Below are 288,358 nucleotides of genomic sequence, written 5' to 3' on the forward strand. Positions count from 1 at the left end.
TTATTTGTTGACAATAGCAACATACAACAACAAAAATGAATAAGCGCAAAAGCAAAGTTTTATTTTTAAAAAAAAAGTTTTTTTGGAAAATTGATATCAATAAGTTGAACCGATGATTTCAAAATGATAGTCCCCCAATTCATTCACTAAATGGGGAGATTGATTTGAATATATTGAAAGTGTCTCCAGCACTAAATTCACATAAATTATCTCAATTTGATTACATATGTATATGTACGAATTGGGTTTTGTAATTTTAGTATGTACTTAGAAATAAAAAGTTTTCTTCAAAAAATATATAGCAACACTGGTTCTGTGTACGCGTGAGAGAGTTGCTCTTTTGAGAACACATTAGAAAAAGCTCTCTCTCAAGGCGAATTTATATACTAGGTGGTGTTGATAGCACAGCTGATTAATGCTGTTTGAGCTGTCAATTATCTTGTGATTGTTGCGGCGAATGCTACAACAAACGTAATAGTAACACAAACAACAGGCAAACTTTGACAGCTTAAACCACATAAACAAAAACAAATTGCAAGTGGTTTTTGTAAATGTTGTACTTGTTGTAGAATCGACACCACCTGGTATATAAATTCGCATTGCTGAAGATTGACAAAAAAACAAATACATACATACATACAAATAAAGATTTGTTTGTTATTATACATATATTTGCATGACGTCATGGAAAACAATAACAAATTACATTGTGTTTTGGTTTTTTTGGTTATATCTCAGCCCAGGTCCAACTTACTATGGTCTTATATACGTCGATGCAAAGGTCTCTGAAATATCTATCATTAGATATCCATATTGTCTATATTAATGACTTAGTAATCCAGATATAGGTCAAAAATAGGTAAAAAATCGAGGTTGTCCTGGTTTTTTCCTTATATCTCAGCCATTTGTGGACCGATTTTCTCGATTTTAAATAGCAACCGAGCCGGAAGAATTCCGGAGATATTGATATATGAATCATGTATGTATGTTATTTGGGGGCTTCGGAAAGTTGATTTCAACACACAGACGGACAGACGGACAGACGGACAGACGGACATGGCTATATCGATTCCGCTATCTATAACGATCCAGAATATATATACTTTATGGGGTCGCAAATGAAAAATGTGGAAATTACAAACGGAATGACAAACTTATATATACCCTTGCCACTCATGGTGAAGGGTATAAAAATGAGATTCAAATTAATGTGATTTTGTAATTTATGAGGTGTAAATAAAGAAATGTTAAAGAATTAAGAACAACAGACAAAAAAGAAAACCGTTTAAGAATTGTGCAAAACTGCATGGCAACTTATAAAGCCGCCAACCACATCGTATACGTGCGTAATATTTAATTAATATAATCAGTAAATGCAATTAAAATTCACACTACACATATTACGAATTCGATAAAGATGGCAAAGGCGATAATTGTGGACAGATTTAACTGTAACGGCTTTAATATAAAGACACATAGGACATTTAAATGTTGATTTTATTTATTTTAAATACTACTTTCATATTGTAAAAATAAAATAAAAATATAATTGACTTTTCTTACAGTTTTCACTACACAAATCGAATTTAAATGGAATTTTTACTATTTATCTGGCTTCGATTTTACAATGAATCTACAATTACACCCACCGAGTATATTAGCAAATTATGGACCGATCGCAAACAAATTTAGTAGCTCCATTTCTGTATATATAAAACTGTATTCTATCGATATTAATACCTGTAAAATATTTGTACATATTAAAGTGATTTCCGGATTTCTGCACTTATATAGGAGTTATGACTAATTATGGACCGATTATCATAAAATTGGCTGACATGACTTTTGTATGTATGGAACTTATTTGGGTTGAATTTTATTTTACTATCAACATTTTTAAGACATTTATACTCGTTAAAGTGTTTTCTGGAAGTGCACTTATATAGGAGTTATGACTAATTATGGACCGATTATCATAAAATTGGCTGACATGACTTTTGTATGTATGGAACTTATTTGGGTTGAATTTTATTTTACTATCAACATTTTTAAGACATTTATACTCGTTAAAGTGTTTTCTGGAAGTGGACCTTATATTGAAGATATGACTAATTACTCAGGTCAACAGCAAAAAAAGACTTGACTAACCATTATATAGATTTGAATCATGGCTACCTAAATGAAAAAATGGTCAAACTTTTCAATTCTAGTAAAATTATAAATTTTGTTAGACATTTCTCCACATAATTAATGATAACTCAAAAAGGGTAAGTCCGATGTTACTAAAATAAATTTAGAAAAATTGAAATTTACATAACCTTTTATACAATACGTTTCAATCGTGCTTAAAAATTTTTTAAAAGAAAACCTCTCCATAGATTTTAAAATTTCGAACATATGTATTTGTACTACTGGAACCACAAACATCAAAATTGTATAGTGGTTTAAAAAGCCTCTAAAATTGTTTTGATTTTGTTGCGCAGTATTATGGGCCCATTGTAGGGTTCCTACTCGGGAAAAATATGTTTTTGGTAATTTTCGGAAATGTTCGTCGGGAATTTCTTTAAAAGTTTCCTTCTTAAAGTTAAAATACAATAGTTTGTTGCTAATTTTATAATTCTATTATATCTATTGATTTGTTCGGCTACTTTTAAGGTATTTATAGACGGCAATATTGAGTATTAACACTTTTCAAATTTAAAATATTATTGAAATCATTTGATATTTCAAAAACACGTTTCGAAAAAACATTTCTTGTTTACACGATAGCATTAAAAATATTTTATTTCTTTGTTGATTGATATTTTTCTGAAAACTTTATTTTTATTTTATATTTTCTTGACGTTTTTGTTTGCCTTATTTGTATTTAAAAATACATACCCGATACATATGAAAATAAAAAGTTTTTGACTTGTTTTAAATAAATATTGAATATTGAATATTTTTGAAAATCTAATACAAATTTTGTTTAGACGATGAAATTGTATTATGATACTTGAGTTTTTGACAAATATTAATACTCAGTATTGCCGTCTATAAATACCTTTAGCAACAGAATTTTTTCAGCCACAGTAGAAAAATTCGGTTATTAATAATGAATTAAATTTAAATATTATACTCTCAACGGAATTATTAAATTTCCTTACATGATAATTAGGAACCCTAGTCCATCGCCATAAATTAGATGACATAAAACTTATATGAAGCTTAATTTGTTTAGATACTAAATAAATTAAACATTTATGACCGATAAAGTAGTGTAACGATTTTATCCAATTTCAGACATTTAAGGCTTCGTCCCTGGACCGAACGAAACGAATGTACAAAATTTTGTTCTAATATCTTCAAAATTACGATTTGTACTTTGTGCATAAGGTTTACGTGGAAAGCCAGCAAGACTAACGGACGGACAGCGTTAAATCGATCAATATACTTTAAGGTGGATGTTAGACTAATATTTTTGTTTGTTCCAAACATCAGCACAAACACATAATACCCTCCCCAATGACGGTGGTTTTGTAAGAGTTCTGAATGCTTTGTAATACAAACCCATACAAGCTAAGACCAGCTTCATAATTTTTTTTGTGAGTGTCAAGCTCTTTTCTTGTGACCTTGTGATTACCTTAATGTGATAGGTTATATTTAGTAATCATCTCACTATCATCTTATCTAATCGAGTAAAAGTAATCAGTTTGTCTATTTAATATGAATCAGTTTGCGCCAAAAAAACATATTATGAAATTAAAACAACAAAAAAATTTAACGGATTAACTAGAATTTTGGTCATAAATGCATGCAACATGAATAATGATTTTATAACTTTATGTAACAAAACTGCACATACCAGACCTAATATATATCGCAATATAAAATTTTGTATTCAGTTTTACACTTAAAAACATTTTTCCACAATTCTTGAACACGGTACCAAAATAAAACACATTAATAAGAGATACGTTTACGAATTAATTAAAATTAAAATGGCACCCATTCTTTTTTTCATTATTTAGTTATTCAATATTTTTTTGTGTTGGGACACCTGTGTTCCCGTGGTCGTCAAAAGCTTAAAGTCATAATTGTCACTAAAGTGGCCTTTTGTTTTCCACAAATTGAAAATCTTTTTTGAGTTTCTATTCAATCTCAATTTTCATAAAATTTGGACTTCTGACATTTGCTCACAAAGCTAACGATATTCAAAAAAAACTCATGTTCATGATCTTTGAGTGATTTTAGCTGAAAATAAAAATAAATAATGTTTATGATAATTTTTACTTCATATTCTTTTGTTCCGAGGTTTATAACTTTTCTAAACAATCAACAAAGCAGTTTTATATAAAATTTTTAGCAAATTTTTCATTTGCCTTTTTTTATATGCATATATACTTATTTATTGGATTAAATTTGATTTGAGTTTTCTAAACAATTTAATTTAACATTTATTTAATTGCAAAAATCACTCACATGTCAAGAGCGATTTAATTTTAAGTTTTCTTTGAAAAATAATTTACAAATTTAAATTCCTTAAAGATTTATATTTATTATCTTTCTAAAGGGATTTTACAGCTTATGTTTTATTTAAAGCAACAACAAATAAAATAACAACAAGAGAAAGACAAACATTTAAATATTTTAGTGTGAACTAAGTATAAGTTTATGTACAAGTATTAAACACTTTTATTTATATTTAATTGATTTTAAATATTTCAATTTAAGGAATGTTTTCTGACATAATGTCAATCTTTAAATTACAAATATATGAGTACCTACATACATACAAATATACATAGACACAGAAATGTATACAAATACTTTTATATAATGAATATAAATTTAGAAATAACATTTAAAATATTTATGTTTAGAATATGTATGTATAGATATAATAAAGAAAAAATAAATAAATTCAAATACATATAATAAAAATGACTTCACATACGAGTATCATATGCGCATATATTTTCAAATAAATTATATAGGCCCAAAAGACAAAGTCTTCTTTCAAGTAAAAATATATCGGAAATTTATTTTATGTCATTCGATACATATATCCTTCATGTGATAGCATATTCTTTGTGTTCGAGTGATTTTTCTACAAATCCCACAAGCGAATGTAGAGTCTTAACAGATATGGCTTTCATGTAGGCATGCTGAGACAAAGAAATTCGGTCAGGATCAATCGATGAACGAATGGTCTTCAAGAAGAAGAACGATAAACTAATAAGCCTAAAGTTCTTAATTCTAGTATGAGAAGCTTTCCCTCCCTTAGGAATAAAGGCTACAGTACATCTGGTCCAGGACTCCAGAAATATGAGTCAACCAGGGTATGAATAAATCCTCATTCCGTTGCAGATCAACCGGAATGATACTATCGGGACCCAGAGATTTATATGGGTCGAAGCTAGGCAGGGCTCATTTCAGTCTATCCTCGTTTATGAGAATTGAGAATTCAAAACGCTCAGCGGAAAAATCCGCCCCCTCGGATATGTGGACAATGCCAGGGAAGATAACGTCCATCAAAACCTCTAAGATTTCTTTCCCGCTAGTAGTCCTGCTGTCCCTCGATGTCTGGATGTAACTCGGGACAGCGGCCGAAGATATCAAGATCCTGCATTGCAGAGGATCATTCCACACCAGGTTCTTGAATTTATTCACAGAGAACTTACAGACAGACCAGTTGCTCAGTCTCTTTGCCTCAATAAAAAGTGTGCGACACTCTCTACGATTGCTCGCAATATTGGAAGAAAAAACTGTGTATAACAGTTTTCTTTTATAAAATAATTTCCATATAACTGTTATTTTCTATAGGAAAATATTGTATAACTGTATTTTACAGTCCTTTTTTGAGTATAACAACATAGAAGTGTGGACTTGATCATACTATATTAATAAAAAAAAATAGTTTTATCCTAAAACAACAGTAAAAACGAAAATTGTTAAGGTACAAAGTGATTTTTATGTGCTATTTAAAGAGTCTACATCGATATGTTCACAAGAGTTGTTCAGCAACAACTTTGGTAAATATTGTTAGTTAAAAATTTGAAGTCCCTGGAAGTTATTCTAAAGAAAGAGAAAACAATTTTACTTCACATAATTTTTCAAAAAAAGTAGCACGAAAAACGAAATTTGTTTCGCGGACTCTGAGCTATATTATTGTCATATTAAGTTAAGCAGTATCACCAAGTATAAATTTGCTGTTTGCCATAAACTGATGACACATTTTTTTTGAGGGCCCACTGATCTTCAGAATCTTTGGGGCCCATAAAACTCTTTGGTAGTAGAGTTGAATCCATACTGTCATGATCGTGTGTTTTTTGCACAGTTGCGCTGTGTTATAGGCCCCACAGTATCTCAATCCGTGCACCCTGGTACCACTTTAGGATTTAAGAAATCACAAATTGTTTGACATTGTGTTGTAATATCGACATTTTCGGTACAAATGGGGCTTGTCTAATTCATATATTTCTATAAGTGTATGAATTTAAATTGATGTAGGTTTATCTGTATGTTTAGTATTTGTTTTGAAATTCCCTTAGCTGTGTTAATAAATTGTTGCTGTCACTATACTTCAAGTATCATGTTTGTCATTTGATATGGTATTTTAAAAATCGAGATAAATACATATAACACTCTCTCACACACTCACAAATACTGCTATTACGTTTATTTGTGTAACAGTGTATTTCATCTTGAATGAATTGATGAATTTTTCATACGAAATCATTCTCAAAAGAGCCTCCCAAATCGAAGGGCTTGTACTGTTAATATGAACTTAATAGATCTATGATAAATATTTAGATATTATGAATGAAACTGATGCATTTATTTCAATAAACACAAAACTTCCACTTAATCAATCTTACAAACCCATTGCGTTTCGTACCTTTCGTATCTACCTTAAATCATTCTTAAACTTTAAAATAGCGCCTAAAACTAGATTATATCAAAAAAAAAGTGATTCAACAGTAATAAATGTGTTTTCCTATTGTCTCAAAAGAACTGACCTCGTATTAGATGTTTTTAAGCCAAATACTAATACTATTACTCATTTGTGATACGCTCACAAATACCATCACATATTTAGCTGAATATTTGAAATATTTTATAGCAGGGAGGTTGAGGTGTATCAATCCATGTCTAACCTCAATCATTCAATATGGAATGTTTAATATTTTTCGTCTTTTTTTTGCACTCTTTTTTTGTCACTTTTTTGTCATCGTTGCTGCTGTAGAAAATGATTGATTTTTCGGTTCAAACTTTTATAGTAGAAATGCAGTCATGTTTACATAGGACTTTTATATTTTCTGTTTTGTTGTAAAACTGTAACTTCTATTTGTTGATTTTTTGCTGCTATTGTAGTTTTTTGTTACAATATTAGTTGTTCTGTTCTTTCTTTTTTTTTGCATTTTGTTCACATCAGCAATATTTTTCTATTGCTGAAATTCTAATCCCACCAACAAAATCAAAAAAAATAGAAAAACTTAAAAAAAACAACTGAAAGGTAAACAAATATTGATTTATGCATGTGTTTGATTGGGTTTGTTTAATATATGTATATGTGTTTGTATTTGAGAGCTGAGTATGTTTGTGTGTCATTTTGTTTGTATTTGTATTTAAACACCATTATATTTATGACTTTTTGATGCATCAGTTTTGTGTCACATCAAAAATAAAATGTAGAAAAGAAATATAAATCAACAACAACAGCAGAAAAAAAAACACTAATATTTGTTGATTTAACATTCATACATACATCCATCCATATGTATAATCAATTCAAAACTATTTTGTATTATGTCTTTTATTTTATTTTGTTTGCTGATGATTAAAGTGACGATGTTAAAGGACATCAAACATTAACTCATACACATGTATATTCGTTGTCATATTAATGTTAGTGTATGCAGTTATTGTCAATAACAAATAATCATTTTCAACCATTAAAACGTGCTTTAAAAATGATTAGAAAACAAACAAAAAAAATACAAATATTGTACAAAGAAAATTAATCATCATGAAATATATTCAATGTGTAATATTTATGGAAATAGATATTCAAAGCCTGATATTAAAGAATATTTTAATATTTTAGTAATTTAGAAGATATTTGTTTAACAATGTAATATTTAACTTTTTATGAACATTTATTTTACTGGGCTAATGCAATCCAAAGTTGTCCATCCCTATGTAAATTTAAATCTTCCGTAGTCTCAATGGGCGTATGATTAACATTTTCCGAATTATCTAAAATTTATAGCTAATTTCGCAATATTCCAACACATAGTTACTCTTTAAAAAAAGTCTCAAAATGGCTGGCTATTGTCATTTATTTTTATGAAACTGACCCTATCTTTCATATACCTTGTAATTTCTACAGTCAGATATATAGAGGCTTCAGAAAGTTGATTTCAACGGATAGACAGGATATAGTTATATTTTCTATCTATAAGGATCCAGGACTTTATATGATGGATCCTTATAGATAGAGAATTTAATATAACAATATTCTGTCTATCCGTTGAAATCAACTTTCTGAAGCCGGAACCTGATCTAGTATCAATATATCAGATACAGTTCAAAAATTATAAAAAAACTTAAGGTTATATATCGCAACCGATATGCAAACGTTAACCCTTTCCGCTCAACTAACATTACAGAAATATGTAATTACAAAGACCGTTACCGCTAAAATACCGTTACCGATATAATCATAAATATCATTACCTCTAATTGTCGTTACCAATATTCTATATATAATTTAAATTATAAAAATAAAAGCAGAAACATCCGGCCTGGTAACCCAGTCCGATATATGATCTTTGACTTCAAAAGCTCCTGCTGATAAAAGTCAAAGTGTGTATTCTGACACTACACACAAATGACTTTGAAAGACCAAGGATCATCATTTCATGAATACCATCACCCCAATTCGTTTTATGAGCACAAGGCCAATTGCTATCTGCTACTTTCAATGGCTCTAATGCTTCGGCAAACAGCACCTAGTAAGATACAATTGGTGTCCCGAAGTTTGCCACTAGCACAAACATCAATACTTAAACCAATGATTTTGTACCGGCTTTGTATACGTATCCGCTTTGGCTTTTAAACCACAGCCACTACGTGTTCACTGAAGTGACATCACCATCGATCCAACAGGCCAATGGATCCCCGTGAACCTCAGGGATCCCGGGTACGCCATATATTTCCCTTGAAGCATAACATCAAGGTGTGGAGTTTCAACAAGATTTCCAAACATGCCCCAAGGGGTGCAATTATAGTGACAATATAGACTTAAAATCTCTAAATAAACTTCGACATTTATGAATATTTTTAAAAAATAGTTTTTGAATCTATTTTTGGAATAAATTAACAGATGTTTACAATATATTTCATTGAATTATCGCTATTCGTGTTCGATTGATAGCAATTTTAAAATGTGTGAAAATATGTGTGGACTAAAAATTTAATTTGGTATAACGGATAAACCAGGACACGTAGGAACTTAATATTAATATTAGTCAATACTGATATCAATACCAACCATATGATATACTTAAAACATATATTAACACCTCCAGTTAAAACTTGTAGCGAAAGGGTTAAAAGAATTAAAAAGAAAAAGAATTAAATACAAAATAAGTAGTAAGATCCAAACAAGGACTTGTAAGTCGCCAAAGCACTTCTTCTAAATTATTATCATTTTAAATAAAATAAGTAATAAAACAGCATTAACAGATTTCAAAAATATTTACAATAAAGATTTTTAGAACATTTTTTGTTACTCATGTAAAATATTTGAAATCACGCATGCACAATATTTTATTCATATTTAACTTATTTGAATGCAAAAGGGAAACAGAATGATTTTTGTAACTCAAATGCGAAGATGTAATTTAAGAACTTAAACACTTTATATTTTAAAACTCTTATCATCAACTTATCATTCAAATGTACAGACATACATATGTTTATGAAAATAAAAAAATCGTATTTTTATAAATTGAACTAATTTATTTTTCATTTTTCCATTGCAGATTTTTAAAAACGAAAAATCATCTATAAACCCTGTGACACGTACAGGTCATAAGAATTTGAAAGTAAGTACTTAAAGAAACACCTAAATACACATGGTATAAATATTACTGTTAATGTAATAAAATAAAAAATAATATAAATAAAAAAGAACAAATAAAAAATACATATGTACATTGAATAAATCATATAGAATACCGGAACAATATGTTTTATTAACGGTTTCCGCTATAGACCAAATACAAATAAATGAAAACATGAACATAAATAAAATCATGTATTTACAATAAATTGATAACAATTTACAAACATGATCATACTAATCATAAATTTATAACTTTTGCATATAAATTAGGGTAGTAGCAACCATTATGGGGTTGTATAGATAGTAATTTACCTACATAAGGAATTTATAATGCTCAGTATTTAAACATAATCGAAAGTATTATACTATATTTTTTAATATCCCAGCAGTTTGTGTTGACTGTTCCGAACTAGTGATGTTACCTATCATTTATGGTTACCACTGGTTACATATAACTAGTTATTTTAACATGTACTTGTGCTAAGCGGAAACTAATTGACCCCATCTCCTAGTACTCAACCCAACCAGATACAATCTACAACGAGACAACAGTCTGTTATTAGTAACTGACCAATAAATCCAATCGTCGGCCAGTAAATGATAGTTGACCCGATAATAAAATAAAATAAACTGTCTTTTAAATCATATACAGGAGCAGATCCAGAGGAGGTGAAATAGGAATTTTCAACCCCAAAGCAAAAAGTTTTCATATCAAAAAAAAAAATGTAGAACGAAGAGAAGTAAAAGAAGAGGGAAATCTTTAGGTTGAGTAAAAGTGAAGTTTACAAGAGAAAAATATAGGTAAAAATTGGAGGAGCAAGATGAGAGGATTCAGGGAATTTAACTAACGCAGACCATCATGGAGCAGTTGCTTGTTCGGCCTTATTAACCACCTGCTTACCCTTAGTTCCTTCCCAGATAACCCGGAGATATTACTAAATGATCGCTCACCTAAAATCCTGGCACATAGATCACCCAGTGCCGGACAATTACAAAAGAATTGTAAGATCGTCTCATCCTCATTCCGACAACTTCTTCAGAAGTCATGGTGAGTCAGCCCTAGTCTTGCAGCATGGGAACTTGCTAAGTCGTATTCGTTGTAAGCGAAGTACGCGTTTAAACTCCAACGCAGGCCATATCAGCCTCATAATGGTACAGGTTGATTCATTACCCCACCTTGTTTGTGCAAGTTCGCAGTACAAAATAAATTTTTTTTATTTAAACAGACACAAAATGCGATGTTTTTTGATTATCTGCAGATACGTACAGAGTCTCTGGCGGGAATCGAACCTACAAGATTGATAGCCCAGTACACAGCCTATTAGTGCACCGTTTTTCAGCTAGATTACCAGGGATGTATAAAGTATCCAATTAACTCCTGTTTTCACTACAAAGAGCACAAACTTGTAAAAATAATAAAAATAAATAAATTATGGTCAGACATTAGTGAATATTACTGTGTATAAGGGATGCGTTTAGGTTCCATTCAAAAAGCAGATCTCATTATGATACCCAAAAAGAAAATAGCAGGACTCCGAGTCGACACTCGTTGTTCGCATGTTGAACCAACTAAATTCACTGATGAAAGAATTGATGTGTTTCAGATTCGTCCTCGACACTCTTCTAAAATCGAGAGGAAGGGACTTTCAATAATACGCTACATCAGGTTGGACAGAGCCGGGCAGTGACAAAATAGGTGGGACACAGTCTCATTCTTTTCTTCATTTTGATAGCTTCTACAGTATTCGTTAAACCGTAGGCCCATTCTCCAAGCATGTATTCCAATTATGCAGTGTCCTATAATAGCCTTATCTGTTCGCAGAGGAATCCAGTAAGTACATTCGTACTGCATCATGTAAGGGCCAGGTCCACCTCACAGTAACACAAGTGCAAAAGAAATACCAGAAAAGGGGACAATCGCCTCCTTATACATCATCGCACACCTTCTGGCCAATTCATCTGCAATACAGTTACCTTAATTATCTCAGTGTCCAGTGACCCTGCATCATGTATCATGTAAGCTCCAGGTCCACCTCACAGTACACAGCATCACAAGTGTATTCATAGGTCCATCTGTTCTTGCAGTTTGCAAGAGAAATACCAGAAAAGGGGACAATCGCCTCCTCATCCATCTTCGCACACCTTCTTGCCATTTCATCTGCTATAAAGTTACCTTGATTATCTCAGTGTCCAGTGACCCATATAAGTCTTATCCTAGAATTTCTCGCTATCTCATTGAGACACCCGGCATTCTACGGCTATCCTAGATATCGACACACGCTTTTTAATGAACGACAGTTAGTAAATATACACTTAGTGGTAAAATCGTAATACAGGAAAGAATACTGAATAACTACCTTTCAATGTTATAAACAAAGAATAGCCATTATTAAAATCTTATAGCCTGGTGCTGTATTAATTATATTATCATCTGTCCACCTGGGGCCTCCCTAATTAATATTATACGTATAAATTCTTTTGCCATTCTTCTCTTTTTGATATGATTTTGATTTGATTTTCCTCTGCATACACGGCCAACATACGCATCATTAAGTACTACATTTTTTCTTCTTTAGCATTTTTATTCTTTCCCAGCAATAACAAATAATAATAAGAACAATAACATCAAGAAGAAAAAACCATAACGTCAGGATACTGTAAACACACAAACAAACACAGCAATTTCCTACTTTTTCTGTTTCCAGGCTAGAGGCTACAATAAGAATTATGCCTTGTATTTGTATAAAGTATAGTGGAGTATGTAGTCCTGTTATTCCTTTTTCTTCTCCTTGCAGATGTAGTTGTTGTTATTGTTGTTCTTGTTTATTATTGTACTTTAGTCATTTATATCAATTTTCAGTTATACGCACGTTTCACTGCCATAACGTGCCTTCATATTCCTCAATACACAAGAAGAAAATTTATGATACACACACAACCATAAGTAGGTACATTGAGAATGTATGTATGTACAATAAACAATAGTACAAGTAATAACAACTACAACAAAGGAAATCCAATTTAAGGATATAACCAGCAAAAAAGTGAAGTAAATGTTAAGAGAAATCGATTGTAAGAGAGGGAGTAAATATTAAAGATGTACACGAATGCGTACACGTTTAAACGTGTTTGTACATGTGTGTAAAAACAAGTGGTCACAATATTATTTATTTACCACAAATAGTCAAAAAGGATATCAATATGCATGTAAAGTCATCATACGCATTCATGCACATATCCTTACGTACAGTGTCTCACATAACTATACGAATTTTGTTACATACAATAAAAACAAACGCGATTTTAGACACTAGACACTAACTTATTTTTTACAAATTCATTTGTAATATTATAAAATATTAAAGATTTTTACAAATGCCTCACAAAAGTATACACAGAGAAAACAGATTCGTGTAAAAATCGGCCACTAAGTTAGAATCATTCGATTGGCAACAAATTCGCTTGCTATCACGAATCTGTTTTCTCTGTATACTAATTTTCAGTATTCTTCGTATTTAAAGTAAATTTAGAAAACAAAAGAACAATAATTAATTATACCTTATGATACCAATTGTTTCTAGGGAGTACTGCTAAGTACTTAGGAACTTATTTGGGTCACGATTCGGGGTTAAATTTGTTCATATCCTTCACATGAAGACCTTTAATGGGCATTATTCTCCTAATATTAAAAATAAGAAGTTATCGGGGTCAGGCGAAACGTTGGATATAAAGGAAATGTTTTTTGTTATAAGAAATCCACATTTGCACGTTCCAGGTTGCATTACTGTGAAATGTGTTTGTTTGAAATTAAGTTTACGGGATCTTATTCACATTTATGTATATATTTTCTAGTTTCCTAGATAATCTGCAGTTATATAATATACAAGCATGCCATAATTCGAGCATTCATTACAGTAGATTTTATGTTTCTTGACAAAATGGATTTAAAAATATTGTATAACTATGTACTTCCATTTAAACTATAGTAAACCAATGCACTATAGGTTAAACGGCTACCAAAACTGTGCTAAAGTCCAATTTTTCAAATCCAAATATTGCACTTTTTTAATGCCATTTTGTAAACAATACTCCAAATTAACTAAGTCAGCTTTTTGTTTTTGGTAAATATTAAATTCCATTTGACAACACGCAGTCAAAGACATTGCATCGTAATTACTTAATAAATTTTGTTAAAAATCCTGTATTGCTTTCAAATTTTCAATTGCATGTTTAAATAATTTCGCGAGTTATAAACAAGAAAGTGAATATGGAGAACAATAAACTAAGTAAGTAAGTAATGTTTTTTGTTAAAAAATGTGATAAAATTGTTTAACTTGCTTGAAATAAGTCCACTTTTTTAACGTAACCTTAAAAGTGCTGCGATTGTTTTCAAAATGTAACTTCGTGGAAGCTTTTAAAATTTCGGCAAAGTTCGGCAGATTAAATGAAATCAGAAATGAGTATATTGAAATGTTATAAACCAATTTTCATTTACATATAATAGCCATTTTTAGCCGTTTTCGAATAATACTATCTTTTTTAGGTTATTGTTTGAAATTTGGCTTAACGAAAATTCAAAAAAAGAAAAATTTTATGCCGTTTTCAAACATGTAGTGGACAAAATTGAAGTAAACATATTTTCAGATGAAGTGGAGAAGCATATAACGAAAACAATAAATTTGTTATACCCTACACCACCATAGTGGGAAGGGTATAATGCGTTTGTGCAGATGTTTGTAATATCCAAGAATATTAGTCTAACACACACCTTAATATGGTACATATAATTTTTTCGGCCCTAGGACGAAGCCTATTTAAATTTGATGAAATCGGTCCATTATACCACCTAGCCCCCATACAAATTTCTTCCCGTAATTGGACTTTATCGGTCATAAATGTTTAATTTATATAGTTATCTACACAAATTTTGCTCCAAATAAATTTTATATATACGGAATTCATGTCAGCTAATTTTATGATGATCGGTCCTTAATTAGTTATAGCTCCCATATAATACCCGCTTCCAAAAATAACTTTAACGAGCATAAATCTCTTAAAAGTTTTGGTATACACATAAAATTCAACAGAAAATTCAACTCTCATAAAGAAACTAATCACACGATCTAATTTCATGACGATCGGTCCATAATTGGTCATAGCTCCCATATAACCCACTTCCGAAAATCACTCACGAATATAAATTATTGAAATTTTAAAAGCAAATGAGACTCTTGCCAAAGTTTCTTTGCAATCTATTTTACTTCATATTGCTGAAAATTTTTTGAGATGCAAAAAGACGCTGTAATGGGAGCGGAGAAGATATATTTTTTAAGCTCCGAATTAATATTAAGCTGTAACTCAGATCCATTAATTTCCACATAATTTTTAGATAGGCGCTTACACACTTCTACCAGAAGTAATTCAACTGTTATGTTGCAGTGAACCCATGGAAGAATTTCACTTTAGCCACCAAGACAATGAAATTAATAAAAGCGAAGAGGACCTTTTTGATTTAAATTTACAAAATGAATTAGATTTAAGCAATTACTAAAAGTTTTAGTATAATTAAAATAAATTAATGTATTAAGTTTGTATTAATGATTGCAAATGGGTTAATTTTTGGTCTTTAGTGGGTTATATTAAATTTTTTTAATAGAATTATTCTTACTTTCTAAATTCTTTAAGGTTTTGGTTTGAATACCATGATTTTGTAGTCGTTATTAATTTAGCACAGAAAAAGTAGTAATTTAACCTATAGTGCAATGGATAATATAGGATAATAATATTACATGTGCTCAAAATTTAAACGGAAATTTAAACAAAAAAATTTCATAGGTTTTTCGCTGTTTCTTGGAACTCGTACAGTTGTTGCAGTGGTTTTATGTTACTTCTTTTTCTATTTTGTAAAAGTAAAATTGAAAAACAGTAAAATGTTATTCTCAGAATAACTTATGAGAGACACTGTATATATGTATGTATGTGAGTATATATGAACAACAGCATATTGTTAATAAATAAATGTGTGTCTACAAGAGCTTTTGTGTAATAGTTTGTATCCTACTGTGCGCATATACGAGGGAAGACTAGACTGCTCTTTTCAGTTACTGTGAATGCAGTACTGGTATACATTAAGAAGCTATAATTTGTGAGATATAACATCTTCTATATACATACATAAAAAGGAAATGGTAAATGTGTTTCTTAAGGTTCCTATTGAACCATCCTAAGAAACCTGCCAAGTTGTACACTTATCTTTGAGATCATGCAAATCCTGAAAAGAGCCCATACCGTACCCAAATCTTCATTTCCAATAGAACAGTAGCACAAAAGATGTTGACCGACTTCCTTATCCAAATACTCCCTGGATTTCGATGAGAATACCTATCGATCTCATATCACAAAGCACCTAGTCCAACTACTTTCCCCTTTTCATATGACCAATTCTGTTTTGATCACTTTTGACAATTTCGTTTTCTCGAATGCCCTCCAGTCCTGGTGCACATACGAATCTGACATGACCCAGAGATGGAATGCATTCTAGTACAAGCTCATCAGTTTGCCTAGCATCTATGTTAATAAAATAAATCTTCTCCTAAAATATAGTGCATATATAAGGTAATCTTAAAGATATCAAGAGTTGGAGGTCAACTGAACCTGTTCCCGTTAGTGAAAACTGATATTGCATTCTTCAGAATAAGGGAATTGATCTTCAAGGCATTACCTGTTAATCAACAAGGATCTTTTAACATTCAGTAGTTGGATAAGTAACTCGCCTCCCTGATTCATAAGACCGTCTACCAAGGTATTGATCTAGTATGACCTCAGTGATGCCAATTAAAAATTTTGAACATTATTCAAATGAGGTCGTTTATATAAACAGAAATATTTCGAAAAAAAAATTAAAATATAATGTTCCTCTGATCCTGTCACAAAAATGCTTGGTTTAATAAAGGACATTAAAGAAAAATTGCATATCAATCTTCAGGATTACTGAAGGAAAATACTCTTAAACGTGTCGAGCTAGGCATCAGTTCTGATTTCGCCTACTTTGCCTTAATCTAGCTCATTTTTCCAAAAGAGAGCTTACTGACAATAATATAATTTTTGGGATACTGAAAAGTATATTGCGGCAATATTTGGCAATAATAAATAAATCTCAAAGAAAAAGAATATATACATATTTAAAAGAGTAAGAAAGTAAAAAATTTCAAAGAAGAAACATTTTTGGAAGAGGGCCTTATGGAAGCTACTACTAATTATAGCTAATTATAGCTATGGAAAATTTGTTTCCTCCAAAAACATATTCTGTTTCAAGATTAATAGAGCACCTAAAAATGGGCTTATTCATGTTCATGATAATAAAATTATTTCTGAAATTAATAGTACTTTTGAAAAGTTTAGGTCTCAAAAATCAATTTCAGTAAGACTCTTCAAGTCAGGCTAATCTTCACCGCTTATCTTGCATGTATAGAAATTCATCCAAAATCCAAATCCAAAACTGTTCAATTATATTTTTAAATATTGCATATTTGAATTCTGCCGATCTGAATGAATAAGAGTTATACTGCAGATCTTGTAGTATTATGTGAGAAAGTATCCTATATTAATTTAATTCCTCTTAACAAAATACCTCCTATCCCATATACTGAAAACCCTTTTCAGACAGTACTCATATGTGCAAAATTTCTGTGCATTACGAGCGTAACTTCGTAAATTTATGACAAATAAACAATAAATTAAATTACCACTTTGCCACTTTATGTAAACTCTGTGTGTTGCAAGTAGAAGGAGCTGGCTGGTACTCGTATAAGACAAATATAAAGAAAATGAAAACGAAGTCCAAGTGCCATTTAAGGGAGTAAACAAAGGAGTTGTATGAATAAAAACAAATGAATGCAATGATAGTAAGTAAGTAAGTATGTCTACTTACTTTTCACTCATAAAACACTAAAGTATTTTACTCATGCATTCATTACACGTTCATATATCAAACAAGAAAATACAAACACATGTACTACATACATACTTAAAAAAAGGAATATATGTATGTAAATAAAAAAAACATGAAAAACTTACGAAATTATAACAATCATACAGACACAACATCCGAACATATGATGTGACCAATATAAGGCTCAAGAGTACAATACATGAAATGAGAAAAAAAAAACATTTAAATAAATACAACATAGCAAACATGCAATAGGTTTGTCCTCAGATTAAAGTTTAACATGTTTGGATGTACATACACGCAAAGAAACTATATAATTTTCAATATTACATGAAAGGATTTTGAAAATACTCAATAGTTTAGCCATAACTCAGTACAACAACACTTTTTAAAAATAGGTAGTATCAAAAGTAAAATCAACAATGTTTTTCTGGGACCATCCTAATATAATACATACCTTACAAATGGTAACATTTTGTTTTATGGAGTTTTTTGAATGTTACACAAATATATATGTATGTACTGTGCATGTTGCAACACATACAATATTCATATTACGGTTTGACTTTAAATTATACACAGATGTGAATATTATTAATATTTATTTAAAAGTGTGAGTTGCTGTGTCAATGTGTATTTCATAATGGTAAAACGGAAGTTGTAACATAAATTTATTATATCTAGTTATGTATAATGTTTTAGCAAATATATAATTTTATATACTTTTATGTTTATTTATGTTCACTTTTTATTATTTTGTTACAAGAACATACTATTGTTTAAATATTTGGTTGAAAACTTCAATAAAAATTTAACAAATCATATATAAATTAGCACAACATATTTCAACTGCTCATAAACTTGAAGTTAATCAAATAAATTAGAAATTTACTGCAACTAAATTATGGTTAAATCCAAAAACATTTTCACATCAATAAAACCGACTTATGTCCGTAATTTCAATAAATAGATATCTATTATTGCTTAGTTACTTATGGAGCAAAAATATTTGGTAATAAATAATTTCAAAATTAGAGAATTTTAAAAAAATATATTGACAATATTATTTTAACGAAAAGTAGAGTTACAAATGACAAATATTTACTTTCTAGCACAAATTTGTTTCACGCTGTTTACTTCTACGAGAATATTTACAGATCAAATAGCATAAAATAAAATTAAATATTTCTTTTAAATGATCACACAAAAAATAAGTTTTTAAAATAAACAAAAGTATTTAAATATATTTTATTTAGTCGTTATGTCTTTTTCGTTGAATATTTGATATTAAATTGTATTTATTATAAAATCATCCAAAGACTGTTTTTATTTAAATATGACGGATTGTAAAGGAAAAATATTTCGTTTAGTGTAAGAAATTAAAAAAACATAACGCCTCTCACGATTCGAATATTTTCGCTTATTTCTACATGTACCTCAAAATTACTTCCGTTTTATGTCACGTACGATATACTCATATTTACTCAATATTTTGGACAACAAATTTTCGAAAGAACTTTTTATTATTTTAAATATAGTACCCTCTGAATAGAACATAAAGACCAAATTATTTTTCAGATACCCTTATTTTTGCAAAAACTATTCCACTCTATAGGCGTACAAATGTCAAGTACGATGATATGGAGTGCCCAAATATGACTCTACTTTAAGTTTTTAAAAGCATTAAAATTAATCGCGTCAACATTTAAATTTTAGAAAAAATTGGTTGAGACGAACTAAAAACTTGACTTATACTATACAAGCGAACTTCAATATGTTGTTACACTGTCTTCTAAAATTTTGTTTAGTTCCCCTAGAGAATTATATGAATTACGATAAATGTATGAGCCATCAACCACAAATTTAATTTTTGCACAGTTTTGGCCAAGAAATTGACGTTCCAAAGTATATATAAAGGGTGTTTTTATAGTGGCGGAGAACTTTAAATTGGAATTAAACAGAGAAGAAAAACGTCCATTAAATTAGCTTTATTAATTAGAAAATTGTATGGCATTATTATTGAATGAATTCGGGCATGTGGCTAGCGCGAACATGACGCTAGTAGTAAAACAGGCTGAAGTTTTGACAATAACGTATGCGGAATAAAATTGCAACAATAATTTTGACACCAGCCAAATTAAAAGTACATGAGCTATTAGTGTTTTAGAACTTATTTTGAATTAAGTTATGTTTTGCGTTTATACTTTAAACCCCCATTTGAAAATCTGGCTTTCAGTTATTTAAAAATGTTAACAAAAGAAGAACTAACTTAAAAAAATATTTGCAAGTTTTTCCATATTTTATCTATTTTTATCATAACTGCCACAAAAGTACATGAATATGATAAATTGTTTGCTTACATTAAATTAATCCAATGGTCTATTTTATAAAGGTTTTATATATTATTTGGTTTAATGTTGGAAACAAATATTGCGTTTTCTTGTTGCAATTTTATTCCGCATACGTTAATGTGTTAAATATTCGCTTCCAATTGCTCGATCGTTTCTGGTTGATCTGCATAGACCTGGGACTTTACATATTACCAGATAAAGTAATCTAATGGCACCACACCACATGAACGAGGTGCTGCGACAGACTAAACGATAACTGGACTATCAATCTGGGGGTTGAGCGTTCGATTCCCGCAAGAGACTCTGGGTGTATCTGTAGAAAGTTAAAATGATTCGCAGTTTGTTTTTTAAAAAAATAATCCAGCCAAGCTACAGAGTTCTATTGTCCTTTAAAATTATATTAGAATTCCATATTTTAGCACCTTAAACATTTTTTTTTTCAAAAATTCAAACAAAAATGCCTAAAATCTACGCAGTATTCGCACAGAAAAACATTCACTTTTTCATACAAATTAATTTAAATTTTGTTAAGAAATTAACACTTTGAACTAAATTAAACTTCAACCTGTTTAAGATAATTTCATATTCAGAAATATTTTTTTAAACATATTACCATCATTCAATTTTGTATAATGTTCTAAAATATATTTAAAATAAACATTTTATTGATAAGCCTCAAACCAAATAAATATCCACATAATTTTGGTAAAACATTTTTTAAAAAATATTTAAAATTTTTTAAATAATCGCCATATTTTTCACGTGCTTGGCTAAGAATAGATCATTACCTTGTTTGAGAATAGATCTTTATAAATAAGAATACATCTACCGCAAAAAAAAATATCAATTTTTTCACACCCTAAATACTAAAAAATTCTGAGATTTTACCATAAGAAGGCTACCTAAAATAATTTTCTTAAATTACCAGGGCTCCATGCACTAAAAAAACGAAATGCACTATAAAACAAAAAATATGCGTTTTTACAGAAATATGCACTAAAAGCCTTAAAGAAATGCACTATTAAATTTAAAATACTCACAAAAATATGCATTTATAGAGAACTGAGCACGATAACTAAGAAAAACATTTTAAAATATGTAACTTAAAAAATTATAATATATGCCCAATTCACAATTGGTGTCGTAGCGTTGTATGTCGTAATTTTAATTAATGTTTTGTTTTTGTTTCAAAAAATTAGTTTGAAAAATATTTATGACATATAATGTTTTATAAAACTAAATATTAAAATTCTGGTAAAAGCTAGTTAATAATAAATTTCTAATTATTCAATTAAAGTATGAATAAATTATTTATTTAATTTGTATTTATAGACATTTTTTTAATGGTAATTGGTCAAAATTAATATTGGGTCACTGACAAAAAACATGCAATCAAAGCCCTGACAAAAACCATTAAACTTTGGAGTCACAAATTCAAGTCTTTATTGAAATATTTTGCTTGCTTATTTACAATTGTAACCCTTAATTAAAAAATAAATATTTGTATGCATTTTTAAAATAATGCCCTCCTCATTTAAAATATCTTTATTAGCCTTTTGTTGTTATATACTACACTGAATTAATTGCCTTGTTTTAAAGTTGCCTATTGAAATAATAAGTATTTCCTTTAAATATTTATTTGCTTATATGAGCATTCAGTAGGGTAGAACTAAATTTAGATTTTCGGTGCAACCAATGTCTAAAATTATTACCTGTCATCTAAAAAAACAAGTGCAAGGTTATCTGAAATCCTAAATTTTACAGTTAAACAATATTTTAAACGAAAATTTACGAAATGAAAAAAAAACTAAAACTAAAAAAACAAAAAATTTTAGGTAACAAAATTTAAAAAAAAATTTTTGGGAATACTATTTTTTTATTTATTACTGAAAAAGGTTTTATGACCCATTGTAGGTCTGACTTACTGTAGCCTTATATACGCCGTTGCAATGGTCTTTGAAATATCTATCATTAGAGATCCATATTGCCTATATTAATGACTTAGTAATATACATTACGGGTCTATAGCGATTATATTGATGTTCGAATCGTGTATGTAAGTTATTAGGGGGCTACGGAAAGCTGAAACTTTTGAACATTCAGACGGAAAATTTTATGAAAAATTTAAGATTTAATGTGTTAACGATGTCAGCCAATGTAAATATTTATACACCTAGGGGTGGTAAATCAAATATAAAAACAATTTCTTATTGGATTTGGTCAATATTGCTACTTCTATCCAAAATTCGAAACTTCAAATAAAATGTGCAACCAATCGCTTAACATTATCCTATTTTGCTAAAATTTTCTGCACTTGACTTTAAGATGACAGGGAATAATTTTAGATTTTGGGGCCACCCTAATAAACATACGTAGTCAGCCTATACTCGTACCTTATTTGTATCACAACTAAAGTTTGTTTAAGTTTTTACTCCATAAAGTTTTTACTACTATGTAGACGGCAAAAAGAACGTCAACAGTTTGTACAAGGAAATATAATTAAATAATGAATGCATGACGTAGCAAATAAACAAATTACCTAGATACCGCAAAAAATACTAAATCGGTTTATTTTTTGCTTTACCCTGAGCTTGAAAAGAATTAAATGGAATGATAAGCAATTATAAATTTCCTAAACTTCCCTAAAACTCTATAAGGTAAAAAGAAATTTAATTAGGAAGTAATTTATTTAAATTCCTAAAAAAAACTAGTCAGTTAAATAAATACTATTTACTGAAGACTTTAAATAAATAGCATGAAATCTACTATTCATTGAAATTTTTCCAACAATAATACATTTTATTTCATAGAAAATTATACGAATTCGAGACTGAAATGATTATTTCATACCGAATTCAATTGCCAATTATTGTTCGATTTACAGTAAGATTTTATGTATGAAATACCCGACCGAATTTCACGGCAAGTGAAAAGTCAACCCATTTCCGGGCATTTTTTTGCGATGCTGCCCTATTTATAAATCACGACGTACTATATGTCTGCGTGTGTAGGTTGATATCTGTTTACCTTTTTTTATTTATTTACTGTATAATGACAGCTATAACAGCAACAAACAACAATAAATGGTTTAATCTATCTTATAAGTTGAATGTGCATATGGACACATATTTGTGTCCATTCTTTCACCTACAACAGCTGCTTATTTATCAAATGGTCAACCAAAAATTATCCTGTGCACACCCACGTACACATACGCTTAAACCACTTTTAATAAACATTCATACAGACAAACATATAAATAAGTACACATGTATTTATAATAGACTGACACTTGTTTTGCACTTTTTGGATTTTCGATGCTCCCAAGGACTAAAATTTTTCTCTTTCATCTAATAAACAAATGCAGAAAATTTTAGCAAAATCGGATAACGTTTAAAAGTTCAACATTTTATTAGAAATATCGATATTTGTGTCAAAGAAGCATTACTTTCAAAAAAAAATTAAAAAATTTAATTACAAACCATAGATATTTCAATATAAAATATTGTTACGTTTTGACCTTTTGAAAACGTTGATTTATTTCCTTAAAATAAACCGGATACTTTTGATTGCAAATAAAAACCGTTTAGTAGTTTGAAAATTGTAACAACTCTTTATTTATTTAAAATGTACAACAACAGAATTAAATAGTCACTCAATGTTTTTTATACACGTTTATAAATACACGAATTCACTTGAAAAACACAGCACACTTTAAGGCACTCAGTTGATGTTTATTCGAAAAGTGTCTCTGATAAACTAACCAACGACTGCAACCTCTGCCACTATTTATAACACTGCCATCTGCACTCTAGATTGCTCTTTAATTGTCAAAGCTCGTATATTATAGAGCTTTCTAATACATACGCCATCTGTGGTGTACTTTCTACAATGTTCTTTAACTGAATATTCGAATTCGAATATACGGTCGCAGCAAACAGCGTTGCCATACTTACGATCAATAGTCAACTGAAAGCTTTTATTCAATGTTAATAATGACCACAGATATGTTACAGTTTACTATTACAGCACTGCTATTTGAAAGCATTAGGCTACTTTTAAATCAGCCGTTAAAATCGTTATATTTGAATTCAAGTACAATTTCGTAACAATATAAACATCTGACATAAATCATCAAAAAATCATAAAATTCCATGCATATCAGAAATCCTATATTTTTAAACGAAATTTAAAAATATTGTTTTCGATACTAATAAACGCAAAATCAAAGAAACAATCTGAAATAAGATATTAGAAAATAGGCTACAAAATGTAATTTATTGCCAAAAACGAAATTTTTATTATTATTATTAAATTTATTAAAATCGAAAAAAAAAATGTTTTCCAAAAGAATATTTTTGGATACAAAATTTTTATTTTATTAAGTTATTGTGCTTTCTTCCCAGTTTTAAATATTATTTGGCTACATTCTCTGAAATTTATTGTTGGGGGATAATTTTTGTAAGTTACGTTAAAAATATTTTAAATCAAATCGAATACTACGCTAAAAAAGTAAACATATTTTGTATTTTTGATGAAAAAAAGGAAATTTTGTTTCTTAACTATTTCGAAAGTCGAATGTCCTTTAACTTGAAACAATTGGGACAATTTAACTATTCGTATTTTCATTATTAACCAGTCCCTATTTACTAAAGCTGAAATATACTTGTCTGAGTTGAAACCAAAAACTGAAATTAATATGTAAATGGCGAATTCGGCCGTTTAAGAAATCCATTTTCGAATTAGCAAGGAAAATTAGTCGATGAACAATTATGTTTCAAAAAGTTCCGCACTATGCGTAATTGACCCGGTTTTGTACACTTTTGGTCCCATTTCTTTATTATTTTACGGACTTAGGTAGGTAGAAATATTGTTTGTGTTTTATATATAGATATTTTAGCATCTCTAGGTAAATAAAATACAAAAACTATTTTTAATTGGATTTGTTTTCTACATTTCATTTTTATTATTTTTTTAATATAGATACTTTGACCCAACGTTATCCGATTTTGCAGAAATTTGTTGGACTTGGCGGGTGCACTATAATACACATACATAAGTATAAATAATATTTACGAAATTTAAATGTGTATTTATTGTTGTTGTGGTATTGGCATGTGAAAATAAATACATACATATGTATGTATAACTGTAAAAGTGTTAGCTTTTGTGTATTTGTATGCATTGCCATAAACATGCAAATATAAATTAAATGCACATGTGACATTTTAATTTATTTATTTTCTTCTTAAATAAATACAAAACACCAAAAAAAAGGATTTTAATTATGAACGTAATTATCTACAACATTTACACTTCATTTCACTAATTACACTAGTTTACAAGGTTTTTGTTCATGATGTGTAATATGTATGGGTTTGTTATTTTAGGCCGCCTAACATGGGGAGAAATATTGAAGAAAATCCAGGACGTCAAAGTTTTGAGATATTCGTATTTATTAAGAAAGGAATTACTTACTACAAAAAATATTAAAATTAGAACAAAAAATTAAAAATTAATAGTGTTAATTTTTTTAAAAATATTTTTTTTCCTTCTACAATGTCGGTCCCAAAAACCTTAATAATTTTTATAAACTACTTATTTTTTTTCCAAATTTATGTAGAAGATGATACAATCTTTCAGAAAAGGAAAGTTGTGCCAAAGCCAACAGAAAGGGTTGGATTGGATCTCCTTTTGCAAATAAAAAATCAAAAGATTCTGGCGAATCTCTCATTGTAATTTGGCCGTATTTCCTCCTGCCACAATAATATGCCAATTTTTCTTTTGGAAAGATTTTTAACATTTGATTTTCTAATTGGTAACTTATTTGGAGTGACATGTGAATATCTTTGGACTCGAAATATTGAACAATAACAAAAATACACGAACGTTGTTCTTCAGAATTTTTTTTTATATTTTTCATAATATTCCAAAATTGTACAACCACTTTTTTGTATTTTCTATTTCAAATTCGCTACAAGAAGTTTGTGATGGTGGGCAAGATGACATAGATTGAAAGTCAATCGAATTTGTTTGAGATAAAAATTTTAAGTTGTTTCTGCCCTCCACTTTTTATACCCTACATCACGATAGTGGGGAGGGTATATAGCGTCTGTGCTGATTAGAGTATCCAAAACCTAAAACCGGTCAACCGTTTTTTTCATCTGTATAAACTCGACCAGTTTCGGTTTCTTTAACTTTTCGGTTTTTTGAAACCTGGTTTTGTAAGACGGTTAACCGGTTTTAATGAAATATATTTTCTAAAGCTCATGTAAACATATTTTTGAAAAACTTTGTTACCATTTTTAAAAATATTAATTTGTTTTATAGAAAATTGTAGCATATGATAATATTTCGTAAAAGGTATAAAGTAATTGCGTAAAGATAGAGCCTTAAGAATTAAAAAAATTTCATATTGAATAAAAATTTAATATAAACCGGTTAACCGGTTTTTTTTGAAGACAAAAAACGAAACCGTTTAACCGGGTTTTTAAAAGACAATAATCAAAACCGGTTTTTTTCTAAAACACACATTTTCGGTTAAACCGGAAACCGGTATTTTAAATTTGCCGGTTTTTTGACACTATAGTGCTGATGTTTGTAACGTCCAAACCTTAATTTATACCGATCGACTCAGAATCACTTTCCAGCTGGCTGGCTTTCTGTCCATGTAAATCTTGTGCTCAAAGTTTAGATATTTCGATCAAATTTGGTACATAGAATTTTTGGGCCCAGGGACGAATCATATTGAAACTGGCTGAAATAGGTCCATTATTTCACCTAGCCTCCATATAAATGGTATCTACCACCTCATTTGCTTCAAATATGTTTTATATATACGGAATTCATATCACCAAATTTTATTATGATTGGTCCATAATTAGTTATTGTTCCCATATAAGACCCGCTTCCGTAAATCACTTTAACGTTCATAAATCTCCTAAAAAATTTGCTGTACACACAAAAATTCAACAAAAATAACTTTCATATAGACATAAAACCTAATTTCCTGGTAATCCGTCCATAATTGGCCATAGGTTTCATAGAAGGCCCTCTTCCGAAAATCACTCACGAAAATAAATTATTGAAATCATAATATTAATAGGCAAGTCGATTTCTTTAGACTCCTTTTACGCTCACATTATAAATTAAATTTGGGCATGAAATATACCATTCACAGAAGTGCAGAATATATATTTTATTGAAATCGGTTCAGGTTTTTAGGAGTTATAAGCGTTTAAAGATGTTACTAACACATATGCAAAAACGTGTACATGTGAACCTTAAGCTAAAAAGTAAACAAATCAATGTGTAAATAAGAGAAACAATTAAACAGTATTGATTTCGCTCTGTTTTAAGTGAGAGTTGTATAGAAACAGAGAAGAAGACTTTAGTAATTTAAATTCGCTTTAATAAATATACATATTTTGCAGGCGTTTTGTTTTATTTTCTAACTCCCATATGCATAAACAATTTTTAAATTTATCAAAGGTTTATAAAACAAAATTTCCATTCAAAATTTGTTTTATAAACCTTTGACAAATTTAAAAAACTGTTTATGCATATGGTGGTAAATATGTAATTGTAGATAAGTAAGTAGTTATTTTATAATTGTGACGATTTTCACTGCATGAGGTTTAATGAAAAATGGAACGGGTCGGAAAAAATGGTGAGTCGCCTCCCATACAAAGTAAATAGTTATTTCTAAATATTTTGTGAACTATAATTGCAAGATTTTTCAAACTTAGTCTAAATGGCTCTATTATAAATTTTCATAGTTTCGCTGAAATTGTTCGGGATTGGAATAGTGGGCGTGGCTATACAAAGTATATAATTAATTTCGAATATCTGTAGAACTATAATTGTAAAAGTGTTTAAACTTTTAGCGAATTAATTTCTTATTACTGTGCGGAGTTTAGTTGAATATAAACGGAATTAGATTAGAGGGCATAGCACCCAAAATGGGAGAGGTCGGAAAAGGATGTAAGTCACCTCCCATACAAAGTAATAATAGCATGGTTCTTCAAACTTTGTCCGCATAGCTCTCTTACCATTTTACACAGATTGGCTGGAAATGGTCGGCATTGCTTTAGTGGTTATGGCGAAAAGTAAATAATTAATTTTGAATATCTGGAGAACTATAATTCTAAGAGAATTTAAACTCGGTATCAATCAATTTATTACCATTCTAATGAGGTTAGCTAAAAACGAATTTATTACTGATCCCTGTTCGAAGTTTAGCTAAGCATGATCGGTTTAGTAGGAATGACTCCTCCCTTATAAAGGAAAGTTAAAGTAAAGCATGATATTTACATAAAAGGTTTAAAAATGTGTGGGATCAGAGCAGTGGAGTGGTATCTCCCAAACAAAATTAGTTAGTTATTTTCGAATATCAAGTGAACTGTAATTGAGAGATTCTCAAATTTTGTATGTGTTATTTTCGTATTTCCATTCATATTTTTTTAATTTTACTAGGGTAGGGGTAGCGAAGTGCACCGGGTTATTCTAGTTTTTTATTAACTTAGTGTAGGGTATTATATGGTATGGCTTGACCGCCCACACTTTCTTCCTTGTTTAAACAATGTTTAAAAAAGAATTTGTCGCCAATATTCATTTGCTGCGCAATTTCATGTATGTCATTAGATGACATTATTGAAAGTACATACTTTATTGGTGATGTTTTGCTCTGAAAAAAAATATCATAAATAAATTTTTCTTCTAAAATAAATCAAATTTACCTTCAAACAAGTAAGAAAGTATGGTCGGTCAAGCCCGACCATATAATACCCTACACCAAGTAAATGACTAAAAATAGTTTTCTTTTAAAATATCAATAGTTTATATTTTTGAGTGATTTTCAGAAGTGGGCCTTATATGGGAGCTATGACCAATTGTGGACCGATCACCATAAAATTAGGCTATGTGATTTATGTCTATATTAAAGTTAACTATGTTGAATTTTGTGTGTATACCAACATTTTTAAGCGATTTATGCAGGTTAAAGTGATTTTCGGAAGCGGGTCTATATGGGAGCTATGACTAATTATGGACCGATCGTAACAAAATTTGGTGACATGAATTTTGTATATATAAAACTTATTTGGGGCGAAATTTGTGTAGATACATAGATAAATTAAACATTTATGACCGATAAAGTCCAATTACGAGGGGACATTTGTATGGGGGCTAGGTGAAATAATGGACCGATTTCAGCCAGTTTCAATAGGCTTGGTCCTTGGACCGAAAAAGTAATATGTACCAAATTTTATCGAAATATCTTCAAAATTGCGACCTGTACTCTGCGCACAAGGTTTACATGGACAGCCAGCCAGCCAGCCAGCCAGCCAGCCAGCCAGCCAGCCAGCCAGCCAGCCAGCCAGCCAGCCAGCCAGCCAGCCAGCCAGCCAGCCAACCAGACGGACGGACGGACGGACGGACATCGTTTAATCGACTCAGAAAGTGATTCTAAGTCAATCGGTATACTTTAAGGTGGGTGTTAGACTAATATTTTTGGGCGTTACAAACATCTGCACAAACGCATAATACCCTCCCCACTATGGTGGTGTAGGGTATAAAAAGTTTGTGAGCTGCTTTAAGTCCCAGGTACTTAGATAATAGGTTTTCTAATGAGTTATCCTGTGATTCTATACCTAAAATAAAAATTTAAACAATTTCTTTAGCCCGTATTATATATTTTCATTTTGATGTATTTTCAAGAGTGATTAAAAGAGCAAATTCGCCAAAATAATTAGGGTTAATTATATAGTTAAAACAGCGAAATGATTTGAAATAAAATTTGGGCGAATAAATGCAACGATTTTTATGCATCAATGATGTTGATAATTTTTGTATAAATTTTCCACAATATGATTTTATTATTAAATTGTTGAATTTTTTAAATTCTTCGCCACAGGTGTAACTGTACTTTTTTCTGTCTTAGGGTCCAATATGGAGATTATGTAATTATTTAATATAATCTTATAATCAGCACTAGTACTTAATAATTATGTTAACTTTTATAACTTAAATAAAAATAATTCAAAAAATTTAGTTTTTATTTACTTCTCATAATACTGGGCTCATTTTTTATGATTTCATAAAGCAAGCCTTTTTGTAAGAAAACTGCATTTGAACTAAAACTCATATTTAATACAAAGTAAACAATAACAAACGTTTGTATTTTTATTTAAATTTAAAATAATAAATGCGTAAATCTCCACATAGTATTTTTGCTCTAAGAACCTACTTAAAGGTATAAACTTTTTAAAATCACAATGACTTAACAACTGCGCACTCATGCACGTAAAAAGTGTGTATTGCAATGTATATACTAGGGTGGCCCTTAATTTCCACTTTTGAGATTTTCGATGCTCCATGCATCATCATCTAATAACCGTATGCTTAAAGGTTGAGCAAAATCGGAAGTTGCACATTATGTTTTAAGTAGAAGTAGAAATATTTAAAAAATAAATGTTGAACAAAATTCCAATTACAAAATGTTAAAAATATAATTTTCTAAAAGATGAGATTTATGTGAAACCTTTTAACTAAATAAGCAAATCTATTTTCAAGGGCTGGTTTAATATACACTCAAATGTGTATGATATGTAAGCAAGTTATACTTTGTTATATCAAACATAAACCTATAAATATGTGTATTATACATAGATTTATATACATATAAAATGTGTTACATCATACAAAATTGCATTACGGTGACACCGTTTATATGTAATCACAAAGATTAGTTGTTGTTCCCTACTAAAATGTAAGTTTGCCTTATTTTAAGATATCACAAAGAGCTGGAGCTGGAGCACACACAGCAGGGTCTTGTAGAAACAACAGAAAATATAAAAAAATCACATACTTGCACACTCACACCACAACAAAAGAAATACATACATATAAATGAAAAACTATGAAAATATTCAGGCCCACAGTACTACTCGAGCAGCACTAAGATTTATGAGAAACATTTTTCATATGTGGCGTCCATTGAAAACACATTTAAAATCGAATAATTTCTTATTGTTCCACATGGCCATACAGACATACGCAGGCTCACATTTACCAAATAAACAAAATGAATTTACAGGACATAAAAATTAAAAAAAAAATAAAACAAAAAATACGGGTATTGTCTATTAAAAACAGTGGTGGCCAAACCTAAGATAATTGCTAGAAAATAATTTAGAAAAAATTATTCTACAAAAAATGAGTTTATCATTCCTTTGATGTAGCTCAACAACGTACAGTGTTAAGACAAGAGTTTTTCTTTTCCCGAACTTTTTCATTTCCAGGAAATCGGGATTAATTTTGAAAATTCCTGGTATTCCGGAAATTCCCGCATAGAATAAATTATTCAATTTTAAGAATGTATACTTCGTTAAAAATCTAAAAAATGTCTTTGGTTTTAAAATGTAATTGGATACAAATAAAAAAAATCAATAAAAATTTAATATAAACAAATAAACTGACTCGATTACTAATTTTGGTCACCGTTTGTCATTTGTATTGGAATGGCTTCAATTTCCATTAGATTTTGTTCTACTTTCGTTAGACTCCAATTAATTCTATTAATTAGCAAAAAATATTTTATTTTTTTAATTTTGAATTGACAGTGTTTTGCTTATTAAATCAAAAATTAAGTAAAGATGTTAATTAAAACTGGAAAAAAAAATCCAATAATATTAAACAAAATTCAATTTAACCGAATGTGGTTTTATTCCAAAAATTTTAGTTTTAATCTTTGTGAAAAAGCTAAATACTAACATAATTCCACTTTCGATCGGAATAGAATTCTGTAACAGCCCTGAACATTCTCGAGTTTTTGGAATAATTTGAATAATGAACATGTTATTGGTCTATTTGGGTTAAATTTTTTTGTTGTACACAGAAAAAAGTTTCAACATAAATATTATGATTTGATTTCATAGATTTCAATTCATAACATTTATTAATACTTTCTTAAATAGTATGATTTTTTTCATATTTTATGTTTTCAAACAAAATTTAGAAGGCTTGGAAAATATAATTTCAATTTCATTTTTATTTTTATGTTGTTCAAAAATGTTTGAAAATTTTCTAGGAATTTTTTTTTATTTTTTTATGTTTTTCAGCTTCAAAATGAAAAAATATGCGCGAAATTGACACATTTTTTTAACAAGATGCTATTCTTCAATATTTATGAATGTTTTATCATGTTTAATTATATTTTTAAAATTTCAGATATTTCTGATTCATCTTAAAATATTGGCCAATATATGGCTATTATGAAAACATTTTTGAACTAATTCATTACACAATACAATTATAATGCAATTTATTATAAAATATTACGAAATTTATGTAAAAAAGCAAAAAATTGCGTCATGTACAAATTAATAATATTTATGAACATGTTCTTATTCTGAATGAAAAAAGTTTGGGAAAAAAAAGTCAAGTTCGATTAATAATATTTATTACAAAATTCATTTCAATTATGAATTTCTTTTTTCTGTGTATGAATTTTCTGCATTTGTTTTGCAAGAAAATCAAATTCAAAAAAACATCAAATAAAACTAAGGAAAATAATTCCCAATTCACAATTTCCCGGGATTTCAGGACTGAAAATATTGCGGAATTCCCGGGATTTCTCGTCGGGATATATTTAAGACAAACATTTTGAGAAATGGTTTTTCAAAATAAAATAAACAACAAGTCAATGGTTCTGACATTTTATACAATAATATGAAAAAGTGTAATAGTTTTGAAGGACGAGTTTTAAAGTGACATATTTTTGAATCTAATTGACTTGAAATTTTGTTTGTAAGATAAAAATTTAACTTATGTAAACAATAAAATCAGTTCGGAATAAATGTGCATCAAATTGTTCCTAATATTTGCAATCCAATTAAAATTATGATACAAATTTTAGTTTCAGGAACTCAATAAATATGTAATAAAATCTTTATTTAGTAACAAAACTCACTGAAATTTTCAACGTTTTTTAAATTTATCATTCTAAATAACGAAGTATAAAAAAACTTGTCAAAAATTCAAAGGGAATCCAGATTTTTTTACAATTTTGCCCATAGGTTCCACGTTTCCTTCAGAGCTGGAAAAATACTTTGGGGATAAATAGGAAGCACATCCATGTTTTCAAAGCTCCATTCCGTTTTCTGATCGCGGCTTTGGGATTTTAAAATATTTTGATAAAAAATAGGTAAAATTCCGAAGGGCGTAGTGCCGACATATTCGAAAAATATAATAATTTTTTATCCCAAAATGTTCTTCGTAGAGATACCTTACAGAAAAACATCATATTGTTATACGTATGTTCTTAAAGAAAGTTTTTTTTCAGCTTTTCGCCCATAAAATAGCAAAAATCTAAAATTTTTTGAATTTTTAAATTGTAAATGGTTAATTTTTGGATCCATAATTTATATTGCTCTATAATTTAGTTGTCCAACTAACACAAAAAAAACTCGAGTCCATTTGGTCCAAAATGCGACCTATATTTTTAAAAAAGTGGACCAAGTTAAGGTAAAATTTTAAAATTTCACTTTTGAAATGCCTATTACTCGGAATATATAAGAGATAAATAGCAGCCCAGCTAAAACTTTCATTGAAAAGTAATGAGTTAAAAAGCTAATATTCCTACTATTCACTACTTACACAATAGCTTTTTAACTCATTATTTTAACATTCATTGGAAGCAAGTACTTACCACCCTCGCTTACAAATATGCTGTTAAATAATTTGTTTTGTTGAAGAGTTATTTATAGAATTTTGTATTTGCAAACAAAAAATAAAAAAAAGTCGCAGGCAATAGTCGAACCAAGAACTATCCGTTTGCTAGTCTGCTGTTCTACTCACTACACCACTGCTTAGTTATTTTATTGTGCATCAAATAATGGTTTTCACTCAGTAGTACTATATTATTTTCTGTTTTTCTAAAAATAAACATGCAATAAAATAAATGGGCAAATTGAGAAAAAGTAACTGATTATTTGTTTATTTTGTTTGTTTACTTTGTTTTTTTAGACTTTAGCTCATAAACAAGTACTTATGTATCAGATTATATTCCAGCCATTACTAAACTACTTATATGTAATGCTGGTGGTATGTAGTAGTCATTGAAAAGTAAGCTGTTCAGTAATTGCAAGTCATTACCAAGTTTTTGCTGGGAGGTGCTAGCCGAGAGCTCTCCAAAAATATAAACATTTAAAAAAAAAAATGGGACGTGTAGAACAGAGTTGCCTACTTTGAGCCCCATCGTAACCAGTGGTGAACCAAAGTGATAGGTAAAATCACTAGTCGAGTTAGTCACCCAGAACTGCGGTATTGTTTTATTTTCAGAAACTAATAAAAAAAAAGAAGTTTTCGATGTCAAATGAGACTTACAGGGTTTACACAATGTGCAATCAGTTTTAAAAATATTGAATGTATCACCAGTAGTAGTCGCCACTTGGACACCTATGGTTAGTCTATATAAACGGAGAATAAAATAGTATTTAAATATATTTACAAACACATGAATACAGAACACATACTTGTCATTTTATGAATAGAGTCATACAATAATGTATGTTTACTGCATAAAATGTAAAAGAAACAAAAATATATTGTGTAAAAGAGCAATATACTACACCATTTTGCATTGGAATTGTGAAAAAGCCATATGAAATTTATAATTTCAAATTGAAATTCAGAAAATTTTAAATTAAATTAAGAATTTCAATAAACATTTATAAATTATTTTAAATTAAACTAGTATACAACCTGCTACAATTGATTTAATTTGGTCAAGTAGCATTCATATTCATCCAATTCATGAATTCTTTAACAATTATGTCAAATCTGGTAAGCAAGTGGTCTGGATAGACGAGACCAGTTTTAATTTATATTGTTACGAAATTGTACTTGAATTCAAATATAACGGTTTTAACGGCTGTTTTAAAGTTGCATAATGCCTCTCAAACAGCATTGTAGAAGATTCACGAGAGAAGAAGTTTCAGTCGTTAGTTAGTTTATCAGAGACGCTGTTCGAATAAACATACCCCCATTTTCTCAATCTCTGGTTATTTTTTATCGCGACGATAAACTGACAGTTCTCATACAAAAAAAAATGTTAATTGGAGGTTTATCGTTACGAAAAACGATAACCAGATATTGAGAAAATGGGGGATAAACTGTTTAAGTGTGTGTATTTCTGCGAATTTATAAACGTTTATAAAAACACTGAGTGACTATTTATTGTTGTATATTTTAAATAAATAAAGTTTTGTTACAATTTTAAACTACTAAACTGATTTTATTTGCAATCAAAAGTATTCGGTTCTAAAAGGTAAAAACGTAACAATATTGTCGTAGAACACATGGTTGTTCTCATGTTGGTTCCCCAACAGTGATTTCAATACCAACTTTCCTTGACCCCAACATGCATCTGGTAGGAGCAGGAATTATTCAAATGAAGAGGTTCGTTAACTGCCGAAAGTACAAACAAATGTTTCATATTTCTTTAATGAATATAATTTATGTAGAGTAAATTACATATTATTCAAATTAAAAATTTGGCAATTCATTGTTCATTGTTCAACTTCATATTCTCAATTTCAATTGGAATTTTCCCAAATTTAAATTCAAATTTTCTATTTTATTTACATAGATTTTTCTCAATTACACATTAAAATTCTCAATTTTAATTGGAATTTTCTAAATTTTAAATATAAATTCCATTTCAATTGGAATTTTCTCAACTTAAAATTGAAACTCTCAACTTCATTTGGAACTTTCTGAATTTAAAACTGAAATTCTCAATTTCATTTGGAATTTTCTCAATATTATGGACAGTGTTCTAAATTTCAATTAAAAATGGTGTAGTTAAAAATATTCACTGACACATTTACAAGTTACTTCCTACTTTACTCATCCATACATGATTTGATGTAGTATGTGTGTTAATACTCTTTATAATAAAGTTCTACTTACTTTTACTTAGGATCGTGGCACATAATTCAAAATAATTGGCAAGGACTACAATGGAATTTAAATTTGATTTTTATACTTATACGAAAAGTTAATAAAATGTATGTACAAATGTATGTATATTGGGATTCGTTGAAAATATACCTAAGCACTTATACAAATATACCCATTCGTAGCCATTAGTGTTATAAATTTTTAGTACTTTTGTTTACTTGATACTTTTCATTTGGGTACTCCACAATTCTTAACATAACAGAAACATTCTTCCAAAAATGTCATGTATTTAATCTTTAAAATCAAAGATGGATAAAATAAACAAATATATATTTTATTTGTTTATTTTAAAAAATAAGTGTTGCTTAAAAAGAGATTAACTTATGTAAAAATATAGCAGTGTTGTTTTTAATCTAAATTACTACTCTGAAATTATGAAGTTGTTACCTTTTAATATCGAGTATTCAGAAAATTTTGCAAATATTAGATACTCATTACTCACTATTTTATCAACACTAGTAACCAAACAAATAAACTTTTCTTTATAAAGATATGATGGGAAAAGAAACTAGAATTAGTTTGGATTTACATGCAAACATGCATACTGTTCTATTATGTATTTTACAACTCTCAACAATAAGAAAATGAAAATAATATTCATACATGCACAGAATGTGAACTCGTGTGTACAGTGTACGGATTATATTTTAATACAAAATACTTTAAAGTATTTAACATTGACGATTTTTTTTAAATTTTAATGTCAAAGTACTTTCCCATTGTTAGTACAACTTAAGATAATAAGTTATAGATCACGTTCGATTATTATTCTTTTACAAGTACAATCGATTTGAAAAGTGCCAGTTCTGAAATGAATCTGTGAGCCCTATTAATAAAGATCTCATTTTGTGATCTTGTTATTTTTGTATAGAAAAAGAGCAACTTTGCAGTATAACCGATTGATAAATAAAGTAAATTGTTTTAGATTCCCTCATAAACTTAAATTATCTGGGTACCTACGCCGAAAGTTAAAAGCTCTGATCAAAATTTTTCACTGGCTTTTGAATATATAATATAATCAGAACCACAGGCTTTTGGATATTTATTATAATCAGCCCACAATATGTTATTTGACGAGTATTTATCTACCGATATTTCAAAGTATGTCTACTGATCACAAACGATCATATTAAAATTTCTATGGGTTCATATAAAATATAAACTATGGATCTCCTGAAACATGGTTACAAATCGATATGTATTTTGAATCCTATGTAATGCCATTTTTTTCCATCTGGAACTTCGAAATCTACTTTACCACAGATCAATATTTCAATATATTTGAAGTGCCTAGGAATTACTTCGTAATGAATTCTTTAATAAAATGGTTAAGAGATAAAACTTACACTGAGTATATGACCAAAAGCATTTTTCTTTTAAAATATCAATAATTTTATTCGTGAATGGTTTTCATGAACCGATCGTCATGAAATTAAAACTCATGATTGCCGTAGATAGCGAACTTATTTGTTTTTAATTGTTATCATTCTTATGCCCGTTAAAGTGATTTACAGCAGTGGACCTTATATGGGAGCTATGGTCAATTTGAAATAGATCCTTACAAAATGTTTAACTTTTTTTCTTTCAATAGAAAACTTATTTGTGGAGGAATCTATACTACTTTCAAAATTTCAACCAAACGGCCATTGTTAAATTGACTCAGAAAGTGATTGTTAGTCGACCGGTATAGATTAAAATATAATTAAATTTTTTGCCAAAAAAATGGTTTTTTAAAAAAAAAAAAAAAAAAAAACGAAAAGTTTCAAGTTACAAAGTGAGCTATTTAGAGTGCCCATACACGTTCAGATTGCAACAACTTTTCTAAGCATTGTTAGTGAAAGCTATTCTAAAGAAAGTGTAGAAAAAAATGTTCTTCCTATATTTTTTTCAAAAAAAGAACATGAAAAAGCTACTTTTCTTGGAGTGGTATCACCAAGTTTGAGGGCCAAACTTTAATTACCAATTATAAAAAATAATTGGTAATTAAAATCGCCAAACTGAGTATAGAGCTTTACTACCAAGTGGTAATATAATTGATTCTATACTGTTTAATCCGAGTGTTTTTCCAAAAGTCTTCATTTGTTGCATAGTGTAATCAGTATGAAAACATAAAAATTGTTTACTTATCAAGACGTTTTTATTAATAACTCTGAAATCAACTATTAAAAAGATTGCAATTGGAATTTTATGAAACTCTGTGAGTACCCCGCATAACCATCTGCAATGCTTACTTTTGATCCCGATGCGCCTCCTGTTGAGTTGACCAAATTGACCAAGGTGTTCAGTAAATCACAACAAATTTAAATTTACACAAAATCCTTATTTATAAATTAAACACACATTTTTATTCAAAACGTTCACAAAACAAACATTTAATGATCATATTTAACCATAAATACACATTGGTCATGGTGTTAATGTGCCACTCTGTACAAAAACTTCAACATGCTGAAGGCGATATAAAAAAGATTTTACGAAATTTTGATAAAAATGACCCCTATATTTTGTAAAGAATAAAGGAAAACACAAGCTAAAATAATAAAAAAATAATAAAATTCAGAACATAACAAGGGACCATATATAATGGACATTTTACATTTCTTGTTTTGCCAACTCTTGTTGTTGTTTTTTATTTTTCTTTTTTATTATTGTTGTTGTAAAACCCATTATTATGGTCAAAAATGTTAACAACTGAATTTTGATAGTTGTATGGGTTGTGTTCGTGTTTTCTTTTGTATTTTTTTTAGTTGCATTTACTAAATACGTACTTGCAGACATAAGTATCTATAGAAATCTTAAATGTTCATAAGTAGAGATTTTGTTGTAACACACACACGCACATATCCATACATACAATACAAAATACAAAAATGTTTCATGTTCGATTTTCATGTGAATCAGATTGCAAGTACGACTAGTTAACAGGCATTAACCTCAATTTATTTCAATTGCAAAAATACATTTTTGTAAGCACTTCATTGCACAATATTTAAACACACTTACAATCTCACACTTGTACGCATTTTATAGATTTTTGTTTTTTTTTCTTTTTTGTTCAAGCTTTCTTTCTTGTCTATTTCTTGTAATCATCATCGTATTAGAATTGTTATTATTAGATTCTGTTTATAATCAGTTTTCAATAGTTCTTTAACTAATGTCATTATGAAGTGCTTTGATTTTATCACAAAAACTAAATTATTCGAATGCATTTGTGTTCATAAGATTTGCTAATAACAGTCTTAGTGAAATAACAATAGATGTTTGTTAAATAAAATTACAATTTGTTTTCGGTTAAATGCTTGGCAAATTTCAAAGTTGTTTTGGTCACACTTAGTTCAAATAATGGTTTTTATATTTGATTAATTTGTAAAATTTTGATATCTGTAAACAGAAATACATTTAAAGTTAAGGATTTATTTTGAACTTGTGTTATAAATTGTCTTATTTCTGCATATAATGAACTTTCCAAGAAGCCAAGAAGAAATAAAAGAATTTGTAATTTGCATGTAGTTAAATTTATAGCTGGATTGTTTGCAGGATCGATATTTTTTCTGATTCCAATTCATTGAATTTATTTTAATTTAGTGCTTTTTAACTTAATAAAATAATGAAAAGCATCAAAAATCCACAATTGGGAGGATATTATGAGCTTGTTTAATATTGTGGTACTCACATATATTGATCAGAATTACTTTCTGTGTCGATTTAACAATTTCCCTTCATTTTTAAATATAAACTTTGGAATCAAACTACATTTAGCTACTGATCTCTGTTCTAAAATCAACTTATTATTTCACCTAGCCCCCACACAAATACCATCCTGCTCATAAATGTATAAAGTGTGTAGTATTAACATAAAACTCGTCACAAATTTGTTTTATGTTAGACTAAATGAAACTTCTAAATTTGTTGTAGATCGCTCCATAATTCTGACATGATTAATATCAGAATAATAATATAATGGAGAAGGTTGCACAACATATATTTGCGTAACACAAAAACGGTTTAGTTTATTCAATAAAATTAAAAAACCGAAATTCCGCAATAAAATTACCTTTGAGAAACTCTTAACATGTTTTTAATCTTCGTAGTCATTTTAGAAATATAATTTTTTTTTGGCAAACAAAAATAATTTTTTAGAAAAATTTCGAAATTTTTGGTTTTTAAAACGGTATTAAAAATATAACGGTATATCTCGAATATACAAGCTAACCTAAAAAACCCACCGGGTGCCACGTTTGACAGTTTTTTCAACTAGTACAGTGTAATTAATGTTTCAAAGGCTATTGGCATGGTGTAATTTAATAACACAATTTAAATATAGAACTGAATTAACATATTATATCAGATACCGAAAATAACGGGTTCACTTTCATTTCAATTGTAAATTCTCATTCGCAGCCATTTAAAAATAATTTTTTGTGATATATCACTGAGAGAGTGATTTATTCGAGAACATTTTAGGTTTGGGGTTAAGAGAAACAGAAAAGAAACAAACACAAAAAATCTGGATGAATGATTTATAATTTATTTTTTTCGTAAAGGTAAGCTTGTGACTTTCATTTGCGAACATGAAAAATAAATCGCAAAAATGCATTTGATGCAAATCAACGCTTAAATATATAAAATTTATCAAAAGATTAATAACAATTTCAAAAAAAAAATCTCATTGCTGTTACTCAGACTTCATTACTCCATACTTATCATATTATTTTTATATATTTTGTTAAAAATTACTAATAATATGTTATTGTACATATGTAAATAAAAGAGAAAATAACAGTTATTAAGAACAAGAACAAATGAATTGTTTATCTCACACCAAACCATTAAAAAACAACAAAAACGAACAAAGATCATACCAAACCATTTAAATAAAAATCATTTTATAACTGTTATTTTCAGCGATTTATTTACACAGTACAACATTTTTCAGTTCATTGCTTTGGGACTCAATTCTGACAATTGCACGTGAAAGTAGCCCCAAGAATAAGAACTTCTGCGTCATTAGTTTTGTCAAGTTGGCTGCCATAATAATTTAATGACCATACGATTTTTTTTTCCTCAAGGTGGATTTTTATCACTTTTTCTATATTTTAGCACGGTTATATCTCGTATACCGTACGGAATATCTCTTTTGTGGCTGAAGCAAAGTTGTAGATATTGAATAGTAGAAAAAAAGTACGGAACATACCGACCCAAAAAAGGTGCACCCAGTGCCTTAAAAATCGCAAAAATGCCCATTTTTTAACCAATTTTTCACCTTTTTTGCTCAATAACTGGATTACAAATCCAATTATGAACCGATCACCATGAAATTAGGTCGTGTGATTTGTGTCTATATGAAAGTTATTTATCATGACTTTTGTATGTATACCATCATTTTTAACAGATTTATTCACTTTAAAGTGATTTTCGGAAGCGGGTCTTATATGGGAGCTATGACAAATTATGGACCGATCATAAAAGAATTTGGTACATATAATTTGTTCGGCACAAGGATGAAGCCTGTTGAAATTGGCTGAAATCGGTTCATTATTTCACTTAGCCCCCATACAAATGCCCTCCCGAAATTGGACTTTATCGGTCATAAATGTTTAATTTATATATGTATCTACACAAATTTCGCTCAAAATAAGTTTTATATATATAAAATTCATGTCAAAAAATTTTATTATGATCGGTCAATAATTATTCATAGCTCCCATATAAGACCCGCTTCCGAAAATCACTTTAAAGTGAATAAATCTGTTAAAAATGATGGTATACATACAAAATTCATGATTAATAACTTTCATATAGTTACAAATCACATGACCTAATTTCATGGTGATCGGTCCATAATTGGATTTGTAATCCAGTTATTGAGCAAAAAAGGTGAAAAATTGGTTAAAAAATGGGTATTTTTGCGATTTTTAAGGCACTGGGTGCACCTTTTTCGGGTAGGTATGTTCCGTACTTTTTTCCTACTACTCAATATCTACAACTTTGCTTCAGCCACAAAAGAGATATTCCGTACGGTATACGAGATATAACCGTGCTAAAATATAGAAAAAGTGATAAAAATCCACCTTGAGGAAAAAAAATTCGTATGGTCATTAAATTATTACGGCAGCCAACTTGACAAAACTAATGATGCAGAAGTTCTTATTTTTGGGGCTACTTTCACGTGCAATTGTCAGAATTGAGTCCCAAAATCATGTGTTGTACTGTGTTATATCACAAAAATATAAATCACAATTTGGATTTTTTGGTGTATGGACAAGTTATTTTCGATCTCTTTATTATATACACCGGGAGCGTTAATATCATATCTACAGCGACTTGAAATCGATCATTCCATTATTGCTCTCAAAGACCGTAAGGTAATTTCGTCTACTATGGTAGTACCATCTGTAGGAGGAGGAGGAATCTTGCAATAAATTCACCACTCGTGGAGTTTGACTATATGGGCAGTGTCTAGAAAATATCTGAACACTATCTCGCTAAGAATGAACTCGACATTCCAACACATTCTGCATGAAGCATCAGAAGTGGACTTAGTTTAAATCCACTACATATTTCTAGAAACCCGTTTTAATAGTATGGAACTGACTATGCGACAGCGCACAATATCTAGTAGTTATTTTGGTTTCAAAAATATCATAAATTCAGAACTCTCAGCCAGAGCATCTAAGGTCCCTGCGCCATTTATTCGTGCAGTAAGGCCATAGAGAGAATGTGCATTAAACCCAAGAATAATAAATGTATAGTTATTTGGTTGATAGTTATCGGCAGATCCGCCTACCGTAATTATTTTCAATGATGCTTGCAAGTGTACTCGAACTACAGCACTGATAAACAAGTACGGAATATGGGGGTATTGATCAGCAGTCACTACTTGCTCGGTGTGCATCCTAAGAAATTAAAAATCTCAGAAAACAGTGAAGCATTTACTCTGCCACTGCCCGGCCCTTAATGATCACAGATGCTGAGTAAATCCTTTCGGTATGACCTGGTGATTCAGTTGGAGTGCAACGAGATGTTGTGCTTGAGAACTCACTTTGGTCCGATATGGGAGTTATTTTCTTTCTGACCCATTACCGAAGTTAAAGCAGAGAATATCTGTTGGATCCCTCTGAATTTCCTTTATCATTAAAATCGCTAGTTGGATATCATCTATCATCTTCTTTGGCTATTCGTCATACGAATATTGGTCACTTTCTGAGTCGATTAAACGATGTCCATCCATCCGTGCGTCTGGCTGGCTGTCTGGTTTTCCCTGTAAACCTTGTGCACAAAGTACAGGTCGCAACTTTGAAGATATTTCAATAAAATTTGGTAAATATAATTTGTTTGGCCCAAGAATGAAGCCTATTGAAACTGGTTGAAATCAGTTCATTATTTCACCAAGCGCCCATACAAATGTCCTCCCGAAATTGGACTTTATCGGTCGTAAATGGTTTATTTATATAGGTATCTACACAAACTTCGCTACAAATAAGTTTTATATATACGAAAATGATGTTACTTACTTTTATGATGATCGGTCCATAATTAGTCATAGCTCCCATCATTTTGAACGATCATAAATCTCTTAAAATTGTTGGTATACACATAAATTTCAACACAAATAACTTTCTTATAGACATAAATCACATGACACAATTTCATGGCGATCGGTCCATAATATAGTCAGAGCTCTCATATAAGTCCCTCTTTCGAAAATCATTCATGAAAATAAATTATTGAAATTTTAAACGAACAATGATTTTGCTCATTTACTTAGTGTAGGGTATTATTGACCGACCATACTTTCTTACTTTTTGATTTTAGTTTTCTAATTAAAATCGTTAAATTAGGATAATTTACATGTTTCTCAAAATTTTGTTATGTACATGATGAATTCACCTTTTGAAATCCTTGAAAGTAGATTGGTTTTCAAAAAAAAACCTTCGAAAATGTGAAATCAAATATATTTTAACATTTTAACCCATAATATAATACTAAATTTCAAATGTGTACGTTTTCAGGAATAAGTTCATTGCTTAAATTTTTTTTACAACTCTCTATTGTTTGCTATATATTCCAAAAAAAACTATATATTTGCTAAAAATGTTTGCAAACAAAAAAATATGTTGAAAGCATTGTTCTATTATATTTTATTGTTGTTCTAAATTTTCATATTAATTTTTACAGACAAATTTTTGTTAATACTCGTAGTACTATTTCTTCGTATAGTTACTTACCCAGCAAAAATAATTGGAAGTAAATAATATTGTATTACGACATTTTGTAGCACTCGCATACAGTGCACTCGCGATAATATGAGCAACCCAAAATATGAACACTTTACTTCCATTGGCTACTATAAAATATGAACTTAGTGTAAAATAATATACCAGGTTATTGTTTGAAAAAAAAAGAAATACGTTGGAATAAAAACAAACAAAAGACAAGTGCACGTTCTTGTTTATCACAATAAGCAAATATGAACAATCTTGTAAAAGTGAACTGACCTGGTTTTAATTAGTTCAAATTATTGCGAGTGCACTGTATATAACAAAGTCCATTTCTAATGGTTCTCTAAGTTCCAATAAATTTACATTAATGATGAGCTTAACATAGCATATTCTATAAAATCTTGCAGCTAGGAAAATCATGGAATATTCATTGATTCTAAGCATTCATTCAAATATAGCTGCAAATAGCTGAATGTCGTAAATAATTCGAATAAATCTATCATCAGTTATATATCAGCTGTATCATCTTATTCGTCACGTAACTTTTTGCTGGGTTCATACATATCTTTTTTACATTTCCAAAAAATATATATTTATTTGTCGTAATTTATGCAAACAAAACTAAAAAAAAAAAAACAACACAAAAAAAGAAAAGCAACACTAACTTGTCATAAATTCTCGGCAATAAATTTCTATTTTGTTTCAGTTTCGGTTGTACAATTTTCCTTCCATTGTTTCTTGTTGTGTATTTTTCTTGGCAGTTTTTCTCGATTCACAAAAAAAAAAAGTTAAAATAAAAAACAAACGAAAATATGTGCAAAAGCATTCTACCATGATTAGGTTTTTCTCTTCTAGTTTTTATTTATATTTTTATTGTTTAAATGTTTTTTATCATAAAAATGGGAATAAATGCAAGAAGCAGCAGTTTAGATGCAAAGAATAAGAGTGGCAAAAAAACTAAACTGCATCAACATTCCCTAAACCACAATTGTACACCGAAGAGATGAAGTTTTGAAAAATGTAACTATTAAATTGTTATTATTTTCAGTTTTATTTTATTGTATTTTATTTCATTTCATTTTATGTATTACATTTTACTGGTGGTTGTAGTTTTACTTCATCCTTTCTCAAAGATAACAACAAATATTTATCATAATAAAAATATTTCAGCAAGAACTTTTCCATCCTTATTCATACATTCATTCATTTTTTTCTTTTCGTTTTTATTAATAAAATGAGGTAATAAAGTAAATATTTTCCTGAGAACATTTCATGGCATTTGTTTAATATCTTCATCTTTTGGTTTTCTTTGTTTATCTAAATGTATATCAAATTAAATATGGAAACGTATATCAATACTTGGAGAAAACTGCTGATTACGTACATTTATTCAGTATATAATGTAATTTTATACGTGTTACTAATGAACACACACTTATTAAGTAACTATGTAATTAATCATTAGTTAATTAGTAACATATTTTCTATATCACTAAATTTCCACAATAAATGTGTTCTTTTCTTTTTCCCCAAGTATTTCATTTATTATGGTACACTGCTACCTCATTTTATGGCCTTAAAATATGAGCTAATTGTATTTATAAACATTTAATATCTCAAAATACCTTAAACCATTGTTCAGCATATGAATTTTAAATTTGAATCGAACCTATTTATATCCTCCACGTTCATAGTGGGGAGGGTATTATGCGTTTGAGCTGATGACTATTGTTTTTGATGTTTGCAAAAACAATAGTTCAGCAACCACTTTAAAGTATATCGTTCGTCCTATGGCTTTTTGTCTGGCACAAATGATGCCTTTTACTCTTCTTTGTAATCTTTTTTGAAAAAAATTTTGCATTTTCAAATAACTTTGCCCTAAAACCCTGAAAATATGCTACATGTTTCACCATCAATTTACTCAAAGGATTAGACATGCAGCACTTTTTAAACAGCTTTTCTGGTTATTGTTTCTGAAGCTCATTAATGAAATAGATTTTGCATTTTTCTTTAACAGTTCTAGAATATTTAGAAGCTACATGAAATAAAATTGCATAAATGGTATGAGGGTATGGGCAACCCTTAATAAATGATACACAAAATTGGTTGGCAACATTTTGTGTCAGAAAAGAAAACGCCATAAGTCTGTTTTGGGGTTTCTAAACTTATTTATTATTATTACAAAATATTATTGTTATAGTTCTAATCAATAGTAATGAATTTATGAACCTTTTCCGGAAACCCCGCCATTAAGGTTTTTATAGAGCTTTCTGTCACTTTATTCAAACACTTAGTCCATCTCTTCAATTCTCATTTAACAAAAGCGCTATATCTCTCCACTGGCCTTAGCTCCAGGCAGTTTGGAGGATTGGCCTCTCTTGGTACAAATAATACATTATAGTTCTAGTACCACTCAAGACCTTGCTTGCCAAAAGAGACAGGATGCCAAATCAGTCCAAAAAATAAGTGGACATTGAGAAGTATTATGAATGGAATGATCCTCTTTTGTGAACATTCCTTGATGGAAATTTCCGTATTTATAAAGATCTTTGTAATAAATGTTTTGCCGCAACTGCATATTGCTTGTAATACCAAGAAGTTTTTTCGGAAAATTGTCTGCTTTTGGGTCCTACACTTTTCAACAACATTCCCTCCAGGATCAGCAACAACAAATATTGACCCGGAAGCTGCGAAAAATTTCCCAGAATTGTCTGCTTTTGGTTTATAAAATTTTACTTTAATTTCCGTGCTCTGTCTTTGACCTCTACATTTTTAGCAGAGTTCCTTTTTAAGCATTGTATGTTTTTAAACCTTTAACTTTTCGTACCAAATAGTCCGAGTACTGAGCTCACCGGACTGCTTTCCTACCGTATGTGTTGAGAGCTCTTTTGAAAATTCTTTCAATTTATTGGCTTTAGAAACATTTTGTGGATCATTCCTTGGTTTTCTATCAATGGACAAGTTCTCCCGATAGTGTTTAATAGCATTGGAATCATTGACGGCAGACCTTTGATTGACTGGCCAAATTTTTGTAGGACCAAGTTGGGTTTTGTCGAACATATTTAATAATTTTTGTACGCACTTTTTTCGTCACTCAAATTTTTTTTTTTTTTGTTTTTTTTTTTTTAATTTTTAAATTTTGTGTGAAAAAAAGTTCCGGTTAAAAAATATTTTTTTCCGATTTTGACCCATTGTAGGTCCAACTTACTATAGTCTTATATACGTCTTTGCAAAGGTATTTGAAATAACTATCATTAGATATTCATATTGTCTATATTAATGACTTAGTAATCCAGATATAGGTAACAAAATTTAGTCAAAAATTAAGGTTGTCCTGGTCGTGTATGTAAGTTGTTTGGGGGCTTCGGACAGACAGAAGGACAGACAGACGGATATCTATAAGGATCCAGAATATATACTTTATAGGGTCGAAAATGAAAAATGTAGAAATTACAAACGGAATGACAAACTTATATATACCCTTCTCACGAAGGTGAAGGGTATACAAAATAAAATAATACTGTTAAGGTTCTTTCGATCTCACTCCTTAATATAGTGTCTCGGTACTAGAATTTGTTTCATTATTTGTTGACCTGTATTATATATTTACCCCCATATGCATAAACAGTTTATAAATTTATCAAAGGTTTATGAAACAGATTTTGTATGGAAATTTTGTTTTATAAACCTTTGATAAATTTATAAACTGTTTATGCATATGGGGTAGGTCTCTTTAAAATTATCAACTTTTTTGAATATTTAGGGTGAAGTGTATTCATTATACTAGCATTTATTTTACGCACAATACAAAGTATATTGATACGATTAATTAAAGTATATAAATAATTGAGCTAACTTAGTTTTCTATCTAATAAGATCTTCTTTCTTGACGTAAAATACCACAATTTAACATTGTAGTATAATGTAAACCAATACGAAGATATTCTGGGAAAAAATACACCTTAAGTTAATAATTATTTAGTTTATCCTTGTAATTTAAACCAAGTATTATGATAAGATATTGATAGACATAACTCAATATTATACCATACAATACTTTAATACATATCATAAAATAAAACCAAAATAAAGTTACTAAATTTAATATTGGATAAGTTTATGTAACCACTATTTAAATAAAGGAAAGAACAAATTCACATAAATGAGTTTTATGGAAATTTTAAATATTATCACTGTGTTAAAGTGACAGGATGTATTCTTTATTTTCCCTTAATTATATAAACTGGTTTTAAACGTTTTGAAACGGAATTACCTTGGAAAATATTTGCCTAGATTAGTTCTATCTTTACACTAAGGAACATATAAAACATATCGTTAGCTTAGTATGCAAACGTAACAAGTCCAGTTTTGATTGAAATTAAGATTTTGATGCAGAAAGATAGTAAAACATAAGATACATATTTTGCAATAAAAAATTTCGTTATTTTGTTTCTAACTGATGACTTTTCAGTGATACGCAAAAGTGATAAGTCCACAAAAAAATAAGAAAAGAAAACGTGCTTAGTCCAGCAATAAATATTTAACATGCTATTTAAATCTACTTTTTCAATATTATTTGCTTAATACTTTGAAGATTAACATTTTTCGATGTAATCACTATAGTGTGGTTACACAATTCAATGTAAAATAAAAAAAAATTATATTGAATTTTGCAAAACTGCCCGAAAGAATTCCGAACCATATGATGTTACTCATTTGGATTATTCGTTTTTTAAACAATTTAATAAAGTTAAATTTTATAAAAGTATTCGACCTGGACATGGTACAGGCGACGCAAAAGTTACAGATATACGTGGTATTAAATACGCTCATAAAATTTAAATTTATTTTAAACTTAGATTTTTTGAGGAATGGAAAAAAATTCCGCAGAAGATTAATAAAAATATAGAAGCAATTGAGTTTCCTAATTTGCAGCAACTTTACCAGGAATGAAGAAATATACAGCCAAAAATTACGAAGACTTGCAATTTTTAAAAACCACTCTACCAAAAGATTATCATGAATTTTATGACGATTTACCACACGAATAATTTATTTTTTATGTTTAATATTACAAAAATAAAAGACTTTGAGTTATTTTCCTTTACAGCAATGACTGCTTTTGTTATGTATTTAAATAATATAAAATAATAAAACCAATTTGTAAAATAATAAAACGAGAAATTAAAATTTATTATAAGAAAATGTGCTAAGTCCAGCCAAAAAACATAAAAATCAAAAAAGCTAAGTCCCTAAAAATTGCTTCAGTTTTTGAAGTCATTTCAATTATTTTATTCTTTTAGTTGATACTTAAAGCCAACATATCATAGCAGAGAACTGCTTTTACAGATCTAAAGAATATTTAAAGCAATAAAAGATAGAAGTTTTTTGTCTCTCCTGGCACGTTTGCGTACTAAGCTAACGATATGATAAATATAGAAAAATAAAAGATAAATATAATATTAAGTATATTATACACATGTGAAAGCCAGTGAAAAATGATACTTGTTTGTTTATCATCAATTTAGTTAATGTAGATTTCAATTTATTATTATATTTTTTTTCCTCCTCTATTTTGTTTTATAAATCTGTTGCTGACTGATGTTGTTTGATAGATGATGAAATATTTAATACGTGTGCAAATTTGTAACATACAAGTATTTAATTAAAAAAAAATTTATTTATTCAATACAAACTTCCCTGACATACAGAAGAGAACAGCATGGCGTATGAGTGTTACTATTTTTTTATTAATAGTCATACGCGATGAGGGGCAAAAAATTTAAAAATTTTAAACATATCTACAGCAATGATGGCATTTTAAATATGTATTTTATATAGTGCTAATTTCATCTCAAAAATGTGGAAAAATTTATATTCTCCGATATTTTAAGTAGTGAGATCAAAAAAATCTTAACATACATAAATATTAATAAAAGAAAAAACACTAAACATAAAGTTATGATTGAAATTATTATTACAACTTACAATAAATATTATTTTTACAGTTCTAATCAATACAGATGAATCTTTCTCGGAAACCCTTCTATTCGGCATTTATTAGGGTATTCAATCGATTAACCGTTAATCGTTTAACCTTTAATTTTGGTCGGTTAACTGTTCGAATAAATCAAAATTGACGATTTTCAAATAACAAATAAACCGATTAATTTGTATCGATTAACCGAAATTTTTTTGTTTGCACTTTAACACTTTAACAACAGACATATTAAATTTACATGTATTTGTCGGAGGAGGACATGATAATTTCGGTTATCGAAATTATTAAAAGTATAAAAAAAAATCCATAAAGGACTTCAATGGTATAATGGGGGATTTTATATGCTTAGAAAAAACTAAAAAAGGACTGATGTCTTGGATATTCGTGTCTTAATTTCGATTTCTCCAACATTTACAATCAGGGACAAGTCAAGTCAAGTTTTAGTATGTTTTGTTTTTTTATGTATTTGTTCTTTTTATTAATAAAATACTTAAATAAGTACACAATTTTCAGTTTAAAATTAAAATAGAAATTATTCGGTTAATCGAATAACTTAAAATTAACCGATTATTAACCGATTAAATCTAAATTAATTATTTGCTCGATTAACCGATTAAACCAGAAACCCGATTAATTGAATACCCTAGTATTTATAGAACCCTATGTAACAAATGTTTGGCTACTTTTGCCGCAACTGCACATTGCTTACCAAACCATGAACTTTTTGGGAACATTTTCTGCTTTTGGGTCCTAAACTTTTCTACAACATTCCTTAAGCACCAACAACATAAAATTTTTTTAATAAAATATAAATTTTTAACAGAGTTGCTGTCAGGATGTGTTGGGAGCTCTTTTGAAAATATTTTCTATTTATTGTCTTTAGAAACATCATGTGGACAATTCCTTCTACCTGAACTAGATTTTCAGTAACCTATTATAGATCTTAATTCTCTGCATGTATATTAAGGTCCAGGCTAAGTACATTTAATTGATAATAAGATGCAATTTACGTGCTATCAACAATTTGATCTATTTAGGCTAATAAAGACCTTCTCAAGCAATTTGTTTGTATTAAAATAAACATAGACCCTTATATCAAAAAATAAGTAGCTGGAATACGTTGCTCAGCGTGAATATTTAACTAAATATTAATGTCCAGTTACGAGATATCATCTTCTGACCATCGAAATATTGCAGGAATTCTTTGAAATTCATAAATTTTGATAAATATGACGACATTTTTGCATCGATTAATTCAATTACACAGTGTGTAATTTTTTAAGTCATGGAAATATAACCATATTGGGACAGCAGTACGTGATAAAAGACATGGTCCCCCAAAGATTTGGAACCTCGGTGTCATTTTTGTAAAAAAAAAGTTATAATTTTCTCAGGATCATATCTTGCAAACAGTTGCCTCTCTGAGGCAAAGTTGTAGTCCTTGTCATGACCAAATACTTAAGTTTCATTATATTATAAATGGGACAATTGTGCCACAAATCCCACCACTGTCAGCTGTTAATCGTACGCCTCAAATTTTGATAGAGAAACCTATACGGTTCTTAATAGTCATTTTTTTCGAAAATCTTTGTTTGAACAAATATTTATTTTCCATTGAACAAACTACACCAAAAAAATAGGAAAATAATTTCAATCATCTCCTATTTGAATACTATTTGTTTAATAAAACTTTTGGCGGGATTGAAGCAACCAACTTTTATACTCACTAAATTAAATACCTATAAAGTACACTTCTACAATCGTGGGCATCAATGTGGATTCATGCACTTTCGCTACAGCACAATACGTACGTACTAAAATAAACTACGATATTTTCTTTCGTAGATTTATTTTTTCACGAAAAAAGGTTTCTTGTACGTGGTACACATTCTTTGCGCTAGTTTTTGTATATTCCATTTTATTTTCTAGTAAAATTACCAAAAAAAAATTGTATTTTTTTAAGTGAAATGAACACAAAAAAATAAAAAAAAAACATACAAAAGAAACAAACACTGACTGCACTGCAGATGGTAGAATTATCAACCCCTATGGCATCATCAATTTAATTGAAAGGATTATTTTTTTTTTCTTTCTGTTTTGCTTCTTTTAAGACAGGAAAACAAACACTCACTCACACTTATTCACTAAATAACTTAAATAAAATAAAAAATTAAAATTGATAAAACAAGTGGTAGTTGAAGAAAAACTAAAAATTCAGTTTGTTTAAGACTAACAACAAAAAGTGTTGAAGAAATGATAAACAAATTAAGTTTTTTTTTGTTAAATTATAGAATTTTCCCCTCAAAAAGAGCTTTAAAGGAAAATTTTTTTGGAAAATGATTTGCTTCCTTCCGTTCTTAAAATGTTAAAGATACATATATTGTATGTGTGTCTCTGCCTTACATGTCTTGCGTGCATTTGGCATAAATGAAATAAAAATAATTCACTTTAAATTATTTACACATGGTTGATTTCGCAGTACTCAGTTTTAATTTGTTTTTTCTTAAAAAATAACTTTAACAATTGAGTGCAAGCAAGTTTTTAAATAAAAACCTAGTTTTGTAATTTCTCAAATTTAGGGCCAATGCCTTTAAGTTCCTACTAGTAGAAGTTAACTTTAAATGTACCCTTATAATAATAAGATTTTTGCTTTGAATTTGATAAATATACTGTATACTTTTAGGCGATTACTTAATTAATATACATTAACTAACATACAATCTAAAATGTTGCTTTATAATTAATAGGTCTCTTTATTTCTTTCCAGATATTCCTAATTGACTTATTGCAAAATAATGCTTCCTTCAGGTAAATAAATCAAAAATTTTGCTTAACACATTCAAATCAAAACGCATTGCTATAGTTTTATCACCTCCGATTTTAAATTTATCATTAATATTAAAAATGATCAGAAATTTTCGAATCGTTAATTTTTCGATTCATAAAACTTTTCAGTTTTTAAAAATATTTTAAATAAGTAAATATTAGTTGAGTGATAATCGAAATAATCAAAATATTGTTACACCAGCATTATTTAATATATCAATATTTCCATTATGCGTGACATTGGTATGCATTCAAGTGAAACAAGTAAGAGAGCTGTACTCGGCTGTGCCGAATTTTATATACCCTTCACCAAATAATTAAATTTTTAAATATTTTTAGGTAAACAAAATTTAAAATTTTTTTTCAAAATTTATTTGAAATTTTTTTTTCCAAATTGTTTTTTAATTTATTTTAAAAAAATTTATTTCCAATTTTTTTTAATTTTATTGAAAACTATTTTTTTTTTAATATTTTTCCCGATTTTGACCCATTGTAGGTCCAACATACTATAGACTTATATACATATATCGTTGCATATTGTCTACAATATGCATCGTCCACATTGTCTATATTAATGAATACTTTGTGGGGTCGCAAACTTATATATACAAATTTTTTATTCTTGTTTCGATTTATATTTTAGTAGCAAAATAGTGCAAAGAACTTGTCATTTTAAGATAAGAAGTAGAACTAGTTCTCCACTGAATGTAGCTATATGCAAAAATAAGCATATTGGAATATAATTCTATTAAACTATGGCTTTCAGTTTATAACGCGACATATTTTCCCATCAAGGATTAGTTTAAATATTTCAACAAAAACTTCATATGTTTTATTAATTGGCAAAATATTATTTTCTTCTGTTTTTCTTAACCCAATATTCATTATACTTTAGTAGATCTCTTCCCTTTGCTTCACATTTTCTTTCGCCTCACATTTTATCCATAAAAATAAGCATTTTAAATAATAAAAACAAATTGGTATGGAAAAAAACATACACTTACTATAGTGAACGTGACATACTTTGAAAATCAAAATAAAATATTAGTTTTTTCAACATTTAATTATTTGAGCTCAAAACTCTAAATTTCAAATAAAGTGCGAAAACACTAAAAATTATATGATGACGGAAACAAATGTTAGACATTGGGAGTAACGAAAATCCAAAAGTGCAAAATAAGGGCCACTCTAGCGCCTCGTCCCCAGAAATTTCAATGTCATTAAAGTATAGTACTTCAAATATACCAAAGGCTTATTCATGATCCTATCATCAGTGTATTCAATATTTTTAATTATTTTTTATATTATTTTAGTCTTTAAAAATCTCCAAAACAGTTTTGTTGTATTCATTTTTGTATATGAATTTTTCAACTACAATATTTCAATTAAGTGCACACCTTTCAAATTCAATTTTCAATTTATTTAAATATGCATTTTGTTTTTATTAAAGTTTAAAATATTTTATTATATATCTATGATTTTTTTGTTGTTGTTTAAATTCAACAATTAGCTCATGGTCTCTCTAAATACATGTGCATGTGGACATCATTTATAATGGATTTGATGTTTAATTGAGGTATTTGAAATTAAATTATACACATATTTACCTTTTTCTATGTAAATAATAAACGTGTGTGTGTGTGTCTTTCATATATATATAATACATACTTGATATGAGTGTGTGTTTGAATATGTGACAGTGTATTCATATTAAACTAACAGTGACACAATATTTAAATAAATTTTATAAATATTTAGTTAGTTAAGCATTTAAAACATTCATATATCAACAAACAAAAAAAATTGTATTATATAAATTTAATAACAAATGGTTGTGTTTTATGCATAAAAAAAATAATGCAAAAAAAATGTATTAATAAAACAAGCAAATAACCACATAAAATAATAAATCAAATTTTTATATTTTTTTAAATAGTTTTCAGCAGCATGTGGTATATTGGCAATAAAACCAAAGAAAATATTGACCCTCTCATATACATATCTTTATACACCCCAAAGCATTCGGTTAGCAAATACACTGACTATATTAACATTTGAAACGAAGTACCAAAAGGGAATTTTACAATTTTTAAATTTTATCACACATAGGTAAATAAATTGCATATATTTAAGAGATAAATGTAAATTTAAGGGAACTCTGATTAAATAAATGTAAACATAATTTTAAAAATCAAGCGATTTTAGAAAAATATTATTGTAATCAGGCTGTTTGTCAATGAAGTGATAAAAAAGTGAACACAAAAAATATACAGGGATTTTCAAAAAATTTACTTAAATTTTTTAAATTCAAATCCATATAACTTTGGAGTCAGTCAGGATTTTTAAGCAATTCTTTCTCTGTTGGACATACGCATTTGTTTTTAGTCCAATGAGAGAAAAATAGAGAAAATCGGTAAATATTTAGATCTGCTGATCTGCTGAATGTTGAAAATTTAATTTTCAAATGCGAGATAACGACTATGTTTTTTGTAATGCTCGACGATATGTGTAATTCTTTTGAAATCAGAACATAGAAGAAATAGGATCGTTTTCAAAATTGCATATACCCGAGGTGTCCTTGTTTGGGGACCACAGGCCACCAACCTGTTGGGCCCATGCTATAAAAATTAAAAACTTAAACTCGAAAATACTTCTTTGTTACGCACTTTAAATTTCAATTGGACTAAGGGTTTAGAAGTTACAGATTTATATCCTTATTTTATCACTCTGCGACGATATGTGCAGTGCACATTGTGCACCCAACATCTGTCATGAAAAAACCCAATTATGTTCCAGAACCACCATTTTCATAGTGGATTTTAATTATTTTAATGTGATTTTAAAAATCACCCAGTATTAGAAATAGAAAATAGGCTTCCAAATGTATTTTAAGAAATAATTTTAAGAAATTTGATACCAATAAGGAAATTTACTCGAAATCCTTAAATTTCAAATTGGTACAACCGTTTTCCATTTTTAGCTTCTATTAGAATCAAAAGCATTTTTTTAAATTACGTTTAAAAAATGTTTGCCAATTTGTTGCGTTTCATGAAAGTTTTGATTTGTTTTCGGTAACAACTATAGTTATTAAAAATTCCAAACTATTTTTAATTGGATTATTTTCCCAACATTTACTTTTTGAAATATTTTTGGAAAATAAAATAAGCATTTGGTTTTTAGAGCATTGAAAATCGTAAAAATTGGAAACGAGTACCACGCTACTATACATATTATAAATGTGTTAGTATATTTTATTTATATACAATATAAAATATAAAATACACATGAATACCACCTTTATTTATAATGATTTTTTATCAACATTCGTGCTTTGAACCATATGTACGTAAATATACAATATAATCTCACTCCTCCTTCACAATCCTCTGCTACATTTTGTGTTTTTATACTCAAATTTCCTGTCTGTGGCTATTAAAATTTTAACAAGTTTTTCTAAAATAATCATAATAATAGCAGTATAGTAGTAGTAGCGATAGTAGTAGTAGTAGTAATAGTAGTAAAATGTGCCATAGACAACAACAAAAATATATACAAATACCTACATAATACATACATTTGCATATTTACAACAATACAATTTTTTTGGTTATTTTTGGTCGGTCGGTTTGTTGGTTGGTTTATAGTAGGTACAAACATATTTAGTAACTTTTTGACTTAAATGAATTGTATTTTTTGGTTTTAGTTTTAACTATTATTGCCATTTTTATTAGCGCATTTAAGCCAACAATTAGCGGTTGTTATGAAATCAACTTAATTTATGTACTTGTGGTAAAATAATGTTCTTTTTCCCCCCCATTTAATACATATTCATACACAGCCAATGAATATATTATGAAAAAAAGTGTAGATTTTATGTTAAAAAAAAATGTACTGGCGATAAAATAAATATGTTACAGATAAAAAATGTTTAAAATCCTATTTACTCATACATCTACATGCATCACGGTATATTGAATTTTGAAAATAAAAGTAACGTTTATAAATTACCAGCAAATGTATGTAGATTAGTGCACATGGAAAATTTTAATACAAACAAATCTAATTTTCTAAAATAAATTGCTTTACTAAAGGTAAATTTTACATTTTTATATAAAATATATTATATGAATACTAATCACAATAAGGTCAAAAATAAACAGCTAATATTTGCTACCACTTTAAACAAATTCAACTATTTCATGTTCAAACTTCAGAGCTAATGTTTATACCCTACACCACCATAGTGGGGTGTAGGGTATTATATGGTCGGAATTGACCGACCATACTTTCTTACTTGTTTTTAGTTTTATTTATTAAATCTGCTATTTACTCTCAATAAGTATTTTGAGGCCTATAGAAAAATGGGAGAATTTATGATATTTACGATCAAATCAGCAAAATTTACGATATTAACAGAATTTAAAATATTGAAATTTTCTATACAAAGAATTTACGATATTGAAATTTTCTATACCGAAAACTTACGATATTAAAATTTCTATAAATTAGATATTAAAATTTTCTCACAGAAAACTTGCTATATCCAAATTTTCTGTATTGAAAACTTACGATATTGAAATTTTCTATACAAAGAATTCACGATATTGAAATTTTCAATATTAAAAATTTACGATATCAAAATTTTCTATACAGAAAACTTACGATATTAAAATTTTTCACAGAAAACATACTATATCATACATACATACATGTATATCAAAATTTTCTTATTAAACATTTACGATATTGAAATTTTCTATACAAAGAATTTACGACATTGAAATTCTCAATATTAAAAATTTATGATATTGAAATTTTCTATATCGAAAATTTACGATATTAAAATTTCTATGCATAAGATATTGACATTTTTCACGGAGAACATACTATATCATACATATGTATATTGAAATTTTCTATACAAAGAATTTACGATATTGAAATTCTTAATATTAATAATTTATGATATCAAAATTTTCAATACAGAAAACTTACGATATTAAAATTTCTATACCTATGGTATTGAAACTTTTTATATAGTTAATTTACGATATTAAAATTTTCTTTATAAGAAAAATTTTCACAATTGTCTACCTTTTATTTTCTTATATGAGAAACACATTTAAATAAATGCAAAGTCCGGCATTAATTTTCATCATACAAATGTAAACACTAGGTTATATCTACGAAGTGTTTTTCGAGCTTGAAGTGTTGTCATTCGAGATTTATCATATACTGATACTCCAGTCATGACCCTAAAGTATATATGTAGATTGGATGCTGTCTAACAAAATTGATATTATTTTCAGTTCCCCATAATTTAATGCCGTATTGGATTCCAAATTGGTTTAATTTCGAATGGCAAATTATATACGTATGTGATGTTGGTCGCATATGAATTATCATTGGCGTCGCACAGTGGTTTAGAAAATTTATATTTTGGAAATAATTCTGTAGCTGGTGAACGATTGGAGATATCTTAATGAAATTTAACACGATTGATCAATTGTGGAGGCCGCCTACTAGCCCCTCAACAACGAGCCCATGTAAATACAAATCAACATAAAAACACCTCAGCAATGACTATGTGAAATTTTATTAAAATAACTCCAATCGTTCACGTGCTACCGAATTATTTCTAAAATAAACACTCTCTAAACAACTGTGCGTCGCCAATGATAATTCATATGCGACAAACAGCATATACGTATGTAATTTGCCATTCGAAATAAGTAGTAAGACATCTATCCAAGTGAATGTGTCAGATCAGACTATGAGATGTTCATATTCACATTTTAAATTAAAGTGTTTTCTAATGAATCAATTACCTATTAAAGTCATAAATGTTAAAATTAACAACCCACATATTTAAAGAAGACCATTATCGAAACCTTTGGTAAATTTATTACCTAAAATATTCAAAAATAACAAATAATAAATATCCCAATAATGAAAAATATTTGAAAAACTTAAATATTTTTAATACATATGGCTTGAATTTATGATTTCTTTTTACTGGAGAATGCTATTGAAATATAGTGTAATACAACTGTAATTCAATTACACTCAGGTCTCGTTTTATGCGATAGATGCGTTCCAAAAAAAATCGCATAAATTGAATTCGCATTAAAACAATACTCTAGCTTCATAAAAACTAATAATTGGTTCCAAAATTCTAAAAAACCGCATAAATTCAGATTTTAATTAAAAAATCAGAATCGCATAAAAAAAAATCAACAAAAATATATTTATTTAATTTACTTAAACAATAAAAACAAAATTCGTTAAAAAAAATAAACAAAAATATTTATAATTACAGAAAAAGTGAAAATGAGTTAACACATTTATTAAGGAAATTCTGTAAATATGCATGATTAATCTGAATCACTGAATAATTGTCTGCATCGGTTTGGAATTGGTTCAACGTCACTTTCATCACTAGATGATATAATCATATTGTCATCATATGGTAAAATATCATTTTCATCACTAGACTTAATCTAGTGAATAGGGAATTTCTTGCAAAATAATTTGTCATAAAACATTGCGATTTTGAATCCGGAAAACAGATCAGTCAGTCCGCGATGAATCGTTAATTCTCTTTCCGTATCTGAATCTATATTAAGAATTTGATTTTGTAAAAAACAAACTATAACCATTATGTCAGTGCTGCAAAATTGGTTTCATTTAAAATTGGTAAAAAGGTAAGGCCCTTAAGGGCTCGGTTATGTAAATGAAGAATAAAAAAAAAACCATATAAAATTTCAAAATCTTTTAAAATTCTAAAAAAAAAAAAAAATAATTTAAAAATCGCATAAATTTGAATCCGCATAAAACGAGGCCTGAGTGTACTTGACTATAATTCAAGGCTTGAATTACACTTTCTTTTAACTTGAATTCCAGTAAAAATGGTTATTGGGATGTACTTGTTAATATATTACTATAACTTGTTGTCCATATTTCCATACTTAAAATAATTATTTTAAATATTCGTACATATTTATTAACAAAAAATACTTAATAATGAGAATAGGTTAAAAACCATTGCTTTTAAAGCAAATTATTTTACTGAAAACTATGAATTTCTCAATTTATTTATCTATGAATAGATGTTAATGTGTCAGTCAAACATTATTATATACACAACTTACTCGATTATGTTCTACTTATAAACTGATAGTAATATTATGCTCATATTGTTACTCAAATGTAGTCATATACATTCGGCAATTTCATAAGTTTTAAATACAGCAAAAAACTATTATTTATATGACTTTGAAATCAAATTAGATTTCAAGAAATTTAGCCAGCAGTCAAAACCATGAAACTATTCGATTTACTGCAACATGTTTATGACAAAGTCATTGAGCATAAGTAACAAAAGAAATTTCTCTTATTTTAAATAAAATTTAAATTTGAATTATTAACAAATGTCTTATAAACATCAACAACATAACAGTAAAGTAATAGTAACAGTAATATCGCTGTAATACACAGCATAAAACTTTGCATTTAACTGCATTTCCGTTGTAAATACAGAAAAACCACTAAACATTGCTCTTTTTGCTATTGTTCTCTCTATTTCTTTGAATGTGTGTCAGTCAGTCTGTCTATCTGTGTGTTTCTATTTATTTTTTGTATGTATTTGACACTTATAATAAAGGATACTAAGAAAATAATAATAAAATAACAACAACAAAAAAGAAATCTTAATACATTTACAATAATAATCAAAACAAATATTTGACAGCATGAGTGTGTAAGAATTCAACTAAATCAAAGAAAATAATAACAAAACATTAACAACAACAAGTATGACAACAGACATATGCATTTCATGTTAATATGTATGTATAGTAGGGAGATTCCTAATTATCGCTTTTTGGATTTTCAATATCATTTTTTTAAAATCTCCAGTTTTGGGTCAAAGTAGCAAAAATGCTGAACAATAATTCGAATTAAAAATAGTTTTAATATTAAATTTAAATATAAACTATAAAACTTTTCTGATATGTTGCCAAACTCAAATAACAAATTCCACATTTTCAAAATTTTTTAGACGAAATTTTAAAAAAATTATTTAATTTATTTGAAATACAAATTACACAAAAACCAAAATATGATTTATTTTAATTTCATAGTTTAAATATAAATATTTGTCTAATTATTATGAATCTATTTACTGGAATGTATAAAAGCGTGGATGATTTTTGACCACTATAGTGCAATATTTTTGAAGGACGGAGTTTTAAAGTAACATAATTTTGAATCTAATTGAAATATTGACATGAAATTTGTAATTAATTTTTGTAAGACCAAAAATTAATTTAACTAACCTAAAAAATAGTTCGGAATAAATGTGAATGCAATTGTTCCTAATATTTGCAACTCTATTAAAATTTTAATACAAATTTTAGTTTTAGAAACTAAATAAATGTGTAATATGTAATAAAATCTTTATTTATTAACAAAACTCAATGAAATTTTCAACTTTTCTTTAATTTGTTATTCTAATGTGTAAAAAAACTTGTCAAAACGTCAAAAATTGGAGCGAAAATACCAAAAATTTTATTTTTTAAAATGTTGTCCATAGGGTGCACATTTTCTTTGGGGCTGGGAAAATACTTAGGGGGTAAATAGGGAACACATCAAGGTTTCTAAAACATTTTCTGATCCTTGTTTTGGGATTTTAGAACATGTGGCTTAAAGTTTAAATTTTAATAAATTCGAAAAATAGGAATATTTATACCCTACACCACCATAGTGGGGAGGGTATATTGGGTTGGTGTTGATGTTTGTGACATACCAAAATATTGTCTTAACACCCACCTTAGAGTTTACCAATCTGCTCAGCATCACTTTCTGAGTCGATTTAGTGATGTCCTTCCGTCCGTCTGTCCGTCCATGTAAACTTTGTAATCTAACTACAGGTCGCAATTTCAAAGGTAATTCGATAAAATTTGGTACCAACTTCTTTAATGCCTCAAGGACGAAGCCAGTTGAATTTGGTTAGAGTCGGTCCATTATTTCTCCTAGCCCCCATACGATTGGCCTATCTGAAAATAGTTAAGCTCTCATAAATACCTTAGTTATATAGATATCCAAACCAAATTCAGCAAAAATGAGTTTTATATAAGTCAAACTCGTCTCACCAAATTTTTTGATGATCGGTCCACAATTAGTCGTATCTAACATATAGGTTCACTTCCGTAAATATTTTTTTTTTTTTTTTTATAAACAAACACAAACTGCGAAGCGTTTTGCTTGTCTGCAGTTACACCCAGAGTCTCTGGCGGGAATCGAACCCGCAACCCTCAGATTAATAGTTCAGCACACTATCGACTGGCCTATCGGGGCACCCTATCACATAGTAATCATATAATCATAATCACATAGCTCCCATATAATGCCCACTTCCGAAAATCATTTTAATGAGTGTAGCTTTCTTAAAAATATTGGTATTCAAATAAAATTCAACACAAATAGGTTTCATATATGCCTAATTTTATTGCGATTGATCCATAATTGTATTGGTGTAGGGTATCATATGGTCGGGCTTGACCGACTATACTTTCTTACTTGTTTTAAATTGAAAATCGTTTATTTTTGGATCCATTATTGATATTGAAATCTTTTGTATATTATTGGTAATTTAGTTGTCTGACTAACAATGTTTCGTAAAAATTTAAAGTGAAAATATCTCGAAAACTGATTTAAAATTTTTTTGTCAGCAATCCAAAATTATATAAAAAATAAGCTTTGCAAGAGGAGTGTTTTTTTTTTTTTTGTCAAAATTTAATTTAAATTTTTTTTTGGAAAATGTTAAAATAAACATTATCCTCTAAACTTTATCCGATTTTGCTAAAATTATCTTTGGTTTTTAGATGACAAAGAAAAGTGCTAACAAAATAAAGGACACCCTAATGTGTAGGTATGAATATTTGTAGAATGTTTTGTTTACGTTTGTTGCAGTTGTTGAAGTTTATGTTTCATTTTGAAGAATGTTTATTATTTGTTAGTGTATGAAAGGATATGTGTGTGTGTGTGTGTAAGAGAGAGTGTCTGTGTGTTGGGTAACTTCCGTTTTGTTGTAGTCGTGTTAGAATGCATTTAGTGTGTTGTTTATTTCATTTTGTTTTAATTTCTGTTGTTGTGGCTTGTGTGAGAGCATGTGCCTGTTTATGGTGTGTGTTTTTTTTATAAAATTTCTTCTGATTTTTTTTCTAAAGTTGTTCATGTCTTTTGTAATTTGTGTGTTTCTGCACCGTTGGAACGAATGTTTTTATTTTGTGTTGTGTGAAATTTTATTATTTGATTTCAGCTATAAAAGTACTCATATCCATAAGTATGGATATGAGTAGGTATGTGTATGCATTAGAATGACCCCATTTGCATATAGCCAACAAATTTAGATTTTCCCAAATTTTGTGACTAGAGCTCAGACTAATGTATGAGTTTTGTATCATAAAAAAAAGTTTATGTAAAAAATTGACCTAGGAAATTTTATTATTTTTCGAAATATTGGCAACTTTCTTGGCCTCATACAAAAGGAGCATCCCTAATATGTATGTATGTTATGTTTTTTATTCGTTCTTCAGTATGTGTAGATGTTTGTTGTCCTTGTTGTCGTTTGTTGGTAAATTTTATGCTCTACTACTATTATTATTATAGTGTGTGTTTTAAAGAAATCAACATCAAAGCCAAAAAACTAAAAAAAAAGAAAATGTTATATTCCGTTAGTCTGTCCGTTAGTTGTGTTTGCATTTATTTTTTTTTCTTTAGATATTTTTTTTATTTAAAGCCCGCCGCAATGCAGCAAAATTATTTGTTATTCTTGCCAACTAATGCCACTGAATATGTATGTAGTACTATGTTTTATTCAAACCAAAATACATAAAAAAATTCAAATATGTACTATTTTTTTTTTATGTTCCATACCATACCAATCTATTACTTATATTCCATTCATTTCATTTTGAATTTTCTTATTAATATCTCAAATGGTGTTATTTATATCGCAATATGAACGTTTAATACTTATGCTGATTATGTAAGAGGTTAGTTCACAGTTTTCTTTGTATTTATGTTAAACTTTATGTACTGTGTAGACAAATAGTCGACATTTATTTGCTTTTTTATATTCACTTCATCAAGAGCTTGCACAATTTTTGTTGAAAATACATATAAAATAATTATTATTAGAAAAACCAAAGATGACTATTGATATGTATAAGAAAAACTTAATTAAATATATTTAAACAACTAGTAAACAAAGCAACAAGTTGTTATAAATACCACAAGTCTACGAAAAAATATTTTTGTTTTGATCATTGAATGAATGATGGTAGATTATTAAATATTTTTTTGTTTCCCATATATATATGCTTTCACATAAGCTTTCTTCTGAGCAAAAAAAAAAAATTAAAAAATGGGTCCATTTTTTTAAAAAAAGTCAACAAAGTTTTTGATTTTGCAAAAAAATTCAAAAATTTTAATCTTGAGTTACAAAATATTTTTTTTGATAGATATCCCACTCGCATCCCACTAAGCGACCATATAGGTCGCTTAGGAAAAGACCTAAGCTTTCTTAAAAAAAATAAAAAAAAAAATAAAAAGGGCCCATTTTGAAAAAAAAAGTCAAAAATATTTTTGATTTAAAAAAAAAAAAATCAAAAATATTTTATTAAATTTTTTTAATTTTTTTTTTTCGAAAGATTGCATAAATAGCTATCTAAACTATTTGGGACACATTTTGCTAAGAACAATAGGTAATAAGTTATATGGATAAAAAAAACACCTGTTTGGCCAAAATGTCAAATTTTGACCTCCTATAACTCAGAGAGTTCTTGACCGATCTTGTTAAAAATGGTGTCCGAATTACTATCCAATAGAACTAACATTGGTGCAAATTTCATCGCGATCGGAAGACATCGATTTCAAAAGTTGGTTCACTTGACGTGAAATGCCCCATATACATATCAGAATTTTAAGAAAAATAAGATTTATTTTTCATGTTACTTTTTTTAGATTAGAAAGCTCATACAAAAATGTCCGGTTAAGGTATCGTAAAATTTTATTTTAAATTTAAAAAGACTTGATATGTTTTTAATGCTAAAAAAATAGATTTTTAAAATTAAATTTTAGTATAATTTTTATGCAGTTGAATAAAATTCTATTATAAATTTAACTATTTATACAAAATCTGCAAATTTGTTTATTAAAATTTGTGAAGAAATTTAAAAAACTCGATGCTACATTTTTTTTAATTTAATGATAAACTTAGAATTTGGTTTAAAAATTAGAATTTCGTTTAAAAATTTTAAAGAGCACCGAACACTTCTAATTTTTATTTAACTTAATACAAGTATGTATAACTTTTTTTGGCTCACTCTTTACTTCTAGTAGCTAGTTCAATATTGCATTTTTTTAAATCTTTGGAAAAAAATGTCAAAATGTTTACATTTTTCTCAATTATTTCCAAGTTTGGAATTTGATAATATTTCACGATTAGGCGAATTGAGATTTTGGAAAAAACGTGTTTGAGTCTTAGTTTGGAGTTTAGTAGATGTAACGAAATAAAGTCAAGGTAAAAATCGAATAATTCAAAATTAAAACATAAATACCTTTTAAAGAATAAGAGATAACTTAGTGAAATATACAGGATTTTCTTCATAATCCTATTTGCTTTATAACGCAAAATTCATTTAATAGTTGTCCGTATTTTTACAAGTTGCGAGCTCCACAAAGCTTTGTAAAATAAAGGTGGTCAACTTATGGTCTAACCTCATATTCCAATTTTCTGAAGATTTTATCTTTCTGTAAGATTTGTTTGTACATCATTTTGAAATCGGACTTGAAGTTTCGAATAGATAGATTTATTATCACTTTTCTTCCGTTCTACCTCACTTTACTAGATTTGAGCGGAATTATTAGGCTTTCTGAGGGGACAAAAACTGAATTACCACTTTTCATTTTTTGTTCCAATTTTAATGTTTTTTATTGTAGTATTTTCCCTGTCGAGACAGGATTACTGAAGATATTTAGGGTGTGGCACGAACGCATCAAGACTTAATAGGGACGAACTGATGATAAGACCGGAATCTCTCGATAATCACATTTTCTAAACTTGTATTTTTCATATCAATTTAAGCCCACTAATTGAATTTCAATAAAGATTTAATATAATGAATAATTAGTTTAAAGTGTTTTCATTAAAAACCTACACAAATATCTCAAAAATATCAAAGTTGGACGTTCTATATTTTTTCCTGAAGTTAGAAAAACAACAAACCCATATATGTTTTACATCATGAACATCATAAAATCAATAATTAGCTACAACTTGCATTACTTTAGTTTCATTTAGATTCTATATGAAATCTTTAATTTAAGTAATTTTCATAAATTACATGTACATTTTTTTTACATGTATTAATTAGGGTGTCACTTTTTCGATTATGGCTGCTCTCTAGGTCTAAAACAGTTCTCTATCATATGAAATGTTTTTAGCAAAATTTTAATAACTTTTAGATGTTGCACATTTTATTGGAATATAAATGTTATTCTAATACAATGGCCACCCTATTACACACACTTAACCACGTTATTGATTTTCACTATTTTACCCTATTTATAAGGGCCAAATCAAGTGCCAAAATAAAACTAAAATGTATTTGATTTTTGCAATTTATTTAGTTTATATATGAGTTTTTTATATGGTTTGTGTTCTTGTACAAATGGAATTTATTTCACATTTCCGAAAACCATTAAAATGTTACTTACTTTAAATGCTCAGACTAACATACCCGCGCACACATGCCACTAAATAATACTAGTACTCTTATTAATATACTTGTGGGCAAATTAATAGCAATAATTGAGATTTTATTTTTGCTATAAAATTTTTAAATTATCAAGAAACATCCCAGCAGGTCTTCACTTTGTATGCCTTCTTAAAGATATGTTTACACATTCTATAAGATCCGATACTGTATCCACGCTGCCTGCATTGCTTCTCCTTCTCAAAAATCTTCAACATGTTTTTATATATAAAACTACATACGTGATACTTTAACCCTTTCACGCACAAAACTTGTACGCGAAAGTTTTTGAGAACCTGAGTGCACCTTTGTGAAGTCTTATAAAACATATATAAAAAGAAAAAATAAAAAGTGTAAGTAGATTACTGACAATCTCTTGGGACATATGTGTCCCAATATGCATTAAGTGCCGACTATCTCTGAACTAGGATACTTGTGTCAGGATGTAATATATACATTTTTAAACTGAAATAAAACATTGATTTTAATTAGACAAACAGATTTTATTGCTATTTTAAGGATTAAAAAGCTATAAAACATTTTCTGTTAGCACACTCTTAGCACATTGCATATATCGTTTACCTGAAGTTTTTTTTTCATTACCCTATTTTGTTATGGATGTCGATGGTAAGGCGTCCTTAAACTTGTCTAAATTCAAGAGAAGTTAATAATTGCGACTATTGTTACAGAAATTTAAATTTTTTCTTAGTTCCTCAAACCGTGAAATATGCATAGAAGAAGCTATACATGGCACCCCCATATCTGGTTCAGTGGACCAGTAGCTTCGGAATATTCTAGTAGTTTTATAGATCTAAATATTTAAAAATTTTATATAAACAACATTGCAGGGAAAATTTCCACACTCTCGACCTTTCATTCATATTGGGACACCGGTGTCCCTTACAAAAAATCTCGTGTTGCGGATAGTTCAAAATCTTCTTTTTAGCAAAAATCAATTTAATCACAATCTTTACTTACCATTCTAACAAAATCTATCGAAAAACTGCTTTTAAACTGCACTAATGCATTATAAATCACTTTTTAATATTATAAAAAAAAACTTCGAAATTACCAAAAATAAAGTTGAATTATTTGTTTTACTTTTTCTGATCAGTGGTACCAAACTTCAAAGAAAATAAAGTTTTGTTTATAAATAGTCGGTTTGTATTGCAATTGATTACAAAAAGAAGTTTAATTTGAAAATATCCAATGTTAAACATTTGGGACATCGGTGTCCCATATGCGTCAAAGGGTTAAAGTCCATTCTTTAGGTTTTATGCTGAATTCGTTAAAACAATTTTTCCCTAATAACTCTTGCTTCAGCGGACCTTCAATTAGTCTCTTATATAGACATTCTGATGGTCGGATGGTCTCCTTTCAGACCTTCAACTGAAGAGCTTCTAATATGCTTTAGGTATTCAGTAACTATTTTTTTCCGAGATACAAAAAACCTAAGTCATGTAAATCAATGTATTTTGTTGTTGTATTAGCCATAAAATTTTGGGAGAGACAACATATTTCACGATGAAAAACAGAGTACCAACTAAAATGAAAGTTTTGGAATAAATATCGCAACAATTTCATTAATAGATTTTTATATGAATTTTAACATATTTTTTCACATAAAATCGAACATAATACCGATATTTAGGGGGTAATTTCTTTATTACATTTATTATTCTGGGAAATTTGTAATAAATTTAAAATTTTTACCATGTTTTATCTCTTATATCTGACTAGAATGATAAGTGCGCCCACATTAGATTATTTTACATTAAAATAAAAGGAAAGCTGAAAAAATATTTTTGTTCTCTACTTGTAAATTCTTCACCTAACTTAATTAGCTCAAACAAAAAAAAATACTCAAAAAAGTTACACATATGAGTACTGTTTTTGTTTTCACATAGTTTTTTTACTAATATATTCTCACCACATAGGTTTTTGACAACTGAGTTGGTCTTTGACAGGAGAGTTTCCGATCTATGGCTATAGTTTTAATTTAAAAACTTTAAAGACTCGCTTCATGACTTATTAAAAATGAATTATTTGACTATGAAATTCTCTATCGATTCGATTTGATTGTTTGTTTTTATTGAACCTCTGAACATTACAGTATTAACTGGAATCTAATCTGAAATGAATTTAAAATCTATATAATAAAATGATTTTTTTTTATTTCATTTCAGCATTCACTAGTTTTTTTAAAATAAGAAATCGTTGGTTGCACCCTGTTGCAGTAATCTACAATTTGGATCTCAGAGATTTTATTTCGGCGATCGCCATTGAAAATAATTAAGACATTGGTAAGTATTTAAAAAAGAAAAGCCATAAGCACACTGAGAGAAAATGCTCACAATTTTTATTGATCTAACTAACACTGTTGGTTTTCAGTAGTTTAGCTGCAAATTCTTTTGTTTAAATTATTAATTTTCTATGAGGGTAAGTCATGAACATAAACATTTCAAAATATTAAAAAATATTTTGAATTCGCCTAAAATGAAGGAAGGATAACTTTTAATTAACTTATTAATTAATTTCCTTTTACTTTGATTAAATAAAATGTGTTATAAAGATGTTGCCCAAAATTCTATCCCCAATAATCATCTATAAAAAACTTGGTGTAACTGTAATCGGTGCGACCGGATGATGGTCCTCAACGACCGTTTTTTACACTGGTCGGTGGGATTTTCGTCCGCTTGTAACGCCATAAGTCAACATATAGAGAAGAAAATTTCAAGTGTTTTTTTATAATTATTAGCAAAATAATCTAAGGTAAGAGCTAAACTGGAAATTTTTTAATTAAATTTGAAGTATGTTATAAAAAATATATACAATTCTGTTAATAATAATTTAACAGTTTAAATTTATTTCATTGCAGATAGTCAGTTTATAATAAAGTTCGGAAAAGATTGACAGTTCTTAAAAATAACTTAATGAGGATCTTTATGACATTTAGTATAGTTAGATTTATAAATTATGTTTATTCCTGCAAATTTTTTAAAATTCGAACTTTAAATATTACATTTGAGGAGCCGCGGAACAAAAGGTACTTTTTTGAAAATTTAAAAATTTTGGGAAATTGATTTTTTCTAGAAGATTTCAACCCAAATATAAAAATACCAAAAAATCAATTTGTAAAAAAATTCGAAAAAGTACCATTTGTTCTGCGGCTCCTCATTTATCGTCACCTTAATTGAAAACGAACGTAACTACACAAAAATACTAAATCGAGTTTTTGATTGATTATAGCTCACGCAAAAATTTTAGACCCCTGCGATCAAAAATTACAACTTTATTAAAGAAATCCAACAAGCAAAAAATTGCCAAAAATACTTTATTATTTTTTGATTCTCCTGTAAAAAAAATAAATGTTTAGTTAAGTTCGATTGCATTTAAGGCGACGATATGTAAATTAAATATTTGGGGTATTCACACGGTCTACTATTTGGTCATATTGTCATAATGTCCTAATATATTATGATAGTTTTAAAAAATGTTTGTTGTGTTTCAAACAAAAAAGTTCTAAACTAATAATACTTTTTTTTGTTTAAAACACAACAACAACTGTTATAATATATTAGGACATTATGACAATATGACAAATAGCAGACCATGTGAATACCCCAATTAATTTGTTAAGAATATGACATCAATTGAAAATAATAGCCAATTTGTTTGCTTACTAATTTTACTATTTTCCAATATTTTGTTTAGTTTTTGTAATGAAAATTTTCAAAGTAAGTAAACGAACAGACTCAGTATGATGAGATTATAATTCAATTGTTCAAATCATTTCTATTAGGATAAGAAGAGGTAACCTAAAATAAATAATTTTATAATAATTTTTTTTAATAATTTTAGCAAGAATCGACCAATTTTTAATAATCTCATCACATATACTATAGGCATCAAAAGTGAGTAAAAACGAGTGAATTATAATATTTGTTTAAGATAATGAAAAACTTAAGAGTCCGACCTGAAACTTTTTTTCAGAACCGAACCTAATATTGGGCGTAATATGCAACAAACGGAAACTTTTAAATTTGAATCGACGGATCATTATCTTAATTACATAGTTAACTGGTGTTTACTCACTTTTGAGGCTCATAGTATTTTTAATTTATAATTCTAGCTTACAGATTAATTATAAGTTGCTGATCAATTTTAAAGACAAATTAAGGACTTAAACCGGCTTTCATTTAAACTATTCTGTTTAAAATCATTGCAGTAATTTTCCTGAAATTTGCTCTTCATTTACCCTTAACTGTGCATGCGAGTAAGTATACGTACGTTTGAGTATTCAAAGCAGGACAACATTAAAAATATTCATGCAACCATGTTGAACACATACAAAATATAATAATAATATAAAAAAAAATAAAAAATAAAAGAACATATCCGTGAAATACATCTGTACATCTGTGTGTGAATATAAAAAGCAATAAATGCATTAGTATTTGTTAAAAAAAATAAATAAAAATTCCATTTTTATTTCTCCAACGGGAAAAAATGCAAACATGAAAAGAGATTTAGTAGAGTTTTTGTTTCAAGCTAAGGAATTATTTTATTTTTTTTTTATTTTATTTTCACATTAAAATCTCATTTTATACATATTGATTGGCCATTATTTATGAATTTATCTTCTTTCAAATACAACTTCACACTCATACTCATACATATGAGCACATTTGTATGCATGTGTTATGAAAAAATGTCTGTGTAAGAGTTTGGCTGCTGTGTGCTTAAAAACTAAAAAGGGGTTCATATTTGTTTTAGTTTTTTTTAACAAATTATTTTAAACTTAACTTAACTTTTTCAGATCATAAATTATCAAATCTACAACCACTGGCAGTGGCAGGCAGCAGCTCTCAGCACTCAACATCCGGCAACCAGCAGCAACACTGAACGGAGCAGTACAGGCAGCATCTCAATCCGACAACCTTGTGTCAACAATATTGCAGCAATAGTGTTTATTTTTATAAAATTTATTTTCTATATTTCATTCACATGGAGTTTTTTTATTTTTCCACCATTTTTTTTTTCTATAGTAGTTTTAGTTACAAATTCATTGATATTGTCTCGTTATACTTATCATTGTCATCTATTTTCAAGCTATAGATCATTATAATCATATTCTAATGGTTTTATTATTTGGCTGCACATTTCACGGCATCTCCTTTTTGGCCCCACATTACAGGGATGTGTAAAAAATTGTTTCAACCGGAACATAAATTATGTCATTCCGTTATTGATGAATTATTTTTTCTTATTTATTTCATTTTTCATTTCCCATATAAGAATGTAGGAATTTGTGTGTGTGTGTGCACGTGTATGTACTGTAAGTATGTATTAGTGTTTAAGTGCGTTTGTGTTAAATAAAGGTGCTTTACATACAAATATAGTTCAATTTATGTGACTTATGTGATTACAGTTTTAGTGTGTTGCGATGTGTCGTCTTTTATGTTAATGGTTCGGTGCGACCGGATGATGGTCCTCAACGACCGTTTTTTTACACTGGTCGGTGGGACTTTCGTCCGTTTGTAACGCCATCTCTCAACGTTATTCAACAAACTCAATAAAGATTTATTATACAGGTGCTTAAGATTAAGAATATGTGAACATCTAATTAATAATTCGTTTTAAAATATTTGCAGCAACAAAAGCATGGATAAGAAAGGTCAAAATTAAAGTTTAATTTTATTTTGAAAAAAAATTGGTTACAAAGTGCTATTTATTGTTTCGCCAATTTTCAAAATGAAAGTGTATTTATTTAACAAAGGTATGAAAACAAATTTTCAAAATCGAAATGTGCCAAACAAATTTCATGACCAAAAATATGTTTGCCTTCAATACCTAGCAAAAACTTCACATATTGTTTTAAATGTAACTATAAAATAATGCATTATTTTGTATCTGCTACAAAATAACACTTTTTGTCAGAACTAGAAAAGCGACATAATGGGGGTTGTAGGCCTAGGTGAGGATATACTAAAACCGTTTTCAAAGATTTTGAAACACCCTCAAAATTTTCAGTTATTTTGAAAAAAACTGCTTAAGGGTAGCTCGTAGTACATTTTTAGACCGATTTCAAAATTCTAAACAATTATGGAGAGGCAAAGAATTAAGATTCAATAAAATGTATGTATACAATATATATTCCATGAAATTAGGTAAGTTTTTATAAAAAGTTTCGCATTTATTTTTCTTTTTTAAATTCAACAATAGTAATTTTAGATTTTTTAATTTTTCTTTAATGTGAACCTATTTTTTGCACAGTGTTTTAAAGACAATTATAAGTAGAATTTTGCATTTTATATTTGCAAAAGTTATTAAACTTTTTTCGAAAAAATTTACATTTTTGCTTTTTTATTCAAATACTAAAAAATGTAATAATGAAAAGTTGAATAACTTTTACAATTTTCATCCGATTTGAAAAATTAAAACCATATTTTGTTAAATGGTACAAATTATTATAAGCTTTCATATCAAAATCAGCAACGAAAAGCTACAAAAATCAAAATCAATACTAATAACTTATAACTTACAAATGTACAGCTGCGATATAAATAATAGCAGCGCAGCTGAAATTATTGTTAAAAAAAAAAAACCAAATTCTATAATCGATAAATTGTTTCCTATATAAGGCTATATCACCAAATTATTTTTAAACGATCGTCTGAAGTACCTACTTTAAGGCACATATAAAATTATCTGCCGCAATTTTCCGATTAAAAAAAAAAACAAATAATGAGTGATAAGACCACATATCACGAAATTTTTGATATATGGCTTAAAACACCCGAAAATGAGAGGCTTGATCGTTCCGTAAATCATATTTGTTGAAAAATAAGCAGTAGTAAGTAGCTCTAATTCTGATATATATTACACAGTGCAACAGTGAAAAAAACACAAGATCATGACAGTATAGGTTCGACTCTACTACCAAAGGGTTGTAAAACCCTATACTCAGTTTGTCCATTTTGGTAACCGATTTTTTTTTTGGCCCCCAAAGTTTCTGAAAATCAGTGGGGCCTCTAAAAAAGGTGTCGTCAGTTTTTGGTTAACAGCTAATTCAGACTTTGTGATACGGCTTAACTTTATATGGCAATAATATAGATAAGAGTCTGCCAAATAAATATAGGAAGAAAAAATTTTTTTTTTACTTTTTTAGAATAACTTCCAGGGTCGATTAATTTTTCACTAAAAATATTTAGCAAAGTTGTAGCTACGGTAAAGTTGAACAACTCTTGAGAACATATCAATGCATTCTGAATGTGTCTAGTCACTCTACATAGCACATATAGATCACTTTGTACCTTAACAATTTTCGTTTTTCCTAAAACAACGATTTTTTTGTTAAAATAGTATGATCAAGTCCACACTTCTATGTTGTGCTGTATTATTTACTCGGCTGAGGTGTTCGGAATGGGGATCAGTGGGTGGACCCTCAATGTCACACATTTATAAAAAAATTGCCAAAAAGTCATTTATGATCCGAATGAGCTGAAATTTCGGTACCGTGAAATAACTCCCAAATGAAATAACTCCCCACGAAAAGATGAAATAACAACCAACAAATTTTTCATACAACTTAGGACTTATTTCATTATGAAACAACTCCTAACGCATAGGGAGTTATTTCATAATTTTTTGTTGGGAGTTATTTCATAATGCAATAACTCCCAATGAAATTTTTGTTGGGTTTTATTTCATTTTATTTTGGGAATTAGGAGTTATTTCACTGTATTGGGAGTTATTTCATTTTTGTTGGGTTCTACTTTGTAAAAGCAGAACCCATAAATATCAAAAACTGGCTTCACTCAGAAAAGTTTTTTGCATTGCCGACCTTCGGCCGGGCGCAAAGTTTTTCTCCTCTGGGGTGTATCAAAAACCGGCTTCGCTCAGAAAAGATTCTTTTTACATCGTCGGCCTTTGTGAGGTTGCAACGATTTCTTAATCTGGTGCGAAATGCAAATCGGCTTTCTGAAATATTATAAAACCTTTCTGCAATGAAAGAAATCCTTTCTGAGCGAAACCAGATTTTGATACACCCCGGAGGAGAAAACCTTATACACTCCAGAGGAGAAAACCATAGCGCCTGACCGAAGGCCGTCAATACAAAACAAATTTTCTGGGTAAAGCCCGTTTTTGACATATCCCAAAGGAGTAAAACTTTGCGCTACGCCATAGGCCCGCAATGCAAAAAATGTTTGGTAAGTGAAGAATAAATTCACTTTTGAAGTTCCTTTTTTTAGATTACATAAATAAATTGCTTCTGATTGGGAATTATTTCATTTCTATTGGGATTTATTTCATTGGGAGTTATTTCGCTTTTTTGTCAGTAATATTTTTAAAATTATGAAACCGTCGATTATTGGGAGTAATTTCATTTTACCCTTTGGTAGTTATTTCATTTATCAAGTTTGGGAATTATTTCATTTTTGATGGGAATTATTTCAGAGGGAGTTATTTCATTGGGAGTTATTTCATTTGGGAGCTATTTTACGGTACCGAAATTTCAAATATAGATAGACCTTGAGAAGGTCTACAAAAAATATGGTTTTATCTGTAGTTATCCCTTTTATTTCAAGAGATATTTAGGTTTAATATTTTTTTAGATTTTGCCCGATCTTTTTTTCTTATTTTATATATGATGGGCCTACGAAAGGTCGAAATTTGTTTTTTTATATATGACTTATATTTGCGATAAAATTCTAAAGAAAATAAAACAAACCTGATAACAATTATTTCGACCTTATAAAAAGTTACACGCATCCAAAGTTGAAGCATTTTTTTATATATTTAAACTTTGTATGCGTGTGTTTTTTAAGTTTTTTCCCCATATTTTTTCTTTTATAAAAAACTAATTTTCTTCGGGACTATATAAATTTGTTTATGATCTGGAAAGAGAACTTAATGCAAAAATGTATAAAGTAAAATTTGACTAACTTAAGCGGACATTGTACCCCCCAGCCCTATCCAAACTTGGCCAATTTTGAAAAAAAAATTTAGGTTTGAATAAAAAATTCTAAAAACGCAAAGCACCGATCCTCAAAAACTCATCATATTTGTATAGCCCTATATGTTGTTTATATACATACAAAACGTTTTTACTATCATGCTGTAAATAACGTCAAAGTGGGCTATTTTCTAAAAAAAAAACTCAGTTTTTGGATCAAATTTTCGACGTTTTAGGAATATCGGTGTTTGAAAACAAAGAATGGCAACATTAGTGATGCCATTGACTTAAGAACATTTAGATCTATATTACTTCCAAATTTTATTGTGATGTCTGTAACTGTTCAAATTTTACATTAATTCAATTTTTTATTTTTCTTGATGGAAAATCACCATTTTAAAATATTGTTAGTTTTTAAGGTAAATGACGTCCGAAAAATCACAAAATTAATTCATTTCACTAAAATGTGAATCTTCAAGTCGTAAGGTTTCCACTGATGTCAAAAACTTATATAAAAATCTTATATTTATTCTTCAGAAGCTCCACAAATTTTTTTTATATCTTGCATCAAGACGGTGTTGCGTAATCAGGATTGGGTAACGTGATGGGCCCGGATCATACTGATAATTATTTGCCCATTCTTTCTTATTCCAGCACAATAGAGAAGTACAAACTCGAACATACATTTTTAACAAAAAATTTTTGTTTCAGAGTCAAAAAATAGTAAAAAACTAAAATTTGTAAGCTACAAAGTGATTTTTGACAGCTATTTAGAGTGCCTAGATATGTTCAGATTGCATTGATATGTTCACAAGACTTTTTCAGATTTGCCGTAGCTACAACATTAGTAAATATTGTTAGTGAAAAATTAGAAGTCCCTGGAAGTTAATCTGAAAAAAGGAAAAAAAAAATTTAACAAAATTTATTTGGCAGACTCTTTGCTATATTATTGCCATATAAAGATAAGCCGTATCACAAAGTCTGAATTAGCTGTTAGCCAAAAACTGATGACACTGATTTTCAGAAACTTTGGGGGCCCATAAAAAAAATCGGTCACCAAAATGGACAAAGTGAGTATAGGGTTTTATTACCCTTTGGTAGTAGAGTCGAACCTATACTGTCATGATCTTGTGTTTTTCCAAATGTCTTCCTTTGTTACATAGTGTTATGAGCAATTAAATTTTTTTGTAAAAAATGTGTATACATATGTATTAGATTTAAGCTAAGGTGGAAAGCGGTAAACCGATCAAAACGTGATTTTGTGATTTTTTTTGCCTGGTTAAGCACAAACATTGAAATTTCGCAATTTATTTACTCGCCGCTTTTTTACTTTTTGATTATCCAACGCGAATAATAAAGATTTATATTGGCCTAGTAACACCTTGTACCAAAATTCATAAGTCTAGCTTCATTTTCCAAGATATTTAATTTTGTCTCCCTAGAATGGCTAAATCTTACACTGTGCTTTGTTCTTTAAAATAGCGTCACAGCGTTTTTTCATGGAGTCTACAAGTTTTTGGATCAATGTCCTGCTGGGAGTTCCATCTGAGAGGATTTTAAGAATATCTACATACTGGGGGCATTCATGATATTTTTTATCCAATATATCGGACCAACACCATAATATCAGAAACATGCCCACACCATTATACTTGAGCCTCATTAATTAGCAGTTTTAACTATAAATCGCAGGTCATATTCCTTGTTTGGAGGTCCACATATTGCCGAGATCCTCTTCCGCCATATAAAACAATTTTTGATTCGTCTGACCACAAAATGTTGAGCCACTTTTCATTGGGCCATGTCACATGAAATTTTGCAAATTCGTTTTTTGGCATGTGTTTTTTTTAAGTGATATAGCTCTTGGGCTTCTTGCGTGCAAATATTGTTTACTTAGAATTTACACTTCTTTTGATAGCAGGAGTTACTAACGGCTTTCTTCCACGTGATTCGGTCTTTTCTTCAAATAATATGGCGTTCCGAATCATTTTGGCTGAGCAACCTAGAATATTTTGAATTTCTCTGTATTTTTTTCCTTCAGAGATAATTTTTTTAATAATGGTACGTTTTTCCTCCATACAATGCTTTGCCCGCATTGTCAATATACTTGTTTATCAATAAATATAAATTTTTCTTACTTTTAGAAAAAAAAATTCTTCTAAAAACTTTATTAAAATATGTTAATTTTGCACTTTTCTAAAAAACTGCTATTATTTGGACTGCTTGTAAAACCGAACTAAAAAGACAACGCAAAAATTTTAAAGAAAGAAAAAAGAATTTATAAAATTTACAGTTATATTTTTGTTATTGCTTCTTTAAAGTAAAAAAAAAAACAAAAAGCAATGGAATTCCAAAAAGCAACATATAACGAGTTATACACTTTAAAAAATTTAAAGTCGGATTACAACTGACTGGTTTACAGGTCGATAAGTTGACGAACATCACTGTAAACTGTTTTTTTTTTTTTTTAATAATTTCTGAATTTGGTGGTGTTTCAGAAATGTTTTCATACAATTTGTAATCGTGATATTAATCATATTTAATTGAATAAATTATTTGTAATTAAATTACAATATAATTTAATGATATGTAAAATATGTTAATTATTTGTGCGTGTTTTCCACAAATAACAAGTAAGAAAGTGTAGAATAATAATATACACCGATATCATTATAAACCGTTTTCTTTTAAAATTGTTGGGCCTTATATGGAAGATATGAACAAATTGTCAGAAAATTTGGTGTCATGATTTGCTTATATATACATATTTCTGCTGAATTTTGTTTGGATACCAACATATTTCAGAGATTTCTGATCATTAATGAAATTTTCGAGAGTGGTCCTTATATACACTCTAATCAATATTCCTGTAAATTTACTCCATTTATAGTAGATAACTTTTCGCCTACTATAATTAGGATAAAAATACATGTTGTGCTTAAATTCAAAAATTTAAACACATTGTGTGTAAAAACAAGTAAGAGTACTATATTCGGCCGTGCCGAATCTTGAATACCCTCCACCTAAATATGATGATATAAAAGCTGAAATAATATAACAATTGTTAGAAAGACTAGTTTACGCAGAAGATATTTTATTTCAAATGTACAAAAAGTTGTATCTAATTCAGCAATTTATAACTGAAATTCCTATTAGAACGTTTGACACAGTTAATTATTGTCTTTTAATTGAGAAATTGTCGTCTAAATTTAATTCTTCTAAATCTTCGTGTAAATTATTATTTTCTTACATAGGTAACCGTAAACATTTTGTTGGAACTGGGTTAAACGATCTACAATATCTGAGTGTCAAAGTGGCGCACAGTGGTATGAGAAAAAAAAGAGGGAAATAAATCTGCAACTTCTAAACCCTTAGTCCGATTTTAATGAAATTTTACATGCGCAAAGGGGAAGTGTTGTCGAGTTTAAGTCTGGACCTCATGAAATGAAATTTAACAATTTATATACTTAATAATTAGTTAATACGTTTGGATCAACATTTTTCCCTTTTAACCTCAAGTGAAGAAACAGAGTATAAAAAAAGGGTATACAAATATATTTAGACAAATTTCAAAATATTTGGTTGTGGGACTTATGCGGGAGCTATGGCCTATTATGATTCGATTGTCATAAAATATTTTTACGTGATTTTTATGTATTTATTAGAGTGACAGCCGATTTTTTTTTAGATTTCAAAGAGTGCCGGGTGGAATATTGTGACACTAGGCCTAAATGTTAAGTGCTGAAAATTTGAGCCAAATCGGTCAACGATTTCTGGACGCGCATCGAGGTCAAAGTTCAGATATATGCAAAATTATACTATTTATATGGAATAAATAGGTGAAACTCGTTAAATTTCTGCATTGTTTTCTAGAAATGTATAGATTTATTTATATTAATGAATATTACATTAAAAAAATTTTTTGGAAGTTAATCCTGCATCTCCTTTGGGTCAAAATGACCCAAAAACTGTATTATCGCCAAAATTCGGAAAAAATGCAAATTTTTTAGATATTTTAACAATTTTGCTACTAAATAAATACTAGGGATGCCAAACGGGACTGGGTTTTACAAATCCCGGGATTCGGGATTTTAGAAATGTAAATCCCGGGATCCCGGGATTTTTCGGGACCCCGGGATTTTTCGGGATCCCGGGATTTTTCGGGATTTCGGGATTTTTCGGGACTTCGGGATTTTAGTTAAACGTCAAAAACATCAAATTCAACAATAAAAACTATTTATTTCGTTAATATGAATAAGAAACAATAAGGGTACTCATTTAAACGCTTAAGTTTCCCATTTGTGCAAATGGGCAAATTTGCGCGACATGTTTCATGAACCCACCTTTTCAATTTCGTGCATGTTTATACAGAAAATTTATATTTGTCAAATAAAAATACATAAATTCAACAAAAGCTTTAATAATTTTTTTTCAAATTGTATAAATTTTAATTTTAAAATGTTGAATGAAAGTTAAATCTTTGGAACAAACAGTGGTATACATAGTTTGGAGGACTTTGTTTATGTTCTAGCTGTTGGTTAATGTTTTCATACACAATGTCATTTAATACAATCATTCTGTTCCAAAATTACACAATTTTCACATGCACAAAATTATTATATTTTATTTGATTTTTATTTCTTATAAATAAAAGTAAACAAAAGCAGCTGATTCATCAAATGCACAATAAATTCAAGTTTGCGAGTCTAAATTGTCGCGCAAACTTATCGGAGTTGTGCAAACGAATTTCCATACATTTTTTGACATTTAATTTGCGAGAGTGTAAAAATGCACAGATTGCACAGTTTGCGAGGCTTTTAAGCGTTTACATGAGGACCCTTAATATAACAAAGCAAAAACTAATGCATTGAAAAAAAATAAATTTAACCGTGATAAATCCATAACAAAATTTAAAATTGTATAACTTTTGTATTGAGTACATATGCCATATTCATAGCAAGAGGATTTTTAGGAAAGCGTACATTGCCCTTACTATCAGACCAATCGTGTTAAAATTGGTAATGAAGTTTAAAAGTTATTTGCAATTGAAACTGCACAATTTTTGTCGAAAATGTTTGTTCCATCCCTATATTAATATTAATATTAAAAATAAAAAGTATTGTTTTATTATATTACAAAAAATGTCTTCCTGTCTGTTAAAAACACGATAGGGCACAGACGAAAGAAGCCAGCTGGTATTGAAAATGGTCCATGATTTCCCCTAGCCCCATACAATTGTCTCCCGGAATATTGTTTGAGCAGTCATTAATATGTTGAATATACGCCAATCCTTAAAAAATTGTGCACAAAATAAGTTCTAAGTACTCCGAAATTATACTGTAAAGTATTGCGGAAATCGGGCTACATTTGTCCCTAGTCCAAATTGGCTTATAATAATTAATATCGTAATGAAATTGGTCATAAACAAGTTGTATATGAAAATAAACCCATCTACCAACTTTTGTGAGGTCCAGTCCAAAATATTTTATTGTCAATAAATAATTTGTATATAATGATATTAACATAAATTTCGATATAAGTCATTCATTCATAAATGCCAATCAAGTCTCCATTGATGGTGGGTATACAAGATTCGGCGAGATTAGAATTATAAGTATGCTGAAATTTAGCTTTCTATGTATTTTAGAAGCTTGAAAAATCTTCCTGAAAATATCAAAAATCTTGTAATATTCCGGGATTCGTTAATCCCGAAAAATCCCGGGATTCTTTTTCACAAATCCCGGGATTCGGGAAATCCCGATCCCGAAAAATCCCGGGATTTTCGGGATCGGGATTTCGGGATTGGCATCCCTAATAAATACTTTTGCAATTGAATGCAAAAGAATCGAAATGTGTACGTAATTATCGTTGTAATGAGATATAAATGACAAAATTTGATTAAAAAATGTTAAAGTTATTACAAATTCTCCAGACCATTAACTTGTTTCAGGCCACTTGAACAAAAAATTTAGGAAAAAAAATTAACATATTTCAAGAAAAATTAAAATAAAAGCTAATTTTTATTTAAAATATATCCGTATTTACTTGTGTATGAGTTTTTGTCTTCGTAGGATACCGTTAACCTATTCGCAGGTATGGCCAAAAAAAAATATTTTTTTTAACGGCTGTTTCAAATCTCAATTTTCAAATTTTTAAAAATTTTGTTAAACAAATTTCAGAATCTTTTGATCATCACATTGGGATTTATTGAGATCAAAATAGTCTCATTAAAATCGGCCCAAAAATATATAACATTTCGCTATCTTTTCTTTAGAAATTCAAAATATTGAAAAATTTGACCTTTCACGATTTAAGGTTATCGTTTTCCGATTTTAGTAAAACTTCCAGACCATATTTAAAATTACAAGGACTATAATATTATGAATAGGTTTTACTTAAAGTTTACAACATTAAGGAAATTGGGCTCATTCGCCTAAATATGGACAAAAAATTAGTTTTTCTTGAAAATCGCAAAATTTAAATCGCAGGTACGGAAAAACTGTATTGACATAATTTTTTCATATTTTTATTCCCTATTTTGATCTCAATAAATCCCAATGTGATGCTCAAAAAATTCTGAAATTTGTTTAACAAAATTTTTAAAAATTTGAAAATGGAAATTTTAAAATGCCGTTAAAAAAAATAATTTTTTTTGGCCATACCTGCGAATAGGTTAACGGTATCCTACGAAGACAAAAACTCATACACAAGTAAATACGGATATATTTTAAATAATATATTTTATAATATATTTATTAATAATATATATAATATATAATATATTTTAAAAAAAAAATATATAATAAAAATGTTTATTTTTGCATATATCTGCACTTTGACCTCGATGCGCGTCCAGAAATCGTTGACCGATTTGGCTCAAATTTTCAGCACTTAATATTTAGGCCTAGTGTCACAATAATTTTTTCCATACAACTGATTGTCACTTTAGTATTTATATGAGAGCTGTGGCCAATTATGGACCAATATTCACAAAATTCAGTATTATGATTTTTGAATACAAATTACTGATCTATGTACTATTTTAGTTTAATATATGGATGCTATGACCTATTATGGTCCTAAGTAGTTAAGGGCTATTTTTGTAGAATTTCATATAAACAACGCAATTAACAAGAGTGGACCTTATGTGGGAGCTATGCCGAATTATGCACCAATATTTAAAAAATCTTGTAGTACAATTCTTGGACACAAATTACTGATCGGTGTAAAATTTTGGTTGAGTGTAGTTTTTTATGGATATTTGTGCGGGGTAATGTGTTTTCCTGAAGTAGTTCTTATATGGAGGTTATGACCAATTATGGGCTTATCATCATAAAATTTCGTACATCGATTTTTGTATATATTGAATAAATTTGTTTTGAATTTCAACCTGATAACTATATTTGTAAGAAATTTATGAGGATATTAGTGATTTTCGGCAGTGGACCTTATATGGGAGCTATGGTTAAATATGGACCGATATTCACAAAATCCAGAAGTATGATTACTGGATTCAAATTACTGGATCTGTGCGTAATTTAATTTTGATATCGATATGTTTTTAATACTTTTTAAGGTTAATATCTTTTTTCGGAAATGGGCCTTATAGGGGAGCTATGACCAATTATCGGCCAATCTGCATAAAATTTGGTACAGTGATATCTATATATATGAGTATAATTTTTGTCGAATTTTAGCATGATAAATTTATTTATAAGAGATTTATGAGTACTTAACTGATTTTTGGAAGTGGACATTATATGGGAGCTATGGTCAAATATGGATCGATATTCACAAAATCCAGTAGTATGATTTCTAAATATAAACTATGGATGTGTGTGAAATTTTGTTTTGATATTGATATTTTTTTAGATATTTATGTAGGATATTGTGTTTTTCGGAAGTGGTCCTTATATGGGAGCTATAACCAATTATAGGCCGATCTTCATAGAATTAGGTTCAGCGATTTTGGAATATATGGGGATTATTCATGTCGAATTTCAACTTCATAGCGATATTTATAAGACATTTATGCTTATTTAAGAGATTTTCGGAAGTGTACTTTATAGGGGGGCTATGGTCAAATATGGGCCGATAAACGAAAAATTTTGCAGTAGTATGGGGGCTAGGAGAAATCATGGACCGATTCTTATAATTTTCACCAGAGTTACTCCTTTTATCATAAAAGTAACGAGCTGCAAATGTCCAAAAATATGTGAAAATTATCAATTTTTTTTTTTAGGTTGTCCCACATTTTCATTCATAACTTTGGTTCCACTGTACCGATTTCGCTGATTTTCAATACCAAACTGCTTAGGACAATAATAAACATTTTTCTTGCAACTCTACTAAGTTTGTTTGCGTATTTTGGACGGGAGCGTGTTTTACACAGACGGACATGACTCAATCGACTTAGAATTGCATAAGGATTAATAATATATATACTTTGTTGGGTCTCAGATGAATATTTCTCAATGTTACACACGGAATGACAAACTTATATATACCCTCATTCACCACTTATGGTGGTGGAGGGTTTTTATTGTGATGTCTGTAATTGTGGAAAGAGCACTTAGTGTTAAACAATCTTCAAAATGCCAGAAATATAGTATGTATCTTCCAGTTATGGGAGATAATCTTTTACGGAATCTAATTTATACTCACAATTTGACAAACTTTATATCTTGCATGTTGCAGTATTTGATTTTCCTTTGCACTATTGAAATATTTTTTTAAACAATTTTAATTCGTTTTTGTACAAATTTCTTTATTACAAATGTTTTTAACAATAAAAAATAAAAGTTTTGATAATGTAATAGCACGATTGCAATATGTATTTGTGTTTAAAACATAAATTTTACGCACAATTTATGTAATTATAAATTTAATTTATATTCTATCTATTATATAATCTTTCTACAAAATTAAGTAGAAAGATTTAGGTTTACATAAAACTTGTTTATGAAAAATTGAATCATATTTTTCTAGAATACACTTATAGTCCAGCTGGTCTGAATTTTTTTTACAGTGGGTCAAAGTTTTAATTTTTTGATCAAAGGGAGCAGTATACTAACTGAAAAAAATGTTGTATGTTAATGTCTAAGAATTCTTATTGTCAGAGTTATATTGTGGAATTTTATGGGGATCATTTTTGTGGAAGATCTTAACCCTCTAGCTCCTCTCCTTAGGGGACAATTTGACCCTTTTTTCGAGAAAATGAAAAAAAGTCCTTTCAAAAAGGACATTTAAGGATTAAAATATTCGACGAAAATGTTTGCCGGAAAATTACAGTGGGGGTCACCAAAGATGCCAAAGATGTAGATAAAGCACTTTACGCTTAATTAATAAAATTGCACGCCACCTTGGGTCTCACATTTTTTAAAAAAATCGCCAAAAATCTATTTATAATCCGAATGAGCTGATATTTAAAATATAAATAGCCCTAGAGAAGGTCTACAAAAATATGTATACATATGTAGATTCTCACTTTTAGGTCAAGAGTTATTCAGGTTTATTTATTTACTTTTTTTAATTTTGTTCGATCTGTTTTTAGTTTTTTAGATATGTCGGGCCTACGGTGGTTCGAAGTTGTTTTTTTAAAATATCACCTATATTCGCGATAAAATTTCGAATACTATAAAAACAACTTCCTAACAGTCATGTCGCCCTATAAAAAGTTACACGTATCCAAAGTTGGTACATGTAGAAATGGCCGTATTTATTAAATTTTTTCCCAAAAAAGTCCCTATATATTTTCTTTTGTAGAAAAAAATTTTCTTCGGGATGAAAGTAAAACTTGGCTCACTTAAGTGAACCTAGTCGCCTCCAGACTTATCCAAACTTTGCCAATTAAAAAAAAATTTTTGGTTTGAGCAAAAAATTCTAAAAAGGCAAAGCACCGATCCTCGAAAAAGCTCCATGCATGTATAGCCCTATATCTTATTTAAACACGTACAAAGTTCAAATACCCTCCCCACTATGGTGGTGTAGGGTATAATAAATATGCTTAAAATATGCTTAAACAATTTAAATATGACATACAAATTTTAAAAATATGCTCTTATGTTATTGTGCAGAAACATAAAATAATCAATGTCATGATCGTGCTGTAAAGTGACATTCAACCTTAATTTTCATATCTTAATACCCCAGCTGACTGACTCTATTTTACACGTATGTATGTGTTATTTGTAATGCAGAGAGAATTCAATTGGATACTTTAAATGTCGCATGTAATCTAGACAATTGCCACTTATGTGTATCTAAGTAGTCTATAGAGTAGTCACTTTTTGTGTATTTCTTTCTAAGTAATCCAATAGAGTCAATTGACCCTCTGACGATATTCACATGTTAAAATAACTACACACGTAGCTTGTTATGTAACTAGTTGTCACCCTAAATGATAGGCAAAATCACTAGTTCTGTAGAGTCTCCTGGAACTGATAGGAAATGAATGTCAGGAGCGGTAACTGTGTATGTGAAGTTACAAAATCTTTCTACGACAAATCGTACAAGTATGAAATTAGTATCGTGTATCATGTTGTCGTACTAACGAAGTATGAAAAATGTTTGATTTTTTGAGTGCGGAGCACAGTGGAAAATTTTGGTCATTTTCGGATCAAAAATCTTTAACATTTGAACGGATAAGGATTGTTATAAGATTTTTTTTCTTTGGATAGGTGGGACTTTAAGCTTTAATATTTATTATTAATCATAAAAATCGAATTATTTAAAAAAAATGCTATGAACGGTTAAAAATACATTTTTGATATATTTTTTTTAATATTTGTATAAAAGTTATAATACGATAGTACCTTTTAGACCGATTTCAAAATTATAAACAATAATGGAGAGGCATCGAATTAATCTTTCATAAATGTCTGCACATTTTATGAAATTATGTAAGTTTTTATAAAAAGTTTCGCATTTTTTTATTTTTTTCGTAATTTTTCAAATTCAAGTTTTCTATGAAAACTTATTTTTTTTAGCACAGTGTTTTAAAGATAATAGAGACAGAAATGAGCCATTACTTGTTAAAATCAGTTTATATTTGCAAAAGTTATTAAACTTTTTCGATAAAATTGACCTTGTAAATTAAAAATTGTACAAAAAATTTTTTTTATACTTTTAAATTTTTTTTATACTGAGGGAGAAAATACTACAAAAGGCGTTAATGAAAAGTTGAATAACTTTTAAAATTTTCATCCGGTTAAAAAAATTAAAACACTGTTTTGTTAAGATAAGGCGACCAGATTTTGAAAATGAAAATAGATGACATAAAAAAGTCAAAAAATTATTTGAATTCAACTTTTTTTACACAAAAATGTATGTACGTTCACATGTATGTATATTAGAGTGCTCCAAAATACACGTCGTCCTTTAATTTTAAACATACTCTGAAAGTTTTACTAAATTCGGAAAACGTTAAGGGTTAATCGTGAAGGTCAAAGGTAAAATTTTTCGATATTTGGAATTTCTAATTGAAAGATATCGAAACGTTATATATTTTAAGGCCGATTTTAATGAATCTTTAGAAAAATATAGCTTAAATTCTAGTATTTACAATAAAAGTACAAAAATCTAAATTAATCCTTAATAACACTTCGGCATCATCTGCAGCAATAACATGTGGAAACTTTTTTTTTGTTTTTCATTGAGATATTATTTTCTTTTATTAAGAGAACAAGCTCGCACGACATTTCCTATACGATTTGACAGAAAAAACCGGTTACCGGCGTGAAATAAAATTTGTTTTGATTTTAAAAATAAATATTGATCATGCTTTTAAATTAAATTATAGATGACAGCCAGTTAAAATAGATGATTGTCCTCTAAAAAAGAGGACGTATGGTCACCTTAGCTAAGAACTAAATTTTCTTTATACGTTTGTAGTTATAAATTTTTATAAGCTATCATAGCAATTAAAAGCAATTAAAATCAAAAAAATTGATAATTATTTTTTTTAAATTTCTGAGTTGCTTAACATTTTTGCATGCCATTTGTTTATAGGCACCAAAATGCAGCTAATTTTGATATATCTTTTAGATAATAAGTTAAACTTTAATTCTATATTAAAACTAGATCGGAGGCAAACGGCGCCAATAGTTAAAATCCTAGTCAAAGTTGCATAGGTGAGCCAAAAAACATTATATATGTATTTTAAATGAATATATTTAAAATCTGCTAACAATGTCTACAAAACTCATTACAAAGATATAATCTGAACAAGATTCCCTTTCCAACAAGGTATACAATTCTAAAAAAAATAATTATAAATATTAAAAAAAACGTCCTTGAATATGGTGTAATTTTAACTCCCCAAATCTTTAAAGTCGAAAGTAATGTGTTCTGTCGCCATTTTCGAATACTTCTGTTGACATAATAACTATAATTTCTGCAAATAATTATTGCTTGACTTCTTAACTTTACGATAGAACTTGTTTTATGGTTAATTTTGCAAAAATCAATTATGAGATACATACACCTTTATAATCCACTGTGCGGAGCTTCGATAAGTACAAGAATTAGTATCGTGTCTTATGCTGTCGTGCTACAACATTTAATTCTTCAACGGCTTATTCATATATGTTAGTTATTTTGTGATATGTTTTTATTTTTTCAAATGAAAAAAGATGTTACAACGATTTGTAGTAACGTCTATCTCAAAACCGTACTTCAACTAATACTACGAAAATTAGTATAGTTTATACCCAAAATTATAAATCGAAATTGAAATGAAAACAGATATGAATGTTTTCGATACATTTTTTATACATAAAAAAACTCTAAATTTTTTTGAAGCAAAATATTTTGAAATGATAATTTTCAATTGCTGATAGAGAAATAAAGAAGATTTAATGTCAGTTTCTCGATGTCGAAAGAAGTTAGTCGATAACATTTAATGCTATTTCTATAACAAAATCGACAAAAAACTTTTTGTCCAGACGACAAAAAATATTAAAAACTTGGATAATATGTTAAATATAACAAAACTAGATTTGGACGTTCTAGAAAAAGCATTTAAATCCGCCCCCTAGACATAACAAATACAAGAACAAAATTTCATTATTGAAATTCCCCTTATAATCCGATATCCTCCATCATCCTCAACTTCTAGAAAAAGTACCCAATTTGGTTCATAATCCCTTAATCTGACAACACTGCCAAACGCCAGTATACGGAATATTATTTTTTTTCGAACACTGGTTACAACAGGGTTTTAGTCTTTGCTAAGCAAACGCACCTTGTTAACAGCATGATTCATAGAAACTCTAATTCATAGAAAAAATAAATAAAAACACATGAAGAAATGTTTATTATAAAATGTACATATGTAGTTTATTTAAAACATTTAAAAACAATTTAATAGACTTGACAATAAAAACAAATAAACAGAATGTTTAATTACATTTAAATTAGCAAACATAAACAATTATTGAGAGTTTTGACAAGGTTTTAAAGATAGGTATTTATTTGTATTTGTAAATTTTACAAAATTATATTTACTTTAAAAGTTGTATAAAATTTTCTAAGAAAATATTGTTCTTTATTTTGGAGATGCCTTTTTTACAAAGAATTTTATTGATTTGTTTATTTATTTTTTGGTAAACCAATTTGTTTTTTCTTTTTTTTCATTAAATAACATTCATTTAAATAATTAAATATATAAAAACATAAATAATTTTACTATTGACTAGGTTTTTGTTTTTCATATTATTTTTGTTGTGATTACTTATTTTTTAAAAAAAATTGTGAATTTTGTTTTACTTATTAGTTTTTATATTCACTAGATTTGTATAAAATGTTTTATTAATTATTCTAACCAGAAAGAAATTTATATTTGTTAGACAAATAATTTCTCTAGAGTGCACTGGTTGTTTCACTTTTCTTTTTACATAAATGAAGTACATAAGAATTTATTTATTAACTTAAGGAGCAAAGTTCAGAATTTAAATAAATTAAATAAAACAATTACATAGCTTTTAATTTACTTTGTTTTTGCCTAGTTGTGATTTAAACATTAATATCAACATTCATTAAATTAAGTTTATAATTTAAACAGAGAAATATTCTTCTAAAAACTCGTACATATTTGGTAGACAAGCCAACGAGTTTAATTAAAATGGAGAATTGTTGTTTCAAAGCATTCGAGATTCGTATAATTAAAAAAGTTACTTAAATCTTAGACCACAAGGTTTGTAACTTGGCTTAATGTTTTTTGAGTTTTTGCAACAACCACATGTGAAGGTGTTTGATTTAAATAAATTATAGATGGGCCATCTATTGGCAAGATTAGGAATTGTGATTCTTTGTTTGTTGGTTGGTTGGTTTGTTTTTCAGTTGTGAAGAAATGATTAAATAAATAATTTAAAATAAAATCCGTTAAATAGAAATCTCAGTATTTTGTTGCTGTTGTGGTTTCTGTGATTATTAAATTAAAGTAGCACTTATTGTTCTAGTAGTAATTGTTAGTGTTCAATATTTCCTACGAAGTGTACAATTCTACACAATGATTTGTGACTATAGCAGTTGTACCATTCATATTTGTAGTTGCAGTTGCTGGAGTGGTGGTGGCTTCTGTTGTTGCTACAACCACTGCCTTGGCAGTTACTACCGGCTGACTCGGAGCAGTCGTGGCTGAATTTGTCTTTTTTGGATTCGTTTTTAATGCACTACGTTCTATGGTGTGACTTGTATCGATGGCAAGCAATGGCTGTTCAGTTGGAGGCGTTTTCACTATGCGACCCGGTGGTGTATTTACAATTGCTGTTGCAGGTGCTGGAGGCGCAGCCAAAACTACTGCACCTTGCAAAGGCGCTGGCGAACTATAGTGGTGATACGGATTTGTGTGAGTATGTCTGGTTGGTGGTGGATGTGGTGGCGGTAAAGCCATTTTATTGTGATAGGTGGGTGTGATGGGTGTTACGGGTTGTGGTGGACCAGCCGCTAATGCCGGATATTGCTTGGGAGTTGGCACCATGGTCATTGTAGGTGTCTTATTTGGTGAGAGTATTAAGCTATTTGTGTTCGTAGGAATTCCCACTGTTGGTGGACTTAGCGGTGACGCTGGATTACCGTAGTTTGTTGGTGGTACAGCGGGTATATAATCGAGAGAATACTAGAAAATACAAAACATTCATATTAATAACTCATTGTAGAAAATTGTCTAGTGATTTTCGAAGAAATTATTACTACAAAATTTACTAAGTTCTAACGTTTGGATTTTGATTCCATAAACAGCTTGAGGTTAAATCACACATATTTAAATCTTTCGTTAAATCGAATTAAAAAGGTTTAAATATATGCATACATTACTGTAACCATTATTTAGCATGTATTGGAATTTGGATGTCACCTAATACCACTGTGTGTAATTTTTTGAGTCATGAAAATATAACAATATACGGACACCACTACGTGATAAAAGACCAAAAAATAGGCCGTATCTCCCAGTTTTGCCCAAAGTCATGCTCTTTTTTATGGGCCACCAAATATCATTTTCTCAGCCTCATATCTGGCAAACAGTTCGGAATCTTGAAGATGAAGTATTTTTGATTTTATATGTCCACAATTTTTGATCTTTATGACAAGGGCTACAACTTTGCCTCAGAGAGTTAATCAAAATTCCGAACTGTTTGCAAGATATGAGCCTGAGAAAATGACACCGAGGACCCAAATCTTTGGGGGCCCATAGAAAAGTGCATGACGTTGGGCAAAACCGGAAGACACGGGTCTTATTCTTATTGGTCTTTTATCACGTAGTGCTGTCCGCATATGGTTACTATTTTCGTGTTGCACTGTGTAACTAGATGCTGAAATCTTTTGCAAAATTGGATAATGTTAAATGGTTCCACACTTTATATCAAGTTTCGATTTTTGGGTCAAAGTTGCAGTATTTACAAAAAAATATAAAAAAATTAAAGATTGAAAAAAATTAGTTCCACAACCAGTTCTAGAACGCACGTATATAGGCAGTTATCATTCTAGTTTAGCGTTGCGACAAATGATTTTTGTTTGAAATTGTCACCTTCGTAACAAGTTCTATGGAATTGTTACGAAGTCAGTACCCCTGGTTTTTGCTACAAATTATCACTCTCCGAACTAGTTCTACGGAAGCGATATACACACCATCTTGAGAACGGTTCTGGAAATAGATATTTCATCAATGTGTTTTATTCGATATTGTCATACTTGGATCCAGTTTAGGGAACCAGTTAAGGAAATGTTTGTTTCTTTTATAACATTACAAAAAAGTATTTTAAAATGCTGGCTTATCGACTTTTAGATCTATTTTTATCTCTCAAAAAAATATTTAAAAAAAGAATCGATGACAATTTGTTTTCAATGTTCTAGTTCTAAACAAATAGTACAAATTAAACTCTAGAATTCTTAAGAATCACAACATTGTTCTTAAGAATGGGTTCTAGAAGTAATTGCGATATAAATAGTTCTATGGTTGTTATCAAAGAATCTGAAGGGGTTCTGTTTAAGGTCGTTCTAGAACAAGTGATTTTTGAAGAAATTTAATTATTGGTCATAAATTTGTTAAAATTATTTCTTAAAAATACATTTCTCAGCTTATTTTTTAATATTTAATTTCAAATTACTTCGTTGAATGTCTAATTTACGATTTTGTAATTTAAAATTTCTAGGATACTAAATGGCTTAATCTGAGGTCAAAGTTGCCAAAATTATGTATTAAAAATAATAAAAAATATAAAAGGCATTGTTGGTTTAGAACAATTTCTGTATTCCATTGCAGCAGTGGGTCAATTTGTAGGCGTATAGCAAAATTGGAATCTACACAAAATTCTAAGAAAATTACCAAAAGAAAGTATTAAAATTAAAACCTAGCTCCCGCTGAGAGGCTTCAAAATACACAGTTAAGAAATTTTGATTTTAGCCGCTTATTTTGATATACAAAACAGATCCTTATCTAATGTCTAGCAGCTGTGATTATTCATATTTTTTAATTTTCACTCAAAGTGAAAAAATCGCCCAACTTTTAGAGACCAAAAAACAACTCTAGTTTAAAAATTTGGAATTAGGAATATTTACCTACCATAGGTGGTCCATGGCTGCCAGGCACATGAGTGGGTGAATGTGTGGGCTGATTGAAGTACGTCGTCGGAGATACAGGAGGACTTGGATATGGCCAATAAACTAAAGGATGTGGATAAAATGCCGCTGGATGGGGCGGCGGATGTGTAGGACCATGCGGATGATGAGGAGCACGATGAGGTGAAGCCAAAATGGGTCCTGGTGGAGGAAATGGACCAAAATGACCAAATGGAGGACCAATCACAGAGGCACCTAAATAAACAAATTTGAAATAAATTAACAAAAAATCTTTTAATAATATAAATTTAAACATAATTCAAAATGATACTAAATATTTATTTGATTTCCATAATTTTAATAATAATAAAAAAAAAACAATAATAGGGATATTCAATCAAACTCGTTTACTACTCATTTTTAAAATATATGTTGGCAAACATGAAAGCCTAACAAACAGTAGACGAGTGTAAATTAAAATTCATAATAAATCCATGATTATTAAAACTTAAATGTTTAGAACAAATTCAAAACAAACTCAAAATTATTTAATTAATTAATTCAGAAATTATAAATAAAAACAAAACAAAACTAAAAACAGTAAAGAAATAGTTCAAAGTGTTAAAAGTTATACAGTGTTTTTCAATTTTTTTTTATTTTGAAAAAGGTATTCGGTTAAATAGTGTTAAGAAAGGGAAGTCAGGTAAGGAAGAGAGTGAATAATATTAAATTAAAATTAAAAGCACTCACCGTAGCAAAATTTATTAAATTAAAACATTTATTTAAAAAAAAATTTAATAATTACCAGTGACCCACCATGAATAAGAAGACTGTTTTTTTTTTGCAATTCAGTATTTTTTTTTTGTTTTTAATTTTTATGCCACCAGCACCACCAATAAGAGTAGAATACAACTGACACTCTGGACCAAAAAAGTACGTACGATGATGAATATAATAATTATTTTGGTGTAAAAAAATAATAAATGTATAAAAATTAAACAACACACACATTTTAATGTAACTATGTAGTATAAACAATCACTTTTAATTAAAAAAAAAATAATAAAATAATAATTTAAACTAAAGTTATTATTATTATTATTATTTTGTAAGGAAGCTCCAGTGCTAAAAATAAATTCAATCCATTTAATATATTGAAAAAGAAACCCAAAACGTTACATACGACTTAATTTACCAAAAAAAAAAGAGAATATGAAATTACAATGCTAATCATATGTCAAAATTATGCTGCAAATGAAAAAATGGCTGCACTTATATGAAACATTGAACGTTAGACATGGGGTTTTGAAGTTTTTCCCGCAGATGCATATAATTTTTTAACTATTTGGAAAACTTTTAGATTTAAAAAAATAATACTAATAAATAATAATAAGATCCCAAAATCCATAACGATTAAAAATCCATTGAAAAATAATTTTGATGGAATTTTCAAAATTTTAAAATAAAGGTGCTGGAGTTCTTGAAAAGTCCAACAATCTAGAATTTTATAATATGTATATAAGTTAATTTTTAAAGCCATATTAAAAAGCTAGCACAAAGTACTGAAAACAGTACTAAAATATTTCAAACGTTATAGGTTTACAAAATTGAATTTCCAATTACACAGGTCAACGGGAAAAAATGTGCACCATAATTGAGAAGCCGCAGATACTTTTTTGAAAATTTAAAAATTTTGGGAAATTTATTTTTTCTAGAAGATCAATTCAAAATAAATTTGTAAAAAAATCGAAAAAGTACTTTTTGTTCTGCGGCTACTCAATTGTACTACTGGAACCACAATACATCAAAATTGTGTAGTGGTTTAAAAAGCCTCTAATATTTTTTCTATTTTGTTGCCCTGTGTAATGTCTTCAAATCAAATGCATACAATTTTAAATATTGATTTCGAAATCTTATATTCCAATAGCTAACTTCAAAGTCCGTTAGGGACCTTGAGAGGGAAGGGGATTTGGTTGATTGGTGGCCCTTATTTAACACTATTTCGATTTTCAAAGGTGTTCAATAATTTGTTCCGTCATCTACAAATCAAATGTTCAAAAGTTTAGCAGCTAACCCATTGTATGTACAATAATTAAAATTTGCATATTTAATTTTCATTTATCAATTATTAGAATAGAAAAAAAGTTGTATAATTTTTTTTAGCAATTTTGTACTTTAAAATAAAAATTTTAAATATTTTAGGAAAACAAAATTTAAAAATTTTCAAAATTTTTTTTTAATTTTTTAAAATATTTTTTTTTTTGAAAAATTATGAGTGAAAAAATATTTTTTTTTGGTGAAAAAAAATCGGTATAAAAAATTATTTTTCCCGATTTGGACCCATTGTAGGTCCTACAGACTATGGCCTTATATTTGAAAATATCTATAATTAGATATCCTTATTCAAATATAGAACAAAAATATGCCAAAAATCGAGGTTGTCCTGGTTTTTTCCTTATATCTCAGCCAGTTGCTGGCCGATTTTCTCGATTTTAAATAGCAATTGATGTATGAATCATGTATGTAAATTATTTGGGGGCTACGGAAAGTTGATTTCAACATACAGACGGACAGACGGATATGGCAATATCGACTCTGCTATCTATAACGATTCAGAGTATATGTATATACTTTGTAGATGCGCAAATGGAAAATGTAGAAATTACAAACTTATAAATATATACCCTTGCCTACTCATGGTGAGGGGTATACAAATTTTGCAAATATTAAATTTGGGATTTGAGATATGCTTGAAAGTTTTGTTGGTATAAAGTTATACTGGGTTAACTATGTTTTGCTAAAATTTTAAGCATTTGGTTTTAGATGACCGATAACAAATTTAGACCTTGGGGTCACCGAAAAAGTCCAATATACATAAGAGCCAGTTTAGTGACTACTTTAGAAAACTGTAGATCTAGAGAAAGGGTTTAGAGATATACCACCATGTAACGTTTAATGTTAAGATGTTTTACAATATTCTAGTTGATGTTACGAGGAGCAGGAGAAAATTACTTACAGCTTCAAATAGTCGGAGTAATACTCTATTTGTTAACACCATCCACAATAAAAAACACATACAAATAGTTATAGATAAATTAAATTAAAATTAATAAATAAAAAAATAAATAAATAAAATTGTATGCGTAGTTTTCACTGCATCAGCACCTTGAACCCAAGATTAAAAAAAATCCAAAGAATTTGTTTTTTATTTTGATTTTAATTGAAGAAATGTGGGCGGACGTTACACAGACACACACGTAGTTACATATGCAGGTAGTAGAGATGTTTAAATACAATTATAAAACTAAACTATAAACTAAAATAATAATAATAAGTAGTAAATAAATGTACTAAATATGTTTAAAGTATATTTAAGCCACCTTTGAAACCCTTCTATTTATTTTTTTGTTTGATTCATTTATTGTTTTTATTTTTTGTTGCTGGAAACCACCAAAATTTTTTGTTAATTTTTCAATACCAATTAAATGGAAAACTTGTACACACTCTAACTCAAATGAATACAAATTCCACCATTCAATTAATAAATCAAAAGAGTAAGAGAAAAACAAAATTATAAATAAATAAAAATAAAGGAAAAAAATACACACACACATAAAAATGCTAAATAAATGAATGACACCCTACAGGAAAAAAAATTAATTTAAATAAAAATGCGAGTTAAAAACACTAGAGAATTATACACACACACATACAAACTAAATTTTGAAGAAATGTTTTGTTTTTGTTTTTTAAGATGAATATATTATATATTTTTGTTGTTGTTCTCTATAAACAATATTTTTAAGTAGATAAAATGTTTGTTTTTTGTAATATTTAATATTTATTTAAGTAAATAATTCAAAATTAAGAATGTGGGAAGAATATATTTATGTTGTATTATTGTAAGTAAAAAAAATAATTAATTAATTAAAATTATTTAATATCAAAACGAAATTAAAATGTATTTTTTGTTTTTTTTTTTGTTAAATTGTAAGAATGTAAAGCCAAATAATGTTTTACTTTTTGTTTTTATTCTAAATAAAACATTTCAATAGAATTTTGGTTTGACTCCGTTTATAACCGGAGGTTAATTAAAAAGGCACTTTTGTCATATGAAATGCACCAAAATTCTTTTTTTATGCTTAATTTTTGAAATGTTTTAAAATATTATTCATGCGTTTTATTATTTTAACTTAAAGATAATTTTTTTTTTATTATTTTTTTAAATAATTTACTCTATTGAAAGCAATTCCTTTTTTGAGCAAAATATATTTCAATTTGTTTTTCAATTCGTTTCTAGTACTTTAAGTACATTTTATAAAAAAAAGAAATAAAATTGTAAATTTAAACTAATATTTTTGTATATGGAAGAAGAAAAAACTAAATAAATAGTGCAAAAGATTTGAGAATATTTGTTGATATTTCATATTTGCATGTAGGTTGCAAAATCATTATCTGTAAATGTATAATTGTTTTTTGAATAATCCAAGTACCTTCGAATCATTCAACTATATGTTTCATATGTCGAATTTTAATAAAATAGAAATGAAAATAAAGAAGTTTCTCGCTAAGGTATTTTTGTAGACAGACAGCTTTGTTTGGGTCAGTGGATTTTTTTGATAGATTTTAAAATACATAAAGCGTTTTTAATTTGAGCTCCCTATCTTTAAATTTCAATAGAACAAAGTATTTTTAAGATATCATCGACAAATTTTATTCGTTTAAAAGGCCGAATGCATTATTTGTGGCATCGTGTAAATGTCCGACAAGGCTTTCGAAATGTCCAATTTTCCATCACTCTGTCGCATATTCTGAATTTGACTGATGTCACGTATTTGTTGGCTTTGAAGGTCGCTATGTGGCTTATTCGTATAGACCTGCGACTTAAGAAATCCCCACGTGAAAAAATCGGACGAGGTCAAATCTCGGTGGCCAGTTCACATTATATCCACATAAGAAAACCATGTCCACAAATTGTTCCTATTGAAATCACATATGGTGTACACCGTTGATGGTGATGACCTTGCCAGCGTCGTTGTCAAAGAAATATGTCCGATGACACCGCCAAAATAAGAAGCAATCATGAAGATTGAGCTTTTTGGGACTTCGAGCGCTTAAGAAATCCTAATGCCGTAATTTTTTAATTGAAAACAGATTCATAATTTGATTTTGACCCAAATAATTTGTATAATTATGTTTCTGAATAAAACCTGCTGAAATCTACTTAAATCGATGATAAATTGCCGAAGTTTTAAAAATTTTAGTTTTGCTAATAATTTATACCCAGCATAAAAAATATGGGGGTATATTGAGTTTATCATTCCATTTGTAACAAATCAAAAAGTATTAATCGGAAATGTTTTGTATTGAAAACGGACAAAATCGGTCAAGTAAAAATAGTTGATATTTTTCGAAATTGTTTTGAAAAGGGTAAGTATTTCAAATGAAATATGTTCCCTTTTCACATTCTTCGTCCATCAACTTTGTTCACTTGAAAAATTTCACAATGTTGTGCAATTTTTAGAATTAATTTTGTTAACGAATAAAATCAACTATTGTGAATAAAAAGTTCATGGGAATATCACGATAGTAATTTTCAATTCGAGGGGAATGGATATTTCATGGGAACATAAATTTCACATGTTACTGCCGATAGGAATGATTACATGAAACTTTTCACACATTTTTCTCCTGGTAAAAAGACAAGCTCTGTTGAAAATGATAAGAATCGGTCAATGTCTCAAGAATCGGAATATGTCTCTGTGTTACATAAATGGCTACAGATTTAATTCCATGTAAAACAAATCATAAAATTAAATTTTGTTTGAATCGGTCCATATTTGACCATAGCCCCCATATATAGCCCACTGGAGATGAGCGATCCCGTGATTTTTGAAGAACGTCGTTCTCAGTGAACGTGATTTATAAATCACTATTCTTTTAAACAGTGACCGTGATCACGTTTTGTCTATGTTATGCAAAATAACAACAATTATGTATTATTTTCATTCTTAAATATGTTCTTATGTTAACCAAAAACTAATATTTGCTGATTTAAAAACGTCTGTTAAAAAAACATAGGAAAATAACAGAATTAAGCAAATGCAACAACATTTTAAGAGAACTAACTGATATGTTACTTAAAATTTTATTTTATACACTGTGTTGCAGATATATAAAATTATGCGCTTAAAAATATGCAGTAACTGTTGTTACCAGTCAATGTTGAAAATATTAAAGAACGACATTTAACAGTTTGTTGAAATACGTAAAAGAACGACATTAAAGTACCTGTTACTTTCTCCATTTGTTACCAGTGATTTTTAAAAACGTTACCAGTGAATGTTAAATAATATAAAAGAACGACATTTAACAGTATGTTGAAAAATGTGAAAGAACGATATCAAAAGTAATTGTTACTACAGTTTTTCCAGTGATTTTTCAAAAACGTTACCAGTGAATGTTGAAAAATATTAAGGAACGACTTAAATGTACCTTTTACTTGCTATATTCAGTAACTGTTGTTACCAGTGGTTTTTAAATCACAGTGATTAAATTACAGGTATGGAAATATCGCTCATCTCTATAGCCTACTCCTTTAAATCACTTAAATACGCATCAATCTCTTACAAAAATCGATATCAGGTACAAATATGAAAAAAAGTAATTCCCATATAAGAACCATTTCCGAAGAACACATGTAAATATGGATTTTAAACAAAACGACAAACCGTATTATATTATAAATACTGGTTTTTATTTAGCATTTCGTACTTTTATAAAAAAAACTCGCATATCTCAACCTTTGATAAATTTTTTAAAATGTTTTTAAATTGTAGCCACGCCCACTTTTGTAATATTTTTAAATGTGGGAGTGGTTGGTTAAATTGTTTAAATTTTAACCTTTTTGTTATAAGTTGGATTTAATACAATACAATTGGTCAATTCATAAGGTCTTGTCATAATGTCCTAATATTTCACTACTCTGCGGCTCGGCTTAACCGACTCTTAGGCGTTCGGCGCACATCCTCGGTTGGTTACGATAACACAATAAACATAGCATACAGAGTAGTATTATTTTAGGACATTTTTGCTTGAATGGCAATAACAACCTTTTTAAACCATTGTGAAATATTAGAACATTATGACATGATAGGAGACCTTGTGAATTGACCAAATATGTATGATATTTGATCCCAAAATGTATATCAAAAAAAGCTACGAAGGTCAGCAGTCTAATAAAGATATAAGTTTTCCCCTTGATTGTAAAATAAGGAGGAAAAATTTGTATGAAAATCATATTAGCTTTTTTTGATACCCATTTTGGGATCAAATACATTTATTTGAATTTTAAAGGACGCATTATTAGTCTCTACTTTCAGATATTGAAAATGTCCAGGTTGTTAAACACATTTCCAGGTTAATTTATTATTAAACCAGGACTTTTCTAACTTCCAAATAAAAAACATGATTTCATGAAACCTTTTTCAATATAAAATCCCAACAAAAATAAAGTAAATTTCATGAATTCCACATAGTTTAATACGAGCACTAGTATGAGACGATAACCCAGCAATATTATAGATAGAGCGCAAAAGTTTGACATAAAAGCAAAAAATTAGGAGGAGAAAGAAATAGAACAATAATATTGAAATTGTTGTCTAGTGTACATGGATTAGTGATGACAAAAACAAAACATACATTTATATAATAAATTACAGAAATACTTAAATAAATACGAGTAATTAAATTTGAATCTATACAACATAATGATTTTGCAACTAACACCAACAAATTTTTCATTTCCCCTTTTTTTTCTCACGCACAATTATAAATATTTTATATTATTAAATATCATGGTAGAACCAACCAGGTACAATTATTAGGGAGAGTTTTCAATATTTACCCCTACAACGTCAAATAACGCATTTACTCTAATCACTTTTTATTTTGTTTTCTCAATGTTTTATTTGGAAAAAAATTAATTTGAATTGAATATTTTAGGAAAAAAAGAAAATACACAAAAATTTGTTTAATTATTTTTTTTTGTCTTAGACATTTCGTTTTGTTTTTTTTTTCTAATTTTCTTTTGTTTGACGTTATAGGGAATGTATAATTGAGAACGTACTTTCTAATAATTGTACCTTGCTTGTTCTGCTATGATTAAATATGTTTGTTTATAAATAATGTTTTAATGTAAAAAAAGAGAAATAATTTTATATTTTTCTTTTGTGTAAAACAAAAAATATAAAATGTAAGTAAATAATTTAAGTACACATTAAGAAGAAATTAGAAAAACAAAAGAATTAAAAAAGTTATAGCAGTATTAAACAAATTAATTAATAGATTTTAAAAGACAATTTCATATTAAAAGTTTTGTGAAAGAGGTTATTAATAAAATTTATATTTCATGCTTTTGGTTTGGGTGTTATTAAAGAAAGAAATGTCAATATGGATCATTAAAGATCATAAAGATCAATTTAATATGGATCATAAAAGTTTATAAGCTGCCTTCAGAAATTTTCTTTTAAAATTTTAACCAAAAGTATGAAATTTGTAATTTTTTTCTTTGCTGAAATTGTCATTTAATTGAACAGTAAGTAATTAATTAAAACTTGTTAAAGTTTTAGGAAAAGTTTTCAATAAAGAGCAATTATTTCAAAAACTAGATAATAGTATATTCAGAATTTGGAAAGTTACTTGAAGATGACAAGAGAAACAAATGTTGTTTCAACATTTAAATTGAAAATGAGCCAACCATTAACTAAATAGAAGTGATTAATTTCGATTTGATTTTGTTTTAAATAAAATAAGTAGTTTATACAATAATCTTAAAGCCTGAAAAACACAGTTTATGTTTTGTAATAATATTTGCGAAATTAAAAAAAAAAAAATTTATAATAATTAAAAAACACACTGCAAATGCCCAAATATGTAATAAATATAATATGTCAGACCATTTTAAATAAAAATTAGATTTTATGACGTCTTTTTTTTAAAGCAAAATTGTATGCAAAAGCCAACACCAGACATTAATCAAACACGGTTAAACATTAAACAAATTATACCAATAATAGTTAAATTAAATTAAAGTAAACTTAAAAAATTAATATAAAAATAAATTTTAGATTTTGTTTTAAAATAAATTGCACTTAGTAAAAGAGTTTTAAGAATTCTCTTGTATAAGAGAAATAATAAAGAATTATTTGTTTAAGATTTATGGAATTTGTTGAACAGTGTTTGATTAATGTTAGCCTCTTAATGTCTTTTTTAAGATTCTTATTTTTGCTGAATTAAAGTTTACAATTTTTTAAACCAAATCTCAAAACCCAATTAAATATTTTAGAGATAGTCTTTTGTTTAAAGTTGCCAAAGATTGTTTGATTTGTAAGGAAATAATTTTGTTTAAGTTTAATTCCTTTTTTGTTTAATTTAAGTAAAAGTAATGTATTTTTTTATGTATAATTTATAAATTTGTGCAAATGCTTCAGTTTTTTTTTTATAAAAAAAAAGTTTTAAGCTTAAAACTATTTTTTCTTTTTTTTTCAAAATATTAAACTTAATAAAAGAAATAAAATGTTTATATTCCAAAATTAAACTTAATTTTAAGTTAAATGTAAAAATAATAAACAAATAAAAATTAAAAAATAAATTGTTAAACCCATGATAAATAGTTTAAAGAATTTAAATTTCAAGTCATAAAAGAATTCAATCAATTATTGTATGAATGTAAAATGATGTAAATTAGAAGAATTGATAATTAAATTATTATGTTTTTAAAGTACATATCTTTTTTAAATATTGCAATCGTACCGCCCTTGTGCTGGCAAAGGGTGGTTGGTTTGTTTGTGGGAGGAAGGCCGTTTGGAAGCACTTTAATTTTATTTTATAACTATAAAATTGGAATGTCTTGAGCAAAGTAATGGAGCTTATTTTCTTAGATTTTTTCACTCTAAAATTTGTAAAAGTAATAAATATATTTATATGTATATAAATTGTAATAAAGTATGCAACTACTGCTATGCAGTCATTTTTATATTCGATTTAAATTCAGATTAAAACAAACTTCACAGCCAGTTTTTAAATGCCGTGATTATAAAATTGATAAAAATTACCCGGTTGACGGGTCAAAACACGTTTGGCTGCACTAGCAGCGGCATTGGCTTCCTGTTGGAAGGCGTTCTCGTAAGAACGTTTCATGGAATGTGGCAAAGCAGCAACAGCTGCTACATTGGCTGCATTGACAGCAGCTGCTGTTGCAGCGGCATGCATGCCACTGGTTGTAGTGGAGGCAGCTTGTTGCGGCATAAGGCCTGCAAATTGATAGCTCTGTTGGGCAGGCATATAGCCCAGGGGAAAGGGTTGGAAGTAGGGGCGTGGCATAAAGAGAAACTGAGGCTGGCCAGCACTTGTGGTACTGGCCTGACCCATAGCTGCAGCAGCGGCAGCAGCATTTTGCTGCTGCATAAACAAGTGATTAACATTTGTATACATTTGATGCTGCTCCGCGGCTGAGGCGGCAGCAGCTGCCTGTTGGCGTGCCATCAAATTGTGTTGAGCAATAAATTGAGCTTGTTGCTGAGCAATCAAAGCCGAGTTAGCGGCAGCTGTGGCCGCTGTAGGGGGAGGTGGTAAAGAGAGGTTAAAGGGAAATGTCATGGCGGCTTGAGGGCTCACAGCTGAGGCTGAGGCTGTGTGAACGGGCAACTGATTGGAGTGACTGGTTAAAGTTCCCACAGCTGCAGCTGCATTTTGTGCAGCCACGGCTGCAGTTTGAGCCATGGACGGATGTGGTACCGCTGACGGCGGTGCTGTTGCTGCCATATATGGTGACATGCCACCGGCGGCAACAGCTACCGACTGAGCTGTGGCCGGCAAAGATAATTGGGGTGGCTGTGAAAGGGCCGCTACTGCTGCAGCCACAGAGGGCGGCGATTGCAAAGCATGGGCATGAGCATGAGTGTGAGCATGCGTATGAGGACTAATAGTTTGTGCGTTGGCCGGCGGTTGTTGTGCTAACATACCCGGTGATAAAAGTGATGGTTGTTTGCCAGCCCCCAAATGGGGGTGTGCATGAGCTGCTGGTACTGGTGATTGCAGGCCTCCATTCAGGACCATATTCATATCGTCTCCGGAACATTGGAAAACTTCAATATAACGATATTTCTTACCAAACACCATGAACTGATGATGTTTTCGTTGGGCACACAAACGGGCTGATTCCTCGGAATCCATCTGTATAAATGCCTCGCCACTAGGTTGACCCTGAAATTAAATAGTCAAATAAATAAATTAATTGAATTATTTATTAATTAGCCTGAGACAATAGTCATGGAAACATTAGACTATAATTTGTAATTAAAGACTATGGCCGGGTAACTTAACAAAATTTTAATTATCGTCCTATTCTAACTTACCTGTGCATTGATGACCATATGAACACCTTGGAATATAATATGTTTGGCAAAATCATCTAGGAAATGTAAAATGTGTTCGACAAGAGCTTCATAGGGCAATCCTCTTAAACGTATACAATTTTTAGTAGTACCCGAAGTTATAAGATGCTAAAAATTTTAGAAAATTAAAAACAAAAACATATGTATTAGATTTCAATTAAAACGCTAAAATTACACTAATAAAATATGGTAAATAATTTTACTTGTGGCAATAGAGACAACTGCATGGTTGGCAATTGAGCAATTAATGGTGGCTGATGATTTGGTTCATATGTCTTGGGATCCAATGAACGATTCAAAACCTGTTGAACTTCCGCTGTGGTCGATCTAAACAACTCTATATAACGTTGACCTATCGATTCTCGATGGCGGGCCAAGGCCTTGGGGGCATCGCCCTCATTAGCAAATAAAACAAATGCATCGCCAGTAGCCCGACCATCGGGTTTCTTTACAAATAGAACACCCTCAGTGTTATCCAGCACATTGCAGGGATTTTCGCCATTTGTGAAAAAGTCCAACTGGAAGGGGTAAACAATTATGAAAATATATTATTTGCTTAGTAAAAAGAGAAAATTCTAGATTGTTTGGGGTTTAGTTTCGTACTTACCACTTGTTTAGCTGTGCAATCGTAGGGCAAGCCACGCATACGTATTATAACTTGGGCACCTTTTGAGAGGAATGCCTGGGCTTCGTTAGAAGCACCGCCAGCTACTGATAGGAAGTCATCACCGGTAGCACGATAAACTTCTATATAACGATTGCCGATGTGGTGTTTGTGTCGTTTCAATGCCATGTCCCGATGTTCTTGTGAAATAAAGCGTATCAAAGCTTCGCCGTTACGACGACCTAAAGGTGAAAGACACAATGCTACGCCACCTCTGTAAAAACAAAAAATAATAATAAATGTGTAAGTATTAAGAAAGAAAATAAAAATATAAATTTGTTAATTTTAATAATTGTTAAGTCATCTTTCATAAACAGAGGAGATAAGATCATACATTAACGACTAGAGTTTTTCTTTTCCCGAACTTTTTCGTTTCCCGGTAAATCCGGATTAATTTTGAAATTTTCCGGGATCCCGGGAATTCAATTATTCAATTTTAAGAATGTAGACTTCGTTAGAAATCTAAAAATTGTTTTTGATTTTAAAAAGTAATTGGATGCAAATAAAAAAGTTAACAAAAATTTAATATAAAGAGATAAACTGACTCGATTTCTATTTTTTGTTATATACAAACCTGTCAGCAATTGTCAATTTTCATTAGATTTTGTTCTACTTTCGTTATGTTCTAATTAATTCTGTTAATTCGCAAAAAATAAATATTTCATTTTCTAATTTTGAATTGACAATGTTTTGTTTATTAAATCAAAAATAAGATAAAGATGTTAATTAAAACTTGAAGAAAATCCAATAATATTAAACAAAATTCAATTCCACGAATGGAGGTTTCATTCCAAAAATTTTCGTTTTACTAAAATAATTCCACTTTCGATCGGAATAGAATTCTGTGAAAGCCCTGAACATTCACTAGTTTTTGGAATAATTTGAATAATGCACTTGTTATTGGTCTATTTAGGTTAAAACTTTTTTATTGTATGAATCTTCTGTATCTGTTTTGGCGCTTTAATCATCTTTTAGAGAAAGTCAAGTTCAAAAAACATCACATTAAACTAAGGAAAATAATTCCCGGGAATTCGACACAGACTTTGAACCACCAGTGTTAAAGAGAGATCCTAAGGAATTGACTTTAAATAAACATTTCGGAAACTGTCAGTCGGACGGAAAACATTTCAATTTTATTTTCTGAGTACTCATACCATGGGACTTTGTGATATGGGTATTGAGGATAATGAAACACTACATGATTTCAAGAACATATGGTCAACACATAGTTGTGTTTGAAGCGAGTATTAGAAAAGATTTTATCTTTTTAATTATCTTGTAACTAAATTGAAAGCTAATTGCTCTCTAATAATAGTCTTGGTGGACAAATGGGTCAAATCTCAGAGGTGTATTAGATCGGTTCTACGCATTTGGCACTGTGTGAGAAGTAGTTTTTTGTATTTTTAAAATGAATTTCTTGAACATATCTCTGTATTAGATTGAATTGAATTCCATATATCCAAAATGGTTTTAAAATGGATTTAAACAAGATAACTTTGCAGTCAAGGCTTAATATTGATTGGTCACTGATAAACCACTGAAAAGAACATGCTTTTAGCTTCATGTGAAATATCTTGGTTTCTATATGATAATGGAAATAAAATCGTTTTTCTAAGTGAAACATGATTCCTGATATGGAAAAACTGGAATTATATAAGGGATAACTTAGATGACACTGGGTATATATGATAGCTGATGTGAGTACTAGATTAGCATATATTCTTAACTGAACAATATATCGAAACAGACCGGAGTTGGCTTGGACCGATTTAGTGTCCCCCCACTACGGCCTAACCTAAGTACTAACTACTGTTATGCGAACATAAACTCAATATTTTATTAGTTTATTATTAAATTCAGAATATTAAATATTTTAACCTATTAGTTTACAATATCTTTCCAAGAAAATTATTACTAAAACTATGTAAATACCACGTTTTAAATATGGAAAAATTTTAATTAGGAATTAGTAATCAGAGAAAAGATTAGAAGAGATTAAACACTTAAAATAACTACATTCATATACTCGTAATTATTAGAATGATTGGCATTTGTTTAGTTAAATCCCAGCAAAAAAATTAGGAAGTGTTCTAAAATAACAATTTCATTGCATACCAAGTAGCTAAACTTATTTATTATTTTAGTTAGTTAGTTATATTTTTCACATATCTAATAATTTGGATCTAATTTCTCACTAGTACACCAAAAAAATACAAATAGCATATTGTAGAATATTTCTATCAATCCAGCAATTTGGATCACTTCCCCCTTATTTACGACAACCTCGTGTTAAATTCATTGGTGTATCCCCCAAATTTGAACTAATTACTTCAAGTTGTATTTCAACAATTATTTTGTTCAATGATTGGTAAAATCAGGTAAATATCCTAGCATTTTTTACTGGGATATTTAGTAATAAATATATTTAATTATTTAGTTATTTAAATAATAAACAAACGTCAAAAGAATTGCCTTATAACAATTAAGTAAAGATCAGAAAACAATTTGACACAAGAGATTTCAGTATCAGCCGCATATTCATGGGCTGGAATTAATTTGTAAAATTGTCCATTCCGAATCCGTATTTTTTATTTTCCTGAATCTAATTTTTTATTAAATAATTGACAAATTAAACACAAATACGTTTTATATAAAAATATTTAACAAACAAAATTACACTCACTTATTTGTTGTATTAAAAATCAAAATGATGAAAGTTTTAAGTTAAGAAAATGAGCAGAATGTTGTAAACCTTTAGAGATTTGTTATCAGTGCGTGTTTGACCTACAGTGTGCACTATAGCTCAAATCGTAATAGAGATCACTGACAAGAGAACGAGAGATGAGTGATGAGTGATTCAGCATCAAATCAAATTATAAAAACAGAAAAATATTAAAGTAATGAGTGTTTATCAGTTGATTACTTATATATACATATGTATGTATAAACGTAACTACATTAAGTATTGAAAGAATTACAAACAAATAAATGGTGTGCAATGCAAACTCAAAACAAATCATGAATCAAATTCATTGAACATTTATTTTCTAGTGTGAGAATGTCAAGGACTTGAGCTGTAAAATATGGTAAGTGGGCTATATGGACTCAATTTTATCTGATTCTATAAAAGAAAACTAATTTACAATATTACCCAATTTAGAAAGACTTAGCAAAATTAAAGAATCTAGAAATCTGGGGAATATTAACAATCTGATACAAAAGCTAAGTTATATGTGTTCAAAGTTATATGTGTTCAGGAATCCCGCAATTACCAAAAAAGTGTTGAAAAATCCTAAAAATGGGATTTATTAGTTTATTATCCATAGTAGGGGAGGGGTGATCGAAAATCTTTTACAAAATAATTAACAACATATTGGGTCATCTAAAATGTGTAACTATATTTTAATATCGCCTATGCGATTTGTGAACTTTCGCACAAAATTTTAACCTGAAATAAAAAATAGGCGAAATTTGGATTTGGAAACCTGGTCCCCTCGGTATCAACAATTTTCAATTTTTTTTTCATTTAAGATATTTGATGTAAAGTTAGCTCTTCAAAAAGTATAAATTTTGTATATATCATCTAAGAAATTGTTTAGATAACTTAAAAAGATAAAAATTACCTTTTTTCCCAAAAAACTAGCGTAAAACAACATTTTTTAATTTTTTTAAATTCAAATGCATATAACTTTGGACTGAGTAATGATTTTTAAACAATTCTTTTTTTATTTGAACACATTTGCTTTTAGTTAAATAAAATAAAAATTGTGAAAATTGGGAAATATTTGGACCCGTTACTATCAAAAAACTAGAGTAGGGTGGGTAAAAATGTTGAAAATTTAATTTTCAAATGCGAATATCTTCTAAGCTATAAGAGTTAATTGGTTTTTTGTAATGCTCGAAGGGGAAGTTCTATATATGGACATTTCTCTGGGTCACGAACGTACGTTCATACGCTTTTGATGTCCAAAGAATAAAGAAAAAAATCTTTCCCTAACATTTTTTTTGCGATTCGATATCATTTTGGTAGCTCTATGTTTAGTGCAAAGGATGGATTCCATGGACTTTAAGTTTTCATAATTATAGTTATAAACATGTGGTAACGAACGTACGCAAAATAGAAGTCAACTTTAGCTGACAGTAGTGAAATGTAAAAATCTGCGAAATGGAACCGAATATTTAAAAGCGATTAATTTATTTTAAAAGTGTATTACTGTAGGTCTCTACACTAAGTAACATTTATGACCGAAAAGTCCAATTTCGGGAGGACATTTGTATGGGGGCTATGTGAAATAATGGATCAATTTCAGCCAGTTTCAATAGGCTTCGTCCTTGGGCCGAAAAAATTACATGTACCAAATTATATCGAAATACCTTCAATAAAACACGATGATTATCAACATTTTATTTTTTGATCCTGGTTGACTAATCGGAGGAAATATATATGTATTTTCTTTTTAAATTAGAAGGCAAACCAAGAAATAGTATCGTATTAAATATTAAAATACCTGAACCCCTGACAGCGCCCTTGGTGGGCCCATGTGGCCCTAATTCAAAACTTTAAGTCGACAACACTTCCTCTTTGCGTATGTCAAATTTCAAAAAAATCTAGCTCTGAACTAAAAAAAAACCTTGAGGGTTTTATTATGGAAAACGTCAACTTTCATTTGCTTTTGGTTTCATCCCATTCCGTTTCGGAAAGTTCGATTTTGTATCACTGTGTTATTATTCACAAATTGCAAGTCATTATTAAATTTTTGACGGATGAGTTTTTTAAAGAGTTTTGGTTTTAAAAAAAATTATTTTTTGAAAATTTCCATTAAATATTCTAATTGTAATTTGATATTTGAATCATTAATAATTTAACTAACATGATCTTGTAAAATCACTTTAACAGTGATACCCACTCTAGCCTATTTTATTTCGATTTTTTTAATGTAAATTTATTTAATAAATTCCACCAATTCAAAGCCTTTTTTTATAAATACTGACAGTTTTTCAGCTATAGATTTAAGAGAAATACGTCAAGTATTTATAAAAATCTAGATAGATAGATGGAACAAATATATTTCAAATAGGCAATAGACATAAACTAATTTTGAATGCAAAATAGTTAGCAATCGAAAGGAAAGAAATCATTTTACATACAAATAAGATTGAATATATTAAAGAAAATAACGAAATAAATATTTGCATTTTATGTTTACTTACTTGGCGACGTTGAGACCACGAAAGAATTTAGCTATATCCTGATCACTGCTTTGCCAAGGTAGACCACGGGCTCTCACAATACAATTGCCATCAATTTCATCATCAATTGAACTGAAAATCAAAATAAAATTAAAATTAGATAGAAAAAAATGATAATGAATTTTAATAAAAAAAAAGAAACAGATTTAAGTTGTTATGTTATTAATATTATAATGATTATTTATTGTATTCAAAATACATACATATGTAAGTAATTGTAGTATATGAAGATTATATGAATTTTCATTAAAAATTAAATTACATGTTCATATGTACGTTCGCATTAAATACAAAAGTGATTACTTTGTTTTAAATATTATTTTATTATTACGAATTTTACAATTTTTATTTGCCAGCAGTTTTTTGCTTAAAAATCACGTTTTCTGTAAAATCGATTGCAGTCAGTCAGCCAGCCAAATAACTTAAAAATCAAAAACTGCTGACTTAAGCTTAAAATGCTGCAAACACTTGCATAGCTAACTCACTCTACATAAAGAACTTTAATAAAGTTTTGGTTTTAGTATTTATTTTCTTTTTTATTTTCTTTTAATTTAAATAATTTACCCTTGTCTGTGTGTGTATTTTGTATGTAAATTTGCAATATTTTGTTACAATTTCTGGTTGTATAATAGTTATTGCATAAATTTATAAGAAATCAATCACTCACTTTATCACTTACGCACTCACTTCAACACCTTTTCATTTGCTATTTTAGTTTTTCTATGTGGAATTTGTTGTGATAAAAACCGGGATTTATGTTTCACTTTGAATTTAAAATTAAAATTTTCTATCAGATTGCAATTTCTTAAAATATACAATATTTTGTATTGGTTTTTGTTTGTTTGTTTTATTTTTTATTTTTTTTGTACGATAACAATCGTTTTTTGATTATTTTCTTTTGTTTTTAAATTGAAATCAATACGATTTAATCCGTAAGTTTTAAGGGATCTTTTTGGTTGCTAATTCCCGTCAGTCGTATTTAGAGTGTAAACAGCTACTGCTGATTTCATGATCTTTTTACACTTTTAAGCCAGAGAGCACGTTTCAAATAGATTCGACGCAAAGAAGAAGTAAAATGTCATTCTTTAAAATGAATACAACACAAAAAAAAACACAAGTTCGATTTTCGAAATTAATTCCAATAAGTATGCAAGAGTATTTTAAACTAAAAACCTAAACAAAAGAATAGAGTAAACAAGGTATCAGATACATTTGCTCGCACATACGAGTGAGATACATAATGATGGTGACGTTACTGGGGCTACAAATGTACTTATTCAGCATGGTACTATTTCGTTTTTTATAAAAATAAACATCTAGATCAGATAATTTGTAGCATTTTTGTTCAGTATGTATGTTTTTTTTAAATTGTAAGAAAAATGTTAAGTATGTAATTAAAAGCGTCAAATATTATTAAAATGTCTTACACAAGTGAAAGTCAGAAAGTAGAATAATATTTTTATTCTATATTCAAATAGTACTTTTTTTACCCTCTGAGTACTAAAATTATATTCTAAAACAATAGGAAATATGGAAGAATAACAGATGATCAGATCGCAGCTGACTAGAGTCTTATCTAGTACCACGGGGATCCTATGGACCCAGGACTTCGGTCCTGTAGGATCATTGGTGTTGGTCACTTCGGGTGATGTCGTAGTAGCTGTGGTTTAAACCCAAAATCGCGGGAAGAAGATAGTTGGTTAAAGTACTAATGTTTGAGCTAGTGGCAGACTTCGGAACACCAAATGCGTCTTCTAAGTGCTGTTGCTGAGTACAACAGAGACATTGAAAGTAGCAGATAACAACTAGCGTTGTGCTCAGGAAATGAATCGTGATGTACTGGTCGTTGGGCTTGGTTCTCGGTCGAGGTCTGAAGTATGTGTTATAGTAAGCACAATCTGACTTTTATCGGCCGAGAACCTTTGAAGTCAGAGACCATACATTGGACTGGTTTACCAGGCCGGATGTTGCAGCTCTGATAATTGTCCTGGGCTTGTTAGTTGATTAGATAGCTATGGATGGCAGGGATTAGATTGCCCGAGCTCTCGAGCAAGGGGTTTGTGCATTGATCTGTACAATCTTTGTACAAGAATTCGCCAATTGAGTGTTCTTTGCAAGGCATTCAATGGCGGTGATAGAAGCATTGTTTCTATCCGGTGTTAAGTCGCCCGTGTGGTCTAGGCCTATGCGGCTGGTGCCCACGATAAACTTAGACACATCATGTCTATTATTCAGTCACAGAAGCCAAATCACCATGCCCATCTACACGTCCAAATGATAAAACTTTATTATAAAAATTAGTGTTCAATGTCGCTTTCCAAAGTTTGATGGCTATAATCGAGACGATTGGCTAGATAATCAATCAGCCAATAACAATACATCAAAGGAACTTCAGGTTAAAGTTATGCAGAATTCATCTTTGGGAATTTGCCATCGTGGCTTGGTTTAATAATTGGAGTATTTGGAAGATGACCCCAATTTTGACCGAAAAATCATCTTTAGTGAAGATGTGCATTTTTTGATGAATGTCTATGGCAACAAGCAAAATTGCCAAATACAAGCAAAAATTGACAAGACACACGAGGTTCACCAGATGGCAATGCGTCTAGTAAAAGTTACTGTTTGGTGCGGATATTTGTCCAGCGATATTATTGGTCCCTAGTTCTTCAAGTTCCAATTTCTAGTGGCCCGAATGGAATGAAATGGACATTAACGACACTGTCTTACATTTCGTACACTAAGGGCCGTTTTCTCATTAGGTGATTATCTTTTTTCCCAACGAAAAACTGCAGATTAAAGAAATTTGGTTTTCTCAATGTCTCATTTGCTTCTATTCTATCGCAAAGCTAACCCGACCTCATCTGCCAATTATTTATTTATCGTACAGATAAATTCAATCAGCTGACTGCTGTTCATAGTTTTTATGTGTTTGTGTTTTTGTAAACAAAATTAAAAATATTTTATAAAAAAAAAGTTTAATAGAGGAATTATCATTAATTTGATGGAGGATGAACTCGAAGAACATGAGTTCCAAGTGAATACTGAAAGAGTTTATCATGCCAGGCCTAACTACCTGGCAGACATGTAGGATAATGAATTTTTCTAAAGATCCCGGCTGTCGATGGGCACATTAAACAGCTGATTTATGTAAACATGTTGTTACTTGAAGGCAGGGTTCCCAACTTTCACATCTATTTTGAGAGGTATTTATTGTCATCTGAAAATAATGTTTTTTGTTGGTATATTGAGAAAACAAAAATTGTTAACGGACAGTTTATCGGCCTAATAAATTTATGTCGACATTTAGTAACATGCAGTTTGTCGATACATTGAGAAAACAGGCCTAAGAGAAATAGGCGATGGGTTAACATTAACATAGAGACGAGATATCATTATCAAAAACATAACTCTCACAACAAAAAAATACATCTTACCACAATTTTCTCAATCTCTGGTTATTTTTTAACGTGACGATAAACTGACAGTTTCATACAAAAAAAATGTTAATTGGAGGTTTATCGTTACGAAAAACGATAACCAGATATTGAGAAAATGGAGGTTAGACAATGTATTTTGTTGTTGTATGAGTCATACGATTTGTGTTATTTTTGTTTGACAAAATGGTGTCTCGTTTCTATGTATAATACTCTATGATTAAAACCTGACGGTGTTGGAATTTTTTGAAATCAAAAACGACAACTCGACACCAATGTGATTTCAATTCTTTGCAGTCATATTGACCCGATTTGTGCATATAGCCGTTTGGTTTTATTAAATTCTATTTAAAACTTTCCTAAACATTATAATTAATTTGTTAATAACTATTTGTACCTTTTCTGACAATACATAGTTCTCAAATCCCATCACTGACATCTTTACTGATAATGCATTTTCAAACACCAATAACACTTTACTCTCTGCTAGTCTCTACATTTAGACATATGTCTCATTAAAGAGAATATCACTCAACAATTGTTTATGTAAAGTGTTCTTTCTTCTAAGCGATATGATTCCAAGTGTCAGATTCTAGTCCGTTCCACGGACATGTGTAAGTGAGTGAGTTTTTGTATCTACATATGTGTGTATAAGATTTTAACATGCTCGACTGATAATTATCAAGTGGTTGTTTGTTGTGTTTTTGAATTTTATTATGACTATTTGAAAATCGAATGTCGAGTTTAGTTCGTTATTCATCCTAAAGAAAACTCTATGACGAAGTCAAAGTCGTAAATATAAGTTTATCGATTATTAAAAAGATTATCTTTTGGGAAAAATGGTTCTCTTATCTTGAAATAAAATTTGACACTTTATTTAAAGAAATGTTGTATGTAATATTACCAAGTGAATTGTTATACAAACAAAAATACAAAACGCATGTACTACTAAGTATTTATATTGATTGTATATCAGTGTTTGAAATTGTTAAAATGTACTCGTACAATAGAATATTTGGTAGGGAGAAAAATAATTTCCAATTAGAATTGTCAAGTGCATTTTCAATAGTTGGAGTATCTATGAATTTAATTTAAGTCAAACAATATTAGCATGATAATGACAGTATTTATAATAAATATGTAAATATTTAGTACAAATTTTAGAAATTAAAGAAGTGACTTTCTATTTGTAAATTACACTTACACTTAAGTTGAATATTATTTCATCACCCAATTTTTTAAATTTTGAAAATAAATCTTATAAAAATATCACCAAAATTTATAGTTATAGTCTCAAACATTCATTTTTTATGACCTGTACTGGGTAAAAATGATCTAAAAATTTTAAATTATAAAACCATGATACAATAATTCTACAAGGTAGAATCATTAGGAAGAGTAGTCAGTTGTGTATTGTTACGTCTAAAAGCAGAAATAACAAAAAGAAAATTAGAAAAATACGAATGAAAAACCATGAAGAAAAACTATAAAAATATTATTGTCGCACAGTGGTATAGAAAAAAAGACAGAAATAAATCTGTAACTTCTAAAACCTTAGTCCGATTTGAATAAAATTTGACATGCGTCAAGAAGAAGTGTTGTCGAGTTTAAGTTTTATAACGTTCATATTTCTTCGCCTGTGTCACGATTTCGAGAACTTCAAAAATTATCAATTATCTCTTATAACTTAGGAGATATTCGGATTTGAAAATTAAATTTTCAACATTTTTAGGAGATATTCGGATTTGAAAATTAAATTTTCAACATTTTTACCCACCCTACTCCAATTTTTTAATAACTGCGTGTCCAAATATTTCTCGGGGTTATCGGAACCCTCTACAAAATAATTAAGAACATATTGGGCCATCTAAAATGGGTTACTATATTTTAATATCGACTACGCGATTTGAGAATTTTTGACCCTAAGGTTGAATTTTACATAAAAAAATATGCGTTTTTTGGATGGACCTGGTCCCCTAGGTATCAACAATTTTCAAAGAATATGCAATGTTAGGCACACTAATAATTCCTTTCAGAACATACAATTTTAATTTGATTAATTTTTAATGATCATACTAATCTGCTGTGGCTGAAAAATTTTAGTTGAGTGACAAAAATTCGTTTATTTAAATCGTAATTCTTCTTTGCCATAAAAAAATTATGGTTATAATAGAATCATTCTGGCTATAATAACAGATCTGAATATTATAATTTTAAGCCGAAAACTGATAAAGAAATTCCCAAAAAATACCAACAAAAATTTTTCGAAAATTTCTAAATTTATATTCCCTGGAATTCCCGGGAAATTTTTGTCGCGTAGGAACCCTATTCTCAATAGGGTTCTTGAGTTGAGCAACACTATCAGCACTTCAATCTTTACATGACCAGCCAGCCAAACGTACGCACATCGTTAAATCGAATCAGAAATGATTTTGAGCCGATCGGCATAATTTATGGTGTGTGTTAGACTAATATTTTTTGGCGTTACAAACGTCAGCACAAACTCATAATACCCTTTTAACTATGGTTGCGTAGGGTATAAAAATGTCTACTACATTTCTAGAAATATTTTAAATCTTGTTCTCAATATCTCTAGTTCTTAAACGAGAACATATCCTTTAATAGCATCTAAAGAACTAGTTATGTCGCAAATACTTTTAGGACTTTTGACATAAAATTAAATAAATTAAAATCAAAGTCAAATGCAAATTCAATATACATAAATTTGTTGTTTTCTAAATACGTAAACAAATATCGTGTATAATTTGATCGATTTATTATGGACTAAATCAAAATTAAGATCGATTTGTGGAGGTTATATTCGATTCAAGAACGGATAACCAGCAGCAGGTTTCGATAAATAGAAAACATGTATCTCTAAAGATTCACATAATTACTATATTATACTTTAAAATTAAATGAATTTTAATCAAATTCGTATAAAGGTTTTCCGGGAAAATACGATAAGAAATTTTTAATAATACAAATAAAATTTTAGTTTAAATTAACGTTAAATGAGCATTTTTGAATTTGAAAATAAAAGATCATATTGATAGTAACGTTAAATGAGAACGAGTTTTGGCTATTTTTCATTTATATTAAAAATATTTTGAATCGATTTCGAAATAGTTTAGACCATAGCTGTTAAATAATGATTACTAATCATAATAATTAGTAATTAGATTATTTTTTTTCGAAGTAAAATAATTAAATTACGATTATATTCAGATTCGCACGATTACTAATTGATTACGATTACAAATAATCAAAAAATAATCAAGATTACTTAAGATTAGGAGAAAATAATCAAAAGTAATCAAAAAATAATTCGACTATTTTCAAGGATTACTTTTGATTATTTTAAATTATTTTCCAAAAATTTTGCATTTACATCATTTTATTTTCAAAAATTTGCATTTACAACGGAAGAAATAAAAAAAAATAACAGGGCGCCCACATTCGGACTCGAACCGGGATTTCTTAAGCGATAGAGCAAGACACATACATTTGACATATCGAAAGAATTCGTATTGTCAGAGTTATATTGTTGAATTTTATGGGATAATTTTTGTTGTAGATCTTAACACTCAATCTCCTCCGTTAGCAAGTTGTTTTAGCAAAACTAGCTAAAAAAATTTCAGCACTCCATAGGCTCACCATTCTTACCATTTCAACAGAGTTTGTCAGTTATATATAGATGTTGAGCGAAACGTGTAATGTTAACCAATTAAATATTGTTAACATCACACGTTTGGCTCAAAATATTTCCTTATTAACCTCAAGTGAAGAAACAGTGTATAAAAAAGGGTATACAAATATATTTAGACAAAGTTCAAAATTTTGCATATTAAAATGAGTAATATGACAAAATTTTAAAATATATTTGCGATTAATAAATTTTCCTGATATGAGCCATAGTCACAAAATCAAGCAGATTTCTGTCTACTTGAAACTAATTTCTGTGGATTTTTTTAATGTTTATATGCGTTAATGTATTTTTGGATTGCGGGACTTATATGTGAGCTATGACCTATTGTGATTCGATTGTCATAAAATACTTTTACGTGATGTATATGTATTTTAATCGAATTTCATCTTTACAATAAAATATGAGTATTCTAGTTATTATCGCAAGTGGAATGTGATTTCTAAGTATTTGAAGGCTACTTTTGTAGAATTTCATTTAAATAACTCTATTATCAAGAGTGGACCATATACGGGAGTTATGGAATTATGGAAGGTCCTCCACAATATTAAAATATTGTAAATAACTTCCTGAAGTCCTTATTTTCAATATTTCATAAAAAATATAAAACTTTTTTAACGATTTAGAGCCTTGGTCACCAAGGGGTTAAGTTATACTTTGGTGAAGTATATATAAGATTCAGCACTGCCGAATATAGCTCTCCTACTTGTTTTTTACTCATATTCGCTGGGTGAGAAATACTAAAAATAATGTAATGAAAAGTTTAATGTATTTTTCCCTTTTTTTGAGTCGGGAATTACAAAAATTGTTATTGCTTGTGTTATTATTAAAATTATATATGTATATTTTTTTTATGAAAAAATATATAATTTTGTTTTATTTGTTTAGAATGCAAATTTTGGAAAATAAAATGATGTAAATGCAAAATTTTTGGAAAATAGTCTAAAATAATCAAAAGTAATCTTTGAAAATAGTCGGATTACTTTTGATTATTGTGTCGTAATCGCAAGTAATCTTGATTATTTGTAATCGCAATCAATTGGTAATCAGAAATTTTTCTAAAGAGAATTATATAATCAATTAAATTATTTTTGAAAAATAATATAATTAATTACTAATCGTAATCCAAAATTAACAGCTATGGTTTAGACTATATTAAGTAGGATCCATATTATTATTTTTCGAATATAACGAATAATTAAATTAAAATATTACAATTTGTTCGAATAATTCGATAACAATTTAAAATTAATCGAATTATGCGAATAATTAAATATTTTCCCATTAACGCCGCTTCGTCATGTGTGGACACTATAATTTCGGTTTAAAAATCAATTCCGAAGTCTCTACTCTTTTTAAATAAAGGTATTTATAGACGGCAATACTGAGTATTAATATTTGTCAAAAACTCAAGTATCATAATACAATTTCTTCGTCTAAACTAAATTTGTATTAGATTTTAAAAAAATACAAATGATTTTTTTGATTTACGGTCGGTATTCAAAATTTGTTTAAAACAATTCAAAAACTTTTTATTTTTATATGTATTCATAAATACAAATAATGCAAAGGAAAATGTCAAGAAAATATAAAATAAAGTTTGCAGAAAAATATCAATCAACAAAGAAATAAAATATTTGTAATACTATAGTGTAAACAATAAATGTTTTTTTCGAAACGATTTTTTGAAATACCGAATGATTTCAATAATATTTTAAATTTGAAAAGTGTTAATACTCAGTATTTTTGTTGCCATTCCTTCTAATTTTAATTAAATGTTAATTGAGCAAACATTATTCGAATGGATACCATAATTTTAAGTGTGTGCTAAAAAAAAAATATTTTTGAGCACTTCAGATTTTTGGGTTATTTTCAATATTAAATGATGAATCCCTCAACTATACCTATCAACTGATTCAATTGGCGAACGTATTTTTTTAATCCTTTACAATTAATTTTACTTTTACTAATAATTTTAATTGGAAAACAATTTCACGAATCAATAAATAGCATTAAGCAAATTCGAAATGAGTTTGAATTAAAGAAAAAAAAATAAGGAATGAATTTTATCCATTTGAAGTACTGTGGAATTGAGGCTATGAATTAATTCGTAATGAATGATATTATATTATCATATATCCAATTGGAGATATCAATAGGTTTCCATATCGTATTCTTGCCTTGGGAATATGTTGGTAAATGGTCAAACACAACATATTCTAAAAGTTATTCAAAAAATATAATTGAATTACATATGGACAATTCCACGAGAATGACTACCACTACTGAAACCTCAAAAACCCTTGACACTTTTTTAAGATGATTTGAATAGCAGAAAACACTAAAATATTACTATGTGTAAGTATTTAGATCTTATTACAACATTTTATTGGCAAAAATAATAGTTTAAACTGACTATATTTAATTGTTTAATTTAATTGGCATGTTTTAGGCTAAGATTGCTGTTAAAACTAAGCTCCCAATTAGCATATAGTATGAAATGAATTTGACTATGATTGTTTTTTTGCTATTGTCAAATTGTTTATTGAAACCGAATGTATATTTTCTATTAATTTTTTATAGTTTTTGTATACATATATTTCCAGAATATATGTATATTGTTTTATTATAAGTGAAAAATCTGTCACGTACGGTATGTCACGTACGATATTAATTTTATTTATTATAAAATCATCCAAAGATTGTTTTTATTTACGGATTGTAAAAGAAAAATATTTTATTTAGTTTAAGAAATTAAAAGAAAACATAACGCCTCTCACGATTCGAATATTTTCGCATATTTCTACTTGTAGCACAAAATGTCTTCCGTTTTATGTCACGTTTTATGTTTCCTCAATATTTTGGACAACTATGATTCGAAAGAACTTTTTATTATTATAACTTTTTATTATTTTCAAATATAGTACCCTCCGAATGGAACATAAAGACCAAATTATTTTTCAGATACTCTTATTTTTGCAAAATCTATATGGAATTGCCCATATGTTTAAAATTGATTTTACTTTTTCTATTTTTCTTTTAGATTTTAAATCCGATTCGAGATCAGTCAAACATACCAAAATTTAAATTTTTTATAAAGAATCAAAGACAGTCCTCTCATTTTCCACTAAAAAATAATAATTCATAGACATGTATTAAGTAGTATAAAATTTACATATAGACTTACCAAATTCCAGGTTCTAACACTAAACTAACAGTTTCATTTGTGGTAAATTTATGACCTGCAACAACAAATATTAATTTTGTTTAATAAACAAATATAAAATCAAAAAGTAAACAGAATAAAATTTCAAATTACAATATTCAATATTGATAATTATGTACCTGATTTAAGTAAATGTTGTATTACCGAGACCATATCACGAGATTCGCGAATATAAAATTCGTTATCATCCACACTAGTGATGTTCAGTTCTAAATGAAACAATATATACGAATGATTAAATAAGTGAATGATTATAAATAAGTAATAATGATTATTTTTATTTACCTTGCATTATTTCGCCGATACTTTGTGGTAGTGCTGCAGCGGGCATTTGTAAAATTCGTTTAATATCTTTGACTGGCACCAGGGCTCTGGACAAATCACCGGACTTGTATACGGAAAACTCTTTGCGTAAATCTGAAAACTTATTGTAGTATGAAGGCAGTCCGATTTCTTTGACGCACGCCTCGCGATGTAAACACTGACGCAGGGGCAATTGACCATCGGTTATAATTTTGAAATCAGTATCGTACAACGATAATGAACGTAAATATTCATCGAACTAAGAAAATTAATAGAGATTTGTTTTTTATAATTAATGATGTGTATATTTAAATACATAAAATTATTATTTTGTTACTGGTCTCCTAGCAATTACAATAATAAATTTAATTTGTAAAATATTTATGGAAAAAAATAAATTCTATACGTAAATAAGCATTAAATTATATGCAAACATTAGTTATTATTAATTTTGTTTATTTATATTTTTTAATTTATAGAAAAAAATTTCATATAGGAATTTTTTAAAAATGAAAAATACTACTTTACAAACGGGGCAATACAGTACTAATATTGTTGATTTCATTTCATCACCGATTAACAGCTCATTTCAATATAAATTCAAGTATAAATATTTGAAAAACATATAATTTTCAGAGTGATCGGCAAAATCAATAACGATGTAAATTCAAAACTATTGTTAATCAAATTTATAAAAGCAGCATTGTTGCAAAAGTCTAATTATTAGATTTATTAGATAATTTATCTCCTAGTTTTGTAATCTGTCTAAATAATTTACACCTTGCAAAAATAACGGTCGATTTCACTTTCATTTTGTTCCTTCTCCCCAATCATACAAAATAATGACAATTGTTCTCAAATGATACGAATTATGACAATTCATATTGTTTTCATACACGAAATTATATTTTTGCGTAATTATTATAAACAATAAAAAAAACTTTAAGAATATTAACAACAACAAAAACAATTACTACACAATAGAAATATACACACACATGGACTCGCAAAAAAAACTATAGATACTCGTACTTGCAGCCATTAATGCATTCTCAAGATTTTAGCAGCGTCATTTAACAATTTACACGCACGCACACTTTATACGTAAAATCACCGTACATTAGACTGGTGCAAGAATTTGTGAATTTAGCAGTTGATATTTGTTTGCGTTACACAAGGCAGCGAACTACCGCGACAAAGTCGCTTTTCACACTACTTAACTGGATTCCAGTAGATCTAATGGCCAGGAACCTGGCATTGAATGCGGCCTTTAGGGGCAATGCCTGCAATGCGTGGAATTTTAGATCAGGGATTGCCAAAACTAAAACTGTCATTGTATTGGTGAGAGAGCTACCCAGCAAAGTGTTTGACATTATGCAAACACTTAAAATAAGAACAAAATAAAGAATGTTTAGATTTAGAATTTTTGACAGATATAAATGCCAGATTATTAAATGAATGTAATTTAAATTTTAAGGAAATAAAAGAATATACATTATACGACCGAAATTCTCTCAATTTTTTTATTTATTTTTGACTTTGTTGTTTTGTAATTAAACGCGTGTGTTTGCTATGCTTCGTTAAAAAAACAACCAACATGAGACATTTGTTATGCTCTTTTAAAGAGAATAAGAATAGGTGTGTTGTTCGTCTGCACAATTGTGCTATGAAATGGCAATCTCTGTTTTAGATCCTATGGACATGCTTGTATAATAGGAAGTATACAAAATCTTCATGATCATATTGATTACTGCACCCCCAAACACTTCTTCCTGAGGAACTTCGGTTTCTCAATCCCATCCAGTATGGAGCCTGCTAATGGGCTCTCCGATGATGAAATGAGGCTATCAATCTATACGGATGGGTCCAAGAGTGAACGGGGGTATATACATTCCTGAATTCGGAATAAGAATATCATTTAGACTCCCAAATGGATGCAGCATCCTTCAGGCCGAGGTATCGGTCATTAGAAGAGCGGCAAACTGGCTCAGATATTACAGTGTATCTGGTAGAGATATCCGTATATATACTGACAGTAAATCCGCAATTAAATTCCTGGTAGGTGTTTATACAACATCTAATATGGTCCTGGAATGCCGGACATCCTTAAATGAGATGACGAGACATTCGACAGTTGTACTCACATGGGTACGTGCACACAGGGATAATGAGGGAAATTGTATTGCCGATTACTTGGCGGGAAGAGGAGCCTTGATGTCAGACGACGAAATAGACTTCTTCTGTGAAATCCTGTTGTCAACCTGCAAGGAAATGATACATGATGCATATTATGAACTTGCACAAGCAAGGTGGGATAATGAATCCACCTGTGCCACCACGAGGATGATATGGCCTGTGTTGGACTGTAAACGCACGTCGTATCTACTTCGGTTACAACGAATACGACTCAGCAACATGGTGGCGATGATCACCGGGCATTGCACTTTCGGTACTCATTCCGCAAGACTTGGGCTACGACTTCTGTAGAAGTTGTCGGAATGAGGAAGAGAAAGAAACCATCCTACACTTCTTCTGTAAATGCCCGGCACGGGGTAATCTACGTGCCAGGCTTTTAGGTGAGTGATACTTTAGTACCCTCTCCGAGTTATCTGTGAAGGAACTAAGGTGCATAGAGGCCTTTATCAGGGAATGCAGATGGTTGATAAGACCGGACATGCAAATTGTACCAGCAACCATCCCATGATGGTTTGCGTTATTCGAATTCTTTGAATTCTTAACCTCCCTCCTCCTTCTCCTCACATTTTATCTACAATCTAAGTTTCACTGTAACTCAATCTATAGATTTCCCTTTTCTTTCTTTCTGTTTTCATTCTCTTTTCAGGTATCACAAAGGGAACGATTATTGGACCCAAGTGAGCTGTACGAGACTAAGGTTTTGGACGGCTGCCATACCATACACCAGTCTGAATACCATACCATATACCAGGCAGACACTGCATAAATTTGTCATTCCGTTTGTAGTTTTTACAATATTCATTTGCGGAGCAGAGCTGTAAATTAATCATTCTTTTTTGATTTTAATTCGTTACGAATTACTTAGCTAAATTTTGAATTAATTCGTATCACAAAAAAAAGGAATTGAATGAAATTTGAATCAATTCAAACGAATTAGCCAAAAATGAATTTCTGAAAAGAAGTTGCAACTCGTTTTCAATTCAAATGAATCTGTAAAATGAATTGCAATTCATTTCCAATTCAAGTGAATTTGTTAAAGTGAATTGCAATTCATTTAAAATTCGTTTGAATTGAATTGATTTTGAATTCATTCAAATTAATTATAACAATAAATTGCAATTCAAGTGAATGAAATCAAGAGCAGGTCTAGGGGGAATGAAATTTAAATTTAAATTTCTTTCAGCAAATAAATAAAATTTTCCCATTTTTATGGGATTTTCGCTGATTCCTAATAATTCAATTCATATTCTGTCGCTACCTGACAATTCCAGTATATCATGGGATTTCAAATCTAGGTGATATTCAAAACGAGAGTATTGCATGCTGTCTTTTCTGAATCCTCTGAATAAATGGCTCTATTTTTCATTAAAAGTTCCTCAAAGCAATATTATTATATATTTTTATGAAACAATATACATATGTATGCTTGTATTTGCACAATAATGAATTCTCAAACTTAAATGAAAAACTTTATCGCAAAAAAATCCACAGCATCGATCTAGTAAACTTGCAAAAGTTATTACAGCGTGAAAAATGCGATTCAAATGCGTCAACTTAAAATAAAAAAACCATTAGCAAATGTACTTAAAAATGCAACATGTAATTATTTTTCAATTAGTTGCAATTATTAAATATTTTAAACAAAAACATCAATCAGTTATCGAGATCTGTCTTGTCCGAAGCTTAAGTGTAAAACATTAACCAGTATAAAAACATTACTGGAATTTTTAACATTTTGAAATGTAAATGAAACTGTATAAATTACTCATAACACAACTGATTTCTCAGCACACTACATAACTCTGAATTTTAATGGCTCAGGCAAAAATTTCCAAACGCACTTGCAGAGGTAAAGGAATCTGTTCTGCAGTTACCAAATCAATGGGCCACTACATTTAGACTTGGTGAGTATTAACCCTAAGAAGAAGAAAATGGGTCTCTTTATAAAGAAAAGTGCAGCTGACTTTAACCACCCAAAATTGGAGGAGAAGTCTTTATGCTATCAAAGCAACATTTCCGGAAGTAATATTTGATAATACATACATTACAATGGATACCGGAAAGAGTAAATAATGTAATCATCTTGGAAACTAATGAGAAATTAGTTTTATTTCACTTATTGAACGATTGAATAGGGATGTTGGATTGATCATATCAGGGCACGAAGGTACACTGCTACTGAAACAATATGCAGAATTCTCGAAATGCAATCGCTTCACTTATGTATTATGTAATAGGCTTTAAGAACACAAATCAGGCTTTGTCAGAATGGACAATGGTTAATTACACAGGGCAACAAAATCAAAAAAATTTTTGAGGCTTTTTAAACCACTACTCAATTTTAATGTATTGTGGTTCCAGTTGCACAAATATGATCCAAATTTTAAATTCTATGGAGAAGTTTTTTTTAAATTTTTTTTCTAAAATTGTGAATTTTTTTAGATATTTCTCCACATAATTTATGATAACTCAAAAAGGGTTAGACCGATATTATTGAAGTAAACTAAGAGAAGTTCACATTAACATAATCTTTAATCTGGTTATATATTACTTTTTAATCGGCTCAGTAGTTTCGGAGTTATATTAACAAAGTGAAGCAAAAATATATTTTTTACGTGAAAATAGCTAATTTTTGTGGTTTAAAAAACTCATGAAAAATCGAAAACGCCAGAACTTGTTCAGGTTTTTTACATTGTCACAAAGCCGCATATAATAGCAACAAAATGATATATCGAGGATAAAAATCGATTAATTCCTTTCGAATTTATTCACAATTAAGTGAATTCGCTCATTTTCCCAAAATTTAACTTTTTCGTTTGATATACATAAAATTGAGTAGTTAATGTTCTTCTTTCGATTGGTTGAATTTTGAAAACATTTTCCCCATACTATGTAAAAATTTTCACATATATATTACGTTTTAATCAGCTAAATAGTTTCGGAGTTATAATAACAAATTGAAGCAAAAGATATATTTTTTATGTGAAAATATCAAAATTTTTTGTTTTAAAAAAATCGTGAAAAATCGAAACCGGTAGAAATTGTTTAGATTTATTACTTTATCGCAAAGCCACATGTAATAGGAACAAAATGAGATATCGATCATAAAAATCGATGAATTATTTGCGAATTTATTCACAATTAAGTGAATTCGCTTATTTTCAAAATGGACCATTTTTTCTCAAAACAAAGCTTATATATTGAAGACCTATTTGGTCGCTTAGTGGAATGCGAGTTGGATATCTATCAAAATAAATGTCTTGTAACTCAAAACATACAATTTTTGACTTTTTTTGCAAAATCAAAAACTTTGTTGACGTTTTTTCAAAATGGAATTTTTTTAATTTTTTTTTTTTGTTCAAGGGGTTTTCCTTGAAGAACTTTTTGGTCGCTTAGTGCAATGCGAGTGGGATATCTAAATATTTTGTAACTCAAGACATACAATTTTTGACTTTTCTTATTGCAAAATCGAACTTGTTTTCCAAAACATTTTTGGTCGCTTAGTGGAATGCGAGTGGGATATCTATCAAAATAAATATAACATTTTAGTAAAATTTGGACTATAAATTTTGGCAAGTTTTGACTTGAAATTTTTACGGAACTTTTGCACAGAGATAGTTTTGAGTCTTAGTATATATTGGAAACAAGTTTTATAAAGTTTTTATCGTCTGCTGTAAAATGCGGAAAATGGTTTATACGCCCTAATACGCATCCATGCTTCATTCATATGTCAATATATTAAAATCTGGCTTTCAATAAATTGTCTCGATAAATATCTAAATTTTCACACATTCAAAGTTGCCATAAAAGTGGGTGTGGTATTGGAAATACCGATGATCGAATTATTTTCCTATTAAAAGAAAATTCTTTAAATATTTGTTTTTGAAATTCACACTTTATTTTTTAGCATTTTTCCATGTGGTCATAGTTGGTTTTTGCCCATAAATTCATATGTACAAACTTACGACATATTTATTAATATTGGTATTTTTTCTGTACTTTTTTTGCTAAATGTATAAATATTTACACAGACAGACCATATTGTTATTAGATTCAAATAAAACAAAATCTATTTACGTTTGTTTTCTAATATTTGTTTGTTAAATCAATTAGAAAATCACTACAAAATAACGTGTTAAATTAAATAATGTTGGTGATGCGGTTGTCAACGATTGTTTATGATGCTGCATTTGCAACTTTAAACTGCAAATGTGCAACATTTGTTAAGCTATTCTTCAATCGAGACACTAAGGGATCAGTGCACATTTCAGCGTTTGTTTAATGACATCTTGAGCTGTTTCGTTTTATTAACGCAAATAGCAACAAATTAAGAGTTTTTAAGTTTGTTGTTTTCAGATTTTGAATTTTTTTGTTTTTGTTTCATTATTATTAGATATTTGTTTATTTTTTTAAGTATCAAACAGCGAGTATTTGTGAATAACTTATTTAAATGCACTTTATAGGTGCTGAATTTGTGTCATCACTTGAATTTTGACGTATTTGCATATAAAATTCATATTAATTCATACTCGTGTATTAAGTCAGTCAATTTGTCAGACCCTCTCCATCCGTCCGTCCATTCGTCTGTTTATTTGGGTGTTGTAATGTTTGTTATTTAATTATTATGTCAAGGTTTTTTAGCTTTTAGAGAATCTATAGAAATAATTCTCTTCTGAAAGTTATTAACATGTCATCTTTTTTGTTTTAATATCATCATTATTAGTTTCAAAAATTCAAAAAATAATAAAAAATATATAAGTATGTATGAGTCTGTATCTATAAACTAGTGAGTACATCTCAAAAATAAGATACACGAAAAAAAAAACATTTTTTTATTGTATTTATAAAAAAATTTTAATCGGATAATAATCAACGGTAAGAAATTTGCAACATTTGATGTTGTTGTGTATTCATTGCCAATTTATATTTCTACAACTACTCGTAACATTTTTTACAAATTTATTAAAAATGTTTACATGACACCTGTTAGTCATATTCGTACAGAAAGTAACACCCCTTTTTAATCTGATTAAATAAATGCTAAGGTAAGTATATGAAGGACTTTTAGGAAGTTAAAATGAAGCAAATTGTTGTTGCAGCATGTTAATTTTTTTTTATCAATTTCGTAATCTTTAACTATTTACAACATTTTACTGCTAGTTTCTCTGCTGGAAGGCAATAAATCCATTATAATACAAGTATGGAACAATGATTTTTGAGGGCTTTTGAAAGAAACTTTGCATAAATGCCTGTCTATTCAATATGTTTCATGTTTTTCGATTAGAAGATAAATAATTTTAAAAAACAAGAGATTTTAAATAGCTAGCATATGATGAATTCAATAATGGATTTTTAAATAAATTCGACAAGCCAAAATATTAAAGAAAATATTGAAAATTAAAAAAATATATGAATAATGTCTCATAATCGAGAGAAATTTGTTGGTATTGATTTGTTGCATATTGAATTATTCGATTATATCCACTGATTTGTACGCTACTAACAACAGAAAGTCAGACACTAGGGTTTTCATTCCAATAAAAATTATTCGAATAATCGAGGAAAAAAAATAATTTTTATTCTAATGATGAAAATGAAATTCATTATAAAATACACAGGGAAATCGAAAAAAAAAATTAGGAGATTTTTAAACCACTATACAATTTTGATGTATTGTGGTTTTAGTAATGCAAACATGGTCCAAATCTTAAATTCTGTAGAGAGTTTTTTTTTTAAAAATATTTTTAAGTAAAATTGTGAATTTTTTTAGACCACACAATGATAAAACAAAAATAGTTCGTCCGATTTTATTAAAATATCATTAGAAAAGTTGAGATTTACACAACCTTTAAACCGTTTGTATATTGCGTTTTAATCGGCCTAGTAGTTTCGGAGTTATAATAACAAATTGAAGCAAAAAATATTATTTTTTCGTGAAAATTGCAATTTTTTGTTTTAAAAAATTCATGAAAAATTTAAAACGCAGAAATTGTTCAGGTTTATTGCTTTATCACAAACCCACATATAATAGCAACATAATGAGATATCGATCATAAAAATAGATTAATTCTTTACGAAATTATTCACAATTAAGTGAATACGCTTATTTTCACAATATTTTACATTTTTGTATGATATACCTAAAATTTAGTAGTTAATGTTCTTCTTTCGATTGATTGAATTTTGAAAACATTTTCCTCATGCTATGTATAAGTTTTCACATATATATTCCGTTTCAATCGGCTCAGCAGTTTCGGAGTTATAATAACAAATTGAGGCAAAAAAAAGATTTTTTACTTGAAAATAGCAAATTTTTTGGCTTTAAAAAAATCATGAAAAATCGAAAACGGCAAAACTTGTTCAGGTTTATTACTTTATTGCAAAGCCACATATAATAGCCACAAAATGAGATATGGATCATAAAAATATATTGACTATTTACCAATTTATTCACAATTAAGTGAATTCGCTCATTTTCACAAAATTTTACTTTTTTGTTTAATATACATAAAATTGTGTAGTTAATGTTCTTCTTTCGATTGATTTAATTTTGAAAACATTTTCCCCATGATATGTACAAATTTTCACATATATATTGCATTTCAATCTGCTCAGTAGTTTCGGAATTATAATAAAAAATTTAACCAAAAAAAATAATTTTCACGTGAAAATAGCAATTTTTTGTTTTAAAAAACACATGAAAAATCGAAAACGGCAAAAATTGTTCAGATTTATTGCTTTATCGCAAAGCCACATGTAATAGAAAGAAAATGAGATATCGATCATAAAAATCGATTGATTCTTTTCGAATTTATTCACAATTAAGAGAATTCGCTAATTTTTGTATTCGTTATTAATTTTTGTATTTGTATTCGTTATTCGTTCGAATAATCGAAAAAATTTAAAAAATTAATCGTTCACTCGAATAATATATAAACAAACAAAATTCAACTGAAATAATTGAATACCCTGATTGATACAGAAGAATATCGATTTAAAGAACCTAATTTTTGTCACCCCAAGTTATATTTTTTTAGTAATTTAGATTGAAACATTTGTTTAGAAAGATATTGGGTTATTACAACCAAAATAATTTTCTCTGTGTGACAAAAACAGATACATTTTTATTCAAAACAGGAAAATTAACTTAGTAGGTCGACATAATACAAAATATTTAAAACATTTTACTGGTTTTCGAATTGAATATGTTCGAATATGTACTAAAATATTAAAAATTCCCGGGAATGTATAGATTTTTTAAATATTTCGCGGGAATGGAAAAATTCGTAAAAATTGGGAACATGTTACCAACAAAATTGCCAACACAGGTTCACTAGTTAACAAAGCATTTCGGCCGACGGCATCATTTTATTAATGAACACCAATCTGTGTTTGACTCGAATTTAACGAAATGGAAGTGGACGATATGTGGTTCCAACAAGTAATGTATATGAACGTTTTGAGTTCCAAGATTTTGTGAGGTTTTCTATAGCCGTAGATCTATGTCACAATCAAACGATGCACTTAATTTCAGCCGGATATATGATGCCGAGTCATTCAAAATTGGACCTTTTGGATTCGTTCCTCCATGCGGCGGTCATACCATTTACTCTGGTCGATGTTATGCTCTAATTCGAGTAATTCGATATATATAAATTATTTGTATTGATTTTTTTTTTGGAATACCAATATTTTTAAGAGATTAATGCTAGTTAAAGTGATTTTCGAAAATGGACCGATCATCACAAATTTGGTTTGGATATCTATATAACTAAGATATTTATGAGAACTTAATTATTTTCAGATAGGGCATTAATATGGGGGCTAAGAGAAATAATTGGCCGATTCTAACCAAATACAATAGGTTTCAATCTTTGTCGAATTATCATTGAAATTGCGACCTGTAGTTTGATTACAAGGTTTACGTGGACGGACAGACGGACGGACGAACATCGATTAAGGTTGGTGTTGGGCCAATATTTTTGCACGTTACAAACATCAGCACAAACCCAATATACCCTCCACACTATGGTGGTGTAGTGTATAAATATTATTCCAATATCAATTCACCTCATACCATTTTGTTTTGCTATTTATCGTAGTTTTTTTTTTATTGCAAGTAGTTTCTATAAATCTCATTTCGTATTAACTTGCCTAATAAAATTTACATTAAAGATTTTAAATTCAATTCAGTCGTTGCTGCTGTTTGCAACATCTTTCATCAATGCCAAAGTCTAATGTATAAAGTTCATCATTAAACGCAATAAGTTAAAAAGTTAAAAAAAAAACAATATATTTATACACATATGTATATTAAGGAGTGAGATCGAAAAATTCTTAACATACATATATGTTTATAAAAAAGAAACCACTAAACTTACAGCTTTAATTTTTTTTTTATTTGATTGAAATTATTATTACAATTTACAAAAAAAATTATTTTTATAGTTTTAATCACTAGTGATGAAATTTTGAACCTTTTTCGGAAACCCTTCCATTAACGTTTTTATAGTGCTTTCTGTCACTTTGCTCGAACATGTAGTCCATCTCCGTTTAAAATCTACCACACTTTTGGACACCTTTTTTGTACTCTTCAATTCTCTTTTAACAAGAGCCCAATATCTCTCCACTGGCCTTAGCTCCGGGCAGTTTGGAGGATTTGCCTCTCTTGGTACAAATACCACATTATTGTTCTTGTAACACTCAAGGGCTTGTTTGCCATAGTGACAGGATGCCAAGTCAGGCCAAAAATAAGTGGACACATTATGAAGTCTTATGAATGGAAGCAGCCTTTTTTGTAAACATTCCTTGATGTAAATTTCGGTATTTATAGAGCCCGTTGTAACAAATGAGTGGCTTCTTTTGCCGCAACTGCATATTGCTTGCCATACCAAGAACTTTCTGGGAAATTTTGTCTGCTTTTGGGTCCTAAACTTTTCTTCAACATTCCCTCGAGCATCAGCAACATAAAATTTTTGACCTGGAAGTTGCGAAAAATCTGCCAGAACATACGTTTCGTCATCCATTATGCAGCAAGAATATTTTTTTATAAAACTTGACTTCAATTTCCGTGCTCTGTTTTTGGCCTCTAAATTTTTAGTAGCGTTCCTGTCAGGAACTTTTTGAGCCTTGTATGTTTTTAAACCTGCATTAGCTTTAACTTTTCGTACCAAATAGTCCGAGCACTGAGCTAACCGGGCTGCTTTCCTACCGGATGTGTTGGGAGCTCTTTTGAAAATGCGTTCTATTTTTTTGGCTTTAGAAACATCATGTGGACCATTCCTTCTACCTGAACCAGGTTTTCTATCAACTGACAAGTTCTCCCGGTACTGTTTAATAACATTGGAAACAGTTTGACGGCAGACCTTTGTATGCTTGGCCAACTTTTTGTAAGACCAAGTTGGGTTTTGTTGAAAATATTTAATAATTTCAGTACGCACTTTTTTCTGGTCACTCATTTTAATCAGATTAACAAAAAAATTAATATAATTGACATTACACATAATAACTGACATGTTTTTCAAAGGTAACTTGATCAAAAAAAAATTCAAATAATACTTGGGTTAAAAAATGTAATGAAAAACGTGTGTTAAGAATTTTTCGATCTCACTCCTTAATAACGATATTTAAACAAATACTAGTAATCGTAATCGCACAATAAAAAAAAGGTAAAAACTTGTTAATTGTTTATACTCGTATTTGCACTCGTTGTGAATGTTTGAAAGAATTAAAATTTAAGTGTAAAAACAAACATCATCCAGTGGGTCTTTTTAATCTAATCTGAATTATAAGAACAAATTTGTAGACAAATTTGCTTAATAAGGTTAACAAATGAAAATTCATTTATTCGATTTAATTTTAAAGAAGTTGTAATTGGAAATAATTCAATTGACTTAAGACTTGCGAAGGTTTGACTTTCTTTCCTTGAGGCTCTATTGTCCAACTACAGAGAGACGGACGGACATAGCTAGATCGTCTTAGAATTTTATAAGGACCCTTTTTGGTTCTACGACCAATATTTCGAAATGGAAATAGTGCTGGATATGAAAAATAAACAAAATAATGACATACCTCTTCGATAGCTTCCTGAAGTGGCTTTCCAGCAGCCTGAGCAACAGCAATTGGTAGTTCGATGATATCGACGGGGGCCAACGACGATGGTCCATTTGTGATATTGTTGTTGTTAACAATTGTATTGTTATTGTTGATGGTTGTAGCAGATGTTGGTGTTGATGGTATGTTGGTAGTGGCGTTGATGTTGTTGCTGATGTTCGATTGGGTTGTTGTGGGAGATGTTGGCGTTGAACTGTTATTTGTGATGTTTAAGGAATTTATACTGTTATTTGTTGAATTTAAATTATTACTACTACAACTACTGTTGTTGACAGAATCGGCATATGTGATGGCCAATGGTGGTGATGAGGCGGTATTTGAGGCATCCGATGATGTTGATGTCGTGCGATCCTTAATGAAGGTACCCTCGGGACGTACTAATATCTGTTTGGTACCAATTACCTGGAAATAAATGAAAAAAGAAAATTTAATTACGAAATTGTTTATGATTTTTTGTAGCTAATATTATGTAGTTTTCTTTGCTGTCGGAAATGATGGGTGTCAATTATCAATCAATGAATATTAAACAAATTGGGTAAAAGATATTATTATCTTTAATTTTAGTTCAATTTTGTGAACAGTTTTATAATATCGTTTGAATTAGTTTCATGATCAATTTACCACGACATAGGTTAACAACGCCTTTCACATAAAGAATTAGAACCGGGTTCATATAAATGGTTAGACAGAGTTAAACTTTCCCTTTTAATATCCATTTTACTTATACTGGAAACTTTTTTGTCAGTTCTCCTACCATTAGGATTATAATTTCAAATTTGTTTATTAACAACTATGACAATCTGTTATAATGTTTAATTCATAAAAATACATCCAAGTACCTTGACCTAATTATCTTAAAAAACTAATCAGTTAATTTACGATTCCTTAAATAGTCATAAATCTAATCAGGTTTTGAGGTTTCAGATAACTATTTTGCAAACACTATTTTTTACTAAATATTTGATAGCATTTACTTGTTGGTAATTCTAAACTTAGCCAAAACTATTTAAGTTTAAGAGATTATCTTTAAGAATTATGATCATAACAACCCAGCAAAAACTTGACTTTTCTGAAAGAAGTTAGCTATTTTTCTTAACAGGCATTTTAGACCTTTTAGTACCTTCTTCACAACCTTCCAAACCATCTCATTTAGTCGCACAAACAAATGCAAACATTGTCCAACGTCTCCTCCACTTCCTGATTATGACAACTTCTACAGATATCGTGAAAAGGTATATGGTGAAAAGGCAGATAGACCCGTACAATGTTGGTCATAGCAATCGATTGACGGAAATTATATTCAAGCCATATTACACTTCCCGTCCTACAATTAATCTCTTTTGACCATATTGTCTGTACATAATCGTAGAGTCTCATTAGAATCTATTGCAGTGGTACCCCGGCAAATCTACAAATTTACGCTTCCCCTCTTTGCCAGAGTGTACGCGATATGATTACCGGTTACACATTAGTGCCCTGATATACAATAAGCGTAGAATCTCTTGCCATCCCGTTAAGAGATGCCCTGTATCCCAGTGGGATGTTGCTAGATTGCAGGGCAGCCTGTCTATCTGAATAGATTTTAATGTTAGCACCGTATATCCCATAAAACCTTAGCCAATTAGCCGAAAGATTCTAAATTACAGTCCTTTTAATGGCCGAAATGTCAGCCTGTAAAAAATTATGGGAATGTCCCACATCATTTTAACCAGTCACGTTCAAAATGAAAAATTCTCTGTCGAAGAAAGGCTTGGCTTCTTCGATCCTCATTCGTTGGTCTCATGTAGAAATGACCTAACTCGCATTGTTTTGAAATTGAGTTTTTTAATATTCCAGAAATGGAATGCTAATATCAGAAATATCGGTTTTACAAGCAATTTTGATCATACAGTTTTTATTTTGTTTTTACCTTCACCTGTAAATTTCTCATTATTGGAGTTAGGGCCTTTCTATATGAGACCAACGATATATAAAATATTATTAATCCTTGGACAAACTGTTGTACTCAAAAGGCCTTTTTTTAATTTTCATTCAATTTGTTAAATAGAACTTTTAACCATAGAGAATAGACAGAAACTCTCCTATCAAAGACCTAACTCAGTTGTCAGAATGTATTAGTAGAAAAAACTATGTGAAAACGAAAACAACACTCGTATATGTGATTATTTTGAGTAAATTTTTTGTTTGAGTTTTTTTCTAGTTTCCGCTCTATGTTTCTCTATGCTATTAACCATAAAGCTTTGTCTATCAATTAATATATTTCTGGAAATATTTGTAAAGTATAAGTAATTTGTAAACAATTTCCAGTATTGGTTAGCAATGGAAAATTCAATAGATTTTAAATAAAATGACCAATTCGTTCTTCTGCAAAACAACACAAAAAACTCCTCATGCAAATACACCAATATTAAACTAATACACTCATAAAAAAAATTGAGTAATCCGTACTTAAATCAATCCGGAGCGGTGTCAATAGTAGGGTAAGTACGGAAATGTATACATTTTTAAACATTTTTCGAGTTTAATGTTTTTCTAAAATATTCAGAACCTAAGTAGCTACATATGTATGTAAATTTTAGTCGTCGTGAGTATGTGTTGGACACTTATACATAAAATTCGTTTTAATTTCCATTTCCGTTAAAACCCAGCAAACACAAAGCATTGGCTTTAAAATTATAACTTGTAGTCGAACACTAGAGGTTTGAGAACGATTTGAAAATAAGTTTTCTCAAAAATCCAAATATGTTTTCCTATATTTACTTAAAGAAATGTTACAATTGAGTTGAATATCAAATGAATAAATCATAATTTTGTAAACGTATGACTTGGTGTTCGCTGGGTAGGGTCTATGAATAAAAACATTTTTAGCAGCAATCAAGTGTTTTTTATTCAATACCAAGACACATTGCAATACATGTGTATATTTTATTTATAATGAACATACAAATGAATTAAATTACATTGAGGTGTTTTTTTAAAATCACAAGACAATTCAAATTCAATTTGGCAAAAAAAAACGTAAATTATACAGAAGCCAACTGGACTTGTTTTGATCCATGGGGACATGCAAATAGCTGAGGTTGTTTTTTTTTTTGCTTTGTAACGCATTTATAATAATTTTGTACAGGTTTAACCCCAAAATCGAAACGACTGAAATAGAATTTCACAAAATAAAACAAAAACATTCAGAACAAATTGAAACCGTTTTTTGTTTTATTTATTCTTTTTTAAAAAATGACCACAGAAGTCATAAATATTTCATTACATTTGAAAACAAAAACTTTTTTCATTTCAGATTTTATAACAGCTCTTTCGATTTCAATTTGGAATTTAAATAGAAATTGGTCTTGTACATTGACGTTGACAAAAGCAAAAGCAAATCGCACTGACGTACAAAATTAAATACAATACGTACAGATAAATGTTTGTAAAATAAGTTTATACAATATTTTAATTACACAGTAGAAACTTGTGTATCCTGCTACAAACAATTACATAAATTAATTGTTATAAAACTTTGTACAAAAAATTATAATCAACTGTCAGTTTTAACAAAATAATTTATTAATTAATTAAACTGTTTGTCATCAGTTGTTATAAATATAACGTAATTGTCCTGATATCCTATTAATGACAGAATGTCAAACTCGTTTAACTTTGAAATAAAATATTTTAGTATTTTTTTTACACATGTATCAGATATATGTATTTGGTCCCAAATTTTGATTAATATCAATTGTCAACGTTTTGTAAAATGAATGAATTGGAGCTTCTCACTTTTCAAATGTGAATCCATTTGGTATAATTTTATCATTTGAAACGGCAGCTCTATCGTTAAAGTTATTTTCAGAAGTGGGTCAGGAGTGAGTTCAGAAATATATTATAAATTGTGACCTATACTTTTCGTACAATGTTTACATTGACAACCAGCAAGACGGATATCGATAATTCGAAAGAATATGATTCTCACTATGTTGGTTAAAGGCATACAAATCAACGTTGTTGGTTGCATTTTTGAAATAAAGTTAACTGATGTCTATATCAATGAGATGTAATTCATTTGATCCTTACAACTATAAATACAAAGAGTGCAGAAAGTACGAAAATGTCGAAATCGATTTCAGCCTAACTACAAAAGCCTTAAATTTGATTTTAAGTCCATAAAGTTGACTATTATTTTAAATTTCGTACCATGAATCAAATTTCAAAAATAATTTAAAATATTATTTTAACAAAAACCATTTTGTTTTGATCTTTTATGTACATTTTGATTTTTTAATTTTTAGAAATTTTTTTTTTTTATTTACATTCATTGAAAAATATTTTAGCACAATTTAACACAATTGAATGTATTCATATGTTGGAAAAATGTTTGAAAGCTTTTTTAAAATATTTTTTATGGTACGAACAAGGTACCGTGAAATAGCTCCCAAATGAAATATCTCCCAATGAAATAACTCCACATGAAATAATTCCCATCAAAAATTAAATATAGTATAATGAAATTACTCCCAATAATCGGCGGTTTCATAATTTTAAAAATATTACTCCCAAAAAAAGGAATAACTCCCAATGAAAACTTTTCTGAAGTGAAGCCAGTTTTTGATATTTATGCAAAGTAGAACCCAACAAAAATGAAATAACTCCCAATACAGTGAAATAACTCCTAATTCCCAAAATAAAATGAAATAAAACCCAACAAAAATTTCATTGGGAGTTGTTTCATTGGGAGTTATTGCACGGTACCTATGAACAAAACAAAACGTTACCTTAATATAGAAACGACCTAACTCGTTTTTTCCCAAAATGTATTTTTTTGCATACTTCGATAGATAATCCCGTAATACACCATTAATAAAATAAAATTAAATGTCACATTAAATTGGTTGAAGACCTTCATAAAAGTCTGTGTAAAAAAAAATTGCAACTACAGAACTTTAAGTTTTATTAAGTTATTTTCTTCTCCTCTAAAGTAATGAAAATGTTAGTTAGGGCCTTTCTATATTAAGGTAGCTAAAAGTTCTATTTTAAAATAAAGTCGACTTTAACAAAAATGAACTTTAAAATTTCTTTCATGGTTAGGGTGATTTTGTTTTTTAACTTAGAATGCAACAAAGATGCATCAACAATCACCCATACGACCAACAGAATACAGTGTCGGTCAAAATACATAAAAAACAATACTACTTATGTAAGAAAAAGATAATAAATTAAATTTAACAACTACAGTGATTACACAGGGCAACAAAAATTTTAGAGGCTTTTTGATTGTATTGTGGTTCCAGTAGTACAAATATGATCGAAAAATAGTGAATTTTTTAAGACGTTTCTTCACATAATTTAGGATAACTCAAAAAAGGTTAGTCCGATATTATTAAAATCAACTTAGAAAAGTTCCGTTTATATATTGCGTTTTAATCGGCGCAGTTGATACTGAGGTATAATTACAAATTGAATCAAGAAATATATTTTTTACGTGAAAATAGCTAATTTTTGTGTTTTCAAAAACTCATGAAAAATCGAAAATTGCAGAAATTGTTCAGGTTTATTACTTTATTGCAAAGCCACATATAATAGCAACAAAAAGTGACATCGAGCATAAAAATCTATTGATTCTTTTCGAATTTATTCACAATTAAGAGAATTCGCTCAATTTCACAAAATTTTACTTTTTTTGTTTGAAATACACAATTTTGTGAAAATAAGCGAATTCACCTAATTGAGAATAATTTCGAAAAGAATCAATCGATTTTTATGATCGATATCTCATGTTGTTCCTATTACATGTGGCAAACAAAAAAATTGCTATTTTCACATAAAAAATATATTTTTTGCTTCAATTTGTTATTATAACTCTGAAACTACTGAGCCGATTGAAATGGGGAAAATGTTTTCAAAATTCAATCAATCGATATAAGAACATTAACTACTCAATTTTATGTATATCAAACAAATTCACTTATTTGTGAATAAATTCGAAAAGAATCTATCGATTTTTATCTTCGATATCTCCTTTTGTTGCTATTATATGCGGCTTTGCGATAAAGTAATAAACCTGAACAAGTTCCGCCGTTTTTGATTTTTCCTGAGTTTTTTAAAACCCAAAAACTTGCTATTTTCACGTAAAAAATATATTTTTTGCTTCAATTTGTTACTATTATTACTGAGCCGATTAAAACGTAATATATAAACATATTAAAGGTTATGTAAATTTGAACTTTTCTAAAATTATGTAGAGAAACATGTAAAAAAATTCACAATTTTAGAAAAAAAAGTTTTTAAAAACAACATCTCCATAGAATTTAATATTTGAACCATATTAGTACTACTGGAACCACAATACATCAAAATTGTGTAGTAATTTAAAAAGCCTCTAAAATGTTTTCAATTTTGTAGCCCTGTGTTTTTGTTGCTCATTAATCGAGAGTTCGATATTAAACATTTTCGGCAAATTTGTATTGATCAAATTAATATTAAATCTGAAAAAAAAAATTGTTCATAAAAGTAAGTTGAAAGAAAAGAAACAACACTTCAATGATTTTTTTAGTTGGAAATATATTAAACAATCCAAATATTTCTTTGAGTGATCATGAAAAATAGCAATACACCGCTTAGCATGTGCATTTTTCGCTGTCTCAGTGAAGACTAAACAAAAGAGAATAAGAATATCGTTACCTTAATATAGAAAGGCCATAACTCGTGTTTTTTTAAGTCGAGATTTTTTGGCTAAATATGATATTTATCGAGATAAACGAAACACGAGTCCAGCAGAAGATTTATGGGAAATAGTAAATAAAAAGGTAAATCGAGATCTAAAAAAGTTGTATGATGCTATAAATCAGGCATGGTTTATTTAATAATATCATAAGAAATACTGAAATTAAATTTCGTTATTAATAAAACTGTAATTATATATTTTGGAGTGTTTTTGTTATTTCTAAAATATTTGGAAAAAAGTTTAACATAAATTTTGTAGAATTTATTTTGACGGATACTGTATCTAAATACACAAATCTAAGTTAAAATTTTATTAACAAATTGACGCTAATCTGTGTATGTGAATTAAGTTGTAAAATATTTATGACTTTAAATACAACACTAACAACTTAATTTAACTACTTAGAAATTTTGATTTTTGTAATTTTTTTTCTACAACTATATTTTTTTTTGCTGAAGACTCAATAATATTAAAACATGCACACTTGGATGGTTGTATGTAAATCTATTTATTTATAAATATTATTAAGACCAAAAATATATAAAATATTAAATGACGAAGTGATGGAAGAGCTTGTGTTTAGACATTTTCGGTGTAAATGTATTTCAACTCAAAACATTTGCAACTACATATTACAGGCTTTTGTATGCACTTCTCACTATCTTTTAGATTAAGATAATTCCTTATCTCTGGGTAACATATTTTGGATTAGATAATGTTTTTGGTTTAATGCTTCAACAACCTATTAAAAAATGTCAATAAAGTTTTTTTCTTCTGGCAAAAAAACAAATAGTGCACTGAAAATATTTGAATATGTTAATCATATCTAATTTGAATTTTCTTTCACTATGAGGAGACTAGTGCAGCTTTTTAGATAGAATTTATTTCAGCTCTTACAAATAGGTAAATAAACCTAATATACCAATTATAGAGTATAACAAAAAAAATAATAAAAAAAAAGAAATCTCCATTCGGCTATTTCTAAATGTTATAATCAACAATTAATTACATTTAAATGCTGTTAGTGCAGTAGCTAACATTTTTGTATCTAAATACATTTATCCAATTTATCCAATGTGTATGTACGAGCGAGTGTTCAAAGTAGATGCAATCAACCACACGCAATTTCTTAATACTTGTAAATACAAAATTTACGTAGTTTTTTTATTTTTTATTTTATTATTTTTTCATATTTTCTAAGAGGGGTAAAGATTTCACTTATAATTTGTAGGTTTTAAAAATACAAGCAAGCAGCGAATAAAATAAAAAATAATTTATACTACTGCATATTGTAAATAATTTGATCATTCTAAAGATTTTGTTTTCATAATTCTAAGTATATTTAATATAAAAAAAATCTTTAGAATAAAATGCAAACAATTTTCAAGTTTTATTATTGTTACTGCTTTTTTAACGGCTTAAACGGTGATTAGGCTTGCGAGTATGAAACTGTGATCTTAAAGTTATGAGTCTGACTGACTAATTTAAATAATTTCATTTTATTTCGTTGTCGTTTTTGTTGTTTTTATAATAAATCTCTTGATAATTAGCAGTTTTTTTATACATATTTTAAAAAAAAATGTTTGTGATTGCTCTTACGCAGAGGGAACCAACCTCTGTCTGCACGTTGGTTTGTTTGAAATAGAGTTTCTGAAAATTAACTTAGGGAAGCTCTCTGATAACGTATAAACTGAAAACACTCAACTCTTTTATAAAAACTTTCTGAATTGTCTGGGTTGAAAGAATCATCCAATATTGGTCTTAAAATATAATTGACTGAATTAATATATATGTGATTTTGATAAAAATGGACTTTGCACGTTTCCATACCAAAAAAATGGACTTGGCACTTTTGCATACCGTATAGAGTTACTACGCGAGAAAATTTTCCAGGAATTTTCGGTAATTTTTTTTTTTTTAATAATTTTTGTCGGAAATTTCATTACAAGTTTTCTTTGTATAATTCGATATTGGAGGGGCCTTTAACAATGTGACGCCAGAGACGATTGTTTCGGCTTTAGGCTTGGATATAGATCAGTCTATTATCTGCTTCATAGGTCGAATTCTGACTATACCCTTCTTCCCTTTACCGCGCCGTAATGGGGTGGAACTTATGTTCTCGGATAGTGCGAAGTACCTGGGTATCGTTCTAGACTCCAAGCTATCCTAGAGCTGCTATTTATACCAGTAGAAGGGCCATTTGGAAGTCCTGGGTAATAATTTCAAGATGGTAAAGCCCATACTAATGTTCGGAGTAATACACGTTTGTCATCTGTACAGATGGCTCCAAGTCTGCGATTGGGGTGGGTGAGGGCTTTTATATTGCCTGTTGTCAGTCAGACATATGATCAATGTAGTGTAATTCAAGCTGAGATTTCAGCCATCAAAAGGGCGGTACACTGGATGAAATACTATAGGTTATTTGGTATGAATATCCGAATTTGTTCTGACAGCAAGCCTGCTATGTCTTTTCGACATCCAGATTGTGTGTCTCTTAACGAGATTGCGAGACATTCTTGGTGTCGGGGCACTCTGTTGTACTTGGCAATGCTATAGCTAATAAACTGCCCAAAAAAGGCTCTCGTCTACAAGTCGCCGAGATCTATATTTTGGTCGGTTTACCGCTCTCAGCTCGGACTAGTTTGACAAATTGCTCGGTATCGAGACTTACACGGTCCGTTTATGACCATCATAGGTCAATGTCCCTTACGGGGCTATCACGGGCTCGGCTACAAACTTTAACAGCTGTGCTAACATGGCACTGCTTAATTGGTACGCATGCTAGGAGAATGAACACTCCTTAAGCCGTGCAACACTAGCAAGTCACTTGCGGAAGAACTTCTGCAAGTATTTACTGAAGTGTTTTCACTCAAATCGAAACTTGCGGATGTCTGCTTCCAAAAGTAGTTTGTAGAAGTTATTACGACGAACTTGCTGCAAGAAATTGCAGACGTGTTTCCACACAATGTGAGTAGAGCTTGCAGTAGAGTTTGCCTTTTTTACGAATGACAGTATAAAAATTTCTTGTAGATAAATAAGATTGACAGCTGTATCGCAGCATATTTAATTAAAAAAAAAAACAAAAAGAAGTGTTTGGGTGCAGCGGCGTGAAGATTTAAGTTTCCAAAATACATTACTTGAAGAATTGCGGACCGAAGATTTCATGCAGCTGAAAAATTGCCAGAGAATGTCTAATGATGATTTTGAATACATTTTATCTTCAATTCAAAGAAGTATTCAATAGCAGGATACTAAAATGAGATTGGCTATACCTCCAACAGACCGGCTTTTAGTTACTCTTCCAAAAAAAAACTCAAAACAAAACTGAAAACAGAAGAGAATACCTCAAACCGTTTCTTCTGTAACTCTTCAAATCACTTGCAGTTCACAGAAAGTCGTTCAAGTTACTTCCAGCAAGCAACAAAGACATGTTTTCAGTAAATTCTGCAAGCCGTGACTTCTGGAAGTCGACAGGAAAAAAACTTCTGGAAGTCACTTCCGGAAGCAACTTCCGCAAGAAAACTTGGTAATGCCTTCTGTTGAAGTTGTCACGATGAAAATCAGGGTCCCCAAAAACATACAGTTTCTTTAACAACCAAATATTGCACTCTGCAATCAATTAAACTCATCCTACAAATAGGTCTAACTGCCATTATTAATAAATACCTAACCTGAAGTATCCACTTATTACACAGGGCAACAGCAAAAAAAGGCTTCACTAACCACTATATGGATTTGATGAATCATGGTTACATAAGTACAAAAATGGTAAAATTTTTGAATTCTATGGATAGATTTTTTTAAAAAATTATCTTTCTAAAATTGTGAATTTTGTTAGTTGATAACTTAAAAAGGGTTGGACCGATATTATTGAAGTAAACTTAGAAAAATGAGATATCGATCATACAAATCGATTGATTCTTTTAAAATTTATTCACAATTAAGTGAATTCGCTCTATTAAACAAAATTTTGCTTTTTTGTTTAATATACATACATAAAATTAAGTAGTTAATGATCTTCTTTCGATTGATTGAGTGTAAATTAACAAAATTAAGTAATTAACATAAATAAAAAAATTAGCTTATAAAATCAATGCAATGTTTTTTATTTTCATTTATATTTTTGAATGGTAAAAATACTATTCCAAATTAATAAAAACAAACATATAAATTTCGAATGAATAAAAACGTATAATTTTAATTGTCTCAATTTGTATAAAACTTCTTTTACGATTAATAAAATTACTTAAATATTAAATAAATGACTTGGATTTTTGTAGAAACTGTAACGTGCGAAATTTATAATAAAAAAAGTTCAACAAAATATGGCAACAACTTTTAAATAAATGTTTAAATTTCATCGTATATTGACAATTATAAACAATAAAATACAAGAATTTTTATTACAAACTCAAAGGTTAATGTTAACATAGAGCTTAAATAACCAGTCATATTGATTTAATTCTTTGATTATATTTTGTTCAGTATTTTAAGAAGTACGCTCGAAATAAATGCTGCACACATTTATCAAAATATAATTTTAACCTGTTTTTACAGATAACGGTTTCTGTGAGACCTAAATATCAATATGTTATTAAAGTCATTACTTGTAATTAGTTTAAATGATATTAAAATAATGATTTATTTATAAGCGGTTGTGGTAAGTGCTTGCCTCCAATGACATCACCGTGATAAAATTATGTGTTAAAATGCACACAATAGAACTAGTGCGTTTAAGTTTTAAACTTTAAAACTATTATTAAAAATTCATCGCAATAATTATGCACCATTTATATCGTGCGCACTTCTTATCCAATTGTTTTTTAATTTTATTATTACAGTCGTTAAATTGAATATTTTCCTCTCAATTCTGATTTAGTTTTAAACTTGGTTTTTTATAAATGATTAAAATTGTTTAAGTAACTCAATTGCGTCATTTAACTTTAAGTTAATAGCTCTATATTACAACTTATTTCTGTTGAACTTTAACCCATTTTATGTCCACCATTATTTGAAAGCTTTTTATTAAATATGCAAATTATTAGTGTTGAAAGGTAATTTTTTCAATGATTTTCAATTTGAACTTTGTATTTTAATTTAGTTAAATTTACTATGCATTTTAAGAAATAGTAGATACATATATAATGTTTGTTATAACAGAATAAACAAGACATCTGGAAGTATTGAGATTTTACTGGTGGCATGTTATAATTTCCATGGACATTACGATACACCGAAATATCTATAGACACCTTCAATAAATAAGAAAGATCGAACATTCTCATTATTTATTTATGGGGCACGATTCCCTATCAAACAATCGAATTTTGCACACTTAGCTTGCAAATTTTGATATCAGTCATTTTAGCGATGTCAATCTGCTGCCTCGGGACTGACTTCGGGCTGACACAAAGGTTTTCAAGTCTAATGTGCGAGTTTGTCGAATAAATATCTGTACTAAATTTCATTGAAAATAGGAATTAACTGTCCGCTTTGGGATGGATTCAAATTCTTATTCTTATAAATAACATTTTAAAATTTATATTCCCAATAATAATACACAAAAAATCCCAATGAAATGTAGATATAAATTGTTACTAATTCGAACCTACTCGTATCTTTCTAAATATAATTTTCACACGTTACTCGTATTTGTTGTCATAATTTTAATATTCCAAAGAAGTTGTTTTTTAAAGACAACCAAGCTTTTTGTTGTTGTGCGAGTAATAAAGCGGATGACCGACTGAATGAATACCTATTCAGTTTAATTTTTCGTTATAAAACACAGATATATATAATAGGATGGTCCCTTATTTATAGAGACTTTTTTTGGGCAACAAAATCGAAAAAAAAATTAGAGGCTTTTTAAACCACTACACAATTTTGATGTATTGTGGTTCCAATAGTACAAATATGGTCCAAATTTTAGATTTTTTTAAAAAAATTTTAAGTAAAAATAAAAAAAAATTTTAAGAATTTTTTTAGACGTTTCTCCACAGGGTCAGTACAATATTACTAAAATAAACTTAGAAAAGTTAAGATTTATATAGCCTTTAATCTGTTTATATATTGCGTTTTAAATGGCTCAGTAGTTTCGGAGTTATAATAACAAATTGAAGCAAAAAATTTATTTTTTACGTGAAAATAGCTTTTTACGTGAAAATAGCTTGTTTTAAAAACCCATGAAAAATCGAAAACGGCAGAAATTGTTCATGTTTATTACTTTATCGCAAAGCCGCATATAATAGCAACAAAATGAGATATCGATCATAAAAATCTATTGATTGTTTTAGAACTTTTTCACAATTAAGAGAATTCGTCCATTTGCACAAAATGTTACTTTTTTGTTTGATATACATAAAATTGAGTAGTTAATGTTTCGATTGATTGAATTTTGAAAAAAGTTTCTACATGCTATGTACAAATTTTCATATATTGGGTTTTAATTGGCTCAGTAGTTTCGGAGTTATAATAACAAATTGAAGCAAAAAATATATTTTTTACGTGAAAATAGATTTTTTTGTTTTAAAAAATTCATGAAAAATCGAAATCGCAGAAATTGTACAGATTTATGGCTTTATTATAATAGGAGCAAAAGGAGTTATCGATCATAAAAATCGATGGATTCTTTTCGAATTTATTCACAATTAAGTGAATTCGCTTATTTTCACAAAATAATTTCTAGTTTAATTTAGTTTTTAAATGGCTCTATCTCAAAAGCATTCCAGTATTAGGTTCAGTGACCCCCTGACCCATTTCATTGAAAGCACGGTCCAATTGTTTTCATAATCTTCAATAAAAAATAATATTAGTAAATTTGTCATTGTTCTAATATCATTCTCAGAGTCCATATGTGATCGATTCTATGTTTTGATTGATAAAAATGAATAAATATATCGATGGAAATTATATTAATAGCTTTAAAGCGAGAAAACTTTGTAATATTTCAACCAAAGTTTTCGATTTCAACTAATTCAAAATCAAATTTAGCACACGAGTTACATTCTATTTCAGGGGCCCCCAAAGAAGTACTCAGAAAAACATTTAGCAATATTAAGTATTTTCCAAAAATAATTTACTACGAGATCCTTTTATTATATCTGTTGATGATATTTTTCATGAGGAAACAATTGAAATAAAATGTATCTCGTGTGCTAAATTTTATTTTAAATTAGTTGAAATCGAAAACTTTGGTTGAAATATTAGAGAACAGCGGAACGCTATTTGAGAGCAATGGTTTTCAATAGAATTCATACGAAATTGCTCACGAAAAATTAAAACGTTAAGAAGTAATTTAATAAAGTGAAAAAATCCATACATTCTTTTGGCCAATTGAATTTCACATTATTATATTTATTAATCTATGATTTCTATACCTAACCAACGACTAACACTAGAATATATTTTAATTAGTAACATTGCCAGATATATTTGGTCCATCCTAATGTATCTATACAAAGTTACAAAAATACTAATGTATCTCTGTTGTATTATAGTATTTGTGTCATTTTTCGAATTGATATGAAAATGGCCAATAATTGGTAGTTAATTATTATATAGTTATGACTTGAATACTGACAATTAAAAGTAATTATCATAAGTGTTGTTTGTTATACTTTACACAGATACTAACTCACACATATATTCAAATAAACACATAGATTCTCTTCAATATGTAGTATATAAATACTTTAATATACATATTTATTTTATATTTATTTCTACTTTAGATTTAAAAGCTAAAAAATAAAACAATATATTTATAAAAAATATTTAACTGCATTTCATTTACTTTTATTATATATACATATTGTGATTTTACTTAAATATTCGTTAAACAACATTATGTTAGTAATAAAAATCAGTAAAATATCTGAGACACTAAAGACAAAATATAATATAAATGTAGTAAATTATAAACAATTAATCAACTCTCCATTATGAGTTTAAACTGGTTTTTAAGTTTCAATTAAGTATATTTTTGTTTTTTTATTGTTAAAATGTTCAAATTTCATACTTAAAATTTTGTGTCTAATTTGACAAATAAATGTCAAATGCTGTAGAATCAGATTAAGAGATGCACACAAAATCACTCATTTGCATAATTAATAGCAAACAATTATAGTAGTGTTGCTTTTATTCCATATCCACTGATTAGATAGTTGTATCAAATTATTTTTAGCGAAACTATAATTAAATATGGTTTAATCATATACATATGTAGGAAGGTGTGAAAACAAAATAATTCGTCAGCTAGGTGTTTAATCTGTTTTTTTAATATGTACATATTTAAAATATTATTACGAAACTGTATTTGAATTCAAACATAACGGTTTCCAACGGCTGGTTTCAAATTGTATCCTTTTTCTCAACATTTCTATTTCTGAAGACTTCTAATTGTGGACAATATTGTTTACCGACCGATTAAAAGCAGTTAACATAACTGTGGATAGTAAAGATGTGCGATATTTTCATACCTGTGATTTAATCACTGTGATTGAAAAATCACTGGTAACAACTGTTACTGAATATAGCAAGTAACATACTGTTAAATATCGTTCTTTTATATTTTTCAACATTCACTAGTAACGTTTTTGAAAAATCACTGGAACAACTGTAGTAACAGGTACTTTTAACATCGTTCTTTCACATTTGTCAACATACTTTAAATGTCGTTCTTTCATATTCTTCAACATTCACTGGTAACAACAGTTACTGCATATATTTAGGTGCATAATTTTATTTATAAATGCATGAATATAGCCATAGCTATATGAGTGTATAAAATAAAATGTTAAGTAAAATATCGGTTAGTTCTCTTACAATTGTGTTGCATTAGCTCTCTGTTATTTTCCTATGTTTTTTTAGCAGATGTTTTTAAATCAGTAAATATTATTTTTTGGTTAACATAAGAGCAGATTTAAGAACGAAAATAATACATAATGTATTCTTCTTAACATAATTGCTTTTTTGCTTAACATAGGCAAAACGTGATCACGGTCAGTGTTTAAAAAAACATTGATTTATAAATCACGTTCACTGATAACGACGTTCTTCAACAATCACGGGATCGGTCATCTCTGGTAGATAGTGTTAACATTGCATTATAACATTAAATAAAAGCTTTGAGTTGATCATTATAGAAATATAACATTCAAGAAGCTCCGATAGATGTAGCTGGCAACATCTAGAAGGTAATGCAGTGAACACAAAGTGAAAGCGAGAACATCAACCAGTCAGTCTTATTTGAAGCATCGTTAAGTAAAGGTAAAATAACTGCCTTACAGTGTGCTGTATAAGTTGTAAATTATAGAAGTGTATTAAAAATATTAAATAAAGATTTTACAAATTTTAAACTACTAAACTGCTTTTATTTGCAATCAAAAGAATACGGTTTATTTAAAGGAAATTAACCACCGTTTTCTAAAAGGTTTAAACGTAACAATATATATTTTAAATTGTTTAAATTTTATTGCAAAGAAAGAAGATTTATTATTCCAACTAGAAATTTTATGATCCTGTCGATTATTTTTTTCGGTATCAAAATAATCTTCAAAAGCCACTTTTTCCAATCTCAGAGTACTAAAATTTAAAATTTTATTCATTTTCACATTAGCGTAGTTTTTTTTTATAAAAAAAAAAATATTGTTATAAACAAGATCTGCTATAAAAAAATACTGTTATACTGAAGATTTTCTTTATGAAATACTGTTAAACACAAGATTATTTATTTTAAATACTGTTATACATTATGAAATAGTATCAAAAAAAGTACGATCGTATAAACATTCCATTCCTAGTCGTGATATTGGCACTACTATCTTGAGAAGAATACCAATAAATATAGGGTGCTTTCGTCACTGCAGCAAATTAAAAGTTTAGAGTTCGAAAAAGCATATTTGCCATCATTGCTTTACGTCAAACCTTTCGTAATGCAAATTGTTAGCAGTGACACCGAAAATTTGTGCAACCAAAGCATCACTTAGTTATCTTTTGCAACAGTTTGCAGGTCGCGGCATCAGTGATGCACAAATTTACTGCATTTACGAACGCATCCATACTCAAATTTTATCCCGTTGCCAAAGAAAGATGGGAGAAGAACCCACATGGTAAGAGGATACGTCTTGCGATAAATCCGCCTAAATTCCATCTAAGAAACCTTATAGCTGTCATTACTGATCAATATTTTATAACTACGAAGAAGAAAATGAGACAACTGAACATCTTCTCTGTCATTGTACGGCATTTGGGACTTAAGATGTATTAGATTTGGCCAACAAATATTTATTGTCAAAATCTGACTCTTTAACAGTGATTTAAGTGAAATTCATATCTTAATTAAAACAACAGGATGGCTGATGGAGAGCGATGACAGCCAAACAATATGAGTCATTAATTAACCCAAGTGAGCTATCAATCAGGCGGCTTCCAATTATACCTAACCTTCATTTTATTTTGGAGTATTTCTTCATATTGTTGAACTGCTCTAACCTTTTCTAAACAAATAATATAATAAATATCGAGCCAAGAGCTTTATTCTTTATATATGTATATCGAAAATGGCTTCGCTAAGGTTACATTTATTAGAAAAACCCAATTTTTCTGAAGGAAAATAATGTGAACCAACAAATAGAGAATCCTTTAATTAACAGAACTACACCATTTCCAATTGTATCTCAAAAGTTTCTAATTGTATTTCGGAAAATGTAAATGTATTTCAGAAGTTTATATTTCTATTACAGAATTTTCCAAATGTATTTCAGAAAATTGTAACAGCAATATAAATGGACATTTCTAAATTCTAAATAGAATATACTAAAATATAATTTGAAAATTCTGTAGATAAAACCAGATGATAAACACCTTACGTAGCCGATAAGGCCGACTATACAACAAACAAAGAATAATATGAATTTGGTCAATTCGCAAGGTCTCTTATCAGTCATATTGTCATAATGCCCTAATATATCACGACTCGGCAGCTCGGCATAAGCGACTTTTAAGGTAGGGTCACACATGACAAATATTTGACGAAAAAGACGTAACCACTAAATAAAATGCATTTGAATTATTTTATTTATTTCAAAAACTTATTTTACTTAGGATAATTTAAAACAAAAAAAAATGGTTTTATTTTATTTGATGCTGTTTGATCTTACAAAACACTTGTAAGAGCAAACACGTCAAAAAATTTGTACTAAAAAGTGGTTACGCTTTTTTATCAAATATTTGCCGTGTGTGACCCTACCTTTAGGCATTTGGCGCAGGTTTCTGCTGATTGGTTACGATAACACAATAAACATAGCATACAGAGTAGTATTATTTTAGGAAATTTTTTGCTTGAAAAACAATAAAAACCATTATGAAATATTAGGACATTATGACAATATAACATTATAAGAGACCTTGTGAATTGACCAGTTATTTTTTGTTATAAACTAAAACGTTTATATTTTATTATTTAAAATATAAAAGTTATAATTATAACAAAAATGCTTTTAATATCAACTTCCATACAAAAGTTGTAAAATTTTCCGTTTTGTTATAATTTTATCATCGTCATAAAGCTCACGGGGATAAATATTAATGTGCATACTACTTTTGTTATCAAACACGTTTATATTAAATGGGGATTACCTTTCGTTTTCAATTTATTTTAACTCAATGAATTAGTTTATGTGATATTTATATTTAAATATACATACATATGTATTTATGAAAAATGTGAAGAAAAAATCCCGAGATTCTCTGATGGTTCTAAGCTGAACTGTAGCGTAGGATCTAATATCTTCTATCTTCCCGATAAATCTGTCTTAGATGTCCATCTGACTACTACGGTAATGATCGGCGTACGAGCTGGCCAAGAAAGGATTCGCTTTGAATATCTCAAATGCATACATTGACAAGCTTGAGACTATAAAAAACCGAAATATTCAGACAAATTTAGGTTCTGCATTAAATCTAGTTTGTTTACTCGAAGCATTAGTTAAGAGGAATGACAAAAAACTAATATTTGACTTTGGAAGTCAGTGAACTCGCGATAACGTGAACTAATTTTTACAAGGCTGTTCACGTTTACGAGTTTGTTCACGTTATCTAATGCTAAAATTAAATGATAAACAAGTATTTAGTTTTCGCGAGTTCACTGTATTTACTAAATTTAAAAATAGAGACCTCTACGACACCTGCAGTCTAAACTTCGACAAAGCTACACTTGCGAATAACGGTTTATTAATGTTTTAATGGATTTCTGAGCGTTAAAGTAAGGTTTGGCTGCAATCTACCCACTGTATTCTATTTTAATGAATTGTTACTTTGAGTGTAAACCAGTTAGTAATACAAATAATTTTCTTTAAATAGAATTTAAAAGAAAAACAAATTTAACGAATAGTTGACAGATATTTCAACGAATACTTTAGTAGGTATTAAACAAATCTTTTAAATTCTAACAACATTTTATTACATTTAATTCAGATCTAATTCATTTATTCACATGATACCATTTAGTAAATATTAATACTCAATTATTATTATTATTAGTTTTTAAACTTTAACTGAACTAGTTTTAAATCCACAGATTTTGTTAGTTAGGTTTTTTTCAATATTTTTACTCTTAAATTGTTTTTAATTGTGGTGGCACAATTATGTATTATAAAACAATAAACTGACAACAAAGGCAGCAACTAGAAAAACCTAATGACAGTGATCTTTTGATTACAAACAACATTCATGGGTATTCATTTTATTTTGTATTTTAACAAAGTTGTAACTTTTTTAAAAATAAAAAATAAAAAAAGTGAAACCTATTTTCCTGTCCAATGCAGTTATAATTATAAAATAATAATAAATAAATAATAAAACAAAGATGATGATGATGGCGGATTCAAACACAAAATTATACAAAATTTTGGTAATAAAACAAAAAAGTAACAATGAATAGAAAACAGCAACAATAATTTCCAAAATAAAAAAAAAAAAAACGGTATGTGAATATTAAGCAAAAGCCATTATTAACTCATTTAATGAAGCGATTTAAGATAAAATTTATTAAAAACTTTTGGATAGTTATAATTACATATACAAAAATACAATATATTGTATATAGACACAAATAAAGTACAGTTGAAACTCAATAATTATTTGTATTTAAACAAAATTATATGACATTGAAAATACAACTATTTAGCTAAAGACAAATTAAAATAAATTGAGACTGTGAGAATCCTAAATGTATGTCATATTCGTATAAATATTTACAACTCGTATGCATGGCAATACTTCGTGTATCACAGCAAAAACAAATACTGATTTCAGTTGGGCATCTAAAATTATTTAATTTCTTTTACTGCTTCTAATATTACTTCGGGATTTCAGAAAATAAATACAAAACGTTAAATGAAAATTTTAACTTCGAGGCGAATTCCCAGTGAAATAAAATATCATACAAAAGGAGCGAAGGACCAACTTGTATCACTTTGTGGCAACAACCTAACCTATAAAAATACAAGTCTATGTAAAAATTTGAAAGTTTATTTTCTAGTTGACTTCTCTGTAACCATTATTGATCTGCATTATATAACCGTATTTTTAATTATGGATTTTAAGAAAACTTTATGCCGTCTTATGATAAGCACACTTTAACGAAAAGAATTAATTAACGAACAAAACTTTGAAAGTAACACACACATAATTTGAAACAATAGTGACAGTTATTAATTATAAAACATTTTTAAATAGATGAGTATGTAAAGTTTTCTCAACAACAAAATCATTAAGTTTTTTCTTTTACTTTTCAAATTAACACGGAATATTAAGTGTGTTCAAAGTTTAGTGCAATAATCATGAATTTAGTACAGTTGAATACAGTATTAACACTTTATTATTATCCACATTTTTATCGGGAATTTTTGTAATCGAATGATTCAATTACATCCATAGAATTTAATAACCAATTTTTGTTCAAGCCAACTAAAGTTTTTTAGCCACAACAGAAAAAATAGTTCATTTAAAATGAATCTATTTTCTCTGTGTGACAAAAACAAAATATCTAGGGCCTATATTCAAAACCCTCTATCTTTAAAAACACAAAAACTGTTTTTTTCGCGCATTACTTGAGTTATTAAAATTCGGTATTCTAATGAATCTCACATATAATTGGTTTTTAAAATTATGGACTTTATGATAGATAGAGGATTTTGCTTTTCAAAAATATTCAATGTGTATGTATGAAATGATCAGATAGTGGGTTTTGCACTTTAATAAAAATTAATTATTATGATTTCAGATGGCATAATCTGTCAGTTTTTAACGTGATTTATTTAATATAACTTAATTTATTTAAGAGAGCGTCTATTACTACAATATTAAACAAAAAATTATAGAAAAAATGTTTTTATGTTTTAGAAATTATTTTAAAAAAATGTTTGAAAATCATTTTTTTTTTTTTTTTGTAAAGATAGAGGGTTTTGCATTCAGAAAAATTATTTGTGTAAGATAGAGAAATAACAAAAATGCAAATAAAACAGCAAAAAAAATCATCTTTGTTATAAAATTCACATCATATAAGGGCTGTTTTACTGAACATTTTACCATAAAAAAGTAATTTTCGTGAAAATCAAAGATAGAGGGTTTTGAATATAGGCCCTCGATATTGTTTATTTAAAACAGGAACATTTATGTATCTAGTTGGTCTAGATATGAATAATGATAATATTAATTATACACCTTTGTTTATATACAAACTGATGTGAAAAGGTTATTTTTCCAACGAAATACTCATTTTTCCAGTCTTAACTTAGTCAGACCTCCAAGAAGCACTCTTGATTGTACTAAAATGTTACATTACACAGGTCAACTGCAACAAAAAGGCTTCACTAACCACTATATAGATTTGATGCATCATAGTTACCTAAGTACAAAAATGGTAAAAATTTTTTATTTTATGAATAGATTTTTTTTTTAATTTTTTTCTAAAATTGTGAATTTTGTTAGATGTTTCTCCACATAATTTATGATAACTCAAAAATGGTTAGACCGATATTATTGAAGTAAACTAAGAACAGTTCAAAATTACATAGCCTTGAATCTGTTCATATATTGCGTTTTAATCGTAGTTTCGGAGTTATAATAACAAATTGAAGCAAAAAACATATTTTTTACGTGAAAATAGCAAATTTTTGTTTTTTAAAAATCTCATGAAAAATCGAAAACGACATAATTTGTTCAGGTTTATTACTTTATATCTATAATATCATATAATAGCAACAAAATTAGATATCGATCATTAAAATCGATTGATTGTTTTCGAATTTATTCACAATTAAGTGAATTCGCCCATTTTCACAAAATTTAACTTTTTTGTTTGATATACATAAAATTGAGTAGTTAATGTTCTTCTTTCGATTGATTGAATATTGAAAACATTTTCCCCATGCTATGTACAAATTTTTACATATATATTGCGTTTCAATCGGCTTAGCAGTTTCGGAGTTATAATAACAAATTCAAAAAAAAAAATATATTTTTTATGTGAAAATAGCAAATTTTTTGTTTTAAAAAAATCATGATAAATCGTAAACGGCAGAAATTGTTTAGGTTTATTGCTTTATCGCAAAGCCACATGTAATAGGAGCAAAATGAGATATCGATCATAGAAATCGATGGATTACTTCCGAATTTATTAACAATTAAGTAAATTCGGTTATTTTCAGAAAATTGTATGTGCGTACAAGCGTGTACTTTCAGTGTACATTTTACATGGTTTTTGTTTTTTGTTAAAATTTTTGTTACAATAACAAAACACATGTAAAATTTACACTCAAAGTACACGCTTGTACGCACATACAATTTTCTGAAAATAAGCGAATCCACATAATTGTAAATAAATTTGAAAATAATCCATCGATTTTTATGATCGATATCTCACGTTGTTCCTATTATATGTGGCTTTGCGATAAAGCAATAAATCTAAACCATTTCTGCCGTTTTCGATTTTTCATGAGTTTTTTAAAACAAAAAAATTTTATATTTTCATATAAAAAATAAATTTTTGGCCTGAAGTTGTTATTATAGCTCCGAACTACTGAGCCGTTTAAAACGAAATATATATGTGAAAATTAGTAAATAGCATATGGAAAACGTTTTCAAAATTCAATCAATCGAAAGAAGAACATTAACTACTCAATTTTATGTATATCAAACAAAAAAGTAAAATTTTGTGAAAATGAGCGAATTCGCTTAATTGTGAATAAATTCGTAAATAGTCAATCGATTTTTATGATCGATATTTAATTTTATTCCTATTACATGTGGCTTTGCGATAAAGCAATAAACCATGAGATTTTTAAAACAAAAAAATTTCCTATTTTCACTTAAAAAATATATTTTTTGCTTCAATTCGTTATTATAACTCCGATTATAGCAGCCGATTAAACGTAATATATAAATGTATTAAAGGTTATGTAAATTTGAACATTTCTAAGTTTACTTCAATAATATCCGTCTAACCCTTTTTAAGTTATCATAAATTATGTGGAGAAACATCTAAAAAAAATCACAATTTTAGAAAAAAAAAATTTAAAAAAAAATCGATCCATAGAATTAAAAAATTTTATCATTTTTGTACTACTGGAACCACAATACATCAAAATTGTGTAGTGGTTTAAAAAGCCTCCAAAAATTTTTCGATTTTGTTTGTAATTCATTGCCAAGAGGATCTGCCATATAGGGGGTCACACGGTATGTATTACATGTATATTGTATATCCATACGAAAGACATACACATGTATTTGACATACTTTGTGTATGTAAAATACATGTGTATGTCTTGACATTTTTGGCAATTAGATCATGTTCTATTTTCGTGTGTTTAATAATTGCTGGATTCAAACGGCCTGCTATTAAGTCATAATGACCCAGTACATATGCAATACATACCGTGTGACCCATCCTTTAGTGACTCTAGGAAGTAGTGGCAATTTTTCGCTTACAAATTTGTGTATGCTAAATATTATGAGAAGTTGGATTTAAATCAAAACTGATACTTTACCAATTCCTACTGCTTTCAAATCAGTAAAATTTTTTGCTGGGTAACAATAATATTGCTATTAAAAAACTGAAAGTCGGTGTATAAACAAATTTGTTCTACCGCAATGAATGGAATTTACGAATCGCCACATCCGTATATATCACTAAATTGTTTAAACATAATCTTATAATCTTTTTCTATTTTCTTAATATATTACTACTGAAGTAGGTGTTTTTTTAAATGGGTGTAGCCTTAAGATCTCATCATTCAACCAATAACTTATCGCCTCAAATAAATTTACGTAACAATAAAAAAATACGTTTGGAAATGAAGTAAAAGCAAATAGTTGTTTTCAAACAGAAAAAGAGGTTTGAAACAAACAAAATAAAAAGAAGTCTGGAAAGATACCACAAATTAATATAAATTATTTATTAAAAGTTTATGCAGATTTAAATAATAATTAAAAAGTAATCTATTGGGGATTCACACTATTGTGTGAGGGATATGGGACTCTCTATTAACAATTTTGTTGTGAAAAATCTAGACAAACAATTATTTGCAGCTTTGTTCTTTATTGTGACAATAAGCTGGGTTTAATATCTCTTCATAGTCTAAATTTTTTAATAAGCAAATTTAAACATTAAAATATAAACATCTGATTTAGAGATGAGCAACAGTCTATTTTCATTCAGGAACAAAAAATTTACATTTTTCGAATATTTAGAAGAGAATAGACATTGATACAAGCATCGGATCAAAGTTGGCATAATTTGAACGGAAATATTGGAGCTAAAGAGGAATATAAATAATTTGTTGTTGGACGATTTGGAACTATGAATTCGATTTCGCGAAGTAGGAATTCTGAATTAAATTAAGCATGAATTAGATATATTCAATAAGTGCTAAAAGAATTTCATATGATGATAGATTAATGTTAGGCTTCCACTGCAGATTGCGGAGACAAAATAAAATAAATTGTTTTTGGACGGATTCAATTTTCGTACAACAGAAACATATTCTAGAATTGGTATCACAAATGGCGTGAACAATTGCTTTGTGGAATATGAATCATCCAATTACTTTTCCCGTTTGATGAAACCTAATAGTTAGCGAATTGTGAAAATTTAAACTTAATACTCCAAGATGCGTCAACTTTATCAAGTTGATACTCATTACTATAGAATCTACAGAGTATTGGACTTTGTTTTTTAAATTCAAATCATATGGAAAAATAAAAACATACAATAAATATAAACATTAAAGTTTTACGTACCAATTGGAAGTTTCAAATGGAGCTCCATGGAGTGACCCATATGGGAAACAGACATAACATAACAAATCGAGAAACTTATTGAAAGCTCAGTTTTATCAGTGATTTTTTTTAATTTGGAAACTTAATTTCGTTCACAAAATATTTAAGTCGTTGACCTTTGGGTCACATTTCACAACCTCTACTACATAGATGAAGTAAGAAAACCAGCAGAAAGTAAAATAGAAAGAAATAATAGTTTATTTTGTGGCTATTTAGACACTAAGCAACCAAATTATGTTTTATTTAATTTTGCGGACTTTGTTAATTTTTGCAAAAATAATCATTAAGTATGTGTGTGGCGATTTCTTTTCAAAAATGTATGCAAAATCTATAAATTTTGCAAAAAAAAATAAAAAGAAAGAAAAAACATGAAAAAAGTCTTTCAAAAAATTTATGTTTATTTATTATTATAAAATTTATTAAACCATAATGTAGTAGTAGGTTTGTTAGTAGCATTTTTTGTTGTTATTGTTTGTCTCAACTTAAAATATAAAATATTTAAATTAAGTATTTTTTGATTCAAACATATTTACCAAATATATTTTTGTTAAATTAACATAATTTGTAGACTGTTTCTTTATATGTTTTTGGCAAATATTTTAAGAAAATTGTGAAGGAAAAATTTATGGCGAATATCTCGTACACAAAAGTAGAAGATATTAAAATGTATCAAGTTTATTTGGTGAAACTGTCTGGTGTTTAATGTCTCAGACTGCCAAAAATAGCATTAACCATAATTTCAACACGGGTCGAAAACAAATCAATCTATTTGAAATAATGGTTTCTATTCATCTCCAATATTTAAATATATTTTAAAACTGGATTAAAGCATTTGATAAATTTGAACTGTCTGCTACCAAAAAAATTATGTAGATAAAAATGACATTTTTCGAGATAAAATTTTAAATTATGTTTTTATTTTATTAATTATACCCCACCATAGTGGGGAGGGTATAATGCGTTTCTCGCAATTTTGAACATATTGCAATCAAATACAAATTTTTCGTCCCAAAGACGAAGCCTGTTGAAACGGACTGAAAGCGTTCCATTATTTAACCTATATAACTGTACTCCCGAAATTGGATCTACGCAAATTTCGCTCCAAATAAGTTTTCTATATAGGGAAATTATGCCTAATAATTTTATGATTACACAGGGCAACAAAAGCGAAAAACCACTTTTTCGGGCTTTTTAAACAACTACACAATTTTGATGTATTATGGTTCCAGTATTACAAATATGGTCCAAATTTTAAATTTTATGGAGAAGATTTTTTTAAAAATTTTATTTTTGTTAAATTGTGAATTTTTTTAGACGTTTCTCCACATAATTTATGATAACTCAAAAATGTTATTAAAATAAACTTAGAAAACTTAAGATTTATATAGCCTTTAATCCGTTTGTATATTGCGTTTTAATCAGTTCGGTAGTTTCGGAGTTATAATAACAAATCGAAGAAAAAATATATTTTTTATGTAGAAATAGCTAATTTTTATGTTTTAAAAAACTCATAAAAATCGAAAACGGCAGAAATTGTTCATGTTTGTTACTCTATCTTAAAGCCACATATAATGGCAATAAAATGAAATATTGGCCATAAAAATCGATTATTTATTTTCAAATTTATTCACAATAAAGTGAATTGATTGAATTTTGAAAATATTTTCCCTATGCTATGTATACATTTTTACATATTTACTACGTTTCAATCGGCACATTAGTTTCGGAGTTATAATAACAAATTGAAGCAAAAAATATATTTTTTTCGTGAAAATAGAAATTTTTTTTGTTTTAAAAAAATCATGAAAAATCGAAAACGGCAGAAATTGTTCAGATTTATTACTTTATCGCAAAACCACATGTAATGGGAACAAAATGAGATATCGATCATTAAAATCGATGGTTTTTTTTTCGAATTTATTTACAATTAAGTGAATTCGCTCATTTTCAAAAGATTTTATGTGCTTACAAACGTGTACTTTGAGTGAAAATGAGCGAATTCCCTTAATTGAGAATAAATTCGAAAATAATCAATCGATTATTATGGCCAATATCTCATTTTGTTGCTTTTATATGTGGCTTTGCGACAAAGTAATAAACTTGAACCTTTTCTGTCGTTTTCGATTTTTCATGAGTTTTTAAAACACAAAAATTAGCTATTTTCACGTAAAAAATAAATTTATGCATCAATTTGTTATTATAACTCCGAAACTACTGAGCCGATTAAAACGCAATATATAAACGGATTAAAGGTTATGTTAATTTGAACTTTTCTAAGTATACTTCAATAATATCGGAATAACCCTTTTTGAGTTATCATAAATTATGTGGAGAAACATCTAAAAATATTCACAATTTAATACAAAAAAATTTAACAAAAAATCTATCCATAGAATTCAAAAAGTTTACCATATTTGTACTTAGGTAACCATGATGCATCAAATATACATATATAGTGGTTAGTGAATCCATTTTTTGCTGTTGAACTGTGTTACATAAGCTGCCATATAAGGCTCGCTTCCGAAAATCACTTTAACGAGCATAAATCTTTTATAAATTTTGATATCCACACAAAAATCAACATAAATAAGTTTCATATAGACATAAATCACACAAACTAATTTCATGGCGATCGGTCCATAATAAGTTATAGCTCCCATATAAGGCCAACATCCGAAAATCATTCCCGAAAATAAATTATTGAAATTAAAAAAATAAAACTCAGTGTAAGACCGACTATATAATTTAACTTATAACAGGACTCTGCATGTGCTCAAATTCTGGATATAATATCAAAATTTTTACCAAAAAATTTCAAAAACCTAAGTCTGTATAAATAAAAATATTGCCTCTTGCTAAAAGAAATTTCAAAGCAGTATTATTTTGGTAAATAGAACAATTAAATTGAAAAATGAGAAACAGGCTGGGAAATCAAACGTTGTAAAGGAATCAATTTTTTTCCTAATAAAAATCCGTTTTATTAATCGTCTATGTTATACAAACATATGTATTAAATAATAATATATTCAGTAGCATTCCATTTGTATTTGGTAGCAAAATGTTTACAAAAGGGAATTTCTAATTCAAATAAAATGTGAAATTTGCATTTATTTATTTATTTATTTCATTTTCAAATTTAAAAGACTTTATTTTATGCAAAACACTAAATTCATAAATATTTATAACACAAGAAATAGTCAAACAAAATGCATTTGGAATTAACAAAAACCCAAGAGGTCATTCATTATATTATGAACTTTAAAAATAATAAAAATTAAAAAAGAAAAATTAATTTGTGAAAGGGACAGTCTACATAGTAAATAACCAAATGTTTACAAGTAGACTGACTCATGTATAAACATCTACATTCTATGAACAAAGTGAGTAAAATCTAGTGAATTACACAGGTCAACATTATATGGATTAGATGCATCATGGTTACCTAAGTACAAAAATGGTAAAATTTTTTAATTCTATGGATAGATTTTTTTTTAAATTTTTTTTTCTAAAATTGAGAATTTTTTTAGATGTTTCTCCACATAATTTATGATAACTCAAAAAGGGTTAGTCCGATATTATTGAAGTAAACTTAGAAAAGATCAAATTTATACAACCTTCAATCTGTTTATATATTGCGTTTTAATCGGTTCAGTAGTATCGGAGTTATAATAACAAATTGGAGCAAAAAATATATTTTTTAAGTGAATTCGCTTATTTTCAGAAAATTGTATGTGCTTACAAGCGAGTACTTTGAGTGTAAATTTTACATGAGCTTTGTTATTGTAACAAAAATTTTAACAAAAATAAAACACATGTAAAATGTACACTCAAAGTACACGCTTGTAAGCACATACAATTTTCTGAAAATAAGCGAATTCACTTAATTGTTAATAAATTCGAAAATAATCCATCGGTTTTTATGATCGATATCTCATTTTATTCGTATTACATGTGGCTTTGCGATAAAGCAATAAACCTGAACAATTTCTGCCGTTTTCGATTTTTCATGATTTTTTTAAAACAAAAAAATTGTATATTTTTACATAAAAAATATATTATTTGCTTCAATTTGTTATTATAACTCCGAAACTACTGAGCCGATTGAAACACAATATATATGTGAAAATTTGTACAAAGCATAGGAAAAATGTTTTCAACATTCAATCAATCGAAAGAAGAACATTAACAACTCAATTTTATGTATATCAAACAAAAAAGTTAAATTTTGTGAAAATGCGCGAATTCACTTAATTGTGAATAAATTCGAAATGAATCCATAGATTCTTATGATCGATATATAATTTTGTTCCTTTGGATAAAGCAATAAATCTGAACAATTTCTGCCGTTTTCGATTTTTCATGAGTTTTTAAAACACAAAAATTTGCTATTTTCACGTAAAAAATATATTTTTTGCTTCAATTTGTTATTATAACTCCGAACCTACTGAGCCGATTAAAACGTAATATATAAGCAGATAAAAGGCAATTTGAGCTTTTCTAAGTTTATTACAATAATATTGGACTAACCCTTTTTGAGTTATCATAAATTAATGGAGAACCATATAAAAAAATTCACAATTTTAGAAAAAAAATTTAAAAAAAAACTTCTCCATAGAATTTAAAATTTGGACCCTATTTGTACTACTGGAACCACAATACATCAAAATTGTGTAGTGGTTTAAAAATCCTCTAAAATTTTTTCGATTTTGTTGCCCTGTTTTATGTATTTGATTTGTTTAAGTTAATGAAAATAATAAAATCCATACATCGATTTAAATTAAAAAGTATTGTGGTTTGTTGCAGATTTGGCCGACTACTAGGTTCGGTTCTGAAAAAAAGTTTTATTCGGACTCTAATGTTTTTCATTATCTTAAAAAAATAATACAATTCACTGGTGTTTACTCACTTTTGGCGACCATAGTAGTGCATGTATGAATAAATGTATTTGTGTGTTTATATTCAATTTACTCTGATACTTTATGTCTATGTATTGTTTAATTAAAACAAATTAAAAAATAAAATTATAAAGAAAAGATGGCGTTTAGTATGAAAAAAAGGCGGTCCTAAGAAAGCGAATTATATTAATTTTAAAATCAAAATAACACCATTAGTTTGCATTATGTCTACATACATTAATAATAAGTTTAAACATACGTTTAAATATTTATTGTAATTATATATTAATTTTGATTAAAAAATGAAAAATAAAATAAAAAAACTTACCTGTCCGGTTGCTGCCTCTAATATCACATAGACCAGCAATATGATTTCTTTTTCATCCGAACCCAAACCGGGTCCATTTTGTCCACACGTTGCCACATAAAATGACACCACATGCTCGGGAACCTGCATTTTGTATATTTTTTTTATTTATGTCTTGTATTTTAAGTCTGATGTAACTTTATTTTGGTTGTAATTATTTTGCAAACAAAAACAGGTCTAACTAAATCCTAAATTAAATTAACAATTAAAATTATAATTTGTCAGTACGTTGTAAGGTTGTCTGGACAGTTATAAATTTGTAATTATTTATATTTGTTGCTCCATTTAAAATTTGTTTTCTCTATAAATTTGTTGATGTACTATTTGTATGTCAAACTTTTTTGTTTTTATTTTGTACAGCTCTGTACCAATAGACAATTTGGTACTTGTTGTAAAATTGGCATTATCTGAAATATAATAAAAAGGAAAAATCATTTGTTAAAAATTTTTTCAAATAACGAAGTTTTAAGTAAATATTTGAATAGCAAACTTTTTAATATTTTCTGACGTTGTGCATGGCAATGCTACGAAGTTTAAACTAGAACCATAGAGAAATACACATAGAGCGGGAACTCTTCTGTCAAAGACCTAACTCAGTTGTCAGAAACCTAAATGGCGAAAATGTATTAGTAGAAAAAAATTATGTGAAAACAAAAACAACACTCGTATGTGTGATTAGTTTGAGTAAAATTTTTGTTTGAGTTTTTTTCTAGTTTCCGCTTTATGTTTCTCTATGACTAGAACATGAAAACATAAAAATTTGTCAAAACAAATATATTCTAATAAAAGTGAAGGAGTGTTATATTTGGCTGTGGCGAATCTAATATGCACACCACCAATACAATACTGACATCGATTATATATACTTTCATACATCCAGATTATAAGTATATACTTTATTATTTAATTTTTTTTGTTATCCGATTTTATCACAAATTGATTTTTTACACAAATCAACTATTGGAAGCTATATTTTTCAGAAGTGCTTTCAAAATCGTTTGTGCTATCCAAATCGATCATTAAATAGGCGAAATATCACCGAAAACCGGTTTTCCGTGTTATACCCTACACTAAGTAAATGAGCAAAAATATTTTTCTTTTAAAATTCCAGTAATTATTTTTGTGGGCTTTTTAATTATGGGAGCTATGACTAATTATGGACCGATCATCATAAAATTAGGTGACATCAATTCCCTATATATATAACTTATTTGGAGTGACATTAGTGTAGATACCTACAATATAAATTTTGGTAAAAATTTTTTTAATGTTTTATATATATTTCAATTTCTGGAAGAAATTAGTATAGGGCTAGGAGAAATAATGGACCGACTTCAACTAGATTCAAAAAAAATTGTATGTGATAAAGTTTATCGCAATAGCATAAAAATTGTGACCTGTACTTTGTGCACAAGGTTTACATGGAAAGCCAGCCAGCCAGATGGACGGGAGGACGGACATCGTTTAAGAATGTGATTCTGTGATTTGAGGTTGGGACAATATTTTTTCAACATTTGCCTAAAACCAATATACCCTCTCCACTATGGTGATGTAGGGTATAAATATATATAAAATGAATGGTATTTCAAGGCCTCTAACGGAATGAGCAAATTTAGCAAAAATATTTTTAACCGGACTTTTTGAAGTAAATCTTAAAAATCTTTAAAAAAAAATCTATATAATCAAAAATCAAGATAAGAGCAGAGTAGATAGATTGATATATAATTCATGTTCGTAAATTAGTTGGATGATCCGGAAGGTTAATTTCAAAAAAGACAGACAAATATAATAAAGAGTGAGTCAGAAAAAACTTATACACACTGTTCCAGCGAAATCTTATCATTGGTCCAACAAATTACTATTTTTTAATCACGTTAGCTTTTAAAAATATGTCAGATATTATCTTTTCTAAATCATTAATTTTCAACCGTTATTTCCGTCAAGAAATAATTAAAACTTTCTAAAAAAAATTCAATATGGACTAAAAATATCAAAACATCAGAAGGTTCATCGGCACACTGTTTCAAAAGCCATTAAACAGTATAATTAGGGTTTTTATCCCGGGAATTTCCGGGACAAATTTCTCGGGAATTTTGCCAATTTTTCACTTCCCGATTCCCGAAAACAAGTTTTTTTTTTACAGTTTTTCGTTTAATCTCGGAAATAATAGGTCGCTTAATATTATTATTTAGTACGGGTATAACGAATTGACATTTAAAAAGACATATGGAAAACTGCACGATCTAGAAATAAAAGTGAATAATCTTCAATGCCAAAATGGACCGGTGCAAATTATTCCACAAAACTCTAGTAGAATAAAGGCCCACAATTTTGATGACGGCACACTTTGGTATTTTCAAGTATAGAATTGATTTTGGCTTTGAAAGGAAACACACCAATAGTTCTTGGTAACAATGACATCTTTATAATGAGTGTGTTTTCTGCAAAAAAATTCAGTCTGTATTATAAAAATTCATAATTCTTCATTTTGTGAATGAACACCTTTGAATCCAATAATTTGGAAATTTTCATCTTTAATTTTTTAAAAATTATTTGTATAAACTTTTATATTTTGTAAATAACAAAGTATCAAATGAAGACTTTATGTATATGTAAATATAACATATAACAAAAGATCGAAGGAATTAATTCTTAATTCTATTTTCGTGATCAAAATAAATTTTATCTCTTAACGATTCAGTTAAATGTATTGAATTAATTCCTTTTACTAAAATAAAATTTGTTTCATTTCATTTTGTAAATGATTAAAAGCTAAATAAAACTGAATGAGAAAAAACATTTTAACTCAATTTGTAGTAGATTTGAATCCACAAAAATTTAATCATTCAAAGTTTGAATAAATTCTGTTATTAATTAACTTCAAATTGAAACCTTTAAAGGAAGCTAAAGAATTAGATATCGTGAATGGATTTATGAAATGAATTAAGTTCAAATTGAATTAATTAATACGAAGCTTTATATATAATGATTATAACACTAAGTTTTTATATGAAATTTTGCTATAATATTCATAATTCACAGTATTATTATATATTTCGGGAATAGCCGGGTACCCGGGAATGTAGAGAAACATTTTCCCGATTCCCGGGAGTCAAAAAAGGTCGTTAAATTAAAAACCCTAAGTATAATGAAGACTTGAACATTAAAAGAAAACCTTGATCAGAAAGAAAAAAAGGTCTAACAGAATAGAAGTTCTTTTGTGAGCAGAGCCTAAGCTAATACAGGTTTGGAGTTGTATAAAGTTCCAGATCGCAATACGGTAAAGAACTTGGAAGCAAAAGAACGAGCGAAAAAATTATAAAAATATAATTTATATGTTGTGTGATGGATGATGAAGCAGACTTTTCACAACTTCTGGGTCAAGATTTGTACGTGGCTGAAGGACGAGAAATATTCAAGACCAATACCGGACAAAAAACATACAAAATTCCCCAAGCAGTTTCTTGTGTGGCAAACCATTTATAGTTGTGGCAAAAGAAGCCAATTATTTGTGACATTAGGCACAATAAACACAGAAATATATATTACGGAGTGTCTATAAAAACCTTTCTTACAGTAGAGAGCACCTTCATATTTTTAGTCTGATTTGGCATTATGGAAAAAAGGCCCTTGAGTTGTATTTAAACAATAATGTAAATTTTGTACCACGGGAAGCAAATCCACTCCACTCCACTGTCCAGAACTTCGGCCTGTGGAAAAGTATTGGACTCTTGTAAAAAAAAAATTAATTAACACAGAAAAGGACATGTCCGATTTTAAGCGTAAGTGGACCACTTCGTCCAAAAAGGTAACGGAAGCAACTATAAAATCTTTAATGGGAGGATTTTCAAGAAAAAACTATAAATACCGAGTAATATGCCAATATTTTAATGCATAATGAATTTGTACAATAAACCCATTTAACGTTATGGGGTCACAATTTCAATCCTTTTATCGATGATTTATAAAGAAAAATGTCAATACATAATTTATTTTATATAAAGCAAATTTGTTTTTATAAATCATTAGTGTATAATTTTATTTTTAAAATATTGTTTAAGGTATTTATAGACGGCAATACTGAGTATTAACACTTTTCAAATTTAAAATATTATTGAAGTCAGACCAATGATCAACGAAATCGTTTCGAAAAAACATTTATTGTTTACACCATAGTATTACAAATATTTTATTTCTATGTTGATTGATATTTTTCTGCAAACTTTATTTTTATTTTATATTTTCTTGTCATTTTTGTTTGCCTTATTTGTATTTAAAAATACATCCCGATACATATGAAAATAAAAAGTTTTTGAATTGTTTTAAACAAATTATTATATTATGATACTTGAGTTTTTGACAAATATTAATACACAGTATTGCCGTCTATAAATACCGTTACAGACAAATGTTCGAACGAATTAATCCTTAATACAAAAAATCAACTTAAATTTTTTATCTTAATCATTCCACTAAAGAATCATTACAAATTAATTCATAGTCTTCATTTCTTAGTATGTCTAACGTATTGAATTCATTCCTTTAAGAATTCATTCTTTATAGAATTAATTTCTTATTATATTATTCAAGTATTCTATAATAAAATCTATTACAAGCTAAACAAAATGTTTGACTGATTAAATTTTTCTTAAATTCAAATCTATTACAAATAGGCTAAAAATATTTTACTTTAATTTCGATAAGATATGAGTTAACAATAGTTTAACCAATCTTATGCTGAGTGAATTTCATTATTAATTAATTTTATCATAAATTAATCACCAATGTTAATTCTTTTCAAATAAAAGCATTTCAATGAAGCTGATGAATTAGTTATTGTATGTTGGTAATAGTTTTAGGGAATGAGTTAATATTTTTAATTCTGATTTAAGAATTTAGTGTATTAGCTTGAATAAATAAATCTCCATCTATAGCAGTATTCTATAGAAAATCTTGTATATAACAGAAATCATGTTTTAAGCAGTATTTTTTATAGTCAATTTTGTATATAACACTATCTATATAGTAGGTTTGCACCAAAGAACTAAGCTAATATGAAAATAATTAAACAAAAATAATATTTCAGTACTTTGAAAAAAGTACTATTTTAAATTTATTTTGATACCGTAACAAAATATTATTTGCCATCCCTGATCCAGAATATATGTATGTATGTAATTTTGCAAAAAAAAAATTTTGAAAACGATTAAAGCTATTCTCAATAATTTGCTATTATGTATCCGAGGACCAATTAAAGGATTTTAAGTTGCAAAACATTAATGTGAAAAAATGTCCGATATTCTTTGCATATTATTGAGTGTTCACAGAATCAGAGTAATATAATATATGCAAATGTAAAACTATAAAGTGCTTTTCTTTTGCAACCTCTATTTTTCAATTCAATACATAATATTTCTGTCAAAATCAAACACCATTGGCATAACAGAGTTGAAACCTCTTTAGTAATTTTCCTTAGCTATTTACTTAATTACACAATATTCCCCCTATATTACTTATACGAATTTTATATACACCGGTAAATATTTAAATTTATAAAACTTACATTAAGTTTTTTTTCTAATTAAAAAATAGCTAAATAAAAAATTAAAAAAAAACAATGGAAAAATATACATTTCAATGACGACCAATGATCAACGATCAAGGGTCAAGCTCAATAGCGCTCAGGTTAGTCGGACAAGTAAGACTAAATATATGAAAATTATGAAATTATTGTTAACTCGTAACAACAAATACTTAATTTAATCTACATATACAGTATAAAAAAAATATATATTTTACTTAAATTATTTATTTATTGTATTTGTATTGTTGACGTTTCCCCAGCAGTTTTGCAAGTAGTCAAATTATCCCTTATTGATAGTAATGTCTACTGTAATGTAAAAAATGTTGGAGGCTTTTTAAACCACTACACAATTTTGATGTATTGTGGTTCCATTAGTACAAATATGGTAAAATTTTTAAATTCTATGGATAGATTTTTTAAAAAAATTTTTTTTTCTAAAGTTGTGAATTTTTTCAAATGTTTCTTCACATAATTTAAGATAACTCAAAAACCGTTAGTGCGATATTATTGAAGTAAACTTAAAAATGTTCAAATTTACATAACCTCTAATCCGGTTATATATTGCATTTTAAGCGGCTCAGTAGTTTCGGAGTTATAATAACAAATTGAAGCAAAAAATATATTTTTTACGTGAAAACAGCTAATTTTTGTGTTTTAAAAAACTCACGAAAAATCGAAAACGGCAGAACTTGTTCAGGTTTATTACTTTGTCGCAAATCCGCATATAATAACAACAAAATGAGATATCGAATATAAACATCGATTGATTCTTTTCGCAATTAAGTGAATTCGCTCATTTTCACAAAATTTTAGTTTTTTGTTTGATATAGTACATACATAAAATTGAGTAGTTAATGTTCTTCTTTCGATTGATTGAATGTTGTAAACATTTTCCCCGTGCTATGTACAAATTTTCACATATATATTGCGTTTTAATGGGCTCAGTAGTTTCGGAGTTATAATGACAAATTGAAGCAAAAAATATATTTTTTATGTAAATTACCAATTTTTTTTGTTTTAAAAAAAATCATAAAAAATCGAAAACGGTAGAAATTGTTTAGATTTATTACTTTATAGCAAAGCCACATGTAATAGAAACAAAATGAGATATCGATCATAAAAATCGATGGATTATTTTCGAATTTATTCACAATTAAGTGAATTCGCTTATTTTCAGAAAATTGTGTGTGCGTACAAGCGTGTACTTTGAGTGTACATTTTATATGTGTTTTGTTTTTGTTAAAATTTTTGTTACAATAACAAAACACATGTAAATTTACACTCAAAGTAAAAGCTTGTACGCACATACAATTTTCTGAAAATAAGCGAATTCACTTAATTGTGAATAAATTCGAAAATAATCCATCGATTTTTATGATCGATATCTCATAAAGGTTATGTAATTTTGAACTTTTCTAAGTTTACTTCAACAATATGGGACTAACCCTTTTTGATTTATCACAAATTATGTGGGGAAACATTTAAACAAAATTTACAATTTCAGAAAAACAAATTTTTAAAAAAAATTAAAAATTTTACCATTTTTGCACTTAGGTAGTAACCATGATGCATCAAATCTATATAGTGGTTAGTGAAGCCTTTTTTTGCTGTTGACCTGTGTAATTTAACATATATGAGCTCTTTGTAGTGCACTGATAAGTCAATTGTTTACTTTATATATCCCAGGTAATCTATCGTGAAGTCAATTGTCGCTTAAGTGTCTCTCAGTAATCTAGAGTGTAGTCACTTTAAACGTATATTTATTTTACCCACCAGAAGTAATATATTGGAGAGTAGTAGTAGGAATTTTTGTTTACAAGCAATTGGTCAAAGGACTCTCTAGGAGATGTCTTTTTAACTGACTATTTAGGTGAATTAGCTTAGTTATGTAACTAGTAAGGTAACTGACTCTATGTAACGGGTATATGAATCCAATGCGTTGACTTCCTAGGACCAGTTATTAAACAGTCTCTTTGTAAACTCTTTAGGGTCAATTGACATAATGTTTAGGACACCTACATATTAAAATAACTAGTCACCTAGTTATTTATGTAACTAGTGGTCTTCCAAAATAATAGGTAAAATCACTAGTTCGGGACAGTCACCCAGAACTGCTGGGTTGTGACCATTACAACTTGACTTGTTTAATTATAACGTCAATACTTTAAATTGAAGTAAAAAAAGTATTAAACACACGGCTACAGGTACATCAACATTAACTCACACAGATACGCAGATACATTCGAAAAGTATTAACTATAAAATAAATTAACCACAAACACCAAGAAAAATTACTGATTAATGTTCACAAAAAAAACTCCATAAAACAAAAAGAAAAGAAATGAAAAAGTTATGACAATTTTTTTTGTTAAGTTTATAGCGCTAACGGAATGAATGAATGAACGTGAAAGATGTAAAAAAAAGAAAGAAATACTAGTACAATTTTCCACTTCCACTTTATTTAGACCGAAATCTTTCATGCTTTTTGACTTTATGATTATTTTGTTCAGGTTTTGGGGTTTTGGCGTGGTTAAGAAAATAACAAACAAACATTTCAGTTTTTTTTTTAAGAAAATATTAATTTTAATGATTCAAAACACTGCATACAACAAAAACAACAGTTTTTTTTTTGTTACACTTAAATTACGAGTTGTTGTGTGTAATGTTATAGTTACAATTTAAATAATTTTCATTATTTTGTAATAATTTCATCAGCTTGAAATGTATATACGTACATAGGAATTAAAAACCGCCACTTCAATCAGCTCTAACTCACTTCATTCACTCACTACTGGTTTCAGTCGTTAGTCCGGATGTTACCGTTCAATGGTCAGAGGGTAAAAGTTAAGAAAACCATTAAATAAAACTAAAGCAAACCTCCAAAAATTAAAAGAAAATTTTGTAAATGTATAAATATGTTTACGTGCATACATCCATACATACATACATATGTACATATTTTGTTTGTTAATGTATAAAGTATGTTTTAATTTAATGAATAAATGAATAAAAATGCATTTGCTGCTGCCACTGTTTGTTTTAACATCTTTGAACTTGTTGGCAAAAGACCCTCATTAAATCTTTGAATCAACCATATAATAAAGGTTTTACTTATTTCCTTGCCTCATGTGACTGACAGAATGAATTAATAATAAACGAAATTTCGAGTTAAATGTTAACAAAAGTTCTTATGTTATGAACATTTTATGTATTTCCTGCTACATGGACATCATTTTGAATACTTCCTAGTTTAGTTTCTGTATTTAGGTTAATTCTGTTTGCTTCGTTTTAATACGTAATGGAATCGATTAATGTTATAATTTTTATAAATTTAGAAAATTGTGCTGTTTTTCTATAGCGAGTGAGCGTTTTGAGTGGACGATGTACATGTATTTTGTTTTTGTACTCGTTCGCTATAGAAAAACAGCACAGATATGATTCGGAAGATATACTTAGCAATATCTCAAAATCGACTTTTTGAGAAAAAGAACTTTTTTATTGTTGAAAATGATATGGTATCAGAAATAATGTTTGTTCTACGACTTTTTTTATTTCTGAATTTTTTGAAAAGATACCGTTATTTTTATGTTACCCAAAAAATCGCCCTTTTGACCCTTAAAACCAAAAAATTATGCTTGACAATGTTCCGAAAATTTATCCAGGAGTGTTAGGTCTACATTTTTTCTGAATGTACCAACTTCGAAAAAAATATATATATTTTCTTAAATTTATAAGAAAAATGTATTACCACCACCTTGCGGTCATTTTTTGCAAGAATTGGTGAAACAGAAATATATAATTTCAAGACCTTTCAAAAGAATGAATGAAATTCTGACAAAAAATAAGAAATTTAGACGTTAGAGTAATAAATATTACACTGAATCTGTTTTTTTATAATTAATGTGCTGTTTTTCTATAACGAACGAGTACTTTGAGTGGAAATTTAACATGTATTTTGTTATTGTAACAAAAACAAAATACATGTAAAACGTCCACTCAAAGCACTCGTTCGCTATTGAAAAACAGAACATAAGTTTATTAATATCAAACGAATTTATTCAACGTTATTCAATTTTACACAGATACATAGCTATTTTTCCCAATCATTCGAAAAAAAATTAAAATAAAAAATGTTTCACTTTTTTTTGCAAATTGAAAAAAAGTTTTTGATTTTGCAAAAAAAGTCAAACATTTTTTATTTTAATTTTTTTTTGGAATGATTGATGAAAAATAGCTATGTATCTAAACTATTTGTGACAAATTTTTCTATATATAAAATTGAACAGATTAAAGGTTATGTAAATTTGAACTTTTCTAAGTTTACTTCAATAATATCGGACTAACCTTTTTTGAGTTATCAAAAATTATGTGGAGAAACATCTAAGGAAATTCACATTTTTAGAAAAAAAATTTTAAAAAAAACATCTCCATAGAATTTAAAGTTTGTAACATATTTGTACTACTGGAACCACAATACATCAAAATTGTGTAGTGGTTTAAAAAGCCTCTAAAATTTGTTCGATTTTGTTGCCCTGTGTAATCAATATATTAACTTAGATTAAAGTGGACTTGAATGTGATGGTGAATGTGATTTTGATACGATTGTCGAAAATGATATTGAGGATGACATTTGTAATGCCGTAAGTGTTGTGATATCAAACATATCAAACTTTGGACAGATTTGTGTAATTCCCTAAGACCACTTGAATTCCCTAAGACCACGCTTAATTCGAATTAAGCATAGATTCGGTAACGTTGATAAGATCTTCAGGGTTTAATACAATTTGTTATAAATAATTTAGAAAAAGTGAATAAATAATACATTTACTAAATAATTAGTTACTCATTTTAAAACCCGAATTAATGAACGACATAAAATAGCTCTTAATACGTTTATATTGTACTTGAATTCAGGATCAAGTCCTTAAATTTTTTAAAGCATAGCTTCAAATCGGAAACTAAAGAGTTTGCTAGTCAATTGTTTTGTAGATTATTCGGGAGGGAATCTGATCAGAATATTTCTGATGAAAATTGAATGATGGACTTTGTTTTCGAATGTTATTTTACATTATCAATACTTGAATTGTTAACATTAACGTTATTTTTGATTTTCTTTAACAATAAAATATTAAAAAACATACTTCAAAACTTCATTATTTACTTTTTTAAAAAAATTTAAATTATTCGAATAATCCGATTAATTTTGAACATGTGATCGAATTATTCGAACAAGTTAAAATCTCTTATTCGAATTATTCGTTTTATTCGAACAAGAGAAAAATCAAATAATTCGAATACCCTAATAGTAACCCATTTTAGATGGCCCAATATGTTCTTAATTATTCTGTAAAGAGTTCCGATAACCCCGCCCCTGGTATGGATATTATAACCTAAAATCTAAAAAATCCCATTTTTGGGATTTTTCAACACTTTTTTGGGAATTACAAATTTCAAGATTTGTTTTTATTTTTGCATTTTCAAAAAATAACTGCGAAACTTCTTAGAAAAATATTCATAAATAAAAATTTTATTTCAATTTAAAATATTTGTATCTCAATAAAAAGTATTTTTTGACATATTTTTAAAAAAAGTATTCCATGAATTTTTTAATTGTCAAAAGTTATATACATTATTGAAAAGTGGACAAAATCCTCTATCCATTGATATATAATATGTCTGCTTTATGTTCTTTACGTGGCAAATTAATTATTGAAAACTTAACAACTCGTTACATATTTATTTCCCTCTATTTTTTCTATACCACTGTGCGACAATCAAAAAACTTACGCTGAATATTGCGATCGACACAAGGTATCAGAACGGGACCAAAAAGGGGCTGCTGCGAATTAAAAACCTAAACTATACAGTTATCAAGATCTATAAGGCCTCATATTAAATCTATTATGGTCTAAGTACGAGTATTAAGAACCGATTCTCATAAAATTTCCTAGTGTATTTGATGAATTTTATATCGGCACCAACTTCTGTATAAGATTATGCTCTTTAACCCTCTAACCGGCCAATTTTATTTCGAGGTAAAATAATATACCAGGTTATTGTTTGAATAAAAAAGAAATACGTTGGAATAAAAACAAACAAAAGACAAGTGCACGTTCTTGTTTATCACAATAAGTAAATTGTTTGTCTCTTTACACATATTTACCGTTATAACGGGAAAAATAACCAAATAAAGCAGCATTACATACATTTAACATACCCGCCTAAAGGCTGCCTTGCCGGTTAGAGGGTTAAAGTAGTTTTCAAATGAGAGATATCGTTAATTATGGACCGATCCTTATAACATTTTTAGAAAGATTTATGTATACACAGAACTAGTTCCAATTGTATTTATTATGCATACCAATATATTTATGATTCGCAAAAGCACTATTCCGAGAGGACATTTATATGGCTGCTATGTGAAATCATGGACTTTGTAAATTAAACCTAGATCAGTTTTTTTTTTTAAAAAAACCAGTTTAAAATTTTTTCAAGACACTGAAAACAGAAACCCAGAGAGAGCTATAAGAACATGTTGTAATTTGCAATTATTTGAATCATTTTCTTTGCAATTTAGTTTTTGCACCTATTTGTATTTATTTATCTAGCCTCGCTGAAAAAACAAAAAAACAGTTTCGTCTAAATAGTGATAAACTGAGTAAATGTTTACAAGTCTTCAAATGAAACCAGTATTAATAACGAATGAATGAATTAATTGTAATTTTTCCATTAACTTGGATAAATTTAGAAATAATTAAAATACTTTGTCCTAAGTTCAAGACAAATAAATATTATTTTTTTAATTACGAAAATAAATCATTGTAAAAAACACAATGAATATAAATATGCATTTAAAATATTACACTCAGATACACAATTAATTAAAATCTTTGTTTACAATCATTGCTTAAATATGCATATTAAACTTCTTAAATAATTTTTGTTTTAAATTATGTTTTGATTTCAATTACTCTATATTTTGGTTATAACTTGTATTACAACTTTTAACTACAACAAATAATAGTAATGACAAAGAGCATCAAACGAAATTATTTTTAATACTGTGGACTAAACAGAGATGTATTTTTCCGTATTTTGTTTAAAAATCAGTGACGAGTTTTATTATTGCTGATAAATCAGCTGGTAAATTTTGAACCAGTTTTCTGACTGACAATCAATTGAATCTGTTGACAATTTAAAAAAATAATTTGAATTTTGTTGCATTTGTTTTTAAATTATTACTAACTTGATAAAAATCTATTTATCGGTGTATAATAAACATTTGTTTTAGCTAGAATTGCAATTTATGTTATAATTTGATTCACTATTATTATGATTTGCTAGTGAAGGGAATAAAATTAAAATCTACTAGTTATAATAATTGTTAATAATGTAATTAAATACATATTTAACATGAGTATGAAATGAAAATTGATATTATGTACATCTAAATAATAAAATAATTTTTGCAGCTGCGCCTAACAGATAATAAATTATTAAATACATTTTGAAATGCACTCAGGTTTAGAGTAAGAAATAATACACAACAACTTATTTAATTTTACAGGATGCTCAACAGTTTGCAAATAAGTTATTTTAAAAACAGACAAGACTTTGTTATAATTCCTACCAAAAGAAATAAAAAATTTTTAAACTATTGTAAAATGGTTATTTAATATGGAAAGACTAATGTGCTGTTTAAACGATGTCTTCCGATCGGGATGAAATTTACACCAAGGTTAGACCTATTGGATAGTAAGTAATTCAGACAGAATTTTTCAACAAGATCGGTCAAGAACTCTCTGAGTAAAAGGGGGTCAACATTTGACATTTTGGCCAAACATGTTATTTTTCTCAACCATGTAACTTATTACCTATTGTTCTTAGCAAAATGTTTGTTTGACTTTTTTTTCAAAATTTCTTAAAATAAAGCTTAGATATTGCGAAAAATATACCTCAATGACCCTCAATTTTACTGTGTTTTTCGTGATTTTAAATGTTGAGGGTCATTTGGAGCCAAAGTGCTCTTAAGGGTTAATTTGTAGTTTTGCACTGTTATTGTAAATCTAAGACCTTGAGGTATATTTTCCTCAACTTTAACTAAATTGGCACAAAACTATATAATATTTCGCTATCATTCATTTAGAAATTCCAAATATTGCAAAATTTTACCTTCACGATTTAAGGGTTAACGTAGTCCGATTTTAGTAAAACTTTCAGAGTATTTTTATAATTATCTGGCCTATAATATTATGTAAAGGGTTTACATAAAATGCATAACAGTAAGGAATTTGGTATCATTCGCCAAAATATGGCCAACAAATTAGTTTTTCCCGAAAATCGCAAAATTTAAGTTGAAGGTATGGAAAAAATTTTACGTACACATTTCGATTATTTTATATTAAATTGCAAAAGAAATTATTTAATGGCAAAATTTTTACAAAAACTGCAAAAATAGCATTTTTCTCCTCGTAAATATTCTCACGAACTTTAACCCTCGTGCGACACTCCAATTTTTTACAGATGAGTTTTAAATTTTTCCATACATTGAAGGTCCACCTTAATGAACATATCGAAATATTCATCGTAGGCACACAAAAGTATATTTTCTGGGTCCTTATGAAAGCGATCTAGCTATGTCCGTCTGTCAAAAGGATCTAGCTGTCCGAAATTTTTTCCCTAGTCCCCATACAAGTCCCCCTCAAATGATTTTAACATTCATAATAATTATAATTAATATCGTGATGAAATTATTCATAAACTAGTTTTATATGAACCTAAATCTGTCTACCAACTTTTGTGAGGATCCGTCCAAAATTGAACGTGGCGATGTTAATGTTCATACATAGGTTTCTTTGTAATTTATATTAAATGAAAATGTCATTCGATGTCAGACAATTGTTCGTTGTCAAAACAAGAACACTACATCGACAAGAGTTGTCCACACAAGACAAATTCATGGAAGTCCCAGAAATTGCTCGCTGAGTGAATAAATTAATGGCTTGTCAAAGTACTAATCATCTGATTTAACGTACTTTCGTCTTGACGAGTTATCGCTTTTTGCGCATAAAACGTCAGCAGAATTACAGTGACAGAGATTTGTTTATATTCATCTGTGTGGGAAAAACATGTCGATCATATTCATAATTATCTTTATAATTCTTTAAAAGCCATTGTTTGGTCAAAATGTTGACTAAACAAGCAAAGTTGGCTACCGTTACCCCTAAAATACCCATTCAGCACGAATACCGTTACCGCTAAACTACAGTTACCGAAATAACGGTAAATACCGTTACCTCTAAATGTCGTTACCGCTATTCTGTACCACTATTTGAAATTACATACGAAAGTAAGAGAGCTTCACCAAATTATACTTCAAAATACAAATTACAAATATTTTTAGGTAAACAAAATTTCAAAGCTGATTTTTTAATTCTTTTGAATTGTTAAATAAAACTTTTTTTTTAAATTTTAAAAAAATTTTTTTGGGTTAAAAAAATCGGTTTAAATAATATTTTTTTCCGATTTTGACCCATTGTAAGTCCAACTTACTTATATACGTCGTTGCAAAGGTCTTTGAAAAATCTATCATTAGATATCTATATTACACAGTACAACATTTTTCAGTTCATTGCTTTGGGACTCAATTCTGACAATTGCACGTGAAAGTAGCCCCAAAAATAAGAACTTCTGCATCATTAGTTTTGTCAAGTTGGCTGCCGTATTAATTTAATGGCCATACGATTTTTTTTTCCTCAAGGTGGATTTTTATCACTTTTTCTGTATTTTAGCACGGTTATATCTCGTATACCGTACGGAATATCTCTTTTGTGCCTGAAGCAAAGTTAGATATTGAATAGTAGAAAAAAAGTACGGAACATACCTACCCGAAAAAGATGCATCCAGTGCCTTAAAAATCGCCAAAATGCCCATTTTTTAAATTTTTTAACCAATTTTTCATCTTTTTTGCTCATTAACTGGATTACAAATCCAATTATGGACTGATCACCATGAAATTAGGTCGTGTGATTTGTGTCTATATAAAAGTTATTTATCATGAATTTTGTATGTATACCATAATTTTTAACAGATTTATTCACTTTAAAGTGATTTTCGGAAGCTGGTCTTATCATAATAAAATTTTTTGACATGAATTTTGTATATATAAAACTTATTTGGAGCGAAATTTGTGTATATACATATATAAATTAAACATTTATGACCGATAAAGTCCAATTTCGGGAGGACATTTGTATGGGGGCTAGGTGAAATAATGAACCGATTTCAGCCAATTTCAACAGTTTTCGTCCTTGGGCCGAACAAATTATATGTACCGAATTTGTTTATGATCGGTCCATAATTAGTCATAGCTCACATATAAGTCACGCTTCCGAAAATCACTTTAAAGTGCATAAATCTGTAAAAAATTATGGTATACATACAAAATTCATGATAAATAACTTTTATATAGAAACAAATCACACGACCTAATTTCATGGTGATCAGTCCATAATTGGGTTTGTAATCCAGTTATTGAGCAAAAAAGGTGAAAAATTGGTTAAAAAATTTAAAAAATGGGCATTTTGGCGATTTTTAAGGCACTGGATGCATCTTTTTCGGGTAGGTCTGTTCCGTACTTTTTTTCTACTATTCAATATATACAACTTTGCTTCAGGCACAAAAGAGATATTCCGTACGGTATACGAGATATAACCGTGCTAAAATATAGAAAAAGTGATAAAAATCCACCTTGAGGAAAAAAAATTCGTATGGCCATTAAATTAATACGGCAGCCAACTTGACAAAACTAATGATGCACAAGTTCTTATTTTTGGGGCTACTTTCACGTGCAATTGTCAGAATTGAGTCCCAAAATCATGTGTTGTACTGTGTTATTGACTTAGTAATCCAGATATAGGTCAAAAATAGGCCATTTGTGGACCGATTTTGCTGATTTTAAATAGGAAACTTCTCGAAAGCATGTCTGACAGAATTATTGAAGATTTGGATCTCGAAGATATCTGGGGTCTTCAGAAAATAGATTTCAACAGACAGGCGGACATGGCTTAATCGACTCCGCTATCTATAAGGAATCCTTATTAAGGATCCAGAATATATATACTTTATAGGGTCGGAAAATTATATTGTGGAAATTACAAACGGAATGACAAACTTATATATCGACCTCTTAATAAAACAAAAGTGTATAATTTTTTTGCAATTTCGAAACAATTGAGTTTAAAATGTTTGTGTTAAGCAGTAGACATCTAGAACAAAAGTAATATTTCAATTGATCTTTTAGCCCACTTTGTGGAAGTAGAATTTCACCAAATTTTGACCACATATAGAATCAGTTATGTAGATTCTTATTATAATGGTGTATATGCTTATACGCTATTGTTTTATTGAGGGGACGATAACCCTTCTCACGAAGGCGATGGGTATAAAAATATTTTTATAATTGCGTATTGAAATATTTAGAATATTGAATGTGAACTGTAAATATCTACTCGTATGTCACCTTATTTTTAATTTTTGTAAACTTTATTAATCATTTAAGTCAGACCAAAATTACCATTAACGTTGAACTATCGTTACCATTACCGAAATAATTCGTTAGCGTTACCGTTAACTTTTTACTGTTTTGAATTATTACACATAATTGGTCAATTCACAAGGTCTCTTATCATGTCATATTGTCATAATGTTCTAATATTTCACAATGGTTTTTATTGTTTTTCAAGTAAAAAATGTCCTAAAATAATAGTACTCTGTATGCTATGTTTATTGTGTTATCGTAACCAACCAGTAGAGACCTTCGCCGAATGACTAAGTGTCGGTTTAGCCGAGCTGCCTTGTCGAGATATATTAAGACATTATGACAATATGACTGATAAGATACCTTGTGAATTGACCAAATATGTGTTTTTTAAATTAAAGATTAAATAGGAAATTTTTTGTCTGTCTCACACTTTAAAAGAAATACATAGTATAGAATGAGACATCACCCTTGTTTGTACAAACAAACCTGATTGAATAATTTGGGTATTATGAAACCTTAATTAGAATTCATTTTACAAAACTAAAATTTAAAAACCATAAAATCTAACAGTATAAATATTAAAAACAAGTTTTTAAAATTCTACTTTTATCATTAAAATAGAAACAAAACAAACACATATTAAAGACAAGGACAAGTGGAACTGCAGGCCAAATTTTTACAATATTTTTTTATGTTTACAGCAGGTAGTTAGTTTAGTTTTACACTTAGTTTACCTATTATATTTTCTTTCTTGGTAATACATACTATAATAATAACCATTTTAGTTGCCATTATTTTAAAACAATTAAATATGAATTAGTAAAAATAAAAATATGTATATAATGACTAACAGGTTCCCTTTAAGCAAACATAATTTTAAATTTTGAAATAGTAAACAAATATATTTATTTTTAACATACATTTTTCACCTGTTTTTTATTTTTGATGGAACAGAAAATCAAGTTGTATATTCAATACTGACAGTCTGACTGACATGACTGTCTGATTTATATTCGAATGTATCTATTGGAGTATTTCCGGTATCTAAAATAAAATCTCCACTAAAAGACGTTTCATATTATTTATAAATACAAACATTTTATTTATAATTTCAATAAAAAATAAATTAATTATTCTTTTTTTTGTGTGCCATTAATGAACTTATTCTCCTGTCATATTATAATGTGCTAAATTTAATAACAATTTATCGTATATTATCTAGAATATTGGTCATTTTGTATAGCTAATATTTTGCAAAATGCTTCTGAAGCTCTTTTAACTTTTTCAGAGTAGTTTTTATATTCACCAACTGCAAAAAAATGGGGCGTATATTGACTTTGTCATTTTTTTTGTAACACATCGAATTGGTCTTAGACCCACTATACTATATCCATATCGAGCCCTTAGCGACAAATTATCGTAAGCGACAAAACACAAATTTTACAAGAGAAGGGATTTTGATTATTTTGAAATTTATACATAGAATTAAAAATGTTATGATGCGATATAATTGGGGGATTCAAACGGTCTCCTATTAGGTCGTATTGTCATAATGTCCTAAAATATTTTTTTAGTTTAAACAAATTCTGACCAAATATGAGACCGTTTGAATCCCCCAAATATAATTTCGTTCAAGCTATTTGTCTATTTTTCAAAAATATTTATAACATTTGACAATTAAAAATTCGTGGAATACTTTAATGAAAAATATGACAACAAATGTTTCTTATTGAATTTTTGCATAGATACAAATTTTTCGAATTGAAATTAAATTTTTATTTATGAATAGTTTTTAATGAAATTTCACAGTTATGAACATTTTTCTATTTAAAATTGAAAAATAAAAACGAATTTTGAAATTTATTATCAGCAATCCCACAATTCATAAAAAAGTGTTGAAAAATTCCAAAAATGGGTCGGGGTTATCGGAATCCTTTACAAAATAATTAAGAACATATTGGGCCATCTAAAATCGGTTACTATATTTTGATATCGAATACGCGATTTGAGAATTTATGCCCTAAAGTTTAATTTTACATAAAAAATAAGTGTTTTTTGAATGGACCTGGTCGCCTCGGTAACAAAAATTTGGCGCTATATTCTGGGTTCTTATAACATTTCAAGACGATTTGCTAAGTCCGTCCATCTGTTGAATGCAGGGTAGGGCCTAGAGTGAAGGACTTAGGGGAATAAAACTTTCCCTTCAGACATGTTTGGTATGGAAAATGGGAAAAAACGGTCCAAACAGACTTGTTAGAACAAAATTTCTGTTCGTTCGTCGTTAAAAAATCAAAAGACGTTAAGGTCTTTGGGTTCAACCCGAAAGGTAGTTGTTTTTTTTTAGAAAATGCAGAAAAATCGGTGACCGTATTTATATTTTATAACTTGTTATTATTCAACTACTAGGAGGTAAATTTATATTCACCCTTATTCTACTTGGCGTCGTCGACATCGTCGTCAATATTGATTAAAAAAATGGTATGTGTTTTTCCGAAATCGATTACAATTGGTAACTTTTGACAGAATTTTATACTTTTATAAGTCGGGTTAAAGTACAAAACGCTGTCAAAAGGTACCAATTGTTATCGATATCGGCGTAACATCTACCATTTTTTGACTCAATATTGACGACGATGTCGACGACGCCAAGTAGAATAAGGGTGATTATAAGTTCACGATACCCTTTGTAATTTGTAAAATTTGTATAGGATTAGGAGACGATTTAACGACGTCCGTCTAACCGAGTGCTGGTTTCAATAGGAAGCCCCACTGTGGTATCAATAAATCAGATATATTCATGAGATCAAAATCGGTCCATAAATGTCGGATATATAAAAACATCCACGAATACCACGATATATAATTATTTGTATTTCAACACATTTCGAAAGCGTTTCTTTTGTTAAACATTTCTAAAAATTGTTTTAAGGATTTTTGACAGGATTCTTGGAACTTTTCCGATGGTAGCTCTGGCAACAATTAAAGTTTTGTATTTACACATGCGCGTACGTGTGAGTTGCATGCAACAGTTGTTGAATTAACTTGTTTTGATAATTTCCATACGAATATTTTTTCGTATTTTGTTTTTTTGTATATTGTTGTTGCTGTTTTCATTATTTTATACCGTAAACTCAACTTGAATCAATTGCAATTAATTTACAAACAATAACTAACCAACAATAATATTAAATTTGTTGTTGTATTGGTATTGTATATTATTGTTTTATATGTGGAATGTTGTTGTTGCTGTTGTGGTAGTCTTTTTTTAAATTGGCCACAACAAAAACAAATACACGTTATAGAAATGTGTTCACAAGTTTGGCCGCAAACAGCAGTTTAACAAGTTTTTTACTTCTTTTTTTTTTGTATTTTAGCAACAATAAAAACTAAGAAGAAGAAACAAAACAAGTAAATAGCAATAAAACAAAAACAACAACACGATTGAACAAAAAAGAAGACGAACAAGAAGACATCATTTATAACAAAAAAAAATGTAATGAAAATAATGAAAAAATTACGATCATTGTTGCCAGACTACAAGATAAATAGCTATAAACAGTTTATGACGTTTTTGAAAATAAAGACGAGCTTTAAAATGTTGTGCCCTACATCTGTAAAGTTTTTACAAGTTCCTGCTGTATTGCAGATTTCTGTAGAATATATATAAAACATTATATAAAATATTATATAAATTTTGTATTTAGAATCTAATTGCACCCAATGTAACACAATTTTAATATGTTTGTTCGCTACTCTTCTAAATCCTCATGACCAAAAGCCTGTTAAGATTAAAGTATTTTCATATAATGCATTAAAATTCAAAGTTTTGTGAACAGTATTGAACCCATTCTTTCAATCTTTAGGTCCATTTTCAAAAATTTATACATACATACATAAATAAAATTTGAAAGATTTTAAATGGTTTGAACCAATTGTTAACCTCCATGCCGAAATAACTATCCAATCCGACATATTCCCCAAAGATATTGCGGTTAATTTTAAATTGTATAAAGGGAAGAAATAAAAAGATATTCGGGATTTTATTATTTTAGTTTATAGCTAAAGTGGTCCACAATCAATGCGAAATTTGTATTATACTAGTGTATAATCATGTCAATATCAGGGAGACCTGCTGCTCCCTGATTGAAATATAAAAATATGGCTCCATTAGGATTTGAAACGCGATTAGTATTATAAGCATGCCAAATTTTAGGTATTTTGCGAGCTCAAAAACCAAGCTTATTACAAAACTGATTTATACCTACAAATAATTCAGTATTTGTTTGTTATCCCGAAAAAATGGGCCATATTCAGGATTGGTACGTACCCAAAAAGTAATGATTTTGTTCAAAGTTATCACCGTCGGAAATAATATAAGCTTTACATAGCAAACACACGTTCTTAGGGTGCACCTTCTGGAAATAGTTCATTTTAATCAGTGATTTTTGTTTGAAAACACACTTGAAAACTGTTTCGAAATGCAGTTGAGGATTTTTTGGTTGAATTATAGAATTAACTTAAGAAGACTTATGGTTACCAAAACTAGACGACTGATAATCGATTACACAGAACCAACACAAGATCAATCGAAAGTAAAATCAGACATATAAGTTTGCTATCCAACATGACGAATTTATTTTAAATATTATTAATGCACAATCTGAACCCAATTTGAAATGAAAATGGATGTATTCCGTATTATTTGGATTTATAAACTAACGCAGACATGTAAATGTCGTAAGCAAAACGTTTGATGAAAATAAATATTTGGTCAATGCACAAGGTCTCCTATCATATTATAGGGCCTTTTCGGAAATGCATCACTGAAAAGCATCAGCATGCAAATCAGCTGATGCTGATGCGCAGACAATGCATCAGCCATTTTTGTGATGCTTTTTTGATGGGTTTTTGCGCATCATATGTTTCACTGTTGCTTTTTAGAACTCATGACATTTGCAGTGTTGGCAACTTTTGCATTTTAGAATGTACTGCGCATTTCCGAAAAGGCCCATATTGTCATAATGTCCTAATATTGCACAATGATTTAATAATGTTGTTATTGCCTTTCAAGCTAAAAATTTCCTAAAATATTACTACTCTGTATGCTATGTTTATTGTGTTATCGCAACCAACCAGCAGAGACCTTCGCGGAACGCCGAGTCGTGAAAGATTAGGACAATATGACATGATAGAAGATCTTGTGAATAGAGCAATTGTTCTTCTATCTTAATCGACATTTCTCAAGATGTTGATATAAAGTACGACATAAAGATTTATTACATAAATTAAGGCAAAATCGGTCAAAGCGAGAGTAGCTCCTATTTTATATTTAATAATATTATCATTATACCAACAAGCAATCATACCCATACACAAACATTTGACGATGATCCGGCTATCCCAAGCATTAATGAAAATCCCCAAGAAGCATCTCAATGCATACAGGATCATATACCTCAGAAAGTAAGATATCCAAGTAATATCAAATTCGATATCGCAATCAAAGGGATATGAACCCAGCGGGAAAAATATGCAGTAAAGAGCCCTTCCTAAATGCCGCATTTTGCAGACACAAGGACTTCTAGCCGCATTGCAAAATCATTTCAATTTTACACGGCGCGCCGCGTCTTGTCATTGCGAGACAAGGCCTTGCATACACGCTGCTGTTTAAGGACTGAGAAAAGGCCTACTTATGATATGCTGCTGGTAGCCAAGAAGCAATTTATTGTTGAAAATTTGTAAAGAGAGTTAATCAAAGAGATGCAGAGTACTTTATTTTTTGATGTAGACTATTTTCATTTACTCACTTGTTATTAGAAGGGAATTCATATGGCTTCTTGAACACCTTCTAAGAGCAGGTAGAGTGGAATGAGTATCGGATATTTTAGAATGTGTAAGTATGTCTTTTAGAAGGCCTACAAGTTGAAGTCAGTTTCCACAGCCACAGTTTCGTCCAAGGATGACCCGTTTGTCGCGTATTCGTCCGCGATTTCCATTCCCCAAATGCCCTTGAGTTTTGGAAACCATACCAACTCGATAAGATGTCTAAGCTGGATCGGAGAATAAATCCAATTGAAACGATATTTCGAACTCATTGCGTTGAAGTTGAGAGCATTGATTGACGATATCAATGGTCGTCATAATGTGATTTAATGTTGGGATTATTCACACGGCCGCATCGACAGTGTAAATTCCAGGAACACGACAATGGCATGGGGTAACCTGAAAAAAACCATAAGAGTGCCCAATTTCATTGTTGAAAAATTAGCATTGACAGAGATCGTGTCATCACTGATGACAGAGTTTGCGACCCAGTCATCTCTTTTCCCAAAAGTCTTCTGCAATTTATGTGAATGCACTAAATAATGCTTTTGCTACCCCATTATTGGCCTCACAACTTTTCGTGCGATGGAACCATGAATAATACTATCGTGCATCAGTCCGCCTGACTCCATGAGTGTTAAAGCAGACTTAGCGGAGATACATTTGATGTATAAAGAAGTGGACACTTAAAATCTGTACGCACTGTAGTACTCATAACAATGCTTCCTGTTATCAAAATGGAAAAAGATTTACATATGGTTTTAACAAATCTACCGTTATTCTACAATGAATTGCAAGTCATTATGTTTAGTTTTAAAAAGTGTAGACACAATGGAAAAAGAAGCTAGAGATAAAATTCTGCACAAATATCTAGAAAATCCGACTTTGTCGTGTTAAAAGATAGCCCAAATCTGATTTTTGGCAGATATCAGGTCAAAAATTTTACGTCTCGACAGCTCGAGGCTGTGTGGCCTTTAAATATGAATACTTAAAATTGAACAAAAATATTAATTTGGCCGGCAATCCGCAGCTGCGGTTTGAAAAGTCAAGCTTTTCAGACATGTTTTTAAAGAATTTTCAGAATTATATATAAAAAGAGAGTTTGGAAATGCGATTGCTGTCATTTATAAGACATCACACATCTGATACAAAGTTTTAGACAAGTTGTCATTACTCAAATACAACTATGAAGTGGTATAATGAGAATAATATTGATGTTATACCAAAACATATCAATTAAACAAATTGCCCAAATCTTCGTCCAATCGAGATATATTGGGCAATTGTTAAACGTAAAGTGAAAAATAGTGCAGTTACAGTAAATAACCAGATTTTAATGAAAACAAAGTGGAATGAATATGCGGGAATAACGTTAGAAGTGGGAAGAAAAGTTGAGCAGCTATTAATGGGAGGCATAAAAAGAAAGGCTAGCAAATTTATTCGCAATAAATTTCATAAACCTAGTTATATTTTTTTAAAGCTTAATAAATTACCTTTAATTTCATGTATAAAATATTAATAAACGCTGCTTCATTTAAAAGTTATGCTCGCTTTAATCCGTACTGATTTTAAGTGGCCACTTCTTTATATAAACTGGAGTTATGTCTAGCATAGTCTCCAGACTAGATAGTAAGAATGAAGACGTACAATTATTTGATAAAACATGAATCCCAATCAAATCCATTTGATTGAGATTCATGAACTGAAGTCTTGAATGCAGAATGAATTTCCCGGTAATTTCTAAAAAAAAAATAATATTCTCCGATAAGGAACCCCAGTCCTATCAAATATTCCTGATTTTCACTATTTCTTTTATAAAAATTATCTGGCAACTAAGTGATGATGATCATTTTTATTATTATAATGAAAATACATAGAAAAACAACAAAAAGTATTGATGACAACAAAGAAGAGGTCTAAGAAGAGCTCATGTTCACTAAAATCTGAAAAGATTTGTGTATGAGTGTGAGTTTTTTGTTCATGCTATTGTTGTTTTGTTCTCTGCATTTAGTCTTAACGCGTTTTTTATTGCTGTTTCTTTCGTTTTAACTGTAAAATGTTTTCACTTCGTAGCACAAACGAAACTTTTTTTTTTGTTTTTTATTTTTCGAAATGTTCAATTTTTTGTGGATTTTATATTTTCTTTCACAATTTTCTTTTAGATTTTGTTTTATTTTTTTGCTTTAGATTTTGTATCTTAAAGTCGTCGTGTCGTGGTCATACACTGATGGCACATTAAAATCATTTGGATTGATGATTTGCAATCGCATTCATTTGGCAACAATGTACTCGACTCGTACAATACCTTTTAACGTATGTGGGGGCATTACAAGTCGTATGTAGTGTGCAAAAAATTCACAAGTATTTACGTTGCGCATGCTCTCTCACAAACTTACGCATTCTTTGCATTGCATTATTATTTTGCATAGTTTTGTTGCTTGTACACTTGTTGCGTGCAACAGGTAAATGGTAAACAATGGCTGTCAATGGTATTTTTGTTTTGACTAAAAGGGGGAACTGCATTTTTTTATGGCAGTGTAGTAGTAGTTGGTTGGTATTATTGTGGCTGTGTTCGTTCGGTCTGATTGTCTACCAGTTCAGCTGACACTTGTAACATCGATAATAAATAAATGTTTGTATGTAGGTATGAATATTATCATTTACACACTAGATACCACTATGTGGTAAGTGGTGTGTCCGATAATGTATCTGAAGTTGGTTATTTCTACTTACGTGTAGTGTAAACAACAGGTTTTTCTATGTTTACTTCAACAAAAAGAAAAAACTTTTCCAGATTTTCCACAAAGTCCAAGTTTTATTCCTCCCTAACAGGTTGTAAATAATTACACCACTTGGTAAAACAATTACAACAACAGTAAACCGTAGAAACTTTCGTTTACTTTTTGTTTTTTTTTCGAATTTTATCTACAGTGTTTTCACTCTACAACAAAATGTCTGTGATTCGTACCTATCTTGATTTTTTTTTAATTTTTTATTTTAACAAACTTAAAATTATTTGTTTATTGCACTTATTATCTTTTTCGTAGTTTTATTTTATTAATAAAATAAAAATAAATGTTCAAATATTATTAACAAAATTAAAAGATTCCAGCTTAATTTTAAAACAGATTTTTAACAAATTGTTAACAATTTTACAAGTTTCTGGCGATCGTACCTAGTTAAATTTTATTCTTTGTATACTTTTGTTTAACTTAAGCCTTAAACGGCCTAGTCTTAAGCTAAATATTGTGTTTTTTTTAACAATCAAATGAAATAATATTTTAAGCAAGTTTTCTTTTTTTTAAATTTTTTTTTTAATTTTTTTGTTTTTATCCGTTTAGTCGCGCTCTCCGGTTGATGGCAAAACAGCAACTGATTAGTGGTTTCCCGTGTGTATGAAAACCTGAACAATCAACCAAATATGATGATTATTGTATTATTTCTCCTTTATACCTATTTTTTATTTCGTTTTTTGTTTTTTTTTTTTTGTGAGTTTCTTTTTTATTATATTTTTTCAGTGGTATTCAGTTCTGTTGGTTCAATTCCAAACAGAAATCGTGTTTCTTTTGTTGATTCTGTCATTCGTTCATTCATTCACTCACTCACACAACACACGTAGTAAGTACTTACCACAACTCAGTTAACCAGGTGTTTACCTTAGTATGAGTTTTGTGGTGCGAGTAGAGCAATATCAGTTAATGCTCCACTCATTAGTTTTTACCACTTGTTGATATCTCTCTTAATTTTTACTTTTGTGCTCTCATTGCGCTCTAAACTATATGTATTATTAAAGTTGTAAGCAGCGTTGCCCTTTTTGTTATTTATAGCCAAAATTGGTTATTTTTTTCCTGATGTGTATTTAATTTCAGTTACTTTTTTCAATACTAGATTTTTCAATATTTAAATATATCGAGCCCTTAGCGCCAAATTATCATAAGCGACAAAACACAAATTTTACAGGAGAAGGTTTTTTTTATTATTTTTCAATTTATACATAGAATTAAAAATGTTATGATGCGATATAATATAATTTCCTTCAAGCTATTTGTCTATTTTTCAAAAATATTTATAACTTTTGACAATTAAAAATTCTATTCATGAACTATTGAAAAATATGATAAAAAAACATTTTTATTGAGTTTTTGCAAAGATAAAAAAATTTCAAATTAAATTTTTATTTATGAATATTTTTTAATGAAATTTTATAGTTATATAGATTATTCTGTTGAAAATGGAAAAGTAAAAACCAATTTTTAAATTTGTAATCGCGAATCCCGCAATTCCTAAAAAAGTTTTGAAAAATTCCAAAAATGGGAATTTTTAGATTTTTTGGCTATAATATCCATACCAGGGTCGGGGTTATCGGAACCATTTACAAAATAATTAGAAATATATTGGGCCACCTAAAATCGGTTACTATATATTGATATCGAATATGCGATTTGAGAATTTTTGCCCCAAATTTGAATTTTACATAAAAAATAGGCGTTTTTTGAATGAACCTGGTCCCCTCGGTATCAACATTTTTTTTTCATTTAAAATATTTGATGTAAAGTTAGCTTTTCAAAAAGTATAAATTCCTAATACATCTTCTTAGAATTTTTTGAGATAACTTAAAAAGAAAAAAAGTTATTTTTTCCCAAAAATTTTGCCTTTTTATATTCAAATGCTTATAACTTTGGACTTAGTCATTATTTTTAAACAATTCTTTTTCTATTTGACACATACATATGGGCAATTCCATATCATCGTACGTGACATTTGTACGTCTATAGAGTGGAATAGATTTTGAAAAAATAAGAGCATCTGAAAAATAATTTGGTCTTTATGTTCCATTCAGAGGGTACTATATTTTAAAATAATAAAAAGTTTATTCGAAATATTTTTGTCCAAAATATTGAGCGAAATAAGGGTATATCGTACGTGACATAAAACGGAATTCATTTTGAGGTACATGTAGACATTAGGCGTTATGTTTTCTTTTAATTTCTTACATTAAACATCATATTTAAATCCATCATATTTAAATAAAAACAATCTTTGGATGATTTCATAATAAATAAGATTTAATATCGTACGTGACATACCGTTAGAGATGCTAATCGGGACTGATTTTTGAAAATCCCGGGGTTCGGGATTTGGTAAAAAATCCCGACCCGGGGTTTCGGGATTTTCGGGAAATCTAAAATCCCGAAAATTATAAGAAAGAAACGTACATAATTATATTATATTAAACGTACATTATATATCCAATGATATTTCAGTATTTTTTTTTAATAGTTTTTTTTATTGGATAAAATATGAAATATGCAAGAAAGGACAGGCAAATCCCGGTATAACGAACGATATGTTGTCAGGCCCATTCGTTAAATTGAATAATTCGTTATATCGAGATGATTTTTTTTTTTTAATTTTGGACAACTTTTTCTATTTTGTAATTTAACTAAACCTATGTCGTTTTGATCCCTAGGTTGGATGAGCGGTGTGACATTAGGAGGCAAGAATATCGTTCAAATTTGTATATCTTTAGTAGTTTTTACTAATTGTTCTTCTGGAGGATGGCTTGGTGTATTTTCCACGATTAATGTAAGGGATTTCGATTCTGAAAATGATTCAAACTGTAGAAAATTAAACTCGGACAAACATTAAAAAAAAATAGATTTTGAAGAAATCTGATTTTGGATTCCTTAACTTCATGTTAATGTGAACGAATCAGTTTTCTTTTGCTTAGAATGCGAACGAAATCTTTCATTCGATATTGTGAAAACAAGCAATTAAAACCACTATAGAAAAATAGACAGACCTATTATTAAAGAAAGTAACCATTGAAAACGGTACTGTAACGACTTATTTTCTTATTTTTACATTCATGACTACTTTTGTTTTTTATACTTTCTGTTCGTTATATTGAGCAATTTTCGAAATATTCGCTATATAAGGTTGTCAATGTTAAAAATTTGGTGGTTTGTTTGATTTTTTTTTTGTTTTTTTCTCATCATTCGTTATATCGAGCATACAATTTTTGAAACGTTCGTTATATAAGGTGGTCAATGTTACAAATTTGACCGTGCGTTAAATCGGATTTTCGTTAAAGTGAGATTCGTTATACCGAGATTTGCCTGGATTTGATTTTAGAACTATGGTATCTTGAGGAAACTTTCTTAGAATTTTCCGTAGATTGCGTTTCTGCTATACGTTTTTTTAGTTTTTGATCGTCCATACAATTCGACCCAGCCTAATGTATATACTGGTAAAAACAGTTCCTTATCTTTTAGCAATCGAAATATTTTTATCTGAGATAAAATCTATTTCATTTGAAGAGGATTTAAATTGAGTTTTGTTAGACAACTTACAAAAAAAGGTGAAGAATTGATTTTCTAGAGCCCCACTCAAGGAAAACCAAAAATACCGTTTTCCTTTATTAACTATATTGTAGCAGTAGTTGAGCTTAACAACTTTTCTGAACATCACTTTGTGATATTTGGGCATGTAGAATGTCAAAATGCATGAAAAAGGCACACAAAAATTACAATTTCCCCTATTTATTTATGAAATATGGGATTTGGAAAATCCCGGGATTTAAAATTAAAAAATCCCGGGCTTCGGGATTTAAGAAACCCCGAAAACCCCCGGATTTTCGGGAACGGGATTCCCCGTTTGGCATCTCTACATACCGTACGTGACAGATTTTTCTCTTATAATAAAACAATATATATTCTGTAAATATATGTATACAAAAACTAAAAAAATTAATAGAAAATATATATTCGGTTTCAATAAACAATTCGACAAAAGCAAAAAAACAATCAGAGTCAAATTCAATCACAATTTTAGCCTAAAACATAACTAAAACATTAAAAAATTAAATATAATCAGTTTAAACTATTATTTTTGTCTTTAAAATGTTGTAATATGATCTAAATACTTTCACATAGTAACATTTTATTATTTTCTTCTATTCAAATCATCTTGAAAAAAAGTTTCAAGGGTTTTTGTGTTTTCAGTCGTGGTAGCGATTCTCGTGGAATTGAAATATTTGAATACGCTGTTATCAAAAAACTGGAGTAGGGTGGGTACAAATGTTGAAAATTTAATTTTAAAATGCGAATATCTCCTAAGCTATAATATATAATTGATTGCAGTGCTCGATGAGAAGCTTCTATATGTGTAATTTTTTTTTAAATCGTAACACAAACGAAGAAATAGGATCGTTTTAAAAATGTGACATACCTGAGGTGTCCTACTTTGAGGACCCTCGGTCGCGCCCCGGTGGGTCCATGAGGTCAACGTTCAAAACTTAAACTCGACAACACTTATTCTTTGCGCATGTGAAATTTCATTCAAACCAATCTAACCATTTAGAAGTTACAGATTTATTTCCCTCTTTTTTTCTATACCACTGTGTGTCGCTTACGATAAAATTCGTTTACTGTAAAATGTAAACATTGACTTACGATAAAATCTTACCCCCTATAATTTTGAAGTTATTAACAATTTTGATATTCTGAGAACGCTAAAACATCAGTCGGTCCATAAAATATTAATTTCTGCAATAAAAAAATTTTAGAAATTGTCGCTTACGATAATTTGGCGCTAAGGGCTCGATATGATCATATCGGGATCTAAGACAATATAAGATCTAAGACTAATGTGATATACACAGAAAAAATGTTTCGACACTGATTTGTGTTAATACTTGTTGCAGATGAAGAGAGTTTTCATGAACAAATTATATCTATCCGAAATCAAGTTCTTTAATTATTTTTGAAGATATTTACGATTTTTGTGATTTTGGGATGTAAATGAGTTCCGGATATTGGATTAAATATTTTAGATTGAAGAAGCTTAAAAATTGGTGAACGAGAAAATGTACGTTTGTATTAAGTAATGTTTATTCTAAAACGATGGGGTATTCCGGGGAGACATTTGAATGGGGGATAAGTGAAATCGTGGACCTTATCGACAGAGAGGAAAATATCAGCCAGCTAGCTCCTTTTGTTTCGGCCCTATCGTGTATTCAGAGGACGGACATAGCTAGATCGGCTTGGAATCTTATGAGGACCCCATCGCTTTCGAATAAATTCCAAGTTATCACAATTATCAATGTCACATTATTTAAAAGTTTCATTAGCCTTGTGACGATCTTCGGTTAATACTTCCAATTTATTTGTTACACATTTAATGAAAATTGTCATGATTGAAAGGGTACACACCACACGATCAGAAAACCTTCTTAATGATATCTTTAATATTCAGTATAGTAAGAACCATATAGAAAAGCGGGAAAGAGGCAGATTTTAAAACCAATTTATCAATGTTTTCTGGCTTCTGTTGCCAATTCCTTACATTGTGATTTCAGAGGATTAAATAAACAACATCACATGACAATCGGTGCACTCCGTTCACGATATATTAAATAAATGTTTTACTTCCCATTCACCCAGTGACTTATGGAGGGATGGAGGGCTACATCACTGAGCGATCCTATAGAAACAGGAAAGACTGCTTTCTAGGGCTATATAGGACAAGTTAATCAGGAACCAAACTGTTATTAGCTTTGGACAATGGCAGTCTGCGGTCAAGGGTCACTATTTGTTTGTGCTTGTAATTTAACAAAGGCAATTCCAATTTTTGTAGGATGTACGAGGATGCAGATGACTGGCCGAACGATTCTTCTTGAAGTTTGGAAAATACTACTGGCTGTATACTAAATTATATTCTCTGTTTCATTACGATAATAGGTAATTTAGTGATGGGTAGAGTGTCAATAAACTACAACTATCTTTCTCTTTTTTATTCTGGACTTTCCTTTCGAAGGGAAATACAATGGACTCGATGGATCTTCAAGTACAAGTGTACTTCAGTGTACACTCATCTTTGTAACCTAACCTACCAACCGTCCAGTCTTTGACTTTTGAATAAACCAGGCTGGTAGGCTGTTCACTACTCCTTTTGGTGATCTCTGTTTCTTTTCATTACGTCACATTATAGGATCGAAGAAACATTGTGATATATCTGAAGAGAAAGAACATTTATTTCTACTTCTCTAACAGCTAAGCTGGGATGTTGATCCAAACAACCTTAGTATATATTTATTTCTTCCACCCAGACCATTAAGATGTGGTGAAGTTTTACCCATCTTATTTAATTAATGCTAATACAGTGTCGAAAAGCGCTACAGGAATTTTTGAAAAACTGTTGAGAATATACTCATTTTAGTCCAATCTAACAATTATAAAGTGAGAAATGCATATGTGTATTTATACAAACTTTTTCTTATTTTAATGTTTTACGACTCGGCGGCTCGGCTTAACCATCTATTAGGCATTCGGCGCAGGTCTCTGCTGGTTGGTTACGATAACACAATAAACGTAGCATACAGAGTAGTAATATTTTAGGACATTTTTTGCTTGAAAGGGAATAACAACATTTTCAAACCATTGTGCAATACTAGGACAATATGACATGATAGGAGACCTTGTAAATTGACCAATTGTAAAAATTTGTTCCTTATAAACAACCATTGTGATAAATTAAAACAATTTCAAGGCACAAATTAAATTGGAAGCATTCAAGTGCTAAGGAAATGCAAGATTTACATATTTTAAATACGTCGAGTAGGTACCTTGATGCTAAATCAAAATAAAATCGCTAGATCTAGCCGGAAAATTAATAAATAATCTACCATGATGGCAACCCCAATTGATCCAATCAACAGTTAACTCACTCACCTGAGTAAAACTGATCTCTTTTTATCGCTCTTTCTTACTCAATGTTAATTGTACACGTCTACTTGTTGTTGCACACTCCACTATTCATGCAATTGTGCGTGTGTGTGTTCGTTTCTTTTTTTTATACCCTACACCACCATAGTGGGGAGGGTATTATGCGTTTGTGCAGATGTTTGTAACGCCCAAAAATATTGGTCTAACACCCACCTTAAAGTATACCGATCGACTTAGAATCACTTTCTGAGTCGATTAAACGATGTCCGTCCGTCCGTCCGTCCGTCCGTCTGGTTGGCTGGCTGGCTGGCTGTCCATGTAAACCTTGTGCGCAGAGTACAGGTCGCAATTTTGAAGATATTTCGATCAAATTTGGTACATATTACTTTTTCGGCCCAAGGACCAAGCCTATTGAAACTGGCTGAAATCGGTCCATTATTTCACCTAGCCCCCATACAAATGTCCCCTCGAAATTGGACTTTATCGTTCATAAATGTTTAATTTATCTATGTATCTACACAAATTTCGCTCCAAATAAGTTTTATATATATAAAATTCATGTCACCAAATTTTGTTACGATCGGTCCATAATTAGTCATAGCTCCCATATAGACCCGCTTCCGAAAATCACTTTAACGTGCATAAATCACTTAAAAATGTTGGTATACACACAAAATTCAACATAAATAACTTTCATATGGACATAAATCACACGACCTAATTTTATGGTGATCGGTCTATAATTGATCATAGCTCCCATATAAGGCCCCTTCGAAAAATCACTCAAAAATATAAATTATTGATATTTTAAAAGAAAAATATTTTTACTCATTTACTTGGTGTAGGGTATTATATGGTCGGGCTTGACCGACCATACTTTCTTACTTGTTTACATTATTTTCGTACTTTTTGTGTAAAATGTTTTTTTTTGTTGTTTTTGTTCACTCCAAAATACCTTCACGCACAATAGGATATCAGAGAGGTTTACGATTTTTCATTTGTTTTGTTTTGGTCTTTTCACTTTTTGTAGTTTTTATTTTGTTAACAATTTTCTAAAGTACGAATGTAACGAACAGACACATAAAAATACCGTAAAAGTGATATAAAATCAAAGATAACGGAGTGATTTCTCTTATTTATGTATATTTGTGAGAATAGTACTGAATGGGGGAGAGAGACAGAGAGATGGATACACTCGGATTACGATTAGGTGATGAAGCGAGAGTAAATAAATTAACTTTTGTGTAGTAATCTTTTTAAAATGCTGCTGAGTCACTGTTACATTCAGTATTAAAAGGATTAAGATATTAGCATTAGAGATGAACAAGTGAGCGCATAAACAATTTGTTTTTTTTTAATTTTTTAAAGGATAATATATAGAGTTGTCGAAAAAAATTTTAACTTTGTGGAATTAAAATATTTAAAACATTTTGAAAAAACCTTATTAATACTTGTTACATCTAGAAGGATCATAATCAGAACCTCTTCAGATTCTTTTCGAATCCGAAAATTTGTCAATGTAACAAACCCGATGAGCTACAATTTTTTCAGTAAAAATTGAATGAAACAGTTTTTTTTAACGATTTCAAGGAATTAGTACCAGTGTAACAATTTCGAACAAAAAACGATGTGTTGGCTTTAGTGTCGGCCAAAGGTTAAGTTCCTTCTCCTTAATCCCCACTCCTTTTCTATTCCTTTTCAACCAATCCATCCTTTTTTCCCACTTGTAAGTTTAATGTTGTTGGTAGCCGAGAACCATAATGAGTGAGTGGTTAACGAGGACTAATCCCTAATCTCCTGCATGGATCCCTTAAGTGTCTAGTCGTGGAACAACTAGATTTACATCTTAACCGACGACGAACTTCTCGGAGACAGTAGTCGACCTCTCACAGTACCACGCTACCCTGACACACCAACTTCCAAACAATTGGCCGTCAAGTCTAAGGACCAATCGTAGGGTAAACACAAAGAGTAAGAAAGACATTCTTAAATCCCTTTGTACCAAAGCACAAAGAGTCAGAAAGACATTCTTAAATCCCTTTGTACGAAAGCGCTATATGAATAACAAGGCGACGAGGAAGATTTTGTTAAACATCAGGCTGCAGTAGATGAGTATCTTAAGTTTATGAATTTTAGCACTTCTAATGGAGCAGCCCAACGCTACTACTCACAGAGAGAGGGGGCCAAAAAGGAGAATGGTAGTCAAGAAGTCGACTAGCAGTTCCATCGTCATTCTCATGAAGACCCTTTAACGAGGTAGTTAAAGACAAGAGAAAAGTGCTACCTAGTAACGGAATGAGGTGCCATCGAATCCATATTGACTGATTTCGTTATGTATAGGAATTGTAAGCTACCGCATTTCGAATCTGGCGAGATTCACCGAGGATACAGTATGAATAAATTTTTTGGACAATTTCTCGAAGGATTTTCAGGTCAAATGTATCGCTAAGATAAGTAGGTCATAAATTAGGGTTAGGTCTAAACTCTTTCCGGATGCGGAAATTCCTATGAGACCTTGAGCAACGTTTGGTTACCAAAAATGGGTGCAAACAGCAGCAAGATGTTGGAATGTCTGAAGCTTCAAAATATACTATGTAGCTCAAAAATCGCCGCACTATGGCGCAATTCGAATAATAACTTTAGCAAAAGGTGGGGGATATATTGATTTTGTCATTCCGTTTGTAACACATAGAAATATTGATTGAAGACCCACAAAAGTATGTGCATATATTCAGTCCGTATGTTTGTTGAAGGCACGATAGGACCGAGGAGCATGAACATTTTTCCAAATATGATTTTAGAATTTCCATTCGGACCGATTGTCTAAAGGTTATAGACATAAAAGTTAGATGTTTCGATATTATCGAGAAAAAAAGATCTTGTAAGAAACATTTAACTATATACCAATTTCAACTAATATAGATATCCTTTTTAAAAAGATTGATGGGTAATACTGCTGTGTTCATATTGAAATAATGAACTGTTAAGCTGTGTCTAGTACATTTGATAATGTAATATTTTACCTCGGTGTAAGTAAATCTTCCAGCTAAACACCTTTGCATATAATAAAACAAAAATTGTTGACAAGATCATTTTAGTAATTTAAGATACTTTTACGGTATAAATAAAAATAACAACAACTAATTGTTTGTATGAATTGTATGCTCATATGCACAGGTAAAGATAAAATCTTTAGCCACAAAAAAAGTATCAAAGTATAAGAGAATAAAAACACAACAAAACAACAGAGATGATAGAATGTGTGAATTTAAAACAGTCACGCAAGAACAAATTTCTAAAAAATATATCTTATATCCATAAAAAGAAGTGTACATTTTGATGTCACCACTAACTGCGAAAACGGGTCGACCGATTTCAACCAGGGTACGTTGGATATGGTATGTCGATGGTTTATGTGAAGTTTGCACGAAATCGGCATAGTGGTTCCGGAGATATTGCTGGACCGATTTTTATCAAATTTTCAGTGAATCTTAAGATTTTTTTTTTACAAATTTTTACACTATACCGCTAATGACACTATACCTAATGATTTCGAGGTCAGTAATTGTGGCCAAACTTTTGCAAATAAAAAAAGTTAAAAAAAATCCAAAAAAAAATAGTCAAAAAATTATTTTAATTTTTTCATTCGAGAAATAAATGTTTTTTTCAAATTTTCATATCGTTCGATAAAACAAGTAGGCCGCTGTTAACATTGTACTATAAAAGTGCTTTTATATTATCAACCGATGATAAACAAAATTTTAGAAATTACAACTTATATAGTAAACAACGTCCGACAAATCAGATTTCGTTCCCGCCGAACTTCTGTCAAATGCAAATGAATATTCAATCAGTTGTCGACAAGGTATTCACAAGTCTTACAACCAACTACAAAAATTCGGATTGGCTGTGGGAACGTGCAATTTTGGTACCAAAAAATGATGATGTCAACAAGCTCAATGAGCGAATTAATTAAAACTGACTGGCGAAACAATGAAATACAAATCGATTGACACAGTAATGAACGAAGAACAAGCCTCAATTATGCTACTGAAGGTTGGATCACAGATAATGTTTCGGGTTCGATGTCAGGTCGGGGGAGTCAGTGCTTTTTTTTGTCCGACTCTGTATATTCAAATCGAGATGCAATATAAAACAGAATTATTGTAAGGGCCGCGGACCGGGTTCAGCTAGTATTTTTCTAAATTCTCACTTCCTAAAACGAACTGGTTTCAAACATGGGACATATTTAATAGGAAAAATAAAGTAAAATTTGTATCAAAAATTAAGGTGTTATACAACTATAATTCACTCTTAATGAATTATTTTAGAAATACATACATACGTAGATGACATACAAAATATTCTTCTACTTATACAAGTTTTTGGAAATGTAAGCGAGATGATAAAATGTTTGATACTATCACGCGTGAATCATGCGTTCATCTCTAGTTTATACAATATTGACTACTAGTATCTCAAACGTTTAACGTTATGCTCATTTCAATTGAGACACATATGTAGATAGAAAAGAGCAAACACAATACGATGTAAGTAGAAAAGCGGTGTCGTTTTATAGCGAACACGCACTCATAATAAACAATTCAACGAAATGTATATTTTACCTGTGTTTTTGTACCAACTGAAACACACATACGGAAAGTCAAGCGAATAAACAACAACCAACTGTAAAAAGATCATAGATACTATGTAGTAGAATCGTCCAAAAAAAGAAACAATAAAAGAGAGCTGGATGACAATAGACAATGAATAACTGGCAATAAACCCCGCGCAACACTTGCAACACCGTAATTATCCACAACCTGATGCGTTTATTCGTTTTTCATTCTATATAAAACAGAGAGACTGAGAGAATTAAACACTCTCATGGTTCATTGCGATCTAACTGACTTTTCTGTATTGGCCATTAACAAAATAACTGCCTACGTACGTACCTGTTCATGTATTCCCCCTCTGTCCTCTTTGAAGATTCTTTGAAATTGTTATTTCTCTCTTTAGTTTTTGTTGTTGTTGAATTTAAGCCATAAACCTGGTCTGCACTTGTAGATCCTCTTATTAATTACACAGGGGTTTTTTCCACATTCAGATACATACACCACTATTTGATTCCTTTAATTATTAAACTTGTTTTTATCGACTATATTTTTATTAAACATTCTACAATTAATTTGGAAATTCACTTTTCTTCTTTTACCTCTAATTAACAATAAAAATAAGCTATTTAGAATTATGCTTTGATATCCATAAATAATTGTGTATTTTGTATTTGTGTTTAGACCACGTTTTAATTTGTAGCTAAGATATTTGAATATAATTGAAAAAGAAAATTAAATACATAATTTCTTAACTACATCAGTGTGTATTTATTTGTTGATGTTAAAGATGGCGTTTAGTTTTTGTTTTCAAATAATAATTTTAATAACTCTTTTTTCGTTTTGTTTGTTGTTTAATAATGTAATTTGCCATCGAGTATCTCTATCTATCTGTTAAACATTTTCCGATATTCACTCACACCACTCAAGTCACAACTTCACGAATTCTCTTGATTAACTGAAAATCGAATTCGAGAAAACCAAAGTCTAAACTACATATTAACTAAGTGACTTGCTTGCTACCTGTTCGCACACATGTTCAGTGTTTTACAGACCAAGATACATACATATATGAGAAACACGTATAAAAGCTTACACAGATACATTTTATTGCATTAGTAGTGGTATTTGTTACTTTGAGATAAGATTAACTAACATTTTACTCTTTCTCTTAAACACGAGCACACTCTTTGTCCCACTTGTTGTACAACTGTAAAACTCAAAGTGTTGAATTGAAGAAAAGTGCGGTGAATTCGGAATCATTCCAATTGCAGTCTTGGTCTGCCACTACAACATGATACGAATGTGTGCAGGTCAATTCGAATCAATGGAATGATTACTCGATTAATTTAACGCATTTTCGGAATCGAATGTTATTATTTTCTATAATGTAGGGTTTTAGTTAGGCTTCCTACGCGGAAAAATTTCCCGGAATATTTTTTTGTTAATTTTCGGGAAATGTTTGCCAAATTTGTTGCTAATTGAATTATTCTATTATATCCATAGATTTTTTCGGTTCTAGCAACAGATAGTCAGTTGGCCAAGAAGTATTACTGTTGAAATAGGCAAATCCAGGGAATATTTTTTAAACAATTTTCGGGAAATTTTTGTCGGGACTTTTCGGGAATTTGTTATGATAGCTAAATTCGTTACTAATCGGATGATTCTATTATATTCATAACTTTTTTTGGGTTCTTGCAACATATAGTTGCCAAAGAAGCATCACGGTTGAAATAAACGAATTTTCGTTACTCAACTACAATTCTTCAGCCACAGCATATCTATTTTATCATTATGAATGAATCAAATTGAAATTGTATGTTCTCAAAGTAATTATTTGTGCACATTTTCTCATTTTCTATGTTAAAACAAGTTAGAACGGTATATTCGGATTTGCCGAATCTTAAATACCCTCCACCTATATACATATTGTTTTGGTATTTATGGGGATTATTTATGACGAATTTCAACTTAATAGCGATATTTATAAGATATTTGTGCTAATTTAAGTGATTTTCGTAAGTGAACTTTATATGAGGGCTATGGTCAAATATGGGCCGATCCACAAAAAATTTAGTGTTGTGATTTCTTTTAGCACGAATCTTATTGTTGCTGAATTTTGTATGGATACTGCAATTCTCAAGGCATTTATAGACCATAGAACCATATTTCGGGAAGAAATTTGTATGGGGGCTATGATAAATCATGAACCGATTCTTATAATTTTCACTAGAGTTAGTCCTTTTATTATAAAAATAACGTGTATAAAGTTTTATGGTATTATCTGCAATATATTTACACAAATAACCAAAAATATGTGAAAATTGTAAATTTTTTAGGTTGTCTTACATTTTGGTTCATAGCTCTGGTTCTACTGAACCGATTTTGCTGATTTTTCAATACCAAACAGCTTAGGACAACAATAAACATATTTTTTGCAAGCCTACCAATTTTGTTTGCGTATTTTTGACGTGAGCGTGTTTTACACAGACGGACAGACAGACGGACATGGCTCAATCGACTTGGAATTTCATAAGGATCAAGAAAATATATACTTTGTTGGGTCTCAGATGAATATTTCACAATGTTGCACACGGAATGACAAACTTATATAAACCCTCATTCACCACTTGTGGTGGTGGAGGGTATAACAAAAAAAGGGAAAAAACGCCCGGGGAATTTTTTTTCATAATAGGGCTGAGAATTTACTGGTTTATACCGAATGAAACTAAGTGAGCAATCAGACCGGTAAAATGCAACTATTATAGTATAAATCCTTAAAAGAGTTGGAAAAAATGTTTACAGGTTTTTGGTTTAATTTAGTATTAAAAAATTCCCGGGAATGGAAAGCTTTTTTAATTTAAAAAGTCCGGGAAATTAGGAACCCTAGGATAGACCGATATTATTGAAGTAAACTTAGATAAGTTCAAATTTACATAGCATTTAATCTGTTAATATATTGTATTTTGATCGACTCAGTAGTTTCGGAGTTATATTAACAAATTTATGCAAAAAATATATTTTTTACGTGAAAATAGAAAATTTTTCTCATGAAAAATCGAAAACGGCAGAAATTGTTCAGGTTTATTACTTTATCTCAAAGCCGCATATAATAACAACAACATGAGACATCGATTATACAAATCGATTGATTATTTTCGAATTTATTCATAATTACGTGAATTCGCTCATTTTCACAAAATTTTACTTTTTTGTTTGATATACATAAACTTGAGTAGTTAATGTTCTTCTTTCGATTGATGGAATTTTGAAAACATTTTCCCCATGCCATATACAAATTTTCACATATAGGTATATTGCATTATAATCAGCTCAGTAGTTTTGGAGTTATAATAACAAATTTAAGCAAAAAATATATTTTTTATGTGAAAATATTAAATTTTTTTGTTTTAAAAAAATCATGATAAATCGAAAACGGCAATTGTTCGGGTTAATGCTCAGTGTTTTTACACGTTTATAAATTCGCAGAAATACAGACATAAGTTATAATGTACACGAATTCACTGGAAAATACAAAACACTTTAAGGCACTCCGTTGCTGTTTATTCGAATCACTGCTACCAGATTTTGTCCAGCTCTCATCCCCATTTCCATTTTTTTTAACCCCAAAAATCCCCAAATACTCTAAAAAATAACCTATTATTGTTGAATTAAATATTATGTATAAATGTATACATACTACTTTAATTCAAATCATTTAAATTCATTGTTATTCCATTTAGTCAAAAGTAAAAATTAATTAGATTAATACAATATAATATTAATAATTAATGTTAAATAATATTAAAAAGTGCGTTATTTAAATACTATTAGCCAATACTGACTATGTCAAAAATTTCGTTATCAAAGTCCTCTGAATTATTTGCTTCAGAAATTTTATTGTACATTGTATTTGAGTTAAAAAGTTTCAATATTTCAGGACATGGTTCGAACTTTTCACAGCAAATTTAATTACATATTTGTAATGTACATATTTGTTTAGTCTAAGAGCTTCTAATAGTTCATATTGCATTTTATTTCGTATTTTTGTTTTAGTAAGATTCATTATTGAAAATCGCGTTCAACGCAAGCATTACTTGTTGGTACATAAAGAATATTTAAAACTAGTTCAGCAAGCTTCTTGAATTGGTTTGAATCAGCAGAATCTTTGTAGGAATAAACAGTACACCAAAATACCTTTAAATTTTTTCCAGACTCTTCTCCAAAACAATCGTTTCATTTTACAAATGGTATTTTTCTCCATTGTTCTTCATATAAATCTTTTGGGATATTTGTCTTTAATACAGGATTTAACATTTTAGAACTAAAATTTGGTTGATCCATTGAATTACAGCATACACCTGGAGACAATTGCTTATGTATGTTTTAACGACTTTTAATTTTGCTTTTTTATATTCTTCTTCTTTCATATCAACTATTCACAAAGAATAATAACACAAAAGTTTAGGTAAAATTTAGCACAACTTTAGAATTGTCAAAGTATAAATTGTATGAAAAAATGTTTTTCAATATTATCCATAATGTTAAACATTTTTAAATGTAAAAAAAATAAAAATTTATAGATTTTTATCCTCCAAAATTCTCCAACAGATTTGGTTTATCCCCATAAAATCCCCAGATCTCCTAACCGAAAATTTTATCCCCATTGGCTATAAAAATCCTCTATTTGGGGATAAATCCCCTAATCTGGTAGCACTGATTCGAATAGCGTCTCTGATAAACTCACTCACGACTGCAACCTCTGTCACTATTTATAGATTGTTCTTTAAGTGTCAAAGCTCGTATATATGAATTCTAGAGCTTTCGATGTAACTTAGTGTTCCCATACTTACAATCAATGATCAACTCAAAGCTTTTATTCAATGTTAATAATACCCACAGATCTGTTACAGTTTGGGAGGCACTGCTGTTTGAAAGCATTATGCAACTTTAACGGCCTCAGCGTCAAATGTAGAAAAGATCCAAAGACGTCAAAACAAGTTTCTAAGAATGATCACAGTTGCCCCCTGTAGCCCGTTTCTGTATTTCTCGAATCGAAAAACTTTCCGCATGAAACTATTGAATTGCAACAAAAACAGTGTAAAATGAAACAAAATAGGTTTTTTCTCGCACAAGTGTTTCTGTATCTTGAGTTTGCGAGAATTAACTGTCATTTAAATAAATTTCCAGCAATTATTGGAAGGATGTGTGAAAAAGTGTTTCTGTAACAATATTTTGCGAAAAGTTTCTCACAAGAACTGTCAAAACAAGTCACATTTGAAATTGGTGTGAGAAAAACTAAATTTTAAAAAATATGGATATTTTTAAATTCGTATGTATAAATATGGAACCCAAATCAGCCGAAAATGTTAGTAGCACAGAGTTGGAATAAAATAATTATATGTATATACACATGTAAGTACACAAAAATGTGTTTCGAAATTATTTTTTTTAAATTCAGCAGTTATAAGTGCCACACTATACTTTTGGTTTTATATTCAAATCCTGACAATCAATAAAACACAATTGTTATATTTTGGCATTTTAAATTTTTTAGCCTTTCACTGTTTTCGTTTTATTATAATTTCTTTCTTTCGTTGACGTTTGTCTTGCATTTGACACTTGTGTTGTCTGTTTTCGCATTCAAATACAGAAACACTTTTTTCTCGCACATCGAGAAACGATGGAATTTTTTGTTTCACACTTCATGTGAGAAGTTTTCCGATGCGAGAAATACAGAAACGAGCTACTGGTATATCAAAAACGCGAACAAAATTTTTTCGTCCGGCACTGGCTGGACTAATTAAATAATAATTATTAGATATAATATTTGAACCACTTATTGTTAGTTCATTAAATAATGAAGATACAATAAATAAATGATGATAAAAAAAACTTTAAACCAGCCGTTAATCCGATATATTTGAATTCAATTACACTTTCGTAACAATAGGTTTAATTACTTCCAAAAAAGTTTTACTGGCATACCTAAACACGGGCGGCAAGCGTTTTTTAGTTGTCAAAAATTCTCATGCCCATACAATTTGTATGTTGCATACCGAAATAACGCGGCGGCAACGTTATTTCAACGCTTTGCAATTGGAAAATCCAATTTTGACAGCGCGTTTAATAGTGAAGTTAGTTGCAAAACACAACAAATGTAAACAAATAAATAAAGAATGAGAAACAAATAAGCCAAAATAATATATTTGTTATTAGAAAATGGAGGTAAGTGTAAATATTTAAAATAGTATACATATATTATTTTCTTTTATATTTATATATTTTATATTATCAGAAATATGGTTATTGTCTAAATAATCAGGGTTGTTATATTTATTTTTTTGATAACCCTGTTTTAATTGTTTGACGTAGCTACGTCAAACAATTAAAACGCGTAGTGTTGCCGCTGTTGTTTAGGTATGACATTTCAGCGTTAAAGCTAAGCGGAAAAAAACGTTCCGTCTTTTTGTTTAGGTAGGCCAGTTACTCTCTGCCTTTTACTGCCACTTGATGTAAAATATAACATATTGTTCCCGATAAAAATAGATAAAATATGGAAAAATTTGCAAATATTTAGCAATGTATTAAGACAAAACATAATTCAAAATAAGTCCTAAAACACTAATAGCTCATGTACTTTTTCTTTGCCATTGTCAAAATTTTTGTTGCAATTTTATTCCGCATACACCATAAATTCATATTAAATAATTAGTGAAATATGTATGTTTAAAACTTTAAATGTGTTTTTCTCTTTCAAAAAATGGAGTACCTACTAGGGTATTCAATTAATCGGGTTTCTGGTTTAATCGGTTAATCGAGCAAATAATTAACCGAGGTTTATATTTATTCGGTTAATAATCGGTTAATTTAAAATTATTCGATTAACCGAATAATTTCTATTTTCATTTTAAATTGAAAATACAACAACGAATTTTGTGTACAAAAACATAAAAAACAGCAAATAAGGTATTTGAGATATCATATATCGCCTATTTGCTGCAATAACGTCATAACTTAAAATCCGTGTTTTATGAACTGTTCTATAATCTTTCATATAGTTTCATCAGTTTTCAAAAAAGTCAATTATTTTTTGTGTGAGAGTATTTTTTTGTTGTAAACATCAAAATTAAAATTCATGTTTTCTCGTATATTTGATAAGTAAAAATTTGGGTTTAATACAGATTAGAAAGGTATTAACATCTACTATTTATATTTCTGAAATCGCATGATTTGTATAATTTAAACGATTTTTTTCTTTAGATTTAATAAAACTTTTCTTGGAAAAAACTCTCTCCCTGATTGTATATGTTGGCGAAATCAAAAGCATGATAAGGAATATTCATTTTTGAATTGTTTTAGATTTTGATCAATTTAATAGTTTCGTTTAGTTATGATAAAAGACTCATTTCAAAAAAAGTTTCGTCCATACATGTAAATACAAACAAAGTTTCAAATACATGTAAATTAAATATGTCAGTTGTTATACATACTCACTAATCATGTTTATTGGATGTTCAAAAATATCTAATTTTAATTTGAAATTTGTCTTTGAATTGAAATGGAAAAATAAATACAACAAAATTGTTTAAAGTGCAAAAAAAAGGAATTTCGGTTAATCGGTTAATCGACACAAATTAATCGGTTTATTTGTTATTTGAAAATCGGCAATTTCAAATTATTCGAACAGTTAACCGTCCAAAATTAATCGGTTAACCGATTAACGGTTAATCGATTGAATACCCTAGTACCTACCCAGCAAAAACTTACATTGAAAAGTAATGAGTTAAAAAGCTAATATACCTACTATTCACTACTTACAATACCTTTTTAACTCATTATTTTAACACGGTGATGTCATCGCTTACAAATAGGCAGTTAAATAAGTTGTTTTGTTGTAAGCTATTTATAGAATTTTGTATTTGCAAACAAAAAATAAAAAAATAAGTCGCAGCCAAGAGTCGAAAAGTAAGCTGTTCAGTAATTGCAAGTCATAACCGTCCGAAAAAAAAAGAAAAAAAGTCGTTAGACACATCCGATAATCGAATGATATACGTCTGAAACTATAAATTAGAGGACTTCAAAGTTTCAAAGAATATTTTAAAATACACACTTCTGTTGATTCAACAAGGCCAAATTTGTTGTGAATTCAAATATAACGAATTTAACGAATTGTGGTAACGAATTGTAAGTAAGGCAACACTAAATAACATCGAAAGCTCTAGAATTCGAATATACGAGTTTTGACAGTTAAGAACAATCTAAAGTGCAGATGGCAGTGTTATAAATAGTGGAGAGGTTGCGGTCATTAGTTGGTTCATGATAGACGCTGTGTAAATAAAGTGTGCTGTATTTTCCAGTGAATTCGTGTACATTATAAACGTGTGTGTGTGTGTGTAAGAGACACATAGCATAGTTGGGGGTAGTGCACTAAATGTTGATTGAAATCAGCATTGCACTATCACTCACTAAAATTGCAAAAAATTTAGTTTGCACTATTTTTGATCAGCTTAGTGATAATGCTTATTTCTTAACTAGCACTAAAAAATAGCAAAAATCTGCACTACAATTAATTAGTGCAAAATTTTAACGTGCAATCAAAAAAAGCTACATTAAATATACTATAACTAAATTTTCAAAAATGAGTAGTCATGAAATTGTTGAATCCAAATTCGAAAAATAAAAATTTTAAATATTTTTTGTTATTTTTAAAGAAATATTAGTCTTAAGTTTTAAATTAGTGTACAGAAATAAACTTAAACCTTTTTGAACTTAAAAATTTAGTGCACAATTTGAAGTTGCACTCAAATTAGTGCATACAAAAAAGTTGCAATAAACTGATGATTGCATTTTTTTAAATCAACTAATTTAATTTTGAGTGCAAAATTGTTTAACTCACTATCACTAATGTTTAGTGAGGCTGCTAATTTTCAACTCATCACTAAATATGAACAAAATGATTGCACTAATTTTGCACTATCACTAAGTATTAGTGCAAATTGCAAAATTAGTGCACTACCCCCATCTATGACACATAGTGACAATTTAGGTTGTTGTTGTACATTTTAAATAAATAAAGAGTTTATACAATTTTTAAGCCACTATTTATACACAGTGCCATCTTCATTCGAGTAGCCTCATGATTGTTCTTAACGGACAAAACTAAAATATTCGAATTCTAGAGTTTTCAATGCTAATGTTAGCATTTTAACTCTTTTCGGTTTAGTGGTGACTTTACTAACAACCTTTTCTATAGTCTTTAAAACATAGTTTATTGGCATTTTGCTGAACAATTATATTTTTTGCAGACATCGTTTATGTTTTTTTTTTGCAAAACTTTGCCGTCAGGGTGCTCTGATTAGATGAATATATTAATTTGAAAATAATGTAAACCGCATTTTTTTAATAGACTTTCAAGCATTCAATAAAAAAGCACAGAGTGTATATTGTTCATTGAATTCAGTGTTACTTTGCTATTTGTTTGTTTGGTCAGAAAATTTAGTAAAAAAAAATTTGATTTAAAAAAAATGTATAGGAAGCGAAAATTTTTATCATAATTACAAAAAAGCGTGTCTGAAAGAGTTAAACATTTAGTGTTGCCATACTTACAAACAATGCTAAAAACTACATGCTATCAACATGGTTGATAACTAGAAGCTTCTACTGATGAACATGTTTATAAACATGATTTATGTTGCAGGCAGTCGCTAATGCAAATTTGTAACAATATTTTGTATTATCATTATTTTATCGTGTCAGGTTCAAAATATGTCAAAAATGTCCTTTAAAATTTAAAATGTTTAGTTGAGCCAACAGTACAGTCTTAATGTTGTCTCTCCCGTGTTCATCACTGAAGTCTTCTAAATTACTGGGGAAAAAAATCCATGTGGCTGTCCAAAAAATGCATTTTAAGTGACATATAGACTCCCATTATTCCATAACTATTCACTAGTTTCTTCACAATAGCTTAATGATATACAGCTTTATTATTGTCCAAAAAATTGTGTATTACATTTTCCAAACTGTTCCACGCTGCCTTTTCCACTGTCGTTCATAAATCGTGAAACTCTTGATTTCATTAATTTTTTTTTAATTGTGGTCCATTAAATACACCTTAAAATATAAAACTTTAATAAAAATTACCCATTCCGATCACTTAACCTACCAGCTTCAATTTTCGCATTACTTAGCTTTGGGAAAACAGTTTGCTAAAACAAAATTACGTATCAAACCCAAAATAATGTGCAGGGGAGGGAGAAGCATATTAGATGGTAGATACAGTAATTCAAAAATAAGAAAAGGGAAATATTGCTCCTTTATTGCAAAGTAGTCATATCTCAAACAAATTTGTTCTTCAGAAAACGAGTTTAAAGTTTTCTTTTTCACTCATTCAATAACGGCATAGAAAAAAATATATGTACATAAAAGCGTTACTGCGAGACAAAGAACCGAATGTGCTGTTTTTATAGAAAACTAGTGATGATTTGAGTGGAAATTTTATATGTATTTTGTTTTTGTTACAATAACAAAACACATGTTAAATTTCCATTCAAAGTACTCGTTTGGATTAGAATAACAGCGTATAAGTCTGTTGTCAAAAACCTAATATGCTGTTTTTCTATAGCGAACGAGTACTTTGAGTGGAAATGTAACATGTGTTTTGTTATTGTAACAAAAACAATATACATATAAAATTTCCACTCAAAACACTCGTTCGCTATAGAAAAAGCACATATGTAAGTCTTGCAACAAAAGAACACATTTAAATCAATGTACATATTTTGAGTTTTATATAAGCAATCTGAAATATGAGTGATCACAGATCGATCTTCTTTTCTTGATTATACGGTTATTGGCCAAGTTACTAACGATTTTAGATATTGTGAGATTTTATATAATAAAATCAATTTTTGGTCAGAAATATGAGTGATCACAGATCGAGCTGCTTTTCTTGATTAAACGCTTATTGGCCAAGTTACTAACGATTTTAGATATTGTGAGTTGTTATATAAAAAACTCGATTTCTGGCCAGAAGTATGATTGATCACAGATCGAGCTTATTGGCCAATTAATAATGATTTAAGATATTGTGATATACATTGATATTGTGAGTTTTTATATAAAAAATCGATTTGTGTTAAGAAATATGAGTGATCACAGATCGAGCTCATATTGGCCAAGTTATTAGCGAATTTAGATATTGTGAGATTTTATATAATAAAATCAATTTTTGGTCAGAAATATGAGTGATCACAGATCGAACTGTTTTTCTTGATTAAACGCTTATTGGCCAAGTTATTAGGGAATTTAGATATTTTGAGTTTTTATATAAAAAATCAATTTTTGGTCAGAAATATGAGTGATCACAGATCGAGATCGTTTTCTAGATAAAACGCTTAGTGGCCAAGTTATTAACGAATTTAGACATTTTTGTTCAGAAATGTGAGTGATCACAGATCGAGCTGCTTTTCTTGATTAAACGCTTATTGGCGAAGTTATTTTTATATAAAAAATCTAAATTCTCTAATAACTTGGCAAATAAGCTTTTCTATGTATATAAAAAGTACTATTATAATAAAGAACAAGCCCGACCCTACGCCGAGTATATGATTACAAACATTGAATATTATTTGAATACCAAAATGTTTAAGATATGTATGCTAGATAAAGTGATTTTCGGAAGTGGGCTTTATATGTAAGCTATGACTAATTATGAAACGATCGTCACAAACTTTAGTGGGATGATTTTCGTATATGTATATGAAACATATTTATTCTGAATTTTATTTCATATTTCAGGGACTTATGCACATTAATGAAATTTTCAAGAATGGTGATTATATGCCATATATTATATGGTAGCTATGGAACATTGTAGACCGATCGGTACTAAATTTGGTAGTTATATAAAACTTATTTGTGCTGAATTTGGTTTGTATATGTTTAGGTTTTAGAAAACAAACTTAGAGTTTTTGTCTGTCAGTAACGCTTCAATGTATATTTTATTCTGTGCTTAATATCTTCAATTACCCAACGTACCTGCAAAAACTCGATACCAAAATTCTTAAAATTATCTGAAACGGATAAATAACTAACTCTTATATTTATACGACACACAGCAAAAGATATGAATATGGTTGCCCTGCTGATTAGTTATACTTCATGATAAAAAATATACCTATGAAATCTTTGTAAAAATTGATAAACTTTAATAAAACAATATCTAAAAAGCACAAGTAAACATTTGTAAATATATAAATAAAAGATTAGTCGTCTTATAAAATGATTTCGTTTTTAAAACTTCTGCTTAGTTCTTTGTGCGGCAAGACAATACTATTCAAAAGTATCTTCTCCGATGGCACCTGTACAAAACCGCCTGAAAAAGAGAAATTCTCAATTAGAGTTAGTAGAATACATAATAATTCTGGTTTTAAATATGTGGAACATTTTATTAGAAATTTTGTTAGTATTTAACAAAGACAAAATGTCTAAGATTCGGTATTCATTAGAAACAAATAGTGCAAAGAAGTGAAGGAGATAAAGAATTGAGATTCATCATATGATCTAGAATATAGATTTCTAAGGATAATTTCTCCGATTTTAAATAAAACGAGCCAGAGTTCTGTATTTGATTATATCGAATTTTGTATAACTATTCCTCCCTTAATAGAAAAACATTAGCAGAAAAAATATTTTTTAGTCAAAAATGCTTCGTATTTAAAAAAGCGCATATGTATTGATAAATTTACTGTGGCGACAAGTCAAATTGCACGATTTTCATGAAAAATTTAAATAATTTTTTTTTTTAATTTTCATTACTTAAGTACATATTGTTTTAGAATAAATTATTATTATTAAGGAAATTAATAGACAATATCATTCACAAGGAATGGAATTCCAAACTATTTCGATTGTTTATTGTTCAAATTTTGATTTCGATATAAAGATTATAAATAGTTTTAAGTTAATTTAAAACAGCTTTAAAAACTTACCTAAAATAGTTATAGAAGGATTAAGTTTTCCCTCATTATTGAATAGAGGTGGGTTTTCCATTTTAGCAAAGGGTTTATTTGGATCAGGATCACTGGGTGTACCCTCGACACGAGACCATTGACCAATTGTAGAACCACGACCAACTTTAATAAAAAATTTAAATACAATTATGAAATTAAGCACATATATAAATATGTTCGTAGATGTTCTCTTTTTCTACCTATTGAATGCAATATTAGAGTGTGATCTTTAATTACAGCATTTTCCAATATTATGGACTCGCGTATTCTTACACCAGGTCCGATAGTAACGCCAGGTCCAATGGACACGTTTGGTCCCAACTGCAAAAGAATTTGAAATGGTTATCATTTAGTTTTCAAAAATAATATTGTGTAAAATTCAAAATATTTTTCTTACCACTGCAGTATGGTGAACTGTTGCACTTGGGTGTATGTGCACATCGGATATTATGGTGCATATAAGATTTCCGTCATCCTCGGCGTGTTTAATTCCAGCATTGGCTAAACGTTCAGGATGTGTTTTCTTATAGAGTTCTGTAATTGCCACAAATTACATTTAAAAATTATTAGAATTTTTTTTTATTTTATTCATTCAGTTACAGAATTCTACCCAATAGGCAAAATATTTGAAAATTATATAATAAAATATGAAAACTTTAAAAACTATGCTTAATGCCACAAACTACATAATTTAGTTTGTAAATAAACGTAAATATTATATGTATGATCGCAAATATAGACAGAGTCATAGGGTAACATAGAGACGAGACGGAATTGTCAAAAACCTAAGTCTGTTGTCAAAAACCTATCTCCTGCAACAACAATATACATGCTAGTCAATGTATTTTGTTGTTGTATCAGAAATATTATTTGTTGTATTTTTGTTTGACAAATCGGAGTGTCTCGTCTCTATGTATAACACAGTACAACATTTTTCAGTTAATTGCTTTGGGACTCAATTCTGACAATTGCACGTGAAAGTAGCCCCAAAAATAAGAACTTCTGCATCATTAGTTTTGTCAAGTTGGTTGCCCTAATAGTTAAATGGCCATACGAATTTTTTTTCCTCAAGGTGGATTTTTATCACTTTTTCTATATTTTAGCACGGTTATATCTCGTAGATATTGTATAGTAGAAAAAAAGTACGGATCATACCTACCCGAAAAAGTTGCATCCAGTGCCTTAAAATCGCAAAAATGCCCATTTTTTAAAAAATTTTCACCTTTTTTGCTCAATAACTGGATTACAAATCAATTATGGACCGATCACCATAAAATTAGGTCGTGTGATTTGTGTCTATATGAAAGTTATTTATCATGAATTATATGGGAGCTATGACTAATTATGGACCGATCATAATAATTTTTTTTGACATGAATTTTGTATATATAAAACTGATTTGGAGCGAAATTTGTGTAGATACATATATAAATTAAACACTTATTACCGATAAAGTCCAATTTCTGGAGTACATTTGTATGGGGGCTAGGTGAAATAATGAACCGATTTCAGCCAATTTCAACAGAATTGGTCCTTGGGCCGAATAAATTATATGTACCAAATTTTTTTATGATCGGTCCATAATTATTCACATCTCCCATATAAGACACGCTACTCTTCTGCTTTTATTTTATACCTAAGGCAGTCATTATGCCATAATCATTATTACAAAATACTAACTGATCATCGTGTGAAAAAACCTTTTAGCTCTTCATCTTGATTGCAATAGTAACATATTCTTGTTTCGGGTTGTAATAAATTTAATCACTTTAATCGAGAGGCCAAAAAGTTCTGCCTGTTATTTGGACAAATTTAAGTCACGTACCAAATCATTGAGATCGGTTTGAAATAGTAGATTTGACTCATTAGATGAGCAAGTTTCTTGAAAGTTAGTATCTAATGAATAGATTTCGATTGCTTCTGGTGTAGCTGACCGATCGGAACTTAGAGAGTAAGTAAAATCTACTTGTATTATTTTCTTTCTGCTTGTTCGTGTAGATTAATTTAAAATCTTCGCATATTGCAGCACTTGCTGTAACACAAAATCTAGAAAAAAAACAGAACAGATTGGTATACTTTAGGACAATAATTTTGCACGTTACAAACATCTGCACAAACCCAATGTACCCTACCCACTATGGTGATGTAGGGTATAAATATGTAACATTTTTACACGCAGTTGTTAAAATTTCAAATTTTTTACTATTTTCTTAATTTTTTCACACCCTAATGTTATCAGGATTTATACAGTTGATGATCAGCTGCGCTAACGAGTATTAACTTACTCAATAAATACATGTTTATCAAAACAAAATTAATAACAAGCATGAATACATGAAGACTATCAATAACAAATAGATAACATTTTCAGTTTTTATCCGTGACTCACCCAAATAATGTCGATTGGCGTAAATAGCTGAACCGGCAGTCTTTATTTGAGACCACCAATTCGGTACGGGCATAGCATACAATTTATCTGTGCCCGCCAATGGGGTCAAGACTTCCTGTTCCCATTGTATATGACCCTGATCCTTGCCATTACCATTTGATCCGCCATTTGCATAATAATTAGTTCCGTTGTACTCTTGCACCCTTGAGTGAAATATTTCAGAGAGTTTAGCAAAGATGTCCATGGAACAGACGTAAACACCACAATTAATGAATGTGGAAACATATGAACTAGGCTTTTCGACATAATGAGATACTGCACCAGTGTCCCGATCAAATACCAAGCATCCATAATGTACAGCCTGTTGCCTAGTGGCCTCTGTGCTCATAATAGTGACAAGCGAAGTTGACGGTCTCTGGGTATGAAAATTATAGAGGTCTTGCAGCGGAAAATCAGCACATACATCACCATTAAGTACGAAAAATGCTTTTGGATTACCAACACGAATTTGATCGCGAAAATGATACATGCCCCCGGCAGTACCCAATGAGGTAAATTCTTGCAAATAACGTATATTTATGCTATACAATGTTTGCATGTCAGTGACAAAGGTTTCCATTTGTGTCTGAGGAAAGTATCCTATTATAAGAATTTCTTTGAGATCAGGCAGCTTTACACATGCCTCAATGTGATGTTGAATAATTGGACGACCAGCTACCGGGAAAATCGGTTTAGGTGTATCCAAAGATAAGGGACGAAAACGAGTACCTTTAATAAAAAATAGAAAAGGTTATAAACATTTCTACATCTTTTTTTTATAAGATTTTCTTTACCTTTCTGGGGTCCACCAATTAAAATTACAGCCTTCAACATATTTAATAAGTCCTTGTTTGTGTCTGAGAAAGGATAAATTATCTTTCTTTGTGCTACGTGTTAAACACTGTTACCGGTTGTTATCAATTTCTTGGGTGAATAATTTTCATTTATTTATTTTTTTGGAAATTTGTTTTTTTTTTCATCTGTCGTGCAGTGTTGGAATGTGTTATTATAAATTAGTGTTGCCAATATTTTCGATTATGTGTTGAACGGGAACGTTGCGAAATATTTGTGTAATAAAGGCCCAGCCATATAACTTTTATTTCCACTGCAATTGACATCAATATTAAAGAAATTATGCAACTCAATTGGGCAGATCATGAACTAGTTAAATTTAACGATTCACTTGATTGAACTAGTTCAAATTATTTCGCTCACTTTGTTCAATTGAAACTTCTTTCGACAATCAGCCAAATCATACAGGCGACGCTAGATAATCTCTAAAACCAACGAAAACGGAGTTAGTACTCTTTACCAGGAAATATAGGGTAGCGATTTTTAATTTGCCGGAAATATACGGCATCAGAGGGAATCAAGTAATTATCCCTAATTATCCCTTCCTTGATTACAAATTATAATTCAAGAATAATACTCAGGAATGGCTTAAATTTTAAGTTAAAAGGGGTCTTAATGCCTACTACACATGCAGGAATTCTATTGGCAACAATTGGAGACTACGACCAGGCATTCCCACGACATGTCGCGACAGCCGGTTCTACGCACCGGAATCATCCGAGTTCATTCGGCCAAGGGCTGTCAACTCAGCAATCACTGCTGCTACAACAACAACAACAACCAGGCATGATAAACTGGATTTACACTTCTGTTTGGTGGGAGGCAATGAGAAAAAGTAGTTATGGGAAGAAACTCAATAAAGTTCAGAGATGATCTTCCATTGACATAACTGGTGCCATCGGTAGTACACCAGGCAGCATTGGATTTAATCCTTAACTTATTGCCAATTGAGGACTATGTGGCAAGTGTGGCGGCTAGGAACTTGCTTAGACTCATTCAGTCTTCTCTGGTAAGACCAAAACGGTAGGTCTAATTTGTCAGTCTAGTATCCCTACTGGAATTTTGGAAAATAAGAGTTTAAATTGATTTTTTTAATTTAATTAGTAAGTAGTAGGTTAAGGTGAAGGCGAAAACTAAGCTCCCAATTAGTATGTAGTAAGAAATGAATTGATTGTTGATTGTTTTTTGCTATTATCACCTTATTTTCTGAAACCGTAAATATTTTTTTATTTATTACTAGCTGAACCCGGTCCGCGTTGCTGGCCCTGTTTTATATTGCATCTCGATCTCGATTTTAATATACAGTGTCGGATAAAGTCGGTGATCCAACCTTCAATGTTAATGCACGTAGTGGCATTTCAGCTGGTTCCAATGAATTCAAAAATTTAGAATGGAAATTTCTTATTTATGCACCTAATATGCAAGAGTAAACAAAATTGTTTATCACATACCGAAAATCAAAAATCTAACTTTACACTGTTACCCAAGAGTCTTTTCTGAAGATTCCGTGAAAATTTCATCAAAATCGGTCCAGCCATTTTTAAGTCCATACGGAACATACATACACACATCCATTTTTATGAAATATAGGCCATTAGCGCCTATATAATCACCCTTATCGTGGTTGGCGTAAACGTCATGCGCCTACCACAGTTTCGTACTAGATTAAAGAAACAGTTTGCATTTTATCTTTAATCTAGTACGAAACAGTCGTAAGCGTAAGACGTTTACGCCAGCCACGATAAGAGTGAATGTAAAAATTTGATTTTTACACGCCCCTCCGCCCACAGACCGAATTTCTGAAGATTCACTGGGCAATTCTGAAGATTCACTGAAAATTTCATCAAAATCGGTCTAGCCGTTGGCATTAGCGGTATAACATAAAAATTTGATTTTGCCATACCCCTCCGCCCACAGACCGAAAATCAAAAATCTGTCTTTAGAGTGTTACCCGCTAGGCTATTCCCTGAAATTTAATTAAAATCGGTCCAGCCGTTTTTGAATTCACTCTATTTTCGGAAGTGGGCATTATATGGGAGTTATGACTAATTATGGACCGATCGTTATAAAATTAGTAGTTTGATTACAAGTTTGATAAATCGACTCAGAAAGTGATCCTGAGCAGATTGGTATACTTTAAGGTGGGTGTTGGGACAATATTTTGGTATGTTACAAACATCAGCACAAATCCAATATACCCTCCCCACTATGGTGTTGTTGGGTATAAAAATGACAGTTATAAAATGTGATTTAAAATACTTGATATTGATACATACATATATGTATTTAAAATATGTTTTTTCCGTCCTTTTTGTAAATTGTAAAATTTTCTATTTATTTCAAATACCATTCAGTGTTGTGAAGTAATATTAATAGTATGAAGTGCTGCTACATCCCGACAGGTGTCGCTATATCGTTGTCACTGAACATACTCCAAATTGACAATTGGAATTTTTTGTGCCGACAAAACATCACGAATTCTGCAGAAAATTTTTTTGTTGCCAATTATTTCTTCATATTTTCACGAAAAATATTCGATTTTTTTTCGCAACTAACACAATCAATATCCGGCCATAAGGATATATTTAATGTTTTCTACATGTAAGTATCCCCGAGCATCTGAAAATCATGCGAATAATGCAAATTTAAGCGTGTATTTGCCACACCTATGATGCAAATAATGTTTCTTTTGTTGCAGTTATTTGACCAATCCATCATGGATATGCAGCCATCATCACCTGAACTTATGGTGTGTCAAGCGCTGCGCGCAGCCACCGATAGCAATCACGAAGTGGTACGTAAAGCTGAGCTCCAACTGGCCGAATGGGAAGGACAGCCAGGTTTTTTTACAACACTAACACGCGTATGTCTGTCTGCGGTAGGTGGCATGGATCCTTCGATGGCCCAGCAACTAGATGTGAATGTACGTTGGATGGCTGTGGTGTATTTGAAGAATGGCATAAATAAATTCTGGCGTAAAGGAACACGCCTGGAGTTGACGCAGGAGGAGAAGCAACAAATTAGGGATTTACTATTAGTACACTTTGCCAATGAACCCATACCTCAAATTTCCTTACAAATAGCTGTTTTAATGGCTCGTATAGCTCGCATAGATTGCCCCCGTGAGTGGCCTCAGTTGATACCAGAACTACTGAAGCGTCTGCAGGAGCTCGCAGCAAATGTTGGAAGCTGTGAAGCCTACGATTCGGGAGAACAGCAAAGAGTGCTTTTGACATTACATCATGTTATCAAGGCATTGGCCTCTTGTCGTTTAATGGCCGAAAAGAAGGCATTTGAAGAGCTTACTGGTAATATTTATGAATTTATATACCAATTATGGGATACACATTGTCCACTGTTCTTCCATCAACTGAAAGAGGCACCACCCTTGGCTAAAATTACCTTAGAACGATCAGTGTTATGCACTAGAATTTTGCGTAAATTAACAATATATGGATATTCAAAACCACAATCTTCCGAAATATGCCTCAGTTTCATAGAGAAACTATTTGAACGTCTTAAGCAATGTTTGAACTGTCGCTTTGAGCTGCGACAATTAAATGCTGATGAACAAATTATAGCCCTATTGGAGAAGTTGATATTGAAACAGATGAAGACATTATTGGAATTCCATGAGATGCATGCTGAAGCTTTTAAGAATTTTGCACCCATGGCATTGCAGTTCTCGTTCGATCATGTCTTCCACATAAGTGCTTATCTTATATTCACCGATAATATAATCAATTTTCGCCAGTTTGCCATTCACTGCATTAATCTGATGAAGGGTCTCATGTCACCGTTCTACTGGCAAAAAATAGACAACTCTTGGGACAGTGAAAACAATCGTGAATTGGAGATACGCACGTCTCTGGAGAAATTCTTCACCGAAGAACGTTTAAGTTATATTTGCGAAAAGATCATTACGCACTATTTTATACTAACACAAATAGAACTCGACCTGTGGCTGGAAGATCCAGAGGAGTTTGCTCAAGATGACAATGGAGGAGACACGTGGAAGTATGCATTGAGACCATGTGTGGAGACACTATTTGCCGCCTGTTTTGCGAGTTACCAAACACAAATGTCCGCCGAAGTAGTAAAATACATACAGAAAGCCCAACAAATACAACTGACACCGAGTTCGGATCTTAAGGACATTCTGCTAAAGGATGCAATTTACAATGCGGCCGGACAAGCCTCTCTACATCTGTTCAATGAACTTGACTTTGATGCCTGGTTCAGTGGCCAGCTATTGAATGAGCTAAAAATTGACTCGGACAATTTTCGAATATTACGTCGTCGTATAATTTGGTTGCTCGGAGAATGGGCCGGTGTAAAATTCTCTCGTGACCTTCGTCCACTTGCATACGAGGCCTGTTTACATTTGCTGCGACATACAGAAGATATGTCCATTCGTCTGGCTTCCTCCAGGACATTGTCAATTTTGGTTTCAGACTTTGATTTTGCTCCCGATTCATTTTTACCCTACTTGGAACCCTCGTTTAATGCTCTGTTTGTGCTGCTGCGCGAATCTAAAGAGTGCGATACTAAAATGAAAGTCTTGACAATCATGTCGTCCTTGGTGGAGAAAATGAGCGATAACATTGAGCCGCAAGCTGATAATTTGATATCGTATTTGCCGCTATTGTGGAAAGAAAGTGAGGATTACAGTATGTTGCGTTGTGCCATCATATGCACGCTACAGCAAGTTGTTAAGGCTATACGTGATATTCCGGAGAAAATGCGTCCTTTCTTGTACAGTGTTATTGCATTGAGTACAGACATACAGGTAAGGACTTTTAACTTTACAATTTCACCATTCAGATTTAACAAACACAAATGTGCAATGTGAACAAGTGAATAATATCGGAAATTTCCAAGAAATTTAAAATTAGTTAGGTTATACAAGTTTGCAAAGTGCGAACTTTTGCACAAACAAAACAACGATATGTATTATGTATGTGCGGTATAGGGTTGCCAGTTTTATTTTTACGAAATGTATGAAATATATAGTCATGTAAAATGCAAAACAACGTAACAACAAAATCGAATGTTTGCTAAATAATGATCAACAACTAGAGATGCTAATCGGGACTGATTTTTTAAATCCTGGGGTTCGGGATCCCGACACGGGGTTTCGGGAAGTCTAAATAAGAAACCATATGTCTAAAATCAAATCCTATCTTGCGCATTTCGTCTTTTATCCAATGAAGGTTTTCTGATTTTAATTTTTTTGATATAGTTTATTTATGTATTAAAAATCAAACGAACAAATCTGCAATGTATTTTCCTCTTGTTCCTTCAGAAATAAAATTATCTATTTGTTTTGCAAGTTACATTATAATTTGGTTTCGTTATGGTTATTTAGGTTTTTTATATTTATCTTTATATATACATATAATTCTTCTGTACTTGTGTTAGTAACTGAACTCCTCCTTAACGGCTGGGCCGATTTCGATGAAATTTTTTGTGTGTGTTTGAGTGGATCCCTGGATGGTTTAGATTCACAATTGACCTATATAGGTACAATGGGCATGGCACGTCCCATACAAAGTAAACATTTATTAATGCATATCTGGAGTACTATTATAGTGGGAGTCTTCCAACTTTGTGTAAGCTATGGCAGAACAACGTTTGCCGGGACAGCTAGTTAATAATATATTTTAGTCTTTGAGCAATCTAAATATTTTCATCTGAGATAAAATCAATTTCGTTTGAATAGGATTTAAATTGAGTTTTGTTAGATAACTAACAAAAAAGGTGAAGAATTGATTTTCCAAAGCCCCACTCAAGGAAAACCAAAAATACCGTTTTCCTTTATTAACTATGTTGTCGCAGGCGTTGAGCCTTGAACTTTGCTGAATGAACATCACTTTGCGATATTCGGGCATGTAGAAGTCAAAATACATGAAAAGAGCACAAAAAAATTACAATTTCCCCTATTTATTTATGAAAAATGGGATTTGGAAAATTTAATTTAAATTAATGTGCTGTTTTTCTATAGCGAACGAGTACTTTGAGTGGAAATTTAACATGTGTTTTGTAATTGTAACAAAACCAAAATACATGTAAAACGTCCATTCAGAACGCTCATTCGCTATAGAAAAACAGCACATATGTAAATTAAAATTTAAAATTAAAAAATCCCAAACTTCGGAATTTAAGAAATCCCGAAAACCCCGGGATTTTTGTGAACGGGATTCCCCGTTTGGCATCTCTATCAACAACTTACAAAATATTAAAAAAACAAAATCTTATCTGAATGCAATAATGGTATATATGCTTATATATTATTGTTTTATTGAGGGGACGATATGTGGGATGTTCATCCACAATTTTCAAGCCCACATGTGGTCTGTGGACTCTGAAAGCGATTTATAGGAGATTTTGTGGGCTATTAAAACACCTTTTTAGCTATTTATATACATTTTAAAAGATGTAATTGTAAAATTTTAAAAAATAAAACAGCTTTTATGTTTACCCTACTCTTGTTGCTAATGTTCTGCACAGAAGGCCTTATTCATAAACAATTTTTAAATTCAAACAACGCACAGTGGTATGAGAATAAAAAAAGACGGAAATAAATCTGTAACTTATTAACCCTTACTCCATTTTGAATGAAATTTCACATGCGCAAAGAGGAAGTGTAGTCGAGTTTAAGTTTTGAATTTGGACCTCATGAGCCCACCAGGAGCGGGACCAGGGGTTCCCAAAGTAGGACACCTCGGGTATGTTCAATTTTTAAAATGATCCTATTTTTTCGTCTGTGTTCCGATTTTAAAAAAATTACACATATATAATCTCCTCGTCGAGCTCAACATAAAACCTCGTCGTAGCTATCAATTATCTCTTATAGCTTAGGAGATATTCGCTTTTGAAAATTTAATTTTCAACATTTTTACCCACCCTACTCCAGTTTTTTGGTGACCGCGGTTCCAAATATTCCCCGAATTCCGAAAAATCGCCTTTTTTAATTTTTTTAAATTCAAATGCATATAACTTTGGACTCAGCCATGATTTTTAAACACTTCTTTCTTTATTTGATATATAGATCTATTGTTAATCCTATAAAAGAAAAATGGTTAAAATCGGGGAATATTTGGAACCGTGGTCACCAAAAAACTGGAGTAGGGTGGATAAAAATGTTGAAAATGTAATTTTCAAATGCGATTATCTCCTAAGCTATAAGAGATAATTGATAGCTACGATGAGGTTTTATGTAGTGCTCGACGAGGAGATTCTATATGTGTAATCTTTTAAATCGGAACACAAACGAAGAAATAGAATCATTTTAAAAATTGAACATACCCGAGGTGTCCTACTTTGGGAACCCCTGGTCCCGCTCCTGGTGGGCACATGAGGTCCAAATTCAAAAATTAAACTCGACTGCACTTCCTGTTTGCGCATGTGAAATTTCAAATCGGCATAAGGGTTTAGAAGTTACAGATTTATTTCCATCTTTTTTTATTCTCATACCACTGTGCAACGTTTTAAAATCAAATTGTGTCTGGATATTTTACTTTAAAGCGTTGATTAATTTTGTTATGAATATGGCGGTTAATATTTAACAATTTAAGAATTTAAATAATTTTCTTTTTAATGACTAATTTAATTTTTTTAGGAGCCTTCTCACATCTATCTTATCGAAGAGGGTCTATCGTTGTGGGTGGCAGTGGTGGAAAATTCGACTAGCATGTCGGAACCTCTCATAAATTTGTGTCGAAACATTATGCCGATTATAGAAATGTCTTCGGAAAATCTGCGCACCGTGCTAGTGCTAATACAAGCATACATTTTGCTGGATGCCCATGCGTTCTTAGAACGTTATGGTCGTTCATTTATAGACTTCTGCAATCGTATGTTTGATGACATACGTCCCGAGGGCATAAGTCTAATGCTGAAAGTTTTGGAAATTTGCCTAAAGACAGATGCTACCTATGGCTTAGATTTAGTTCGACCTCTTCTACCATATATATTCCGACAAGTATACAGTAACAAGGATTTCCCCATGCTTATGGGCATGTATTTGACAATGGTGGCACGAGTGTTGTTAATCAGTCAACAGGTGTTTATGGAAGTTATACAAGAACTGCAACAGCCAGATGCTTTGGAAAAGATATTGGATGTGTGGATCACGAAGATGCCTTTGGTGACGGAGTTGGAAAAACTGAAACTGTTCTGTTTGGCCTTCCTGTCAATATTCTCTAATAATCCCATACTATTGGAGCGATTTCCTGCCATCATGCAAAATATCAGTGATACCCTGTTTGAGGTAATGCGCGAAGACGACGACGATCCGGAAGATGCCAATAATCCCAACAAAACGAATGAAACTAAAACGGTCAAGTATTGCGATTCGTTGGTGTTTGTCGACGAGTACGATTTAGACACGAGCAGCTATTGCACCATGGACGATTTCGATTATAAGACCTATCACTACGATCGCTGCAGGCAATTGTCTCTCAAGGATCCGGTACACAAAATCGCACTACCACAATACATCGAATGGCAATTGAATAACCTGCGCACTCAACTGGGCGATGAGGCCTACCAGCAGTTAATGCGTTCCGTTTATCCAGCTGTATTGGAGAAGTTTGGACAATTTGCTAATTTGCAAATAACATTTCCCATTAATTAGCGTCTCATGAGAATCTAAAAACAACAAAAAAAAACTAGAATCTAAAATGTTTCTACTAAAGATGTAAGCGATGTATTGCAAACGACTCAATTTGCAGTTAATGTCTGGCATCTGTTGCTTATTTCTAAGTTACTATTCTAATCATTTATATTTTTTGATACCAATGTAAATTATTTGATGTAATTTTTTATTAATTTTAATTTGTACACGTTTATTTTTTCTAATTTTAAAACCCCTCAACAACTAAACGCATCTCTAAGGCTGCGATATTAATTTTATAAATTGTTTTGTTAAAATGATAATAAAAGGAATAATTTCAAATTAGAATGTAACTTTTGTTGCGGGAATTACACCGTCTATGTAAGGAGGTGTTATTTTATTTTCAGATTCGAATTTCAACTGTTGGCGAGCATGCTATGAGGACAATTAATTAATTGACCGACTCAAAATAAAATACATGGAATTTTCTCGTATTTAAGACCTATTCGACAAAAACAAGATTTTGACGAGTGTTTCAAACTGCTAAATAACAAGAATAATTGGTGGCAAGCTATATTTAAGGATACATATATCTTTTATTAAAATGTTTACTATAACCGTGTTCGTAAAACGCAATCATTCGAATGAACAATTTGAGAATAATCAATGGGTCAGTAGAAAATGATCACTATGGACGTAACTCGTTATAACCGAGTTCCACTGTAAGCTAAAGACATACTACACCATTTCTAATTGTATTTCAGAATTTTCTAATTGTTTTTCAGAAATTTCCATTTGAATTTCAGAATATTCCAATTATATTTCAGAATTTTCCATTTATATTTAAGAATTTTCTAACTGTTTTTCAGAATTTTCCAATTGTATTTCAGATTTTTCAGAAATTTCCGACAATACAATTGAAACTGTTTTTAGAAACTATTTCGTAATTACAGTTCTCAAAAACATGATATTTTAACTTAAATTCAAACGGACGTAACAGGTAGAAGGAATGGTCCACATGATGTTTCTAATGCCAATAAATAGAAAGCATTTTCAAATGAGATCCCAACACATCCGTTACGAAATCAGTCCTGTTAGCTCAGTACTCGGACTATTTGGTACGAAATGTTTAAGCCAGTGCAGGTTTAAAAACATACAAGACTCAAAAAGTTAATGACATGAACTTTGCTAAAAATTTAAAGGCCAAAGACAGAGCACGGAAATTTTTTTCAATATTTTTATGTTACTGATGCTCGAGGTAATATTAAGAAAAGTTTAGGACCCAAAAGCAGAAAATGTTTAATATAAGTTCTTGGTATGGCAAGCAATATGCAGTTGCGACAAAAGAAGCCAAAAATTTGTTATAAAGCGCTCTATAAATACCGAAATTTACATCAAGGAATGTTTGCAAAAAAGGATGCTTCCATGTGTCCACTTATTTTTGGACTGATTTGGCATCCTGTAAATATGGTAAGAAAGGTCATGGGTGGTAAAATAACAATAATGTGGTATTTGTACCAAGATAGTCAAATCCGCTCTAAATTAAAGTTACTGGATAATTTTTACTGGAAAGTTTATAAATAAATTATAAATAAAATACTGTGTTTAAGCTTTATGCTTTCCTGATTTTTTTTTCGCGGCCTCTGAGGACCACCTATTTTAAAACAACAAAAATATACAGGCCTGTCACACATTTTGTTCGGAATGGTTTCAATTCCGTAGTTTTTATTCCGATCGATTTCGTTTTAGGTTCTTCAGATTCTGTGTAATTTATTAATTCCAAGAATATTTAATAATTCTATATTTCTGATTTAAATTTGAAAGCTTTTGGTACAGAAATTGATTAAAAATTTTAGAAAAACCAATAATTACAAAGAAATATCAATTCCACTTTGAAAACTGAAAGTGGTTTCATTCCGAAAGAAATTTTCGTTTTACTTTTTCTGAAGAAGCAAAATACGGAATTAATTCCACTTTCGATCGGAATGGAATTCTGTGACAGGATAATCGTATTTTCCAATTTCTAACGATTTGGTTTTGCTTCTTCAGCTTTAGTAAAAACATTTAGCTACAAAAACTTCACATGCCTAATGGCGCAATTTACAATTTTTTAAAACACAAAGCTTATGATAGAAAAAAATATTTGTCACTCCTAAAGATATACATTAAATATTTTAAAATATTTTTAATTTTCATTTGAAAGTGGAATTATCTAGCTTTTAAATAGAATTGTTATTTCAATTTTGTAAAATAATAAACCCCATTTTCTCAATATCTGGTTATCGCTTTATGTAACGATAAACCTCCAATTAACATTTATTTTGTATGAGAACTTTCAGTTTATCGTCACGAGATTGAGAACATGGTGGTAAGGGTATTAATTTCAATTGTTTTGGTTGTTAAAAATGTAAACTTTTGGTAAAATTCTCGTATTTGTTGTAACAAAAATTTCATTTTTACACTTTTCCATTTTTCCAACACATACAAATTTTGAAATGAATATTAAACTAAATTCCTTGAGTAGACGACAAATTTTTCATACTAGTTCAAAGAATTTGTGCCAAATTACTTTAAATCAATATTGAAACTTTATAAGATTTGTTTACTAACTATTGCAACCCTTTGGATAAAGAAACATTTATTGCGCCAATACTTGTAAATAAACTGAATGAGTTTACCATGGTAACGTGCAACCACATTGTGTTTTGTTTACTGCCACAAAATGTTAAAATTGAAAGGAATACGCTGTCACACACTGTTCACAAAATTGGGGGTGGTAATACATATTTTCAAGAAATTTTTATCAAAAAACAAAAGAAAAATTATTATTAAATGATTGTTCAAAAGAAATGACAACAACTACAAGAAGAAATGTTATTATTACCGATCTGGACCAATCGGACACCCAAATTGGCGCACACGATGAGAGTCATCGTAAGGTTCATAAAAAACGCACGAAAGACAAAGCATTGCATACGTTTTCGGGCAATTTCAATAGACGCTCTCAGAGTGCAGAAGGCTCGAAGGAGGATAAGGTTGGAAAAAATTCTAAACAAACTAGTTATTTTAATGAATTGGTAATAAATTGCATGTCGCTCTTATGTTGAAAACCTATTTGATAAATAAATAAAAATAATTCTCTTCTCTAGCTGCAGTCAAAAGACCAACAAATGGAAAAATTACTTCAGCGTTTGGCCACATTGCATAAATTCAATGAACAATTTGCCGATGAAAATCAACGTCTTCTTAACGATGCCAAATGCCTGGAACAGCGTATTACTGCATTGCAACATCAAATAGCAGATTGTAACAGGTGTCGCAAGCTGGACCATGAGTTATCCAAGCGTGTGGAGGACAACAAACTGTTGACAGCCGATGTGAACATGATGAAAACTCTAGTCTATCGCTTAAATGTACAAATTGAACGTTACCAAGATTGCTTAAGGCAAGGGACAACGTCAGATGAAAAATCAACTCAAAACTCAAATATTAAGTCTTCCATTTCACAGTGGCAACAAGGACGTCTACGTACTCACACCTTGTCTCCTCTACTGCAAGCTTATGATGAAATGTTATGTGACAAAGAGGATTTAATTCAACAATACACCCAACAGTTTGAGCATTTCACAGGGGAATTGAAAATTGTAATAGAGGAAAACAATCGCTTGCAGCAGGAGATTGAGAATCTCAGACGAGACGGTGGTAATTGGCGCGAGGAAAGGACCAGACTACAAGCTCAATTGGATATTTGCCGGCAAAAAGCTGATTCCCAAACCAGAAAAACTGATTTGGCTAAAGAAAAACTCGTTGAGGTGATGCATTGTTATGAGCAAAAGATTCAGACTTTAGTACTCGACATGGAACATTTGCAGAGCGCCTACACACGCTGTAAAGCCGAATTGGCCTCACTGAAAAGTCTTGCCGCCCTGCCACAAGACACCATTGCTACATCGTTACAAGAATGTAAGGAACTTCTGGAACAGCTGCGTCAGCAACATAGCAAAGAGAAACATTCGTTGGAACGTACCATTGGCGAGCTTACCGAACGGCATTCAAACGTGGACGTGAAAATAGAAAAACTTAAACATGACAACTCTAAGCTGAAACAGGAACTTGAAGAGCACATTTCACAAACAAACGAGCTGCGCAAGCGTAATGTTTCTCTGCAACGTTCCGTGGAAAAGGTCAAGCGTTCTCGTGACCGTCTAAAAGCTCGACTACGTATTGCTTTACAGTGGGCCCAAAAACTTGAAGAGGGTCAAGCCAATTTACAAAATACCTGGGATGCTCTTAAACGTTTGGAAACCATAGTCAAACATAAGGAGTCTCAAGTACGTGGCCTGCATGCTAGACACTTGCAGGAAATAGATAAATTAGAGAAGAAATTGGCACAAAAAGAGGAGACTATTAAGACCATACTAAGAGATCGACTCAACGTAAAGACAAATCGATAACAATAAAATTTTATTTAAATAAGCAATATTTGCTACCTAATTTACTGTCCATTAGTTCTATATACATAAATTAGTATTTAGTTGTTTGTTAAATTGTTTTTATTTGAGTACATAGGTACTTATTGTATCATTAAGTGCTAATAAACCAATAAAAAATTAGTTGTACTTTAATATTAGATATGATTTTTTAATTTTAATATAATAATTATTTATGCATAAATAATTATTATATTAAAATAAATTTAAAAAGGTCAAATAAAATTAAATAACTATGATTTTTTAATTTTATGTGAACAATTTCAAAATCAAATAATAACACTGTGCTCGAAATTAACACTTTTTTCTGTCAAGAAGAGTTAAACTAATTCGGGTACGCTGAATTCAATGGTGCTCGTATTTTCGAGATATACCGGTATTTCGAAAATGGAGGAGGTTGCAAAATGGAAAAACCGAAATTCCGCAATAAAATTACATTTAAGGCTTAACATGTTTTTAATCTTCGCAGTCGTTTTAGAAATATAAATTTTATTTGGCAAAACAAGAAAAATATTGTAGAAAAATTTCGAAATTTTTGGTTTTTAAAACGGCACACAGTGGTATGAGAATTAAAAAAGGAGGAAAATAAATCTGTAACTTCTAAACTTACGCCGATTTGAATGAAATTTCATATGCGTTAAGAGGAAGTGTAGTCGAGTTTAAGTTTTGAATTTGGACCTCATGAGCCCACCAGGAGCGGGACCAGGGGTTCCCAAAGTAGGACACCTCGGGTATGTTCAATTTTTAAAATGATCCTATTTCTTCGTTTGTGTTCCGATTTAATATAGAATCTCCTCGTCGAGCACTACATAAAACCTTGTCGTAGCTATCAATTATCTCTTATAGCTTAGGAGATATTCGCATTTGAAAATTTAATTTTCAACATTTTTACCCACCCTACTCCAGTTTTTTGGTGACGGCGGTTCCAAATATTCCCCGATTTTATCCATTTTTCTTTTATAGGATTAACAATAGATGTATATATCAAATAAAGAAAGAAGTGTATAAAAATTATAACTGACTCCCCAAAGTTACATGCATTTGAATTTAAATAAATTAAAAATGGGTATTTTTCGCAATTTTTTGGGGAAAAAAAAACTGGAGTAGGGTGGGTAAAAATGTTGAAAATTAAATTTTCAAAAGCGAATATCTCCTAAGCTATAAGAGATAATTGATAGCTTCGACGAGGTATTATGTAGAGCTCGACGAGGAGATTCTATATGTGTGAATGAAATTTCACATGCGCAAAGAAGTGTTGTCGAGTTTAAGTTTTGAACGTGGACCTCATGGGCCCACCAGGGGCGCGTCAATTCGAAAAAATTGTATCTATGCAAAAATTCAATAACAAACATTTTTTGTCATATTTTTCTATAAAGTAATTCATGAATTTTTAATTGTTTCAATCATAGAGAATTATACATAGAGACGAGACACTCCGATTTGTCAAACAAAAATACAACAAATCATATGTCTGATACAACAACAAAATACATTGACTAGTATGTATTCTGTTGTTAGGTTTTAGACAACAGACTTAGGTTTTTGACAATTACATCTCGTCTCTATGTTACCCTATGGTTTCAATGTTATAAATGTTTTTGAAAAATAGACAAATAGCTTGAACGAAATTATATTATATCGCATCATAAAATTTTTAATTCTATGTATATGCAAAATAATCAAAAAAAACCTCCTGTAAAATTTGTGTTTTGTCGCTTACGATAATTTGGCGCTAAGGCGTCAATATGTTGTGCGAATATATGACTGAATTCAGCGTACCCGAATTAGTTTAACCCACTGGGTGCCCCGCTTGACAGTTTTTTCAACTAGCAGAGTATAATTAAAGTTGGAAAAATATCACGTGTATATAGGGGGATTTCCAATCGAATATGTCTTCCTTACTTTTTTTATTAATAAATTAGTTTCCCTTTTTTAATTAACAAAGTTATAACTCACAATCCCAAAAATTTTTGGATTTTAAAATCACTAGTTGTACAATCTTCGATATCTACATTTGTGAAGACACATGTAGAATATAGCAGAATTGAAGAATATCAAATCCATTGTCTCCAACTAAATACAATAGTTGGACCAGTAGAAATTATAATTTATTGACTTTTCGTTGTTGGTATTAATTTACAAGTTTTAATTGAGAGTGTTGCATCTCAAGTGAATCTCTTTTAACTCCTCATAACATAATGACATTTATTTTTTAATTTTTTTTGAAATATTTTTGTTAAAATCTTGAAACTTCAAATAAAATTTGCAATCTCAAATCGTTATTTGATTTTGCTAAAATTATCAGCATTTGTATCAGTATCGAAAGGTGCAAAATAAGTACATTGTCACTCTTACTGGTTTTTAATTGCATTATCCAGATTGCTGATAATGCTCTTTAATTTATAATTTTGTTAACAAATTCTATTACATATTTGGTTTAACGGACATCACGAAAGCTTACAACTTTTTATTGTTTATCTATTCACTCAAAAGCTCTTGTTATTTATTTGAGAACATGTGTCTGCTCTATATTTTGTTTATGACCTGGAATAAGCTACAAAGATATTCCAATAAGCTCTAAAGCATTCATTGCCTAACAGCTGTTTCATTTGTACCGGAAACTTTTTTCTGTTGGGTAAACCATTGTGGCCGAACCACAATAATACTTGCTGTGGCTGCGGTTTTTACTATACAAATATTTACTTTAGTTAACAATTAAGTATATCTATAGTATTGATAATTGTTGCATACTTACTTACTTATTCATGCATGTACATCTGAAATGTGTAATATATTAAATATTGACGGAATTTTTAGATAACTACGCTATTAATAACATAATGACATGTATGCAAATAAAAATATGTAGTGTTACACAAATTGCTGGTTATCTGAATGCATCGGTTCCCCGAAACAAATTAATGTCTTCTTTGTGAAAATTTGCATTTTTTAATTTTGCTAAGATAAGCAACTATTTAAGTTTGTGTTTCCGTAACACAATAAATCAATGTAAATATTTAACAACCATGTTTTTATTACTCCTATGGTTTCATTTCAACAATTAAATTGATATTGTACTTTTGCTTTTGTAGCATAAAACTTAAGTAGCTTTTAAGAAAAAAAAATGTTACATTATTATGTATTGTCTTTTTATCATTTTTTTTAATACTAAATATGGGGGTTTTCATCTCAAGTAACACAACTTTTGAAGCCGATATCTTCCAATGAGAAAAAACACCTGTTTGGCCAAAATGACTCAGAGGGTTCTTGACCGATCTTGTTGCAAAAATATCCCAATCGGAAGACATCGCACAGTGTAAGATTTTGCTAATCTAGCTGGACAATAGTCGTTTTTTTGAGTAAATATTTTTATCAAATATGAAAAAGCACTTGTTATAAAATAAGAAAATGCAAAAAATTTGCCTAATTTGTCAATAATAACAATATAAAGGTACTTTTATTTTTGAGAGAATTGAAATCAACAAAAACACTTACATGAAATTGCTCATTTTTAAAAGCGGGTAACTTTTTATTGGAATGATATTTTTTAATGATTCTTTTTTTGTTTTGAAGCTCAACTTATTCGCTGTTAATATCATCAGAATTTATTTTTAGAACATGGAAAATTCTTTTAGTACTATTTCATTTAAAAAATTACTATTTTCGTTAAGTTAAAAAAAAACTATATAAGGCTATATCACCAAATCATTTTTAAACGTTCGTCTGAAGTACCTACTTTAAGGCACATATGAAATTATCTGCCGAAATTTGCTGATTATAAAAAAACAAATAATGAGTGATAAGACCACATACCACATTTTTGATACATGGCTTAAAACAGCCGAAAAAGAGAGTTCCGTAAATCATATTTGTGGAAAAAAAGCAGTAGTAAGTAGTTCTAATTCTGATATTGATTATGAGCAAGTACAAATTTTTGTGTATAAATGTGTATATTAGATTTAAGCTAAGATGGAAAGCGGTTAACCGAACAAAACGTGATTTTGTTTGGTTATTCACAAACATTGAGATTTCGCAATTTATTTATAACAAATACGCCGCTTTTTTACCTTTTGATTATCCAACGCGAATAATATCAGATTTAAATTTTTGCACTTGTATGGTAGGTGGGCGTGGCAGTGGTCCAATTTCGCCCATTTTTTGACATATTGGCCTAGTAACACCTCGTACCAAAATTCATAAATCTAGCTTCATTTTTTTCAAAGATACTTAATTTTGTCTCCCTAGAATGGCTAAATCTTACACTGTGCATCGGTTTCAAAAGTTGAGATGAAAAATACCACATATTTGATATTATGTAATTTATTTAATGTTACACAATTTATTAGATACTAGGGAAGTGTGATCAGTAAAGAATTAAATCGATTTATCAAATATTTTTATTATTAATTTTCATGAATAATTTTGATTTTTTTTAAATTAATAAATATGTATATGATTATTCAGAAATAATAATAAAACCAAGGCTATTTTATCAACTACTAGTTGATCGCCCCGGCTTCGCCCGGTAGCATTTACTAATGTTAGTTCTTCAAGTTTCTCCAACCCACGCACACCAGCCTGTTGTTATTTATTTGCAAATAAAATATCTAAATTTGTACTGCATACAAATTACAGTTGACTGGACTCACAAAAAAAAAGAATTTCCGAGTTTTACCCGGAATTTTTGAATTTTTTTTTCTTTACAAACCTCCTGGAAATTTCGAATAAAAAAAAAATCAGCCAAATCGCTCCAGCCGTTCTCACGTGATGACATTACCACAAAGTATACAGAGGCGACACGGCAAAAAAATATATTTGTCTCTTTCGTTCGAAACAATTTCAACAGGTTTGGTTTTGTGCTTATTTATATAGTTGTTTGTTTAAACGCACTATCTGTATTAAACCGCAAATTTGTTTTCTCTTTCTATCGAAACAATTTCAAAAAAATCTGATTTTAGTGTTTTTGAACTGTCAAATTTGACGCCTCTGTATACTTTGTGACATTACATCCATGGACAATTTCAATTTTATATATATAGATTGCAAACAAGGCGTATTTAACAAGGTGACAGCAGTGGCGAATTGAAATAAATACAGGCGAATTCACTTATTTTTTATATATAGAGTTTGACATACGGACGCACGGGCGAATATTTTTTATATATGTAGTTTGACATTTGTGCGAGCTATTTCTATAATCAGCTGTGCTGCCGATGGCACCTTGATTGCAAACGTCAAAATCCATACATAAACAATAATTCACTATGGAATGTCAATCTCAACATATACAAAATAAACGATACCGCTTGAATTCTTCGAGCTGTCACATTTTTTTAAATTTGCCTGAAATAAAACTGTAGGTGTGTTCGCGTACTTTCCAGTAAAACATATCCATAACTTTATTTTAGAGAGTAAAAGTAAATTACTCTCAATCTGAAAAATTACAAAAAAGTACGCAAACAACAATTTGTAAAAATAAGTTGTATTTTATTATAAATCAACTCAAAACGTTATATATTGGGGATATTGTGGAATATATTGATTATATCATTCCATTTGTAAAGGTATTGTCACACATGACAAATATTTGACGGAAAAGTCCTAACCACTAAATAAATTGTATTTGAATTCTTTTATTTATTTTAAAAACTTATTTTACTTGTGATGATTCAAAACAAATATTTAGTTTTATTTTATTTGATGCTATTTGATCTTACAAAACACTTGTAAGAGTAATCAACGTCAAACAAATTTGTGCTAAAAAAGTGGTTACGCTTTTTTGAGTAAATATTTGCCGTGTGTGATCCTTCCTTAACACATCGAAATATTTATCGTAGACCACAAAAGTATATAAATTCTAAGAAGATCTGGCTATGTATGTATGTTGAAGACACGAATATTCTTTATTATTGAAATGTTTCGTATTGAATGGCCACCAAATCGGTAAAGTAGATCCAGATTTATGGACCAAAATGTGAGCCAATCTCCAAAAATGTTTCAAATTTTTTTTTTTTTTAAATGTATATTGAATATAATACATTTAAATTTTACAGATGCTATTTCTATTATAAAATAACAATTTGTATTGAAAATGTTACGAATATGTCTATGATTTCTCCTCCACCCATACAAATATCTTCCCGGAATATGTTTCTATGATATATACATAAATGTCTATAGAATAGTGGTGTCCGGTACAAATTTCCCGGGAATTTTGCCAATTTTTCACTACCTGATTCCCGAGATTTTTAATCTGGAATCCCGGGAATTTAAAACTGACGAAAATACATAGAAAACAAGTTACTCTATTTTTTTCACCAAAAAACAGTGAAAAGTTTTTTACAGTTTTTTGCTTATATCTTAGCAATAATGGACCGCTTATTATTTATTTGGGGTTTTTCGTATGAAAATTTAAAAAGAGAATTCATTATTTATAGAATTTATTTCTTATTGAATCATTCTAATTTCTTTAAATTTCTTCTTCAAATCCATAACAAAATAGCTTCAAAAATTTATTAAATGAATAAATTTTTCTTCAATTAAAATCTAGCACAAAAAGGTTTAAGACAACTTTTTCAATTAATTTTGTAAATGATTTGATTTAACAAAAATGTAATCATTCAAAGTTTGAATAAATTCTGTTATTAATTAACTTTAAAATTAATTCAGATTAAAGAAAGACTTTGGAATCTAAAAAATTAAATATTTGAAATGGATTTATGGATGAAAGACTGACATTTTTTAATTACGGATTAAAATTTTAGTGAATTAAGCTCAAATTTTATTAATTAATTCGAAGCTCTGATATTTAATAATTATAACACTAAGTTTTTATATGAAATTTGGCTATAATATTCCTAATTTACATTATCATTATATATTTCGGGAATAGCCGGGTACCCGGGAATGTAGAAAAAAATTTCCCGATTCCCGGGAATCAAAAAAGGTCGGGAAATTAAAAACCCTAGTGGTGGGTGGGTATATAATATTCGTCATAGCCGAATATAACACTCTTACTTGTTTTAATATAACATTTTTGTATTTTGTCAAATATTTCACTAACGAATTTCTAACATTTTCGACAGATTGTTATTGAAAAAATATATTATCAAATTAATTTTATCTTTTAACCTGCAAGTCAAAAAGTAAAAACAGCTTTGTGCAATATAATAGCAAATTGGTATATGTAGAAAAAATATTAAGGATAGACATACATGTATGTATATTAGGGTAGTTATGTGAGCTGAATATGTCATAACGATTCATTAAGAGACTATATCTGATAACTTTTTCTCTTGACAAATATTTTAAAGAATATCATGACAAAAATGTATCATGTATCAAAATATTAAAAAAATTCTTATTTTCTTTTTTTTTATAGTTTTTTTTTTGATTTTAGTTTTAAAAACGGTTAGTTAGTTTTTGTTTCTAATAAAAATCTTTCTTGGAGGAAGCTGTTTATTAAAGTTAATAGAGCAAAAATCGCGATTAAAAAAGTCAGTGAATAAAAAAATGATAATAAAAAACATTTAAATGAAAATAATTAAATAAAAAAATTCTCGAAAAATGGGGTAAAGATGTCAGTTTAAATATTGTGAAAAGAGCTCATTGCGTCATTGCTCCCACTTTGCTGAAAATATTCGCCAAGAAATTTTCAAGTCAAGTGGAAGTTTTTGAAAAAAAAACGAAATCGTAAAATATTTTCACGGCGGTTGATATCTAAACGTTATTATTTCAAAGCTAAAGTTTGCCAGAAAATGTTTATGTCAACTGTTGGAATAATTGAAAAAATGGTAAGAAATTGGGTAGATGAAAAAATTTAGAATAACACACAATCTGATATAATAGTAGTGACAAAAATAAAAAATTCCATAAATTATAAAAAATAAGAGAAGCGAAAAAACTTGAATCCCTTTACCGAAGACAATACACCAATAAACTTTATTTTCAAACAAAATAATATGTGTGATACTTGTGTATCATACGAAGCAAAAAAAAAAACAACCCAGGATCAATATTACAGTCACAGGTAGAAAGAAGAAAAGGAAAACGATATCTAAAATGCCAACTTGGGGTTGGTAATTATTGTGCATGGATATGCAAGCAGCAAAATTTGATTCCCCAAACAAACGCAAGTGCCTCCTATTATAAAATCACATAACCATTTTTTTAATGCGACTTACGCCTTTTTCGGTTTCAGAAAAAACTAATCTTCAAAGGCGTAAGTTTCATATCTCTACAAATAATAGAACAATTGGAAATTTTTCTTTAAATATCAATTTTATAATAAAACACAACCTTAACCTGAAATAAATTTTTAAAAAATTTTGTTTATTTTTAATTTTAAGGAGTTTTTTGCTTCTTCTGTAAAATTTTTAAAATGTAGCTTACTGCTTTTTTGATTTTATATGACGATATTGTATATTTGCATATGTATATTTCTCTCTATTGGGTTGAGATCCGGAGATTGTGGAGGGTGTGGTAGGACATGCGAAATATTGTATGAAAGCCACATACGTCCAGTATAGGCCGAATGTTTCTGATCATTGTCATGTTGAAAAGTGAAAGAAAATGGAAAATTTAACTTTTCTGCACTTTTCCTGAGGTGTATCCGTATATTTCACTTTGTCTATTATTTCGTCAATGAACACCAGCTCTCCAACCGCTGAAGCGGACATACAACCCCACACAATTACCTCTCCAGCACTATGTTTTACTATTGAAGCAATATTTTGTTTTTCCAGCTCTTTATTGGTTTTTTTCTATACCGTTTGACGGCCATCAGAGCGAAAAATATAAAATTTGTTTGCATCAGAGAATAGCACTTGGTGCTAAAAATCATGTGGCTTACGTAAATTCCTAAACGGCATATTCTAAACGCTTCTTTTGGTTCACAGATGAAATAAATGGTTTACGCCTAGCAATACGACAACTATAGTTTGTCTTCTGGAGCACTCTTCTGGCTATTGCTGCGTGTTCTTCATTCCCAAACTCTTCTTTAATCTCTGCAGCAACCTGTGTTGAAGATATTTTTGGACATAACTTGACCTTTTTGATTATATGGCTTTATTTACGCTCACTTAAGAATCTAGGACGACCTGTATGTTTAGCACTTTCAAGTGTTGATGTTGCCTTAAAACGTTGCACGATACTCCAAATTGTAAAACGGCTTCTTTCCATAATCTCCACAATCTCAGCATATGATTTTCTTTGATTGTGCAAGTGAAGGGTGATTTTGCGCTCAGATTCTGTTGTTTCCTTTTTTTTGTTAGCCATTTTCAGCAAAATTGATAATTATTGTGCTCATTTTTTACAAATTGACATTAACAGTTTTAGAAACGAAAACTGTTAAATAAAAGAAGATAAAATCGCATTTTCAAAGAAAAAAAAAGTGGATAGATCGATCAAATTTGAAGAATCTGGTTAAGTGTGCCAATAGTTTTGTTCTACGGAATTGTGGAATTTTTCGTCTTTTTATTATTTTTAAATAATATTGGAAAATTGTTGAAATGAATTTGGTGGTATTTTGTAGGAAATTCATCAATCTATCTGATAAATATATATTTTTATTAAAAATGTCAACAATATGGCCTTTAAATCGACCTTAAAGTACAATGAGCATCTTGTGCCAATACTTAAGTTCGACACTGTATGTATATTTCTGAAGTTTGTAGGTTTTTTGGGGGCTTCGGAAAGTTGATTTCAATAGACAGACGTCGCTAAATAGATTCCAGTTCAAATACTGCTACTTTCCAGTCCATCCATGTTCATATACATACATATGTATCTGTATTTTTATAAACGTGTATATTTATGTTCATATGTCTGCGAATTGATGTTTAGAAAAGTGTGTAATCCTTTTAAAGATTTTTAAGCCTTATCTGTCATCATTTGGCTTTTTGTTAAACAACAAAAAATTTTATTTTTTTCAGCATACAATTTTTTTTCACATCAAACATTATTTTGTCAATCATATCGTAACAATATCAGCTTTTCGGCATATTTGTTGATTTTTATGGCGTTGGGAAATGCGAATGTAATAAAAGGGTTTACACACATTTTTCTTTATTTTATTAGACGTCACTACATAATTTTTTTTATGAAAACAAATTTAAAGATTTGTTGTTCAAAGCGGACGGTAATCCGACATGTGAAAAGAAAACGATAGACAGAAGTTAATGTTTCTTTTGATTTACACATACTACGTACACAAACATATGTACAAAGGACAAGGATTGAGATACATATGTTTTAAAAGGCAAAAGTACTTTTTTGAGTACTAATTCGATGTGATTGTTTTTAATAATTCCGTTACTACGGATTTGATACTACTCAGTTTGTTATCGCTCAGTCTGGAGAAGGTTTTCAATTGAACTCATTACATTATATATTTTGAAGAGTTGGTTTCTCCTGGTTAAAGTTGAAGAATAAATAATGTAATAATTATGTTTTAGGATGTAAAAAAGTACTTAAAACCGTGTAGTACAACTTAATTCTCAATATGATTTTTTATCCTTGAATATCTGTCTGTTTATTTAAAGATAAACAAAATCCAAATTTAAAGCATTTTAAACATGATTGAAAACAAAATGTTGGTCATATCCCAAACAATATTAAATCCTTTTAAACTAATAAAATTTTATTTGTGTGAATATGCTGCCGCTGTTTTTGACGTCAGCGTAGACATACATACATCCCATGATGTATGAGCATCCTACACAGTTTCAGCATTCCAACTGGTAATTACACCACTTTATACTTTAACTACCTCATTAACTTCAAACACTACTTTCATGGGAATCCATGTACTAATGTGTTGTATAAAATACGGATGACTATAGTTTATGTTTTAAATTACAGAATTGAATTATAATTAAGCTATAAAAAATCACTTACACAATTTACAAATTACAGGAAATATAAAGGAAAATAAAATCTTACACATTTATCTATCAGATTTACTCATTGCTGTACTAGGAGTAATGAGCTTAATTTCAAGTCTATAAGTTTTGCTTAAATTTATTACATTTTGTGAATTTAATTTTGTTAAGTGATTCATGAAACAGATTGTTTTGATAAGAAATGCTATTTATCATCTTTCAAAGTAACTGACATTTTTGATTTTAAAAAAAAAATGCAAAAAAAATATTACATAATATGGGTTACAGGTGAATGGTGTGAATGATTTGTGTACCCTCCCCATTATGGTGGGGAGGGTATATTGCGTTTGAGCTGATGTTTATAACAGCTGAAAAGTATACCAATCGAGTCAGAATCACTTTCTGAGTCGATTTAACGATGTCCGTCCGTAAGGCTGGCTGTCCATGATAAAATTTGGCCAAGGACGAAAGTGATTGAAATCGTTCCATTATTTTACCTAGCCTCCATACAAATATCCTCCTGAATTATAAATTTTTTCTCATAAATATCTTATTCTGAGTCGTTTTAACGATGTCCGTCCGTATGGCTGGCTGTCCATGATAAAATTTGGCCAAGGACGAAAGTGATTGAAATCGTTCCATTATTTTACCTAGCCTCCATACAAATATCCTCCTGAATTAAAAATTTTTTCTCATAAATATCTTATTTATATTGGTATATGTATTAAAATAAATCATATTTAAAAATATGACCATAAATATCTTAAAAATTTCGTTATTTAAGTAAACTTCAATACAAAAAAGTCTTATATAGATAGAAATCACGCTAGCTAATTTCTAGGCGATCGGTCCATAATTAGTCATAGCTCTCGTACAAGGCACACTTCCGAAAATCATTTCAACGAGCATACTTCAATTGAGCAAAAAAAAATAAATAAAGGGCCCATTATGAAAAAAAGTCAAAGTTTTATATTTTGCAAAAATGTCCGTCATGAATAATTTAATAATATTTTGTGAACATGTTCTTATTCTGAATAAAAAAAGTTTGGGAAAAAAATTCATGTTCGATTAATAATATTGATGACAAATTATGAATTTCTTTTTTCTGTGTACAAAACATTTACATATTTTGATAGATATGGAACTCGCATATTACTAAGCGATCAAATAGGTGTTCAAGGAAAATATATAAGCTTTCATTTAAGAAAAAAAGGGCCCATTTGGAAAAAAAAGTCAAAAAAGTTTTTGATTGCGGAAAAAAATGTTACAATTTTTTTATTTTTTTTTTCGAAAGATTGAAGAAATAGCTAACTAAACTGTTTGGGACACATTTTGCTAAAAATAATAGGTAATAAGTTACATGGGTGAGAAAAAACAAATGTTTGGCAAAAATGTAAAATTTTGACCCCCTCTAACTAAGAGAGTTCTTGACCGATCTAGTTGAAAAATTGTGTCTGAGTTACTATCCAATAGGTCTTGCACAGAAATTTTTCGGAAATAAATTTGGAATTTCTAAACGGCTGGTCCGATCTGAATAAAGTGGCATATTTTTGAATCTAATTGAGATATGTAATTTGTAATAAAATCTTTATTTACCCCCTGTCTATACTTGACAAATATTTATCATAACAATAAATGACGTTTGTTGTCAAGACAAAGCTGTCTGAGCAAAAGCACTAACAATTTTGTCATAACGAAGCAATAATACTAATAAATTGCAACTATACCTGATAATTTTTTATATTGACAACCATTTTGACGTTTATTATGATAAAAATGTATCAGGTATAGACAGGTGGTTATAACAAAATTCAATGAAATTTGCAACGTTTTTTAAATTTATTATTCTAAATAACAAAGTGTAAAAACAGGTCAAAGGCAATCCCGTAATTCCTAAAAATTGGAGGGAAAATCCCAATAATGGTATTTTTACAATTTTGCCTATAGGATCCACATTTCCTTTGAGGCTGGGAAAATGCTTTGGGGATAAATAGAGAACATATCAAGGTTTCCAAAGCTGCTTTCCGTTTTCTGATCCCATTGTTGAAATTTTGATAAAAAATAAGCCAATACCTGAGGGGCGTAAGGCCGACGTATTTTAAAAATAGAAAATATTTTTTATACCAAAATATTCTCCGTGTAGATACCTTACAGAAAAATATAAATCTATATAAATATATAAATGTCTTTGTAAGTTTGTTTGTTGGTTTGTTTATTTGTTTGATCATCACGCCTAAACGGCTGAACCGATTTTATTGAAATTTGGAACGTAGATAGATCCTTACTGGGAAGCGTCAATAGGCTATATATTTTTTATTTTACTACGACAAGGGTAGCGAAGAGCACCGGGTCAAGCTAGTTTGTTATATGTTCGTAAAGAATGTTGTTTTTTAATAAAAAAAGAGTTAAGTCACCATTTCGCTCAAAAAACAGTAAAAATCTACTATTTTTTGAATTTTTAAATTGAAAATCGTTTATTCTGTACATTATTGGTAATTTAGTTGTCTAAAAAAATTCGACTCCATTCGGTTAAAAAAGAGGACCAAGGTATGGCAAAATTTAAAAATTTAAATTTTGAAATGCCTTTAACTTGGAAATTATAAGAGATAAATAGCACACGCTATCCAAAAATATAAAAATCGGATGGGAATAAAAAAAATGGCACATGTTTACAAATTTTACATGTGGAAGGTACTTTACTTAAACTCGAATACTCCTTGGCTACGCCCACGTCAAATTTTATTTCGATCGGACTAGCCATTTAGAAATGCCAGATTTATTTCCAAAAAATGTTGATTCTGCCCCACTGTGCCTTGGTGCAAATTTCATTCCGATCGGAAGACATCGATTGACATGAAATCCCCCATATATGAATTAGGAATAGTTAATGCTCTATTACGGAAATAAATTTCGATCATATATAGGAGCTATGACCAATTTAGGACCGATCCTTATAAAAATTGGTAGTATGGTTTAGTTATTTATCTCTTTATCTATTTGAGTAAGAGATTTATTCATGATAAAGTGATTTTCGGATGTGAGTCTTATATGCGTAGTATTTTCAATTATTGGCCGAATTTGGTGCTGTTATTGATACTAATACAAGACTTATTTGCGTTGATATTTAAGGGCGAAATCCGTGAGCAAGAGGACTGCTTTTAACCGATTGCCTATTGGCTACGTGATTGGGACGTGTAGCTAATTTTAAATCGACTTGGAAAGTAATTCTAATGTAGGTACATACATACATATTATTAATTGCAAAATTGACAATTGTTACCCTTAATACTGCAGGGACTATATGGAAATATGTACAAACAAAAATGTACTTATACCAACAGCAAATTTGTATTTGAATGAATAACGAAATGAACGGATGGATGGATGGATGCTTTTTGAGCTTTAAAACTTTTTTATTTTGCTTCATCTCAATGCTGGTGGTTGTGTTGTTTTTGTTTCTTAAGAGGTTTTAGCTTTTGATATTTCTTCTTTTTGTTCTTTTGTTTGAATACGTTTAGAATAAAAGGGAAAAAAGTCGTACATAATTTGGAATGGAAAACAAATTTCACTTTTAAACGAATTCTATGAAAAATATTCAACAAGTGTTTTTATTTTATGGAAACTTCAGACTCCCATTCCTTTGTTCACGTGAAAACATACAAATTACACATAAATACACAGCCAAACATAAACATAGAAAAACATCCGCACAAAGGGATCCACAATTTAATACAAAATTTGTACATAAAATGAATTAACTAAATTGGAAGAATAACAACAGGTACACAGTTGTCAAGGTGTTTTTACGTACATAAATACTTATGTAAAAATGTACATATGTATGTAGCTATATTGTATGTATGTATGTAGAACAAGTTAATATCAATGTTTTCCTTTATGTATTTTTAATGTTGTATGAAAATAATTAATGCAGCATAATTTAAGGATACATTTTTTAATTACCCACGTTTTAAATAAAATGCTAAATAAATAGGTTTTCTGAATGTTATTAGTAATTACACTGAATGTTATTAGTAAAAAACTGTCAAGCGGGTGGGTTAAACTAATTTGGGTACGGTGAATTCAGTGGTGCTAACCGTTTTTTTTTAGGTTAGCTCGTATTTTCGAGATATACCGTTATTTCGAAAATAAAGGAGGTTCCACAATATATATTCGCGTAACTCAAAAACAATTTAGTTTCTTGAATAAATTGAAAAACCGAAACTCCGAAATAAAATTACCTTTAAGAAAGGCTTAACAAGTTCTTTTCAGTCATTTTAGAAATATAATTTTTTTTGGCAAACAAAAAAATTATTTTATTATCAAAATTTCGAAATTTTGTTTTTTAAAACGGCATGAAAAATTTAAAAATGAAGCTACGCTGTTAACCTAAGCGTATAGAAAATAAAGTTCCAAATAAAATCAGCTCTAAATAATTAAAATCTGTCCACAACTTTTGATTATATAAACAAAAGATAAAGCAAATATCCCCTAATAACATTTTAACATTTTTTCCCATATTTTTAAAGAGTTTTCTATAAATTTTCTAATCCTTAAAAATTGTATACATTTTTGAAAAGAAGACACAATTTCATATACGTTGATATATAATATACTAGCTGAACCCGGTCCGTGTTGCTGGCCCTTAGAAAACATCTGTTTTATATTGCATCTCGATCTCGATTTTAATATACAGTGTCGGACAAAGTCGTTGATCCAACCTTCAATTTTAATACATGTAGTGGCATTTCGGCTGGTTCCAATGAATTCAAAAATTTAGTATGAACATTTCTTATTCATGCACCTAATATGCAAGAGTAAACAAAATTGTTTATGTAAATATGACTTTACACTGTTACCCAAAAGGCTTTTCTGAAGATCCCGTGAAAATTTCATCAAAATCGGTCCAGCCATTTTTAAGTCCATACGGAACATACATACACACATCCATTTTTATGAAATATAGGGCACACCCCTCAGCCCATAGACCGAATATAAAAATCTTACTATACATTTCATCAAAATCGGTCCAGCGGTTTTTTATATATATAGATGACATTAGCGGTATAATGTAAAAATTTGATTTTGCCACACCCCTCCGCCCAGAGACCGAAAATCAAAAATCTGACTTTAGAGTGTTACCCGCTAGGCTATTCTGAAGATTCCCTGAAAATTTCATTAAAATCGTTCCAGCCGTTTTTGGGTTCATTCGGAACATACATACATTTTTATATACTATATATAGATGAAAAATGTTTGTATGAGAAAATTCGAAAGTCTTCTTTACGAAAGCACCGAATGGACCTAATGTAGTATTTTAGGTGTCTAAAACCATATTCAGAAAATTTCCTTTCCAATGATACCAGTTTGGAGCTAATCGGTTGGATGGTCTCAGAGTCTATAACGGACATAGGTAGAAACATTTTTTGTATTTTATATATATAGATATAACTTATCTTTTCCACTAGTCAAATTTATATATTCAAAATCAACAACAAACAGAAAATTTACAGAATCTTGCCGTTTTGTAAAAACGGCACTGTATTGCCGACTATTGCAGTACTAAAGATGGAAGAACACTGCACGATGCATCGCAATGTAGCTAATTACAATGAGTTATGTATCTTATCTTTTGCGATTAAAATTAAAAGTTGTGGGCAGACAATATAGGGCTTGTTTTATTTGGAACTTCGTTTTCTATATGTTTAAAAAAAATTAAGAGCGTGTATGAATTTTCCAATTTCCAATGCCGTTTTAAATCCAAAAACTGCCAAACGACTGCGAATTAAAAACATGTTAAGCCTTACTTAAATGTAATTTTATTGCGGAATTTCGTTTTTTTTCAGTTTATTCAAGAAACTAAACTGTTTTTGAGTTACGCGAATATATGTTGTGCAACCTCCTCCATTTTCGAAATAAAGGTATATATCGAAAATACGAGCTAACCTAAAAAACGGTTAACCACTTAATTCAGCATAACCGAATTAGTTTAAACCACTGGGTGTCCTTCTTGACAGAAAAAAAGTGTCAATTTCGAGCACACATGCAATAAACCAAACGTTTTGAAAAGGTTAAAACGTAACAATTTGGATATTTATACCCAACACCACCATAGTAGTAAGGTTCTATTGCGTTTGTACTGATGTTTGTAACACCCAACAATATTAGTCCAACACCCACCTTAAAGAATACCGATCGACTCAGAATCATTTTCTGATCCTATTAAACGATGTCCGACCATCTGGCTGGATCGAAAACATTGGTACGCAAATAGAGGCATTAAATTTGTGTGCATGTATGGGTAAACAATAAAATATCAGCAAAAACATCAAGCAACAGATTGAAATACATATTTGCATTTTTGCTCTATTACTCTCTATTGTTTACATTCGGGTAGTGTCCATGTAAATTGACGAAAATCAGCGTAATCTGAACGCCTACCAATTTTGAAGCCTATTGAAACTGACTGAAATCGTTTATTAATTCAAATATATTGGATTTCACCGAAATTGGACTTTTTTGTCATAAATGTCTGATTTATTTAGGTATCCTCCACAAAAATTATTTAAATATAAAAGAAAATCACATTTAAAACTTAAATCTCATAAAAATGTTGGAATCCAAATAAAATTTAACAAAAATAAGTTTCATATGGGCAATTCCACATCATATTACGTGACATTTGTGTAATAGAATTTGCCAAAATAAGAGTCTCTGAAAAATAATTTGGTCTTTATGTTCCATTCAGAGGGTACTATATTTTAAAAAAATAATAAGTTCTTTCGAAACATTGTTGTCCAAAATATCGAGCGAAATAAGTGTACGTGACATAAAACGGAACTAGTTTTAAAGTACATGTAAAAATATGCTAAAATTTGCGAAACGTGAGAGGCTTTATTTTTTCTTGTAATTTCTTACACTTAAGCAATTATTTTTCCTCCACAATCCGTCATATTTAAATGAAAACAATCTTTGGATGATTTTATAATAAATTAAATTTAATATCGTACGTGACAGATTTTTCTCTTATAGTAAAAGAATATATATTAGGCCGGGTCGAATTGTATGGACGATCAAAAAGTAAAAAATTTTATAGCAGAAACGCAATTTAAGGAAAATTCTAAGAAAGTTCCTCAAGAAACCATAGGTCTAAAATCAAATCCTATCTTCCGCATTTCGTCTTTTATCCAATAAAAAACTATTAAAAAAAATTAATACTGAAATATCATTGGATAAAAGACGAAATGCGCAAGATAGGATTTGATTTTAGACCTATGGTTTCTTGGGAAAAATGTCTTAGAATTTTCCGTAGAATGCGTTTCTGCTATATGATTTTTTTGTGAAAAAAATCGACCCACCTAATATACATATATTCTATAAATTTTCGATTTTTTTTTTTAAATTTTTTAAATATTTATTTTGTTTTCTCAATTTTATTTTTATATACACTTTGCTTCACATGAATAGGTGCAGTGTTTTATCATTCAATTTTAGCTTGTACTTCTTATTAAAGGTTTAACAATTGAGAAAAATAGTATAAACCATGAAAAGTCGGAAAAGGTCCATTAGATTTAATCTGTGCTGCTTTTCGTAATTTCTAAAGCAAAGTGTAAATTATTTGTGTGTCAGTTGAATAGGTGCAGTGATAGAAACGTAGTTGTATGGTCATTTGTGTCAATTTTAATTACAACAAAAAACGAAAACAATTTCCTATCGGTTTTAAGTGAAAATGGGCCGTGGTAAATCATTAAAAGTGGAAGAGAAGGCAAAAATTGATGCCTAAATGACCAAGGTTTGTCGGGCGGGGAAATTTCTGTAAAAATAAATAAAAGTGCTAACGTTGTGTGGAATTATTTAAGAAATAAAGAAAAATATGGCAAAAACATGCCACAACAGCTACGGAAAGGCGAAATATTCTAAGAATAGCCTCCAATTCTAGTGACTCTGCCGCTAAAATCAAAGCAAAAAATGGTTCCAGTGCTATTCTTTCAACCGTTAGAAGGATAATAAATGCAGCAGAACATTTACAACGAATCAAATTGCAGAAAAACCAGCAACGTAAGGAGTTACTGTTAAATTTTGGCAAAGAACACATAACTTGGAAGAGTGAGTGGAATAAAGTAGTTTTCTCAGATGAAAAAAAGTTCAATTTTGATGGACCCGATGGTTTTAACTATTATTTCCATGATCTAAGGAAGGAAGAACGTTTTTTAGACCGTCGCCATAGTCGAGTTGGTGGTGTTATGGTCTGGGTGCGATATCGTTCTATGGAGTTATAGATTTGGAATTTCAAACCTCGAAAATGACAGCAAATTCTTATAAATCTATTCTGCAAGCGGCGTTTTCAAAATGTCAAGACTTGTTTGGACCCATCCCATGGATTTTCCAACAGGATAATGCTCCTATCCACACGGCAAGGATTATTAAAACGTGGATTGACGAGCAAAATGTTGAATTGCTGCCATGGCCACCATACTCCCCGGATTTAAACATAATGGAAAAACGTGTGGGGATGGTTGCCTCGGAAAGTGTACGAGTCCGGACGGCAATTTGATGACCGTGAATATTTAATTACTGCAATAAAATCGGTGTTTAAAAAGCTACGATAACTAACAAATTTTTAACTGTTGCGGTAGCGGTAGCAGTAGCATTTGTCTTTTTTCGTTTTCTTGTTTTTTTAAAACTACTGCTACCTTCAAAATATAAAACTCTTAACAGAGCAGTAGTAATAAAACATGAATTGTAAATGGAGTAGTAGCCTAAAAATACAAATCAATGCTACTGCTCTATATCGAGTTTTAATTTTTATTATTTAGAAATAAGGTAGCAGTTAAGTAGCAGTTGATGCAGCAGTTAAGGTAGCAATAAAAGTAGTCAAAAAAGAAAATCTTCAGTCATAACACCAAAATTGACAGAATTAAACACTGTGTGTTGTTTTGAGAGTGTTTGAAAGAATTATTCGTTTTTATTCGTCTCAGATGTTCGTGTTGCTAACAGAAAAATCGTGTTGTCTGTGTGTATATCAAAAAAGCCGAACCTTTGTTTACAACACGACCAACTTACACAAATATACATTCACAACAACAACACACAATATACTTTTTTGGCTGAAGATTTTTATTTTTGACTTATTTTATTGCTACATCAACTGCTACTTAGCTGCTACTTCAACTGCTACTTCTTCTACTACCTCAACTGCTACTTCTATTACTCCTAATTTTAAAATAGCAGAATTAATAAAAAGCTAATGACTCTGCTACATCAAAACTTTTTCTTTTTTAAGGTAGCAATAGAAAATAAATTACTCTGCTACTTTTAAATTTTTCTTTTATTGGTGCTACTACAACTACTGCTACCAAAATGTTTTTTTTGACTCCGAGTTTTTATTAATTTTTTAACTAGACTACTTGTGTTTTTTCGTTGCTACTGCTACTTGTAGTCTAGTTTTTTAAACACTGAATAAAATCGGGATGGTCGGAAATTTCTTTACAATATTTATCGCAATTTTATAATTCTCTTCCAAATAGAATTTATGAGGCAATTTTGTTGAAAGGCGGAAGTATACATTAATGAAAAATAAAATTAATAAACAAAACTTTATTGCTTCGTTTTTTTTTTAATTTTTTTCACTGTTTTATGCATTTTTTTCAATATGCACCTATTCAAGTGATAGAAAAATAATTCACATTTTTCTTCAAGTATTACAAAAGATGCCGAGATTAAATCTAATGAAACTTTTTCGACTTTTCTTTGTTTACACCATTTTTCTCAATTGTTAAACCTTTAATAAGAAATACAATGTAATCCTATCCAACAATTATCTTGAGAGCAGCAAGCTAAAATTTAATGCTAAAACACTGCACCTATTCATGTGAAGCAAAGTGTATTTAGCAAAAAAAAAACTTTTGGTAAAAAAAAATCGGGTTAAAAAATTTTAAATTTGATTTTGACCTATTGTAGGTCCAACATACTATGGTTTTATATACGTCGTTGCAAAGGTCTTTGAATAATGAAATAAATAAAGTTTTTGCTTTAATTCCACGTCTAATTTCATTCCTATCATAAAACCCATTTCATTGGTGTATATATTCCGTAACAGCTGTTACCAGTGATTTTTTAATCACGGTGATTAAATCACTGGTATGGAAACATCGCTCATCTCTACATAGAAAGGAGTACATTCACTATTTGTGTGTAAAACATGTGTACAACTGAATGTACTTTCATTACCCAGCAGTTCTTGGTGACTGTCCCGAACTAGTGGTTTTACCTATCACTTAGGGTGACAACTAGTTACTAGAGTAGTTACGTGACTAGTAATTTTAACATGTCCTAAGCAGGAGTTTAAATGACAATTTTTGATTACAATGAGACTGTCTGTTAGCTGGTCCATAGTAGTCAACGCATTTGATTGATCGGTTACTAATTCACCTCAAATAGTTAGTTAAAAAAATCTCATAGACAGTCTAATATCCGATTGTTTGTAAACAAACCTTCCTCCAACAACTCTCCAATATATTACTTCTTTTGGGTAAAATAATTACTTTCTAAAGTGCAGTACACAATAAACATTTAAAATGATTACACTCTAGGTTAATTAGAGATACTAAAGTGAAAATTGGCTTCATGATAAGTTAAGTGAGATGTCAGTATACTTAAGCATTATATCAAACCAATTTCTATAAAACCCGTTTGCACGAATTACTCACAAGAAAGGCAGTACAAAATAAACATTTAAAGTGATTACACTCTAGATTACTTAGAGACACTTAAGTGACAATTATCTTCACGATCGATTACATGGGATGTATAAAGTAACCAACTGACTTCTATTTGCACTACAAAGAACATATGTATACATACGAGACGTAGTGACAATTACTGTCTATTAGGGATACATTGAATACTTGCTTAACAGCTGGGTACGTATATAATTAGAAATATGTGTCTGTTTGTATGGAATTTCTGTGTGAACTGCTGAAATGAATGTGCCTTATTTAACTGTTATTAGGAGAATTATAACAATTTGTTTGTTTATTCTTTACATTTCGGTTTAATTCGCCATTTAACAAGAAATAAGACGTTAAATCTGCCATTTTGCGTGATGATGATGTTAAACAAGCGGCACTTATGAATTTTTTAGATTGAAAAATTATGATAAACACGTTTTGTACTTATAAAGCAAATAAACATTACAAAAGGAGTATTTCTTGTGGTCTCATTTTATTCTTTAAATACTAGAGTTTTTCATTTGAGAATTTCTGGGAAAGTTTCGGTGTGATATTTTATGACTAAAAACATTAAATGTTATAATTTTTTTTCTAAGTATTACGCTATGCTACACCAAAAAAAATTTATTTAAAAGATATACATATATTTAACTACCACCAATTTGTTCTGTCATATTCTATAACCTTAATATATTTGGAATTTATTAAATAAACTGAATTTATAACGATAAAGAAAACAAATCTTACAAATCATTATTTCTAAAGAAAACCCTAATCAAAAGGTAAGCTCTTGATGCCAAAAGAACCAGTGACACTGATATATATAAGTCTTTTCTCTTCTATCATCAATCCTACAATTATAATTATTTTTACCCGAGTAAATAAAAACATTGTAACAACTCTTAATTTATAAAAATGTACTTTATAATGTATAAGAATGCAGTTCATGTTAACTCTAACAGCGTCTACGATAAACTAACCACCGATAGTAACTGTTGCCACTATTTATACCATCTTCATTCCAGTAGCTTCATAAAAATTCTATTTCTACAATAATTCAATGGGCCCATTTTAAAAAAAGTCAAAAAAGTTTTTGATTTTGCCAAAAAAAAATCAAATATTGTATATCTTCAGTTACAAAACATTTATTTTGATATTTATTCCACTAAGCGACCAAATAGGACTTAAAGGAAATCAACGAAGCTTTCTTTCTTAAAAAATAAAATCTATTCAATATCTAACTTTTGTACTAAACTTTAATTTTAATAATTTTGTATTGCTAATGACTTACTCCCTGTATAGGAGGCCTTCGGCCGATATAATACCATCTATATCGAGCTTTAACAGTATTAGAAACGTGGATTATATACAGTACAAAGTTTCCAAAATGGAACAATATCCCCCCAATGTAAAATTCATTGTTTTTCACCAAAATTTGAACTACTACAGGTCACCTATTTGTGGTGTTTTTATACCCTACACCACCATAGTGGGGAGGGTATTATGCGTTTGTGCAGATGTTTGTAACGCCCAAAAATATTAGTCTAACACCCACCTTAAAGTATACCGATCGACTTAGAATCACTTTCTGAGTCGATTAAGCGATGTCCGTCCGTCCGTCCGTCCGTCCGTCCGTCTGGTTGGCTGGCTGGCTGGCTGGCTGGCTGGCTGTCCATGTAAACCTTGTGCGCAGAGTACAGGTCGCAATTTTGAAGATATTTCGATCAAATTTGGTACATATTATTTTTTCGGCTCAAGGACCAAGCCTATTGAAACTGGCTGAAATCGGTCCACTATTTCACCTAGCCCCCATACGAATGTCCTCCCGAAATTGGACTTTATCGGTCATAAATGTTTACTTTATATATGTATCCCCACAAATTCCGCTCCAAATAAGTTTTATATACACAAAATTCATGTCACCAAATTTTGTTACGATCGGTCCATAATTAGTCATAGCTCCCATATAGACCCGCTTCCGAAAATCACTTTAACGTGCATAAATCGCTTAAAAATGTTGGTAAACAAACAAAATTCAACATAGTTAACTTTAATATAGACATAAATCACATGACCTAATTTCATGGTGATCGGTCCATAATTGATCATAGCCCCCATATAACCCCACTTCCGAAAATCACTCAAAAATATAAATTATTGAAATTTTAAAAGAAAAATTTTTTTTGCTCTTTTACTTAGTGTAGGGTATTATATGGTCGGGCTTGACCGACCATACTTTCTTACTTGTTTTTATTTCTTTTTCCTTTTTTTGATAATATTCCATCGAAAATTGTTGGAACATTGAAATCACTTCCTTTGAACTTTTTTATTCTAGCTAAACCCGTCGATAAACAGGACACATCTATATCTACATACATATTTTGTTAAATATAGATACAGTGATTTAAAAACGACTGGTTCATATACACACAATTCTTTTAAACTGTTTTATTTAGGTATTAGTACAATACAAGTCAATTATCTAAGTGAAAATACATAGATATATTGTGTTAAACATAAACCAATGTGAAAATGTTATAGGTATTTATCATTAATTTTTAAATTTCTTAATTTGAAAATTGTGCAGAGTATCCTTCGAACAGAACATAATCAAGAAAATAAAAAGTTTCTTTGACACCTTATTATAAAATCGTTTTGAGAAACTTAAAGTTTCAAAAGAACACTTTAATATGATTTTAAATTAATTCCCCCATCCCAATCCAACATAAATTTCATGAATGTCAAAATATATAATAAACATTTTATCCCCCAAAGTCCTTATATTGTAATAAAACATAAAAATACTAAAAAAAAATACAAAAATGACTAGAAGTTCTTACCATAAAAAAATGAATAAAAGATAAATTTAAAGATACAAAATTATATACTAGTACTACTTTTATGTTTTTGTTCTTGTTTTTCTTTTTAAGTTTATTTTTACGTTTCCTATATCCTCTTCCTGCTTTAAGACCTTTAGCCTTCAGTCGTTTCATTTCAAAATCAACACAAAACAAGTAAGAAAGTATGGTCGATCAAGCCCGACCATATAATACCCTACACCAAGTAAATGAGTAAAAATATTTTTCTTTTAAAATATCAATAATTTATATTCATGAGTGATTTTCGGAAGTGGGCCTTATATGGGAGCTATGACCAATTATGGACCGATCACCTTGAAATTAGGTCGTGTGATTTGTGTCTATATTAAATTTAACTATGTTGAATTTTGTGTGTATACCAACATTTTTAAGCGATTTATGCACGTTAAAGTGATTTTCGGAAGCGGGTCTATATGGGAGCTATGACTAATTATGGACCGATCGTAACAAAATTTGGTGACATGAATTTTGTATATATAAAACATATTTGGAGCGAAATTTGTGTAGATACATAGATAAATTAAACATTTATGACCGATAAAGTCCAATTTCGAGGGGACTTTGTATGGGGGTTAGGTGAAATAATGGACCGATTTCAGCCAGTTTCAATAGGCTTGGTCCTTGGGCCGAAAAAGTAATATATACCAAATTTGATCGAAATATCTTCAAAATTGCGACCTGTACTCTGCGCACAAGGTTTACATGGACAGCCAGCCAACCAGACGGACGGACGGACGGACGGACATCGTTTAATCGACTCAGAAAGTGATTCTAAGTCGACCGGTATACTTTAGGTGGGTGTTAGACTAATATTTTTGGGCGTTACAAACATCTGCACAAACGCATAATACCCTCCCCACTATGGTGGTGTAGGGTATAAAAAGAAGCAACTTGTGTCTTGTTCGCGATAATTTTGCCACGAATTGACTTTCCGTTTGTAGACAAGATTTTGTTGCTTTAAAAAAAATATATATTGTTTTTTTTTATACCAACTTTTATATAATTTTCGTTATGAATTCCTGGTGGATCATTGAAAGTTGAAAAGTAGAATGAATGACTGACTGACTGCTGAATAATTTCAACAAGTACGACTGAGAGTGTTTCTTTTTTTTCGTTTTATAGTATAAAATTTATAGCCAGCACTAAATAGATGGAAGGTTATATTGAGTTTGTCATTATGTGCGCAAGCAAATGTAATGCATAATTATTTTTGGGATAAATCACGATTCTGCCTAGTTAGTGGTGAAATAAAAATAAATATAATAATAAACGGATATTCCAATTTTCTGCTTCTGATTTGAAAGATTCTATTACTATATATAGAATCAACTTGTTATACACTTCACCTTCGTGAGAAGGGTATATATAAGTTTGTCATTCCGTTTGTAATTTCTACATTTTTCATTTCCGACCCTATAAAGTATATATATTCTGGATCCTTATAGATAGCGGAGTCGATTAAGGCATGTCCGTCTGTCTGTCCGTCTGTCTGTCCGTCTGTTTAAATCAATTTTCTGAAGACCCCAGATATTTTCGGGATCCAAATCTTCAATAATTCTCTCAGACATGATTTCCAGAAGTTTCCTATTTAAAATCAGCAAAATCGGTCCACAAATGGCTGAGATATGACGAAAAAAACCACGACAACCTCGATTTTTGACCTATTTTTGACATATATCTAGATTACTAAGTCAATATGGGGATATCTAATGACAGATATTTCAAAGACCTTTGCAATGACGTATAGTTGGACCTACAATGGGTCAAAATCGGAAAAAATATTTTTTAACCCGAATATTTTTTTTCACTAAAAGTTTTTTTTCGACAAATATAAAAAAAAAATTAAAATTTTTTTTTCCAAAAATTAAAAAAAAAACAACTTTGGAAAAAAAATTAAATTTTGTTTACCTAAAAATATTTAAAATTTTTATTTTGAAGTATAATTTGGTGAAGGGTATATAAGATATAGCTCTCTTACTTGTTGATGTTGCATTTTATTAAAATTGGACTGTATAAATTACAGATATTACATATTTTCCCAAAGTTCTGTTTTGGTCATCAGAATTCATATTCTGCTTTAAGAGTTGCAAAGATAAAAACATTGATGAAACGTGTTACTCCTTATAAATTATCTAACAAATACAGTTTCGTCTATCTCATTAGGACAAAGTTCATCATAGAAAATGCTAAAAAATATAATTTCCAAATTCCTTAGTTTCTGTTTTTTAGCTATACTTCATGAAATAAAATTAGTGTGTTTTAAACTATGTATATATTTCGTCTATCATTAAGTCTAGACTTTAAGCTTTCAATTAAATCGTTAGCAATAGAATTGTTGGCCTTCGTCAAATTACACTGTGCACGAAATTGACACTTTTTTCTGTCAAGAGGGGCACCCGGCGGGTTAAACTAACTCGATTACGCTGAATCCAGTGGTGCTAACCGTTTTTTAGATTAGCTCTTGTTTTCGAGATATGCCGTTAATTCGAAAATGGACGAGGTTGCTCAACATATATTCGCGTAACTCAAAAAGGGTTTAGTTTATTGAATAAACTGAAAAAACCGAAATTTCGCAACAAAATTAAAATTTAAGTAAGGCTTAACATTTTTTAATCTTTGCAGTCGTTTTAGAAATATTTCCAATTTCTTTCCGCATTTTCCAATTTTTTATGCCGTTTTGAAAAACAAAATTTTCGAAATTATGCTAAAAATTTATATTTTTTGCCCTAAAACATCTATATTTCTAAAACGACTGCGGAAACGACGAAAGGAAATTTTATTGCGGAATTTCTGTTTTTCAGTTTATTCAATAAACTAAACCGTTTTTTAGTTTCGCGAATATATCGAGCCCTTAGCGCCAAATAATCGTTTTTTTTATTTTTATATTTTAAATTTTATGGACCTAATGATGTTTTAGCGTTCTCAGAATATCAAAATTGTTAATAACTTAAAAAATATAGGGGGTAAGATTTTATCGTAAGTCAATGTTTACATTTTACAGTAAACAAATTTTATCGTAAGCGACACACAGTGGAAAAAAAGGGGGTAACAAACCTATAACTTCAAAATGTTTGATTGATTTAAATGAAATTTCACGTGCGCAAAGTTTAAGTTTTGAATGTGGAGCTCATGGGCCCACCAGGGGCGCGACCAACGGCCCTCAAATTAGAACAATTCGGGTATGTTACATTTTTAAAACGATATTATTTGTTGGTTTGAGTTCCGAATTCAAAAAAATTAACAGCTTATCCAAATATTTCCCGATTTTCTCCAGTTTTCCTTTATTAGATATATATGTGTCAAATAGAAAAAGAATTGTTTAAAAATAATTATTAAGTTCAAAGTTATATGCATTTGAATTTAAAAAATTTTAAATAGGCGATTTTTCGCTATTTTTTTGGGGAAAAAAGAAATTTTTTTCTTTTTGAGAAAAATGTCTAAGAGGATGTATAAGGAATTTCTACTTTCTGAAAGCTAAGTTTTCATAAAATATTTTAAAGGAAAACAAATTTCAAAGTTGTTGTTCCCCAGGGAACCAGGTGCTTTCGAAAAAAACCTATTTTTTAAGTAAAATAAAATTTAGGGCAAAAATTCGCAAATCGCATATTGGATATCAAAATATAGTAACCAATTTTAGGTGGCTCAATATGTTTCTGGACCCTGGTATGAATATTATAGCCAAAAAACTAAAAATTCCCATTTTTGGAATTTTTCAACTCTTTTTTGGGAATTGCGGAATTGCTGATAATAAATTTCAAAATTCGTTATTATTTTTCCATTTTAAATAGAAAAAAAATCTACATAACTGTGAAATTTCATTAAAAACTATTTATAAATAAAAATTTAATTTCAATTCGAAAAATTTTTATCTATGCAAAAATTCAATAAAAAACATTTTTTGTCATATTTTTCAATAAATTTAATTGTCAAAAGTTATAAATATTTTTGAAAAATAGACAAATAGCTTGAACGAAATTATATTATATCGCATCATAACATTTTTAATTCTATGTATAAATTGCAAAATAAACAAAAAAAACCCTTCTCCTCTAAAATTTGTGTTTTGTCGCTTACGATAATTTTGCGCTAAGGGCTCGATATGTTGAGCAACCTCCTCCATTTTCGAAATAACGGTATATCTCGAAAATAAGAGCTAACCTAAAAAAACGGTTAGCACCACTGAACTCAGGGCACTTGAATTAGTTTAACCCACCGGGTGAACCGGTTGACAGTTTTTTCAACTAGCACAGTGTTATTAATTCTAAATTTTATTATTCCCTCAAATTCAATTAAAGTAGCAGAAACTCTATTATAGTTAACAGTTTTAAGGTATTAGATAAGTTTTCCAAACAAAAATCAGCTAGATGTTTAACGCATTTGTATATACGAAGAAAATTGTCTATCATATTGGACAAGGATGAATGTCTTTATTTTCTTGCAAATTTCAGTAAGCCTGTGATAAAAAATATATTAAAGCGCAAAAAAAAAGAAATTTCGATTAATTGGTTAATCGACACAAATTAATCGGTTTATTTGTTATTTGAAAATCGGAAATTTTAAATTATTCGAACAGTTAGCTGACCAAAATTAATCGGTTAAACGATTAATCGTTTAATTAACCAGTATATATGATTCGACACAGCCAAGTTGTTTTAAATGAAAGCATTTGTTTATCTGAGTTTTTCTTCGTTTTTATAAAAATTTTGTTTAAGTTCTTTTTTTGTTTATAGTTTAATTAGTAACGCCTTTTATAGATCAGTTTGGATGATTCATTATTTAGGTCTTTGATTTGGATGTGCGAAAAGTTAATTTTGTGAAGATATGCCTGGCAAAGAATAGTTGTGGCTTTTCGCTTGTATCTCAACAATGTGACTGTGCTCTATGGCGTCCAAGAGCTGATTTCAACCCGTATCAATAGACACCAGTCTTGGGTCAACCGATAACTGAGTTCTAAATTTCATTGTACTTCAACTTAAAAAATCAATTTAGATTAAACGGTATACTTAATTATATATGTATGTATGTACTTTCCAAAGACTTCTCAACATATTTCAATGTAGCCATTTATTGTTTTACCAAATATTGGATTTTGTTTGACTTTAATTTCTCTATAGCAGGTGCATAGTATTGTATTGCCATGCTAGCTCGGCTAAATAAGTACTTAAATATAATTTTTATTTTTGATAAAATCGTAAAGATGATGAAGAGATGTTGATGACGATAATGATGGCAACGACTATGTTGCCACTCGAAACGTAAAAATGACGCTGTTGTTTTTTTTTTCTTTTTTTTGCTTCTTGATTAGTTTGGAGGCAATCAGCCAGGGCTTTTCGGTAGACATTTATACTAAACAAAATATTCATTACATACATATGTATATACACACACACTTCCTTACGAATTGTATGTACCAGCAGTTCTGTGTGACTGTCCCGAATTAGTAACATAAATAGCTTCGTATCCTAAGAAGGGGGTCAACGTATGGGATTGTCATACCAGTTCTATAGATCCAGTAACCATCAGCGATGTCACAACCACCTTAAAGTATACCTATCGACTAAAAATCATATTTTTTTGCCCATGTACGAAGTCTATTGAAACTGGTTGAAATCAGTGCATTATTTCATATAGCCCCCATACAAATGTTCTTCCGAAATAGGACGTCATAAATGTCTGATTTATATAGGGGGCATTTCAAGTCAAGTAAACCATCTTTTGAAATCGATGTCTTCTGACCGGGATGAAATTTGCATCAAGGATAGTAATTCAGACACAATTTTTCAATAAGATCGGTCGAGAACTCTCTGAGTTAGAGAGGGTCAAAATTTGACATTTTGGCCAAGCAGGTGTTTTTTCTTATTTATGTAACTTATTACCTATAGTTCTTAGTTAATGTGTCCCAAATAGTTTAGATAGCTCTTTCTTCAATCTTTCGAAAAAAAATATTTAAAAATAAAAAATTTTTAATATTTTTGTTTTAGATATTTTCTTGAAGACCCTTTTGATCGCTTAGTGGGATGCGAGTGGGATATCTATCAAAATAAATATTTTTTAACTCAGACATACAATTTTTGAATTTTTTTTGCAAATTTATTTTGATAGATATCCCACTCGTATCCTAATGCGACCAAAGAAGTATTAAAGTAAAAGACATAAGCTTTCTTTTGAGAAAAAAAAATTTAAAAATGGGCCCATATTGGAAAAAAGTTCGATTTTGCTAAAAAAGTCACAGGTTACATGGATAAGAAAAAACACCTGATTGGTCAAAATGTCCAATTTTGACCCCCTCTAACTCATAGAGTTCTCGACCGATCTTGTTGAATTGTGTCTGAGTTACTATCCAATAGAACACTTGACATGAAATGAACCATATACCTTTAACATTTTGGAAGTAAACAATTTTATTCACACCATTTTAAAGTCAACATCTTTGGCTTTAAGAAGGAGTCAAAAATGATGCTGGTCATTGAGTTATGGGCAATTATGTCTATATAATTTTTGACAATTTTAAAAAAATTTTCAATTTTCAAATCGCGATATTTTTACATCGGAATGAGTTTTCATTGAAAAAGTCACTGATGTTAGGAACATATTGGATATATTATGTATGTGGTATATTTCATTAAAATCGGAAATGGTAAATCCGACTGCTGTCCGCTTTCACATGGATCCTCCCTATATTGACTACTTGCTTAACTGCTGGTCGATTTCAAAAATTTGTTCACTTGACATGAAATCCCCCATATATAATCTTGACTCTCCTAAAGATTACCTACTTCTGGTGGGTAAAATAACTTACTGAAGTACAGTACTAAATAAACGTTAGTATACACTCTATATTATTTAGTAACAGCACTAAAAATAGCACAAACGAGTCAAATGACCCAAAATATATAAGTTGGAGTCAGCCAAGTGATCAGACGACATTAGTGTAAATTATTGTCTATAAGGGATACATTGACTTCTTGTAAAACTGCTGGGATAGGTATGCGTGTCATTGTGTGGATGTGTAAATGATTGCTCAAGTACATTTACAGTATGCTTGTGTAACCTTCCTTCCTTCCGATTTTATTTTATTTAATTTTTTTTGTAATTTTCTTGAACAAAATTACTTTAAAGGCCATAAATTGTTATTAAGAATTTATTTTCGACATTTGAGAAACATTTGTTATTTTAAATTTCAACAAATGAGAGACTGTATTACGTATAAACGATTCATGTACGAAGGAATGTAACTGTACTATGAATGTAGTAGAGTTTGTGTATTTCTTCCCCATTTCTAATCTTTTTATAGGATTTTGTACTGGTACATTTCTCATACAGTGTGCAACAATTGATTACAATCAAAAAGTGCAAAATCACCTAACAACAAATGTGCCAACAAATATGTTATGTTATGGCTAAAATGAAATTGAACGTGAAAACATGACTCAGTTAACTGAATAAAATAATGATTTAGCGTATTTAAAGACTCTATTGTGATGGAAACCGCTTGGGAGTTTGAGTGTTTAAAGAACATATTTGCACAAGTTTCATAGAATTTTATGGTACATATAACTTTAAAAATATAACAAAATGCCTTATAAATTCTATTGTAGTTAAATACTTTTTTAAAAAAATATTTAATATTTAGGATACAAATATGGTTAAACATAAACTAATTGGAGTTAATAGTTGCTGGAAATGTAATAGGTAATAATTATGTTGTATTTAAAATGTAAATCATTTAAACGTATTGAACAACTTTGAAATGTCATTAAAATAAAAGAAAATCACAGACTAATGCATTTAAATAAATTAAACTATTGGAATATGCTGATAAATTAGGTAATTAATAGTATTGTTTATATAAAATTCAATATTTTTTGTACATCTCAGTAATCAGTTGCAACCACTGGATATTTTCAGTAGACACAACTGACCTTAGCCCTTTTTATACCCTGCACCACCATAGTGGGGAGGGTATTATGCGTTTGTGCAGATGTTTGTAATGCCCAAAAATATTAGTCTAACACCCACCTTAAAGTATACCGATCGACTTAGAATCACTTTCTGAGTCGATTAAGCGATGTCCGTCCGTCCGTCTGGTCGGCTGGCTGGCTGGCTGTCCATGTAAACCTTGTGCGCAGAGTACAGGTCGCAATTTTGAAGATATTTCGATGAAATTTGATACATATTATTTTTTCAGCTCAAGGACCAAGCCTATTGAAACTGGCTGAAATCGGTCCATTATTTCACCTAGCCCCCATACAAATGTCCTCCCGAAATTGGACTTTATCGGTCATAAATGTTTAATTTATATATGTATCTCCACAAATTCCGCTCCAAATAAGTTTTATATATACAAAATTCATGTCACCAAATTTTGTTACGATCGGTCCATAATTAGTCATAGCTCCCATATAGACCAGCTTCCGAAAATCACTTTAACGTGCATAAATCGCTTAAAAATGTTGGTATACTCACAAAATTCAACGTAGTAAACATTCATATAGACATAAATCTCACCACTTAATTTCTTGGTGATCGGTCCATAATTGGTCATAGCCCCCATATAAGGCCCACTTCCGAAAATCACTCAGAAATACAAATTATTGAAATTTTAAAGAAAAATGTTTTTACTCTTTTACTTAGTGTAGGGTATTGACCGACCATACTTTCATACTTGTTTAATTTTTTTTTTGCTCAAAAGAAAACTTATGTGCATTCCTTTAAGATATTTTTGGTCGCTTAGTGGGATGCGAGTTGGATATCTATCAAAATAAATATTTTGTAACGCAAGAATAATTTTTTTTTATTTTTTTTGCAAAATCGATTTTTTTACTTTTTTTTAAAAATGTGCCCTTTTTTATACCCTCCACCACCATAAGCGGTGAATGAGGGTATATATAAGTTTGTCATTCCGTGTGTAACATTGAGAAATGTTCATCTGAGACCCAACAAAGTATATATATTATTGATCCTTATGAAGTTCTAAGTCGATTGAGCTATGTCCGTCTGTCTGTCTGTTTTTTTTTTGCGCTGGAGGTGTGGAATCTTCATAGATGCATTCAACCCGTATTGAAAAAAATGCTTCTACGTACTAAACCACACCCCCTAACGTTCCCGATCCCCGCGGAACTTCCAATTAGTATTACTTTGCGGGAGAGATATGCCATTTTTAGGCTATTCTCCAATTTATTGTCATATTATGCTTGTCTCGCCATTACGGACAATTTCAGTGTGTAGTTTATATGAGTATTAAACGCGTTAACTGCATCCCATTTCTCCTTGAATCTTAGCATTATGCTTATTATGTTGTCAACTGTCAATCGTTCGCCTAAATAAAATTCCAGTGACGTTCGATTTCTGAAATATCGTGGGCATCTAAATGTAACGTGTTCTGCCGTTTCATCTTCATCGATGCATTGTTGACATCTGGGACTACTGTCATGCCCAAAGTGGTGCTCCTATAGCCACCATTTTAGAATTGGGTTAAGTTGTAATTCACCTCTCCGTGACGACGATTTAACCACGTACTTATGGAGGGTATTAGTCTAAAGGTCCATCGATCTTTAGGAGAGTTCTCCCATCTCCTTTGCCAGCTTTGAACACTCTTTTCTCTTTCGATTTGTTGAATTTGGTTTCTGGAAGCCTCCGGATTTTCAATTACAGTTTTATAAACGTTCGATATTTCCTTTGCTGTTATATCTATGGGGCCGATTCCCGCCACTACATTTGCTGCATCCACTGATATTGTCCTAAAACCGCTACTGATCCTTAAGCAGCTTCTCCTAAATAATGATATCATATCTTTTTTGGACGTTTTGTTGATCTCTTTCGCCCAGACTTGCTCTCCATATAGGAGTATCTGTCTGTCTGTCTTTGTAAAACACGCTCACGTCCAAAATAGACAAACAAAATTGGTAAACTTGCAAGAAAAATGTTTATTGTTCTCCTAAGCAGTTTGGTATTGAAAATCAGCAAAATCGGTTCAGTGGAACCAGAGTTATGAACCAAAATGTGAGACAACCTAAAAAAACATGATAATTTTAAAATAGTTTTTTTTATTTGTGCAAATATATTGCAGACAATACCATAAAATTTTACACACGTTATTTTTATGTTAAAAGGACTAGCTCTTGTAAAAATTATAGGAATCGGTCCATGATTTCTTCTAGCCCCCATACAAATTTCTTCCCGAAATATGGTTCTATGGTCTGTAAATGCCTACAAAATTGCAATATCCCCACAAAATTCAGGAAAAATAAGTATTGTGCTTAAAAAAATCATAAGACCAAATTTTTTGTGGATCGGCCCATATTTGACCATAGCCTCCATATAAAGTTCACTTCCGAAAATCACTTAAAAAATCGCTATTAAGTTGAAATTCGTCACAAATAGTCCCCATATATAAAAAAATCGGTATACCTAATTCTATGAAGACCGGCCAATAATTGGTTATAGCTCCCATATAAGGACCACTTCCGAAAAATACAATCACCTACATAAATATCTAAAAACAAGTAAGAAAGTATGGTCGGTCATATAATAGCCTACACTAAGTAAAAGAGCAAAAACTTTTTTCTTTTAAAATTTCAATAATTTATATTTTTGAGTGATTTTCGGAAGTGGGCCTTATATGGGGGCTATGACCAATTATGGACCGATCGCCATGAAATTAGGTCATGTGATTTATGTCTATATGAAAGTTGACTATGTTGAATTTTGTGAGTATACCAAAATTTTTAAGCGATTTGTGCACGTTAAAGTGATTTTCGGAAGCGGGTCTATATGGGAGATATGACTAATTATCGACCGATCGTAACAAAATTTGGTGACATGAATTTTGTATATATAAAACTTATTTGGAACGGAATTTGTGGAGATACATTTATAAATTAAACATTTATGACCGATAAAGTCCAATTTCGGAAGGACATTTGTATGAGGGCTAGTTGAAATAATGGACTGATTTCAGCCAGTTTCAATAAGCTTGGTCCTAAAAAATAATATGTACCAAATTTGATCGAAATATCTTCAAAATTGCGACCTGTACTCTGCGCACAAGGTTTACATGGACAGCCAGCCATCCAGCCAACCTGACGGACGGACATCGTTTAATCGACTCAGAAAGTGATTCTAAGTCGATCGGTATACTTTAAGGTGGGTGTTAGACGCATAATACCCTCCCCACTATGGTGGTGTAAGGTATAAATTTGAAATTTTTTTGGTTTTTCAAATAAGATACATCCAATGTATACTATACGCTATAGTGAGATTTAAGTGCAATTCCAAATGGCATAAGACATTACCTTTTAATTGTCATTTCTTGCGAAATAATTGATCGCAAAGTTTTGTGACGCACCTAACAAAAAGTGGAAGTAACATTAAAAGTTGAAGTGTTTATTCGTAATTTTAGCGAATTTGGCATAATAAAGCACACAAAATCTTATTCCTAAAAGAAAGATGAATGAAAGAGAATTCTAATATAACTTATTTGCATGAACAAACATTTGCCGTTTTTATAAAAATCCGAGAACATTTAGTGACGCTCGTTACAAATTATCCAGATGCTTGAAAATTATCTCCATTTTCGTGAGAAGTTGCGAAATATTCCATTCAAAGTGAAAATACTCAAAATTTATTTGTATTTAAATTGAATGGTCAAAAATATAGAAATACATTTTGTTTATATATAAAATATAATACACATATCGAGTCTAATATTACAATTAAAAATTTCAAGTTTGATTCATTTAAACATTTTTTTGTTGGTAGACTGTTTCTGGGATTTGCCCATATATCTATTTAATACATTTTTAAATCACAATAAATATATTTAATTTGATAAAACTAATTTTGTTATGATTTTTCTATACCCTAATGTATATACTCCGTGTAAGGTATCATAATAGAAAGCCGAAATCAGTGCATCTTTTCCTTAATTGAACGGAGCTAATCGCCTTTGTTATGTGTAAAGTTGTTGAAAAAGTTGTCATTTAATCGTAACGTGTAAAATAGGGGTGGATCGGAGTCATTTTATTCCAATCGTAAATTGTAATCAAATATTTAGATATTAATAACCTGGAATAATAACAACTCTGCTTTGCTTTAGCTTTGCGATTTGTAAAATCACACTGAAACATTTCGCGAGATGAGGATTAGTCTATTACTTCTGATAGAATTGATATTTTGTTGGATAAATTACATTTCTGGATTCACTGTAGTTTTCAAAATATTTCAAAGATGTCATGTAAAAATCTATTTTAATATTTGGCCACTTTCTCACAAAATTTGTCACTGATCATTTCTTCGTACGAAACACGTCCTGAGAAAACAAACTTAACTTTTATAGTGATTAACTAATTAATCATTATTTATTTGCGCTAAATAAAATAATCAAAAAATCAATGGCATCTTTTCTACTCTGAAGAAACTAACTTGTATGAATTCAGTATTTATTGGTATACCAATAAATGTTATAACATTATTATTGTGATTTTGATGAGACCTGTCACTTTGACGTTTTTGTTTTTTCCCCACATGAAAATCAATATACAGTTAGGAGAATTCCGTCTAACCCATGTTAATAAAAAAACAAATCTAATCCTTTAAAAGTTGCCAATTGGGTGGAAACGCTTGACATTAAACTAATATTATAGTTTATTTGTATGGCAAAAACAAACTTTGTTTATCTTGTGCTTGGAAAAAACTAACAAAAACTTTTTGCCCTTTGGTGACAATTTTCAAAAACAAAACTTTGAAGTGCAAAATTAGAAATCTCAATCTACCGCCTTTTCATTTAATTTTGTATCTTACAAATGTAAGTTTTTAGACGATAAAGAAATCTATATTTAGATCAATGTAGGTTATTTATATTAAAGAAAACCCCGAAATCCTTGTTTTAATCCTTAAAGGTCAACTTGGCAAAAAAGTAGTTTTCTAATACTAAAAGATGACATATTATGATTCAAAAATACCCCATTAAGTTTTCTCTATGTAATGTTTATGAATGTATTTGATGAATATTTATTATATTTAAAAAATCAATATTTTTATTAGGTTTGTAAATCATTTATTTAAGAGAAATAATACATTTTCTTTTTTATACCTTCGATTTCGTTATTTTAGAAAAAAAAATTTAAAACCAGGAATTTGAGTATAGTATATAGAGCAGTATTATGCCTGTAATTAATCTTATTTATAATGATATTTATCAGATGTTCTTAATAAGTCAGAGTATATTTTTGTATTCACTGCAGGGCGTTATACTGTCACCACTGCTCTGGAACCTGAAAATAAATGTTTCCTCTTACAGTTATGCAAAATCCTTTGCTCCAAAGATGAAGGACTCCGCCTTTTAATCAGGGTATTTATGTAGACTAGTCAATCTATCTGCGATCCTGGTTTTCTGACGGTGATACTGAATTATTCGGAATGGACATTCAAGGAATAGGCATCAGAGAATTCCATCCAAATTTTAACCAACGGCCCAAAATTACAGAATAGTATAAAATAGTTGTGGCAACTACTCATCCAACAGCATAAATGTGGCATCTACTGGCCAACAAATAGAGTACCATAAGGTATCAGGCAGGGATATTCTTATAGATAATATAATTTTTATAATGTAAAAATTATTCACGAATGCCAAATGTCCCTTGAAGAGATATGGAGATTGCTTACCCGTGTATAGGTAGGTAAGGATGTTGAAGGTAATTATCTGGCTGATCAGCTTGCGAAGGACGGGAATACATTATATTACATTGATAACTTCCATATCGGTATACCCATCCATGAGTGCAACTGATCATTGCATGGAATGGAAGCTAAATATAATTGTCAATATAAAGAGTCTGGCAACAAATTAATGTGTAATGAACGAAGATTATGATCTCAAGATTCCATCTTCGGAACCAATTCTTTATGATAACCGTAGATTACGGATATTTTACAACAACTTTCGTATAAGCTGTAACTATGTGGTTGGGTCGATTTGTAAGGCCAACATTTTTTGATATTGTGCCATCGATTTTTCGATAACTTTTGGCATGAGGAATACAAATTTCCAAATTTCAAAGTAAAAAATTTACTTTTATTTTTAATTTTTTTTAGTAGTAAAACACTTAAAAATAAACAGTGAAAAAAGTAAAAAAATTTCTGAAATTTTTGGAAAATAATTTTTTGTGTAGTGGACATTTTTTTCCTCATAGTGCTATCGAAAAATCGATGGCACAATATCGATTGTTAAATCGACCCTACCACTTACTGATAGATTAGCATCGGTAAATCGACTTCATGATCCAAATGACCTAAAAATAAAATTTTTCAAATTACAAAGGAATGATCCATGATGAAATAGTGGCTCTGAATCAAAAAATCATATTTATTATAGGTATTTGAATGTTTTATAAGATTAAAATTTAAATTTTATCAAAAAACAAGTAATAAAGTATTAAGCCTTAAATATAATACCCTAAACTGAGGAAATGCGCAAAAACTTTTTTTTTTAATTTCAATAATTTATTTTCGTGAATGATTTTCGGAAGTTGGCCTTATAGGATCGATCGCACAGAGGAATGGCTTCATACATTTGTATGCAAAAATTATAAGAAGTGGTCGTAGAGCATTGAAATTTGTCACCGGGAATTATATGGTCTAAATTAAGAAAAAAATTAAATTTTATCAAAATCGTTCAACCCAACGCCCACTGCCCACACAATCCAAATCGATTTTTTCGCATAAAATTGTTGATATTCAAGCAAAAGTCTAGAAATTTGTTACATACATTTTTTGAAACAAAAAAAAAACACACATGCTAAGTTTCAATAAAATCGGTTATGACCACCGCTCACGAAACCTATCTATAGATAAGATTTTTTTTGATATTTCTTTTATTATTCGACAAAAATTTTAGGTTTTCATCCTGTTCCGAAAACTTCAGAGAACTAATTGTTTTATAATCCAAACAAGACACTCCCACCTTTTATTTTATCATATTATTTTTTGAAAATCAAAAATAAAATCATTTTTAGAGGCTTATAGATATGGCCATATCTTCTTAACGGTTTATGATATTATGGAGAAATGCTATATTTTTCAAATATGTTAAAGGTAAATTGTATTATCAGGAAAATTATACATATGGGCAATTCCACGAGAATCGCTACCACGACTGAAAACACAAAAATCCTTGAAACTTTTTTCAAGATGATTTTAATAGAAGAAAATAATAAAATGTTACTATGTGAAAGTATTTAGCTCACATTACAACATTTTAAAGACAAAAATAATAGTTTAAACTGATTATATTTAATTTTTTAATGTTTAATGTTTTAGGCTAAAAATGTCGCGAAAACTAGGCTCCCAATTAGCTTGTAGTATGAAATGAATTTGACTCTGATTGTTTTTTTGATATTACATTATATTTATTACAAAACCATCCAAGGATTGTTTTTATTTAAATATGACGGATTGTAAAGGAAAAATATTTCGTTTAGTGTAAGTGTTAAAAATGAATGAGAACAAGAACTATTACCAAACGATTTAAAGTTTTATTGATGAATAATGAAAATAAAATTTTCATTAGTTATATAAAAAACAAAGAAAACTATGATTAAAATATTAATACAAATTCAAAGTATGTTATGTATTAGGTTTACAATATTAAGTAGAGTAATATTTTCAACACTCCTTCTTAAACCTAATACTAAACATTTTAATTATATATACTCAATTAATTAATTAAAGTTCATAAGTTTAACAAATTTCGTATGTTTAATCTTTTGTAGATTTTTTGTAAAAATATCTGCTATCATGTTGTCTGTGCTAAGATACTTAAGATTAATTTGCTTCTTGTTAATGAGTTCTCGTATGTGATGGTACTTGATGTCTATATGCTTGCTTCGGTTGTGAAATATAGCATTCGACGCCAATTTATCGAGTTCAAGTAACAATCTTTTTAAATAAATGGCCTCCTTTGCAGCATTTGACGTTGAGATATACTCCGCTTCTGTGCTACTTAATGCGACCACATTTTGTTTTTTGGATTCCCACGAAATCAAACATTTTCCATAGTAAAACATAAAACCACTATATGATTTTCTATCTAGAGCATTTCCGCCCCAATCAGCATCGGCATATCCAGTTAATTCTGTTTGACTGCATCTGTAATTTAGCTTTAGTTCAGTAGTTCCGGATAAATACCTTAAAATGTTCTTAACAGCGTTCATGTGTTCAGTATGAGGATCAGTATTTCTCTGTGACAACTTTGCTACTGAATGTAATATATCGGGTCGAGTTGTGATTGCTAAATACATAAGTTCACCCATTACTGTCTGATATGACGACACATCTGCTTTTGTACAATTATTGTTACAAGCTACTTGAAAAACAGAATCAAGTGGAACAGATGCTTTCTTACATTGTTCCATGTTATACTTTTTCAATAAAGATTTTATATATTGGGTGTTACTCACAGTTAAATCACCTGTTTCACCATCTCTGTTGATTTCCATTCCAAGAAAATGCTGTACTGGACCTTTATCACTGACATTAAATTCGGTTGATAATTCTAATTTAATTCTTTGGATAACTGTTTTATCTTTACATGCGATAAGTATATCATCGACATATACTGCTAATAAAACAAGTTCATTATCAACTGTCATTTTATACAAGCATGGTTCGTTATCACAGCTTGTGAATCCAATATTCTTTAAACATAAGTCAAGCTTAGCATTCCACTCACGACCAGATTGCTTAAGGCCGTATAGGGACTTTCGTAACCGTAGAACCTTATTTGGATGGTTTTTATCAACGAACATCTTCGGCTGTTGCATGTAGACCTCCTCGTTGAGATCACCATTTAAATATGCACTAACTATATCAATTTGGTGTAAATGCATACCTTTGTTGACAGCTATGGCGAATATTAGTCTTATATTTTCATAACGTATAACAGGTGAAAAAGTTTCTTGATAGTTAACACCATATTTCTGGCTGCAGCCCTTTGCCACAAGCCTTGCTTTGTACCGCTCAATATCACCATTTTTCGTAGTTTTTATGGCGTAAACCCATTTGCAACCTATTGCATTTTTTCCAGCTGGCAATTCAACCATGTCCCATGTTCTATTTTTCATCAAAGCATTGTATTCAATCTGCATAGCATTTTTCCATTCCGCTGAGTTTTTGCAAGAAGTAGCTTCTTTTGGAGTTTGAGGAGTTTGACGTCTATTTTCGTTGATAAACCATTTAACATATTATATTGCTTCCTAGGTCTACCAGACATACCATCACGAATTATTTTGGGACGACCTCTTCCTCTTTTTGGTATCTCTTGAATTTCATTTTCGGCTTCGGAATTCCTGTTATCGTTAGTTAAAGTGATTTCATCAGATTCTTCTTCGTCAGCAGTATTGAATTCGACTTCGTCAGCAGTATTAAATCCATCTTCGATTGCTTCTTCATCAACTGAAACATTTGATGCTTGGGAATGATTTTGAACTTCACTTGTGACAAAAATGAGAAAATCGTCTTCGTTGTCTACATTGTTTTCACTGCCAACACAATTTTCAAATGTATTTTCTTCAAATATTACGTCACGTCTTTCAATAACGCTTTGGGTTTCTTTATCATACAACCTGTATGCCTTCGCTACTTGGGAATAGCCAACCATGATGTACTGTTTACCTTTTGCGTCAAATTTTGTCTTTGGACGTTTATTCAAAGCTACTGCAAACGATCCAAAAACCTTCAAATGGCTAATTTTTGTCTTTCTGCCATACCAAGCTTCGTATGGCGTTTTGTTCGACAGGGCTTTAGTAGGAGATCGATTTCGTAAATACACAGCTGTAGCAACGGCTTCCGCCCACAGATTTTTGTTCAGATTCGCATGTACTAACATAGATCGTGACATCTCTACTAACGTGCGGTTTGCTCGTTCGGCAACACCATTTTGTTGTGGTGTATAAGCAACTGTCAACTGACGCAAAATGCCGTGTTCCTGCAGATATAAATCAAAATCTTTGTTAATATACTCACGTCCGTTGTCAGTTCTTAGAATTTTTATTTTTTCTCCAGTTTGACGTTCAACTTGCTGTTTAAAAATTTTGAATTTATCAAAAACCTCGTTCTTTGACTTCATAAAATATACGAATATATGCCTTGTCTTGTCATCGATAAAGGTGACAAAGTATTTCGATCCTCCTACTGACGATACGTTTATCGGACCAAACACATCCGAATGAATTAACTCCAATACGTGTTCGGAACGATGTTCAGTTGCTTTAGGAAATGGAATAACATGAATCTTGCTTACCATACATGTCTTGCAATTATGCTCTCTTGCTTGCTTAGAAATCTCCATGCCATTAACAATACCTTTTTTGCACATATCTCCCAAATCATTAAAATTTTTAATTGTTAGTGCCATAACATATCGTTGTTACTTACTGCAAAAATACGTTGTTTGGGTTCTTGACACATAACAAATAAGTTGTCTTCTTTGTAGGCTCTTATGGCAATATAACCATCACTATCTTTTATTTCCACACCATCAGAATTAAATGTAGCAGTATAACCATTTTCAACTGCTTTGCTTATAGAAATAAAGTTACCTTGCAATTCCGGAGCAAATAATACATGTTTGAGTTGAATTTCACAATCTGCTTTAAGTATTACTTCGCCTTTACCAGTAGCAGTTATATATTTATCAGCGGCGAGAAAAATCTTTTCATTACACTGCTCAAGAGTTTTGAATAATTTTCTGTCATTGGACATGTGAGATGTTGCCCCACTGTCAACATACCAGACATCTTGCTTAAACCCCTTTGCTGCTGCAATTAATGCACAAGTCTTTTGATCCATCGGTTTCTTATCTCGGCAGTCTTTTGCATAATGACCTTTACGACCGCAATTGTAGCATTTACCTGTAACTATTTTATTTTCTTTTGCCCCTTTCGCGTTCCAGTTCTTTGCTTTTTTATTAGAACGTGCTGCGTATGCTTGTTGTCCACCAACTTCGGCATCTTGCTGTTTATTTCCTCGACGATCACCTTCTTCAAGCAATTTCAGTTTCAAAACGTGAAATGATGGCAAATTATCTCGAGTTTCCATGGCAATTATGAACGGTTCATACAAAGAAGGCAAACTTGACAACAGCACATTCATCTTGAAGTTCAATACCGACATCTGCAAGCTGGGTACCTTTGATGCTCAAAACAATAGTGGCTAGCGCCTTTTCATCATTTGTTACCCAATCTGCTTTCTGTTCCGCATTCCAACCAGGTTCACAAATCAATTGACCATTTGCATACTTCCACAATCCGTTGTGAATCAAGACGCTCTTCATGTGCACATGCCAGGAATCATAATTCCTTTCATCTAGTTTTTCAATTTGCAAAAACGGCGATGTCATCTTGTCTAGAGTTTCTTTTAGTCGATTCCACAAATGAATATTCTTGAAGCTTTAAACGCCTGGGCCCATAACCAATGTTAAAAATGAATGAGAACAAGAACTATTACCAAACGATTTAAAGTTTTATTGATGAATAATGAAAATAAAATTTTCATTAGTTATATAAAAAACAAAGCCAACTATGATTAAAATATTAATACAAATTCAAAGCATGTTATGTATTAGGTTTACAATATTAAGTAGAGTAATATTTTCAACAGTAAGTAATTAAAAGAAAACACAACGCCTCTCACGATTCGAATATTTTTGAATATTTCTACATGTACCTCAAAATGAGTTCCGTTTTATTTCGCTCAATATTTTGGACAACAATATTTCGAAAGAACTTTTTATTATTTTAAAATATAGTACCCTCTGAATGGAACATAAAGATAAAATTATGTTTCAGATACTCTTATTTTTGCAAAATCTATTCCACTCTATGGGAGTACAAATGTCACGTTCGATGATATGGAATTGCACATATGGTATTTCATGTCAAGTGAACCAACTTTTTAAATCGATGTCTTCCGATACATGGATAAGAAAAAACACCTGCTTGGCCAAAACGTAAAATTTTGACCCCCTCTAACTCAGAGAGTTCTCTACCGATCTTGTTGAAAAATTCTGTTTGAGTTACTATCCAATACAACTAACCTTGGTGCAAGACTTGGTGTCGGAAGACATCGATTTCAAAAGGTGGTTCACTTGGCATATATAAACTTGCGTGAAAATATAAGTAAATTTGTGCTTAACACCCTTGCATGGACTTTACTTAAATTTTTTAAAAATAAAATACAATTTTTCTAAAAACAATAAATGCACATTTCATCTTTAAACATTTCTCTACAAAACTGCATCATTTGATTTTGAAATTGAGTGGTCGAAAAATAGGGGTTTTAACTATGGTTCCTTTCTCTTATAAAAACCAAACTATCAGTAAAAAAACAAGTAAGAGTGCTATATTCGGCTGTGCCGAATCTTATATACCCTTCACCAAATTATACTTCAAAATTTTAAATATTTTTAGGTAAACAAAATAAAAATTTTTTTCTGGTTGTTTTTTTCATTTTTTGGAAAACATTTTTTTTCGATTTTTATTTAAAATTTTTTTAATTTTTTTTTAAATTTCAATTTTGTTTTTTTTTGTTTTTTCAATTTTTTTTTTTTTTTAAAAAATTCGGGTTAAATTTTTTTTTTCCGATTTTGACCCATTGTAGGTCCAACTTACTATGGTCTTATATACGTCGTTGCAAATGTCTTTGAAATATCTATCATTAGATATCCATATTGTCTATATTAATGTCTTAGTAATCCAGATATAGGTCAAAAATCGAGGTTGTCTTGGTTTTTTCCTCATATCTCAGCCATTTGTGCACCGATTTTGCTGATTTTAAATAGCATGTCGGAAATGAAAAATGTAGAAATTACAAACGGAATGACAAACTTATATATACCCTTCTCACGAAGGTGAAGGGTATAATAAAGTAATATGTATATGAGGCATTTCATGTCAAGTAACTAACTTTTGAAATCAATGTCTTCCGAATTTTGACATTTTGGCCAAGCAGATGTTTTTTTCTTATCCATGTAACGTATTACCTATTGTTCTTAGCAAAATGTGTTGCAAGTAGTTTAGTTAGTCCTTTCTTCAATCTTTCGAAAAAAAATATTTAAAAAAAATAAAAGATTTTTAATAATTTTTTTCAGAAATTAAAAACTTCTTCAACTTCTTACTTTTCTCTCATAAACACCAAACTACCAGTAAAAAAAAACAATTTTACATTGTATGAGAGCAAGTTGTTAGCTATAATTTTTAAAATTTGGTATTGACTGACTTACATTTAAAAATAATAATAAATATTACTTACCAATAGTGAACTATTCCCAATGTTAGTACTTTTGTGACTTACTGTAGATATTTCAGATAGAGCTAAAATAAATGAAAATGCATTTTTTTTCTGTTTTTCTTAACAGCAAACATAAACATTTTTATTATTATTTTTTTGTAGTATATATTTATTTCTATTTTTTTGTCTAACACTTATTACTTTTTTAACTCTTAATTCTTTAGAGTGGATGGGCGTGAGTGAATTTATGTTTATCTAAATGAATGTTTGTACGAGTCGATTTTTTATGGTGGCTGGCCTTTAAAGACCAAAGTAGTTTAAATTTTATTCAACTTAAATAAATGGAAAAATTAAACTTTTAAATTAAATATTATGTATTTTTATCTAATCAGTGACCTTTATTTATAGATCACTGATTTTGACATAAAATTTGTTTGTGTATTTTTAAATTGATGATTAAGCATCTAGAGAAATTTTAGAATCGTTTAGTTTTTTAAGAAATTAATTGGATTTTATAAAATATAGTGTCCATTTAATTGTCCATTGCTTAAATACCTATGGAGTTGTATCTTAAAAGGTATGCTAGAGACATTTCGATGCGAATAAATAAATTTATATAAAACTTGAACCAAACTAAGTTTTTCAATACAACATACTTTTTTTTATGTCTTAGCCATTATAATGGCAAAATTTGTAATGATATTACAGGTTATGATTATTAACATATTTTTACAAATACGTTTTTTGGAATATTATTAGAACAAAAAGAAGAAAGTTTTTATTCCAGTTTTTTGGACTAATTTCAGTTGGCAATTGATACTTTTAAAACTGCAATACTTTTGTACTCGTAAACTATGAATGTAAAATTATTTAAATATGCAGATGAATGTATGAATATGTATATAAGAGTATTCATATGAATTTTACAATTTTTTTTGTTATTCCTTATTTATATTAGTAAATTCAATTAAAACAAGTGTTTGTTAGTAAATACATTTAAGGTTTTTAGTTTTTACATTTAAATGTTAGATTTTAGAAAAATTAATTAGAAATTTTTAACAGTTGGTTTTTATGTATATGAAAGTTTTTTTGTTTGTTTTTTTATAAATACATATAAATATTTGTTAAAATGTTGTTAAATTTTTTGTTTTATTAAATTCGGTGGGTACTTTGTTTAATTGTTTATAAATTATTATTATAATTTTATTTGTATTTTAAATAGTTAATAAGCGTAATGAGATGTTTTATTTCAAGATTTTTTAAGCATACAGTTTGTATACTTCTATTATATTATAATAATATAATAATTATTTAGTAGTTTGTATATCTTTTTTCATATTTTCTAGAAATATTTCACTTTTAAAAGTTGTAGAGATATGGAAAAATAAATATGTATGTATATTACTTTTGTTGTTTATATGTTTTTTATTTTTACTTAATTATATGTATTTTTTATATTATTAAATTAATTATTTTATATTTAAAAGTTATTAAAAGTGTTAACTTACTTTTACGCCCTAATTTAGAAACAGGTACTGAAATTTTCTTTCAGAAATTTTGTATGAAAACCACTCACGGAATATTTAAAAACTGATTGAATTTATTAAAAATATGTAAATAATAATGAATTTATTTTAAAATTTATTCAGTTCTGAATTTTAAAAATGTTTATTTATTATTTGTTTATTTGTGTTCATGATTGTAAATGTAAAAAAGTATTGTATTTGAAACATTACAAAAATATTAAGAAATAATTGATTGATTGCACATCAAGTAGTCTGCAGTACATAAAGCTAATATTTTCGGTGTAACAACATTGTCACAGCAATGAAAACAAGTGGTGGGAAACAATTATGAGTCATTACTTCGATGCAGACATATGCCAGAGTTAAAAATTAAACCAACCGTTATAGAATAAAATATACATAGAACCGTTACTGAGATACAAAAACCTATATCTGCTGTAAAAACCTAAGTCTGGCAATAACAAAATGCATGTTTTGAATTTGGACCCAAAATAGGACATCTCGGGCATATTAAATTTTTAAAACAACCCTATTTCTTTGTGTTTCGATTTTAATAAAATTACATATACATTTGTATATAAAATGGAGGAAATTGGGAAATATTTTTACCCGCTATTATCAAAAAACTTTAGTAGGGTGGGTAAAAATGTTGAAAATTTAATTTTCAAATGCTAATTTTTCCTAAGCTATAAGAGATAATTGATAGCTACGAAGACGTATTTTGTAATGATTGACGAAGAGAAATCGGAACACAAACGAAGAAATTGGATGGTTTTAAAAATTTAACATACCCGAGCTGTCCTACTTTGGGAACCTTTGCATGGGCAACCAATTATTCATTTGTGGTTCTAAATTTCCAAATCTAGATATACATAAATACACATGGTATTAACTTCAGATGATATTACCCGTAATCAGATCGACCACTTCATGATAAGTAGAAAGTTTCTGGGATGCCTGATGGACCTAAAGGCAAAGCTATTTGTCGGCATATTAAAATTAAGACCAATGGCTAATTATAAAAAATCATCAGCCAGGAAAAAATTCAATGTGCACAGGTTGCAACAAACATCAGTTGCACAAGAGTTCACACGCCGTCTGTATAGAGAGTTGGAGTAACATCAACAACAACCGAGTTGTGAAAAAAATAACCGAAGCCTGCATTAAAACTGCAAATGACACACTATGCCCACCCACCACACCTCACCGAGGATCAGGGACACGACATGTGAGAAAATCAAGGAAAGAACTCCAATTTCCATCAAATAAGTCATCGTTACAATAATGTCGAAAAAACAGGTGAAGAAAATGGCTAGAGCTGACCTTAGGCTGTATCAGAGAAATATAGCTAGCTCGGCCGAATATGCAGCTTCCCATGGCAATACACGAGAGACCTAAGAAGCCATCAAGCAGTTAAGCGGATCCAAACTCGTGACCACACCAAATATAAGGTCCATAGATGACAACTAGCTAGAACGATGAAAATAATTCTTCGAGTCTCCACCTCTGGCAACAGACTCACACAGCCCACTTTCTCAGAGACAAATCAGAAGGAATCCAAGAAGAGACATCCCCACCGACTATCGAAGGAGTAAATAGAGCTGCTACTAACCTCAAGAACAATAAAGCTGCTGTTGCCGACAAGTTCTTGACCTCATAACATATATATGGCCACATGTCAAGGAAGCGTGCATATTATGCAGATTCCCTACCGAATGGAAAGAAGGCGTTATAATAACACTTCCCAAAAAGGATGACCTAACCGAATGTAGGAACTGTAGAGGCATAACTCAGTTGAGCACCATACGGAAGGTTATCACAATAATAATCTTAGACCGAATTTGAACCATTGAAAGACATTTTTCAATGGTTCAAATTCGGTCTATGAACAGAGTGGATTTAGACCGAATCGATCATGGGTGGACCAAACCAATACATTGCCCATAATAGTGTTTGTGAACTTCGAAAGAGCATTCGATACCATCAACAGACAGGCAATATGATCTACACTAGAAAATATTGGAATTCCTGACCCTCTCATATCCCTTATAATGGAGTTATACCGGAACTTTCTATGTAAAGCGCGTTTCAAAGGCTAAGAAAGCAAGGCTTTTGATATGAATACCGGCGTGAGACAAGGATGTACGCTGTTGCCAGTGCTGTTCCTCTTAGTTCTGGACACAGTTCTCCGTCAGACAAACAACGAGGCACCAAATGGAATCCAATGGCACCTGAACCAACGGCTACATGACCTTGACTATGCAGACGACATATGCCTTATGTCACATACATTGGACGGCATTCAACAAAAAAAAACTCTATAGTCTGCAAGAGTGTGGAATGCGAGTCGGGCTTAAGATTAATATCGCCAAAACCAAGTCGCTTAGAATCGCCACACTAACCCAATATTTTTAAACGGGACCGAGATAGAAAATGTACAGCGCGTAGTGCATAACCTCTCTGAGTAAAGTTTAGAATTCCTCCCAAATTTCTAAGCGGCACAAAATCAACGTATTCAATTCTAGCGTAAAGTCGGTCGGTGGAAGGAGTCCTTAACAACAAAGCTGCGCAAAATAAACAAAATATTTTGGGCAAACCGCATCTGCTGACAATTAACAAACTGCACGAAATCCGCCTTCGTAAATGGTCGTGGCAAAAGCCAGTTTACAATGGAATCCGCAAGGGAGATGAACTGTTGGACGACAACGAACAATATGGAGAAGATCTGTTGAATCGGAGGATCGACAATGAGGACTCATGTGGCCTCAAATCAAATATATGGCATAGATAGAAATCGCTCGAGAGCATTCGTGAACACGTTCCCCTAACATATGAACATTAACCCAGATATGCCGACTGTACTACATGTAGTACATGTAGTTCTTGTTTACAGGATACGTCACGTTTATCAAAATACCATTTTTTGCTGTTCACATACTGAGTACTCACCACTACCTCATGAGAGATTGTGTGATCGCATTAGTTTTTGCTACTATTTTTGAGTTATTGAATTTTTAGTTTGTGATATTTTCAAAATGCCCATATTTAGTCATTATGGACATATCTCGTTTGTACTGAAAGTAAAATTTTGTACATTTACAAGTGAATAAATACTATATTTTTTGGAATTTATATTTATGAAGAGTAGCTTGTTTCATTATTGCGTTTTTGTTTTTTTGTTGTGACCTCAAAGTCCTATATATAGGACGACTTAAAAAACCACTTTTTTCAATAAATTTTTAAAAAACTTTAATTGCTCTGTTTTTTATTTCTCATTTGCTTCCAAAATATTATAAAAGTAATTTTAAAATGATCAAGCTCAAGCCGTCGGCATATCTGGGTTAATTCCCTATTATAGGGCAGAACTTAAGTTATTGGAAGCAGATACAATTTTCTGAAAATAAGCGAATTCACTTAATTGTGAATAAAATCGAAAATAATTTATCAATTTTTATGATCAATATCTCATTTTATTCCTATTCATGTGGCTTTGCAAATAACCAATAAATCGAAACAATTTCTGCCGTTTTCGATTTTTCATGAGTTTTTCAAAACACAAAAATTTGCTATTTTCACGTAAAAATTAAATTATGTAAATTTGAACTATTCTAAGTTCAAATTACTTCAATAATATCGGACTAACCTTTTTTGAATTATCATAAATTATGTGGAGAATTATCTAAAAAAGTTCACAATTTTAGAAAAAAAAAATTTTACCATTTTTGTACTTTGGTAATAGAGTATCCAAAAAAACCGGCAAATTTGAATTTATATTCATAAAATATTAATGGTCGGTTAAGTATGTAGGTCTTACATTGGAGCTATTATTCGATTGAATTTAAATTTAAAGTCATTACTACAATTTGAAAAAAAGTATTATTTACATTTAACATGTTTAGAATGGAGTTAACACAGTTACAAATATAATTAAATATAACCAGCATTATCAGCTTCTTTATTTATGTGTCGTAGTCACTGAAACACAAAATCACAATAAATCCTTGAGAATAAAAAGCAAAAGGCAGAACTTTATTATAATTTTCAAATCAAATACAGTTTTTTAAACATTTCGTACGAGTTGATAATGTCCTCGTAGATACTATCTAAGAAGGTGTTTAATTATAAATGAATTAAAAAGTTTGCAATCACTGAAAGCTGAATCTGCCTTAATGTACATATTTGTTTATTTGTGAAGCCAAGATAATGACAAAATGGAAATGGAAGAACTAAAAGAGAAAGTTAATGGACTTTAGAAAAAAATAAAATAAAACTTAATATGCAAACATTCTATAGAATTCATATGATTTCATAGGACACAAGGAACTTGGGTGGCATAGAATTGTTTGCTAATCATTTCATCTTATCTGTTAATTAGCTAAAGAACGGTAAAGTTAATATTTAATATTTAGATAGTGGTGGGTGTCATTTTGCAAAATAAAAAGTTTATAAACTTAATGAATTTTTATTTAAACATGGTATTTTACTTTTAATTAAAATTTATTAAAATGAAAATTTATAGATTCAAAATATTAATCTAATAGAATGTAAGAATAGATTTTGTTTGCCACTCATATTTATATTTATGTTTAGCAAAATAAAACATAAAAACCATTTTCTTTTCAACACATATTTTAACTTTGGCAATTCGATTGTCAAAAATATAACTAGACTAATTGAGATTAATGTAATTAATTACAAACTTTCTTAGGTCAATACATATTATATATTTTGCTAAATTAATGTCTTATTTTCTGACAATTAAAATACTATACTCAGGTTAAGTTACCTAGACAAATATGATAAAGTGGATAGTTGAAAAAAACCAATTTTGACTTTATTTAATTATTTTACGAATACACAACATAAGAAATTATATTTTATCTTAAAACGTATAGTAGTTGAGCCTAACAAAAATTAACTAATTCCCCAGCTTAAAAAATTACATTACTCCCAAAGGGAAAGATTAAATTACTCCCAATAATTGGCAGCTTTATAATAATAACAAGTAAGTCAACTGAGTATATGAGAAAGAAAAAGTTTTAATTTAAAATAAAACTTTTTTCAAGGCTATCGTACATCACTTTGACGAAGGGACACAAAGGTTTTAGAGGTTTTAAATTGCGGTTAATGATATTATTCAGCGATTTTAAATATAAAACTTATTTGAGCGGAATTTTGTGTTTGATTAAATAGATAATTAAGATATTTATGAAAACTTAACTATATTCAGATATGGCAGTTATATGGGGGCTATAAGAAATTATGGATCAATACTAACCAAATTCAATAGGGTTCATTCTTGAGACAAATATAAAATCTTGTGCCAAATTTCGTCGAACTATCTATGAAATTGATGCCCGTAATTTGATTAATTAGTCTCCCATATAAGTGGCGGTTCCGAAAATCACTTTAACTGGCATAAATCTCTTAAAAACCTTGGTATCCACATAAAATTCATAAATTTTTTGGCGTACCACCACGTGATGGGAAATATTGTATAAATCATTTTTTTAGGTCATTTGGAATCAAAAACATCACGCACCAACACCGATTTCTAAAATAAACCAAAATTTTTTTTCCTTGAAAAATTATATAAATAATTTCATATCTTTTTTCAAGTGTGAGGGATACTTCCCTTATTTAAAAATTATATTTTGAAGTATGTCCGCAGTTATTATTAGAATAAAATATATTGTATTACAAAATAATTGAAAATATTTCTTGAAAATCTTTATTGCGTTTGGTGTGTGAACTTTTTTAACAACCGCGAAAAAATAATACCATGGTTTTTCGAGGAATTTACTTCAGTACCATTCTGCGCTTCTAGACTAAAAATGGGCGTGGCACTACTCATTATATTAGTTATAGTAATTTTCGAATATCTGTATGAAGTTTGACCAAAAATGGAACGGATCAGAACAGGGGATATGTACACTCCCATCATTGGCGTAGATAGGGGGTGCTGGGGTGGTAAAAACCACCCCAGACTCGCATCTTCCCACCCCATTTAAAAATTTGGAAAGTCGCAGAAAGATTTTTTTTGGATTTGTAGATTGTTCCGTTAAGAGATTCCAGTGCCCTAGAACATTAATCATGAGGTTTTTGAACCCAAAAAAAAATAAAAAATATTCCAATGCCAATCGTACAACGGAGCACATGTAATATTTGGTTTTAAAAACGGTTACAAGCTAAAATAAAGGAATCAAATCCGCAAGCCATTTTGGTTCGTTGTTTATCCGACAGGCTAAACTTAGTTATTTTGGATTCGTATTCACACATATCATCAGCGCAAACATTCTTAGCATAGACGCTTTACGCATTCACTTTTCGAAACCAGAAAATAATAATGATTTAAAAAGGATAAGCCAAGCTCTTCAAATTAAACAGTATAAAATAAACAGCCTTTGCACAACTAGTCAGTAATTAAAAATTGCGCTGTAATTAAAAGTGATCTTGAAGATTTTTATATAGAATCTACATTAGGTAAAAGCTAAAATCTGGATTTGCCGAATTCTATTCCTTCAGTTGATTATTGGAAGTTAAATATACATATATAATCCAGTAATAGATATCATAATTTTTAATATCGAATACCGATTCCAAAACGTTCCATTACCTAAAGCTGTTAACAATTTCTTTAAATTAGATTTGGATGGAGCCGATGAATTCATTATTAATTACAAAAATATTTTGCAAATTGATTCTGATTCTATGAAAGCTGAAGCACTAGTACTAATAATATGTTTAAACACATATTCAGCGAAAAACAATTAAACTTTGATATGATAAAATGCAAAATTGACAAGAATATCTCTCCAAGCATTTACATACTTTTACAAGTGGCAATAAGCCTTACTATTAGTTCTGCTAGTTGCAAAAGAAGTTTCTCAGCTAAGCGTAGAATCAAACAATGGTTACGTAGTGCAATGCTTCAGAGACGATTTTCAAATTTAGCAGTTTTTTTTTTCAATTCAATTCTTTATTTATAATAATATTTGTACAATATTCCATTTTTAAATATACAGTGGTGGCCAGGAATTTAAGACAAAAATTGTTTGCTAAATTCCATGTAATTTTCAATTATTTTTTCAAATATTTCCACAAATATGTATGTATGAGGACTGTTTTAACACACAAGTTTGTTTTATTCGACTCTGTCAATTCATACATATTCACCATGAAATTTTTTTTCTACAACTTGACCAAAAAATTTTTTTTTTAAATGAACATATTTTCTCACATTTATATCATTATAATTTTATTATTATAAAATATTCGGACCAAATTTGGTATTTTTAGTTCCATTAGTTTCGGTCATATCATGTTATTAACAGCGGATGTTCGCTGAGGTGGGTCAACGTATTTCCACATATCTTTGTCCATATATGTTTTACCGATTTTTCCAAACAAGAAACAGAAACAAGAAACATTAATGCGAAAGCTGTAGGAAACTTGGTTATTACCGTTTTTTCCAAGATACTAAGAAGAAATTTATGGAACTTCAAGACGATGCTAATAAGTTAAATGATCGTATATCAGAATATGGCAATTTGTTTGATGATTATAAATCATTAGATAATCTTAAGTCCCCGCCTCAATCTTCTCCTAAACGCCGCAAATCCGCAAGAAACGCAAATAAGGAAAAACGTGATGAGCAACCTTCTACTTCTGTTTCTGGACCGCCTAGTAATTGTGATCCATCTGTACCTAGTAATTCCGATCCATCTGTACCAACTGATTGCAATTTCCCATCCTCGAATGCTCCCAAATTAAATTGTAATAATTTACAATTAAGTTATGCAGATGCTGTTTTAAATACTGCTAATATAAACAATAATACTTCTTACAATCCTCCACAACTGCTAAATAATGAAAACGTCCGTATTCCTCTACGAGCAATACCTCCTAAAAAAACAATATTTATTTCCCGCTTGGCAAACGATACTACAACTGAATCTGTTGACTACTACGTGAAAAATATAATTGGAAATGAAGCTGATATTTCAATACAAAAGTTTAACTTTCCCCAACCCAGATCTATCTCATCATTTAAAATTACTGTTTCCATTGATATTTTTAAAACCTTAGTTGATCCGAATTTCTGGCCTATAAATACACTTGTTCGTGAATATATTTACAGACCTAGGCCACAAAATATCGCGGTACTTCCACAACGTGAATTTGTTGCTCCAAAAAACTAATTCCAACTAATGACTTCATGTCTATCGTTTATCAAAATGTTCGTGGTTTGAGAACAAAACTATCATCCCTTTATATAGAAAGCTTTAACATTGATCAACATATTTTAGTATTAACAGAAACATGGCTCAATGAAAATTTTTTAAATACCGAAATACTTTGTAACAAATTTAATATTTTTCGTCGTGATCGTGGCAGCAAGTCCACAGGTGGTGGTGTCCTTATCGCAGTTTCTTCTAATTTTTCATCTGAACTTGTAGATTTCGCATTTCCACAAGACATAGAATTTATATCAGTATCAGTAAAATTAAATGGATATAAAATATTTATTACATGTTCCTACATTCCGCCATCTTCTCCACAAATAACATACATCAAACATGCTGAAATTATTAGTTCTATTGGCCGCTCCCTTCATAATAACGACTCTATTTTTGTCTTTGGAGACTTTAATCTGCCATCAGTAGCTTGGAATTTTTTGCCAGATGATAAATATTTTGTCCAAACAAGGCAAAATTCGAAGTTTGATGAGTTTTTTAATATATTATATGACTCAAGTCTATTTCAAATTAATGGCATTACAAATAAATATTCAAAAATGTTGGACCTAATATTCGTAAACGATGTGACTAATTCATTCATCAATCGCTCATCCCCAATTACAACTCCAGAAGATTGCTACCATCCTACAATTGAGCTAAGAACGCCAATAATATATAAATCGCTCTTGACTTCACCTGATGAAAGTAAAAAGGTTTTTTCGTTCAATCGTACCAATTATAATATGTTGAATGAACTCCTTAACAATACAAACTGGTACAATATATTTTCGTACTATACAGATGTTGAGCAAATGACTGAAGCTTTTTACAATAAATTAAATTCATTCTTGGATTTATGTGTTCCAAAACAAATATATACAACTCTGTCTGGTCCACCGTGGAATAATAAACAGCTGGTTCAAGTTAAAAATAAGAAAAATAAATTTTACAAAAAATTTAAACAAACTGGTTCTCATCTTTTTTACCTCAAGTACTCCGTTTGTCGAGCTGAGTACACTCTGCTCAGTAAATCGTGTTACAATAATTATATAAACAAAGTTAAATACAATTTTAAACGTAATCCTAAATCGTTTTTCAAATTTGTCAACTCCAAAAGAAAATCAACTGGCTTCCCCTCATCTATGAAGTTTAACCAAAATGAATCTAGTGATGATGCAGTTATAAGCAATCTATTTGCGGATTTTTTCTCAACAACTTATTCAAATGCAACTTATAATGATTCTGCTGACTACCCATATACGATATCTTCAAATCAATCAGTATCTATACACTTTATCGATGTTTGTAATATAACCATGGAATTAAAGAAACTAAAATTTTCGCATAATTTTGGTCCTGATAAAATCCCCAGCTGTATTTTAATCAATTGTGCTGACAATATTGCTATCCCTCTTTCGTATTTATTTAACAAATCAATAAAGAGTTGTAATTTTCCTAACGTCTGGAAGGATTCTTTTATTGTTCCATTATTTAAATCAGGAAATAAGTCTGATATTAAAAACTACCGAGGTATTGCTAAATTAAGTATAATACCCAAATTATTCGAGTAAATCATAACTGAACAATTATGCTATCAAGTCTCAACTTTAATATCTCCTTATCAACATGGCTTTCAGAAAGGATGCTCAACTACAACAAATCTTCTTCACCTAACATCCGAAATTTATCACGGATTTCTTCAACATCAGCAAATAGATGTGATATATACAGACTTCAGCAAAGCTTTTGACAAAGTCAATCATATGCTTTTGAGAAAGAAACTTTGTTTATTGGGGTTTTCCAACAGTACATTACAGTGGATTTTCTCGTATTTAACAAATAGAATACAAGCTGTACTTTTTAAGAATATTCGTTCTAAAAATATAAAGGTATCATCTGGTGTACCACAGGGCAGTCATCTCGGTCCTCTTCTTTTCTCACTGTTTATAAATGACCTTCCTCAAGTTATTCGTGGTTCCAATGTCTTAATGTATGCAGACGACGTTAAAATATTTTTAAGCTATCGTCAAGTTCTTGATCAGCAACTTCTTCAAGATGATTTAAATTCGTTTTATTCATGGTGTAAAGAAAATCATATGGAATTAAACCTAAAAAAGTGCAAATATATGCGATTTG

General features: G+C 29.6%; 4 protein-coding genes across 8 annotated transcripts; 2 read left to right on the top strand and 2 right to left on the bottom strand.

Moving 5' to 3' along the window:
• Window positions 1-89,575: 89,575 nt before the first annotated feature.
• Window positions 89,576-201,840, bottom strand: fus (fusilli). 5 transcript variants are annotated; one of them, XM_065513893.1, is made up of 13 exons: window positions 189,675-190,715; window positions 163,954-164,399; window positions 133,632-134,075; window positions 121,347-121,623; window positions 121,181-121,270; window positions 121,023-121,077; window positions 110,657-110,767; window positions 105,389-105,659; window positions 104,985-105,299; window positions 104,743-104,889; window positions 104,350-104,590; window positions 93,330-93,580; window positions 89,576-91,385 (listed from the first exon to the last, which is right to left on the bottom strand). In XM_065513893.1, the coding sequence occupies exons 2-13, from the start codon at window positions 164,080-164,082 to the stop codon at window positions 90,753-90,755; spliced, it is 2,964 nt and encodes a 987-aa protein (XP_065369965.1). In that variant the 5' UTR covers window positions 164,083-164,399; window positions 189,675-190,715; the 3' UTR covers window positions 89,576-90,752. The 5 variants fall into 5 exon arrangements, with proteins under 5 accessions (XP_065369965.1, XP_065369966.1, XP_065369963.1 ...); XM_065513894.1 differs by having other exon boundaries at window positions 91,195-91,385; window positions 93,326-93,580; XM_065513891.1 differs by lacking the exons at window positions 89,576-91,385; window positions 93,330-93,580; window positions 189,675-190,715 and adding an exon at window positions 201,622-201,840 and having other exon boundaries at window positions 102,590-104,590.
• Window positions 201,841-213,465: 11,625 nt separating this feature from the next.
• On the bottom strand, window positions 213,466-217,695 carry Gmppa (GDP-mannose pyrophosphorylase A). The gene is made up of 6 exons (XM_065513647.1): window positions 217,515-217,695; window positions 216,682-217,449; window positions 214,690-214,826; window positions 214,493-214,613; window positions 214,272-214,415; window positions 213,466-213,655 (listed from the first exon to the last, which is right to left on the bottom strand). Exons 1-6 carry the CDS (start codon window positions 217,552-217,554, stop codon window positions 213,555-213,557), a joined length of 1,311 nt encoding a protein of 436 aa, XP_065369719.1. The 5' UTR covers window positions 217,555-217,695; the 3' UTR covers window positions 213,466-213,554.
• A 2,319-nt stretch (window positions 217,696-220,014) lies between these two features.
• On the top strand, window positions 220,015-226,537 carry Impbeta11 (importin beta11). Its single transcript, XM_065514515.1, has 3 exons — window positions 220,015-220,173; window positions 220,271-222,361; window positions 225,194-226,537. The coding sequence occupies exons 2-3, from the start codon at window positions 220,289-220,291 to the stop codon at window positions 226,208-226,210; spliced, it is 3,090 nt and encodes a 1,029-aa protein (XP_065370587.1). The 5' UTR covers window positions 220,015-220,173; window positions 220,271-220,288; the 3' UTR covers window positions 226,211-226,537.
• Window positions 226,538-228,980: 2,443 nt separating this feature from the next.
• On the top strand, window positions 228,981-230,643 carry Cep89 (Centrosomal protein 89kDa). The gene is made up of 2 exons (XM_065512680.1): window positions 228,981-229,266; window positions 229,339-230,643. The coding sequence occupies exons 1-2, from the start codon at window positions 229,039-229,041 to the stop codon at window positions 230,641-230,643; spliced, it is 1,533 nt and encodes a 510-aa protein (XP_065368752.1). The 5' UTR covers window positions 228,981-229,038.
• The last annotated feature ends 57,715 nt before the right edge of the window (window positions 230,644-288,358 follow it).

This window comes from Calliphora vicina, chromosome 5 (assembly GCF_958450345.1).
Source record: "Calliphora vicina chromosome 5, idCalVici1.1, whole genome shotgun sequence".
Classification (NCBI taxonomy): Eukaryota; Metazoa; Arthropoda; class Insecta; order Diptera; family Calliphoridae; genus Calliphora; species Calliphora vicina.

What these genes read in the sequence shown, in the direction of transcription:
- fus (XM_065513891.1), bottom strand. Translation starts at nt 164,082, where the DNA reads ATGCAGGTTCCCGAGCATGTGGTGTCATTTTATGTGGCAACGTGTGGA. An exon ending in TATCGGCGAAATAATGCAAG is followed by an intron (nt 121,271 to 121,346) that starts GTAAATAAAAAT and finishes TGTTTCATTTAG; the next exon opens with AACTGAACATCACTAGTGTG. An exon ending in AGTTGTCTCTATTGCCACAA is followed by an intron (nt 104,890 to 104,984) that starts GTAAAATTATTT and finishes TAAAATTTTTAG; the next exon opens with CATCTTATAACTTCGGGTAC.
- Gmppa (XM_065513647.1), bottom strand. Translation starts at nt 217,554, where the DNA reads ATGTTGAAGGCTGTAATTTTAATTGGTGGACCCCAGAAAG. An exon ending in AATTGGTGGACCCCAGAAAG is followed by an intron (nt 217,450 to 217,514) that starts GTAAAGAAAATC and finishes TTTTTATTAAAG; the next exon opens with GTACTCGTTTTCGTCCCTTA. An exon ending in TCCTTCTATAACTATTTTAG is followed by an intron (nt 213,656 to 214,271) that starts GTAAGTTTTTAA and finishes TCTCTTTTTCAG; the next exon opens with GCGGTTTTGTACAGGTGCCA.
- Impbeta11 (XM_065514515.1), top strand. Translation starts at nt 220,289, where the DNA reads ATGGATATGCAGCCATCATCACCTGAACTTATGGTGTGTCAAGCGCTG. An exon ending in CATTGAGTACAGACATACAG is followed by an intron (nt 222,362 to 225,193) that starts GTAAGGACTTTT and finishes TAATTTTTTTAG; the next exon opens with GAGCCTTCTCACATCTATCT.
- Cep89 (XM_065512680.1), top strand. Translation starts at nt 229,039, where the DNA reads ATGACAACAACTACAAGAAGAAATGTTATTATTACCGATCTGGACCAA. An exon ending in CTAGTTATTTTAATGAATTG is followed by an intron (nt 229,267 to 229,338) that starts GTAATAAATTGC and finishes TCTCTTCTCTAG; the next exon opens with CTGCAGTCAAAAGACCAACA.